The sequence below is a fragment of the Augochlora pura genome, chromosome 3 (assembly GCF_028453695.1).
Source record: "Augochlora pura isolate Apur16 chromosome 3, APUR_v2.2.1, whole genome shotgun sequence".
Classification (NCBI taxonomy): Eukaryota; Metazoa; Arthropoda; class Insecta; order Hymenoptera; family Halictidae; genus Augochlora; species Augochlora pura.
The window spans coordinates 29818094-30098469 of record NC_135774.1 but is presented as its reverse complement, the minus strand read 5'-3'; the positions used below and the strand labels follow the sequence as shown (position 1 = coordinate 30098469).

General features: G+C 53.4%; 15 protein-coding genes and 1 pseudogene across 26 annotated transcripts; 11 read left to right on the top strand and 5 right to left on the bottom strand.

The window, feature by feature from the left end:
* Nucleotides 1–137242: 137242 nt before the first annotated feature.
* Nucleotides 137243–178571, top strand: Eip93f (Ecdysone-induced protein 93F). 3 transcript variants are annotated; one of them, XM_078197347.1, is made up of 9 exons: nt 137243–138260; nt 155232–156169; nt 156368–156712; nt 157258–157497; nt 157851–157930; nt 160691–160916; nt 163651–163891; nt 164363–165275; nt 165375–178571. In XM_078197347.1, exons 1-9 carry the CDS (start codon nt 138167–138169, stop codon nt 166723–166725), a joined length of 4428 nt encoding a protein of 1475 aa, XP_078053473.1. In that variant the 5' UTR covers nt 137243–138166; the 3' UTR covers nt 166726–178571. The 3 variants fall into 3 exon arrangements, with proteins under 3 accessions (XP_078053473.1, XP_078053472.1, XP_078053474.1); XM_078197346.1 differs by having other exon boundaries at nt 160691–161117; XM_078197348.1 differs by lacking the exon at nt 157258–157497 and having other exon boundaries at nt 160691–161117.
* Nucleotides 178572–183423: 4852 nt separating this feature from the next.
* Nucleotides 183424–190672, top strand: LOC144478961 (uncharacterized). Its single transcript, XM_078197365.1, has 5 exons — nt 183424–189662; nt 189729–189867; nt 189939–190067; nt 190144–190343; nt 190408–190672. The coding sequence occupies exons 1-5, from the start codon at nt 189539–189541 to the stop codon at nt 190539–190541; spliced, it is 726 nt and encodes a 241-aa protein (XP_078053491.1). The 5' UTR covers nt 183424–189538; the 3' UTR covers nt 190542–190672.
* Nucleotides 190667–192450, bottom strand: LOC144478959 (RCC1 domain-containing protein 1). Of its 3 annotated transcripts, XM_078197361.1 has the most exons (7): nt 192310–192450; nt 191866–192231; nt 191608–191804; nt 191394–191523; nt 191206–191332; nt 190957–191131; nt 190667–190892 (listed from the first exon to the last, which is right to left on the bottom strand). In XM_078197361.1, exons 2-7 carry the CDS (start codon nt 192093–192095, stop codon nt 190723–190725), a joined length of 1029 nt encoding a protein of 342 aa, XP_078053487.1. In that variant the 5' UTR covers nt 192096–192231; nt 192310–192450; the 3' UTR covers nt 190667–190722. The 3 variants fall into 3 exon arrangements, with proteins under 3 accessions (XP_078053487.1, XP_078053486.1, XP_078053488.1); XM_078197360.1 differs by having other exon boundaries at nt 191394–191804; XM_078197362.1 differs by having other exon boundaries at nt 191394–191989; nt 192151–192231.
* Nucleotides 192359–193857, top strand: LOC144478960 (ADP-ribosylation factor-like protein 3). The gene is made up of 5 exons (XM_078197364.1): nt 192359–192467; nt 193008–193136; nt 193202–193333; nt 193424–193660; nt 193719–193857. Exons 1-5 carry the CDS (start codon nt 192465–192467, stop codon nt 193758–193760), a joined length of 543 nt encoding a protein of 180 aa, XP_078053490.1. The 5' UTR covers nt 192359–192464; the 3' UTR covers nt 193761–193857.
* A 460-nt stretch (nt 193858–194317) lies between these two features.
* Nucleotides 194318–202500, bottom strand: LOC144478951 (uncharacterized). Of its 6 annotated transcripts, none has more exons than XM_078197352.1 (8): nt 200889–201023; nt 200575–200761; nt 199369–200453; nt 196003–196227; nt 195210–195937; nt 194945–195146; nt 194658–194876; nt 194318–194456 (listed from the first exon to the last, which is right to left on the bottom strand). In XM_078197352.1, the coding sequence occupies exons 4-8, from the start codon at nt 196189–196191 to the stop codon at nt 194376–194378; spliced, it is 1419 nt and encodes a 472-aa protein (XP_078053478.1). In that variant the 5' UTR covers nt 196192–196227; nt 199369–200453; nt 200575–200761; nt 200889–201023; the 3' UTR covers nt 194318–194375. The 6 variants fall into 6 exon arrangements, with proteins under 6 accessions (XP_078053478.1, XP_078053479.1, XP_078053475.1 ...); XM_078197353.1 differs by having other exon boundaries at nt 200575–200747; nt 200889–200962; XM_078197349.1 differs by having other exon boundaries at nt 200125–200453; nt 200575–200949.
* Nucleotides 201932–203535, top strand: LOC144478952 (odorant receptor 82a-like; annotated as a pseudogene). Its single transcript, XR_013495424.1, has 3 exons — nt 201932–202072; nt 202339–202819; nt 202905–203535. The product of XR_013495424.1 is annotated as an odorant receptor 82a-like (transcript).
* Nucleotides 203536–204445: 910 nt separating this feature from the next.
* LOC144478954 (odorant receptor 4-like) lies at nt 204446–206730 on the top strand. Its single transcript, XM_078197356.1, has 4 exons — nt 204446–204660; nt 205377–205857; nt 205934–206164; nt 206284–206730. Exons 1-4 carry the CDS (start codon nt 204523–204525, stop codon nt 206619–206621), a joined length of 1188 nt encoding a protein of 395 aa, XP_078053482.1. The 5' UTR covers nt 204446–204522; the 3' UTR covers nt 206622–206730.
* Nucleotides 206731–207538: 808 nt separating this feature from the next.
* LOC144478955 (odorant receptor 85f-like) lies at nt 207539–209307 on the top strand. Its single transcript, XM_078197357.1, has 4 exons — nt 207539–207676; nt 207755–208235; nt 208311–208541; nt 208970–209307. The coding sequence occupies exons 1-4, from the start codon at nt 207539–207541 to the stop codon at nt 209305–209307; spliced, it is 1188 nt and encodes a 395-aa protein (XP_078053483.1).
* An 850-nt stretch (nt 209308–210157) lies between these two features.
* Nucleotides 210158–212301, top strand: LOC144478956 (odorant receptor 10-like). Its single transcript, XM_078197358.1, has 4 exons — nt 210158–210308; nt 210393–210870; nt 210934–211164; nt 211242–212301. Exons 1-4 carry the CDS (start codon nt 210171–210173, stop codon nt 211580–211582), a joined length of 1188 nt encoding a protein of 395 aa, XP_078053484.1. The 5' UTR covers nt 210158–210170; the 3' UTR covers nt 211583–212301.
* Nucleotides 212302–212439: 138 nt separating this feature from the next.
* On the top strand, nt 212440–217995 carry Or63 (odorant receptor 63). Its single transcript, XM_078176659.1, has 8 exons — nt 212440–213523; nt 213608–213934; nt 213991–214387; nt 215063–215399; nt 216142–216331; nt 216643–217123; nt 217210–217437; nt 217508–217995. Exons 1-8 carry the CDS (start codon nt 213377–213379, stop codon nt 217843–217845), a joined length of 2445 nt encoding a protein of 814 aa, XP_078032785.1. The 5' UTR covers nt 212440–213376; the 3' UTR covers nt 217846–217995.
* A 663-nt stretch (nt 217996–218658) lies between these two features.
* LOC144478958 (odorant receptor 10-like) lies at nt 218659–221017 on the top strand. The gene is made up of 4 exons (XM_078197359.1): nt 218659–219109; nt 219509–219986; nt 220056–220286; nt 220370–221017. Exons 1-4 carry the CDS (start codon nt 218972–218974, stop codon nt 220705–220707), a joined length of 1185 nt encoding a protein of 394 aa, XP_078053485.1. The 5' UTR covers nt 218659–218971; the 3' UTR covers nt 220708–221017.
* Nucleotides 221018–221576: 559 nt separating this feature from the next.
* On the top strand, nt 221577–223496 carry LOC144468128 (odorant receptor 85b-like). Its single transcript, XM_078177337.1, has 4 exons — nt 221577–221760; nt 222058–222532; nt 222596–222826; nt 222904–223496. Exons 1-4 carry the CDS (start codon nt 221623–221625, stop codon nt 223242–223244), a joined length of 1185 nt encoding a protein of 394 aa, XP_078033463.1. The 5' UTR covers nt 221577–221622; the 3' UTR covers nt 223245–223496.
* A 4155-nt stretch (nt 223497–227651) lies between these two features.
* Nucleotides 227652–277499, top strand: Ance-3 (angiotensin-converting enzyme Ance-3). 2 transcript variants are annotated; one of them, XM_078177334.1, is made up of 13 exons: nt 227652–229635; nt 230827–231069; nt 232739–232897; nt 233721–233817; nt 234809–234952; nt 235160–235351; nt 235453–235550; nt 236279–236448; nt 236555–236679; nt 238178–238520; nt 260934–261074; nt 271914–272080; nt 276128–277499. In XM_078177334.1, the coding sequence occupies exons 1-13, from the start codon at nt 229582–229584 to the stop codon at nt 276283–276285; spliced, it is 2091 nt and encodes a 696-aa protein (XP_078033460.1). In that variant the 5' UTR covers nt 227652–229581; the 3' UTR covers nt 276286–277499. The 2 variants fall into 2 exon arrangements, with proteins under 2 accessions (XP_078033460.1, XP_078033461.1); XM_078177335.1 differs by lacking the exon at nt 227652–229635 and adding an exon at nt 230109–230749.
* Nucleotides 239683–241494, bottom strand: LOC144468129 (uncharacterized). Its single transcript, XM_078177338.1, has 3 exons — nt 241483–241494; nt 239976–241059; nt 239683–239933 (listed from the first exon to the last, which is right to left on the bottom strand). Exons 1-3 carry the CDS (start codon nt 241492–241494, stop codon nt 239878–239880), a joined length of 1152 nt encoding a protein of 383 aa, XP_078033464.1. The 3' UTR covers nt 239683–239877.
* Nucleotides 244709–246236, bottom strand: LOC144468127 (uncharacterized). Its single transcript, XM_078177336.1, has 2 exons — nt 246225–246236; nt 244709–246034 (listed from the first exon to the last, which is right to left on the bottom strand). Exons 1-2 carry the CDS (start codon nt 246234–246236, stop codon nt 244709–244711), a joined length of 1338 nt encoding a protein of 445 aa, XP_078033462.1.
* LOC144467559 (uncharacterized) lies at nt 248644–256499 on the bottom strand. Its single transcript, XM_078176417.1, has 4 exons — nt 256342–256499; nt 254915–256018; nt 249818–250016; nt 248644–249747 (listed from the first exon to the last, which is right to left on the bottom strand). Exons 1-4 carry the CDS (start codon nt 256351–256353, stop codon nt 248723–248725), a joined length of 2340 nt encoding a protein of 779 aa, XP_078032543.1. The 5' UTR covers nt 256354–256499; the 3' UTR covers nt 248644–248722.
* Nucleotides 277500–280376: the final 2877 nt, after the last annotated feature.

Sequence of the window (280376 nt, the reverse complement as noted above, 5' to 3'; positions counted from 1 at the left end):
GGTGCCGATGCGGTGCCGAAGCCGAGCGGTGCTGCGCGCGTAGCGTGTTCTCGCCGCGCGCGTTTTTTACGCCTCGCCTGGCTATCGTAGAGAAATTGAACCCTTTATCGTGTCACGCACCGATTGCGGCGTATCGGCCGCCATCGGATTCTTCGCCGCTCCTCAAAGAGCCGCACGCCTCGAGGGCGATGTTAAATATCGACGCGGTGATTTGTTTTTTCACGCGAGACATGTTTCTCGATTAAAGGGTTACCGTGCGAGGCGAGCGCGACAAGCGCGACGCTTTTCGCTCAATTCTCTCTTCCTTCCCTATTTCCGTGGCTAAAAAGAAAACATCGAACGTGCGCGCGCGAGCCGGGACAGAGACGGAGAGCCGGAGAGCCCCGGTGGCAAGCGCTGCACGAGAGACAGACAGAGAGAGAGAGAGAGAGAGAGGGAGAGGGAGAGGGAGCGAGGATAGGTGAAAATATAGGAGCGGAGCGAGGAGCCGACTCGACGCATCACCGCGCTCATTAATAATATTTTTACGCATATTACTACGTGCTTCCGGCCAAGAGGTTCTCTCCGTCGGCCTCTGCAATTGGGCGCACGAGCGGCAATACGTTGTCGGTGACGTGCGTGCGTGGACTCGTGCCTTTCCGGCCATCTACCGGGTGTCCGATTGCTTTTCAACGAGCACCATTAATTTTACAGCGATCGTTCGATGGGATGTGTGCCACGCGCGCTCTAAATTCACGACGGTCTCGTCATAATTGCCCGAGCAACGTGTCATTTGCATACAATAGACATAATGATACCGCGCGGTGGAGTCTACGCATCCACTCTCTCTCGCCCCTTTGGCGAAATTTTGTTTGCCGTTGCGCGATCCATCGGACAGTACGTGGAAGCGGGATATTTTACCGACGAACGAGTACGCTCTGGTTTACAGCGAGACGGCTAGATAAACGAGATCGTAGGTCACCGGACACTTGGTCCGTGGTAAACGTCGGATTTTAACGTACAATTACAGTGCAAAAATCTATTTTGGCAAACAGGTTTCCTTATTTTCTACCCGATACAATTGCACTACAATAGCTTGAGTAGCGAAAAGTATTAAAATTATTCCCATAGATAAATGTAATTTTAATAGAGAGCACGTGTTAAGTTGTATCAAGTTTCTTTTGTAATAATTTGGTTTAGTTGATTTTCGCTATTTCCATAGCTACGGTTTTCAACAGATATACAATAGTTGTACGAACGAACATGCACAAATGACGGAATTATCTCCTCGTCGATGTCTTATCAATTCCTAGGTCTTCGTTTGTTTCCATAAAAGATTACTCTAAATTCACATCGTTTGAAAATATGATAATCGCGACAGCTGTCGAGAGCCGACTTTACATAGGTAACTCGCTAATTACTCGCAGAAATATATGTAAAGTATACAGTGTCGCTCGTTACAAGTAATCGTTGTTGTAAAGAACGCGCGATATATGTTAAACATGCAAATGTATTAAACTTCGAACCTGCACATTACACGAGCATCGCTCGAGAACGAAACAGAGTATTCGAACGGTTTAATGTCAGTTTCATTTCGAACTTATCGATTCCTTTTCGATCGAACCGGGAACGATCATTTTCGGAATTTTTAATTCAACGAATCACGGTTCGATCGCGCGACGCGTCCAGCGTCTTCGGGACCGGCGCGACGCGTCGCTTTGCCAATTTATCGCTGAACGTACTCGTACGGCCGCGAAAGACTCTATAGAGTTTTCCAGAGCACAATAAGAAAAGGAGCACCGTGGGTCCGACCGGACTCCGTTCGAGGGTGAGCCGCATCGGTGTCGGCGTCGGCGACGTTGGCGGCGGCGGCGGCGGCTTCGTCGAAACGACCGGCTGGGAACTTTTCTGCTATTGCTACGGCGTGAAAGAGAGGAGGAAAAAAAATTTTCTGGAAACGGGCGGAACGGGTCGGGGGATGGTATTCAAGGTACTCGACGCGAGACAATCGAGTCTCCTGTCCTTAATGAGCAGGCATTTAAGATTTCAGATTTAAGATCTCGCCGGGCGGGAGCGAAACAGAAAATCTGAGAATGGAGATATAGAAGAAAGAAAGGGATAGAAAGAGAAAAAATAAAGAGAGAGAGAGAGAGAGGGGGGGGGGGCAGGGAGAAAGAGAAGAGTGTAAGAGAAAGAGGGAAAGACAGTGGGGAGAGAGGCAAGAGAAGGGGAGAAGCGAGTCGTCGATCTCGGGAAATGGAAGAGCGGCGAAATAAAGGCGTCCTTTTAATGGGCAATACTAATCAATGAAATACGAAGCCACGGGGAGCTGGAGATATGCGTGCGGAGAGAGAATCGGAGAAAGAAGAGGAGGGAAAAAGAAAGAGAGTCGGACGGAGACGGATAGAGAGGCGGGGGAGGGTAGGCGCGAGAGAAGGAACGATGCAGCGAAACAGAGAGTAAGAGAAAGGGAAAGAGAGTTGGAGAAAGAGAAAGAGAGAGGGAGTAAGAGAAAGAGAGAGAGAGAAAGGGAGTGAGGAGCGGTTGAACGTGGACGTGCAAACAAAGGGGGTATGCGGCCGCGGTCTCGTTCTCTCTGTCGTCGCTCCCTCTCCCTCTCCTCGTCTCTCCCTCTGTTTTTCTCTGTGGACGGAACCCTCGCGGCTCTCTCGGTCTCTTCCTCCCTTTCTACCCCGGCCGGTCGGTCGGCTCCCTCTCTCTCTCTCTCTCTCGCTCTTTTTCCGTTGCCGCGTGTACGCGTGTACGCGTACGGCGTACGGTGTACGCGTTGCACGCGTGTAGCCGGGTCTTCGTCGGTCGGTGGCCGTGCGACGCAGAGGGCAGGATATTTTTCAGGATGGGATATTTAACGCGTTGGCCAGGTCAGTAACCTCGGGGAGCCGGGGCCCCGCGATTGGCCGGCCTGCTCGCCGTTCTGCCACGAATTCCCGGCCCCTCATTGGACGAGCGGGGCCCTGGACCTACACCAACACCCTGCGTGCCACGCACGTCCTACGTACCTACGTTCTCCTACGTTCCGTTGCCGTGCCTATGCACGCACGCACGCACGCACGCACGCACGTACGCACGCATGCACGCACGTTGCACGCACCGCGAACGCGCGTACACGCACCGCGTCTCCGTCTTCTCCGTGGAGCAGAGACTGCCACTGCCGCCGACGACGATCGCCCGGCTCCAGAGAACGGGCCACCGCCGCCGCCGCGCGCCACGCGGCCCAACTCCGATCCGATTGCCACTTCCTTCCATCGGGAATTTAGACCGGAAGCCTGCCCGGAAACAGACTGCGCGCTCTCTGTCACCGTTGTCGCGACTTCTCTTCTCCAGCGAACTCCTCCTCGCAACGAGCGCAACACAACAGTTTCGGCAATGTCGCAGCAAGCGTCGCGCACCCGGCTCGCGAGGGAACGGCTACGGCAAAGTTGGAACGCTGTACGGTGGATAGAGACGATTCCTCGGCCCTAATTACAATTGCAGATGGACGCTCTAAACGCTGTTCTCTCGCTTCTCGCGCAATCCTTCTTCGATTCCACGGGCCGTGGTAGGGACAACAATTTGTATTTATTTCGGCGCTGGTTCGCTGTTCCTTCGGCTCGTAAATTTCAATCGCCGTCGAGGCGAGGAGACTGGAAACTCTCCGCGCCGCGATCGTTTACATTAATTATTTGACAAAAATTCCCCGCGGCGAAAGCACCACGCTTTTCAGCGGTTATGGCAAGAGCGTCGGTAATCTCTGTTCCAATCACTATTATTCCATGCAAGAAGCGTAGCGGCGGTCTCAAGATCGGGGCTCCTCGAGGAAGCATTCGGCTCTCTCGGTCGGGCAAGAGAGAGGGAGAGAGAGAGAGAGAGAGAGAGAGAGAGAGAGCCAGGAGGAGCGCGATTTCGCGCGGGTCACACGCGGGACGGACCGCTGCGGCCGGGTTGGGTCGCGCGGGTCGGGTCGGTTCGGGTCGCGTCGGGTCGTTTCATGACTTTCGCGGGCGGTTCCGTGTACTCGTATCTGGAATTACATCGCGCTGGATTGGAATATCGTGCCGTTATGGATCCGTGCGTAATTCGCGTGCCGCTGCATTACCGAAATTACAACGGATGATAATATTACGGGCGCATTTCAATCGCGAAATCCCCGGACACTTTTGCAAGTGAAATCCCGCTGATATTAAATTCGCATCGGGCCTGCGGCCGTCTGTGTTTGCGCATCGTCGTGCCCGCATTAAATTGCAAGGAGAGCCCTCTCGCCCCGGACCGCCGCGCGCGCGCCCGCGCCGACCGGGCGAGACCGCCGAATTTTCGCGAGAGCTCGGAGCGAAGGGATCGCGGCGGCCGGCCGAAGGAAAAAGGGATCGGCGTTGCCTCGACTTTCGGCCGCAACGTTTACGCGTACAATTACGCGATATCGATTCAAACGAAACGAAACGAAACATCGGAGAGGAAGAGAGAACACGGTTGGCAGATAAAGAGGGAACACAGAGACAGAAACAGAGAGAGAGAAAGAGAAAGAGAGAGATAGAGAGAGGTGCCTGCTCTGCTCCGGATTGTACTGTTTCCAGCAATGCTTTCATGAATAATTGAGCGGGAGACGCGAACGCGACGCTATATAGCCTGCCCGCCGTGGAATTGGTTAATATTTATTACATCTCCTTGATTTCCTTTTTCTCCCATCGATCCGGCCAAGATTCGATTCCCTCTCGTCACGCCGTCGAAAGGAGCCGACGCGATCTTCTCTCCACCCCCTCCCTCGGCGACTTTGAAAAACCCCAGCGAGCTTCCCGATAGTTCCCCGAGGATATCTCGCGAGGACTTTGAAACTCTAAGCGGGCCCTGAAGATTCCTCGGGAACGTCGACGGTTAAGTGAGCCGCGCGCTGCCTTCGGTGGACGTCGCCTAACGGGGAGGGGAGGGGGCAAGCCTGGCATCTCGTTGTCAACGGAATTGGCTCGGCGGTCGGCTGTCGCCGCGATTTCGGCTCGGCGGCGTGTTACCTGCGACGGGGCGATAAGGTCGGAAGCGCGGACGGTGCCGGTCGTTCGACGCGGCCTGTAGCGCCGGTTGAAGCAGGGCTAAGGCGGGCAAAGGTATATGGTTAAGGGCCGTTAACGTCGAGGCGTAACAGGCGAGGAGCGGGACGGGAACAGAAACGGAAAGGGAAATGGAAATGTAAGGAGAAAGAGGAAGAGAAAGAGAAAGAGAAAGAGAGGCGCGGACTCGACTGCTCGCGAGGCTGCATGCACATGCAGGCAGCGGCGAGCAAAGCAAAGCTTCGGGACAGCTCGAGAGGGAACGAGATAACCGCGTTTGGATGTAGGCTACCAGAGTCACGACCTTCTTCCTCTTCCTCGCACGATCGCCGCCTCTCCGCCGCCGCCTTCCTCCGCCACGTTCCTTCTCCGTCCCTCGCTTTCTCGTTCCCTCTTCCTTTTCTTCGTTTTCCCAGACATTCCCTTTCCTCCGGTTTCCACCGGCGCTGCTTCCCCGGAAGTCGACGTCGGACGCGCGGACGTGACCGTTTACTGGATACGACTCGGTTACAGACGCAACCGATTACGCTTTCTGACCGGTTAAGCCTCGCGTCTCAGCGCCCGCCTAATTATCGCGCGCTGCGAGATCGCGGCTCTGCCTCCTTCGAATTTACGATTCTTCTCTCTCTCTCTCTCTCTCTCTCTCTCTCTCTCGTTCGCAGTTTCACTGGATCAGCAATGAAACGGCGGGCGTGCCAGATGCGCGGCGCGTTGGATCTCTCAAAAGATCGCTAAACAGCGAAAAGGCTCGGCGAAGAACAGACCCATCCGAATTGAATCGCGATTATCCAAACTTAATAAAATTTAGTTGCGTTCGACGATGGTTTTTAAACAACTTCGGACTTTTAAACAATCAATTTTTCTCATACACGATGGATACAATGCGAGTCAGAGAGTGGCAAATGTAATGGCACTTAAATGTCTAAGGACGGGCGACGTCGCGTCGAGATAATTAGTCATGAGGGAAGGAGGAAGACGTCTCGATTAGTCCAATTGTCTAACAGGTTGTTCCAGAATTTCGTTAAAGTAGGATCGCAGACGACACCTGGAATTCGAGTGGCGGCGCCGTGGATGTCTCGAGGGCTCGACCCGGATAGGTTCGGCACGGAGTGGAACAGCGGCGATACTTGGTCGTTCGACGAGGTCTTAATTTGCAGGCGCGGCTCGATCGCAGGATAGACCGCGGTTGTAACCCGATTTCCCCCCTACCGTTCCCCCGTGAACGCGATCCCACTCCCGACCGAGTGGCTGCGGGCTCCCGGCTTCATAGAGCAAGTCCAAGTGCAGCGATCGTTGTGCCCGTTGCCCGTTGCACGGTCTAACGTACTCGGGAAACGAATCCGTTCTCGGTCAAAGGCGCCGCGCGCTCTCGCTTTACCCTTGCAGCGGAGCAGTCGCAGCGGCGCTCGCTGCCACTGCCGTTGCCAGTGCCGGCAGCGGCAGCGCGCGACTTACTCTCGATCTCGCTGGCAAACTCGTCGCTTTTCCCGCCACGGTTCTCGATGACACGGCGAGAAGACACGGTGTCCCACGAATTCCAACGAATTCCCGCGGGATCCCGCGAAATCCCAGCGAAACTCGCGGATCCGCGAAGCGTCGGGATCGCGGCGTTTACGGCGGAAACGGAATAACCATGGCGCAAAGGTGGCAAAGAGCCCCGTCTTTGTTGCGAAAACCGGCCACGCGGCGTGTCCTTTCTCGCGCGCGTCGTCTCTCCTCGGTTTTCCAGTCTCTTTCTCTCTCTCCCTCCGTCTCCCTCTCTCTCTCTCTCCCTCTTCCTGGTTCTCGCGCGTTGGTTTAACCCGGACAGCCTTTTGAAGGCTCGTGCAACGTGCCCGGCCCGCTCTATCTATGGGTATACCCGTTCACGCTTTTCGTCCAGCCGCGGTCTCTCTGGCAGCCGCCTCTCCTCTCGAGTGCCACTCTGCCCCGAAATTCAGTTTATTCGAGCACCGCCGCTTTAAGCTCGTCAGCTTGTAATTACGCGGGAATCTGCCTCAAAGGGCCTTTCGCTGACTTCGCGGCCACGGAGAATGGACTGCGCCGCAATTACGGGATCGAAGTTGACCTATCGATGAGGCTAATTCGCGGCCTCGGTCCGGGAGAGGCGCCGCGACTACGATTTTAACAATCCACCGTCCCACCCCTACCCCCACCCCCTCCCCCAGAACACGCTCAAAGGGAACCTCTTTCGCCGGCTTTTAAACGCGAGGGAATATCCAAGCGAGCGCGGGGGGGGGGGGGGGGCCCGGCCTCCTTCTTCCTCCTTACCGCTCGAGGTAACGCGTCTCCCTCGATCGCTCGCCGTTCGGCGGCGTCGATATCATTTTTATCGGACGTCGGGTCGCGCGCTCGTCCGGCGAGGAACCCGTTGCCACGTCGCGCGATTGTTTTATGGGCCATCGAGTCTCCGTAAGACGTCGCGCACTCTTCGCTCTTGCAAGGATCGCTGCTCCAAACGATGAAATTATATAGGCGTTTCGTTTCCGAGAAGATTTCCGCGGACCGTCGACGCCGATCGGGTTATATCGGAAGGGCACGCGTCCGTCTAGGACAAGGTGGAAAGCTCGAGACGCGGTATATGTCTGGGAGACGACTGGCCGGGGGCCGACGATCGCGTGGTTTCGCGACGACTGCTCTTCGATCTTAATTAGAGCGTGTGCCGCGTCAGCGCGTTTCGGCCGTCGAGATTTCATACGTGGAACGAAATTTCCCGTCTCGATCCCGTCTGGTCGGGGGAGCACGAGTCACGGCCTCCCGGGCTCCCGGAGCTCGGCTCCGGTTCCTACGTACAGTGTATGCCCACGTACGGCCTGAATTCTTTCTCGTCGACGGGAGCGCGAGTGCGCACATTCTCCCGTCTCGAGAGGTCCTAGAGCCGAGCCGGCGATGGCTAGGGAAGAAGGTAGGTTGGTGGCTTGTTATCGCACCTTCCCTTACTCGGAGGGAGGATTAAGCAGCAAGGGAGACGGAGCCAACGCTCGCAGACGGGTTCAGACGAAACCCATTACGATACACCCGGGTGTACGTGCTACTTCTCTCTCTCCCTCCCTCTCTCTCTCTCTCTCTCGCTCTCTCTCTCTCTTCTCTTCTCTTCCCCCCTCGGTCTCTCTGTCTTTACCTCGCTATCAGGAACCTCGACATCGATAATGAGACAATAGCACGTTTGACCGTGCGCGTATGCTAATAACGTACCTCTTGCCCGACTCCAAGTAGCTCGCCTGACCGCATTCTGGCTGCTCTCGCGACGGAGACCCGTCCGAACCATTGTAACATTAGTCTCCGTGGGAATCGCGACATTTACTAATTTATTATATACGTATCTTTTAATTAATTACCGAACTCATATGTATCACAATTAGAATGTCTCTTCCGTTCGGGACGTTCGTGCGATGCATGTATGAGTGCGTGCCTAGGGGCGATACTGTACGTTCCCGCGTGCTCATCGTTCTTATTGTGCCGACCATAGAAACGATACACGTGTCGGTAAAGTCTATATTGTCCAAGCGAGTGGAGAATAATTTTTTGCAACACGTATTGGGTTATTTTAACACTTTATCGACCTATAAATCGGCTTTTCCCCCCGATCGGTTGCCATAATGACCCTTAATTTGTTATCTATTATCGAGATAAATGTGTTAAATTGTACTACGAGCTTTAATATTATTATATAAATTTTTAAATATTAAATTCCTTTCGCGATTAATAAGATAAATAAAATAGAAACGAAAATATTTTGCGACCGGTTGATCGGTCGATATATTGTTAACCGACCCTGTGAGAGTGTTTAGTTAGGTGTTGCCGAATCCTCGAATAATTATCGTATTTGTCTCTAGCGCGTAAGAATTCGGGGCGCGTCGGATCGGCAAGTTCCGGTGGGACACTAGAGACGCGGAGCGGTTGGCCCAGTATTCGAGCGGAGATAAGCGGAATCGTTTAAAACTCGGGGATAATCGCCGAGAATTCTAATCCCGAGTAATCAGCATATTCGAGGGTAGTTAACGATCGCCGGTCCCGTAAAATCAAACGAGCTGGAACGGAACGACATCGATGAATCCGGCCGCGCCGGATGAACCGGACAAAGTCTCAAACTTCGCTCGGAGAACCGACTCGCTTAGCACTCGAACTTCCGAGCTCTCTGGTTCTTTTACGGTCGACTCGACTCGCGGGGGTAAGGAAGCCGCCCCCGCTCTCTTTCTTTCTCTCTTTCTCTCTTTCTGCGAATCTCTTCTCCGTCCTTCCTAGCGATCCCAATAAATTCGAGCCGCGCGTTATTCTCTCCCCGCGGATGCGACCGGTGTCGACCTTCCATCTGCCTCTTTTTCAGCTGGCGGAAGCCATCGAGGAGGGTCTCCTCTCGCGCGACCGCGACGACGGAAAATCGTTGTTGACGGACTCGAGTGCGCGTGGGGAACGTCGAGAACGGGAACGTGCGTGGCGCGGCGACGAACGAGCCGAAGGAACGAGCGCGCACGCCGCGAATCGTGGCTCGCGAAATTCCGCGTCTGTTTCGTCGGAGAAGCAGCAGGTCCTCGCGGGGAAACCACCGATCCCGTACTCGCGTGCCTGGCCCGTACATTTCACGCAAAAATACGCGTTCCCTCCGACGCTTCCAGTCCATAAATAATAGCTCTATCTGACGTCGCTATCTGAGGAGGGGCCACGCGTGTGCGTAGACGGTTCAACGTTCCTCCAAACGGCTCGGCCGACCTCGTGCTTTTTAATTGATCCGTTCGTTACGCGCCGATCGGACAGGCTACAATCCCTGGCTGGAACGGAACAATTGTCTTCGGTCTTGGTGGGTCTTGGTGGGTCGGTCTCGACGGAGTCGTCTCTTAGAATCTGAAATAGGAAACTGGAATTAATTTGGAATTAATTTGTCAATTCAAGAATTCATGATAATAAAAATTGTACAAAGTCTAAATAAATTCAGTTGTATTCTTTTTACAAAGAAATATGTACACATTCGTTAGTATTAATGTTAGCTATGTTTAGTGTTGATTCTTCGAAGTGATTAGAACGAATTTGTTTCCGGGTCGAAAAAAATGGTTGGCTTTTAACACGTCAAACACCGCGTCACCCAAATACGGGTGACACTAATTTCTGACCAATCTTGAAGATTCATAATAAAAAATATGTCGAGATTTTAGCGGTCAATTGTCGGTACCGAACGTGTGAAAGAGGAAAGAATGTCCATAGGTTTCGCGATGATTCGAGGGGTCTCGATCTCGCTGAAGTTCCCCGCGAAATCGCGGCGAGCTGGCGATTAAGCGGGCGACACCTACGCGGGAACGGTGGCTGCGCGACGCCGAGAGCGGGCTCCGGTAGCGTCGCGAGACGCGCGAGGGGCCGAGAATCAATTGCCCCTCGTCTCGAGCGGACCGGTGGCTGAATCTTCGGAAGCCCTCTTTCCGGGTGGTTTACAGCGCGTTTCCCATGACTGCCGCGATCCGAAAACAATTGAGAGAACGGAGCGGGGCACGTAGGAAATCTCGGCAAGGGTGCGACCGAACAGGTAAAAAGGTAAGGGAACGAAACGGCCGGAGATCGGAGCGAGATGGAGGGCTCGTCACCGAGCTGAGGCCACCGCTGCGGGGACGAGAGAATCGTAGCGGAGAGGAGAGGAGAGGAGAGGAGAGCGAGGCTGTTCTGGTTTTACGACTCGAAACCCGAAGCCCGTAGCCCATAGCCCGTTCCACGGTCTCCATGTAACCCTCTCTCGCTCGCTCTCCCTCTCCCATCCGCCGTTCCTTCTCTCGGCTCGCTCCGCAGCTCGAAACGCGGTGGCCACCGCGCGAGCACACGGCTCCCCGAGTACAATAAACTCGGCGTGATTTTTTCGATCGCGATGCCGGGGCATGCCGGGGCGGGTGCGTGCGTCCGAGCCAAAACAAACCGAACGAAACCGAGCGCTGCCGCGGCCGAACGTGACGCGCCGATCGAGAGATCGCTTCCTCCTCCGCGGCCCGGTTTGTTTCCGCCCGGCGATTCGAGGGGACGCCGCAGCCGCCGCTCTTCTTGTCCCCGATCCGAAAGAACGGCCACCGATAACACGGCCAAAGAGATTGCGAGGATAAAGGGTCGATTTATCGGCGATCGGGGGAGCCGGCGAGCTTTAAAAGGACGATCCTTTTTTGACGTAACGATGAAAAAGAACCAATAAACGCTCGGCGAGAGAGGAGAGCACGGCGAGGCGAGGCGAGGCGAGGCGAGGCGAGGCGCGTCGTCGCGCAACCGAGTGTCCCCGCGCGCGCCTACCGCCGCACAGCCCCGGCTATTATCGGCTGTTCTATTTATTAGACCGGAAGGAGATGGGTTTAATTTCATGTAAACTAATAAAAATACTTGGCGCGCGGTGCGCGAGAAAAAGTTACGGCAAGACCGATATCCGCGCCGAAGGCCTTGCTCTCTCGTGGAGTTAACCAGGCTGAGGGAGAGAGAGAGAGAGAGAGATTGAATGAGAGAGAGAGAGAGGGAACCGGCCTGGCTGTCAGGTCTAATCCTGAAACACCGTGTCACGCCTCTTATAATCGGAAGTAAATTACCGTTCGATCGACAAAAACCGTATCGCTCCGGTTGCGCGGCGAATCGGGCGAAAAAAGCAGCGTCGATATCGCGGGTAAGAAGCCGGTTGCACGGTTTTTCCGGCTTGTCCGCGAAATTCGTTTCCCCGCGTAAAAACCGTAGGGAGGGGGGGAGCGAGCGCGAGATTTTTCCGACGGGTTCGCTGGCGAAAAAACAGCCGATCGTTTCCCGTGTCGCGTCGACGGGCGCAAGCCTAATAATCGGTGAACGACCGAGCCGATCGTAATTCGCGCTCGCGTTGAAAATCCACGGCCGACACCCGTTGCGAACCCGTGTGCGTGTGCGTGTGTGCGTGCGCGGCACACGAGCCCGGCCCCGAGACGAGCGTTTACGAGCTGCAACCGGCCGGCGAGTTCTTATCGCATCGAGATTACGCGTGCACGCGCGCCGCGTGTGTGCATCGCCTCGCGCCGCGGCGGAGCGCCGGCGATCGATCGGCGATCGAGGTCGAGTTCAGCAGCCGGCGGAGATTAGGCGCGGCTACGGAAGCCGGTGGATCCACGAAGACGTTAAACCGTGAGAGATCGGCGGAGAAAGAAAATCACGTTAATTGGCCGGGCGGCGCGGCGGCGTTTCGCAGTCCTGCTCGCGAACTCCGGTCGCGTTCGCCTGGCTCGATTGGCCCGTTGTCGTCCCGAGACGCGCACGCACCCACGCCCGACGGCATACGGAATCGATCCTGAGAATCGAACTTCCGCTGGCGAGTTCTTCCGGTAGGATGCCTATTCGAGGGTAGTCGGCCGCGTCGACGAGACACACTGACTTCGTAATTCCTAGTCCGCCCGTCTACTCCCGACGTTTTCCACGGTTACCTGGCCGCGCGCGACGCTGATTACAGAACGCAGCGACGCAAACTTTCCACGAACACGCCGTGTCTCTCGTCTCTCGTCTCTCGTCTCGTCTGGTCTCGTCTGGTCTGGTCGCGTCGAGACGCGACGCGACGCGACGTCGATGGTTCTTTGAAAGGTCCCGCGCGCAAGCCATTCAGACCGAGAGACCGTCCCCGTTCCGTGGAAACGAGCGTGACGATTCAACGATCGACCGATCGATTCCGTCTTCCCTGACTCCTCTAAACCCCCGAGCCCTCTCTCTCTCTCTCTCTCTCTCTCTCTGTCGAAGCAGATCTCCGGAAACTAGGACTCTCGGATGCCTTAATAGTTCCGGCAAACTTTCGTCAACATCGCCGTAAAAGGGTCAGCGTGTCTGAGGGTCCGCTGCCGGAACGCACCATTGTGCGAAAGGGGTCTCGCCGGGCCCTGGTAACATCGAGAAAGGCCGCTCTAAGTTTAGGCGCCGGCCAATAGAACGATTTAGTGGGAGGAGCCAGGCCTCTATTGCCGAAAAATGGTGGGCCCGGGAGATCGACCGATAGAACGGGCCCCGGCCCAAGATGGTCTCTTAAGAAACTGTTCGGTGATTTGGATGGCACGACCGGGACGAGGGGCGAGGACAGAGCGTGAACTGGTTCGAGAAAAAGGTTCGAGGGGAGAACGAGCGGCGCAAATCGGATCGCCTGAGAGACGGACGACACGGGAGACGGAAGACCGGTGCGGAGCGGAGCGGATCGGTCAGGGGTCTGAATGCGAGCAAGCCAAAGTGGACGAAGAAGCCAAAGCTGAAGAAGAAGAAGAAGAAGAGAAAGAAAAAGAAGGAGAAGAAGAAGAAGAGGAAGGTGGAGAAGGAGAATAAGAGGTCGACCGCGGAGGAACAAGGGAAAGGAGGACGAGACGACGCGGGGGAAGAGGCCGAAGAAGAAGGATGAGGAGGAGGAGGAGGAGGGCAGATCTTCCCGCGGGTTCGGTCGGTGGCTTCCTTCATCCTTCGTGCCCAAGCTTCGGCTGTTTTCATGGCCGTCATTTAGTAGGTTCGTTCACCCCTGGGCGCAGGGCCGCGCGAGAGGAGCGGCGAGGCCGGAGGAGGGAGAAATCGGCGGCGGGAAGAAGAGGAAGAGGGAGAGAAGGTGGAGGAGGAGGAGGAGGAGGAGGAGGCGGAGGCGGAGGTGGCGGCGAAGGAAGAAGGGAGAAACGCGAGCCGTAGGGAGCGAGACGGAGCGGAGAGCCGGAACAAGAGAGAGAGAGAGAGAGAGAGAGAGAGAGAGAGGGAGAGAGAAAGGGAACAGGAGCGAGCGAGAAGTAGCGAGGAGTGAAGAGGGTCGCGGGGGACAGGGAAAAGGGGCCAGACGGCACGTACGGCTTGGCTCGGCGTGCAAGCAACGACTGAGTCTCCTAGCGAGCAACGAGGAGACAGCGTCGACACGACGGAGAAGGAACCCCGCGCGGAAGGGGGGCGAACGGAGCGCGAAGGGTCGAGAAGGTGGATGAAGAGAGAGAAAGGTGGTGGCTGCGATGATGGTGGTGGCGTTACCGATGAAGGTGGCGGTGCTGGTGCTGGTGCTGGTGGTGGTAGTGGTGGTGGTGGTGGTGGTGGTGGTGGTGACGACGACGACGTCGGTGGTGGTGACGGTGGTGGAAGCAGGCGAGTAAGCGAGCGAGCAGGCAGGCAGGCAGCCAGCCAGGGGCAGGCATGCAGGCGAGCAGGCGAGCAGGCGGTCGGGCTGCGTGGCGAGAACCAAGAGCGGAAAGGGAGGAGGGTAAAGAAGGGACCAAGGGAAAAAGAGTTCAGGCAGGTCTGGGATCGGACGAGGGTGAATGCGTGACGGTGTGTGTCGTAGGTACTCTTCAGCCCGGGGAGCGCTGCCTCTCCTGCTTGCTTGCTTGCCTGCCTGCCTGCCTGCCTGCCCGCCTGCCTTGTCCTGCCTCTCCTCTCCTCGCCTCGCCTCGCCTCGCCACACCGCCTAGCCACGTTTCGCATCGTCTTGCCTTACCTTCCTTGTAAACCTGCCAGCCGGTCGGACGGTCGGGCGGTCGGGCGGTCGGACGGCCGGACGGCCGGACAGCCGGCCGCCGCGCGATCTACGCGTCTCTCCTTCGTCCCTCGTGTGTTGGTTCGCGCCCTCCGCAACCTCGCCTCCTCCCCCGGCCCGTCCGCGAAGCGGGCAGAGGGAGGAACTCGGACGCGCGGACAGGACAGAGAAGCTTCGAGGCCTAAATTTAGGCGTCCGCCGGAAGTGCGCGTACCGAAGGAGGTTCCCTGCACCGGGCCCGATCGTGGGGAAAGATAAAGTATACGCGGGGATATCCGAGCCACCGGTGGTGGGAGCCTCTCCTTCTCCTTCGCTGGTACTCCCCAGCGCCCTCTCTCCCTCGCTCCCTCTCCGTCCCGTCCGACTCTCTCCTCTCCTCTCCTCTCCTCTCCTCTCGGCACGGCCGACTACTCTGCCGTGAATGGTAGCGCGTGTTCTTTCAACTCGGCAGTCGTGACATTGAATTCCCTTATGCGGGTAGACGTTACGTAATTCCAGCAACTTTGTGTGCCACTTTCTCCGCGGCGCGGTCGCGTCGCGACGGTCCGCGCCGCGCCGAAACCGTGCCGCGAGCACGCGGGAGGACCCCGCCGGGGGCCCTACGCGCGGCGGCAGGCCCCCGCTCCCCGGCCCCGATTTAATCGAGAACCACCCGGAGAAATTTCTCTCGCGGGGTGGGGGAGGGGCAGGAGTCGCCGCAGCGCTCGGCATCCCCCAGGCTCCGGCGGAGCCACGAATCCCGGCTCCCGCGGGGAGGGGGTGGATAAACGAGCCGCAAGTTTAGCTACCTACTTGTTGAAAGTTGGAGCAAAGCAAGAATTACTTGACCGAGCGAGCGAAAGAGAAAGAGACCGGCGAAAGGGAAAGTCGATCCCCAGCTGGGGCGCTCCCGCACGCTAAAATCGGGCCAGGATTTTCGTGATCGATCCACCGAGCAGAGTTCACGAAACCCGAGGGCACCGCCGTCCGGCCGTTTCCACGTACGATTAGCAACGGCGGCGGCGGCAACCCGCGTTCCTCCCTTAACTCGGATCTTACGAACCGTTGCCGGGCGCCGACCACCGATCCCATTATGCTAATAGTTCGACTCGAATCTCCGCTCGGAGATTCGAACTCTTGCTATTCAGCGGCGCGGCGCGGCGCGGCGCGGCGCGTCGTTCCGAGCTGCGGCGGCGGGAGGGAATCGGAGAGAAAGCGATTACGCTACCGGTCCTCTCGGGTTTATCGCGCGGACCGGCTCCCGTCTGTTGACTTAGTTCGTTAGCGCGGCAGATTAGAGGGCAGCGTGACTCGGCGAGCGCGATAAACTCGGTCATAGACGGCTCTCTGCCGGTCGTAACCGCGACCATTGTCGCGCGGTGGCAGACGCGGCCTCCTCCGGCAAGGTGTCGAGATCTGGGTCGCTGCCACTGGCGACGAGAGTCGGCGGAGAGCAGCCGGAGCGTCCAAGAAGCGAGAGAAGCGGGATAAACGGGCGGCGCAACTTAACTTTAATTAGCTGCCGGCGCGAACTCTCTCCCTCTCTCTTTCTCTTTCTCGGTCTCCGATTCATGGAAATTGAACGGTTACTTTCGCCGGGGCCCGGGCGTGTCTCTCTGGAAGGAAGGAAGGCGCGGAAAGACGAGCGCGCGAGAGGACGCGTCCCGCCGAGGCGGAAACAACGACGTCTTCGGGCAGCGACGCGGCGCTTGGCGAGAGAGACCACCCTGTCGGCTAACGGCGCGAGGCGCGGCGTGCATCGGACATAAAACCGGATAGAGGAGAGCGTTCCGCGTGGCAGCTGCCACTCGAACGCGCCACCTCGTCCCATTTATGGAAAAATACTCGGAGATGTAGCCGGAAAACTTCGGCCTCGCTCCCTCTCGAAAGAAACGCCTTCGACATTCAATTATCCGGCTCTTCTCTCTCTCGAGTGCCGCGCGCCGAGTGTCGCGAACGGGGTAGCACGTTTTAACCCCGACGCCGTCGTCGTCGTCGTCGTCGTCGTCGTCGACCCTGTAACAAACTTGGCTCCACGGAAATTCTGCTTGGTCCCGGATCCGAGATAGTAGACGCGCGCGTCCACGGTCGCTGTTCGACGAGGCGAGTTCTCTCCGCCGTCCGTTAAGGGGCGGCCGGGTGGGTGGGTGGGTGCGTGGATGGGCTGCCGGTGGTGCGATGACGGGCGCTGCCGTGGGTGGTTGCGCGTTTCGGGGGTGGGAGCAGGAGGAGCAGTAAAAAAAAGGAGCGCGGAATCCAGCGAAGGATCAGAAAAGAAAACGGTGGTTGTAACGCGGCCGGGCGGAGGGTGGCAACTAAAAAGGAACGAGAGGGAGGGCGGCGCGAGGAGAGGAGGACGATAAGGCGGAATCAGGGATTCGTAAAACGACGTAGCCGAGCACCGGAATGGGTCGTAATGCGCGGCGAACACATAACCTTAAAAACAAGCAAGGGGCGAGCGCGGTGGCCGAGGGACGGGGTGTGCCGGGGGAGGGGGGGGGGGGCGGGCGGGGGGGGGGGGGGGGGGGGGGGGGGGGGGGGCCGGAGGGCCGGCGGGGGGTGGCCGAGGAGGGCGCGCGGAGAGAATGCGGAGGAGGAAACGGGGCAAGTCTCTGCCCGGTTTCTCGGTTAGCTTGCACGGGTTCGCGAGAGACCGCGGGGTTCGCGGGAGAGGGCGAAACGGGACATATATCCCGCTCGCGGAGGGGTGAGAGCGAGTGTGCGGCTCGGCGAGGGGTGCGGCGCGGCTCGGAGGGCCGAGTCGACTCGAGGCGAGGCGAGGCGAGGCGTGGGTGGCGCGCTCGGGCGAAGCGAAGGTGGATGTGCCGCACCGTAAACGAAACGATGCCGTTGACGACATTTGGAACAGATAATGGCGCGAATGTGCCGCGGGGGTGAACGAACCGAGGGTCGGACTGGGTTCAGTTGGGTCGGCTCGACGCTGGGTTGGGGTTGGGGTTGGGTTGGGTTGGCTTGGCTTGGCTTGGCTTGGTATCACATCAGCTATCGATCTTATAACGCCGCGTGGCCCCCGTTGTCTCTTCGCTCGCTCTCTTTCTTCCTTCTCTGGGTCGGCTCTCCGTTTTTCCGTCTCGCCGTTCCTTCGTCCGCGCCGCGCGACCCTTCCATCGACTTTGCCCCTTCGTCTCTTCGTCGCCCACGTTCGTTCCCTTCGTCCTCTATTTCTCTATTTATCTGTCCGTCTCTCGCTCTCGCTCTCGCCTCGTCATCGGCATCGGCTACCGGAAAAACGAGTTCACGGTCTCGCGAAACTAATTATATCCGGAGAGGAACGCTTTTGGATGGACCACACGCGTGCGAAACCGTCGGGAAAGGAACTTTGTGGATTTCGAAGGTGTACCGCGTGAAGCGTTCAAAGCAATCTTCCCTTTTCACCGGCACGATGTTGCACGAGTTTTCTTTTCCCTTGGTCTCTCTCTCTCTCTCTCTCTCTCTCTCTCTCTTTCCACCTCTGCTCCTATTCCTCTTCCCAACTGTCTCAGTCCCTCCCTCTCCAGCAGTTTCCCCAGTCGCCGGTGAATCTCCGCTCTCTCGCCGACTTCGCTTCGCTCTTACTTTCGATTCGCGACCCGTTCCTTCGTGCTTCCGTGCACTCATTTGCGCCATGTTAATCGTCTCCGGCGCTCCTCCACGCGCTTCTTCTTGCTTCGACTGTTCTCTCTCGTGTCGGTTCGGTCGCGTCGCACGACGCAATCCGTTCCCGCCGCCCTCCACTTATCTTCCGGCTGCGCCCTACGCGCCGCGTACCGGTCGCGGGGACGCGAGTTAACGCGGGTCTCGCGCGCGTGCACGGGCCACGGAGACGTTAATTTTCCGGGAAATTATTTCCCTGTGAGAAAAGCGTAGCCCCGCCGCCACCGCCGCCGTTGCCGTCGCCGCCGCGCGGCCGGCACACCGAGTCGACGGCGCTCGCTGGCTGCGATTGCGCGGCTAAAGGGCGAGCCCTCGTTTCGAACGAGCGTCGATCGCGTCTTCTCCCCGAGCCGCGTCTCGATTTCGTCCGAGTTCCGTGACAAAACGCACGGCTACCCGGGACAGGTGTCTTCGAGCGGGACAAGAGCGCGGCGTCGGCGGCTGCCTTGTTCCAAAAACGAGAACCGAGCCACAGGTATTCGCGAGGACTTCATTGAACGGTGGAGAAACTCTCTCGCCTCGAACAAAACCGATCGGTGTCGGAGAGCGTGGGAAGGAGAAGAGGAAAAACAGAGAAAGAGGCGGTCGTCGGTGGATAGAGCGCGGCGGTGGCGGCGGCGGCGCGCGGCGTGTGGAAGCCGGAAGTCGGTTTCTCGGTGGACAGCTTCGACTCCGCTTGTGAAACGGGAGCGGAGGGAGCCGGCGATGGCGCGCGGGGGTGGGCCGCGGGGGATCGCGCGGCGGAGACGCGCCGATCAGAGCTGTCAGGTTATTGTCTCGGCTTTTAATGGAACATCACGCGCCGCGGAATACCGCGGCGCTGAACTGAATTAAATGTCGGCGCGGTTTGAATCGAGGACCTCGGCAGGCGGCACACCGTCGTAGTCGTGGTCGTGGTCGTCGTAGTCGTGGTCGTCGTCGTCGTGGAGGTAGGCCATTGGGTAGGTGGTACTTCAATTCCGGGAGCAGAGCAGTTGACAGAGAAAGAGAGGAACGGAAAGAGAGGAGCAGGCCAGACAGAGAGAGAGACGGGGTGACGGAGAGACAGAGAGAGAGACGCGGAGACAGAGAGGCGAGAGAAAGGGAGGACGACGTCGGAAACGGGGTAGACGGAAAGAGAGAAGAAGAAAGGCATTCGGAGGAAAGCGAGAAACGGGGACAAGAAAGTCTCGGGAAGCGCGAGAAGGAGAACGCGGGGGCGAGGGTGGAAGGAGAAACGGCGGTGAATAATTGAGGAGCGAGCAATTTAGGGATGGCGAGGCTCCCTATTAGCGTCAACCCTACCCAAACGGACGATCCTCTCCTCCCCCCGGCCCCGGCGCACAGCCCTGTCACCGAAAACGGCCGGGATTTCCGTGGCGACGAGGTGCCAGGAATAATTAAAACCCGTTACACCGTTAATCGCGTTAAGAGAGCCTTTGCTTAATTAACTCGTCTCCTCTATTCGGCCGCTGCTCCAGGAAACGGGGAAGAGTGGATGACTGGCTCCGGCTCTCTCGGTTCATCCAGCCACGGCTACGGCCGAACAAAGTGTAGTTACGCGCGGATGCCAGATCTCCGGCCGCGATCTTTCATCGCCGAGGCGACGAAACGGAGCGTCGCGCTCCCGCCCGCGTTCCGTCGCGTCTCCTCGCCTCGTCTCGCCTCGTCTCGTTTCGCCTCGCCTCGCCCGCCTCGCCCGCCTCGCCTCGCCTCGCCGCGACTCGACTACGACTCGCCTCGCCCCGCTTCTCCTCGCGACGGGTTCGTTTTTTAATCTGTGCCATGCCGGGGCGAGAGAGCCACCCTCCTCGTCGACCTCGTTGCGCCCAGCCGAGAGTCGCGAGCTCCGCTATCGCGCGGAACATCAGGCGGAACGGAATTGCCGCCGCTGGAAAAACGTCTCGTCCCCTCGAGAGAGGACCCGGAAGATCCATCGACGTCGCCCAGGACGAACCGCGGATCGGTATCCGTCCGCGACGCGGCGAGATGCAACGCGAAAATCACGTTACGGCTTCCATATACCATTGAAAGGGAACAGCAAATTCCATTTGCCGGTTTCACGCCGCGAATAAAGACGCGCGCGAGCCGGCGAATATATTGGCGGGCGACGCTCCTTCGGGATATTTGCGGGCCACGGCGGGCCAAACGACGAATCCAGCCATCGAGATGTCTTGCTCATCGGAAGCAACGCGCGTTGTTGTCGCCGTTGCGACGCGGCTTCTTTGATATTCGAATTCCCGGCCATTTGAATAGCCAACAGAAATTTGTAAGTCCGCGCAACCATTTGAATTGTCTGCAAATGAGAGAGATCTATTTTTATTCCCATACTCGATTGCCTATTGTAGAAGACTGTGGTTATAGTCTGATCTACTTGCGTCGACGCTATGCCATGTAGACTGCTGTCTCGTACACGTTCGTACTCCCACCAGCGCACTTGACAGTTATATCGAATAAAATCCTGCAAAGAAGAATCACTAGCTATAAAAAGATTCGGAGAACATAAACTTAAAAAATGCCCTCGATAAATGCAAAGTGCAGGAGAAAATGCGCGGTGGTTAAAATTATCTACCTTTCGAAGCTTACCTCGAACTGTTACGAAATTAGAGCGTCGACTACGGCAAAGAGTTCAATGAATTTCACGAACGTGTACAGGAACCTAGGAACTTGAACAAACTGATAATTCCACGGGCAGTAAATAGGCGAGCACACCTGAAAAGAAACGACGAAGCTGCGATTTCTTATCAGCTAGACTCGACGTTTGGCCCGCTGTGCGAGCAAGCGAGCGAGCAAAGCTTCGCCTGCCTCCGTCGCCGTCTGCTTTTCCGTGTCTGCCCGGCGAAGGGACAACCGAGCGGAAAAAGGTCCAGGGACGTCGGTCGCACCGCCAAGGGTAAGGTCGGGAGGAAATTACCCCTTGCTCGCGATCGCCTCTTCGTCGTCGCGGCGGTTCTTCCCGCACAGTTCGCTTCTGCATTCTGTGCGGCGTCATTGAACCGTTTGTTAATTTTCACCCGGCACGATCTAGAGGTCTTCTGCTCCAGCCGTTCCTGTAGCGTAACGAGTGTCCAGAGTAATAAATAGACCTCCGATTTTATGCACCTGCAAAAATAATGGGTCGGTGAAACGGAAATCTACTAGGTTTTTTCAAAACGTTCGAGTACACGTTGCTTTCGATATATCGACGCGATTGAATCAAGAAATGCATTTTCATTTTGTTTCGGCTCTCTGCAGTTAACGTCGAGACATTTTATTTCGCGTAAAGGTGGGAACGGTTTTCCAATAAAGTTAGCCTTTTTAGGTCATTCCGCGTTACATAATCATTGCTTTCATATTTATCTCTTCAAGCTTCCGCGCGATAACGAAGGAATAATCTTTCAAGATCAATGAGACCGTCGGCAGTCTTGTAGAACCATTTCCGTAAATGTATTTGCAAAAAGAACACTGAATGGAGGGATAAAAAAATCAACAGTCTATATGACTGGCATCCGAACTTCTACTTTACAATTTCTGTTACGTTTGCATGAAAAATCATTCGATAATAAGTTCTTCGGCTAACCTCGAAATTAAATAAATTAGTCCAGTTAAAGGCTCGGTAATCGGGGCTGCAAAACTACGACATTGCGAATCGAACGAGATTGCTTAGGCATCCCTATCGGCCTCAGGCTAAACATCCGATCGCGAGCGACAAAGCAGCATTGTCCGAAGAATTCGCGGAAGAAATAAATAAAGATAATTGTTGTCTGCCGGTCAGATAAAACGAGCAAGATCGGAGAACCGATCGCGGAGAGAGGAGCTGGCGTAACACTCGTGTCACCGCGAGAGGGATATTTTTTCGAGGAGCCACTCGAGAGAGAGAGAGAGAGAGAGAGAGAGAGAGAGAGACGCATCTCGATCGTGAAAGCGTGCTGCAGGCCGGCCACCGGAAGTTGTCGCGCTGTCCATCGCTCGCCACCGGGGATACTATCGAGAGAGAAAGAGAGAGAGAGAGAGAGAGGGTTGCCGATGAAGACGCGCTGGATGAGTGACACATGTGCGAGCGGCGCGGCGGCCGGTGGAAAGAAGGGGATGAACGTCGATGGAAAAAGGGAGAAGAGAGCAAGAAAGAAAGAGGGAGAGAGAGAGAGAGAGAAGAGAATCATGCGGCGCTTTTAAATATAGACGCGCGCGCGAGCAGGAGCGGGAGCAGAACTCGCACACACTCGGCTCGTCCGCGGAGCGTCGTCGTCTCTTTCCCCGGCCTAGCCACGGCGCGGAGAGTGCACGCGCGATCTACACAGAGAAAACTGCGGATCGTGTGCAGCCCTGGTGCAGCCTGTGCAGCGTGTACGCACGCAACAGCGTGTTATCAAAGGATTGGAAGGCAGCCGAAGCGGCTCTGCATGAAATTTTGCGTGCATTATAAATGCGCGCAGCCTTGCCGCTGCGTGCGAGAGCGAGAGAAAGAAAGAGGCCCGTCGCACCGACCGGGGGCAGGGGAGCACGGGAGAGGAGAGATCGAAAGAGAGAGAGAGAGAGAGAGGGGGGAGAGGATCGAGAGACAGGTGAGCGATGGCGAGAGAAGGAGAGAGAGAGAGAGAGAGACGCGCACCTCGCGTACAGAGCCCTGACCAAGCCGGGTTAGGTTGGGCCTGAAACGTTGGTTGGACGCGACTCTAACCTACCGTAACGCTATAAAAATAACGGCTACCCGCGTCCTTGTTCCGCGTGCAACTCTCTCTCCTTCCTGCTGGATGATCCTGCTTCCTCGTCGCACGACCGACGATCTTCCATTGGCGGCGTTATTCTGTTACGCACGATGCGGCTGCGGCGGCAGGGACCATCATCATCGAACGAACGGAGGACACCGTCGGGGCGCGGGGCACACGGGCAACGAGGGAGAGAGAGAGAGAGAGAGGAAGAGAAGCCAAGAGAGAAGAAAGAAAGAACGTTCGGGGGACCCGAAAGAAAGAGGGGGCCCCGATCGAATCGGCCGAAGCGACGGCGACGCGCGACAACCGACCGACGCGCGGAGAGGTGCGGGGAGCAAGAAAGAAGAAGGCGAACCGAACAAGAAGGTGATACGCGTACTCGCGCGAGTATGCGTGCGGCGTGCGGAGCATGTGTTACGAGAAGAGGTGGCCCTCCTTTGCTCTGCGTTTTGCGTTCCGCGGTCTGCGCTCCGCGGCGCAGACCCGTGCAAAAATTTACGGCTCGCGCGAGCCCCGCCGCGCGCGCTGGCCGCCGAGCCGGGCATTCAATTCTCTTCGTTTCGAGTTTTCGAGCGAGCGGCGGCGGCGGCGGCCCGGCCGCACACCGGAAGCCCACACAGATTCCAGCCCCCGCTGCCCCCGTTTCGACCGGGTACCTGCGCCGCGACGTTTCAGCATTGTTCGCCAGTGTTGCTACAGTACAGTGCGACTTCGGCGCTGCTCGTCGCGTAGGGGATAAGTGCTGACGTTGGCAACCCTTCCGTCCACGAAAAATAATGAAATCGCGATGGACCTATTCGGTTGTGCGATAGGTCGCGATTTATTGTATGAAGATTCGATATAGTGCAGTCATCAACGTATGAAGTTGTTATACAAGTTCGACCTAATCTACAGTGTCGTAAAGTAGACACTTTCAGCTTTTATTTAAGCTAAATTGCATAAAAATTGCTCGGCGGAAACGTATCTTAATATACATCTGAACTTTCCCTTTTAAATCTCGCAAAACCCTGTGGCGTCAGCGCTCGATTCTGTTTAATTTTTTAAAATGATCTCGTTGTTCTATTGCGATATAATTTACCTTGTTTTAAAGTAGACACTTCCAGTTTTCATTTAAGCTATATTATATTCAAATTGCCTCGCGAGAACATACCTCAAAATTCGTTTGAAGTTTTCCTTTTAGATCTCGCAAACCTCGCGATGCAACACGCTTGATTCTTTTCAATTTTCACAACGATCTCTTCATTCTATCGTAACCTAATTTACCCTATCTTAAAGCAGACACTTGCAGCTTTTATTTGAGCTAAGTTGTATAAAAACAGCCCCACGAGAACAAGTTGTAAAATTTATTGTACTATCTCTTTTTATTCGTGTAACTTTCATCGTTTTTTTCCTAGATATCAGAGGGTGGACCTATTACACCTATTATTAATTTTTATTTTTTGAATTGAAATGGTTGATTTTTGAACTGTCTCAGACGAAATTCTTTCCGAGCAGAAACGCTTCCTTAGCGTCGCGCTAACTGCAGCTGACTGCAGAGGGATTAGGTTCTTGCACTGGGAATGTGACACAGCTTACACCCGGAAGTTTCGAAGAACAATGCCAATCCGTGGCGCGGAAGCCTCGAATAATTGTTTCTTTAGCCTGGGTACTCCGTTGAAAAACCTACATCGGGAAACACTCTGCTGGTTGAAAGGTGGTCGCCGAACGAAGTCGCAATGTGCTTGCTCCATTGACGTAACCTGGCAGACATTTTCTAATTTTGCGAGCCTGTTTCTGGATTTTGTCTATTACTCGACGGTTTATACGACAGATGGGACTCTAGCCTAACCGAGGTCGAGATAATAGGATGATCGGTGATCAGTCTTCTCGGGACAATGCCGAAGGACGACGTTTCACAGCTCTGAACTCTGAACCCTTGACACCGCCTTCAATAATAGCGTTTCATCGTCTGAAAGTCAGCGTTCTGAATTAATCTGCTATATTACCTAAACAATTATGTTTCAATTATCCTTCGTCGAGCTATTTTTTACCTGCGCTGCTGGAAATCTGAGTCTTCCAAGCTGGACTTGATTTATTAAATTGTTTAATGCCATTTTTGTATCTTTAATATGCCTTATTATTCTTGAATGAAAATTTGAGAAAATTCCGCAATACTTTCTGCAATTTCCATTTCAATACACCATGTACAGCCAAGTTTGTTTTTGTAAAGGACCCCTTCCACTCGGAACCCATACAAAGATGGAAATTTCACCTGGGTGCTGAGAGGCCCAGGTTGCCAGCGGAGGGTCAACACAATGACCGAACGCATGAACAAGGAGAACAAGATTCTCGGCACAAAGCACGACGCCTAAATTGAACGATGCGAAAAACAGGACTCTTTTAGTTTGCCTTAAAATCGCCAGTTAATTCACAAATTAGTATAATCGCGAGGAAGTCGAAAACGTCTAGGAATGGCACGGCGACTGCTTTAGGATTGAATCGTGGCTGTCGGCGGCCCGTTTTTTTTCCGTCGGACAATCGCCGGGAGGTGTTCGCCGGGGATAGACCGGAGTATAAATCGAAGAAGCGAAACGTTCGCACGATTTGGTCGTGGCACGGCGATCGAGGCTGCAGCATCGACGGGGCGAAGCTTTCTCGAACCGGTTGGCACCTGTTCCACGGTGTCTCAGTCGGCCACGGCCTTTCGTTCATAATGGAGAAGAAGAAACCGATCGAGGAGAGCGCGGATCGGCAGTTGGTCCGGGACGAGAGAAGAGGAGAGAGAGAGAGAGAGAGAACAGAGAAGCGAAAGAGAAAGAGAAAGAGTGAAAGAGAAGAGAAAGAAAGAGAGAAAGAGTGAGAGAGAGAGAGGAGAGCGAGGACTCGACCGAAGCGAGTCGCAGGCCGCGGGGAAGCGAGACGACAGGAAACGCGGCGAAGAAAACGTCCAGCAAAACGTCCCGCTCGACACTTGCGGTATCCCGTGAAGGTCGATCTTTCGAAGAGTCGATCGTCGGCCACGGGGATACTTATCGGGGACGAGTCTCGATAAGCCGGGGCCCGTTCGTTAAATATCGATGCTCGAGCGCCGATTCCGGCGTCGCCGCGCCGATCGAGATACCGAAATGGCGACCGGCGACGTCGTTCCGGCCCTCCAGCTATTTCTCCAACTCGAATTTCGAGTTGTCCCGACCTGGATCAGTCATTTCGACTTTCCTTCGAGATAGCAGCCTGTCCCATCCACCGCGTTATTTTCTCGGACTCGTCATAGACGATCGTTGGCTATCTCGATTCGTCGGAGACGTAAATGATGGCTTTAGATTTTTTTTTACGTCGTGGTTTTCCGATGTAAGCCAAAAACAACGATGCGCCAAATTGGGATACCTTCGATCAGCTGTCGCAGAACTGGAAAAACAGCAGAGCAAGATATCGTTTTCGATGTTGCGAAGATTATAGCTAGAACAAATGTGTGCTTTCCCTGGAGATATAGCGTCGAGGATAATTAATGTTTTAGTAGTATACCTACCAAGCCGGTTAACCCTTTGCACTATAATTACGTGTCGGACTCGGGATAAAGATTTCATGCGACATCTGCTGAGTATGGATATTATTCATTTCTTCTAAATCGAAATTAAATTAAGGTCTTTTGTTATCAAAGTTTAGAGACGGATAAAGACAATATAAGAAGTAAAAAATATCTACTAAGGAAAATATTAAGCTGATCAATGCTAATAACTAAAAAAAAATAATTGCTAAATAGCTCAGCGTGAAAGGACTCGTAGCGCAAGGCATTAAAATAACTTATTTTACTTACATTTTTTATTTAAATATTGTTGATATTAGGAAAACTATTCCAGAGGAAATTATGCAATTAATTCCTGAAGCCCAGTATTTACTATAATAAAAATTGTACAAAGTCTAAGCAAATTTAAATCTTGTAATTTTTACAGAATAATACATATTGGTCACTTTCAATGCTCGCTAAATTTAATACGAATATAGGCTATCACGTGAACCCAATTTGGACCACCCCTAGATTTTCAATTCTCCGTCTGATCAATTAAAAGAAATTCTTTTGATCGGTAAGCAAAGACCCACCGTTCCAGCGCAAACTGGTGTCATTGTGTCTTCAACCCCTTTAGGAAACCAGCTGCAGTGCTTGCAAAACAATGGGGCAATTCTTCCAAAAAGTCATGGCTTGCAACAGAACACACCCTGAACAATAAAAACCGTACGAAGCCTCGAATATCTTTGTTCATAATTTAGGTAACCGGCGGAGTTCACGACGCTTGGAAAAGAAGACGAAGATCTTCGCGTCGTCGATCGCGTTCCAAAACTCGAGGGCGAAGATCGCGCGCGGAGGTTGCAGAGAGCGAGAGAGAGCGAGAGAGAGAGAGAGAGAGAGAGACGCGGATCCGCGAAGATGATCCGCGGAGTTTGTTCGCCGGCGATCCATCCAGGCCGGTGCACGCGGAGGCCGATTGCATTTCCACCCTCGGCATCGAAATATCACCCCCCGGCCCCTCGAGCAACGGAAGCAGCCGAGCCCCCCTCCAAGCCCGTGTGTCCATGAAAACGTGCACGTGCTCGGTAGCTGGCAGCTAGGACTGGCAGACCTGCCTCGCAGCCAGGCCTGCCACAGCAAGGGCACGTACACGCCCCCTACGCGTCGTCTGCATCTGGGGATGGCTGGCAGCCTAAAGGGTAGGTATACGCACTGGGAGTTACGTTGGGGTAGGCCTAGAGTTGGCTTGCGTGGGCGTGGGTGGCTCCACCCCGTCCAGGCTCATCCTTCTGGGGGATGAAAAAATAGAGAGAGACAGAGAGGGCGGCCGAGAGGCGGAGAGAGAGAGCGAGCGCGAGCGCGAGAGGGAGAGAGAGCGAGAGAGAGAGAGGGAGAGCGAGGTGGAGAGGCGCGAGCGAGAACGAGTGACCGGGTTAGAAAACAGGGAGGCAGGGAGAGAGCGAGAGAGCGCGAGAGGAGCTCGGCCGCGAGCGAGCGAGAGAACGCGACGACGGAAAGAGAGAGAGAGAGAGAGCAGGAGAAAGAGAGGGGTGCCGAGGGGGGGTCGGAGGGAGTTAACCAGAGAAATAACCCTACCTATACTATCGCCGATCGCGCGTACATACGCATATGCGTGCGGTTTGCTTCTCTCCGTTTTACCCTCGGCCGAGGCAGAGCCGGCTAACGCGCTTACACACACCGGGCCACCCTCGGCCGAACCGCCCCCTCACCTTTTCTGGAATTTTTCCTTCGCAACGACGCCAGTCATCAACCCTGGCACAGCGGCGAGCCGCGCGGTCATCCACCCAGCGTTGCCTCGAAACTCGAGACCCGCAGCCGCCGGCCTCGTTCTTTTAATGATGGCCTCTGCCAAGGGGAGGAGGCCGAGCGGTGGGCTGCGAGGGGAGGGCGGCAGGGGGGGGCGGGGGGGAGGCGAACCGAGCCGAGCCGAGGCGATCCTCGTTGTTGGCAATTAACGGCGCAAAGAGCCTGGAAGACAGCCTCGTCGCCGGAACACCGGAAGCCAATTCAGGCCGGGCAGGTGTCCACGAAAAGCCCTCGATCGAAATTCGAACCGCCTCGCTTCTGCTTATATATACCCCCGCCCCGCTCCGCTTCCGCGACGGTCTCCGCGCGCTCCGCGTGCCGCGGAGGAAAACGGCGCGGTGTTCTCATCGGGTTTCGTCGATGATCGTATCTCGACCCTCTTCGGGGATTTAAACGCCCGACAGGATTCTAGAATTTTTCGCGAGAAACGCGGCGATGTTCTCTCTCTCTCTCTCTCTCTCTCTCTCTCTCTCTCTCTTTCTTTCTTTCTTCTTCTGTCGACCTCCCTCCGCTTCTCTCTCTCGTCCCGCGTTTCGCTTCTGCGAGCCTCGCTGGTTCCTCGAAGCAACGGCTGTGCAATTAAGGATAATTTGGTTCGGGTTCTTGGTCACGAGTCTCGGCATTGGCCTTGATGCCGCTGCTGCATTTTGGCCGAAGCCTTTAGCGCCGCTGTGCGCTGTGACGTCTCAGAGAGAGAGAGAGAGAGAGAGAGAGAAAAAGAGGAGCCCCTGCGCGAGAAGAGGAGGATCGCTCTGCAACACGCAGATGAAGAAGAAGCAACAGAAGAAGTAGGAGGAGCAGAGAGAAGAGGAAGAAAAAGATCGGGAGCGAGTAAATTCAGCGTGGCGTGGGCCGGGCCTCCGGTTCGGCCTTGCCGGTACCCTTGGATTTCGGTCGGTGTCCTTGGCACTGATGGCGGCCACTCGGCCTGTGCTCGCTTGTATACCACTTTATTCTCTCTCCGTCTCCATCTCCGTCTCCGTCTCCGTCTCCGTCTTCGTCTTCGTCTCCACCCGTGGCGCATTCTCCTTCTCCGGTTATCCTTCTTTCGCCCGGCTCCTCTTCGCCTCTTCGGTCCCGCTCCCGCCGCCGCCGCCGCCGTCGACCGGGCCCCCCTTTCTCTCCCTCCCTCTTTCACCGTGGCTCTTTTATTTATTTATTCTTTTGGGCCGGCGGCGGCCGCTCTTTGTCCCTCGGCGCGCCGGCTGGTTGGCTGTTCGCTCGGTTGGACGTTGAACGTTGGCTCCTTCGAATACTTCTCTCTGGCCAGGGTATACTGACCTACCACGAGAGAGAGACTGCCGGCGGTGAGCGCCACGGCGGGTAGGTACACACCTCACTTCGGCGGGCCCGCAAACTTCGGGTACAGTCACCGCCAGAGCGATCCGCCGAGCCTCTCCGCTCGGAATCCGATCGAGGAACGACCCCGACAGCCGTTTCCTACCCCTTTCGAAGAAGCTGCCGCTGTGAAGGAAGCATCGCCGGATATACCGAACGATCTTTCTCCGTCCGTTTTGTCCCGACTACTCCGGAAGACTGGTCGCGATAGATTACGCGTAATCGGGCTGGCCGGTTGCGTAACGCGCAGGAGACGACCGGGCTCGGATGCTCGGCTCCGCCGGGAACTTTGCCCCCCCTCTCGCAATTAAATCGGCGGTAAACCCGGCGTGGAATCGCCGCGAACGGCCCGCGAATCGTTCGCGGCGATTCCAGCTGGTATCTGGACTATCGGACGCGGTCCGCGCGGGTAGTTTACGACCGTAAGCGCGAGAGAAGTGAGAGTGCGAGACGCGCTCGAGGAAACGCGGAGGGAGGACGCGACACGGTTGGAGCAACGAAGGAGCAAGAAAACGGCAGGAAAGGAGAAGGAAAGAGGAGAGAGAGAGAGAGAGAGAGAGAGAGAGAGAGAGAGAGAGAGAGAGAGAGAGAGGAGAGAGGACCGAGAGAGCGACGGCTGCTGGAGAAGCGGCAGCAACACCAGCAGGCGGCAGCTGCGCTCGCAGAGCCAATAACCTTGTTTCGAATCATCTTACTCGCGTAACGCGACGGAGGACCGAGTAATGCTACAGGAGGACTCAGAACTGTGTCCCGGAGAATCTCCAAGCCACAGTATCCGCGGAGTTATCCCTGCTTTTAATTTTCATTCGATTTTTAGATTTTCCTTTGATTTTCTTTCGAACCAGAGATTCCTGTTTTATTTAAGGAAATAATTACTGACTTGCTGAAATAAATTATAGGGCAAAATATTAGCGTTTAATATTTCCAGTCGAAGTTCTTTCAACTCTAAATATTTTAATTAACTAATCGTGATATCTGTCAGACGCAGTGAATAATTATGCCAACTTTTGCGAGACCTTTTATTAGGCTACAGGTATTAGGCTTTGCCCGAGGTCCTCTTTCTTGCTCCGCCAATAGAAATGCAAGCGCGTGACGATTTTTCTGTGATCTAAAGATCGTATTCTAAAGTGTGTTATATATGCTGCTTCATTAAAACTAAAAATACAATGATTCGAGCGTAGTTTGATCGGAATTCGTAAAAGATTGAGAGCAAAAGCGCTAGACGACTCTGCCGTACCTCCGCCGTGTATCCTGACGGTTGTACCGAGTAAACTAGATTTTGCATGAACCTTATCTCCTAATCGGAGCTTCTGCCGTAACGGTGTTAGCAGTCATCGACGAGGCGTTCGCCCGTTTACAACGATCTACGTAAATTTCAGGGACAGGTGATCGCGACTCTTATTGATAATTAGATGTAACGTGACAGCTACTTAAACATGGCTAATTGCAGCACAATCTATTTGACTATTCTTCTATTTGATCAATCTATTTGATATTTGAACAAGGTCTAGGGATTGCGGATGAACAAACAAACTGTAAGAGTTTCTGTCTTAGGGCCAACGCAACATGCGGTCTTGTGTCGTCGCGATGAAAAATGACACCTCGTCGATTTCCCAATTCTGCTCGTTTTTCGGCTACGGCGGCTTTCAATTTATCGAAATGATTGCAATATTTTGCGGAAAGAAAAGAACCTTCTTTGAATAAAGTTCTGGCTTCGCAACAGTTGCAGGTCGATTTTCCTTAGGCCAAGCACATTTTCAATCCATCAGCGAGGTATCCCAATACCTTTGAAAAACTGAGTATATATGTATACATAAATAAATTACATTAAAAATAACTAGAACTCGCAAGCGTTAAATATCGAACGAAGTCTGCGAATTGGGAAGAGGGACGACGGATAATAAGAACGCTATTAGCCGACCATCAAATTCCAGGATAATTGCGTTCGAGCGAGCGAAGAGAGAGAGAGAGAGGCGACGAGAAGACTCGATCGGAATAGAAGGAGACCGTCGCCGTAGCCCCCGAAAAAAGAGGCTCGAGAAAAGAGAACTCGTTTCTCGGAGGAAACCGCGTCGGAAAGCCACGGCGCGGCACGGCACGCCACGCCGAAGGGCGGATAGGCGCGGCACCGGCGTGGATCGTCGTCGTAGCCCGGCAACGTTATCCGTCCGAGGAGAAGTCCGCGGCGATCTCGACACGCGAGAGAACACGCGTACCCGTTGCGGGATTCGCGTAACGCGATCCCAAAACTGTATCCGCAAGCTCGCGGTCGGTGTCGACGCGCGAAATCCAGCGAGCTCGAAGGGGAGAAGCGAGAAAGAGAGAGAAAGAAAGAGAGAGAGAGAGAGAGAGAGAGAGAGAGAGGAGGAGAAGCCGGGCGTCTGGTCGGCGAAGCACCGGTGTTGGTGTCGGCCGTCGTAGCGACGCTCCTCGTTTCCGAGGAAGAAGTCGCGGCGAGCCGGCGAGCGAACGGGAAGAAAAAAGTATCGCCGAGAACGAGAGATCTCGTGATGGACGTCGTTTTTCCGAGGACTCGGCCAGGCCGGTGTCTGCGTGCGTCGTCGCTCGAAATATGATTAAGCCGGAGCGGATAACTGGGCAGGTGCGGATACGAAGCTCCGGGTGTAACAACCAAAACACACGCGAAAGCTCTGGCGCGTGACGAGACATCGCGCACGGCTGTCGAACTGTGTTGAATCGGGTTGAGGCGGTTCGAGCCGCGCGCGCTCTGCTCTGCTCTACTCCGCTCTGCTCCCTGCGATCCGAGACAAAGCACGCGCCGCTCACGGAGGACCTAGTTGTTCCTCCCGCGGAAGAGGATTTCTAGTCCGGAACCTATCGCCGAGGAATCCTCGGGCAACGAGGTAGGCGGACGGCGAAGAGGCGACGGAATCGAGAAGGAGACAGGATCGACGCCGGCGACGGCGGCTGGAAAATCGCGGTACCGGAAAAAGCTATTTTTAAACGTCGCGGCGAAGGGAACCGCGCGCTTCTCTGTCCCCACGGTTGCCACAGCAATGCTTGCGCGGCCAGCATTTTCGCGCGTCCCATCGCGTTGTTCCCCCTGGTTCTCGGCAGCGGGCATGGTCCCTCGCGAATCGCGCGACGCAACGACCGCAAGAAATCCAGCGGGAAAGAGGGAGACGGAGCCGGACTGCCGGACTGTGGCAGTTCGAGTTAGGACGCTCGGAGGTACGGCGGAGTGCTGGAGAGAGAACCGTGGAGAAAGAGAGAATGCGCGCGTGTAAGAGAGAATGGGAGAACGGGGAAGAGGGAGAGAGTAGGAGGAAACAGAAAGGAAGGGCAGGAGGTGCGACGGGTCGTCGTGGAAGGATGGAGGAAACGAGGATCTGGGCGAAGGGGGGCGCGGCGGCGGCGGCGACGGAGGATGATGCAGGCGGCTCCGGGGGCACGGAGGGGTGCGCGGCGCGGGGGGGGGGGGGGGGGGGGGGGGGGCACGGGGGGGTACGGGGGGCGGGGGGGGGGGGGGGGGGGGGGTACGGGAGGGGCAACGCAAAACCGCGTGCGGCAGGTTCGGGTTCGGCAAGTCGGCTTTCGTTGGCAATCGCGCTCGTTCGGCGCGCGAAGGTCGGGATCAATGGCCGTAGGACCCTCCTGGCTACGGCCGCCGAGGGATCGGCGGGGGCCGAGGGGCGCCGAGGGGTACCGACGGGGGACCGACCGGGCAACGCGAGGGGCCGCGGGGCCCGGGGGGGCCCAGGCGAGCAGGGAGGACCCGGCATGCTCGATCCTCGGGGCCCGAGAGGCCCGCCTGGTGGGGGAACCCCGGCACCCGTAGCCACAAGTTGGGTACCAAAAGAGGAGAAATTGAGTTGGCGCACCGGTGCAACCCTCCCTGCTCCTCCCCGCGCCCCGCCGCGCCGCGCCACTCCTCTCCTCTCCTCGCCTCGCCGCGCCGCGCCTCTCCGGCATGCCGGTTGGGCCCGACCCTCCTCAACCTTCTTCCTCGGTGCCGAGGGACCCGACCGAGAATCCGATGGAAATGCCCAACGTGTTCGAGCGAGAGTCGATTATTTCGACGCTCTCTCGTTCTCTCCGCTTCGAATTCGATCTCCTCGCGAGCCACGATATCTATCTCGCCGCCGCCGCCGTTGCTTCTGCCTCGGCTTCTGCATCTGCTTTCGCGCGCTGCCCTTCCCCCCCGCTTCCCCTTCCCGTTCCACGCGAGGAAAATTCAAGTCGCTGCTCTCTCCCCGTTCCTCGGACAGGCCGCGCGTTTCTGTTTCCGAGGCGGCCGGCTTCCTCGCCGGCTCGCCGGCTCGCCGGCTCGCCGGCTCTCGAGAACCGGAGGCGGAGGAGCGGGCGACGACGGGCCACCGGAAAAGGGGCCACCGTGAGAAATCCGGGGAAGAGGGAGACCGGTGGTGTGGCCGAAGGTCTTCGACCGTCGGACTTCTCCTCGGTTCCGTGGTTCGACGGAAACGTCGTTGATAACGATTATGGTGTTCGCGTCGAGCCGGTCGGCCCCGCTGAAAAGGAAACGCATCGGAGGGGCGCGTTCGCGTTCGCGTTCGCGGCAACGATTCCCTCCCGCCGCCGCTGCCGCTGCCGCTGCCGCTGCCGTTTCAATTTTCAGATTGAAATCGCTCCTGTCCGGGGCAATTGACCGTTGTTAATTAGAGAGATACCGTTGACGATAAAATTTATTTTCCACTCGGTTACGATCCCGCTCAATTTGCCCATCGCGTCCGCACCAAACAGAGATTTTTATAAACACGCGCCGCGGAATAATAATAATAACATCGTTAAACCCGGTATTTTTTTTTTCTCCCCCGCCCGCGTTTGTTTAGGGCTCGCCATCAATCCTCGATATTGTGTGCGCGTCACCGCGACGAAAATTTCCACGCGTAAAATCGTTTCCATTATTATATAACATCTCTCCGGCCGAGAGTGCGCGCGCGCGCGCGCTGCGCTTTTCGGTGGCCTCCATCGAAACGCGAAACCGCTCGTCGAAATGCCATCGACGACGACGACGACGACGCGCGCGGGGGGCCAGCCAGCTCGGCTCGGCTCCACTCTGCTCGTCGAGCCGCGGCGGGGTCCATTTTAGAGCGCGTCCGGTGATGGCGAGATTAGGTGGGCGGGGTGCCACGGGTCCCAATAGAGCTTAGAGGCTGTCCCAAATTCTCCGCGGGCCATTCTTTCCGACGAAATGCCGGGCACACCCCTTTCTCGCCGTCCGTCCGTCTCGCCACCACCTGCCTGCCGGCCCCGGGTCCTCCAATCGTGTCCCGAGGTCGTTTCTATTTCTACGTCCATTACTGTCATTCTTCTGCTCGTAACCGAGGCATCTATATTTCACGGCTGGTTGCCCGTGCTTCCGCGGCGCTGAAAGAGTCATCGCCGTTCAACGCGACCAGCAAAACCAGAAGCAAATCGCAACGGCGAAGAGAATCGACTTGCATCGGCCGGAATTCTTTCGGCCACGAAAACTCTCTCACTCTATCGCTCTCTTTTTATCTTTCTCTTTCTCAGAACACTGCGTTCCGCCTTTTCATTTATCCGTAATTATACTCACGAAACGACTCGATAAACAGTTTCCCGGACGACGAACGAACACATTAACAGAAGCGTCGAAACAGATGTTATCGGATGCCATTGGACTTGGGACTATCGCGGTCGCTATTTTAAAGCATCGACAGAATAAATGCTCGAACGCAGATTTATTATGCGTTTCTTTTTGCACGTCGACGAAGAAAAAAGCGCGTTGTAAAACACGAGCTTGTGATTAATTCACGTTTCTGCTAACAAGTCTTTAAGAACTAGAAAATCTGCATAAAGATCCGCAGACTAATTATCATACTAGCTTGTAAGCACGAGCATTAATCTCGTTTTTGTTTAACCATTCATCATCCGGTAACGACGAGCCGCGGTAAAGACAAACCATTACTATTATTACCAATCTATTCGCAATTTAGCGCGCGCGCGCGATCGAGAGAGAGAGAGAGAGAGAGAGCGTCGGTCGAGCCCAGAGCAAAAATCATTTTAGCATCGTTGCCGGGTCATTATCGTTATTATTTCACGGTGCTTGAACAGGATCCCGTACAATTTCCCGGGGGAAAAGTCGTGGCTGGGAAATCCGTTCCATCCGACGCGAACGGATTCGAACGGAGGGAGAGCGGGTCGGACCCCGGTGTGTGTGTCTCAGGGCCGCACGGAATTTAGGACACGGCGGCAGGAAGGGCAACGTGGGCGAGACGGTCGTCAAGACGAAGAAAGGACGGAGAGATGGAGAGATGGAGAGAGTGAGTGAGAGAGAGAGAGAGAGGATGGAGAGGAAGCGAAGCATGATGGTTGCGGTCGGGCTTCGGTGGGAGTTCGGGTGGCGGCGACCTACCCCAAATTCCAACCGGTTCCCGGCTCCCACTCGGTCTCCCCCCTGGATTTCGAGAGGCAACCCTTTCGACGCTCGTCGTAGGCCTACTTCGGCTCTCGCGACCAGAGAGTTGGTTTATTCTGCGGAGCACGCATTGTGCTCGGGCCCCTCGCCTCTCCCGTTGCCCCTGTTCTTTCGTTACGCGAAAACCCGCAGCCGCACTCGGCGGCGGATCCGTTTCGCTCGTTTCGCCTCGCTCCCGCTCGTACCCGCTCCGCCCCTGTCTCCTTCTCCCTTTCTCCAATTCTCTCCCTCTCTCTCTCTCTCTCTCTCTCGAGCCTTTTATCCCCCTCGCGCGTTGCATCGTGCCAGTGCACCAGGTAGCTGCTGCTGCCGCCGCCGCTGGCGTACGCGCCGCGACCAACGTACACTCTGGTTCTTTCAGCCACGGAAAAAGTGGTTTCGATTCGATGAGTACGCGCCGGGTTCGACCAGTTTCGCGAGGCGAACGCCCGACGGCACAGCCATCGGCCGGAATAAGGACACCGGCGCGGCGCGGAGTCTCGAGCGGGCTCGAGCGGAATGACGCGCGAGAGGCGATTACCTCCCCGCGATTATTCGGGAGCGAGGGCCGCCGCCGCGGACCGGTTTCGTAAACGCCGTCGCCGTCGCCGTCGCCGCGAGTGACTCGCGCGTCGCCGACGCGACATTAACGCTCGCGAAACGATCGTCGCAACGACGATCTCGTTCTCTATCTCTCTCTCTCTCTCTATTTCTCCCTGGCTGCCGCTTCGCCACGGGTTTCCGGGTGGAGGACGGCCGGGGTTGACGCGGGAGAGGCGCGACGAAGATCCTCCCGATCCTCCGTCGACGAACGCGCGCGCGATACCGGCTGATTACGGTATCGTATTATTTTAATGTGAACATTTTAATATCGCGTAAAATATCGCGTTACCGAGCCTGATTACAGCGCGAGCGACCGGCTACGATATTAATAACGCTTCATTTGTATAACGTAATATTCCTACGGGGAAACGAGAAAATCTGACGGGGCCGGATTTTGTAAATAGGCTTTGAATAAATATCATTAAATTTCACGTTCGATCATTTTCGATGGTTAATTACGGTTCTCTCTCGTCGGCCGCCGAGATGAGAGTTCTGTCCGGCCGGCCGGCGGAGAATTTTTGCTGTTATCACCGCTCTTCGTGTTTTATCGCGTCTCTCTCTCTCTCTCTCTCTCTCTCTCACTCTCTCTCACTCTCCGCTCGCGCCGCGACGATCCCGCGGCCGATCTTTCACGGTCCGACGCGACGGGATTTCGTTTTCTCAACCGCGTCGGATCCGACCGACCGCAACCACCGGCCCCGAGAAATTTATTTCTATTTCGCCGGCCGGCCGAGGCCGCTCGCATCGCTGAAAATCACGAAAAAAAAAGGGCGAATCGATCGTCCGAGGCGCGTCCATTACGCTTTATTATTCGCCCGAGCCCTCTGCGCGATCCTCTTGGTGGTTTGCAGTCGATCGCGAACCCTTCTCTTTCCCCCTCCACCACTCGCTCTTTCTCTTTTTCTCTCCGCTTCTCTCTTTATTTCTCGTTTATTCGCTCGCTCCGCCGCCCTACGGTGTCGTTTCTATCCCGATGACAGAACAGAAATGGAAAGCTTGCGAGCGCGACAGCGCGACCGGAATCGCGCGATCGCGAAAGAAAAAAAGAAGCCGACGAGATCGATTCCACCGATTCCATGTAGCCTAACGCGCGCGCCTAACGCCACCCTCTCAAGGTCTATGCCGCGGCGGGCGGTTTTTTCTCTCGCGTTTCGCCGCCGAATCCCGTCTCTTATTATAATTAGCCGTCCAATGAGACACGGTGTCGCGCGCGCGTTTCATCCCCGACCGGTCGGATAGGGTTTGTCCCCGGCGAGCCCCGTGAATCTTTTTAAACCCGTCGACGATACGTTGCATCCGTCGCGAATGAAATTCAAGCGGCCGCGTATACTTGTTCCAATAAATGCTCCCCGGTTGGCTCCCGGATCGATCGACGTAAGAGAGAACATTGTTTATTCATTTGTCGAACGCGTAACCGGGGAAAGCTACCCTCCACTTATAAAATTGCTAGGAAGATAATCGCGGTTCTTTACGGGAATCGTCGTAACGAGGCAGCGGCGCGAGTATCAACGAGCCGGCACCGAGGATGCGCGACGCATCCGTTGGGACCGGCTGTACGCGCGGGTGTCCGCGAAGGTGGCAACGTTCCGCGAGCAGACGCAGGGAGGAACGCCGCGATTTTTGAGTCCACCGGATGGTTTTTCCGCGCCGGGCCACCGTGTATAAGCGCGGCGCCGCGAACGCGTATGCGTGCACGTCTCTACTTTACGTTTCACCGCGGCACCCCTAACCGTGGCTTATGGTCGTCAAAGGGATGCACGCGTAGCCTATGTGCATAATACCGTGCATCGATACACGTTCGCGGTGGCTGTGTGCGAGGTCGGGGCCGCGTATGCGAGCGTGCAGGCGCCGCGCGCGATCCACCGAGTCGGGGCCTTCGTCCGTGTGGCAGCGCGCGCGCGCGCGCGTCTGCCGTCTGTGCGTCGTGCGTGCGCGCGCGAGCCCGTGTATGCCTGCGTGTGTCGTACCGACTGCCTTCGACGCTGCGTCGAGGACGGTGCAACGACCCGCGTCGCGGATCGAAATTGCGAGGTCGAAGCGATGATCGAGCCTCGGTCCTCCAACACATTGTATACCGCGACCGGCGCGACCGACGCGACGGACGTTAAAATAGTTGCCTCGGCCGGACGTCGACGCCACTCGACTCGACGCCGCTCGAATAAAAATCCATGCCGCCTCTCCTCTCTCTCTCCTGCTTCGCGTCCCGACGTTTCGGTTAATCGGCCGCCACCGTGGCCGCCGATCTTCTCCTCCCGGCGGCCGCGGCCGCAGCGGATTCTGGATCCTCCCGATCTACCTCGCAGCTCGCGATTCCTATCAAACCCGCGGTCAGTCTTCCGACGACATCGCCCACGGTCTTCCATCGTGGCTAACGAATTCTCCAAGATTCCTTAAAAGATTCTGCCGGACCGTCGATGTCCTCGCGACGATCGCCGGGGAAAATCCTGCGGTTTTTTCACGGGGAGCGGAACCGCGAACGCCGAGCGACGGAATTTCCATTTTACTCGATCGCTTGATCTTAATTTCACTTAATTTAATCTAATATAATCTCGAGTTAATTTCATACAGTTTAATGTAATCTATTTTCATACGGTTTAATTTAATCTAATTTAATACAGTTTCATTTAATCTAATTTAATACAATTTCATTTAATCTAAATTAATACAATTTATATTTAATTTATTTATAGATACAGGTAATCGTCCATATCTACAATAGCCAACAAAAAACGGCGCATCGATAGCGTCAGAAAAATGAGCGAGTAAACGGTTAATCTTTCTCCTACGGCCGATGAAAAAAAAAAATATAACGATCCGAGCCACGCGAAGTTATCAATTATACCCTGATCATTACCCATCCGCAAATATATGGTTTCGGTAAAGGTACACGCGTTAAAACGATGCCTCGCTGTTTTTGTAATACGAACAGACCCCGATAAAACAAGCGTTGACCTTTTTAAAACAAACGATTTGTTGTCAACGACAACATCGAAGCCCCTCCGAAAACCGCCGCGGTTAACTCGACTACCCGCGCGGCAGGGTAATTTGAAAATTCCTCCTTCGATAAAGCGTCTTTAGGTTCAGTCATCGAGATGACTCGAATAGATCAAAATTTTCAAGATCACCCAATTCGGCTTCTCGTTCGTCGAATCAGCCGCGGTCGACGAGACGCCGATCGTCCGAGGTTCGAGAACGCCTCGAGACCGGAGAACCCGCACAATGCAATTACATTGCGCCGTAGTTTCTTTTTTTTTTTTTCTTTCCCTACGCATCATTTTCTACGCGCGCGGCGGCTCGAGTCGCGGTTCGCCGCCGGAAGTGTGGGGAGGCGGCCGGGGGCCAGTACGATTTCCCTCACCAATTACCCGCTCTAATCTCATAAATAAGGAACTACCGGCGCAAAACGCTGTCCGTTCGTTTGCGAAGCTCCCTAAAATCCTACCGTGCGATTAGCGCCGGGGCCTCGAGTCGAACGGAAATCTCTTCGACTGGCTTGTACCGGGCGTTCCCTGACCGCTGACTGGAAACACGTGGGAGAAAACTGGACGGCGAACGCGAGAGAAAAGTGGACGGAAAACGAGAGAGAAAAGTAGACGGCTAACGAGAGAGAATATTAGATGGAAAACGAGAGAGAATCCGAGAGAGAGAGAGAGAGAGATAAATAGAGAGAGATAGATAGATAGATAGAGAGAGAGAGAGAGAGAGGGAGAGATAGTCGAGCGGCGCGGGAAACGCTTTCGGAGAAGTCCGTCCCGTCCGCGTCTTCGGAACCGATGATTTGAGGGAAGAGGGTTGCTCCGGGCTGACCGTGCCGGGATCGCGACAGCTGTCCGGTTCCCTCGTCGGAGGAAGGGCATCGGAGGCATCCCCGATCGGCGAAACACGCGCGCGGCCCGATAGACCGGCTGAGGCACCGCCGCGCGGCGTTTCTATTCCATAACACTTCGACCGCGGTCGATAGCATCTTAAATGCAATTCGCTCGGTCTCGTAACAGCTAATTTTAAGCAGCCTATTTATGCTCCTGTTTATTCATTCATGCCGATACCACGGCCCCGAGGGCTATAGTTGCTCGTTTCGTGCAGGTTTTCCATTCGTCCTGTGGCCTGGCTCTCTCTCTCTCTCTCTCTCTCTCTCTCTCTCTCTCTCTCTCTCGGCCTGGCTGCCCCCTTTTTCGAAGCCCCACCGACGGAGGGTCGCCGTTTGCCAGCCGCGCTCACGCACTACACGCGACCGTGCACGCCGCATATGCCCCGCAAACACGGCTTCGTGAAAAGTCCGAGCGGATCGACAATTTTCGGCGGTCGCCGATTGCGGATTGATAGTCTGCGGAGCTCTCTCTTTCTCTCTCTGCTCGCGATGCTAACGCTAAACCCTGTTAAACAGTGCAATTAACACGTTCGTCGCCGCGTCACCCATATCTGGGTAACATTAATTTCTGACCAATTTTGAAAATTTATCGCAATATAATTATATTATAATAATATAATTCACTCGATCGTGTCTCTCAGTAAAGTGCGTTTACAGCTATCACAATTGTAAAATAAGGAACCGGTGTTTGACCGTGGTAGGTACAGTATATTAAAGCAGCGCTGAACAGACTGTCAAATGACGCAGGTCCGGTCCGACCGGCGCGTAGGAAGACAGTCTCGACGCTGCGTCTCGCAAGGATAATTTCGCGTTCTAACAACATCTGTCGTGGCAGCTGGTTATCGACGGGGACAGAGAGACGTAAATCCGAACAGAGGAGCACAGGACCATCATCGTGGACGCGGGTCCACGCCGGTGTGTCCGCCCGTAGGTGACTCGAGCGAACAGGTGACCACGTGAGCGGTTATCGCGAGTGGACATCGTTCGATAGCTGTAACCGGCCGTAATCGAGTCGTAATCGATGATAGAGGAGCGCGATAACGGACGCGGAATGGAAGAGAGGTTCGTCCTTAGCGAGCGAGCCGGCTCGTAAACTGGCCGATCGTTGCGCAATGCGGTTACGCGCTCGCGAACGCGCGTAGCGTCGCCTCGCCTCGCCTCGCCTCGTAACGTCGCGGGTGGAACAAGACGGGAGCGCGGAGCGCGCGCGGCCAGAAGGAGAAAATGGAAAGAGAAGGAGAGAGAGAGAGAGAGAGAGAGAGAGAGAGAGAGAGAGTGACGATCCGTGGATTCAGTTATAATCGGGACTCAAAGTCACCGAATAAACTCGCCGAGCGGTTAACGGTTCCTCGGCAGGATCTCCCGCCGCACGCGCGAACACAAGAGTTACATTAGCCTGGGGCCGAGACAGCGATACCGTGTAATAGCGCCGAGCGGAATCGCGAGAGACGAGGTTCCCGCTTTATTCGCCGAGGCTGACCTTACGCGCTACTCTCGCCGCTCCGCGCCGCGCCGCGCCGCGCTAACAAGGTCTACTCGAGACGATCCGCTACCGTGGCGAACGATCCCCGACACGTTCAACCTGATTTAGGGGTAAACGAGAGACGCATCGAGGATCGAGCTGCTCGAAATTCGCGCGAGATGCGCGCAGTAATTAACCGAGTTGGAGGATCAGAGGGCGACAGCGTTCGCACCCTCTATCACGGATCAGCCGGAGGTGCGAAACTTTTCGAACCGATTCGGCAGGAAGCGCGTTCCGGAAAGATGGGATCCTCGCGAGACGTTCGCCGCGGGGTCGTTCCGGGGGAGCTCGCGCGGCCGCGGCCGCGGCCGGGTCAACGATATCGGAAACGGTAGAGCCCGTTCCCGGTCCCTAATCCGCGGCAAATAACGCTCGGGGAGGGATTCCGGAGTTACACGGGTCGCGGCCGGTCCCGACAGCTTCGACGGGCTCGCAGCGCTCGTACGGAGCGGAAGACCCGTCCTCCCGAGGCGGTCGCGCAACGTTTAACGAGGATTACGTTAACTCGCGGGCACGATAACGACGCTTCCCGTACGTGTGTGCACACGCGGCAGAAATCCGCGGCGATCGTTCGCTGGCAGGCACGCCCGCGTACGAAAGACGGGAGGAGGCGACTGCCAGCGAAACGACTATTCTATGGCGTAACTATACGGCCCACTAAAACTTGCCCGTTGCATAATTCCGAAGCGGTGGAGCGCGGCTCGCGCGATCCCCGAGCTTGTACCTACGCTTCGAGGGACCTCCTCTCTTTCCCGCGACCGCTCCCCCTCCTCCCTCCTCCGTCCTCCCCCGGCCGTCCACCGAGCTTCTTCTCTCGCTCTCGCGCGTCCCCCCGCCCCCTCGCCTCGTCTCCTTTTCATCGCCGTTGCTCCAGCATCGTTCGCGATCTCTCGCGATTCCGCGCGCGATCCCCGACGCGAGCGTTTTCCTCGGCGCGAGCGAGAGCGAGAGCGAAAGCAACCGACCGCGAGACCGCGAGACCGCGAGACCGCGCCGGGCGTGATAGAGTCCTCGGCGAGGACGGAGCGAGCCGATTTCGAGGCTCCGAGTCGTCGCGTGGGCGCGTCCAGACGCCTGCTCGCCAGTTTCCCAATCACGGCGATTTCGCGCGACGATTCCCCGTTTCCATCGTGCGCGCTGGAATTTTCGCGTCTCGGAGCGGAAAGAAGTACGTCTGTCGCGGGACGGCTAATTAATTGGGCGCTGGCCGGTCGATGCCGCGCTCGGCGAAGTCAATTAGTTGTTTATAAGACGATGCTCGGGCCCGGCGCTAATTAGTTCGGCGAGAGTTGCAACGTTTCACGGTGCACCGGGCGGACGGGCGAGAGGGCGAGTGGGCGAGAGGGCGGGAGGGCGAGGGTGAGGGCGAAGCGAGGGCGAGGGCACGCGCTCCGCGCAAGTTTGCGTAGGGTTTATCGCTCATAACCCATAAACACTTAGCACTCGTTGCTGGCGCAGCTGTAATACCGTTGGCTCGACGTCTACTCGCCCTCGAGTCGACGTTCGACGATAATTCGTGCCACTCCTGGGAACACCTGTTCCCGGCGGGAGCGCCGGACACGGCCGCGTTCGGCCGATAGCTCGGGATGCGCCGCGGAGGACGCGGCGCGAAAATGGTCGAAAGGATCGCGGGCGACGACGGCGAAGGTCGACGGAATTTTCGATGGGAGCGGGATTCAGGTTCAGGGTTTTCGTGTCTCGAGGCCGTTTATTTCGACGACGCTGCCGCGGCTCGTCGTCGCTCGTCGTCGTCGTCGTCTTCGTCTTCCTTTTGCCTCGTCATTCGGCTCGAGCGACGTGCTTAAGGAGAGTAGGTCAGCTACCGTAACGATCCGCGGGAGACGAGAGGAAACGCGAGAGGAAATGAGCGAGAAAGAAAGTCGGCGAGCGAGAAGGCGGCTGCGGCGGCGGCGGGGGAAGACAAGGCCCGGTATTGTGCGGCGGCGGCGAGTCGCCTAAAACCGGGGCCGGCCCGTATTCCGCGTTGTTTCACGGCCGATCGGCCGCGAAAGAGGCAAACGAATTCCGCGTTCGAGCGAGTCGGTGAATCCGCGGGCTCTCCTCGTCGTCGTCGTCGTCGGTGGCCTTAAACGCGAAGCCCAATCCGTGCGCGGCAAAAATACACTCCTCCCCCGTTCTCCTCCTCGGGCCGGAGAGTTTCGCGCGGCGAGCGCGGGGCGAGGAGCGAGCAGCGAGTCCGCGGAGAGGCAGGAGAGAGAGAGAGAATGAGAAGAGAGAAGACGCGCGGCTTTCGGCGGTTAGCGGCGTCTAAAAGCGAGAAGGAAGAGCGCACCGCGCGGTCGGTAGAGAACGCGGAGAGGAACGGAGACGGAGAGCGGAGCGAGTGGAACGCGTCGGAAGAGAGGCCGAGCGGCCGAGCGGAGAGCGAGCGAGCGAGCTGGCGAACATTTTCGCTGGCCTTGACGCAGCGACGGAGGGCGATGCACCTCTCCTGGCGAACACACTGCGAAACCGGGAGCGCGTCGCGAGCGGACGCACACACGCGCGCTCTTTACTTTCTCATGGACGACACACGCTCCGCCTCGACAGCGCTCTCGGTGAGCGCTGCGCCGCTGCCGCCGCCGCCGCCGCGCGGCTTTCTGGACGTCCCCTGTCAAATTCTTCGGATTTTTCCCGGAGAAAATGCGAAAACGATCCGGCGCTCCGCCTGGGAGAAACTCAAACGCCCCGGCCGTGTTTCGCGAGGCGAGCGAGAAGAAGGAGGAGCGACGGGGGGAAGATAGATAGAGAGAAAGAGAGAGAGAGAGAGGAGGAGGACGAGTTGGATCGCGGATAAGGAATCGCAATTAAAAATGGATTTGAGTTTGCCGGCTCGGAGCGGCGCGAGAGCCGACGACGATTAACGAGGGGACAGTTGGGCGGGATGAGTGCGGGATCGAAAGCGATCGTGATGTCGGCCGGCACACGATTTCTCGTGGAAGCGCACCGACGCCCGCTCGCACACGCTCGTACACGCTCGCACACGCTTGCACGCGGGACGTGCAGGCGTGCAGGCGACGGTGCACGGAGAGGCCCGGTCCAACTCGCGAACGCTCGACACTGACCTCACCCAACGACTGCCGCCGGTGCACCCCGGCCCCCTTCGCCCGGCAACCCCCTTCCTCGGCCTCCCTTGCCTCCCTTCGTACACTGTCTGCCAAAAGACAGCCAAGAATTCGCCGTAGCCTACAGTCGGTTCGCTCGTTCGGTCGCTTGCCTCGCTTGCTCGCTCGCTCGCTCGCTCGCGTGTACTCGGCCAGCGTAGCGTGCCGCAGGTGCGCCTCCCCTCGAAACGAACGACCGAGCGTCGTCGTCTCCGGTTTCGATGCACTTTTTACACCGCGGTCCCAGCCGACATATTCTACTTGGTGCCCATGGCGGATCGAGATGGATCGAATCTCCTGATTTTTTGGTCCCGCGCCGTCTCATTGGTGACGAGATGTTTCAGGAGAAAGGGGGACGTGTTTAGGGGCGTGCCTAACTTCCAAACCCGCCGCTGCTCTAGCCCCATTCAAAACGACGAGCCCGGAATCCATGGCTAAATTAGGGTACCCCGGGACAGGCCCTCGGAAATCATCTTTCCCTAATGCAATTCGAGGATCATGGTAGACCGTTCGCCAAATCTTATTACTAGACTGCAGATTTTTAATTAAGAAGAAGAATAAAAATTGTCTCTGTAGATCACAAGAAACAGAAGCCAGATGAAACGCTGTTACTTTAACCGCTCCAATCGATTAATTTTTCTTATAATCGCATGAAATCTCCAGTCCCCTTATCACGTTTAAATAAAAATCTATCGAGCACATCGTCGGACTCCGACAGATGCGGCGATGCACCCTGTCCCTTCGGGCCCCCGAATCAACCGTGCTCTGGAACTTTGCGAAGGTCAGGAGAAAAGTGCTCCGTGGGGCATTGCCCTGGCTCCTTCTGGAGCAAGAGCGAAGACGGCCACGCCTCCTTGAACAGAGGCGAGGATCTCACGTTCCCGTGTCGGATTTGGACAGCTCGGATTCGGAGAAGAAAATCCCGTCGACCCGAGCGAGTTTGGTCAAGGCAGCGTCGGAGGACGCCTAGTTCGTTTCCCAGTGGTCTCGATCGCCGCCGGTACAATTTTTTCTCTCCGGCGTGTCGTCCAGCGGCGCGACTGCCGAACGAGCCCGGCGTTCCGTTCGACGGCGAAAGGAGTATCGAATGGAAGACAGAAACCGCAATTCTTTTCTTTCGCCTGCTTCCAGCTTCGTGGCCACGGTGCAATGCACCGTGAACGAGGCACATGGACTGCCGGGCATGACCGCGAACGAGCCGAGCTCGGCGAAATGACGGGAACGAGCAGGAGAAGTCGAGGACGGGAGAGCCGAGAACCCGAGGAGAAAGACGAAGTAGAAGCTGGCAGCGGGCAGCGGAAGAAAGAAGAGAACGAGGAGGAGGAGGAGGAGGAGGAGGAGGAAGAAGAAGAGAAGGAAGAGGAGGAGAAGGAGGAGAAGGCAAAGAAAAGGAGGGGCACAGCTGCAGCCTCGCGGACTGGATCCATGAGACTGGCTGCGCGTTTTCGGCCCGCGGGAATGCCGGCCAGGCCGGCTGAGAGCTGGCCGAGAGCTGGCCAAGCCGGCCGAGCCGGCCGAGAGCTGGCCAAGCCGCCAGGACGGAGGATAGGTCGGGACTTGCTTTATGGAGTTTGCGAGCCTGCTCCCCCCCTGCCCCCGCCCCCTCGTTCGGCCAGCATCTCGAGCGTGGCCGCTCTCGCCCCCTTTGGTCCCTTTCTGCGATCGTTGCCCGCGCGTACACGCGTACAAGCGCACCACCGCACCGGCGCGGTGCGAGCATGCACGCGTGCACACACGCGCGTCTTGTTATTAAGCCCACGATCGGCGGTTCTCGCGGGCGCGCACCTCCGCGGCCCTGCTCCCGATGCCGCGAACCGAGCTCTCCGATCGGGAAAAATCGGGCCCCGCGTGCTACTTTGCGTCGCCGGGCGAAAAATTTCGTCGAAGAGACGCGACGGCGGGAGGCCGTGGAAGAGCAGCGGGACGGCGAGGAGGAAGGGGGGCGGAGAGGCGGAGGGGACAGCAACCGACGGTTCGCGAGTCACTCGTTCGTGACTCGCGAAACGGAGTCGATGAATAGGAGCGTTGATAATTACCGAGCACGGCCGCTCGCGTCCGGACAAAAGCCGCTTTTGTTCGGCCCCCGGGACAGAATACTTTTGCAAAGCAAATACAGGCTACGTCGAGTTACCGACTCTTCTCGTTCCTCCATCGATACGCCGCCGATCGTCCGCCAACGCGTCTACGATCGGTCGGTCCTCGCTCTCTCTCTCTCGCCGCGTACCCGACACGCAGCCGGCCATCTGGAAAAAAGAGACAAGCCCTCGAAAGTTCTCGATTTTCGGCGAGCGCGGCGGCGGTCGGTCGTGTTCGACCTCGAAGAGCCACGGTCCGTGCGCGCCGCGACAAAACTTCTCTCTTTGTCCGAAGCGTTTGGAGCGCGCGGCCGCGGCGCAGGGCGGTGCAGCAGCACGCCGCGCGGAACAGAACGACATTCTCCGAACGGAGTCATGGTCGCTGCCGTTGCCAATTTGCTTGACCTTGCGCCGAGTTGGCGACCAGTTTTCAGTCGCCGGACGGACCCCGCCACGCCAGGCCAACGCGTCTGTGTCGATGAACCGGCCTCAAGCCGAACACCGAAAACAGTCCGCTCGCGCCGATCCGCCTTCGACCGATCCGAGTCGCGCCGGCCACGATTTCTTAGGATTTCCAGAACGAGCCGCGGCGATCGAAGACCATCGCCGATCGATTCGAGTGCTCCTCGAACGACTTCCCGTGCGCGTAGGTGCCGGTTCGCGGAATGCCGGCCGTAACTGGCGCAGTAGGTAGGCAGCGATAAATAAATAATACCGATCGAACTGGTGGCTGGGCGAGCGATAGCCCCCCGGTGCACGTACCTGCCCGGCCTGGCCGGTGAACGGTGGCTCGGATCGCCCGCTCGCTCCTTCGCTCGCTCGCACGCTCGTTCTCTCGCGCGCGGCTGCGTTCGTTTTCGAGACAACCGGCCGAGTAACAACATTGTTGCAACTCGCGCCGCCGCGAGAATTCGACTGTGACAGATGCGCTTTAATCGCGGCAATTACGGCGCGCTGCTGCGAGCCGAGCTTCTCTCGCCGATCCGCCGGCGGATCGTTACGGATATAGGTATATTACCCTTAGCTGGGCGCTGGACGAACCGCGCGGGCGGCGCGCGAGCGAGAGCGCGAGCGAGAGCGCGAGCGCGAGAGAAGCTCGCTCGCGAGTCCGATTTCTCGGATTTCAACACGCTCGCCAGAAATGAATTACGAACCGGAGTAGGATGATTTTATCTGGCCAACGGCCGTGCCAGAGCGAGCCTCCGCTGGGCTCGATGAGATGAAGAAGAACGGCGCGAAAGGAGAGTAGAGAAGAAGCCGAGGCGGCCCCGGTCTCGCTCGTCCAACGAGCGAGCGAGCGAGCGAGCGCGCGCGCGTTTCTCGTCGCCGCGTTTCGAAACAATAGATAACCAGTTGGACAACGTCGCCGAATTCGGAGAAATTCGATCGATGCGCCGATCGATAAGCGATCGTTGCTCGCCGGCAACGATCAGCGATGCAGCGCGTGTGCACCGTGTGTGTGCGTGTGTGCGACGGCGAGACGAGACCGCGCGCGTTGTTTCGCCTGGTGCGTCGAAGGCGTTTGTTTATCTGTCGCGCGTTAATAGAAATAAATCGATTCGGCTGTGACGCGTGAAACGATGGCAACGACGCGACGCGACGCGGCGCGATTTCGCGGGCAACGCGACAGAAAATCCCCGCCTGGCCCCGTCTGTCGCGAGGACGCGTTAGTTTAGCGCGTCACGGGATAACAAAAAAAAAGAGAGAAAAAAAGAGAAAAAAAAGAAAAAACAAAATGAAAAGAACTGTTCGCGGACGTCGAGTAATCGGTTTAATTTTTGACGTGGGACGCGCAGCGCGTGGCGGTGCTCGACGATCAAATTGATATTGGCATTGACCCTGTCGAGATCCGCTTACGAATTCGCGAGCCGTCGACGCCCCGGAATTGCAACCGCCGGGGCCGGCTGGGCGCCGCGCGCCTAGCCGCGGTGCGTAAACCGCGTTAGCGCGGCGGCAAGCGCGCAACCTGGCCGTAATCATATTTATCGCGTCGTTCCGATTAATTATTTTCACCTGGCGCCCTAATTCGCCGGCTCGCTTCCGAACGAGCGGCGCGCGAGACCGGCCGCTCATCACCGGGCGAGTAGCCGCGAGTAATTTAAACAGCTATTACCTCGTATTCCCGGCCGGCCGATCCATTACCCCCGCGCGCGCTCGCGAAACGCGCTTTATTAAATATCAGGTAACCGAAAAACCGACCGCGTCGTTCCGGAGATTGAATGTCTCGGTGGACTCGGGACGGTTTTCCCTCGATTTTGCCGCTCGTTGGAGCCGCCCGAACGATTTTTCGTTACGACGGCCCGCCCTTCCCTCTTGCCTTCCTCTTGCGCCGGCAAATCGGGGGCTAATTTTTAATCCCCTTTCGGAACCGCAGCCGGCAACAGGAAAAATCGTGCACGAAGAAACAAAAGAGGCTGCGCCCGCGCTCGGCAAGAACGGCGAGATCGGCAAAGAACGGAACGGGCGGAATGGAACAGAAATCAGGCCGGCACGCTATTGTTACTTAGTTAATTTCAAGCTGCTCCCCGAAGAGGTAAAACTGCGCTCGCTTAATGCCTGTGAAGCCCGCGTAGCCCGAGTGCGCGCATTGTTTGAACCGATGCCCACCGGGGTCCGCTTATAAATCCACGATGCACTCGCTTAATCCGCGCGCGTGCACGCGTGTGCGTGCCTGCCTGCCTGCCTCTGCCTGCGTCGCGCCGGGCCGGGCCGGGCCGCGCGTCGCGCTTCGATGTATCTGCGAGGAACGCTCGGCCCGACCCGGCCCGGGTCCGCTCCGCTTCCCAAACAATGCGAGGCGGATTTATCGACGGCGCGGAAACAATGAGGTCCCTCGGCGCAAGGGATAGTCGCAACCTACGCGAATTCCCACGAAAAACCTAACTTGTGACACAGTTCCGGACCGGGTCCCCTCTCCCCGCTCTCCTCCCCGCGGATCACCGCGCTCGCGACGCCGCGGCGGGAGGACCGGGCGAGACTCTGGCCTCTCGGAGCGAGGCTTTTCGCGAGGATCCGCGGCCGCGGCGAGGCGGCTAGCCTTTCCTCGAAAATTATAAGCCTAGCTGAAGACGGGGACGGGAACGAGGCACAGCCGCGCGACAGCAACGAACTGCATCTCGCCAGCCGATCGATCCACGCTGGATAATTTCCAGTGTGACGATCAAGGAGAAGCCGGCCGGCGTGCATCGTGCGACGCTGTTGTTTGAACGGCAACGCGTGAAGCGAGTTGAAGCGTCGCTTCGACGTAACGCGTAATTAAGGACGGTTATCGCCGCGTTACCTCTTTACTTACCGATACGCATCTTCCGCGAGCATTTTTTCCCGGTTTCCCGGTTAATCGCGGCTGGAAGCGGCGCTACGCCGGACGGGCGCGTTCGCGTCAACAACGGTGCTTTAAGCGGAACCACCTTGCGGACGTCGACGCGGAGCGACGCGGAGCGACGCCGCGGCCGGCAAACAGCCAACTCCTCTTCTCGGCCTGACACCCCGGCCCTGCGCGCTCGCTTCTCCGAACTGTCCTGCGAAACGTTATCCGGGAAGCGGGCCGCTTCTGCTGACGACTCCTCCTCGCGAGGAGGCGCGAGGGACGGGGCGCCGTGGACGTTAACGCCTGGGAACCGCGCGCGGCTCCGGTCTATACCGTTTTTGCCGGCCTCGAAACCCGCCGAGTCCCGCGCGCGCGCTGTAAGCTGACTTAAATTGTCAGTTGTCTACGAAGGCATCTCGCTGCATTCGCGAAAGGATAACGAGCTGCCGGCGATGGAGAAATTGCCGCGAGAATCTGACCGCGTCGCCGCGGCCGTCGAAGATACCGCTGCGGGGCTGCCGCGTTCCGGATAGCTCGGCTCTTGTCACACTCTGTATATTTTTACCTCGGCGCGGTGTACAATGGCTCGTGCTGGTACCATTTTCGCCGGCGGGTGCCCTTGGTACGGAAAGAGTACGGCTACCTGAGATATACATGCATTCGTGGATATCTGATAGCCGGCCTCTCGCGACCAAGAACTGTTATCCAGGTGTACGTTTTCACGCCGATACGTTCTGTGCGAACATTTGATTGTCTTCGTCTAACAGGTTATGTCAGGTTAACAGGACGCTCTGTCTTTGTCTAAGAAAATGAATTAACCCCTTGCACTATCACTCCTTTCATGCTGAATAGATCAGCACTTATTCGTTCGTAATATTTTCCCTAATATGACCAAACAATTTTCGTTTCTCCTGCTATTTTTATTTGCTTCAATTTTTGAACTCTGATAAGAGCAGAATTAAATTTGATTTCAATTTAAAAGAATTAATAATATTAATATTTAGTAGATCTTTTAGGATCCTGTAGACTCGTCATTATAACGCAAGGGGTTAATAGTTCTGTGACGGCATTTTGGAAGATCACATTTTTCTTAGCGCGACGACATGGGTGATACGAATTTATTTTTTATTGTAACTTTATCAAAGATTTGTTCGTTGATAAATTTCCCATGATAGAGAGTGGATAGACACAGTCCTTTATTTACCGACTGATACCAATATGCCAGGCGAATACAGTTGTCCGGTCTGATCGTGACCGGCAGCGACCACTGCACGGTCTCGGATCGATCGCATCGCATCGGCCCCGGTTCGGTTCGGTTCGGTTCGTTTCTCGTTCGTCTTCGGATTTGGTTCGACTTGGCGAGAAGATTGCGTCGGACGGACCGGAGATTTCGTACGGAGATTCGAAGGGATCGGAGCCGGAGGTGCAAAGAGAAAGAAGAAGGATCGAGGAGGGGGGAGGGGGGACAGGGAGAACCGGGGGAGACGATGCCGACGAAACGCGCGTCTCGAAGGTCCCTGATTCATGACAGAGTTCGAGGTCGGGCTCGTCCACCTACCGACAACTATACCACCTACCGAATCTCCTCGGCTTTTAGGCCCGCCTCCGACCTTCGCCGCGAGGCTGTCGGTCGTTTTATTTCAACATTTCGCATCGGCAAACATTCGGGCCGGGGGTCCGACCTGCCTCGAGGTTACCGGCGTCTCGGTAGAGGGGGGCCAAACGGAGTTAACGCCGACAGGAAACGAAAATATCCACGGCCGTCTTCCCCCGTCGTCGTCGTCGTCGTCGTCGTCGTCGTCGTCGTCGTCGTCGTCGTCGCTCGGCACCAGCGCCGTCAGACGACGCGGCGTGTTAAAACCCGCCTCAGACGTCGACGATCGTCCAACCAATTTCCAACTTCGTCGAGGCCGGGACGTAGCTTCGACGGTTTGTTTCGCGATTAGCGTAGCGAGTTTCCGCGAGCACCGTCGAGATCCGCTTTTGAAATCCACCTCGCGGCAAGTTTGCTCGTCGAAGCGGTCGTTGGAGTCGAAGCGCCGGGACGCGCGCAGCGGAATCGTATTCGTCGGCCGGATTACCGGAATCGTTAGCGGAACCGTCGCCGTTACGCAGCCGGCTTTCGCACCTTACGAGAAAACGGCAACTTTTTCGAGCGACACGCGTTCCCGCTCGCACCTGCTGCTGCTGCTGCTGTTGCTGCTTCTGCTGCTGCTCGTCCTCGAAACTCGCCGAGTTTAACTCGGCCGACGCCGGCCGCCTCGTGACTGCCCGGTGCGATTAACTGCGGCGTTCCGCTCAATTATGTTGCACGCTATCGCCGCGAATTAACGGAAACGAAAACGTTACGACTTTCGAGGACGCGGCTCGGGCGTTTTCCCCGGAAATCGCGGCGATCGAGATCGCGCACGGCCGTCGATCGAAGCCCGCGGATTTCGGTTGACACCGCCGTGTGCCCAAGGAGAGAGAGAGAGAGAGAGAGAGTGAGAGAGAGAGAGCGCTCTGCAGGGTTAATTCGCGCCGCGGCCCGGTGATACCGTTTAACGAACGGAGTGACGGCGCGCGGCCTGCCCGCGCAATCGAAACGATTTTTTTTCATGATTTCGACGCGTGGCGTGTAGTGCGTTCGACGTCACCGACGATAGAGAATTTTGTCGTCTAACAGGGGCGGTGCGTCATCGGTTCAAGTCGAATCGCCGAGCGGTCATTGCACCGTCGGTAGCTCTGTCAATGAAGCGGTCCGAGTGCTCGCTCTAATTTCGATCAATTAATAAAAGACTGAGGCTGCCCCGCCAGGAAGGGCCGGGCTCCGTCTCCGTTCGCCAGGAATTAAGCATATTTGCGGCAGAAGCGGCGGGGCGGGGGACGGGGGACGGGGGGACGGACGAAGCGAGCGAGAGGAGAGCGACCGGGCGGGAGCGAGAGGCGACGGACGCGCGAAATCATCCGGCCGATTTCAAAGATCGCGACCGACGCTGATCGCAATGTCCGCGTTTCTCTGGCCAACTGTCCGTCAACCGTACTCAATCGTGTCATTATAGTAATGTATCTAACTGTGTAACGAAATATTTCATATTTAATGTACCTAATTGTGTAATAAAATATTTGATATTTAACGTAACTAATTTTCTGATAAGAAAATACGATCATAGGAAACGAGTTGCAGTATATTTAATTTAATTCTTTTTCATTCTATCCTCGTAATAAAATACTCATTTTTACAGCATAGAACAAAAATATCGTGTACTGAAGCTGACAGAAAATCGATGGGAGTATTCTAAAGAATAGGAAATGATCTGAATGGGAATATTTTATGAATATAGAAATGCAACTTTATTTTCCTAATCCCGGTACGAATCTTATACCGTATTCCTTTACTTTGTTTTCTCCGTTTTCACATTATACAAATACCTTGATCGCACACTTTATCTTGCTATTCTATCGCTCCTTTCCTTTACTTCTTTTTGATACGCTACTTGAACGAGGTATTGTTTTATTTGTCCCATCGTTGAAATTATTATTAATGCTGCTATGAGATCGTTGAAATTATTATTAATGTTGCTATAAGATCGTTGATATTACTATTAATGCTGCTATCATGTTCAATCTGGTCTCAAGTGACAAGACCTCGTCTTTCACCTAGCATGGAAACTATTGGGTATGCGACTGTTAATCGACGATGTATTCACCTTCGGTGGCCAGGATTTTCGGAGGGCGACTTGGTCGCGTTTCGCGAGCGGAAGAAGAAAGACGGGGCGGAGGACGGAGAGGAGGAGGAGGGCCGCGCGCGAGAACGTGGAAAAGAAAGGGAGGAAGTCGCGGCGATTCGTATGAAACGCCGATAACTCCCGTTATCGATCGCCGCGCCGGATGCAGGTTTATAAGCCTTTCAGATTACGCGGTCCCCTCGACGGTGCATCGAATGCACCGGCCTTCCCCCCTTGTGCCTCTGCCCGTCTCCCTCGCGGTCCCTCTCCCTCTTTCTCTCTCTCTCTCTCTCTCTCTCTCTCGGTCTCTGCAACGCGGTCCCTCCCGGTCTCTCTCGCTCTGTGCCGTTACGTTCCCTGCCACGAGACCCTTCCGCGCGATTTATCAACCTCGCCCTGCTCGCTGTCCCCCCGGCGGCCCCCCTGCAGTCCCGCCGCGCCGCGCCGTGCCCCTCGACACGAGCCGCACCGGTGCAGTTTTGCAATTTCAACCTCATTTTTGCGCATCGCTATCGCGCCGGGCAAACACGATAAGCGAGCGACTTTATCAGGTACCGGCGCTTATCGGAACGCGCTTTATTTTTTCAGGCCACTCAGCCATTTTTCGCAAGAATCCACGCGAGAGCGCGCGCGAGACTCCTCGCCGAGAGACCGAGAGAAAAATAAAAGCTCTGTCGCAACTCTAGCGACCGTCCTTTGTCTCGCGCCGGACGCCTTCTGCCGGCGACGATTTTTCGACGGAACGGAAAGTCGAGAGAGAGAGAGAGAGAGAGAGGTTAGGCTCGCGAAACGCGGCGACTCTCGGAAGAGGGATCCTTTGGATCGACGGAATCCGGAGCAGTCCTCGGAACGGAGCGAGCCGATTTCCAACCGGAAATCGACTTCGCCGCGCCGAGATTTCTCGTCCCTCGTTGCCGGAAGAATTTTCTGAACTCGCGCGTGGCCGAGAATCTTACTCCCTCTCTCTCTCTCTCTTTCTTTCTCTCCTCCCGGTTTTCCTCGCTCGATTCTATCCCGCGCGGCGCCGCGCGCCACGGAACACGGCCGAGCGTTCGCGAGAGCGAAAGTGAAGTTCGCGAGAGTCCGCGGAACTTCCCTGACGAAGTTAGCCACGAAATTTCGCGTCCGTCGCGCTGCGAGGCGGCAATTATCCGTCGACGACGCCTCCGTCGGACCGGCGAGACGGTTCCCCGGAAACCGCGCGCGGGCCCGAACGGATCGGTGGCGGCGCCCGTTCCGCGCGACAGCGACGTTAATTCATTCATAAATAACTGCGCGAGAGCGCCGGCAGCCGAGCGGCGTGCCGAGCCATCGCCGAGAATGCGATTCTCCGCGCGGTGCCCGCGCTCTCGGCGCAGTTGCAGTCGAGCGACGCCTGGGAATTCGTCGATCGTGGCCCCTCGAATCGGTGCCAGGATTCAGTTCCAAGCGCCTCGTCTTCGGCTCGAGCGGCGATCGAGGGATATGGGTCGCTTGCCGAGATGATCGACGCGTCGATCACCGTATCCACCATAACATTACTATACGCGCCGAAAATTCGCACATGGTCAGTTCTCTTTTATATAAAGATTGTTCTAAGCGTTAAATGAAAACTGTGCTTGATAAAACAACCTTTTTTAAGAAAAGCGTTGCTTGTAGCTTAACTCTTTGGAGATTTCAGAAAATAAATAGACCCACGTGGCACAGAAATTTTGTAGCGTTTTTTAATTGAACAAAATTGGTATCTTTTTATTGAAAGCATAAACACGTAATGATTCAACTGAATTTGTTGTTATACAATGAGACTTAAATAGTCGCACCGTGCCATGTGGGTTTGCGAATGAACAGAGCAACAATGCAGCTATTGCACTACTACGAGGTGGGTTTTGAAATGTCCCAGCATTCTCGTGCATCAAAAAGGTGGGGCATTTTTAATCCCACCGTGCCCCAAAGAATTTAGAGACATTTATGTAAATTATATTTGTATAAAATATTAAGAGATATTTATACAAAATTCTGCTATTTATACCGATCGTCATATGAACGCCGGATTTATTTGATGCTTGTGCCGAAAGGGTTAAATCGCTCGATACACTTCTTCTGCAGAATGACGAACGATTTCTCGATGTACAAAGATGCGTATTACAGATGAAGAGTTATCAGAAAGCTGCAAGGTACGATTCTCCAACAGCCCAAACCGTTTACTTATTGCCTTTAATCAATTGACACGATTCCTTTCGTAACTCCTTTTCCGCCTTCGAGTTTGCTCTCGCTCGTTATCACCTCCGCTCGCGTAAAAAAGGGTTTTCTGTCTCGAGCGTTCGCATTTCAGTTTTTCCTCCTCTCCCTCTTCCTTTCTCTTCCATTTCGCTCTCGCATTTCATCCGTTCTTGGGCAACCGCCGCTACATTATCAATCGTCTCTCTCTTCCTGCAACAAAGGATCCATCTCGACGATGAATAAAATTATTATTATATTAATATAGAAACGAGGCACGAATAAATCGTGTCTCCTTCGTACCCTGTTGCCCATTCTGATTTTCAAAGCTGAGGAGACAACGCGAGAGAAATTACCGGAGGCGTCTTTTGAACGGCGGGTATAAAAGGCAAAGTCCAGTGGTTGGTCGCCTTATCCCGTAGCCGTGTCAAAAAGGTGCGGACGGAAAATATATACCGCTAAGTTTAAACGCCGCCTCTCTTTTTATTAAAAGTCTTTTCCTCCCCGATCAGCCTACCGTGCTCGCGCCTACCTCCCTGTCGCCGGATGTCGCGCGCGTCGAACGGTTTTCCGTCGGCCGCGCGCGTTCTTCCTTCCTTCTCCGCGCCAGCAATCGGCCGTGCGTCCCTGCGAGAGCACGGAGCGGTGGTGCTCTCTCATGAAAACTTGGGCTTTACGTAACAAGATGGACGCGCCGGTTTCCGTGTGCCTTTCACGCGGCAAGGCCACCGAAGCACGCCGAGTCGCCGTGGGATCGTAAGGGCGCGTTTACACGCGTTCGATTCCGCGTGTACGTGCCCCTACGTGGCCGTGCCGTTACGTATGCCCGCTCTCGTCTCTCTCTCTCTCTCTCTCTCTCTCTTTCTTTCTCTGTGTTTGTGTGTGCCGGGCTCGCCGTGAGCTGGATACGTGTACACACGATGCAAAATGCTACACGTAGGTAGCCGAGCGCGCGCCAGTGTCTCCCAACCCATCGGCCGGGAATCCGCTTTTCTCCGAGTCCGAAAACGTCGTGACGATCCTGTAGGTTGCCTCTTCGATCTCGAGGCGATCGAGAGAAAACGAGGATGAGGACGACGACGCGGAGGATGGGTTCTTGATGGTTGGTAAGTTGGTGCCGCGGCGAAGCTGGAGCAAAAATTCGATCGGCGAATTCGATCGAGGGCCGCGTCGATCGCCGCATCGATTCGTTTCGATGGATCGCGATTCGAACGGCGCTCGGAGCGAGGCACAGTCGTGGCGAAAATCGCGGGAAAAAGGACATTGGGAAACGCTGTCGGCGCGATTGCGTCGATCCCCGCCGACTTTGCGAGCCGAGACCATGAACCGATCGTGGGAGTCTGCGGCGAAGGATTAAACGCACGCCGAACCGAAGAAATAGCTGCCGCGTTCCCTCTCCGCCTGCCTCGCGGTTTTCTCTTTTCCATCGCGCGGGCCCGCGAAACGGCGCGCCGTCGAGCTCCAGATCGGCTCCCAGAAGCGAACGACGCGACGAGGAAGAGACTGTCCCATCTTGGCCGGTATGAAGGCGTTGCCCAGGATTTTCATGAACCCTTCGAGCGGGGGCCAGGAATCGCAACGATACTTTGAACCGCGTGAACCCGCGGCTTCCGGTCGGAGCGCAACAAACGCGCATTCGAAGCCGACTGGAATAAACTCGGCTGATTGCCATCGGTTCTGGAATCCGACGGCGATACTACTTTAAAGGCAATTATCCTTCCCCCGTGCGTATACCCGCAGCGACTGGCAATCTGTTATTCTAATGGAGACGTTGCGCGTTGCGCGGCGTGATTTCAATAAAAAGCCGTTATAATTTCACCGTCGCGGCGAGCGCGTGTCCGTGGAGGGACGCCGAGATTTCCACGCGGTGCGGCGCGAGGCGCGGAGCGGCGTTCTCAGGCCACCTTGAAAGATCTCTCCGTCGCCTCGGCCGCCGTCACCGCCGCCGAGGAACGATCCTTTGACTTTTGGCTCGGCCGCTGATTCCTGCGCGAGCGAATGAACGCGCCTCTTACTTTCGTGCCGATCGCACACCGAGCGCGAGCGCGCGCGCGCGAGCCCCGTCTTTCCATTCACGTTTCCATTCACCGGCCTGTCAGAAGTTACGAGCGGCCGAGCGCGCGCGCGCGCGCGCGCGCGCGCGTTTCAGTGTCGATTACATTATCCCGCGTTTAAAAGCGCCGATTACGAATCGGCCGACTGCGCGCGGCCTGACGCGACCGTCGAAAATTTTTGCGTAACGCTTGCGTAACGACCAAGTGCTCCTCTTTTTTTTTCTTAGCCGATTCAGACGAGAGCAAATCTCGCGAGCAGAGATTTATTCCGAAATCTTTGCGAAATCCATCGATTCTTGTCGATTTTTTAATGTTTTATTTAACACAAATCGCTCGAGTTTCTTGCCGGGCCCAAATTCCGTAGTCGGAACGCATAGGATAATATTTATACATTATACAATAAATATATATATACATTTATACATTGTACATGAATCCTATTTTCAGAAATATAAGCGTTGAACCATCGTGCTCCATCTACTGATTCCACTTCCTCCGACACATCTCTGTCGAAATCAACAGACAACTGTTGATATCGTATCCGACGAATCTCTGCCACCTAGAACGAGCGATTTTCTCGCGCGATCGTCCCGCGGAAAATAGTTGGCCGCGCGGATTATCCTGAAACCCTTTCGCTCGGCGCTCGGCGCAGGCCTGACACCGCGCGACGAGCCGTGCCAGTTCGAGATTTAGCCTTCGAAGCGGATTTTTACGGTCGATCGAGAGGAATGCCGGCTCGCCGCTCGAAAGGGTCGACCGAGAACGAACGCGGTGGCCCACGCGCGCCCAAGCCCACATTTCAGCTTGTCCAAGCTCTATCTCTGCGGTGAAAACCGCAGGATGGATTCCGGAGCCGTTTCGTCGGCCACCGCGGCAGCGGCGTGAACCGATTTTCTAAAAGACTCTCTCTCACTCTCTCTATCTCGACGAAAGGGTTTTCGGTGCGTGCGTGCCATCTGTCGCCGCAGATGCTGCGCAAGAGACACCGAGCGGAGCGGATCGGAAAGCGGACGGATTCGGCGGCTTTTATCCCGGCTCCGGTGTCCGTTCTCTTGACGCGGCCCTGCCTAACCATGCTTGTGTCGTGAAAACTGATTATTCCGAGGCCGCTGGGCTCTCCCCGGTAAAACGAGCCTCGCCAATTACGTAAAACTTCGAAGCGACCTATCGCCTCTCGCCGTGGGTTACGACGAGAGGAACACGGGCGCCGCGTTCGAAAAGCAAACGACGCCCGCGATCGTGGGCCGTGCTCGTCTCCGGCGGCCGGGGGATGATCGATCTATCCGGCGATCTATCCCGCGATGGTAGATCGAATCGGTGCTCGCCGGAGGAAACGGTCGCAGCTAGTCCCCGGCCAGCCAGTCCCCGGCCGGAGCCGTGTTTGCCGTCGCCGACGAAGATGTTATCGGCGAAGATTCGCGGTAACGGACGACCGGTTGTATTTTTAGCCGGGCATTTCGATCGTCCCGTGATTTTTTTCTCTCCCAGCCGGCGCAGCAGATAGCGCGGCGTAATCGAGTCGCACGCGACGAGTCCGGGTCGGGTCAGCGGCCTGCGACACACCGCCGGTGTTCCCGATATTTACCGGCCGGGGATCTTCCGCCCCGCGCCCTTCTCCCGATTCCTCGATCCCCCCCTTCTCGCCCTTCTCGCCCTTCTCGCCCTTCGCGGCCCGGCTCCGCTTCCGTCTCCCGCAAAAAAGGGTGGGTCCCGAGTGAATTATCGTCGTCGCGACGAACTGTGCGTGCGCGCGCGCGCGCTCGCGCGATCCGGTGACCGGGGGCCACGCCGTTGTCTGCTGCGGTTCCAGCCGCGCGGCGACGGTGACGACGACGTCGCATTCCAACACGTGTCCCAAACATGTCGCGCTGGTTGACGGCAACGCGAGAGTCCGCGGGGCAACGTTCGATGCACCCGGTGCACCCTGCGCCGTATCGGTTATCGGGCGCATCTCGCCGCGAGATCTTCTGGCCGACTACTTCAAACAGAGCGGCGCGTCACGCGCTGCCAGATAGAGGAGACCGGGGACCGGATTGATCTTTGAAGATACCCGCGACCGATCGCCTCGCTTCGATCAATTTGTAAGCCGAACCGCCGGCCGGCCGGCGATCGCGCGTTATTTGTTTACGGTGCGGCCGCGTTGCGGAGACCGCCGGTCAATATACCTATCGCGACTGGCCAGAGTTCGATAGCCTAACCAGCGCGGCTTTTACCTGGACGGACGATCTTGTCCGCCGCCCTGTTATCCAATCGGCGGAACAAGCTGAAATTAACCCTTTGCTGTCGAAGCTTAACTAGCTTAGCATTTTAACGAGAAATCCAAAATATTTTTCCAGATTTATATAGATATATAAACTAGATTGATAGATATATTCACCAGATATATAATCTGTGGAATCGAATTTTGTGACTCGGGCAACAGTTGACAGTTCTTAAAAATTTTTTGAACGCAAGTAAATTTGATAAAAATCATTTCGAAACGTGACATGATCACTTTTAACCCTTTCGGCACGAGCACCGGACGTATTCGGCGTCCACGTGCTAACTTGTATAAATAACAGAATTTTATGTCTTTTAATATTAAAGCTGGAAGCAACATTTTTTGTTCACAAAGACACTGATTTATTAAACAAGATTTACAGAAATGGAGAACTTTTGAAACTGATGAAAATAATAAAAAGAAGAGGGACGTAGTGCTTAGCGAATGGCAGATCCGAGGAAGAAACTGATACCAAGGTATACACACGAATTATTTCATTGACGATATTTTCTCCCATCACGCATGTGCTGGGCTGGATGCTCGAAAGATCGTGACTTCTCGGAGGAATCGTTTCCGTTTGGAGAAATTGTGCCGCGTGGTCTAGGGGCGCCGGGTGCCGAGAGCAGGGTGGCTCGGTAACGAGACTCTCTCGCAGGGGTCCGATTTTCATCGAGAGCAGCATCTCTTCCTGCTCGTCTATCTCTCTTTCTCTAGCTCTCCCGCTCGTTCCCCGTGGCAATGGAGCGACGACAGAGGGAAAGAGAGAGAGCGGCCGTGTCGCGCGAACCCGCGCAATTTTTATCTCGCCGCGGAAATGGAAACGCCATCGGGCATTTCGCGCACCCCGTATCCGAGTACAAGGGAACTCTTGTATCGTTTCGCGCGGGGCGTAGAGCCGGTCGTCGGCGTCGAGCAGAGAGATCGAGGAGAGGCGAGAGAGAGAGAGAGAGAAAGGGAAGAAGAGGAGTCTCGAGGAACGGATTCGCGAGAGACTCGAGAAAACTCGGAAATAATTGGACCGATTCGCGTTCGACGAAAATCGAGAGCGATCCGAAGCGAGTGCGGTCGACCCGCTGACCCCGCGAGCGGCGAGCGGCAAGCTATCGGCCGCGAGAGATCCGGGGAAAATACGCGAGGCCGCGCCGCGGCGGCCGGTCCGAGGAAAGCTCGATCGGTCCCGGCCGAAACGCGATAACGCTCTCTTCGCACGCTAATTAAAGCCGCGATAAGAGGCCGCGTCGGAGACCGAACGCGTCGCGGACCGATTTCGCGTATTTTTCCCGTTATCGTGGATTTTTTTCCATCGCGCGGAATATTTCCTTTCCCACGATAAGAGCGAACGGGGCGGCGAGAAACCGACCGCGGTTCGAGGGACGCGAGGCGGCGGAAACACGTTTTCGCTGGTAAGCGAGCTTCCCCGGACAGGTGAAGAGCCGGACGAGCGTGTCCCGAGTCACGACGGCGGTGTTCGATCGCGTTGACGTCGCGATATCGGGGCTGTTATCGTTTCTTACGAATAGCCGAATGATTTTTCGCCGTACCCGTGTTCTAGCCGCGATCGCCTTCCGCGAAAAAAAGAAAACCGTAATCAACGTGCACGGCCGCGCGCGCGCGCGCACTCCGATAACGCGGACCTAGCAAACAAACTCGTTCAAGGCCGCCGTTCGAGTGCTTCCAATATTTTTCGCGACTCTCCTGACCCTGAGCCACCGCGAGCAGCGCGAGATAAACGTTTTCCTCCTAAATCGACCGCCGCCGCCGCCGCCGCCGCTGCCTGTCGATCGAAAACGCTCTCGCGACAATTGTGCTGTTTTATCGCGGCAGCTCGTCGCTGGGAGCCGATAAGCGAGCGCGATCGGGTTAACGCGACGATTAGAGACGGCCGCGAAGGCGCGCGGGCTTTATTAGAATACGACGCGGCGGCGCTTCTTTATTTTTATCCGTCGCGATGCGCGCCCCCCGGTCGATACGACCCTGCAAGGGATATTGAAATCGCCGACCTCGCCGCGACCCGATCTTCTAAAGAAATTCTCTCGAGGTCCGTGGGTTCGTTAAATCGCGATTGCCAGGTGTCGGGCAGAAGATAGAGAGAGAAAAGGAAAGAGAAAGAAAGAGAGAGAGAGAGAGAGAGAGAGAGAGCGGATTGCAGATTTATTTGCTCGGCGAGATACTTTCTTGCGGCACTCACACACCGGCGCGGCGATTTTCGCGAGCGCGCAACAGACATTTTCAGATAACGTAATTATTTCGATAAGGCTTATCGCGAGCGAGCGAGCGAGGGACAGGGACGGAGATAGAAGGAGAAGAAGGGGAGAGCGAGAGAGCGAGAGAGCGAACGGCCCTCCCCCCGTCATCCAACACCGCTTGGCCAGATAAAGCTTGTTTTCAACAAATTAATCTTTTTCCTTTGGACGGCACTGGCGCGAGAAAAATCGGTATCGCGAGCTCTCGCGCGCGCGTCGCTCGAGTTCTTCGCCGGTTCTCCGTCCCGCGGCGACGCGGCGACGATTCGATGCATTTTTTCGCGATGCACGCGCGCCGGCCCGGGGCCCCGCACGCTGATCCCCCCGCGCGCGGAGCAACGATCCACGGCCAAAAGTCAATTTCGCAACTTTCCTGTTTTGCCCGACCGCCTTTTCTAATCGGTTTACAACCTCGCGGCGGTGTCAAATGCAAAATGTTAGTTGAATCAGACTATTCTATTATTAGATACACGATTAGCTTTCTATCTCTTTTTGCACCTACTAGTATATATTTTCTATCACTGTGTCATTCTTTATTCTTCTTTCTTTATTTATTTTAAATTGTTACTTGGGCGACTTAATGCCATTACCATTGTAACCAAGGCACTTGCTGCCGGCGAAAATAAAAATATTGGCATTACAATTATAGATATAAGCTTAGGAATATTTTTAAATAATTACTGCAGAGTATCAATATGTATAAGTTGGTATGTTGTTAGTTACTCGCGTGTCGTATCATCACCTTTTATTCTATGCGCAAACCTTGCAGTACATGCAAGTGTTTAAATTTTAAAAAGGCTTACGGAAGGCCTGTTAAAAGTTGCTTGAATGGGACTTGCTTTATAGGAGAGCTGATTAAAAGGATATTAATAAGAGCGTATTAATTTTTCAGTGCAACCTCACGTTACTCAATCCTTGTGTTCGATTCTAAAACAGAGCACGATTTTACAGGCAAAGCTGATCAGGTCCCCTGGATATTGTAAATATTAATTAAGCATTCGTGACTCGATAATATGACAACTATTGTGAAGACGAATTCAACCACCTGCTATACTGTAATCTTAAACCTCCAATGCTAAAACCTCCAATCTTACACCAAACAATGGTAAAATAATTTTGGACCATAGATCGCAGGTTCGCCAGATGATCCTCCGCGCACCTTGCCGCGCCGCGTCCGGCGATCCCTTTCGATCGCTGTCCGACGCGAGCGGCTCGTCTCGCGAGGAAAAGATATTCCCGGCATGGACTAATCTGCGACGATTAACATCCGCTCAAATAAAGAAGTTATTTATAGCGGCGAATAAAAACGGCGCTTACCACACACGTCTCTAATGGACGGCGCAACGCGCCGCGCCGCGCCGCGCCGGTTTGTTGCTCAACGCGGCACAGCTCCGATCGACGCAATCGCAGGTCGTCGCAGGTGCGAAGGGAGAGAGACCGCCGCTCGCTCGTTCCTCGCCGTTTTTCCCGGTTTTCGCGGATCGGGGAACGCTTGCGGCCGTCTCCCCGCGAAAGAATGGATACCGGAGGTGGCCAGAAGCGGGACGGGAATTTCCGCGAAGCGATAGGGGAGTCCCGATTCCCGGGGTTCCCTCGATCTGCGATCTGCGCCGGCAGGACGCGCTTGTTTTCTCAAATTACATCGATTACAATATAATCCCTTCTATAACGGCGCATCGTCGAAGAGCCGGGAAACAAACGGACGGCCGTGGCTCCCGCTCCGCTGAACGTCTTTCTCGCCGCGTTCGCAGTTCAAGACTTTCTCATTGCGGGGTGCTTTTATTAGCGTGATTCCGTCTAGTTTTCTCCGGTTTCCGCGTTCCTTCTCCCTCCGCCCGTCTTCTTTTTCTTCCTCCCCTCTCGTGGCACGGCGCCGCGCCGATGCGAAAATCTTTCTCTATCTCCGGATCTAGGCTTCTTCTTCTTCTTCTTCTTCTAGGATGGCCGCGCGCGATCCGCCGAAGGGTCGAGGGACACGCGAGTCGCGAACGCGAACCGAGTACGCGTTAATTACCGGAGCACGCTGCCTGTTAATGGCCCCCCTGTTACTCGCGAGCGCGCGGGCGCGCGGGCGCGGGTCCGCGCGATTCTCGCGTAGCGTAAAGGAATGCGGGAGCCGCGGCGGCGGCGGCTGCTGCTGGGACGATACGCGGGCCGCGTTCGCGCCGCGAATTTGCGTAATTTATTTCGCGTACGCCTAGCTCCGCGGCCCGAAGCACCGGGAAAAATGCTATCGGAATTAATTTAATTAACGGACGCGTCTCTGGAGATCCATCCGGGGGCGAGGAGGAGAAACGGCGAGACGGCCGGAGCAATTTTCGCAAAGATTTCCCGCGGCCCGGGAGAAACGGCTTATCTCTCTGCCGGGCGAGGGTAGCGTCTCTCTCTCTCTCTCTCGCTCTCTCTTTCTCTTGATGGGGAGGGACCAAGGGGGGAGACCGAGGAGGGTCGTCTTTGAACGAGGACCCGGAGAAACAACGGCGTCGGCGAAACGCGTCCACGTTTAATTGAAACTTCAAAAACAATGCGACGACGAATTTCCTGTCCCCGTGGCCGCCGCCGTCGCCGTCGCTGCGCCGAACCGCGGATCATAGAGCCCCCAATAATTTCGTCCATCCCGGCAAATCCTGCCCGGAGGATTACCGCCGAGAGAGGGGCAACCCGGCAGAAAGAAGAGCGGCACGGCTTTAGAGGCGCGCCGCGCCGTTATTAAATCGTCGAAGACGATCGCCCGCGCCGTTGCCGGAAACAAAGGGCAGCGGCTGGTTGGCGGATTCGAAGTCGCGTCGGGAACGATGCCGAGTAGCAAGACTGAGTAGCAAGGTCTTGAGTTTGGCGAAACCGACGGGCACACGATGCGAACAACCGGGATTCCAAATTTTGTCGGCGATCTACGTCGCTGCGATATTACGTATGTTATGCAATACTTTTTGGAAGATTAGGTTTTTTGTTACACTTGCTGTCAGGTTTAGGAGGACGTCTTGAACTACTTAGTGCTTCCGTTAACACATTTCGTGTCACCTGTACCACTGGTGGTGCACGCTTAAATAGATGTTCAATGCGTTAAAAAAATATTTTATGACAAGTTAAAATCCAAGAAATAATTTCCATCAAAAGAACAGATCCATGATAAGTCTGCTTTGTAGTTATACTGAGAATAATTGATCAATAAATAATATATTGATTTTTAAAGCTTCGATTGTTCAGAATGAATAGTCGACTAAATATTAATATAAATACAGCTCGGCACGGAACGTGATGACGTGGTTACAATATAAGATACTTGTACGAGAAGAAAACTGCTATACACTTTACGGCAGGCAGAATTTTATAAGTCGCGCCTTTATCAATGCGGAAGCTTATTGTCAAGTGTATTATATTTCACTTCCCGTTGCACCTATCTAAGAATGACAATAATTGATGACGCATACTCTAAAGGATTTCTCGATTAACGATAAGGAATTAAATAGAGTCGCTAAATGAAATAAATGAAATTGAATTAAGTAATTAAATAAATTGGATTCGTTTAAATACTGTCTCAGACAAATAACTGGGATTGCGTATGGAACTATATAACGTATATAGAATACCCTGTCTTTGCACAAAAGGCACGCGACGCGCCAGATATTTTAAAGCGGCCTGAAAAGCGCAAAGCAGAGGAGACATTTTCACCAAGAACGGCAGGGTGCGCCAAAGGACCCGTTTAAAATGGGAACCGTGAAAAAAAAAGGAAAAAAAGGATGCGGGAGAGGACCCAAGTAACCCGAATTAAACAAATGAACCGCGTCGTGTCGCGAGTAGCGAACACCCCGTGGGACGAGCGAGCGAGCAGGGTGAAACAAAGGAGTGGAAGACGGAGGGGGCTGGAGGCTGCGTTTCAGCCGCGGAACGCTGTCAAAACCGTCACACCGTCCACGCGGGAATCTGCGACGGTGACGGATGTCGGGACGCTGGGAGCGTCTTCTTCGGTGGCTAGTTCAATTTGCTGAACGCGCGCGCGGGCCTCTGTTCTCGTTCGCGGTCGGTCTCTGTCTTACCGAAAGGCATCGCGAGGGAGGGCGAGCACCGCGCGCGTCCCACCGGAGGAGTTTCACGAGCGTAATAGGGAAGGGTGCCCAGGGGGGTTCTGTCCATCCTTTGTATCGCCGAGCAATCACGACCTACCCCACGACGAGTACGCGAGCAGAGCAGAAAAAGCGAGAGAAAGAGAGAGAGTGCACACACGCGAACCGCGTCTACCTTATCCTCTCCCTGCCTGCGTCCCCTCGGTTCAGGCCCGAACGAGGCGAACGGCGGCGAACACACCCCCGACCGCTCGCTCGCTCGCTCGCGGAGCACCCCTCCGCCTCGACCCGCGGCCATCCGCCTCCATCTACCGTCCTCCTCCCTCCGCCCCCCCTTGGTCCCCCGGCATCCGCATCCACGTCATTTCGCGCTCTGTGGGGTTGCAAATGCGTCCGCGATGACTGCCGCGTATACTCCCGGAATGACTGATGAACTGCAACGGGCTTCCTTCTGCCTTATAGGCGTGTACAGGACGTTTCAATTACGCGCCGGGCGACCCGACCACTCTCTCTCACTCTGCTCTGCTCCCTTTTTCCTCCCCTCCCGGCCTCCCGGAGCTTTTCCTCCTCGAACGAGAGAGAGAGAGAGAGAGAGAGAGAGAGAGACGGGGAGGTAACGGAGGAGAGAAAAAGAGTAAGAGAGAAAGAGAGGGAGCGCGAAACCAGGGAATTGGAAACGGAGACAGGGGCAAGAGTGGCCTCGATGACGCGTCCAAAGGGAAGACAGAGCCGGGACACGGCGGAGACAGAGGAGACGGCGGAGGAGGCGGTCGGAGGCGGAGGCCGCGAGCTAGCGGGCGAGAGCGAGCTAGCGAGCGAGCGAGGAAAAGCGAAGCCGAGGGAGGAATTTATTATGTCCTCCGGCAAACTGCCCCCTCGGTACAATATGTTACAAGTGCGGCAAATGAAAAAAGGAAGGAAGGGAGAGGAGGAAGCGCGAGCACGCTCTCTGGTAATTAGATAAAGCTCGACGAGACCGCGCCCGCTCTCTCTCTCTCTCCCTCTCTCTCTCTCGGTCTTGCGCCCGCGTCCGCTCGCGAGAGCCCGCCGCGGAGAGCTCCGAGCCTGTTTCCGCGTAAGTAGAATACGCCCGTTGTGGAACGAGTGACAGTCTACTCGACAGCGCCGTCCGCCGACGGGGTCCAAGAGATTGCTTATTTCCGTAGGTTTTATTTATCAACGGATAGGGGGTGCCTGGCCGCGGAAACGGGAACATGGTTACGCGACGAGCGTCGCGAGGACTCCCAGTCACCGTGGAAAACGGAACCGAATCGAAAGGAGCATCGGACGGGGTCGAGAGGCAGGGAGGAGGAGGAGGAGGAGGAGGAGGGCGAAGACTCGGCGCGGCGCCGCGAAGACGCGGGATTATCCGCGCTTCGATGCACGAAAATTTCATCAATTTTTTAACTAGTTGGACGCGGCCGAGCTCCGCCCATCCCGCCCGGTGTACCTGGTCTTGTTTCATTCCGGCTCCGTCCCGCGTCGGTATTAATTAACGCGCTCGTCGACCGAGAAAAGTTGGCGAATTGCTGTGCTCGATAGGACGCGCCGCGCCACTCCGCGCCGGGTAATTACCGATGCCTATCCCGGTGCGACGCGACGCGTCCTCGAGAAAAAGGTGCCGCGTCCGATCTAGCCACGGAACACGCGGGTCTCTACGGCGAGCGTCTCCACCCTTATCCCGAAATCTAAATTATTCCCCATTAGGCCGACCCGCAGCGAAATTCACCTGAATTCCTGGCAATTGCCGAGCGCGTCGCTCGAGTTTCCGAGCAAAAATTTCTCTCTCTCTCTCTCTCTCTCGCTCTCTCTTCCCAGGCCGCGCGGCCGCAGGGGCAACGGTTTTGCGCACCTGCCGCCGCTCGACTCGTCCTTGGACAGGGCAGAATTATTGCTGCCAGCTCGCGCATTAATTCGACGATGCACGACGGGCTGCGGTAACGCTCGATCCTAGCGTCCCGTTGCGAAACCCGAACCGTCGACGACGTTCAAACGCCGCTATCGAATCTCTGACCAACCGATTGTCCGACCCTTTGACTGCGAAAGGCGTGTATGTACGCGTCCTTGCGGGTCTATAAAATATCTATAAAACGCGTAAATGGACGACTGTTTTCTGTCTTGTAACCTGTGACACCACCGCTGCTGCAGTGACTTATTGTTGCGATAAGCATTGCATTTATCAACTTAAACTTGATTGTTAGTATCAAATTCCTTTCTTTGTGACTGATTTGGCTATTTAATTTTGGCTATCCGAGTGAATGTTACAATCAAAGGATTAACCTTCCAATCTTTATCTAGAGAAAATGGTTTCGTTCTGCCATATCTAAAACGATAGAGTCGCGAACTCGTGCATCTAGGAAATCATTCCTGTTCCAATTGTCGTTAAAATGCATTTGGATCAGCAGACGAACAAATCCTGGTGGAGACCTGAATCCGTACGGTTCCGTTGTCGAAGGAGCGTCGGCTGTCGCGTCAGGAATTTGGACTCGCGGCGTAGCGGAGGGCCCGCGGCGACGACGCCGCTCCGGCTGCTGGTGCCGTGATCGGGATAAGGCACGGAGATCTATCAAATTCTCTCGGTGCGACATCGGAAAACGACGCGAAACCAGTTTGGTCGGTTCGGAATGACCGGGTTGGTTCGCAGCGAGCCGAGCACCGCGCCGGCAGAAGGTGGAAGGCAGAAGGCAGAAGGCAGAAGGCAGAAAGAAGGCGGCAGGCAGAAGCAAGCGGTCGAGGCTGCGGCAAGGGGATCACCGGAGGGAGAAAAAGAAAGGAACGGAGCGAGGGCTTCGAATAAGCAGAAGGTACTGACCTACCGTCGGCTCCGATGCCACCGCTCTAATGCTCCCCTGTAATTTGTTGCACGGACCACGCGTTTCGTTCTTTTCAGATAATTATTATAAATCTGCTGTTGGCCGGGGAACGCCGTTCCCGGGTTCCGTCCAGGAAGCGGACCGTCGTCGCAGGCTATCATTCCTCTAATCGACGGCTCGCGGTGAATTCTTTCAAATTGTCCCTCGGCTTCTGAACAAAAATCGACAATTTCAGAACAAAAAACGCGATTAATCGACTGTCCTATAACTGGTGATTTCCAATAACTATATCTCCACCTCCCAAAGTAATCCATGTTCATTCACAAACCAAGCGACGATTCGAGAGAATCCTCTGCGTCACGAAAACCGGGCCACGCAGAAATCGAGCGAACAATCGATGGACGACTAACCGCGAGTACGCTCGCGTATCGTTCGCAGAAGCTAGGGTACCGTGCGAAACGCATCTCGTCTCAGCGCGACGCCTATTCCATCGACGGACCGGACGAGCCGGCGAGCGACTGGATCCATAACGAGCACGAAATTTCCGGTTGCGCGGCGACCTCCCGTGGCGGTGGAATTCCGTTAAAGAGAGGTCCGAGAGCGGCTCTCGCGGACTTTGTTTCAGGATCGAGCGATGGAAGACGGATGCTTGTACGTGCAGCGTGCGTGGAAACGGGTTTGAAATCATTGAGAACGGCAGGCTGGGCCGGTCGTCGGCCGGCAAAAAGTAGGAGCTCACGCACGGCTGTTCGCCGGCCGTGATCCGTGATGAGAAGACGAAGCCGATGCGATGCGGCGCGGCGCGGCGCGGTTCGATGCGAACGCGACGCGACGCGACGCGACGCGATGGGAGACGGGAGACGGGAGAGGACAGGACCACGGAGAGACCAGATAGAGAAAGAGTAAGACGATCGGGATCGGCCACCGGAGATCGCTTCGCGACCGACTCGAGAATTTTGTCGACGCGGGACACGCAGTATCGCATGCGGAACACCCATTTTCCACACGAACGAACCATGCTCCGCGGACACTTTTGTTTTTTTCTCCATGGGAGGATTTTCCCCGGGGTTACGATATTCGTGCACGCCTGCCTTGTCGTCGTAAACGCGCCCGCTGCTCTCGCGGACAGCGAGGATTTTCCGAAAGCGGCTCTCGTCCTCCCGCAGGAATTTCGAAATTACGAGCCGGTCGCGCCTGCTCGCCCGGCTCCGCTCCGCTCCGCTCTGCTCCGCTCGGCTCGCGATCCGGCGAGGCGAGCGAACGAGAGCCGTGGAAATCGCGGAAAAGTAAACGAGCGTCGATTGGAAAACGCACTCGAGGCCGAGCTGATTCTCGGAAAGGGGAAAGAAAACAGGGGGAAGCTTCGTCGTCCCTGTCGTGAGAACACGGCGACGTCGTCCGTTAATGGCGGCATTATAAACCGTTCCTCGCGTGCATCGGTAAAGAGGTTGAATGCGAGAAGGGGAACGCGCCGAGCCGAGCCGATCCGAGCCGCGCCGCGAGACGAGACGGCGGCGGGGGGACAGGCGGGGTGCTCGATCAACGGAGATGCATGCGAAAAAAGGTGAAATTACGTAAACATCTTGCAAACGACGATTACCACACACTGGGACTAGCTCGGCGTTCACCTCTGCTCGAAGCAGCTGAAACAGACCGCTACGCGGATAGATGCACGAGCAGACCCGTGCTCGACCCGCGCCGCGATTCGATTCATTCACTCTGCCCGGCTCGCTCCGCTTTGCTTCTCCGTTCGCCTTGGGAAACGCGTTCTTTCGATCGCGAGATCGACGAAAATCGGAGTTCATCGTGGTCCTCGAGCCGTCTACTCGCGTCACCGAATTTTTGAAAATTCCGTCGGAGCGGAGAGCGGCCAAGTAGAAGCATCTCGCGGCCAAGTAGAAGCATCTCGCGGCCAAGTAGAAGCATCTTGTGGCTAAATAAATTAGAAGCAGTAAAGTAGAAGCGCGTCGCGGCTGACAAAGGAAAGACGAGGATCGAGAAGATGGATCGGTGGGATCGCGGAAATTGGACCGATCGCCGAGGAAACGCGGCCGATATACGTGCTCCGAGGTCGCCGGAATGGTTTGCATCCGATAAATATTAATAAGGAGCGCGAGCGCAAATATTTGCGATCGCTGAGCGCGTAATTGGCTCAACGAGCGCGAAGTCGATCGATCGTCTCTCCCGATTTTTCGCGAAACCGCCCCGCGGCTTTTCTTCGGGAACGTGTGAGCGGGGGTGGAGTGTCGCGGAAGGTCGGAGACTTTTTGTAATTCGCGTTGGAACCGCGGCCGCGAGACCCGCATACGGAATGCGGCTCGCGGAAGCAGCGTCGTCGCTCGCGCTGGCAAGAAGCGCGCGGCGTCTACTCGAATTTTGCGTCGCGCTCGCGGATCCGTAACAAGCGAGTCAGCCCGAACGAAGCGAGTCGGAGATAGGTGGCCATTTTGCGTCGCCCATTTTCCTCGAAATGATAGCGTGGCCCCGGGGTCGGCTCGTCGTTTTCGGGAGGACCGGCCCGCGCGCGACCGGGGCCAGATGCGTTTAGAAAGGGGCCTCAGCGGCGTCCGTGGCCGCCTATTGGCCGCCTAAATCCGTCGGCCATGTTCAGCCGCCCGGGCCCCTCCTGTTTAGAAGGGCCTGACGTCATCCGCGACAGGTATTCGAAGGCCACGCGTCGCGACGCGCCTCGCAGATCGATTTTCGCAGCAAAAACATCAATTAATCCGCGGCTGGATACGTCGCGCGAAAAAACGACCTGCGCGCCGCTCGCAGCGCGGCCGTTCGCGAAAAACCGGTCGGCTGGTCTGGGCTCTGCGCGATCTCGACGCGGCGAACGGCCGAGTTTCCGGTCCGCGGAATCGATTTTAGGAGCCCGTTTATGGACGATCGCGCACGGCCGCCTCGGAGAGGCCTACTTTTCTGCCGTACGCCGCGATACTAAATACTGCCACCGGCGGACGCAATCGACGCTCGAATTTCACAACAATAATAACTGGATACAGCTACCTGCCTAGTATGTTTCATTTTTTATTCTTGCCATTATTATTCCTATTATTATTATTTATCAATATTATTTAACAAGTCTTTCTTATAAATGTCATAATTTATAGATTTGTGCTGGACGTTACACGTATTATGTCAGTGCACAGATGATAGTATTCCTTTACATTTATTTCAATTTTAAATATTCCTAATTTTTCTAATTTTTCTAATTATCCTTAATGGCCAAAAAATAGCGGAGCATTTGAAGGCAACTACGGAGGCAGAGAAAATGCGTCGACGAGTCGCGAGTGCGCAGATCCGAGTATGCAATAGGATCATTCTGTGCAAGGTTTGTCCTAAAACGGACAGCTTAAAAATGGGAAGTTCGCGTGGTGTTCTTGGTATTGCATCGAAGTGAACGCATGAATGAATAGAAAGGATTGTGTGCTTGCTATTAATGGTTTTACAAACAGCTATAGACATGTGGCATGCGTGAAATAAAAAATTACATTTAACCCTACAATTACCAAACCAATCAAAATGATTTCCGATATTTTCCCAAACAATTTTTCACACTGCAAAAATGTCTTTATTCGAAATTTTTGTGCGAGCTTCCTCAGAAGTACTCCAAATGTTTAAATAAATCTAATCTTATCACTGTTATAGAACAATATATATTAGTCACCTTTAGGACTCGATAGTTGGAATGATAAGCTATTAAATAGATAAAAGTCCAGAAAGAAGACCAAAGAGTTTTAAGAAAGGTTTACGTAACTTCCTCGAAGTTCAAAACGAACGACTAGGGATCCAAAAGGTGAGTGACCATGTTCGCTTATGCAACTGCCCAGGAAAGCTCGTATAGTAGGCATTCGACGATAAAAACCGACGCGTCGCTAATACAGGGCGCAGCGAAAAAATCGTGCGACGCCCACGAGCCGCCTGTCTTATTTTCTCGCGAGCGAAGCACGCAGGACGCTGCGCAGAGATCCCGTGTCCCAGGATCTTCGGCCATAAATTAGCGCCGCGTTTCTCAATTGCCATTGGGGACGGCCGGCGTGTGTTTGTCTTTCCGAAACAGAAATCTTATCCCGCGGCCGCGCCCAAGTCCTCGAAGAGGTTCAGCGCGCCATTGGATCATGGCGTCCAAACGATTTTAGAGATCGGGCGATCTTATAGATTAGGCGATTTTAGAGATCGGGCGATTTTAGAGATCGGGCGATTTTAGAGATCGGGTGATTTTAGAGATCGGGCGATTTTAGAGATTCAGCGAGTTTAGAGATCGGGCGATTTTATAGATTGGGCGAGATTCGAGATCGGGCGATTTTAGAGATCGGGCGATTTTAGAAATCGGGCGATTTTAGATATCAGGCGATTTTAGAGATCGGGCGATTTTATAGATTGGGCGAATTTCGAGATCGGGCGAGTTTCGAGATCGGGCGAATTTAGAGATCGGGCAAGTTTCGAGATCGGGCGATTTTAGAGATCGGGCGATTTTAGAGATCGAGCGATTTTAGAGATCGGGCGATTTTAAAGATCGGGCGAGTTTAGAGATCGGGCGATTTTAGATATCAGGCGATTTTAGAGATCGAGCGAGTTTCGAGAGCTGTCGCGGATCGGTATCGAACTGGTGCCGCGGCTCGGCTCGGCATGGAGCGGGTCGGAGCGGTTCGGAGCGGCCGTTCGGTAAGATTCGCTACCTAGAAACCTACTTATCCGCTCGGAGCCGCCACCTACTCTCGTTCGGCGACCTTCGACATCGCGGAAGTCCACCTAATCGGCGGATCGTGTTTGCTCGCCGCACGGCCGGGGACAGATATTAAATCCGCGGCGCGGGAGGGCGAGGAGCGGCTAAAGCGCGCGAAGCGAATTATTTTTTCCCCTAATCGCGTGGCTATCTAATCGCCGCGCGATACGGTCGGTCGCGCCATCGATTCGACTGTCGATAACGGTCGTCCCGTCCGCCTATCGGGCGAATTTAAAAGTTGAAAACTATTGTTCGAAATCGCGGAAAGCTAGCCGTTGGGCGAACGGTAATCCGACGCGGTGTTCCCGGAATCAGAAAGATATAAGCGCACCGAAGGTCCCCGGCGCACGCGTTTCGCCGAACTTTGACCACGAGTACGGCCGCGTGAATCGGCGTGTCGATTATTCCGCGCGACAAGCCGCGGAGCCGCGAAACCGCCGAGAGCCGTCGTCGTCGTCGTCGTCGTCGTCGTCGGTCCGCGCGCAGCACCGCGCGCCGCGTCGCAGAGCCCCGGTGGGGAAGAAATTGTGTGCAGCTCACTTTCAAACGTGGCCGGTGGCTTCAAGGTTCTTAAAACCATTGGTAATGCATTCCAATCGGTTGCACGAAAGATAGAGAGAGGTTCGGAGAGACGGATTTAGCATTAGAATCTACAAGGACAAGCGCGGTCTCTCGCTCGCGCGAGCGCGCGCGAGCGCGCGCGCCACGAGCGAGCGCGGGACCCGAGCGGTTGGCTCTACAACGGATAGCGTTGGTCGCCGTGCTCGAATCCAGAGAAACGACGTACCCGTCGAGAGAGAGAAATACCTTCGCGAGACAAATAAGATTTTATAAAAAGATACCGTGCCGCCTAGGAGCGTGCACACACGCGTCGCGCGCGCACACACACAGGCGTACGCGTGTACGTGCGCGCGCGAACGAGCAAACCGTGTCTCGTTAGAATTCAACGCTCGCGTTCCCGTAATACGATGAATAATTCCCGACGGCGGAAATTAATTTCGCATTTTTCTCCATCGCGAAGTCGCGAATCTAATGCCGAATCGTGGCGCGCGCGCGCGCGACCGTGTAATTTCGATTAGATCGACGCGACCGGAATCGCGAGCGCGAGAGAGAGGATCGGCCCCGATCGTCGCGCGGATCGATCCGGATCGGTGACGAAACGGATGCGGTGCTCGTAGCGGAAGAGAATAGCGCAGGCACTCGACAGGTGCAAAGGCCACGCTACTCGTCCGTGTCCAGTTTACGCTCGCACATGCTGCCGGCTTCTCTATACAACGATTCGCCGATCTACGACGTATCGCGGCGGTCGCATTATTCGCGGGCTCGTTATTCGCCGGGAGAATCGCGATTCCATATGCCAGGCACGTTAGACGAGAGAGATAGAAAGAGAGGGAGAGCTGCAGAGCGCGCGCGCGAGAGAGAGGGAGAGAGAGAGAGAGAGAGAGAGAGAGAGAGAGAGAGAGAGAGAGAGCTCGCCTAATTTGTGCCGCCGCGCCGCGAAACAGCCGATGATCGCGATTACGATTCATTATCCTCGGCGAGTATTGTCTGACTCTCGGTACGTAATAACAGACCTTTGTTCTTACCACTTATTGTGAAATTGTAACCAGCCCAGCGACGACGCACGCTCGAACAAAAAGGTGCAACGATTGTTGTTCACTCACCGAACGACGCCGCAGTCGGCAGCAGCACGGCAGTAGCAGCAGCAGCAGCAGCGAGACCGGGCACACGGAGCTTCTTTCTTGTCCGATCCTTCTCCTCGGAGCGACGGCGTCGCGACGCCCTGGAACGCATCGCGGATCTGAAACAGAGAACAACCTCTCGTTATTATTGCGGCGGGGGCGGGGGGCGATACGCAGACTGTCCGGGCAATAAAACAAAGAAATAGACGCCGCCAACGCGCGCGGCCCTACTCCGATTCGTAACGATTCGACGAGACCTTCGAAATTCATTTCACAGCCGCGTTTGCGAAATGTTCCCTGACCCTTTTACCACCGTCGGATATTTATCATCCTGCATACGGCGTTCGCTGTACCGCGTCGCGCGCAAGCGATACAGGACTCGTTTCTGTTACAAAACCTGATTTCTCACGCGCTAAACTACGCGACACGGTCCGCAATTATCCGGGCAATATCAATCGGGATCAATCATTCGCTGACTAATTATACGCGGAAGATGCTGCTTACTTTTCCTATCGGTCGCCACGGGAAACGGCGAACGAACGTATCCATCAATGTATCGACCGTCCCGCGAACCTTGCCAGATTCCAGATATCTTTGTCGGCCGATCGATGACGGCTGTTTACAACGATTTCATGAAATCATTCCACACGGGCGGCCACGATGCATTATAGTATACCGCAGATTGTACGACTCTGATATTCGCGGCGGTTCGCTTTTTCGTTTAGTTTGCTTATTTATTTTACGCGCAGGGATGAAACGTGTTTTTACAGTAAAGAAGAAAAATGAATATTAATACAGGCTGAGAATGAGCGAGCGAGCAGTTAGGTAAACAGTTTATGTAAATCCGTCTCGAATCTTGTAATATTGACTGCAAATACGTCTATTTTATCGCTGTTGCCATTAACAAGTTGATCACCTCGAGCCTCGTAATACTGAATTTGTTCGAATACGCGGCTATTTCTGGCCGAGCATTTCCCTCGTAATTGTAGTCTTACTTTTGATTTTAATTTTAGCGATTCCGTGTGTGTGCTTTAGTTGTTAGTACAGTGATCTTATTCGTACGCGTTGTGTTTATTTGATCGATGCAGATGGGTTCTATAATACATATAGGAAGAATAATAGTAATAATAATAATAATGATCTGAAAATAACAACAGCGAACGAGAAACGAAGATTATTAGATCGAATAATGGAACAGCCGGGAACGCGATCCGTGGAAGACGAGATGCGTCGTTGCGGTTTTCGGTGGTTTTTATTGGTCTGCCGTCCACGGTGATCGATGAGCGCGATCGATCTTGCCGGTTTTTTTGCTGCGCGCGAATATTAGTCGGGTCGGTCGTCCATAGAGAGCCTCGCGGCAGCGTCGCGACGAACGAAGGAGCCGAGGAGATTCGCTCGTCTTGCTCGTCTCGATCGACGGACAATTCGACGATGCCTCCTCCTCCTCCTCCTACTCGGTTAGATCTCTCGGTGCGAACACGCGACGGAGAAAAAAAGAATATCGGCCAGTGGGCTAGGATATGCGACGCGAACCGCTTTCGATTCGCGGAAAAAGAAACTCGTCCCGTCGAAGGAACGACGGCGGTGGCGGCAGATCTCGACGAGCCTGAGAGGCGCGAGAGAGCACACGCCCTCCCGGTCGAGATCGGCGAGAGATCTTCGAGATCGTTCGGATCGTCGGGATCGCCGAACTGCACCGAGGGAAACGCGTTCCGCTGCCCAACGAACCGTTAAATTCTCTTACGTAACGTTTCACTTTTCTCATGACGGCTCGCATCTAAATCCTTGCTTGTTGCGCGATTTGTGTCGCGCGGTTAGCGCCGCGCGAAGTCATTCGGACGGACGATGAATGCAGGAGCAACGAAGAGGCAGAGACGAAAAGCGAGAGAAAGAGAAATAGAGAGAGAGAGAGAGAGAGAGGGGAATAGGTATCGGAACGCGTTTCGCGATATTTATGGAGCAGAGAGGCTACGCGAAAAGTTTCCCAGCCGATCGACGGTTCGGATAGAGCCCGCACAGATGCCACGACGGGGAGAAAGAACGGAGTCAAAGTCGAAAGAGAAGGAAAAGTCGGTTTGCATGGGCTCTGGATTGGTCGCCGGGCATCGAGGCATCGATTCACGGGAGGCGATCGGTGATTGGTTTCTGGCAGTGGACAGCGATCGAGCGGCAAGAGCAGCGCGGCGGGAAGCGCAGTCGGTTTCTAAACCGGTCGTCGTAAAAACCTGGCCTGGCCTTCGGGGCGGCCATTTTAGAACGTTCTAACATTTGACGGTCGCGGAGGCCTCGCCGGGCCGCCTAATAAGCGGCCGTTAATCTATTATTCATTACGCGGGGCGAGGGGCGAGGGGCGAGGGGCGAGACGGGCGCGAGCGGAGAAAGAGAGCGAGCGAGAGGGAGACACCTCGAGCGACATGCAAATCGAGCGTACACGGCAACTGCGACTCGCGTCGCGGCGGCCGGCACGCAACGAGGCGAGGCGAGGCGAGGCTGAGCCGATACGAGCCGAACCTTCGAGCGGCGCCGAACGGAGCGCATCGGAGCGGATTCGAGCCGCTCCGAGAAATCGGCCGGAGCGGAAGAAGTTGCCGCGTCGCCGTTTCCATCGCGATCGGCTCTTCTTCGGATGCGGTCGCGGTCGGCATCCAGCTCGAGTATTATTTGGCCGAGCACGGGTTTCTCCCGCTCTCAACGACTTCGGGGAACGATCCCCGCCTACGAGCCGGCACAACTCCGTGGCTCCGAGCATCGGCAACGGAAACGCAATTCGAAACCGATTCGCAGCAGCCGCGTCGCGGAGATACTCGGCCGTTTTTAATCGAGCGGGTCCGTCAACGAGGAAAACCCCGCCGCGTTTCCCGGACTCGGTACATCGCCGGCTACATTCGCGGTTGATTAGCATCGCCGTGAATCGTCGGGGAGTACTCGATTTCGACGCGACCAATCGATTCGCGGCGACGAAATAATAACGCGTCGCGAGGCGAAACCGGTTTTCGTTTTCGATTACGTCGCGCTCGTCCCGGCGATATCAGCCGCGAGAGGATTCGAGCGATCGATAAGTGGACGCGCGGTGGCGGAAGGAACGGATAAGGAGCGGCGGAGCTGGACCCGCTCGCGGTGCGGCCGAGAGGAGTCGCGGAGGAGGGGGGGCCCTGGCCGGCCGCGATCGTCCGTCGGTGAAAAACGATCGGCAGAGGAGGAAAGCTCAGGGCTCGGTTTTTACTTCGGCCAACCGGTCGCGCGCGGACGGAACGGTTTTCGTGGAATCGCGATAAACGGCGCCGCCACCGCCGACGCCGCCGCCTGAAATATCCGATTTAATTGCGCCGGGATCGCGAAACCGGGGGGGACAAAGATCGGCAGCGCCGGTCGCGCGCTTAATTGCCTCCGCGGGGTTTCTCTTCGCCGCGGCGCGGTGCGGCGCGCCGCTGGAACCGCTTCTTTCTGAAGTGGTGAAAACGGGAGCGTTCGCGGCGACGCGACGACGCCACCCTTGAACTTCGCAGGAAGTGCGGCGCGAAGTGCACTTCGCGCTAACTATCGCTCAACGAACCCTCCCAGCAATATTTGTAAACGCCGTTATGCACTTCGTTCTCTCTGTTAACCGGTTCTCATCGCCGTCAAAGCGCGGCCCGCGATTAATTGTAATCGTTACCGTTATAAATAATTACACTTCACCTCGAGATCTGCCGCGCGGCACTCGTCGCGTCGCCTTCGCTCCGCGAGCGAAACGCTCGTCGTTTCTGTCGTCGCCCGTCGCCGGGAGCGGAACAACTGACCGGCAATTATCATTATTTCGGTAAAGGAGTCGTCGGGCTTATCCCCCACCGTTCGGGCAACTACCGAGCCGATTTTTCGTTCACGAGTTTAATACGATCGCTGCACATTATCGAATCGAAACTAATGTATCCATCGACATGCTTTCATCGATGAAGTCAACCCTTTGTCGTATTCGACAATTGTTCTAATATAGCTCTGATATCCTTAGGTTGATAATTACTGTATACCAATAGGCTGAAAAGACGCGTGCGCAAAATATTGCAAGTAATTGAGCATAGTATACCTTATACCCTATCACAATGCAACAGATTTAAATGCTACTGCCGGGCTGAACGCTCCGAAACTCTTTCGCTTCGCTCGAATCGATATATTGGAATTCGTGCGGCGCGCTGTGGTCGAAGCACCGAGCACCGTTGCAAGTAGATCAGTCCATGGGAGGAATTCTCAGAAATCGGATAAAAAGGTAACCGTAACGATAACTTTCGCAGTTTGTTCTTTATCATTATCTTCTTTAGCCAGAGCGAAGAATTGCAACTTTATCCAATTATTCGAAATGGAAACAAGATTTCGTTCTTCTGACGTGAAACTTCCGAAATACGAGTCGATGAAGAAAATAAGAAAAGTTGTCTCGTTTTATCAGAGAAATTATCGCGATCGAATATACGTGCCGATCAATGCGGTTGCGCGATTAATTGTGCGCCAAGGGGTCAACCCCTTGCACTATAACGACGAGTCAGACTCGTGACAACGATTTCATGCGAGATCTACTAAATATTAATATCAATTTCTAAATATTAATATCAATTTCTAAATATTAATATCAATTTCTAAATATTAATATTAATGTCTAAATATTAAAATTAATTTCTTTCAGGTGGAAATCAAATTTAATTCTTCCCCTATCAAAGTTTAAAAATCGAAGGAAATAAAAATAGCAGAGAAAGCAAAAATTGTTCGATCCTATCAGGAAAAATATTAAGAACAAACAAGGGCTAGTCTACGCAGCACGAAAGGAGTCACAGTGCAAAGGGGGTTAAACGCGAGAGCGGCAAAGGGTCGAGACGCGGGGGAACAAGCGGCCGAATCGCGTCCCCTCCAATTTATGAAAATATGATTTAGCGTTACGAGGGTTGCGCGCGTTAAATGGGAACGAGCGTTTTACGAGGAAGCCTACCGCGGGTCCCGGCGGACCCGGCCGTCCGCCGTGGAAGTCCGTCCGAGGGTTAACGTCCGCGAATCCGTCTAGCAAACCGGAGAGACGAGCGATGCTCGTTCGGACGAAATCGTCGTGCGCAACGACGACGTTTCTTTTCGACCGTATCTCTGGAACATAAAGCAATCCCGACGAAAAGGAGGGGTGGGGGGTTCGTCGTCTCGTCTCGGTTGGGCGCGGGAGTATATGGGTACGTGCGAATCGCATGCATTGCTCCACGGATCTATAATAAACGGACGCGTGATCCCCGCCGATTCGAATCCTCGGGGAGGAATCCGAGAAGGCGGAGGCCGTCGGTCGAGAGAGGCGAGAAGGGACGAGAGAAAGAGAGAGAGAGAGAGAGGGAGGTGAGAAGAGAAGAGTGAAGAAGAGAAGAGAAGAGAGGAGGGCAGGTTGTTGCAGAGAGCCCGTTAAAATTTCATGACCAGCTCGCGCCCGAGGGTCGTAAAAAAAAATTGAATCCATCGATCCCGCGTAGCCGTCGCCTGGCGCTTCTTCCTCGCTATAGGCTGCAAATGCATTTGTCGCATCGCCGGGACGCGTCTCCACCCCGCCTGTCCTCGGTACTTTCGGAAAGTAGTAGCGCGATATTTACGATCATGATCGAGAGAGAGAGAGAGAGAGAGGGAGAGAGAGAAGCGCGATTCCGGGGCCGCGCGAGCTCGTTCGCCCGGGGTGCCCCGGGATGCCGAGCGCGGCGTTCGCGGACGGAATTTTCTCGGAGGGATCCCGCTGAAAGTTCGAGACAGTGGGACGACGCGAACGGCTCGATGGAAGTCGGCGGAGGCGAAGGGATTCCGCCGACAGGAAGTCGTCGAGGCGCAGCAAGCGATCCGAGACAAAGAGCAGAGGGCCAGAGGAGAGCGAGCAGCAGCGGTACCTTAAGCCGCGCGCACGGTGCACACGAGGTGCACGGGGCGCGCAGGATAGACACGGTACACGCAGAGCCAGAGCGCCGAAGAGAAGTTGCAGGCCGGAGAGCATGAGCACGAGCACGAGCATAAGCACGGGCACGGGCACGGGCACCGCGGCACCGGCCTGCAACGAGCAACCACTACCACCGCCGCTACGCCGCTACGCCACTACCACCACCGTCGCCGTCGTCCTGTCCAGGTACGAACGAGCCAGTCAGTCGCAGTATTTGGGACAAGGTCAGAAGGTTCCGCGCTCCCCGGCTTCAAGACACCGCGAGAGCCCGCTGCTCCGCGCGCACCGTGAGCCGCACGCTGCACACTGCACTTTCACTTCGCCTCTACCGCCGCGCGCATTCGCAAATTGTAACTTCGCGGACGATACTCTCGGCGCTGTCGAGCCAGCCGTCGCTGCTTGCCGATCTCGACGAATCCTCTCGGCCGATTCTCATATTTATTTTCTCGCGCGGCCCCGCGCGCCGAGCCGGCTCGATTTTTCTCCGCGCCGCGGCCCGCGCCGAACCGCGGAGGCCACAAAAGTTTCGCCGGCGATTTGTAAACGGGGCCGTTCGTGGTTATTCGTAAACGGCGAATAACGTAAGCGGCGGCACGCATTCGTATGGAAATTTGCACGCGATACACCGCAAAGGCCGGGCAACGACACCTCGACGGGAGACGCGCGCACACGTGCGAGCGCGCGCGTGTGTGCGTGCACGCCGCGTTCGCAATGTTTGTACGCGTTCCGTGCGCGCGCGCGCGTGTGCCGAATCGCGCTGCGCCGGTGTTCTCCGTGTAATTTTTTATTCCGAAAATTCGATACCGGCTGCACGAGCGAGGCGTCGCGCGAGCCGCGGGTAAGCGAGCGCGAGCGAGCGAGCAAAATCAATTAACCGCAACGGAACGGACCGGGGCCGGATATTCTGTCAGAAATATCACCGGATAAACCGACCGCGCGGCTTTCGATTTGCCGTCAAATGTAGAAAAACGCGGGGTTTGCGTGCCCGAAAACCCGTAGACGGACAGTTTTGATTACGGCGCGGCTGTTTGCGCGTGAAAAAATAACGGAAACGTTGGTACAGGCGCGAATCGACGCGCGAATCTTCGCGTCGGCCTCTCCGCTCGCCGGTTTTCGCGCAAATATCTCCGAGCGGTTTCATCGAACTGATAACTGTTGCGTATCCGCTCCAGAATTGGCCGGCGGAGCGCTCGAATTTTCGAAGCGCGACGGCTTTCGTTAACGAAGGCTGCTCTGATTTTTTTCGGGAACGAATCGACTTCCCTCCAACAATCATTTTTCTTTCTCTCTGTAACCAACTTCCTTCGTCACGCGTGTTACTAATCGATCGACGTCGAATCTATCAGAAGATATTTATCTATCACGTTCACCACCGCAGCCATCGAATTCTTAATATTCGATGCAACAACCTCGATTTATATCTATTCATAAATGGTCATTTTATTCTCTACCTTACTCGCGATTTATTCCAAATCTATTAGCCACCTGTAATTAATCGACGATCGATCGTCGCGCAAAGGAATCTTTCCGCGAAAAAATCCACGAAGGCCGACGAACGAATCCAGGCAACGCGGGTACATTTCAAGCACGAAACGGTTTCCCGATTCGGCTTTTATTGTCTCGCCGCAGAGTACGCACAGTCGCCGCGAACGTGCCCGGCATGGACCGAACCGGCGGCTGACTTTCTAATCATCGCGTCGACGCATCCGTGCCCGGTCACCGATTTCCTTCAAACTTTAAAAACACGCCGCCGCGAACGAGACTGCTATTAATACCGTTGATTACTCGCGAGAAGAACGGTGTTTATCGAACAGGACATTGATTGCCAGAACTGCGATTGCCACGTCGGGTCGCGTAGATCCGAGGAGAGCAGCAGGGCGAGAGAGAAAACCGCCACGGGTTCGTCGACGTTGAGCAACGGGCCCCCCCTCCCCCCCCCCCCTCTCGTTAAACCGTGTTCGCGGGTTCGATACGATTAAAGGCGTAACGACGTCGCGCCGGAACGAAAGCGGCGCGCGGAGCGAGCAAAAGTAGGCTCGACGGCCGTTCCGCGGCCACGTCGACGACGAAACGGTGAGAAAAGTCCAAAGTGATTCGGGGCGAGGACGCGAGGACGGCGAAAGGGAGGGACAAAGAGACCGGTGCTCGGAGACGGCGGACGAGAGAGAAGCGGAAGAAAATGAAGAAAGAAAGAGGAGGCGAGGGGAGCGAGAGAAAGAGAGAAAGAGAGAGAAAGGGAAGAAAGAGAGCCCGCCGCGGCTCGACGCGATGCGACGAGGACCGGAGCGGAGCGGAGCAGAGCGCGGCGCGGCGGTTGCTGTCCAGCAACGGCTGACACAATGGGCATTGAAAACAGAAAATAAGCGGCATTGTTCGGCGCTTTTCAGAATCGATATTTGCGTATACGGCATCGACGCGTGTCGCGGGCGCGCGCGGCTCGGTGATTTAAAGCAAAGATTAAAAATAAAGGGGACACGCGTGCGTCGAGTTTCTGTCGATCCACGTCGATTCACGTCGATCCTGACCACCAACGAGCCGACAGTGTGCGCCCCCCCCCCCCCCCCCCTCCCCCGTTCTCTCCTCTCCTCTCCGCCTCCGCCCCCCTCCCCCTCGTCGCGGGCAGCAGCCTTTGTTGCCGGAACGCGGACCGAGTCCTCCCCCGTTCCCGTTGCCACTGCCGTTGCATTTGCTGTTGCCGTTGCCGTTGCTGTTGCACCGCTTCCGAAAGTAGCCGTTTTCCCGATAGTCGACCGCGTGAACCAAGAACAATCGCACCTCTCCGATCGTCGGCGTTCCATCGAACTCGCTTCTTTCGAGTGTCCCGATTCCCCCGTCCCGCTTCGCCGCCGCCGCTCCGAGTCCATTCAACGACCCGAGAGCATCGAAATTTCGGTCTCTCCGGCTCGTCAAAGTCGCCTAGGAAACCGGCGCGGCGCGGCGCGGCGTCGAGCGAGTGAGCTCATTTGTATCACCGCGCTGCGCGGCGCGGCGCGGCAATTTCCGATTCGACGAGGTCCGTTGCCGCGCGCGCGAGGCTCCGAAGAATGCGACGCAATTCGCGCCGTTGATCGCCGAACCGCGCTCTCCGCGTCGGTCTTGATTGCGAGTCGTTCCCGATTTGACGAGTTATTAATTGGCCCGCGTGGCGCGCGCGCGCGAGCGTGAGCGCGGTGCCGGCGAGCGACGGCGGCGGCCGTTCGCTGCTAGCCGAGAGGTCCCTTTCCGGTTCCTAACGGGACCGTTCGACGATTCTGCTCCGCTCTGCTCCACTCTGCTCGCGAATTGGAGAAGGCCCCGCAGCGCCTGAAAGATTCCGCTGGAGCGGAGCGGAGAACCGCGCGGAGCGAGAGACGAGACGAGACGGGGACGGGGACGGGTACGGGACGGGACGAAACGAGACGCGAAGCGGGAGAGTCGAATAGAGACAGCGAGACGAACGCGGTTCGGGCCGAGTTACCACAGCGATCCAGCGGCTTGATCGATCGGCACGATCGTCGTCCTTGAAGTGGTCGACGTCTCTCTCGGTGCGCGCACAGAGCCAGAGGGACGAATGGAAGAAACGTCGGGAAGAAAGAAGAAACGCGGGGAGGCCGAGGGAGGGGGGAGGTGGGCCCCGATAGAATTGTACGGGAGATGGAAGAGGCCCCTCGGCAATGCCTCGATGCGGACAGCGACGGCAACCTACTGCAACCTACGACGGCAAACCTACGGCAAACCTACGGCGAACCTAACCCGCGGTTAGAGGTTTCTTTGTCGCGTTAGCATGGCGGCGGCATTCGGCAGTGAACACCGTGTGCCGCGGTCTAGGCAAGATGGCCGTCCCTCCTGTCGAAAGGAGGGGACGAGAGGCACACCGGGGACAGGGGGCGGATGGGGAAAGGGGGACGAATTCAGGCTGCTGGAGGCCGCCCGGTTCCAACTCGCATTAGAGAACACTCGAAGATTATTACTCGCTCGCGGGGCCTCGCTTGTCCGCATAATAAATCCGCCGCGCGTCCCGGCGCCGATTCCCGACCCCCGATCGATCCGACTGCTCTCTCGCGCGCCCAAATTTATCCCCTCTCTCTCTCTCTCTCTTTATTTAGCTTTCTCTTTTCAAGTCTTTCTCTCGGGATTCTCTCTCGTTCCGCCTCCGGAGGAACCAAAGAGCAGGAGACTCGGAGGCCTTCCGATCTCGCTGCGAGGCATCCGCGGAGGATGTTCCGCGTCGCAATTAATCGCGCCCGCTCGTTATAAATCTTGTCGCAGGGGGACGCAAGCGGGGAACCGCCTGTCCGTTCTCGGTCGCACGCGTCGAATCCCGATTTCCTCGGATCGCGAACGGCGAGAGCCATCGATCTTCGCGGATCGAAGGCCGCCGCGGCGACGCTCCGAAGGGGAACGAGCGACTTCCGCGACTTTCTTCCGCGCGCGACAGCCTCGAAAAGCTGTCGCAACCGGCGCGCAACTCGCTCGTTCGCTCGCACAGCCCGGCCGGCCCCGCGGCGAGCGGTTCGAATCCGCGCGGCGGCGGCGAGATACGCCGAAACGACCTCGCGAATCGCTTTTTGCCCGTCGTCGAGTTGCGCGTCTCTCTTGGCTCGGCTCGAAGCGCGTCCCGGAGAGATCTCGCGTCGCGTCGCGGTAAAATTTCGCGGCAAAACAAGTTACGTAAAGGCTTGCTTGCTCGCGAGCGCGAGCGCGCGCGCGGGCGCTAGTTCGCCTCGAGCGAAGAACCGTCGTAAAAATCAGTTCCTAAAATTACCAGTTACGCAACGAGGACTACGTCTTCGATAGGAGAGACGAGGAGAGCGCCGCGTGATCGATTCGCGCGGAAAATTCATGGCCCGAGGCGGCGCGCGACGACGGCGCGACAGCGGCCGCGTGACGCGGCGAACCGCCGATCATTTGCATTCCGCCGCGAATTCTGGTCGGGAAAACGATCACCGAAACTGGTTCGGAGGAGGCGGGGAGGGATTCTAAGCGCGAGCGAGTCGAATTGCGTCGCGACCGGGTTCAAAGATCGCCGCGCTTCCGTTTCGATCGCCGACCGGCGCTCGCGCGAGCGCGCGCGCGAGAGATCAGGCTTTGCTCGAACTTGCTCGCCTGGCTTTGAGAGCGAATTTCTTTTCGCAGGAATTTTCGCAGATTTCGGCGAGGTTCGACGAGTCGGATCGAGGCGACAGGGTATCGCGAAGCGCCTCGAAGAAATTGGACTCGCCGGGACGCGGCGAGGAGCGCGCGCGCGCGCGATCGCACGGAGCTCGGGGACCGTGAAGGGCATTTCGTAACGCGACTGCCGTGCCGCCAAGATTCGCATACCTTCGGAAGATCGGAAGACGATGGAAAAGTCTCTCTCGTAGCCGTACCAAAGGCTATTTTCTGCGGCTGAGGCGGCGCTTTCGCGTCCCCCCCGGCTGAAACAGAAGAAGGGGTTGCGGAAGAGAGGGGGGGAAGGGAGCGTAGTAACGAGTTACGCTGCCCGGTCTGCCGCCTAATGACGAGAACCCGGTGATCGGAGGCTCGCAATTATCCCGGCAGTTTGTTAATGCGTACCTATTGTTATTAATGCGAGTCTTAATCAGCTGGCATTCGATTCCGCGCCGCGGAACTGAATAATAATATTGAGAAATGCCGTGATAAATTATAGCTTCTGCCCGATACGGCCGCGCCGCCGCGTTCCTTATTTTAATTACGCAACGGTGCACGCATCGGGAATCGAATCGGCACCGATACGCGCCGAGGATTATTGCGATTGTTCCGCGCCGGGAGGGTTCGCGGGACCGCCGTGAACTCGGCTGCCGTTTCCGTTGCGCGCCGCGGGCTTTCCCAGGGGTCGTTCGGCGGTCGTTCGGAAGCCGTTCGGAAGCCGTTCGGGGCCCCCCGGTCTTCGAATTCGTCGAAACGCTCGCGGTGCTCGACGGCGAGCGGACTCGAACGCGTCTCGATTCGCGAAGGCGCACGCCAGCTCGGCCGGCGCACACGTCAGGAGCGGTTTGTGCCACTGACTGGCCAGTTCGTTTCTAGGACAGCCAGTTTTTCACGCGATTTTCGCGCGATACAACGCGCTCCGCGCCTAACCTACACACAGAGAGGCCTAGCCTGGCCTGGCCTGCCTGCCTGCCTGCCCCGGCATGGCCTAACCTTCTTTCTTGCTCGCGATGAAATTGCGATCGGTGCTCGCGATAATGCGCGCGGAGCGGCGAGCTAACCAGGCCTCCGCTCTGCGCCACCGGCACGACCGCGACCGACGACGACGACGACGACGACGAGCACACCGACATTTTTCTCTCGCGTTCGTCCATAGAGCTCTCCATCGGACTCCATCGGTCTCTCTGCCTCCCCTTCGAATCCCGCCGGCATGGCACAACGTTTACGTAATTCAAGGCTTTTCGATCGAGTGACGAACCGAGGAAAAATGCCAGATCGCGACATATCCGCTTCGACTTTAACGGGACGCGGGGTGCGCGACTCGCCGGGTTGGCCAGAGCGCGGTAGCTATTCTTCTCCAACTTTGAAAAAATCGCCGTCATTTTTCTCTACTATAGGCAAACGCTACGACCGGGTCGATCTCCTCTTCGGAGGGCTTCGATTTCGTAGAGCGAATCTCAATAATATATTCAATTTAATAAAGACATATATTTCAGACATATTTAATTCGATAAAGACATGGAAAAATATGTATAATTATTTTTCTTATAAATTTATAAAAAACGCTATTGTCGTCAACAATTTGAAGAGTCCTGTCCAAAGCAAACCATTAACTTTGACATACGCCGCGAAATGACCAAACTCCACGAAGTCCGCCTCCGATGGTTAAAGTGACGACGCTCGGTATATTGGTCAAACAACACTCGGACTCGAAACGCACCCGTACCCCGGGATCGATCATCGCGGAAAACCGCCTCGTAAAATATTTCACGCCCGCGGTAATGTTTCTAGCGAAGGAGCGAAGCGAGGCAAAACCGGGCGTGCGTCCACCGTGTTGAGTTTTCCGTGGGAAAGCTATTTGCAATGCGCGATAGAATGCGAGCGATTTATTCCAAAGTCTCGCGAGCCGATTCTTTCTGCGTTTCGAGAACGGGAACGGGATCGCGCGGAAAAGTTACGATGTTTCGAGACGGTGTCGGAGAAGCATCGCCGATGCGTCGAAGGAGAAGATGCCCGCGCGTTTCGGTGCCTGGCGGATCGAAACGCCGCGCCGCATCGGGGAGAGCAAGAGTGCGCGAACCTGCGGTGTGCACGTGTGCGAAACAAAGAGAAGGACAGCGGTGAGAGAAAGAGAGAGAGAGAGAGAGAGAGAGAGAGAGAGAGGCGGCGAGAGGAAGGGAGAAAGAAAGAGTCGACGCGGCTGCGGCCGCGGCCGCGGCGGTGTCCGCGTGTGCTCTCTCGCTCGTCGATACTCGCGATCGTTCGGTCGTTGGTGTAAGTGGCTGTGGACGGGCACCAGGAGCACGGGTATGTGGCACAAGGCCGACATTAGCATCTCTACCGGTATACCCCCTACCATTTCGCGGCGTTGTCGTCGTCGTCGTCGTCACCGTCGTCACGGCACAACTCTATCCGCAGAAACCTGTATTCCGGTTATCTTGGTTTTGCGGGAGCGCATGGAGAACGAGAGAAAGAAGGAGGAAGAGGAGAAACGGCGAGAGAAAAGGAGAGAGAGTGTAAGAGAGACGGCGACGGTGCGTCGTGAGAGGGCAAAGGATCTCGTATCCAAAGCGAATAGGCGAATAGGCGAATAGGCGAATAGGCGAATCGGCAACCCCACGGAAACAGCTCCGAATGGATACGACCGTTCGACCGAGGATTTTTCGACGGACCCTTTCGCGCGATAACGGGGCTATCACGGCCGGTTATCTGCCGCGACACGACCACCCGGGGGGGAACAGAATGTATTCTTTGTTCCCCGCGCTTTCCGCGATCCGCTCCTCGGCCCCGTTATCCTCCCGCAAACGCGAAACGTCGGATTTTCGTTCTCCCCCGATGCGGGTCATTCCTTTCAACGATTCTCGAACGCCGCGTCTCTCTCTCTCTCCCTCTCTCTCGCTCTCTTTATCGCTTCGGCGAAATTACGCTCGCAAATCGCCGTCGATTCCCGGTCGCCGAGTAATCGTGGCAACTCGGCTCTCGAGCCGAAGGAATCCGATAACTAATGCGGCATCCAGTGACACCTTAACCCGGCCGACCGGTACGCACGTGCTGAAATCTGGCCGGATTAGCCGGCGGACGCGAATTCGCGGGATTCTAGCGCGCGCGCTGCTCGCCTCTGCTCGTCCCGCGCGAGTGAAACACCGGGACGCCTAACGAGCCCGTCGTTTTTCCATCTTCGTTCGACCCGGTGACCCCGTCTCGCTTCCTCTTCCCCTGCGGCATTGGTTCCTTTCAAAGACGCCGATCGCCGCGGCGGGAAATCGGCCGACGAAGAAACTCGCCGCGGAATCTCGGAGGAACTCTCGACGGTTTTCCCCTAACCAGCGGCCTATCGAGCGGGGAAATCGAGCGGCGTGCTCGAAAATTCAGGGAACACCTCGTCTCTCGGACGCGATCGTTTCGCAGAAATATATCCCGGCGGTGGTGTCGAAACGGCCGCGTGGCACCGAGCTTCTCGAAAGTCCGAGATAAAGAAGTATCGCCTGCACGCGCTGCAACGCTCGGCTACGTCGCCGCCGCCGCCGCTGCGAGATGATACTTCCGAACGGAGCCGCGTTACGACGCGCACCTCGGCGACTCGACTCGGTCATCGATCATCGTCCTCCACTCTCTCTCTCTCTCTCTTTCTCTTGTTCTCTTTCTCTCTCTCTCCGGGCAGAAGTTTCGATCCACGCGACGCGATACGGCGTGGTCCGATAAGTCGACAAGTATTCGGAGGAACGGAAGGGAAAGCCCGTTGTCCGGTGGATCGCGAGCGCGGAACGTTTTAAGGAATCGCGTGCGTCACCGCGCGAAACGAGCATAGTATCGGGCTGCGTTATCGTCGGATGCACTTTGGGCTCGCAATTCGGTGCCCCACTCGGCGGTACGAAGAGTTCGTTTACCCCATTTAGACGTGCGAGCGAGGCCAGCTGCTATCGGTCGATTCATGCGCGACATTCGACGGGAACCGAGCGAGAGAGAGGGAGAGAGACGCCGTTGAGACCGGCGAGCGGAGAGCGACAGCGAGACGCGGGACAGAGACGGAGAAACAGAGGCAGAAAGAGCGAGAGAGAGAGAGAGAGAGAGAGAGCGAAGAGATAAAGCTGAATTTAAGGCGCGATCGGGGACCCACTCGAGAACAAACAGAACTGCGACGTCTAGACGATCGTCGCAGATACACAGCGCGTGTCGAGAAAAATCGGCCAACCGCGCCGCGATTTTTCCACCGACCGGCGAAAATTCCTCGCCGCAGATTCGCGTCTCGCGGATCGATCCTGCACCCGAACGCGTAGGTGTTGCACCGCGACGATTCATGCTCGGAGCGGGTGCTCTCTCCGGCGACAGACACGACGGGAGCACCGTTTCGACGTTTCTGTATCGTGCCGCGCCGATAAGACAAGAGCGCACGTTTTCTGGTGTCATCTCAGACGTTATCAACGGATGACGATTTATTTTCGGCACGCGGGAAGCGAACGCGAACGCGTGTTTCCTCGTCGGATGGGATAACGGGGCACGGGGGAGGGAACGCGCGCGTCGCGTGGGAGGTCATCCTGCGGCGTGCACGTATCGGAACCAGTTTTCTCGGTTTAATACGCGGCTCGTGCTCGTAAGCGCGGAAGCGCGTAAGCTCGATCGCGGAAAAAGAAAGAAAGAAAGAAGAAGAGAGGTTTCCAGTTTGCGCGCGACGTTCGCATTTGCATCCGGCCGTCAGCTGATTGTCGCGACAACCGTCGACTTTCCGGCGGGCATTTCGGCTGCCTGGGAATCCCTGGCCCGCCGTCGACGCCTCGACGGCAAACACGGAAATCCGCGCGCGGCCGGTTTCGCAATCGCACGAGATTCGGATCGCTCGTAACGCTGCGCCGATTGCAACGAGAACCGCTCGACGATCGGCTGCTCCAGATTTCTGATTTTTCGTCGAGAAATGTCGTGTCGTTAGATCAAAATATTTGTCTTTATATTGAGAAAATGAATTAAATTTTAAAATTAAGAATGCTTAAATTAGATTAGAGAACGAGAAGACCCTATAGAGTTTAATAAAATTATTACTATTTTCTAAGTGTTAAATATAGAAATTTTAATAAGACCATCTTATTGGGGGGATATTTAAATTAAAGTAACTTTAAAGACATTTATCATGAATTAATGTAAATGATAAAAAAATGATAATGTAAATTATAAAACTCTGTGCATTTCTTCCCTTTTCACAGTCTTATAAATAACGGATAAATTCTCTTCCGTATCCAATAAATAGATAAATAATTAAGTTACAGTCGTTTGCGATGTTACGCGCAAGAAACAACGTTGCACGCTGGTGTTCTTCGTTGGTGGCGCAGAAATATCGGCTGGAATCGATCGAGGGGTCCTCCTCCGAAGTCGAGAGAGCGGGCGCGAGCATCGGAGCCGACGAGTCGATTTATCGCGCGATGCGAATGGGAATTTGTGATCCGCACCTGGACCGCTCGACGTCGAGTGACGTTATCACCGCCGAAATAGCGCAACGATAAGGTCGTCTCTCGGACGAGCGGCCAATGACGCGCCGCCGCGTCTGTTCACGATTGAATTCCATTAATCTGGCTTACGACGGGCCGCCTCGGGAAGCAGAGCGCCGACGGGGACGTCTTTATTCGCGGTTTAATTAATTCGAGCGCAAGCCCCGACCGACTATAATGCAATCTTATCGAGCGATAGACACGCGAGCAACCGTCTTCGTGCGGCCAGATAACCGGTGCATTTTCGCGTGGAAACCGAGGGATCCTCCAACGGGTCTCTTTTAATTCGGGAATCGATGCAAACTTTTCATCGCGACGATCGGCATACCGAAATTTTAATCGGCTTTCACCCTCCTCTCTCTCTCTTTCTCTATCTTCGTCGCTTTTATGCAGTGGTCGCGTCGCAGCCACTGGAAAATATTTGCTCGTTCCGGAAGCGAGAGAAACGTGTCGCTCGCTGTCCGATAAGGCGTCTCGCTGCCGAAATATTGGCCGTCGTCGATCACCGATCGGAAACTGTTAACACGCGGACAGCTCGGATCCGATTTAAATTTTCACGGGAGAACGCGGAAACTTTCTTCCATTCGTTGAATAAATGTTACCACCGTGTTCGACGAGTATACGCGTCGTCGCTTGATCCTCGCTGAAAAAGGAGGCGTCGCAGCTTAGTGGTCAATCTATGCAACAGCTAAAACGTTGTTCTCTCCATTCCGTATTGAATCGCATAAATTGAAGTCGGCCGGGCGAGCGTGTCGCGCTCGGTAAGCCAGCGCACGCGGCGAGACAAACATCGACGACGGGGCGATCGTCGGGTGTTATCCGCGAGACAGATAATTCGGTTGCAATCCGCGGGAAATTTCGCGAAACTCGCTCGGGTCCCCGGCCCGATTGGGGATCTCTGGGTCGTCGAGATACGGCGGCCGCGATTAGCGAAATCGCGTTACGACATCGCGGCACGGCCGGATAAACAGCGCCGGGAAAACAATGATCGATGCGTCGCAAAACACGATCGTTAAAGACACAAAGTGGCCTTTGTCGTTCCACCGGGGTCGCGCGTACGTGCATGCCCAGAAAAATGCGTCGGGATCTACGGTGGCGGCAACGGCGCGGCGCGGCGCGCGCGCGGCCGACAAAAAGCCGTTAAACGGGTTACGCGAGCAGAAGAAAAAAAAAGGAACGATCACAGAAACCGTCGAGCGTAAACGCGGCAGTTACGAGCAGCGGCGGGAAAACAGAGTCGCGGCGGATTCATTGAAAAACCCAACGGCGACGACGACGACGACGACGACGCGGCTAAACAAACTCTCTCTCTCGCCTCGCGAGTCGCGAGCGCGCGCGCGCGCGCGGCTCGACGGAACGGGCGAAGGATCGCGAAAGGTAAGCAAAAGAAGCGGCGCGCGCGCGAGCCGACCGCGCCGATTTTGGACCACCCTGTAGCGTCGGGAGTGAGGTAGGTTAGTGAATCGACTGGTGTGTTATCTGGATGCACGGAACGTGCAGACGGCCAGTACGGAGCAACGTGTCCGAGTCAGCGAAACAGCGGCGGGTTTTGAGCAAGGCTGGCGAATCGGTAGGCAGCGCGGACAGTATCCGCGCGCGTTTCGTGAGCCGAGGCGAGGGCGAGCCGGACAGTGAGAAGCCGAAACACGCCGCGGAACCGTTTCTTCGCGGAAACCGGAGATCGAGGCCGGTCTCGAAGACGGTCTCGAACAACCCGCGCCACGCGACGAAGAGTGCTCGCGAGCGCGAGTCTAGACGCTGACTCGCGTGCCCGCCGATTTCCAGTGCGATTCCTCCGCGGCTCCGATTTCCGTTCGCTGCGCCCCCCCCCCCCTTTCTCTCCGCGTTTCGGCCGCGCGATAAAGGAGACGTTTACGTAACCCGGGTAGAGTCACGCCGCGCGAAGGATCGCGCGGCGAACGTCCGACTCGGCCGCGCTGAAAATTATCGGATGCGTCAGATAACCCTTTTTACCAGTTAGTTCTTATCGTTTATCGGATGGTACTTAAAGTGCGATACCCATCCGAGTGCAGTTTCAGCATTGTACGCGGCCGAACCCGTGTGGACACGCGCGCGACGTCGCAGAGCCACATCTCGCCGGTCGCCGATTTTTTTCGTTTCGCGCAGTCGCGAGGCGAGCAGCCGGAGCCACGGGCGTCTTGTTTTCACGGTCGAGCGTTCCGAGCGGCGGGCGGAACCGGTGCAACGATCCAATTCGCCGCGCCAATGCGTCCGATAAACGTATCTAACGCATAAATCAACCTTTCTGTCCAAAACAGCGAAATACCGTGAATCCGAGCGGCGAAAACAAGCGGGCGGGTTGCACACTCGGGAAGACAATGTGCGCGGCGTAAACACGTCTCCCGGCATCGAGCGGACGGGAAACGGGAAACGGGAAAACCGCCTTGACCAAGCGGATCGATGGAGATTTATTCGCAACGTGATTCAGTGATTTCGCGAGAAGAGAGTTCCACGAACGAGGTGAACCGGAGCCGGAGCGGGATTTCGGACGCAGGCTCGCTGCCGAGCGGGCAACAACGAGGGAAACAGCGCGTCGTTCGGTGAGTACACGCCTCGAATTTTCCGGGACGCGTGCGGTGCCCCGTTGGACGGAACAAAGAGCGCGGCGGTCGGCCGATCGATCGGTCGATTAGATCCGTCTCCGCGAAAGCAGGTCGACGGAAAAAAAGCCGTTTCGCCGGTGGAGATCGCGCGAGCGCGCCGCAGCGCTGACATTTCGCCGTGAGTCGGGGCTCGACACGAAACGCTCCGGCTGCTCCGGTCGTCGCATGTTTCGGAAATTAGATGGCACAACCGCCACGCCGGGGAACCGAGCCGATCGCTCTTCGTTAGGAGGTTCTTTACGAGCGACCACTCCTTGGTCGTAGCCGAGCCACGATAAATCGGCGATCGTTTCTACGCGGCTCGCCGTGGGTTTCGCAAGCGGTGCGCCCAGGCTTTTAGATCGTAAAACGGGACGGGCGGAAAGGGGTCGCGCCATCGACATTAGCGAATTATTCCGAGGGATCGCTCGATCCTCGTGGATCGTGGCCCACGTTGCGGGACACGTCCTCTCCGTACCCGTGTGGAACGGACTGTCAGGGATGATCGAGAGAGAGAGAGCCGAGCCGCCGCGGTGGGAAGGAATTCGGAGATACCGCGATAAGCCGCAGCGGCGAGAGATAGCCGGGCGAAATACAGCCGCGCGACTGCAAGTTGCAACGGTCGGGGCTCGTCGGCTCGCTGAATTCAATTTTACGCATCAAGATTCGAGAGCGTTGCATCGCTCGCTTATCGCCCGGCCGACGGAGCTATTGACTCACCTGACTGTCGCGAGTGACTCACGCCGCTCGCAGTCGGAAGGTTTCGGATCGTCTTTTGGTCGCGATCGTCCGCACGGAATCGCGCCGATGGTCGAGAGTCGCCTCTCGTGCGCTAACCCTCCGCGATCGCAGCTTCCCTCTCGCGAACCCTCCGCGATCGCAATGCCGCTCGAATTCGAGCCGATTACGACCGCGTTCTCCTCTCGGCGCGTTGCAAGCGCATTGGGATAGGTCGTCGCATTCGCTAGGACAGAGGGCGCTTTGTTCCAAGAGTGCCTGGAGCTTGTAATCACCGCGCTGCCGGACCGGACCGCTCTTCCACGTTCCTGCCATAGAAGCGTTACCGTATCCTCTCTCTCTCTCTCTCTCTCTCTCCCCCTGTCTCTCTTTCTCTCCGCGCGACAACGCGACGGGTCCTCCCCTCGAATCTATCGGTGCTCTAGCCGCGATCGCAATTCACCGATCCCGGAACAGCGGTTGGCCTTCCTCGTTCCCTTTTCAAATCACGCGAGCCTGTCGCTTCGAACCTGTCGGAAAACCGGGCGCAGGCCACGAGCGCGCCGGTCCACTGTCCGGATCGCATTGAAATTCAGAGCAGTAGTACCACCACGCCAACTCACAAAGTATCGTACTATACATCTGACATAGCGAGGGTATTAGGTAGGTTGGGCAAGAGCGCGTAGCCCCGCCTACCGCGCGGCTAGATTTTTTTTTAGGGGACACAGGAGACCGTGCGCGTTCGGCTTTGACCGAGCTGCGAGAGAATCCGTCCCGGCGTGCCCGAGAACCGAGGAGCACGCCTGCTAGACCTAGAAACGGGAATAGGTTCGCCGACCCCGCGGTGGGTGGAACCACGGCGACTGGTCCAACGGGTCGGTCGTGTTCGACGATGATCCGTGTGCTCGATCGCGCCGGGCCGGAACGCGGCCGGCGTGGATCCGGGGGAGAAAAAACACGGGATTCGGTCGATCCCACGGTGGCGAGTAATCGAGAGGGCCGCGATTCGTGAATCAGCCGGTAGCGGGCACAATACGCGGGCACACACAGAGGCACGGAGCCATTGAAAGGCAACGAGGCAAACGGGAGAAGAAGAGGGTGAAACTAAAAAGGACAAAAAGAGGAGGGGAAATTAGGGACGGAGAGGGCAGAGAGATAGAGAGAGAGAGAGAGGAAGTGGGAGAGTGAGGGTAGAGCGGGTCGAGGGGCGGGTGAAGAGAGAAAGAGAGAAAGAGAGAAAGAAGAGAAAGGAAGGAGACGGCGGAAGCCGAATGCGAGCACGAACGAGAGTGAGAGCCGCCGCCGGAGTAGTCGTATTTTCGGGTGACCGTGGCCCTGCCCTCGGGACAGGTTCGTTTGTGTGCCACTCGGTGCATTCTGCCCGGAGACGGGAGCAGGTCGGTGGGGACGTGTGCGAGTGTGTGCGTGTGCGATGCACCAGCGCACACCGCCGCATTTATATTTGGCTGGAGGGCGGAGTGGGTTCGGCGAAGTCGGAGCGAGTGGGAGCGAGTGGGAGAGAGAGCCGGAGCGAGGGCTCCCTCGAGTTCCTGACGGTGCAACCGCTCGCGTTCGCAGAGTTCTCGCGCGCACTCTCCTTTTCGCGTGCGTGCGCGAGTGCGTGCGTGCGTGCGTGAGACTCGCACAAACGGAGGAGAGGGGGTCAGCGGTTTCGTCGGTTTTATTATTCGGCACTGCACGCCGAGTTAGCCCAGGTCAGTGTGGTAAAAAAGCTACACGTTCGGCGAGTTCGCCGTACGGGAGAGCGCATCGGGAGTTGGTGCATCGGAGCGAGAAGCGGGCCGCCGCGCCGCGTCGCAACGGGACAGACGAGGAGAGCGACAGGAGGAGACGCGTACGCGTATTTGCGAGCCGGGGCACGCACACACGCGCCCATGCACGCGCTCATGCACGCGCGCGGGCCCTCGTATGCACACAGGCCTGCCACGAATAATCGTGCGCGACACATCCGCTGCCGAACCAGCCTCGTTCGACGCGACCAGAACGCGTGCACCCGACTTTTTGCCGGCGAAGTGTACGCTCCGTGTGCCGGCGTCGACCGTTGCACGTACGGCGGTTCTTCGCGATCTTTGAAATCGAGTTTCGGCCCGGGTGAACGAACGGGAACTTTCCTCGGAGCTTCCGGGTGGAATTTCAACGAGGGTGAAATTTGTCGGAAAGAATAGCGGCGCGACGAGGAACAGAGAGGGGTGGAAGAGAAGTCCCAAAAGCTCGGCGAGCGAAGCTCGTGGACTCGCCGGGCGGAGCCGAAGCGGGGAAAGATCGAGCGAGAGGGAAAGAAAGAAGCCGGAGGCAGAGAGGGTCGGGGTCGGGGTCGGGGACGAGAGAGAGAGAGAGAGGAGAGAGAGAGGGGGGAACGATTCGGGGCGAACGAGAGAGACGGAAGGACCGTGGCAGAGGTGGGTCGGTAGTTTCGCCAGTTAGCCGGGTTTAAAACAGCTGCCAAATTTCCCTCTCGGCCGAGAGAGTGAGAGTGACCCATCGAGAGCGAGTGTGTTCCACATCGCGTTTCGCAGCGATACAAGCCGGCGCGGCGGTGCAGCCGGCTGCCTGCTGCACATGCACGCGGCCCCGTGCACGTGCACGTGCACCAGCACACACCTACGCGGGACCGGGCTCGAGTTCTCGGGCGCGGACGCGCGCTGCTCCAACACCGATGCAGTCCGAGGCATTTGCGCGCATCCATGCGCGCGCTCCTACGTGCACGGCAGCCAGCACACACCGGCACCGGGCCGCACCGATGCAGCTCGGCTCGCGCGCGCGCGCGCGCTTGCCTGCGACCGTGTGCTCGACCGTGTGACCGTACAAATGGCGCGCCACGCACACCACCGCGGCCGGGCGAGTTTCGAGCGCTTTTACAGGCACACCGATCCTCGCGACTGCATGTGCATCGCAACGAGAGCCTGCCACGCCGCGCCGCGTTGCGCCGGTGTGTGCGCGCGCCCCGTCTGCTCTCTCTCTCTCTCTCTCTCTCTCTCTCTCTCTCTCTGTGTACACTCTCTGTGCTTCGCCGTGCCGTGCGCTGCGCCGGTGTGCGCACCGCGTGTCGGTGTCGGTGGATGCAACCCGAATACAACGGCGCGCCGGCGACGCTTCGCAGGCGTCCCCGTGTCTGCATGCATATCGGATGCATCCACCGCGCCGCGTCTCCAGAGACGACACTGTGCCAGCCTCGAAGACGCGTCTGCCGGGGATCAATGGGATCTTCGCGACCCCGTTCCGTTCCGCGCGACGATCCCTCCGCGACCCGCGACCCGTGCTCCGCGAAGAATTCGTGGAGCACGACGCTGGCGAGACGATTTTGGACGCCGCGGAACAATGACGCGGCAGCTTCCATTCACTCGCCGAAACTCTTTCATTCTCGGCGCGCGACGAAAAGTTCGCTCCGTTGCCGCCCACGCTACTTAGAATACTTCGTCTATGACGCCCACGGACTACGAATTGCATTCATTTGCCGCGAGTATTCTCGTATCTGGCTTTATACGCGGACTCGTCGCGGATTAATTCATAGTCGGTGCCAGTGGCTACAGGAGCTGTTTACCAGTTTTCCACGAGCCGATTCGCAGCGGCGAGCCGCGAGAGTCGTCTTGCCGAACGCGCTTTCGAATTCGCCGGAAGATCGCGGTCGGGTCGAACTGTTCGCGGAACGATCGCGTCGAACAGCCGACTCGAAAGACATTCAAGTAGCCCAAGAGGTAGTCTCCAAGTATTTGCGGTCCTCTTCGGTCGTCGAGACGACTCGTCGCGTCTACCTCGGAGAGACCAATCCGTGCAGGTTGTTCGAGTTGAGAGTCGCTGGAAGCCGTCCGATAGAGACGGGAGAGAACTCCGAAACGCAGCGGGCACTCTCGGTTTCTGGGACTAGAGCAACAAGTAGTAACCGCGTTTATATCGACGCCGTCGGCTACGTAGCGGATGCACAGTAGGTATTAGTATATATGTGGGTGCATACATAACGTAGCCGAATATATAGGTCAGCTGCAGCGAGCGGCGCGGCGTCGACGGCGGCGGCGGCGGCGGCGGTGGCTGTGGTGGTGGCGTCGGTGGTGGTGGCGACGGCAGCTGACGCGGCAGCTAGCTCGTTTAAAGCGCAGTCGGTTACCCCCGAAATTTTCCAAGTCGGCCATGGAAGGGGTCGCAGAGCCAGCGCGAGGGTAGTTTGGCTGAGAGCACAGCGTCGCTATCCCCGAAATACGAGGAACGCCGGGCATGTACCAGCCGTCTGCTCGGAACCGTATGTACTCCTCTCTTATGTACCGGCCGCCGCGAACCGTCGCGTCGATCGTTCAATGTCACAGCAACAGTTTGCCGGTGCGCGCACGGAAAACCCGACGAAAATTTTCGCCCTCTTCGTCGCCGTCACCGCCGCCGCCGCCGCCGCTCTACTCCGCCTCGTTCCCGCGATCTCTCTGGCCGCGGTATCGCTACCTGATGCGCGCATCGCATTACGTCCGAAAACATTCGACCGACTCGACTGTCCGGTTGGTCGGCACAAAGGCGCGATTGTAACAAAGGTACGGGCGGAGGGAGGGGGGCAGGGGCGATCGTTGTTAAAATCGGCAGGCCGGCACGGCTCGCTGCCGTCCGGTCAAAGCTAAAATCGGCTTTCCGGTCGCGGTGGATTTCGAACGAATTATATGCGGCCGCCGCGCGGCCACGCCCTCGATGATTTTCGAGAAATTAGCCGTAAACAGCGCGGTCGACCGAGCCCGTTCGGCGAGCAAACGAGCACTCGCCCGGCGTTCCCGCCGATTAAACGTCGAACGAGACCGCGCGAGGAACAGAAACGCAAGATCGTTGCACTCTCGGCTCGGACCGCGCGGCGTAGACGAGTCGGCGGGATCGGCCGCTTCGGGAAGAAAACAGCGAAATTATTTCGAGTCCCGGGGGTCGTTGACTTTATTTGTACCTGTGCCAAGAGCGCGGAGAGCCGTGCCGATGTCGAGTCCATGTGCCGCGCCGCGGTATGTAGATGCGGCTCTGCACACACGCCAGGTACCACGTACATATGTACGCGTCGCTCGTTCCTCGCGCAACAAGTAGGTATCGCCAAAATATGGTCAGACGACCGGCGAACGGTGAACCAGAGAGAAACGGGGAGAGGAAGAGAGAGAGAGAGAGAGAAAGGCTGCGCCGTATTCGAGCCACGATCGGGCCATCCCCGAGTTTTCAAGGGCGCGGAGCCAGGCCGAATCGCCGCCGAAACGGTCGCACGATCGGAAAAAGAATCCGGCAGCGGGTGCCCGAGCCGGGAAATCGCGCTACCAACTTTCAAGAGCCACCGGTGCATGGAATCGCTGGCGCGCCGCCAGCTACCGCGATCGCAATCTCCGGATTCGAGGTTACCGATTCACGGCGCGGCACGGAACGGCGCGGCGGGCGTCCTTAATTCCATTGATCCGTCGCGACGCCCGGGGAAAATTCGACGAACCGAATCGAAACGTTCCGACGTCGCCGCGTGCTCGCATCCCCGACGTTAAAGAGCCGCCAAAATTTACGGGTCGCCAGTTTTTCGGTAATCGAAGCGAACAGGCTTCGCGCTCGAATCGATGCGAATTCGTATGAGCGTCGCGGAACGGTCCTCGGAGATTCGGTGGTCTCGGTTGATTCCGCGCGGACGACGTTTCGCGGCCGGAGAAAGGCGGTGATTCGTTCGTGATCGCCGGCCGGCCGTGCGAGTACCGCGCGGCGTGCAAGTACTTACGTAACATCAATTACGGTGGCTAGGATACTTAGGAGTAAACAACGGTTCGTTACCGGCGTTTATGCACGCGTTATTCTGTGTCAGCGTACCTTGCACTTACGATAGCCTCGACGTACGAAGACCCTTTCGTCGTCCCAGATAACGCCGATGAATGTATTCGCGCGTCTACCGCGAACCGTGACGCCGTTTACACGTACTATACCAGGCGAGTCGCGCACCGAGAGCCGAGAGCCGAGAGCCGCGACCGATCGAAAAATCGCGACGCGCGCTGTTCTCGAAACGCCGCCGGACCGTGACGAGATCGCCTCGCGAGTACTCGTCCCGATAATGCGTATCGCCGGGGCTAATGAAACAAATTACATAATTTGCATAATCGGTATAATTATCGCGAAATTAATTCGAATAATTGCCGACGTGGAAATTCGCGCTCGGGGGAGGAAGTCGGTGGAGAGTACGTTCCGGCGTCGAGACGCGGCCTGCTGCAAACCGTTCTCGCGTCCCTTCTAATTGAATTAATAACGCCGAGGACGTAATCCACGCGTTACACGCCTCTCCATTCGCCGTGAATCGGCCGCACGGCTATTGGCACGGTTCGCCATGTGGGGCTACGGGCTCGCGACCCTTCGAGGGCCCCGCGATGCCTTCGCAGCCACGGATCGAAAACCTGTGCAGTCCAGAATGCGATACGGAACAATTAAACTACTGTAACATCTGTCAAATAGATTTCCAGCTATTAAAGGAAACTGAATAATTTTTAAACGCTAAAAGTATTTACCGTAGCCGCGCTCGAAGCGTTCTAATACAGAGCGCAGCGGAAAGAAGATGGACGACCGAGCCGACAAAGTTTTTGGAGGTTAGTAGGCGGTGCCTTCCCATGGCCGACTAGTCATCGCGCGACCAATCGCGTGGGCCACGTTTAGAGGGCCTGTTCATAGAATGGTCCCCGTATCCGAGACGTATATCCGCTCGTTCTCGCCTTTTTCTTTCTCTCGATCGCGTCGGGCGGCTGACCAGAAGAAATGGAAAGCCGGGATCGCCGGCGTCGTCTTCGTCGACGGATAACTCTCCGGCATCGGGAACGCGTGACGACGAGCGTAAAGCGCGAACGCGGCGGCGATAAGCAGAGATACGGTCAAGGCCGGCTCGGATACCGGCCTGCTATCCGTTCTCTTTCCTGCACCGCTCGCTCGACACCGGAATGAACGGGCGACACCGCGTGTGCACGCTTGTCTCTGCAACGACGCGTCACGCTTCGATCCGGACGAGGCGCCGCGACGCGACGCGACGCGATGCGACGCGATGCGATGCGACAAGACGACGCGGGACGAGACAAGACAAGTCAAGACAAGAGACGACGAGACTGGGAGAGAAGAGAGGTAAGGGGGAGAGAGGCGAGAAAGAATCGACTCCATCGCCCGGCTCGGTAGGCCGTCCTCGAAAGATACGCTTCGCCGAGACGATCCCCTCTCGTGGCCGCTTCGAATTCGGCGCGGCCTTCGCCGAGGAAGCCGCGCGATTGGTCCGACTGACCCACTGCCACTGACCTTGGGCCCATCCGACCGCACTGCCGCGGCCACCGCATCCGCCGCGCGAAGACCGGCTGCAGTTTCGGCAATGCAACGACGACGGCCGCGGCGAGGAAGAGAGCGAGACGGAAGACGTGAAACACGCTTCGCCGGACCTCGTCCCCGCTTCCACTCTCTCTTTCTGCGTCCGGGGGCCCTCGCCGGACGCCCGCATTTCAACGCTCCTTTGTTTTTTTGAACGGGCCGAGGCTCGCATACAGTGTGTCCGCGAAGAAGCTATCGATCATTCGATGCGCGCCCGGCCGTCCGGCCGATGCAACTTTAATCGAATGCGGGACAAGTTTGATCGATCGCGGCGGACAGCGCGGCTGTTCGCGCGGCCGAACGAAACCGTGGATCGATCGTTCGCGGGACACCCAGTAGCACCGGCAAACCGGCGACCGCAATTATCCCGTGTGCAGCTCGACAAAGCAACGATTCGGAGCAAAGATTTCGTCGGCGGCGATAACGCTCCGGGCCCGATAAGATCGCGGTTGTCCCGCGCGCGCGCGCGCGCGCGAGCGCGTTCACCGTCCTCTCCTTTCATTTTATTCGCGGCCGATAAATTATTCATGCTCCTTTTCGAGGGAATAAACGCTTACACCTCGTAACCTTGTCGCGCTCGTTGATCCCGACTCGAGCGAGACAACTCGGCTGCCGTCTCGACGCGACAAAACCCGACGAGACGAGACGAGACGGGACGGGACGGGACGGGACGGGACGGGACGGGACGGGACGGGGGAAGAGACGAGCGCTCCGTCGCGCAACGTTTCGAGAGCGCGAAATTCGTCGGGTACGGTGAAGGTCCCGCGGCGAGGGTCGGCCAAAGAGGAGGAGCCGTTTCGGGGCCTTGCGGCCTCCCCGGTCCCGAGGGGATCATCGGAGAGATCGCCGGCAGCCGTGGATCCAGGGGCCCCGCGAGATCCGGCCGGGCGAAAAATTCGAGCTCGTCGCGCGGCCGGAGGACGTCGTCGTCCGGCTCTAATCTAAAACGCGGCGAAGATTTGGTGCGCGCGTGACTCCGCCTCCTGCTCCTATCCGACCCATTCTAAACAAATGAATCATGCTCCAAAATGGCCGACTGAATTTAGACGTCACGTGGCATCGACGCGCGTTCGCATGCACGAGGCGGAGAGGCCGGCGGCGGGCACGCACACGGCCGCGTATCCGAGCGGCGCGCACCACGGTCGGGGATCGCAGTCCAGACTGCGGTTACGAGGAGGAACACTCGCGTAAAATACCGCGAGCAGCGTTATACCTCGCAGCCCGAGAACTTTGAGTTATGCTACTCCGCCCGCGCGCGCTCTTTGAATCTCCCGATTCCGTGTGCCGTCTCTCCCTCGCCTCCGTTCCTGCTCTCTCCCCCGTCGCACCTGCCCCCTCGCCCCCTGCCCCCCCCCCCGACCGCCCGCCCGCCGCTCCCGGCGCCGCAAAGTTGGCCCGCTCGCGGTCGAGAGCAACAAGTATCTCTCTCGCCGGCGAAAATATCAAGCTCGAAACGCGGGTCCCGACTATTCGGCACACCGGCGGCGAAACGGCGGTGGCTTCCGATGCGCTCGGATTTTTCGGTTCCGATGCCGATGCGCCGCGCGGAGCGATCCGCGTTCGGCCGTTTCGCGGCGTTGCAGCTCGCCGAGAGAAAGGCTGCGGCGCGCAGCCCGGCCGGCCACGTAACGGGCTTGCTTAGAAGGCCGCCGGAAAATTTAATGTCAAGTATACAGGGAACAGCTCTCACGGCATTAACCCTCGCGCGGCGGGGCTGCTCCACTTAATCGAGGCGGAATCGTTTGCGGACGCGCCGCGAAAAACGATGCCCCGCCGAAATTTTCCGGGGATTGCGTAACGGTCGGCGACGATCGGCCACAGGAGCGGCGGAGGCGTCGGCGAGTCCTATCTAATCTGCTTGTTACTTTCGACTGCCATCTTGAGAGCGCCGCCGGCCGCGTCTCCGGATTATCTAACGAATTTCTAAAGCATCCGCGGAGGCCTCAAGGTCCGCGCGTCGATCGCCGCGCGGACCCCCTTCGCCCCGCCGCCGCCCGCGCGTTGTTGCGCAAAGTTTGAAGGACCGCGCGAAAAATGATAGGCTCGTCGCCGATAAGATAGACCAATAAATAGACAGATAGGGCGCGACCGTTTCGTCGCTCGGTTTCCACGGAGCCGGAACGATTATGCGACGACTTTTATCGGCGGGCGAATTTTCGTTGGCTCGCGAACCGGTTCCCCGACTTCTCGATTCGCGAGTATCGCGCGGCGCGCGTTATCTACTCGCGTTCGCGCGCTCGCTCGCCGGTGAAACGGATGAATCGAAGGGGAGAGAGAACGAGAATGAACGAGAGAGAGAGAGATGGGGGGAAAGAGAAACGGTGGGAAGGGGGGGGAGAGAGAGGAGGGGGGGGGGCGGGGGGAGAGAGAAGCGAGCCGGTGTCGGTGTACGCGAGCCAGAACAATTACGCGAGCTAAGAAAGAAATAAGGGGATTAAACGCGACCAGATAAAAGTTATAATCGCGTTTATCGTGTGTACGGCCATTAATGGGAACTTCACGGTCAATTTAACAAGATTTTACGATAGCGTGAGTGAACCGCGGGAAACGGTGCGCGTATTTTCAGTTAATAAATTAATGCGCGTTCCCGGCGAATATAAATTGGAAACGCAGCGCGCCGCGGCGGCCGCCACGGAACGGCGTTTCCTCGCGCGGCGGCCCGCTGTCCGCGACGGGGCAGACGCGACTTTTGCGATGCGGTTCGATTCGATTCGATTCGATTCGACACGCGACCGTTTGTCAGCCGATTGCCACGATGTTGCAACCGCTCCGGCGATCTCCGGAAAAACTGTCGTCTAAAAGCGGTCAGCCGCTGCGTCGCAGCGATTAGCTTTTAAATTTCAAATCGCAGCGGCAACTGCATCAAATTGTCTCCTATTAAAAGTGTCATGGCCACGGTGCAGCCGGGCCGGTGGAGAGGAGTGGCGAGGATAGATCAGCCGCGGGTCACCAAACGCCAGCGTCGCTCGCTCGCTCGCTCTCTCGCACGCTCGCTCGCTCTATGGCTGGCTCGGCCGAGACCGCGCGACGAGACGACATTCAACGATCGTGTTCCATCGTGGAAAAACACTAATCGTGGGAAGTAGGTACCGGCCGTTACGGCGATCGTCGAGGTTTTCGTGAAAACGGGGTTCGATCCGTCGCCGGTTTCCAGGAACCGCGCGGCGGCGGCGCGCGGGCCGCGCGGCTGCTCGGCCGCTCGAGGAGGCGTTCTTAAATTGGATTCTAGAAGGATCGCGTTCCGCGAAGAAAAGCCGCCGGAGAGCGTGGAGCAGCGCGGGACGGGGGACGGGGGGCGGGGGGAAGGGAGGGGGGGGGGCAAGGTAAATCGATAAAACTCGCATGTAAGAATGCATTAAGGCGATCTATGAGCGTAAGACAAAGCAATGCGACTGAGAAACAGGTTCCGGGGGAGCCGAACGTGTACGCGCGCGGCCACGTATCGTGGCTTTACGAAATGAGCAACCGCTCGCGCTCTAAAGATAGAAGTTGATGTCTTCGAGTAACGCAACACGTAGCCTCTAAATCACCGATCGGTGACAAAACAAAGGCGGCGGTGTTGCAGCGGTTCGCGCGGCGTGTCACCGAAAAGGTCCCCCTCCCCTTCCCCTCCCCTCCCCTCACCTCAGGCGGCATCCGTCACGGTAATGACAGCTCTCCTCGGCGGCGGTTCTTAATGCCGGCGTCCGAATTTCGATCGAAAGACGATCGGTGACGCGACCGTTTCGCGAGAGAGTATTTGCGACTCTCGCGACGACGACCGGTCTCTCTCTCTCTCTCTCTCTCTCTCGAGGAAGAGCGGCGGCGTGCCGGCGGGTACACCACCCGTGTGTTTCCCGTGTGCTCGTAACTAACTCGTGGCCGTGCGTGCACGGTGCGTCGTCGTCGTCGTCGTCGTCGTCGTCGTCGGGTACGAGAGCGGTGGCAGTGACGGAGGTAATCGCAGTGGTCGTGGTCGTGGTCGGGGCACGCAGCGTCGATACGACGACGACGACGACAGCGGCGGGCGACGAAGATGACGTGGACGAGGTTGCCAGTGGTTGCGACGAGTAGAGGAAGGTCGCGTGTGTTGGTAGCGTGGACGACGCGAACTCGTCGAAGATGTGTTGGCGGCAAGAACGACGGTGGTAGTGTGTAGTTAGCGGTGGTAGTAGTAGAGAAGTAGTAGAAGTAGTAGTAGTAGTAGGACCTAGTATTCGTGGTAGTGGCCCGAGTCGGTGGTGAGGAGAATGCTGTTGGTGGTGGTGGTGGTGGTGGTGATGGTGGTGGTGGTGGTGGTGGTGGCGGCGGTGGTGGTGGTGGTGGCGGTGGTGGGACGATGATGGTGGGGTGGTTGGATGGCGGCGCTCCTAGCGCGCAAGCCGCACCGTCCGACGCGGATGCAGTTACGGGAGCGCAGCGCGACCCAATGCAACTCGACGAACGTCGCATATCCCCGGAGCCGGATCAAACGTCGAGGCCTGGGCAAGTGGTGCGTGTGCGTGTGTCGCCTCATCTCCCTCTCGCCTGTGCGCCCGTGGAACGAGCGAGAGAACAACGGGGGAGTGAAAGACGGAAGCGAACTAACGAAGAAGCAACCCCCGCGAAACAAACGAACACGAAACCCTTAAGGAACGTCTCGGTGTTTTTGTTCGGCTGGCAGTAAAACCAGTGCGTACGCGGCGCGTATCGTCGCGCCAACCAACGAACGAACGAGCGAGCGAGCGAGCGAGCGAGCGAAGGGAAAGGTCTAGGACAGAGAGTAACGGAGATTAACAGGGAGGGAGAGAGATATATATACATAAAGAGAGAGAGAGGGAGAGAGAAAGAGAGCAAAGAGTGCGAGATCGAAGGAAAACGAGGCGACTCTCGCGCGAACGGCTCTCGACTACCGGAAAAGACCGAGACACGGACAAAGAGGTGAAGCAGGGGAAAGAGGATCGTTGTTTTGGATCGGCGATCCGGACGAGCCGCCGTCCGTCGCTGTCGTCGTCGTCGTCGCCGTCGCCGTCGCCGCTGCCGTTGCCGATGTTGTGTTGTGCACGCGCGCTGCGATCCGCGATCCGCGACTCACGCCCTCGTCGCGTAAACCCGTCGTGCTCCGTTCCCGATCTCGCGGTGCGTCGCCCCGCGGCGCGCCGGACGGATCTCTAACCGATCGAGCTTGATCGTCCGCCGCCGGGACCGATATCGGGCCGCCGATATCGGAGGGCACCGGTCGACGACGAGTGACACCGATCGTCGTCGACGCCGACCTCGTGGCCGTCTCGTACGTCGGAATCGAGGACTCTCGGATCCGTCGCGTCGGTGGAAAACGAGCGCGAGCAGTTTCTTCATCCCCGTGATCCGACTCTGAATCCGAACCCGAACCCGAACCCGAACCCCGAATTCAAATCCAAATCCAAATCCAAATCCGATCCGTCGTGCACACCGCGAGCGGAAAAGCAAAGAGAACAGAGGCGCGCGCGATTGGAGCGCGAGAGCGTAAGAGAGTAAGAGACAGTGTGGAGCGGCGCCCTCGAGGATCGGAAGGATCGAACGGAGGAGAGCAACAGGCTCCTTGCGTGGAAGGAAGACGGTGGAGGGGAGCTGGCACGGCCGGAGAGTTCGGTGCAACCGTCGATTCCATTTCGTTAGTTCGCGGCTCGGCTCGATCTCCTTTTTCGTACGCGTGTCGCGGTCTACGAGCGAGCGAGCGAACCAGTGAGCCGCGTTCCTCGTCGGAGACCTTGTCGGTTCGCGGTCGCCGCCTGTGTTTCGTTCTCGTTCTTTGTCCCTGGTTCTGTATACACGGTGCGTGAAAGGAAAAGCGACGCGGGAACCCGACTCGCCACGAGCCAGGACACCACGGTAGTATCCGTCGACCGGGAACATGTCGAGGAGGACGATGCTCGTGGAGCGCGGCTACCGGCTCGGCGCGAGAGTCACGGGCCGCCTCGATCGGCTCTGAGGAAGGAGCGCATCATCCCGTTGATCGCCGCGAGAAAACCACCTGGAGCAACTGCAACCCGCGATTACTATATCTTCCTGTCGCGAGAGTGAGTACACACTATCTCCTATCTACCGGCGATCATCCTCTGCATTTACACCTTCATTTCTCGATCCTCCTTTCCTTAGAGATAGGAAAAACGCGGAGCGAGATAGCGAGAGAGAGAGAGAACGTGTGCGAGAACGGAAGAAAAAATGAGAGAGAGAGAGATCAAAAGGGGAGAGAATGTCGGAGAACACCCGAAAACCCCCTATAGAGCTCGACGGACAACCGTCGTCGGTGTGCGAGAGCTCGCGACACTCTGCACACGTACGCGCGAGAGTGTTCTCTCGCTCGCTCGTTCGCTCGCTCGCACGCTCGCACATTCGTTCGCAAAAGCTCGCTTACTCGCTCGCGCGCGCGATACACACCGAGAGGGAAGAAAGGAAGGGGCCTCGAGAAGGGGGAGAGAGGAGAATGAGCGAGCGACAAAGAGGGGAAAAACGGAGAAAAAGGGAGAGAGGGAGAAAGAAAGGGTAGGGGACGCGGGGAAGGAGGAAAAGAATCGGAGGGAAAGAGCGAGCGAGAAAGAGGGAGAGAGAGAGAGAATGAGAGAGAAAGACCGAGACGGAAAGAGGAGTGCCCTCGCGAGTGCGCGCGTGTGTGCATCCGACGAGCGTATGCACGTGTCATCGTATGCGACTCTAGGTGCGTGAGAGACCGAGAGCCCAAGAGAGGAAGAGAGAGAAAGAGCGGGAGAGAGAGAGAGAGAGAGATAAGAGGCGAGTGGTCGGGGGCGAGGAGGGAACCGGCCGAAGGGAGGGAGAGATCGACAGGCCACAAGACGGACTAGAGTGCTTCTTCTAGACACCAAAATGGCCGAAAAGACTGCGCGTTCCCAGCTCGGACACGCCGCGTTTCTTTTCTCCTTCCCTCCGGCTTTTCCTGTTCGGCGTTCGATCGCATAGGCTCCTAGGCTTCCCACGCTGAATCTGTCGGCGTGCGGTTTCGTAGCGCACCGAAAACGACACACGGTGTCGTTTTTACTCGTTTTATTCACGGAGGCCGATTCGGCACGCGGAGAAACGGAAACCGCGTCGCCGGCGTCTTCTTATCGGCACGGCCGTCTCTCTCTCCTCTCCTCTCTCTCTCTCTCTCTCTCTCTCTCGCTTTAGGTCTTTTCCCTTCTGTGTGTCTCGGGTCCGAGTCCGAGACCGAGTCGTGTTCCCTCTCTCGTATAACGAGTGACCTCGTTAGGTTCGAGCCGGTCTTAGGTCGCGTCCGTTACGCGAGGTTTCTCCCTCCGGGGTTCTTTGGTTTCGACCAGAGCCGAGCGCCGACCGTCGTCCCGCCGACCGGCGACCGCCGGTCGTTCCAGGACGCTCCCGGACGTCCCCGAGGAGCGCCGAAATATCGTGCTACGTCTCGCGAAAACGAGAAACGTCTCGTTTCCATGAAACGACCACCGGCGATGCCACTTTGCGCTACGACCGGCGACCAGAGACGACGATTCGCTCGCGCTCCCGCTCGCGGCTCCCACTGAAATAGTACTTGCCGCGCCAGACGCGCCGGCTCGTTCGTTATTCCCCGTAGCCGAGTTCCTCACCTCGACCGGTCGCAAAGATCCGCGAAGCTCCGTGTTCGGCGAAGCAGTCTCACCGGCAGTGCCCTGGATCGCGCGATCTATACCGAGGGACCGATGGCGAGAGCGTAACACGGCGCGTCGCGTCGCGCCAGAAGCCGTCACGTGTTTCACCCGGGGAACCTGTCGCTCCGGAACTCGCGGCAACCGGTACCCGGTGCATTTTCAACAGCCAAGGGCAACCGAAACGCGAAAGGCGTGGGTGCAGCCATGCTCGAACTGAACGAGCCGCACTCGAACTCTGGAAACCCGCTGGAAAAAGGAAGCGTTCCGTGTCTGTGCACGACCGTCCGTTTCTCCTCGCGGTCGTTCGCGTCGACAACAGATTTTCGCGAAAACTAAGATTATTTCCCTCGACGTTGTTCACTCTCGCGTTTTACCTTTCCGCGGCTAATCTCGCCTCGAGCGCGTCTACACCGTCGGCCACACCCTGCATACTAATCATCGACGAATCTAGCATTCTTTCGGATCGACTCGCGCCTTCTGGTCGGCTCACGAAAAATCTCGAATTCCGTGACAACGATCGGAATTGCCTGGCCGACTGTACACGTCCGACCGGCTGGTGCTCGTTAATCGTCGATTTCCTGGAAAAATTAGACGCGGCCGGCGTTCGTGATTTTCCGCGTCGAGAAAAATCACGCGCCGAACCGGCGGAGTCATCGTCTGCGTGATTCAATTCGCTCGGACGATTCATTCTTAACCTCGAAATTCGCGGCGATAAAGCGTCGCCGCGCGCGGCGTGCGCCGCGCGGGGACTCTCGATAAATCGTCGCGGCGGTGGCGGCGGCGGCGTGCCGCTCCTCTCCGCTCCGCTCGCTCCTCCGGAAATGGCGGACGTGTTGCGTTTATATGTCTGTCGGACCGTTTCGCGAAACATTTATTCCGCGACATTTATTGACGCGATAACTTAGTAAAATTAACACCTGCCTCGGGGAAGGCTGCGCCGTGTGCGTGCTCCAAGAGCAAACAGACGCGCGTCAAGTTCAGGCGCCGCTTCGCCGCCGAGCGTGTCCCCGCGACCGACGACCGAGATCCAGCCTTCGTGTCCGGCGAACGAAAACGGAGATCACGGCCCCCCTTCTCCGTCGAGAAGAACACCTCCGTCGATTCTCTGCGATCGAACGTTTCGACGGACTTCGAATCGCTCGGGCGATCGTGACATTTCCGTAGCGCGGATCCAGTTTTCTTGGTCGCCGCCGTGTCCTTGCTTCCGCACGATTCCGCGACTGGGCTGGAGGGGGGAGTGCAAATTCCAGCTGCGATTATTCGGTCTATTTCATGGCGGCTGTATTTCCAGCAAATCCCGACGATTCTCGAGCGTGTGCGTGCGCGCGCGCGCGCGTGTGTGCGTGTGTCACGAAACGTCGGGCCGCCGTGACGTGAACAAATTTACGAATCAAAATCGGGCAAATAAAAATCGCCCGGCGATACGTGCGCGAATCGAAAAGCCGCGCGCGTGTCGTCCGATGCCCAGAATTATCGAGTTTCGCAGTCGCGTGACCCCCCCGCCCCCCTTCCCCTCTTTGCACCGCGCCGGCCGTCGATTCGCCGTTTCGACGAATTTCGCGCGGAAAAATTCTCTGGGAAAAGTAGAAAGAAAAAAGGTCCGGCCGAAGAAGCGGTCCGGAAACGGCGCCTCGATTCCCGTGTCCGCGCGGCGGACACACGGCATTGTGTCCGGGATCGCGCTAGGTAAACGAATACGCCTCGATTTCGCAAACGAGATCGTTTCGCAACCATGCAACGTCGAAACCAGCGCCGTACCGCCTCGCCTCGCCTCGCACCGGAGGGCGAAAGACGCGCGGCGGCCCGATCGATTTTAATTGTAGAGCCGAATAGCGTCGGTCAGTCCGCCATGTCAAAAGTATACAAAGGATCGCGGATCGGATCGAATCGGCTCGGATCGGGAGGAAGGGGGAGGAGGGGACGAGGGGACAGAGAGAGCCACGTCGGGGGATTGTGCAAACGATTGTCGCAACTGTATCAAATAATAGCGGATTTACATATCGCGCTCGCTGTGCACGTGACAATTATTCATGTAATCCGTTGTCATCCTAGGCCTGCTATATTCGTATGATAATAACCAATATGAAATTCTCGTCGCGTGTTGACACTGGGCGACACGGAACGGTTACGAATCGCGCGGAGCATCTTTATATTTCGCGAATGAACGCGACCCTCCTCGGTGCGCCGAGGCCGCGGCGTACCCTCCCCCCTCGATCGCGCCGGCGGATCTTCTTTCCGCACGCGGACCGGAAGTTTCTTTTTTTTTTCGAAAAGCGATCGCACCGGCCGTGACGAACGTTTCGCCGATGCAGGCGAACAGCGAGTCGAACTTGGGCAAAGATCAATATTTGATCGGATTCTAGCGCAAATAGATGCGCGGTTCACGGTTTCCACGACCTCCGCGTACCTTCCGCGTCCTGTTGTCGGATCGCCGGCTATCCGAACGGCCGGATCGCGCGCCGCACGCTCGGAGAAGACAACGGCCCGCGCGCGCGTGTGTCCGTCGAGACGGACCGGCCACTAATTTTCCGTGTGTGTCGAGGCTCGACGCGCGACGCGACGTCTAGCATCTCGTTTTAGAAAGCAGAAATTTGCCTTATTTAGTAGGTTAAACTAGAAAATTCGGTTTGACCTCGATTTAGAACGACAGGCGTAGCGTGTCAAAGTCCTTAAGTAACGGCGAGAGGTTTCCATCGGGGGGCCCCCGGCCCGCTCGCCGGTGGCTCTCGCGAAACCGAGTTTTCGCGGGCCCGGCGATCGTGTTGCGCCGGTGCGCGTCCTCCTCCTCGGCCGACGGTGAAACCGCCGACGGGGACGCGGCGCTCGATTGGGAAAACCGGCTGCGTTTTCGCGTCTCGCGGCGGCGAAAAGTGAAAATCGGCCGGCTGGAAGGCGAGACGCGCGATGACGATGTGTCCGCGGAGTTGGCATTATCCTAACGACGCCCAATTACACCGGCAAACAACGATAAAACGACGTTAAAATAATTCACGCGGTGCCGAATGATTCACTCGGGGAGCCGGGTCGATATCGATTCTACGAGGATAGTTCTGCCGGCGAAAACGGGACTGGCTCGTCGACGAGCAGAGAACGAGCAAGAGAGAGAGAGAGAGATGGTAGACAAGAGAGTAGTGGTGGTTGCGACGTGGTGCGACGCGCGACGCGTGTTCGGCTATATATATATATATGTTCGAGTATTTCGCGTACGAGCACACGGATATTAAATGCAACAGAGTTTCCCCGGGTCGCGGAAAATCCAGAAGTCAGCGTTTTTATGTAAAATAAACACCGGCGTGTTGCGACCCGTTTGAAAGAACGATAATTAAATACGAACGAATCGCAATGGACCTTTTTCATTTTAATGTCTCGTGAAAATAAAATGTGCGCCTGAAGTGCCCCCGTTCGAATATTTGCATCCCACGAAATTCCATGGAACAATACGCGGTCGTGAAAATGCACGTGAAAAATTAACACAACCAATTTGCCGCGCGCCACAGTTAATTCTGTTACGCTTCGTCACATAAATTCGCCAGAAAACCGCGATACTGCCGGCATTTAATTCCAACAATGGAAATCGCGATATCCTGTAAAACGTGCAAGTATAACCCGATACGATCGTAATTTCGAAAACTGGTTTATAATTTCTGTTCCCGGCGAAACGAAACGAAACGAAACGGCTGAAAAGGGGGGAAAAAAATCCGAAAAAAACCGAGAGGGCTGGAAAGAGAAAGAGAGCAAAAGAGAGAGAGAGAGAGAGAGAGGGAGATTGAGAGGGAGAGGGAGAGGGAGAAGAGTGACAGGGCAAGAGAAACAAATCGAAAGGGTGGAAAAGCGGATTCGCGCGCCGAATAAACACGCGACCGATTCGTCCGCATCGGCGGCTACCGGCGAACCGGCACAATTTTTTTTCCGCGTAAAATAGTCTCGAGGAAAAAGAGGCTTCTCGCGCATGACCGCGCGGATCGTTTGTACCTTTGGAAAAAAGTCCGGCTGCTGGATGCGCTATGAAAAGTGGGCGGGCTGTGCGGGGCCGCGGAGGGCGCGCGGGGGGGCAGGGGAGGCGACGGGCAAACGAAGTTGTGTCCGTTACGTTTAAGCGCAAACCTTTAGTTTCTAAGCCCGGGCGGGAGCAACAGGTTGCGGCATTGTGACAACTTGAAAACTCCGCTATCCACGAATATTTTCAAAAATTTCTTTCCCTCTCCGTTCCTCCTGCCACCCCCCACACCCCCCTCCCCCCTGGTATCCGGCCGTTTTCGCCGTTTCGCCGTTCTCTCCGGCGGGCCGGCTTCGCGCGAACCCAGCCCGGCACGCTCCGCGTCGAATTATATTCTCCATTGTTTCCCCCCCACACCCCCCACCACACCCCATCCCCGTCGGCCGGAGTCGCGAATTCTTGCACTTCCCGCTGTACTTGAGACGCTGACGAAAGAATTCCAATTGCGCAAAAGCTTTTCAATTGGATAGAACGGGGCCGGGGATAGCCCCGTACGTTCTCGCTCGACGCTCACAAACGCGAGAGAGCTCGCCGTCGCGCGCGAACCTTTCCCAGTCCGCGCGCGCGCCGCTCAAGGACTTTAATGATTATTACCCACGGAGCCCGGGCTCCGGCGACTGCGGCCAGAAACCGAAACCCTTTGTTCCACGGAACGATACTCGCGCGCTCTCCTGCACGCACGTGGATATACCACGGCTTAGAGAGAGAGAGACAGAGAGAGAGAGTGAGAGAGAGAGCTCGACACCGGCATCGAAGGACCGCACACACACACTAGCGCGCGCGCGCCGCCGGTCGACGCGAAACCGTCCGGGAAAAAGGAACGATGTTGCGCGTTTACCGCAAAGTGGATCGAAACTGACCCACTTGGCAGGCGGGGATATCCACGAGCATCGCGTCCGAGCGGCTCCTCGAAGCTACGGAACAATGGTCGCTACGCTCGCGGCCCTCCAAGACCGTCGACTGCCGCTAAACGAGCGTAATGCAAATTCGTCCGCGTAATCACGAATCGTTGAACACGCTCGAAAGTCGTAAATATCTAGCCGGGCCGGGCCGGGCGAGAAACAGAGCAAGCCGGTGTTCGGAAAACTGGGCCCGAGAGCGCGTCTCGACGAGCGGGCAACGGAGAGGAGAGAAAGGCTGCACCGCGATCCGCGCCGCGTGTTTGTCGCTGGGACGCATTCGCGAAATCCTCGCGCCGAATCTTAATAAAGCGCCTCCCATAATAAATTCCCCGGAATCTTCATCCTCGGCTTGCAAACAAAAATTATACTCGATTGTTCGAGCTCGAAACGATGCTATTGCCGTACCTGTGAGCTGAACCTGGCGAGACTACCTCCGAAATAAAACACGCTGTGTCCAAGCAAGCGTGCGAGCTGCGCCTGCCTCCCACGTTAACGGGAGGGTAGCCAACCTTTTCGGTGCGCGACAACCCCTCCCGCGAAGTTCTCTCTGCTCGACGCACCCTTGAGCCTGCCGACTCTAACGGCGACGTTTCGACATCCCTCGGATCTAGGAGCGATTCGAACCGCGAAAGACTCCGAATAAGGAGAATCCTCTCTGGCTGCTGCGTCGCGAGCTGGCGACGATCGAATTCGATTCGACTTGTTTGGTGCGTTTTGGAACGCGGCGAGGAACGAGCGCGCGCGCGCGCTCTACACACGGTCTCTCTCTCGGTTGGTGCGCACGTGGATTCGCGGTCGCGGTAGCAACGGTGCAGCGTTTAACTGCGGTGACATTCAAAATACTCAGCCGGAGGCAACGTTGTCGAGCGTAGGGCAGAGGCAGAGGCAAAGAGCAGAGGCAGAGGCAGAGGCAGAGGCAGAGGCAGTGGCAAAGAGGCAGAGAGGCAGAGGCAGAGAAGAAGGGTGCCGGCGGCGAACAGACGCGGAGGGGTCGAGCTGTCCACGCTCTCGCGAAACTTACGCGTCCCCGCGTGCACATACATCCACGATATGCGCGCTTATACGCATGTATATGCATGTAGGCAGGCAGGCAGGCAGCGCGCGAGTTAGCAAAATGGCCGGCAGATTTAGACTTACGTAACACGACTCCATGTGCTGGCGAACGATCGCGGCCCGGCAACTGGGTCCCGGCTATTTTTCTCGCGCGGTAGAGGGGGATCCGGTCGAAATCGACGGAGCGACCGCCGCGGACTCGGTGTCTTCGTCTTCGTTCGCGATCGCCTTTGTCAACTGCAACAAACAATCGCACGTTAGATGCGTGCGCACTCTCGGCCAATCAGCGGCGACGGCGGCAGCCTCGTTGTTTCGGCTCCGCGATCGCCTAGGAGCAAAAAAGTTGCAACGTTTAAGAAGAGAAGTTGGTCGCCGCCGCCGCCGCCGCCGCCGTTACCAACGAGGGTCAGCGTATTAAGGCTTACGTAATCGCTTCACGTGTCGAAGACGATACCAAGCATCTTTCTTATCATCATCCGTCGAAACGCAGTCGGCGCGAATGCAAAAGAGCCGTCGTGCACTTTGCTCCGTTCGACCCACGATTTTCATTAACGCGGCTCCTAGCCGAACACCACGCCGCCGCCGCCGCCGCCGGATAAAAGTCAACCGTGGCTTTAGAGCCCAAGGTGATTCGCACGCTCGCGCGAGCGCGTCGAATTCTGCCGCGTTCGAGCCGCGGCGTGCCGATCCGGTAAACTTGCAAAACTTTGGAAGACACTGCCGAGCAGGCTGGAACACGCGGCCACCCGCCGCCGACCGAGTTGCGCGAACTTTCTATCGTGTCGTTTGCGGAATCGCGTGGCGGCCCGCAGTTCCAGCGCGAGCGCTTCGCGTCCCAGAAACGGGACGGTGAATTTTTCATCGGGTAGCTGCGGCCGATCGGCGAAAACGGCGGCGCGAAGGGGTCGGACAGGCACCGGGGGGGTGAAACGGACTCGGGGGAGAGAGACCGCCGCCGAGCCGGGAATTCGGTGGAGCGACCGGCAGATTGGAGGTTGCGTAACTTCACGTGTCCCGCCTAGGCAAGGTGTCCTCGACTGAAAGTCTTCTTCGAGTTATTTTTGCCGGGCGGTGCGCTCGCGCTTATCCTGTCGGCTCGCTCCTACGAAATGCAATTTAGCCCGGAGTCCGGATAAATGGAAAAGATCGTGCCCTTCGTCGGCCGGGGTTTCGTCCGGGACGACGGTCAAAAAATCGAGAGCAGAAAAGGAAGCGCGACCCCGTGTGTACTCCCGTCGATTGCGCGCGGCGTTAGACACGGCAGGATGCGCATCTAGATGGGAATACAGATCGCGACGCTTTAGTCTGCGACGCGGTGCTGCATTTATTCATGGAGCCCGTCCAGGACGGTGGAAACGTAAAAATAAACGTTTCGATCGTTCCCGACGGACTTCGCCGGCGGCCGTCTCGCTGGATCAATTAACCGTGCGGCAGATCGATCGCGTTTCTAAATGCGGGCGAAACGTTCGGCGCGCTGTTCGGGCCTGCGTTGCACGTCGATTCTCGAAAACTGGCTGGGACGCGGGCCAGAAGAGAGCCGCGACGGTTGCCTGACGTCAAAGTTTCGACGCCGCGAATAGCAGAAATCGGCGCTGGTCGATAACGGTATCTCGAGGACGCTGAATAATCGAGTGTCGCCGCTGCTCCCTCGGATGCCGTCGCATCTGCGCTCGATCGCGGACCACGTGCTCCCTTCGATCGCAGGACGCGTTTCACGCCGCGCGACGCGAGATCGAGGGGCGCGCGCGGACCATTTTCTTCGCTCGACTGTGTGTTGTGACCTCGGTCTTTCGACGAGCTGTCGCCCGACGTCGACGAAAATCAGGCCGACGAACGGCCGATAATGATTACTGATCGCGCACGAGGATGCGACATCTGCGTTTGGATCGGCTCGCACCACGTTGCGACGACTGCGAACGAACGCGGAACGCAGCCAACGCCTCGCCAGTGCTCGTCTCGTCTTCGTCGTACGCGCGCGAGAACGTCGGCGGTCTCTCAACGTTCAGCGACGTGTCAGCGAGTGACGCATCTTTCGATTTGGACCTAGACGTTAATATTTAGACTGAAGTATCGAGTGGGATCGATTCCGGTTGCATCGGGGAACGACCAGAACTCGAATCTTTTTATTAATATTATTTATTCACCTTACAAGCTCTACAGTCGATTTACGAATCGCTAAACAACGTTGATTTGTACGTATAAAGAACGAAGCTAAACTGATAGCTAAATAAACCTAGAGAATTTTTATGGAAAAATAAAAATTCACAGACTACTAACGAGCTTCTGTTTCCATCGACATGAAACGTTACGCGGCTACTTAGACGGTACGCTCGGTCCGAAAAGTTCGAATATGGACGAACAATCAATTATGGGATTTCACCGAAAGATTGGAAGAAGGTTCTCGACTGACGGACGAGGTCGATCGGATCCGGGAGCGTCGATAGCCGACTGACTCTCACCGTAACAGCGTTCGCGGTACAGGAAAATAAAAATTCGTGCCGGAGGCGCAACGATTTTCTCGTATCCCGTCTCGGTTATGGCGTCCAGTTAGGCCTCTATTTCGCGCGAACTTCGTGGTCACTTCTTATTAAGATCTTATCATCGGTGACGCAAGCGTCGCGCTGAATTGTTGCTCCGGCGACGAGCGTTTCATCAGTTTCGTGACTTTTTATGCCGCTGTTGCGTCACCGCGAAGCCATGCGAGGCGATAACGATCGCGATCGAAGAGGCTCGGGAATCGATTCGCGGGTGAACCCCCGAACGGCCGGGCCGCGCGTCGACGACTTCGAAGTTTCCATCGTCGAATCGGTGTATCGATGGCCGGGGAGCCAACCAATTTGTGATCCGCGAATGGAAGCAGCTTTCCCATTACAGATTATACGGAGCATGGTAACCGTTCTGTAAGAGCCGCGAGTGCAACGGACGTTCGTCAGCCGTAAAGAGCAGCGTTTGCTAATTATCGCAGCTGCCATTGACACGCGCTTAATAATAGGACACCGAAATATCATTAAGTAACCTCACGGCACGGCGCAGACGAGTACAATTCCATTCCGTCGATCCTTGCGCTCGGTGCGAACGGGATCTCGCGAGCGTTCGAAAAAATGAGAGAGAGATAAACTGGAGAACGAGAGAGAGAGAGAGAGAGAGAGAGGGAAACCTTGGAGGTTCTTTGGTGGTCGTCGTAAAACGGTTCGGTACTGCGTCCATTACTTTTATTGAGGATCGTGCGCCACCGTGGCTCGAGCTTGTTTCCGTGTGCGACTCCTCGCCGCTAAATTGGCAATGAACGCGTTTATGCAAATCGGCGGCGCGGCTTGACGCGGCTCGGCGCGGAGGCTCGCGCGAGCGAGCTAGCGAGCGAGCGAGCGAAAGAGCGAAAGAGCGAGCTGGCGAGCCAAGCGGGAGGGAAAACAGGTCGAATACGCGAACTCGGGCAAGCGCAATTCTTTCGTTCCGCGGTCGAACGTTAGAGCCCCGACGAGATTAATCGATAGTTTATTATTGTTCTCGAACGGTGAAAGAGTTACAGCGTTGTTTGCACTGGACGGGATACCCGATCGAACGGCAAAAGGGGGATTTTATAACGGGACGAACCCGATTTGTCCGCTGGCCGCCGTCGTCGTCGCTGTCCACGCTGTCGCCGTTGCCGTCGCGTCGCCCCTGCGAAAATTTTTATCGTCGAACCTCGTCGTAAATCATTTTCCGGTCAATCTTCCGGCGACGGTGACGCGAACGGCGGGGATTCGCATCTGCCGAAGAAATCTTAGACCCGGCTGAATTCACTCTCGCCCGATATTATGGATCGCGACGCTGACGACGCTCTCGCGTTTCCGTTCGCACACCACGATCACCACGGGCGCGTGCATCGTCGCGACGCCGACGCCGCCGCCGCGTTGCCGTTTTTATCAGAGATTCTGGATCGCGCCGGAACCAGAGCTCGTGTCCCGTATTTATTGCTTACCAATCGAAAGATATTTTTTTTTAATTGGCCGGTAGAGCAATTAAAAAGCCGGCAGCTGGAAGCTCTAGATTGGGTTCAACTGGCTGAATGCCCCGTCGATGTTGCCAAGGTGTTTAATTATCTCTAAAGTTTTTCCCCGATACTTTCCCGGAAAGTAATCCGTCGGGTTTTTTTTTCCTCTGGAACTTCCGTCTCGCTGGAAAGTATTTTTTGACCCGCCGTCATTTGGCACTCTGCCGCGAACGGTTTAACCCTTAACCGGAGTGCGCTAATTACTACCAGTTATTGTCTCAGAGATTATTCGATATTTCTAAATCAGTAAGTGCGAGCCAATTCACGTTGAAACAAGCTCGATGCACATGCATTTACGTACATTAATGACGTCTAGACTGCGGATTTCGTGCGTCTATGGAATAATTGGGTAGACGAAATTGAACGCGAACGAAGAATTAAAAGCGTTCGAGATCGTCGGAATATTATTTTCAATCTGTCACGGCGATCGAATCAAGAGTGATCTGTCTACCCGGTTTCTATTACATGCAATTAATGTGGACAAGTTTTGCATAAAAATCTGCAGTCTAATGATGACTTGTGCAAAGTTACGTCTGACCGCCACCATAATCCGGTTATGAGTTGATATGGCCGATGAATATAGAATTAATATTACAGCCGGAGGTGACTCTGTCGCGCGATTAATTTGATTTCTGGACAGATCGCTTTGTTTCTCGGGATGATTACGACAGACTACGTTTATAGGGAAAGTATTTCTTTTCATCGATGCGCGACGGCACGATGTCCGAAGATACCGGACGCAACGATTGCGAAACGTTGCGAATCTAATTGCAAATGGACGCGACTCACGCCCGAAAGCGTCAACAGCGATAACTGTGTTTTTTTTCTCTCGATTATGCGAAGGCCTAGGCCTTCCTCCTTCCGCTCGGCGCTTCGAAAAAGCGCGCAGCGAGAAGCCGGGGACGGTCGCCTCGCCTCGCCTCGCCTCGCCCCGCCTCGCCCCGCGCGGAAAAAACCGAACGCGACAAACCGCGAAAGAAAGAAGGAAAAGGGTTCGCCTATTCATCGGCCGTTTCTCGGGCGTGAAATTCAATCCAGTCTCGCTCCAGAAAAAAGTAGGTTCGAACTTCAGATCGATTGCTTTTGACCTCGATATTCCTTACCAATCCCTGGTTCATAAATAAATTCATCTTTCGCCCGTCGTGCTCTCCGAGTCCGCCGCGCGCCATGCCGCGCCGTGCAGCGCGCCGCTTTTATTTGGGTCAATTTCGCATACGGCTGATCCTGCACCGTGTCAGATTCGATCTATTACGCCCGGCACACAGAGTCTCCGAACCGAACTATTTCGAGTCTCATCGACGCGGCTATGGATGCTCAAAGAGCGTAGCCGTGAACGACAGAAACAGAGGGACAGAGAGAGCGAGAGAGAGAGAGCGAGAGAGAGAGAGACGGAGAGACAAGCCAGAGCACCGCCAGCGCCGGCTCGCGACGGAGACAGAGAGAGATAGGAGCGTGGTTATTATCAGACTCGTTATCGCAGTTATTAAATAAGCGGCGTACAAGAGAGATAGGGTCAAAGCCATCCGACTGTGGTCTAGCGGAATTCTGATTGGGCACGCCGGTGCCGGTTGCATTCTTCTTGGTCGCGATCGACGTTGCCGAGCCGTCTGTTCCCTTCGAAGCGACGCGAATCAAGCCGCGTCGGGCCGAATCGCGAGGCGCACCGTGCATCCAGGCTGCAGTTGGTGCACGCGTGCACGCGTGCATGCGTGCATCCCCGCGCCGCCTATCGCACCCGGACGACCGTGTGTGCCCCGAGTATGTACCGAGTAGCGCGAAACAACGAGAAAAAGAGAAGGGGGCTCTCAAAGAGAGCGAGAGAGAGAGAGAGAGAGAGACCAGACCGATGTTTTTGCGTCGGGCAGTAACGCACGCAAGTGCATTTCGTCGGACGAGCCGCGACGACGAGTCGAGAACGTCCCCATTCTAGTTCGACTATCTACATTGCTACAAGTTTACGTAACCGCACGAAACCTGTCAGCTGACATTTCGGTGCTAACCAATGGCGACCATTGTCCTTCTCCTCCTGCGCCGCGTTTCTGCTCGGCTATAGCGCTCGCATTCCAGATTGCGGCCGCGAATAGGCGCTCTCTCGGCCGTCGCCGAGCCGGATCGTCAAGCTCGCGTCGCCGGCCGTCAAGCTCGGGTCGAACCGACGCGAAAATCGAATCGCCGAACCGGGGATTCGCCGGCCTTTTCCGACTCCCTTTCGGGAAGGCCTCTTCTTTATATTTCACCTCCGCCGCGATATCGGTCGCGCCGGCCTGGAGGGGGGCTGGAGGGGGGGTGGAGGGCCCTGGCTATCTTTCTTCGGAGGATGTCCGTCCCTCCTTCCGCTCATTGATACAGTGTTTACGAAACCGTCGAAGGGAGATACCGGCGAGTTATTATATTTCGCCGGGGAACAGTGGCTTTGTCCGACCGCCTCTCCCCCCCCCCCCCCCCCCCCCCCCCCCGCCCCCCCTGTCACGGACCGCTTCGTCTTATCGTACGAACGTTTCGCGAAAAAGTAAACGCGTGCCGGCGCGGCGATCGCGTGTCCGAATTGCAAGAACGTGCATTGTCTTCGATTTCGGGAAAAAAAACACAAAGGAACTGCGTATCAAGGCTATGTAGACATATATATATGTATTAAGTGTGTGTGTGTGTGTGTGTGTGTGTGAGAGAGAGAGAGAGGGAGAGAGAGAGAGAGGGAGTTGGTGGGAGAGAGAGAGAGAGAGAGGCGAGGACGGGTTTCGAGTTTTTCCAGCGGACACGTTCTTCAGAGAGATCTATTATTCGATACGCGCGCGATAAAATTCACCTTCGTCCAGCGGCGTGACGTGTACGAACAGCGCGCCGGAGTCAACAAGTTGTTCAGCCGGACCACCCCGTTCCCCCAACTAAATCCCACTTCCTATAATTAATAAACGTCATGTATCGTGGCAGCAGTGCCGAGCAATTTAGATCGGAGTCGATGCGTCGCATCAAGACCTCTCGTCCGCTCGGTTGATTTTCAAAGCGTATTTCAATTTTTGTTTCTCTCTTCGCGGGACTATTGATTCGTGTCCCGCGCCTTTTATTTACCAGTCAATTACATTCGCCTCGATTTTATTGGCCGTCTTGCATCGGACGTTTCATCGTGCGTTTCGTCGATTTTGTGTCCAGATAGTCGCGTCGCATCGAACGAGACGCAGCGCCGCGCACGTCCCCCCCGTCCCCCGTCCCATCGCTTCGACCCGTCCCGCTCTCCTGTCACTCTTGTTATAATACGCGAGCGCGCGCGGGTCTCTCTTCCGTTCCCCGCCGTTACCGGATCGGGCGAACGAGACTCGAATCTTCGAGGAATTCCGGCGCGAAAATCGAATAGAAATTTTTGGCAGCGTCGCGCTATCGAGGGCGCTCGATAACGTTTCATCGAAACAACGCTCGACGGAATAAAACGTGTAATTGCTCTGAAAAAACTCGAGAAGAAGGAATACTGTACGGATCGCAGGCGCTGCGAACACCGTTCGGAAACGATCGGCACACGGTTTCCCCGATTACTTGCGGATCCTGGCCGGCCAGGAAAACTCTCTCGGTTCGAGAGCGAGGGGGAAAAGCCTCGGGTCGCTGAAGCGAAACGGAAGGGTTGTTTCGCGGGTGGACAGGGCTCTCCCGGCGTGTCCGGAAAAGGGTGAACGCCCTTATCGCCTTTCGCCGGGGCACCGGAGGAAATATTAATTTTCAAGATTTTTTGTCGAGCATCCCCGGCCATCCTTCGCCCGATATTGGCAAAACCCTGTAGCGCGCCGAGAAGTCCGGCGCAGGCCGGGAACATTAATTTGCAAAGTCATAAACAAGACGGCTGCTGTCGATACTTTTAATAAAATGCTAGTAATTAAATTGCGAGGGGATAGGTAATGGTCGGGAGAGCCGGACCCTCCTCCGGGATCGTGGGGTTAGGGAGGGGAGGGCGGGGACGCGAGAGGCGCGTTCTCGCGTTCCCGTTCGCGTTCTCGTTCGCGGAGAGAGCCGTGTAGCCGGCTGAAAGGTAATATCGAACTCGTATTTTAGGTGGACGCGGTGGGCAGGTAGGTGGGCAGAGATAGCTAGCTAGGTAGATGGGTAGAGGGTAGGTAGGTGGTGGCAGCGGCAACGGCGGCGGTGGCGGCGGCGGCGGCGGCGGTGGTGGTGGTCGAGAGGGAACACAGGCGAGAGCAGAGGAATCGCAGTTCCCGCAGGTGGGGTCGTAGGGGAAAGAAACAAAAAAGGACCGATGGAAACAAAAAGGAATCCCGCGTCTTTGGGCACTACTGTGTTAGTTAACCCCCACCCCGATGGCCGGTCCGCGAGCCGAGCCGCGTCGCGACAACTCATCCCCGCCGCCGCGCCTCGCCTCGCCTCGCACCCTCCGATTCCCAGGCATGCCCCGTTCCCCTCTCTCTCTCTCTCTCTCTCTCTTCCTCTCTCGCCCTCTCGCCCTCCATCCCTCCGAATCCTTTTCTGTCTTCTCTTTTTCTCTTCTCATCTTCCGTGTCCTTTTCCTCCGCGCCCGGAGCGCGCGCGGGGCTTCCTATCTCCTCGTTTCAGAAATTTTTGAATATCCGATCAATAGGTAGCTGTGCTCGCAGGGAAAAAAAAAACGCGCGGCTGACTCTCGGAGGAGGGGAGGGTATCGGATCGGTGCCTGCCGCTGGAACTTCAGCCGCCACCCCTATCCTCGCGATTCGTCGCGCTCTTCCGAGACGAGACTTATCCGTTTTTTCCTCCGGGAACGTCGAGGCGATCGTTTTCCACGATTAATTGCCAGGTACGCGCGCGCTCTCTCTCCCCTGCACACACACACACGCACACACATACACTCATAGACGCAGACCCTCCGCTCCTGCCCGCCCCGGTTATTCCATTCGATCTTTCCGTTCGAGGAAAAGCCAGTTCTCTCACTCGCACACTTTTTTTTTCTCTCTATCTATCAGCCCTCGGTCTTTCTCGCTCGCGATCTACCCCAGCTACCGACTACCCCTAGGCCGCATCCACGACGGCCGATCTAGAGCGGCGTTTCTCTTCAGCAGCGATTCGCTCGATTCCGTTTCGTCGTATCGCTTTCCAGCCCCTGTATCGATCACGATACACGCGAGGCGCGCTTAGGGTATAGCGTATCGCCGGTCGGTCGCGATCTGTTTAAAAATTTGCCACACTGGTTTCGAGGTATAAGCTTTTCCGGTGTATCTCGGACGGGGCGACACAAGAGAGAGAGAGAGCTCGAACCGCTCATGAAACTATAATTTTTCCAAAGTTCCCTCCTACGCGGAGGAGGGGGGGGGGGGGGGGGGCCGCGCGGAGGCGGCCGGAGGTCAACGACGTATCTCGCGAGGCACGCGAGTGCTGGCCACGGCCGCATACGGGCGACCATTTGCCACGTTTCCATGCTTTAGCCTGCCGGCTATTCCATAGAACGGCCGGCCCGGCAATAATTCAACGGCAAGACGGCAGAATTCGTGTGGCTATAATCACGCCGACGAATCCTCCGCATCAGATTCCACGTAGAAACACGGCCGACACGACGGCGCGGCGAGCGCGAGACCGCGCCGTTACAACAAACGTTCCCCGGCCCCGTGTGCTTAGAGGGCTGATCGATACGTAATGATTTTCACCTTTCGCGGCTGCGAAACCTGTTCAGCCGTCGCGACGCCGCGCCGCCCCGGCCGGAAAATCGTCGCGGCGTCGAATGCTCTGGGTTACTGGGTTCCGGAAAAATACGTCTAGCCGGATCAGTTCTTCCAAATGGGAAACGAGGTCGCTTAGAATTATCGACGGTTTCTAGTCTCGTCGACTAATTAAAAATCGTCGAATAATTGAAAATCAGCCTTTTCAATCCTCAATTACATCCTCGACGAACACTGAATCCGACAGACTCTGCTGTAGATATTATTATCGCTCGTTGTGTCCACCACCTGCTATCTTGCATTTGATTACTGTATAAAAATTAATACCATATTCGTTTTGTAAACGATATATTATAGCGAGCAGTTGTCGCGAACTCTGATGTCCGCGATGAAGGGTTAAGCCGTCAGATTTCTCAAGCGTTCGATCACGGAAAATTCTGCAAGAGTTTTGATTGGCTGGACTATTCGGGAAAATAATTGTCCGTTAAGCGGAACAAAAGAAACGGAACGGAATACCGTTGATCCGATTCTGCCCTGTGATTATCCTCGCGGTAGCGGGAGGGCGGGCACCGACTCGAAACTCGACCAGAGATAGTTTTCCCCGAGTGACCGCCGGACGGGTCTAAGCAAAAATCAATTCGGTCGGGGTGCACGGTGTTGACCACTTTACCCCGGCTACATCCTTTGATCGGTTCGCCGAAAGTTTGCCGGCGTCTCGGCGGATCGAAGGCGGGAGCCGGATAACGATTTCCCGGAGCGTCGAAAAACGTGTTGCGGCGCGTTAAGGGTTCGTCGCCGGCGCGCGGACGGCGGAACCGAGGGGCGGAGGGTCGGGCACTTTGAAAGTTTCGACGCCGTCGCCGCGGTGCCCGCGCATTTTCATTTACCAAAAACGCGAAGTATAATAAGGAAGGGGGGAAGGTAAAAGTAAGCGTCAAAGCGATAGAGCGAGAGCGAGCAGACGCGAGGCGAACGAGCGGACGAACGAGCGAGCGTGCGAGCGAGCGAGGTAACCCTCCGTCGCGGGGTCTCCCCGGAAAACGAAGCTACGAAGCCACGGAACGCGAACAGGAGAGCCGGTTGCACCGCGCGCTGTGCAACGGTGCAACGGTGCAACGGTGCAGCGGGGCGGGTGCAACGACTGCAGTGGCTGCAACGATGTCGAACGCGCGCTTTTCATACCGCCAGCCACCCAGTCATCGTCTTTACGCTAGGATTCCGGGCGCGGGGAAAGGGGCAAGCGAGAGAGAGCGAGAGCGAGAGCGAGAGAGAGGAGAGAGCGCGAGAGAGCAAGAGAGCCGACCGGGTCATGTTTCGAAGCGTTTATAATTGAGACCGCGCCGTAACGGAATGAAACGGAACGAAACGGAACGGAACGGCATGGAACGCGAGAAGGAACGGGAAGGAGCGACACCGAGGGAGAGGCGCACGGCTCTCGTCGGAGAACGGGGATCGATAGCATTTTTTTCGGGGTAGGAACCCAGACGTACGTGGCGAAGGTGGCCGAGGAGAAGGGGCTCGAACCGTGTGACACATCCACCACACGCAGGGACTGATGTACCGCGCGCGGCTCGGCTCGGCGCGACTCGACGCGGCTCGACGCGACGCGACGCGTCGCGAGAACATGCGAGTATATGCGAGCGTGCGAGGGAACACACGCCAGCCGCCACGAACGGACAGAGAAGCTAAGAGAGAGAGAGAGAGGGAGAAAGAGCGCGAGAGAGAGAGAGAGAGGAGCGGACCTGGAGGGTTGCTCCGGCAGGCTTGCTTTTCGACAAAGAGGCGACGACGCTTTTTTATAATTGCGTTTTTAATTTGATGGATTCTTTGATGCGTTTCGTCGTACACTCGAGCGTGCGCGGAAGAGCGAGCCAAAGAGAGAGCGAGAGGAAGCCGGGGAGAGAGAGAAGGACGGGCCGGGAAAGGAGACGAGAAGCCGGTGTGCGAAGGAACGGGAGAGCAGACCAAGAGAGACAGAAAGAGAGAGAGAGAGAGAGAGAGAGAGAGAGAGAGAGAGGGCAAGGAAAAAAGGAGGGAAAGAATGTACGCGTACGGAAGTGTTGGCATATGTGTACCAGGGGAGAACCAGAGGAAACCAGAGGGAACCGGAGTGGGAGCCAGAGGGAAAGAAGGAAAGAAAGAGGCGAAGCGCGGAAAGACCGAGAAAGAACGACCTGGTCGGCAGAGCGGATGAGAGAGAGAGAGAGAGAGAGAGAGAGGGAGGGAGAGGTCGAGATAGAGAGAGGTCGAGATAGAGAGAGGAGAAAGAGAAGGATACGTCGTCGACGACCACGAGAGTTTTTTTTCTGGCCCAGCACGGAGCCCTCTTTCCCTCTTTCCCTCTTTCCCTGTAACCACGCTCTCTCGCAATCCGTGCAACGCACACATCTTCATCTTGCTCGCACCATCTTTCCCGAGATGGCGAGAAACCGAATTTTCCATGCATGTAGGTGCGCGCACCTACCTACCTACCTACCTACCTACCTTCCACCTACTCTTCCTTTTCCTCCCCTTTTTACTCCATTATAACCCCGGCTACGGAGTTTTCTCTTTCCCCCCGCGGCGGCGTTCTTCCCCCGTCGGCGTCGAAGGGCCGGCCGTCTAAATTAATTTCAATTGCAAGAGCCCGGAGGAACATCCGTCGGGCCTGTATCACCGGGACGTGGCCGTGCCGGCGATTTTTTTCTCCGGACGTCGCCGCAGAGATTATTAGCCGCGTCAAAGGGAAGTAAGATCGAGCTAAAAGGATCCGTGGCGCGCGGCGGCGTCGCCCCTCCCTCTGGCGCAGCAACCCTCGGCTAGGTTCCGGAGAGTCGTAAAAAGACCAAGACTGCTCTCGATCGCGGTCGTTCTCGCCCGACCAAAATTCCCGATTCCGCGTGAAATCCCTCTCCGGTTCCCGCGCGACGAGTTCGTGTTTCGAGAAGGAGTGAAAATCCGAAGCCCGTAGAAAACCCGGGGAAAGAAAGGCCGCTCCGAACGGTTTCCGATGGTTTAGAAATTGCGCACGAAATCGAGGTTTCTTCCTAAAATGACGAGGAATGTGGCACGCGGGTGAAACTTTTGCGGCGGCGCGTGTCCCCGTTCGCGAGCGCGGCGCTTTCGGCGTCGCGTCGCCAGGAAAATTCGCTGGGATCGTAATCGATACAGTAGGCGACGATAATGCGATCAGGATTTCCAGTAACGCGATACCAGGATTTAAACCTGGATCGGCGGTGTGTACGGCGTACCGGGGAAACAAAGCGAATCCTCCGGCAACCTGTTCTCCGATGACGTACGAAAGCTACGCGAAATTAGATCCCTGTTACGCGCCGAAGACATCTCGAGGCTAGGCGGGCCGAGGCGGCTAACAGTAAATCGGTCCCCCGATCGTTCGCACGCGATTTTTTCCAGCCAGCGAAGGATCGGCCGCGTGATCGCGGATCGCGGATCGCGGTACCGGCGATCAACGCCGCGGCGAAACCGTTGACGTTCACGAACGTCGGTTTTTGTCTCTAATGACATCAGGCTGTGCGTTTCGTTTCGTTTGGAAACAGCGCAGCGACGCGCGATTCGCAACTACGTGGCCGGCCGCTTTGAGCACGCGTATTCAACCGGGCAATATGAGCAGTCACTCGTTTTCGAGTTTTTTCGAATAGCGGTGGAGAGCATGCGGATGAAGCGAAACGATTTTTATTGCATTTCGCAGCGTGGAATCCCAGCTGGAAATTGCGTCCAGCGAAACGTTTTGTTTTACAACGTTTTCATCGTCTCTATCCACCTCTCTGTCCCGCTCTGTTCGCGGTCTCTCCCTCCCGCTCCCCCGCACGCTGTCTCTCTTTCTCTCCCGCGCTGGTCGGTTATCCCTGTGCCTTTATTCGCTAGATAGACTTTTTACGCGTTTTTCCCCCGGACTCGTTTTCACAGAGAGAGCATCATCACGATCATCGGGTTCAAATCGAGTCGAAAATTGAGATTATCATATTGACGCGGGGCGAAACTTTCAATCCATTCGATCGCGTTTCACCGTTCCGCCGAACGAAATTAATTCAATCGAGATTGCACTTTTTGGTATTTGTTCGTCCCTCGCGTTCCTGCCAATCCGGTGACGGTCGCCGATGAAAATATCAACCGTTACGTATCGATCACGAGTCGTCCGCGCGACCGTTCCAAAGAGAATACGATGGTCACGCAGCAAGAACGAGTACTCGTGTCTCTCTCCTCTCTCTCTCTCTCTTTCTCTAGCTGTGCGTAATAGACGCGAAATAGATACGAAATAGCAGCGATACCGATGCGAAATACATATAAAATACATTGAAAATACGAATAGAAAATCGACGGGAGAAGCTCGCACGAATCTTATCTCACGATATCGCTGGAGGGTCGACCGTATTTATCGAGATCAGGGTGAGATACGGACTAAATCTCACGGGCAGGTTTATGCCGGCGAGAATACGGCTAGACGAGGCGATGCGATGCGAGGCGAGGGCGAGCCGAAGCTTTAGGGGTCCAGAGACGGTGTCCGAGCGGTGCTCGTGCGAAAGAGGCCGAGGAGGACAGCGCGCGCCAGGGAGGATAAGAAGGAAAGAGCGTCGACGGAGGTGAGCCGAGAGAAACGGGGGCCTAAATTTAGTAGAGACATCCAAAGTATAGTCATGGAAGCGTGCAAAGAGGAGCGACGAAACGCTGTCGGGCCAGGGGCGACAGGGGGGCGCGGTGGGTTTCGTCGAGGGAGAGGACACGGGAGCGGGGCGAGGGCGCAGGAGGGAGAAGGAGTGCGAGGTGAGCTCGAGGAGAAACGACGAGGATCAGAGCGGCGAGGAGACGAACGGAGAACGGTGTGGGGAAACTCTATGCTTTGGTGGCAACGGTTTAGGGTAGCAAAAGGAGGATACCGGAGGGTGGAACAGCGGCGGTGCGGGAGGGACGGCGGGGGCGCAGAACGAACTGTTGCTTCCCCGAGAGCTATGTTGTGCTGGTACTTCTAACACAGGATTCTCGAGAGCCTCCAAACAGGATTTAAGCATTCTCGCCGGCCACGAGGACTATCGCTGCCGGAATACCATACAAATTTTCCTCTATCCGGCGCGTAACGTCGGCACCGTTCTCGTTTTTTTCGTTAGATTCGCGGAACACTTTGTTCAACGGAGAGGCGATCGTTTCAAGGTGCAACGTCGGCTCGACTGCCGTAGACGAGTCTAGAGATTTTCTGAAGAGCCAAGAGACACAGGAGAGCGAGAGAGTGTGTGTGTGTGTGTGCGTGCGTGTGTAAGAGAGACGGGGAGTGGGAGGAAGAAGCGCGCGGTGGCAAACAGATCCGAGAAGAAAAGGCATACACGACCTCCTCCTCCTCCTCACTCCTCCTCCTCCTCCTCCGTTGCCTATTACTCCCTCCGGTGCCTATAACTCGGCGCTTCTCGTCCCGACGTTCTCTGAAAGCCGGCTCGTGTCAGTAAACCAGACAACCGGCACACGGACGGGACTAAGGTCGACTTTTCTAAATCGAGAACTCCGTGGTGGAGATCACCGGCTACGCCTTCGTCCCATTCTCCGGGAAAACTGGCTTTTCCGCGGACGAGACGTCGCACCGCGACGCGCGTCGGCCGCAGATCACGCCCCGAGACTCGAGTCATTTTCGTAATTTTTCGCAGCAGCTCTCTCTCTTTTTCTTTCTTTATTTCTCTCTCTCTTTCTGTCTTTCTCCCTCTCGTTCTCTCTGGCCGTGCCACTCCACGTTTAAAGAACATCAAGGCAAACTGGGACGCCGATCGACTTGCGACCCTTGAAAAGGGACACGACCGTTGCGGTGTGTTTTGCCCCCGCCTTTTATCGGCGCGGCGGCCGATCGAGAATATCCTGTGCCGGAATTTAAAAATCTCTGCCAACCCGAACGCGATTTTGGGGGTGCAGTGAACCGTTCATCGCTCGCAAATTCGATCAAAAGAGGTCGAGCGCGACGAGGGTTTTGTGGTCAACTGTGTCACCTTCTCCGAGCCAACCGAACTGGATCCTCAATCGCTCGTTAATCCGTCTCTCTCTCTCTCTCTCTCTCTCTCTCTCTGTATCTCTCTCTCCGGCTTCCTCTCTAAAATGTCAACCGTTCCGTTAAAATGAAAAATTTCACGCCCTCCCGCGTCCCGATCCTTCAAAGTAGTCCTTCCGATGGTCGTGCCGCACCAGCAAAATATTATTCCGGACGTTGTCCAAGAAAATGTCCGATCGGGAAACGGGGGGTTGGCAAGTGGCTGGACCGAGAGGGACGAATGGGGGGGGGGGGGGGGTTGCTTGAGAGGGTGGGGGAAGCGAACGAAGGATTTAGAGAGCGAGATGTACACCGAGGAACGAACGAGATCGCGATGGGAGGAGGAGGAGGAGGAGGTGGAGGAGGGGGGTTGGCGTTGGTAAGGAAAACAAGAAAAAGAGGCCGCATACGTGTACGCGCGTCGGGGTACGTGCGTTCCGGCCGAATGCGAGAGAGAAAATGGGGGAGAGCGAGGGGGGCAGAGAGAGTGAGAGCGGGGAGCGAGGGCGGAGGAGATATACAGAGAAGAATGAAAGAAAGGGGGAAGGAGAGAGAGAGAGAGGGGGGGAGGGGGCGGAGGTGGGCATGAAAGGAAGAGGAGGAGGCGAGGAAGGACGTAAAACAAAGTAACGACGAAATGCACTTCCCCCTTTACGTCGTCCCTGGCGCTCGCCCGGAGGGAAACGTCGAACGAAACGTTAAAAACTGGGAAGAGGAATGAGAGCGCGGGGGTGCTAGGTGGTGGCTCGTCGGTCGGTAGGGTCGGTGGGCCCCGCGGAGGCGCAGGGTGGCAAGGAGGCGGAGGGTTCAGGGTGGGTTTGCTGTGGCAGGCGGGCCACCCTGGAAGGGTGCCGGGAGGTTATGACAGCCGAGGTATTGAGCGGATCCTTCGTTAAAAAAACGAGAAGCACCGTGCTGAGGCGCGTGGAACGGAGACGGAGAGGGAGAGAGAGAGAGAGGACGAGAGAGAGAGAGAGACGAGAGCCCGTGAGAAGGAGAGAACGAAGCCGAGCAAGCGACCGTGGGGGGGCCAGGAGCGAGAAAGGAAGACGAAAAAGGAGGAGAAGAGAAAGAGCAAGAGGTGCGCGCCGCTCGGAGAGACCGGGAGAGAAAAAGAGAGTGCCACCCTCGGCGCGAGTAAGAGAGAACAGCTCGCGCCGGAGAGAGAAAGAGGGAGAAAGGCAGAGAAATAGAGAGTGCACGATTGCCGCCGCTGCCGCCGCCGCCGCCGCCGCCAACGTCGCCGCTGTTGCTGCTGCTAGAGGCGGTGGTGGAGGTGGTCCAAGGGGTGAGATCAAGTAACCGAATCCAACGCACCCTTGCCTCGCGCCCATTGCCTCCCTCCAACCGGGGAAAAAACCGAGTGCACCATCTCTCCCACTTCTCCTCGTCCTCCTTCCCGACCACCCCTGACTGCTCTTCCCGAAGCAGAACCACCCCTCTCCTCCTCGTCCTCCACGTCCTCCGGCTCTGCTCCTTCTCGTCCTCCGGCATCGCCACGCACTTCTGTCTTCCCCGAGAAAAATTCTTTGACTTTCAACGACGTTCACGGGATCGAAAAGCACGCGGTGAAATCGGCGCGAGCCGAAGCCATCGATCGTCCGGGCATTCGCGGTCGCGTCGATTGCTCGTGTTAAGCTCCGCGATCGCAATCGTCCGGAATGCCCCGATCGATCGCTTTGTTCCGCTTAATCGCGCGATCCGCGCGTAGCCGCTCGTTGCAAAAATACCGCGATTCGATTTCAGAGTGGCATTCCGGGTGGCTTCTAGGGTGACGGTTGCCGATACACCGACGAGTGTATCGGCAGAAAACGGTACAAGTGGGAGCGGGTTCGGGATCCAGGGCGGTTCGAGAATCCGCGGAGTGCCCGATATAGCGGCGAGACCTTCGTTCCGCGGCGGAAAGACCAACCGGAACGGAAAAAGCCGCGTAGATGTACTTAAGAAAGGGAAAAATGGGGAGCGAGCGAGCGAGAGGCGTGGGCGGGGGCAGCAGGTGGGACAGAGGAATCGAGACCGCTTGTTCGTCCTCGGAAATGCAGGCTGGACACGGAACGACAGAAACGTCGAGGAGCGAGTGTGTGCGAAGCACTCCCCGGATTCGCGTAATGGGAAAATCGATTAGGAGCCTCGCCGGCTAAGGTAACCGTCCAAGACGTTCGTATACATCGCGCGGACTTATTAGCCGGTTCTATATCCAGCGAATTAAGCGTCTCGAACGGGAGAGAAAAAACGGACGGAAAAGGGAGAAGAAGAAGCCGGGACGAAGAAACTGGCGTACTCGACGAGAAAATCTCTCGCGCGGCTGAAATCTCCGCTAATCTATTTCGAGCGATTTTCCGTCTCGCTTAAAAGTTTCATTGGCGAAAAATACGCGAGCCCGTTTGAAAAATTCATCCGCGGCTTTCGTTCCCGGCCTGCGATCGGAACAGAATGATCGAGGAATACTTAATACGGTAACGCTCGAGCGTCTTGGAACTCCGACCACTTCAGGGTACTCTAAGAGTCTAGTCACTTTTCCCTCGCCCAGCATGCCCGCGGAGGTTCAATGACATCGGTGGAAGCTCCGGCACACGTAGACGGAGGCTCGTGCCGTGCCGAAAGTGGAACGCCCGCCAGAAAGAAGCGTTCGTTCTCTCTTTTTTTTTTTTTTCTCCTCGCAACAATTGCGAACCCCGTCGACTCCGGCGTCGACGAAATTCCGTCGATTATTCTCTCTGGGAGGATTCGCGACGAATTGGGTCTCGTCTCGCCTCTTCTCGTTTCGTCTAGTCTAGTCTGGTCTGGTCTGGTCTGGTCTGGTCTAGTCTAGTAGTCTAGTCTAGTCGAGTCGCGTTTCGGATCGAATCTGGAACAACACCGTGTTGCGTATCGAACCGCACTCGAGCCGAAAGTCCCGTGCGTTTCATCGATACCGTTCGCGCGGGCTTACCGGTGAAGAGTATCCAATCGATCTTCGAGCGTCACAGCGGCATCGTCGCGCGCGCTCCGGCTACTATTCACGGAGCAGCGACCGTTCGCCAGCGGAATATCAACAGCGAGAATCAAACGCTTTTAACGAACGCTGCCATCGCCACGCCGCGCCACTCCGCGCCGCTCCAATTTCGATCACCTACATCGCACAGCCGTATCAACGAAACGCTATCGATCATGTTTCTCTTGACGAGCGGACGAAGATCGATCCCGACCGCTAACCACCGTGCCTCGCGTTTACACCGTTGTAGTATCAGCCGGCGAGCCGGCGTTACTTCGCGGAAATGTCGTGCGCGGATCAATGCTGGACGCGGCCGAAGCGGGCGAAGCGGCCGAAGCGGTATTTATATTTAAAGGCATCCGCGCCGGTGAACCGCCTTTTGCGCTGGCACGTCGCCGGCTATATTCCGGTCGAAAACCGACCACCGACGAAACAGAGAAACGGACGGGAAAACGCCAGGGAAAAAAGAGAGTGGAAGAGAGGGAAAGTGCGAACGATCGCAATCTCGCTCGCGGCATTAAGATTTAAACGCGATCCCTGCACTCTTGTCTCGGTCTCGGGCCACGTTTCCCTTCCCATTTGTATCCGGCAGCACGCGTAGTCCGAGCGCAGTCACCCTCGAAAGTTTCTTCGAGGAGGCGGAGGAGGGGGACGGAAATGGGTGACGAGGGGGTCGAGGCGAAGGGGGAAGGAGGTGGTGGAGGGAAGGAAAGGAGAGGGGTCGCGAGTTAGGTGAAATATAGCGGGCAATTAGCAGGTGTTTGATTTTCGGCGACAAAGAGAAAGTTCGGCGTGGCTGTTAGGTCTCGGGCATCTCGGCTCGGAAAGGCGATGGAGCGGAGGAGTCTCGCGATGAACGCAAGCAAGAGAATCAAGGGGCTGGCAAGGTAGGACATCGGAGATGGGGGGTGGGGGGGGGGCGGGGGAGGCGCGCGCGAGGATAGAGGCAACTGAGAAGGAAGGAGGTGAACGACGGACGAGAGGGGAATAGGGCAAGTAGAAAGGACGAGGGTGTCCGCGGGGGTGGATGAAAGGACGCTTACCAGCTACTACCTATTGATCGCCAATTCTTTTTCTCTTGTTGCATATTAGGCGCACTCTGCGTCCTCTCTCTTTCTCTCGGCGGCACGGTCTCTCCCACCCCCTCGGCGGTGTAGAGCGCGCGAATCCGCCCCTATAGCTACCCTCCGACCACCCTGCGCGCCTCTTCCTCTTCCTCTTCCTCTTGCTCTTGCTCCTGCTCCTACCTACCTTCCCCCCCCGGTCACCCCGGCACCCTCCTCCTCCCCCCCCCGCCCCCTACCCTTTTGCCCATATCGCGTCACCGCGCGAGAGTGCGAGCCACCCCTACTACCACCTTCCTCTACCTACACCGTCGGCCCTGACGTTCTTCTTACCGGCAATGTTTCATTTCGAGTAGCAGTACCCTTTCTCTTTCGGGGTGGGGCCGGCACCCTTTGCCTTTTCCACGCAGGTGTCGCGATCCTCTCCTTTCCGCTCCTCTCTCCTCCGCTCGCCTGCTCGACTCACCTCGCCCCTCGACCAAACTATACAGTCCCTTCTCACGGTCTGCCAACGATGCTTTTATTCCCGATAGATAGATGCTAAGGCGTACGAAAGGCCATATTCGCGTTCGATCTTCGGGGGGGACGGAGATCGACGACGATCGTCTCTCTCTCTCTCTTATTCTCCGAATCGTTGTTTTTTAAGTTGTACGATTGTTCTATACGATGATAAATATATGTAATTAACCGAAAATTTTTGTCGATTGTTGCAGGTGACGCCGTGTCGGCGAGATCTTCGAGGCCGAGGAGATCGGTGGGGTGAGCGCGGAAGGTTCGAGGACTCGCTGGAACTCGGAGGACTCGGAGGAAGTAGACGGGAAGATTTGCCGTCGGCAACAGACTGCACTCTCGCACCGGTCAGGGCGCAAGCGTGCACGTGTGTTGTGCGTTCCCGTGGCGTAACCCTGTCTCAGCACGAGGGAGCAGTCGTTTCGCGGCGCTCGCGTCCCTTCTCCAGCATCGTCGCCGTTGCCGCCACCGTTATCGCCACCGCCACCGCCACCGCTATCGCCATCGCCACCGTCACCGTCGCTGCCGCCACGGGATCCGGGAGGAGGAGGGGGACGAAGGCGAGAACGATAGCGAGGACGAGGACGAGAAGGATAGAGGACGAGACCGCGACCACGATCGCGACCACGACCGCGACCACGACCGCGACCGCGACCGCGACCGCGACCACCACCAAGACGAGGAGGATCGTCAGCATCATCGGGCTCCCACCGTCGCCGTCGTCATCGGCCCCCGACGATCTTGCTCGGTCCTGGCGCGCTCTACGTCACGCGTGACGTCGCAACCGGCGCGCACGTTAGAGCGGCGGTGTGCACACACGCTACTTTGCCCCCGCGCGTCCTCCACGCGTCCGCGAACGCCACGCATACGAGCCGCTTGTTAAACGACAGAGAAACCCGGACAAAAGTACGACGAACGCAGCCACCGGGAGGGGGAAATCGAGAAAGCCGGTCAACCGAGGGAAGAAAGAAGAGGACGAGCAAGGGGCGGGGGAGCGAGAGGACGAGGACGAGGAGGCGGAGGAGAAGGAGGTGGAGGAGAAAGAGGAGGACGAGGACGAGGACGACAACGGCGACGACGGAGGACGGCCGGTGGCGGAGGGGGTGGATATCCACGCGGGAACACGAGGCAGGCGCACCCGGCCGGCACGCACACACACACATTCTAAGATGTGATTTCAAAAATGGCGGATTGCCCCTATGCCCGCTGCATACAGGAACGCAAACACATCCGACGGGAGCTGCTGCGATGGACAAAGAATATGGTCTTCGTAGTCGGTGAGTTGAAACGCGCGCGACTCACGGTACACCTTTCTAGGCCGTCTGCATACCGTGCGCGTATCGTGTGCACATCGTGTGCATACCGTGTTCCGGAGCACACGTACGTAACAAGGACCCAGCGACGAGCGCTCGTTTAACGACCGCCGCTGGTTTTCAGAACGTTTTAACTCCGGCGACGAACCCTCCGTTCGTCGCGTCGGCCAGACCAGACCAGACCAGACGAGACGTGACGAAACGTCGTTTGAAAAATGTCGTAACGCGAACCTCGAAATCATCATCGTCGCGTGAATTATAGGTACGGCATGGTATTTATTATAGTTTCACGTTGCGAGCTGCGGGAACCGTTCGCGAACCACTCGGCGTTCCGCGTGGCGAATCACCGAATATGTTGAGGATACGCGTATAAATGCAGGAACGCGAGGCAGAGTGTCCGCTTCTAGGTGTGCGTGAAAGATAGGGAGGGAGAGAGAGATAGAAATAGAGAAAGAGAGGGCAGGTCGGCGAGAGGATGAGGGTTGAAAACGAGAGAGAGATATAGGGGTCAGGTGGGGGGAGAGAGAAGGAGAGGCAGAGGCAGACAGGGAGAGAGAGGGAGAGAGAGAGAGAGAGGAAGAGAGTGGAAGAGAGAGATAGAGAGAGGAGCAACGCCGGTGGTGAGACCTGTTGCGAACCGAAACGCCGAATCCTGGTTGACTGTGAGCCAGGCGTGACTCCTACTCGTGTCCGTACGTTCAACAGGGTGGTTGCATGCTGTCGAGAAACATAGCGATATTTCGCGCGTGTACCTCTCTCTATGCATTGGTGAATTTTACGATCCTCGCCTCTCTCACCGTGCACTTTCCACGGACTATTTTCGCTGTTGCCGTTGTCGTTGCAAACGGTTCAACGCGTTCCGTAAACCCTTCCGTCCGTGCTACAACGCGACGATAAACAGACGCCGAATTAGCAATTACGCGAGTAGACACAGTCTTCGAAGATGTCGCGATCGAATCGAAATTCCAAGGGTGGAAAAATGTCGAGGGTCGGTCTCGTTGCGAGCCATGCTAGTTAGGTTTACGGCGAAAATTGCTGGCTCGACAAGATTAATAGTAAAATCGGGTTCGCATACCAACTTGTTACCCTTCCGCACCCTTAATACGCCGACGCCTCTCTACCCCTATCGTCGTCGCCGACGCCGCACCACCACCACCGCGCCGGCAGCCACCACTACGAACGCACCGAGTCGTACACACGGAAATACGAGCGTACAGAGAACGCTGCACAAGCTGCGTGCCTTGACCACAGACAACCAAGCTATCCCGGCCGCCGCCCGAAACCTTCTTTTCTTCTTCTTACTGCCTCCCTTCGTCCTCCTCCCTCTTCCCTCTTCGCGGATCCACATCCCTCTGCTGCCCGCTCGTCGCTTACACCCCCACCATTGTCCTCCCACTGCCCCTGCTCCTTCTCTCTCTCTCTCTCTGTTTCTCTCCCTCTCCCTCGCCCTCCCACCCCCGTTCTTCTCCGCCTTCGGGTTAGTCCGTCAAGAGAAGAGAGTTCTCTGCTACTCGTAGAAGGCGCGTTTCCACGCGCGCTGCTGTTGCGTGCACTCGCCGTTACGTTTCTTCCTCCACTTTCGTAATCTCGCCCTTCGTCCCGCTTGCCGCCGCTTCTTCATCCCCCACTCGGGCCACCCCCTTTCCGTTACCTTGGTCCACCGCCCCCTCGGTTCCTCCGTCCGCCTTGCCTCTACACTCGCCTCGCCTCGCCTCGCCTCACCTCACCTTGCCTCGCGTCGCCTCACTCCGCTCGTTCGCGTCTCTCCTCATTTCGGAACGCAGCTGCCGCTGGTGGTCGAGAAATTTTCGCGAGTCCTTCCCACCCCCCCATTTCCGCCACCTCGACCCTTCCCCCATCCCCTGTCGCCGTCTCCGCCCCGCGGCCATCCCCGTCCTTCGATTTCCTCTCCCGGAACCCCCCCGTGTTCCTACTACGTTTTTTCCTCGCGATCGGTTCTCCTACTCTGCCGGACGAAGATTCTAAAAAGGAAGGTGGTAGTGGCGCGCTGCACCCCCCCGGACACAGAAAAGGAGAAAAGGAGAAAGAGAAAGCGGAAACGAGCGAGAAGACGGCCCCAAGTAGTCGCGTGTGTGCGCGTCAGAGCTCCGCCGGTGCGGTACTCCTCTCGAGACTTCCATGATCTTCGGAGATCGACCAGTACGCGTTCGAGAAAGGGTGACGGAGGGTAGCAAGCCTTGAAATCGAGCCCCGAGACTCGAGACTCGAGACACGACGAGTGGCCTCCGTGTGGCCTCGCATCGGCGCTCAGTGGCAGTTCGACGGTGGTTGGCGGAGCAGCAACGTGGCTTCGAGTCCTGTGCCCGATGATCACGGTCCGGGGAGCCGTGGTTCTGGTGTCGCGATCACAGTGTCCGTATGGTGTTCTATAAAGGGATCACTCGGCGAAACTTGTCGGGATGTGATTGCTCGTGGGCGAAAACGGATCGGCGACCGCCCCGTTCGCGCGACGCGTCGGCCACTGGCATCGCGACCTGTTACGTTGCACGTGTTGCACGCGAGATGATCGATATCGGCCGCGTGGGATTTTTCCAAATTTCCGTGTGCGAGAAGCCCCCGCGCGTCACGTAATCCACGCCCGCCGCGCGCCACCGGATTATTTGCACGCGTAATCCTTCGCGATCGGTATACGTGCGTGTCGCCGAGCAATGGAACCGGACGCGACGACGAGCCGATGCCGCCGGTTCCCATCGTCCTCTCGACGCCATCCTACGAGCCGTGGCTGTCCCATGGACGCATCGTCGCCTTGCGCCGCCGAGTGCCGGCAGTAACGATGACTGCGTGCATCATCCCCGCGATCGAGGAAATTAGCGAGAACGACAAGACGTAAACGCGGAGTACGTATACTGCGAGATCGAATCGCCGCGAAAGCGGTTACTTTACGCCGGCACGCTTTCGGAAATCGTACGCGTCCACGTGCTCGCTAGCAACGTCGCTCGCGTTGCTAGCAACCGTCTCAGCTGACGACGAACGAGTCGGTGCTCGAAACAACCCACCCCGGTCGAACGAAAATCAAACGGCAATCGAGAGTTGAAAAGTTCCACCGAAGAAAAAAGTAGTCCTTTGGTTCATCGGCGGTCGCATCGACCAAGAATAAACGAACGTTTCGCAAAGTACATTTTTCCGCTCTTTTCCCCATTGTACACTCACACCCCTCGTTCCGCGAAAACGCTCGCCTCTAAGACGCAAGGGAAGAACCGGGCCCGGTGGCAAGGGGCGAGAAGGCCGGGGGAGGAATGTTCGGGTGGGTGCAGTTACTGCTGATCGTTAAAAGGCGCATAAAAAAGGTCGTAAGAGAGAGAGACGAAGAGGGAGAAGCAGAGAAGGAGAGAGAGAGATAGAGAGAGAGAGAGAGAGAGAGAAAGAGAGAAAGAGAGAGGGCGAGAGGAAGCAGCGCGAGAAGTAACAATAAAAATTCGTGGGCATTCGTGTTTCGTCGTCGGGGTAGTAGCGAGACGTGGGGTGGAAGCGGCGGCGGTGGCGGCGGCGTGGCGAGAGGAGAAGCCGAAGCCGTCGTAGCCGAAGGAGAAGGTGGAAAAGGACGGCGACGAGGGGGTCGGCGAGGGGCACGACGAGGGGGTGGAGAGTGGGCCGAGTGTGGGCCGCGGGGCGAAGGGACGCGAGGAGGCGCGAAGGGGCGCGAAGGGGCCAGGGAAAGGGAAAGGGAAGAGGCGAGAGGGTGCAGCGGCGGGTGACGGTGCAGGCGCATCGGGGCGGCGGGTCGCGCGGGCCGAGGGGGGGGGCGGGGGAGGGGGGCGACGGAAAAGCCGGAGGATGGGTATGGCGGAGCAGGGTGCGTAATGAAACGATATTGAGTAGCCGTGGTAGGGAGGCTCGCGGCGAAGGGTGGGGGCCGTCTTCAGCCCTCTCCGTCGATTGACCTCGCTTCGACGAGGCGAGGCTTGCCGAGAACCGAGAACCGAGAACCGAGAACCGAGGACCGACGGCGAGGAGGCCGAGGGGCGCGCGAGCGAGACGAGGGCGAAGCGAGGGTGGGGGCGAGTGGCACACAGGGGCGGACGCGACAAGAACGGTGCCTCGGTGGGGGCGAAATGCCGAGCGATCCTCTGCGTGGTCGACCGGGAGGAAGGGAGGCCAAAGTTAAATTGTCGAAAATTACGCGACACCTTTCTTTTTGTCTTCGCCTACCCTCCGACGCCTCGGCCACCCCCGGAACGCCTCCCGAAAAAAAACTTCAAAGCCGAGAGCGAGTGTGTACGTTCGCGGTCTCGAGTGTGCGTGGCGATGCGATGACTAAAGTAGCGGCTACGGGATCTTCACCCTTGTTTAACGAACGAGCCGATGCGAGGAGATCCGCGGAATCGTGTAATACGCGTTTCCCGGCTGCGAGGGCGAGAAAATATTTGTTGGCCGGCGTGGACGCGGAACGTTGGAACGGATGGGACGCGTGTGAATCGCAAACTTTGACGAGCATAAATATTCCGCCGTGTATTTTTCGTTCCGCTAAATAGCGGGCCCGGTGTCGCGTGTAAACAATTTGGAAAATTAATAACGAACCGCGTCCGTGCTGGTTTTTTAAAACGCGGAAAATGAGTTAACGTCCGAATGGAAGCGCATAATAATCTATTAAACGATCGCGCGGCCTGTCAGATAATTATCAGGCTTGACAGAAATTAATATCAACGAACGATATTAACGATCGGTCTTCTTGTAAAATATAACACAGAGGCGTGTCGCGACGAGCAGTCGCTGGGCTGCGTTAGTTGTAAAATTCATATCGGACACCGGTAATTTTGTCCCCTTTTGTACTTGACAAATTATTTCTGCCACGAGGCAAGTCCTTTTTCGTTTTATCAGCCGTGCGCGCCCGCGAATTACACGTTTCACGTATTATTTAACCTTGCCCGCTTTGAACGCATCGCCAACTTTTCGTGTAAGATAGTTTTCGAGCCCTTTGACATCGAATTTCTCCCGGGCTATATTCGGATTAAATTTGATAATTAAACAGAAACTGGGAATCCCGTCGAATATAATATTTTTCAGCCGCGACAACGGCACGCGTTTTTCTTTGATCTGCGCGCACCGGAAGACAAACGTTCTACCTTATAAATTTGCACGCCATTTTGAATAACGCATCGGCGTCATAAATTTCCGCGACTCTCGCCGCGGATACTATACACCGCTAAACGGTTCATTTTAAATCCTATCCCCGCTCGGGACGAGTAGATGCGCCGCTGTTTACGTTACAATGATAAAAACCGATTTAACAACACTCGAGTGTCGCACTCGGTGGGGCAAAATGACCCTACATTCGTCCGGCGGAGCTCGATAAATAAACTCCGGATGTTTATGCATATTCCCGGTGTCCATAAAAATCATTCACAAAAGAGCCAATTAAACGGACATTTAACCCCTTCGTTGAAACGTTCGATAGCTTCGAAATGGCGAAAAAAATCTCGATGAACTGCCAACCGTATTCATACTCGATGACCGATTCGTATCGTTCTTATTTTCGAAACGTTACGAAGCGGAACTACGGCTCGAAACTGCAACTGCAACTGCGTCCGCCATCTTGAGACCACGCCGGATTGTTGTTTAATTACATAAGCAAACATTGCGTAATAATTAACGAACGCGCCAATTAATTCGAAAACTTCTACGCGTCCCCGCCCGGGGTGCTGTCCTAGATTAATTCGAACGTGTTTTCTTTCGATTTTCATATACCCCGCGAACATTCGAGAAGATCGTTTCTAGCGCGAAAGGCGCATGAAAATGGCGGTTGCGTTAACCGTATTTGCGGTAACCAAATGACACCCGCCCGTTCATCGATATATTGGTGCGCGCTCACACACACACACACACATGCCATAAACTGAGCCAAGGACTTACCGTTGCTGTTTAAATCTCTTCCACCGAATCTGGCATTATCGGATTCGACTTATCGGAACTGAAATCGACGATGGCGATCGGCAAACGGTCTCCTTCGTTCGCCAACTGATTCCGTGCGGTCCACTTGCTGAGATACGTTAACCCTGGATGAAAACGGGAACACGATTAGATCCGCCATATGTTCCATTCTCAAAATTGCTATTATACATTATTGTGATGGGAACGACTCAATTACCTTGAAAGAATACAATCGATTGGTTAAAGTCAGTACACGATTCGAAAGAGCATTTCATAAGCAAAAAAATGGTATAACGTACGTACGATTTAGTCGCTGCAATAACGTCCGTTGAAGACACTCTGGCGCTCTAATCGTCGATCTTCGAATTCAGCAATCACGTGTTCAGAATCGGTGCAGTGGTACGGACAACGTTAGTCAACGCGAAGAAAGAACGCCGGTGGCAAAAGTGAGGTTACATCAGCTGCAGGTTTCTCGCGATGACGACTCATGCAGCGGGCAAAGTTTTCGACGCATTTTCTGCGAAGCCGATGACTGGTTTCATGCTACGTTTCTCGAATAATGTGTTTCCCACGTCTAAGACATGCGAAGAGTGTATCGTTCGCGAATTAATCCCTGCGTAATTAGCAAAACGAAGGCGGTAGATCGTCGCGGAATTGTTTCGGTGTCTTTTCACTGCGTTCGAAAGGGTAAGTGGTCAAACAAACATACGCTATAAAATCTATTTTTCACTGTGACGAATCTAAGTACGTGTACGATCAAAATGTTTAATACTGTGACTGTGACGAACATTCATTTATGATCTGTTTAGTGCATCGATGATGTAAGTCAAAGGAGGTTATTGAGAGATAATGAAACGTGGTTAGAAAGCTTTGAAAAATACAGTGATATCAGAAAATATTACACATATTCATCTCAAGCATGGTGAATAGAGAATTACGTCACTAAATAGAGAAGGTTCGCAGTTTTCGTATAAATTAAATTCTAATTTCCTCTAAATTATATTAGAAATTATTTGTAGAAAAATACTGTATTGTTAGCACAACATATTCGTTCGATTTTTACCAATTCAAAACGAAATCATCGTTCGTCTATAGTCTACATCGACGTTATCGCAGCACGTGAACAAATCAGTCGCTTTTAATGGAAAGGCAGCCGTAGGCGTGAGGCGAAAAGTTAGGTCACTGTTAATTTTCTTATTTATTTGCTTCGAATGGCGTCGTAATAACTGTGGCACTGTAAACGATATTTTAATTGCATTTAAAACGAACCACCTCGGTCTGTTATCATTTCCATTTAATTATGTACGCGGTCGAGAATTCGCTCGGCTAACAGGTTAAAGTAATGAAACTTTGAGTCACAGGGGCGGAGGCGTTGGATAGAAGCACCTGAAAATCCGTGAAACGAGTATTATTAAAATGGCGGGTTGAATTGGCACGCGTTGCATCGAAGAGCCGTGGAGAAAGAGAGAAAGAGAGAGAGAGAGAGTGGTAAACGAGAGCCATGCATAATAGAATAAATATATGTATAGTTTGCGTTTTTAGGTAGTTGCGCAAATCCACTGGCACCAAAAGAGAGGGAGAAAGAGCACGCGAGAGGTTAATCCGATGATGAACGTCGACTATCTGTTGCGTTTTAATCTGTCCTTTTTGGATCGCCGTCCGAATTTCATCCGCGCAAAGCTCCACTTCACCACCACGTCGAAACGACGATATTAGTCGTCGCCGGTGTTGGTCGAAACTCGTTTCCACCATTACCGGGCACGTGCGCGCGTATTTGCATACACATTTTCGCTGCGAACGCGTGCCATCTCGCTTTTTCCCCCGGCTCGCGACGACACCTTTTTCTTTTCCTTTCCCTAACGCAGGCCTTCGGACACCACGATTATTCGCACATCAATTACTTCTTTTCACTCCGGTCTCCTCATTCAAATCGTCTCATTTCAATTTCACGAAACGCATTGTGAACCGGTACCCTATCTAAAAACAATATTGCTTGGTAACACGTACGGACCTATACCCGTTAGCAATTACGTTAAACTCTAGAGAGAAGTGGCAATAGGTGATTGAATAATTAAACGCGGTAGAACGGATGTGCGCAAAGTGGAGATCCATTATTAATTTCGACTTGAGGTATCCTACGCCGAGGCGGCTGGTTCTGTTGGAAAACAGTAGCCACGGGGCGGTGACAGTCTTATCAAATAGGGGACTGAGTTTTCCGGTCGTGGGCCGCTACCTGCCTGCGAAACTCTGGCGACCGCCCATAGCAATAGCGTGGCGATGAACCGTAGACCCTTAACGGGGTCTGCAGGGGTGTCCGACCGAGTTCAAGGAGGTCGCAAGGTCGTCGGACCCGATCGTCCGGCAGTGTTCGATCACCACGATTCGCGAGCGAAATTCGGTAGGCCGGCCATTTATTTTGTGCCGGCTTGTAGCCACGGTTCCGTCTCGCGTCCTCGGTCTCTGTCTCTCTGTCGCCCGTATCTGGTCGCATCTTTCGCCGCGTGGATGCGATTCGTGTTCAACATAAGTATTATGACGGCCGTGGTTCCGTTCTAACCGGCTTTTCTGTGTGTTTCGCTGTCGCCTAGAGCCCGAAGGTAGCTAGCCGAGAGACACACCGCGGATCGCTCGCATGCCGGAAAAGCATCGGTATCGGCTCGCGTTCGTCGAAATAATGCCGGAAAAAGGATGCTAAAGGCCCCTGATATCTGAACGCGGCTGCGCGCCGATGACCTTCGCGCTTCCGCCGCGCCGCTTCTGCATTCCAATTCGCGAATGTCAGTTCTTTGTCAACGATGAATTTAACGTGGCCCGGAGACAGGGGACAGCGGATCGTCCCGCGGGTAACACTAGACAACGGAGAACGATAAATGGGTCACAAGACGACTGCGCTTTGCGGCACGGTGTCCGATTACCGCTTACATCGCTCGCCGAGCTAAAATACGACCGAACTACGTCCCGATGTGCGTTCCTTTGATAATGCCAGGGGGGAGGGAGGGGGGATCTTCTCGGCGTGTTTGCTTTCGTGGATCGACGGGGACGCGGAGAGCAGCGTCTCTTCTTCGTTTCGGCTCTCTTCCACGGATCCGACGGCGGTCGCGACCGTTTTCGACGGCGTTCCGTGGGAAACCGCGTCTCGCTGTTCCCGATCGGCGGGACAAAAACGCGGCACGCTCGGCTCGGATCGAACTATTTATCGTCGCTTATCTCGCCGGTAGGATCGCGCTCGAACAGCCGCGCCGATAGAATAATCCCGTTAAGCTCTCGGACCGCCGCGATTCTTGAAATTTCCAGGCTCCGTGGCCGCGGAGATCGCGGCCGCGGCGGGCTGAGACGGGCTGAGACGGGCCGAGACGGGCCGAGGCGGGCCGAGGCGGGTTCGGGGCGGGCAGGAGCGGGCCGCGGGCCGCGGCTGCAATTTCACATTGTTCCAGTATATTATTTCATTGCACGATATCGCTCCATTAGTTCGACCCGAGCAGTGATTCCCGAGGTCATTATACCAGTGGAGAATCGTCGGGAAAGAGTGCGCGACGAGGAGAGACGATGGAGAGGCGAAGGAGACAAAGAGAGAGGTCGCCGTCGAGAGAAAGAGAGGTGGAGAGAGAGGGAGATAGAGAGAGAGAGAGAGAGAGAGAGAAAACTAGCCGAGGAGAGGGAAAAGAACGTGAAAGAGAGACAGGGAAAGAGAGAAAGAGGGAGAAGGAGGCACGAAGAAGAATGGTCCGCGAGGTCAGCCCACGTTCGTACATATTCTCACGTAGATCTGTGTACGTACCGACGCGTGCACACCTTGACGAACATTGTTGAAGAAAAAGAAGCGGGCACGGTGGTAATACATCGACTGCCTAGCGCACGGCGGTGCCGCGCCGCGCCGGGATGACTGTTCGGACGAATGGGAAAGGGCCGTAGGACAAAGACCGAAGGGACCAGAAATTTCGGCAGCTGGTACTTTCGGGTTGGCATTGCTTTCAACGAGCGCTCGAGGCATTGTTTGTTCCGCCGTGCTTTTGTGACCGCGATCGGCTGGCTGGATTTTCCTCGCTCGGTGCCCTCTATCGATCCGGGATCGATCAAAGAATTAATCGCGGCCCGCTCTAGAAAACGGCGGAACGCCGGTCCGTCGTCCGTCGAGAACGATGAAACCGACGAACGACGACGAACGGCACGTGCCGGGCGAAAAAAAGAAAACGGATGCACGCGCGGCCTCCGAGCGCAGCGTTTCGTTAATAATATTCGTGAGCCGCGAATATTATCGGGGGAATTAACGAATAACCTTCGGTGGCTCTATCTTTGGCAAGCATCGTTTCGAGATCTTAATGAGGCACGGCCTGGGTTCCATGCCTTGTTGAGAGACAAGCAACGCTCGAAGGATTTCGACATCCGTCTCTCGCGCGCGTTCTCTCTGTCGTTTGCTCGCCGCGCAAAACGACCGGCCGATCTCTCGCCGGTGAATGGGAATCTCGCGATCGTGTAACAAAGCGACGCCGATAGTAACTCCGTCGACTAGAGACCGGCTATTTAAAGAGACTTTTTCGCGACACCAGGCGCAGTCGTCGAACCGACGAAAATAATACGGCTGCCGAGCTAATCGCGTGAATCGCGTAAACCGGTTTCCACCACGAGCACGGTCCTCTCCTACCTTCGCGATACCTGCCGATAGCTTCACGCCGATCGACAAAATTAACAGGGGTATTACCGTAATCAGCGCGGGTTGCGTGCGAAATTGAAAAACGATCGCGGGCCGTGTGTGCAATCTCCGATTAAGACACCGCGCCGCCGAGTCATCGATGGGTATCGTTGCTCCATTTTCGTTAAAGGGGGTACGCGGCCGCGATCGCGAGTCGAAATCATCGGTCGCCCCCCCTTCTCTCTCTCCCCCCTCCCCCTCTCCCTCTAGCCGCCGCCGCCGCCGCGAACGCCGAGATTTTCGAAACTCGGACGCGCTCGGCGACCTCGCGTCCGAAAGCGTGGGTTTCGTCTGCGGCGAAACAGGGAACGGTTATCGCAATTATTTCGTTATTATCGTCCTGAAGGCTTAGAGCGGCGCAGAGGCGAATCGCAAGCGAGTTTCGGACAAAGGATAGCCTTGTGCGTCGTGAGAGCCAGCTGCGGCCCCACCATGCCCGACCACCCATTTCCTAACCTTCTACTCTCGTCTAAACCGGATTGCCATTGGTCGAAACGGGCCGACGATTAGTGACGGGACCAAGGGAATAGCACCAAGAGACGTAGGACCGTGGACGGGGGTGGGGGAGCGGAGAGCGAGCGAGCTAGCGTGCGAGCGAGCTAGCGAGAGAGGGAGAGAGAGAGAGAGTGAGCGAGTGAGAGAAAAAGAGAGAGAGAGACGGCGAGAGGGATTGGGGGCCGAGGGGAAATATAGCGCGAGCGCGCACGGATCTAAAATTGCGGCTCCGCCATTGGCTGGATGGGCCCCGAGGCCATTCGATTTAGAATTGAAGAATGGTGCCGCTATATCCTCGGCTCGCGGAGGACGCCCGTGGAAAGTAGATTCTCTCCTTCGTTTCTCTCTCGAATCTTCCTCATTTTGATTCCCGATTTATCAAGAGAACGGCCAACACGACCGCCCCGGGGACTTCCGGAAAATTTTTCCGCGCCGCCGCCCGCCGCCGCCGCTGCGATTCCGCTTGTTATTATTCTGGAACACGTAGTAGTTGGCCGTCGTCGTTCGATCCCCGCTGGAAACTTCTCTCTTCCAGTTAAAAGCGAGCACTCCTTTTTCTTTCTCTCCGTCTCTGTTCCTTCGGTTGGCCATTATTGGTTTTTTGGAGCAATCGACGACGACGTCGACGACGACGACAACGACGTCGAGGACGACGATGGTGTTGGTTGCGCGCGAACCAATTTAATCGCGGCGAAAATCCGAAAGAGGGAGGGATAATCGTTTTATAAGGCGGGAGGAGAGGCTCCTGGTGCCAAGTCCGCGTCATTGGCTTAATCCCGGGCGTGGTCATCCGCCCTACTTCTTCCTCTTCTTAAATGGCACGCGAGATAAGATTGGTTCGGCACCTCCTGCCTGGAATTTCATCCAAAGGTGCGCCCCGGCCGTCTAATTACTTCTGGAATCGATCAAGGACTCCCGAGAGCCGAGAGGCTCGCGGCGAATATCCAACCGAGAGAATCCCCCCCACCGTCCTTTGGAAGAAGAAGCGGTCACGGAAAATGTCAAGCAGCCGCCGGGAGTCTTGGAGTTGGACGGACGACCGAATAGAACGCGGCACACATTTCTCGACGATCGGATTTTTCTGATCGGCCGAGTTAATCGGGGGAAACGGTGCTCCGCCGCCTCTCTGCCCCTTCCGTTGCCGGTTCTCCGTCGCATCCACTCGTCTCGTCCCGTTTCGTCTCGTTTCGTCCCGTCTCGTCCCGTCTCGTCTCGTCTCGACTCATTTCGTCTCGATTCGACGCGGGTTTACGTCATTCGGGAACGCCTTGCAAAAGACACGCGGGTCCCCCCCGCTCGCGCCCCGCCACGCCGCGCCGCGCCGGTGTTTCTCTTGTCTCGAACGGTGTTTCTCTTTCTTCACTCGGCTGGCTGTACCGTTGCATTTTGCTGGATATACGTTCATTCATTTGGAAATCCGGATCCCGTGTTTCGCCGCCCACTCGCCGGAGAGCTCGGTGAGAGGAAAAAGCGCGATTACTACCTTTCCAACCAGATTATTCTCCCGGAGACCATTGATTACATGCAAGGTCGATGATGCTGCAACGCCTGCAACCGGCAGACGCAGACAGCGACAGGCACCGTCGCGGTTAATCAGACCTTTGCAAGAAAAAGGGGGGGAATCTTAACTCCGCGCTGCTCCCTATCAAAGGTGCATCGATCGCGCGGGCCTCTTGCTCGATTCATCCTCCACCGGATTGTTTCTTCCACGGCTGGTCGGCCTCGTCTAATCGACCACGTGCAAATCTTTCCGTTAACCCACGGACTGCGGTTACCCGGTCTTTTGCACACCTTTTCGACAATTATCCTTTTACCGTTCTCGTTCACAAGATCACCGGACTCGAATAAAACGACCGCGTTTTTTGTAAATCGACATTTAAATCAACTATCCGAGTTACAGTTGCAATTATTTACCGGCCACGGCGCACGGTGTTTCGACCGCAGAATTAAATAGAAATTCCAATATATCGATTCGATATGCAAGAGAGTTTCGGTTGCGCTCAGAGTCTGAACTTCTGATCGACAGCGGACGTTGAAATCCCAAGTGCCTCGAAGCGTTGCACGCGGCAAAGGGTTAAATTAAATAAATTGCTGTCAAACTAGATCAACGGGAAGACTAACACGTCCGCGAGAAGTAGCTGCAAAAGTTTTCAACAATCGGATGAATAGAGGGGTCTTCTTAAACGTCGTCGACGGTGGTAATACCCGCGGTTCTGAAAAAGCAACTCTTTCTCGATTAATGCCGGTTGATTTTTCTTCTTTATTCATGGCTTCGTTCGCCCCGGGGACAATCGGCTGGCTCGATGAATCAGCGAGGATAATAAGTACAAATGAATTTCATCGTTTCCGTTTGTTCGGTTTCGTGCGAGCCGAAACGTCGCGTTTCCGCCCGTATCGCAATAGTCGTAGCGGATGAGTTGGATTTGACGTCAGCGCGAAACGAAGCTAAATTTAACGCGGCCGGAGAGAAAAAAAGAATTTCGTGCAACGATCGCCTTATTCTGGACAGATTTTCATGACTCACTCGCCGCGCTCAGCCTTGAGCCTCAAGCGCGTTCTCGCGAGATGATGATTCGTGTAATTGCCGCGGTTGTCTCTCTCTTTCTCTCCCTCTCTCTCTCTCTCTCTCTCTCTCTGCTTCTTGCTGCCTCTAGTTATCTCTCCCTCTATCGCGGTACGTGTTCGATACGATTGCGAAAAGAAGTTTGAGGTTTTCTGGACACCAGCTCGGCTCGGCTCGTGTACAACGCGATTGCGCCGATTCGCGCAACGTCCGCTCGCTCTTATCGATGAATTATTAAAATATGACGTGTGAGTCGGCGCTACGCACGTTAGGATGTCTAACAACGTCTTGGAAACACCGATTAACAAATCGGTGGGTACTGCATCGACGACGCTTCGACGGTGTTCGAGCACGATCGGGTAAACTGCCATAATTGCCCAAAGCACGCCCACTCGCGCCACGCGTTTCGTCACGTGCGCCAGCTTGAAACTGCGCCGCGCCGCGCCTAACCGAAAACCGGCCGTTCATTACCTGCGATTCCTGATTAACCGCTGCTTGATTAGCGCCTCCGTAACTCACCTGCGAGGATTACGATGCTGACGCAGCGGTAATTTCATTAGACATTTGACCTTATTCACGGTCTGACATTATTTTTAGGTATTTCTTTCGGTACTATTTTTAGGAGCGCACTTCAATTCAATTTAATTTAACATATCTACATGGACGGATAGAAACCTATTTCCGACAATAAAAGCACGGAGCTAATGTTAGTATGATACAGAATCTGTGAGTTAATGGCTTTTGGTGAACAGTTTATGTACCCGCGTCATTGGACCGTCCTGTAAATTCAGCGGCAATGGTTACAGTAGTTGATCAGACAATTCGAGAAAGACGAGAATCGTGGCACGGATCGAGCACCCGCGAATCGGCAGGTTGGGAACACCGGTGTTTTCGCGCGTGCTCGCAGTAGCCCGTGTATAATACGCGTTTTTCTGACGGCGTAGCTGGGCGTCGGGAGATCCAGTCCGCGTTTCCGCAAACCGGCATTATACCTGTGTTTGATAAGCTGCGTGGAACTAGAGCGTTTAAATAATGGTCGTTCAGACGGCGATGGACTAGCGCGATGTGGGCGTAGAGGGAACGAGGGGGTAGGGGGGAGGGGGCGGAGGAGAGGAGAGGGACAGCGCGGAGGTGGGCTCTCGCCGTTCGTTCGAAACGTTCGACAAACAATAATAATTTATTCAGATGTTTTTCATTGCGCGCGCTTCTTTCGTGGCCTAGCCTGCGTTAATTCAACGTGGCCGATCAATGTTGGCCGCGCGCGCGGGGCCGACTCGCGGTGACATTTTTTTCCCGCCGTCACCTAGAAATTCGTGTCGCCACGAGGCGCGGTGCCGTGCCGCGTGCGTCGTCGTTCGTCAATAATCGATCCGGTACCCTCTTTACCCGTAACATATCGGGATCATCGTCGCGCGACCGAGACGAGACGAGACGAGACGAGAGGAGGGGAGGGCGAGGGCGAGGGCGCGGACGAGGCTAGACGAGAGACGCGCGAGTTTCGCGAAAGAAATAGGGGACGAGCTCTCTCGAGCACAGAGGGAACGAAACGAGACGAGACCAGACGAGAGACTAGGCGAGACGAGCCCACTCTCTTTTTCTTTTTTCTTTTTTCTTTTTTTTTTTTCACCTCTCGCCTTATCGAAAGCGGTGGCAAACGACGGCGCGGAGGCGGGACCGGAAGGCGGGAATTCCGATCGCGCGCAGAATCGGCCGCATAGGCTCTCTCGCGCGAATTGATTCGGACCGCGATTCAATCTGCGAATTCTTCGGCGTCCGCACGGCTCTATCTCTCTCTCTCGCTCTCTTTCTCTCTCGTCCCGGGTTCTCGAGTAAACGACGGGTTGAGACGGGTAGGACGGGTTTCGAAGGGAAGTGAAGAGAAGAGAATCGAAGCGACGCGACGCGACGCGCTAGCTCGGCTTTAATCGGCACGATTGTCCTGCGCTGGCCGGACGACAAAATCAATCCCCGGTGAGAAACAAAGGCGGCCGCCATGAAAAATCGCCACCGCGCTCGATCTTCTCGCGCACGCGAAACCGACGCTCACATGCGAACGTATTTACGTACGTTCATCGGCTTGGCATGTGCTCGGGGCACACGCGACGACCAAATGGCGTGACAGTTATGGTGCATTTGCGAGACGCGTGCCACCGTACCGGGTGTCTGCTTAGAATCAATTGCCGCCGTTCCAAGTGGGACTCTGCCGAGAAGGCTGCCGCCGCTGGCCCAATTCCACCCGGCCACGACGATGATGGGGCCACCACCGTCGGCGACGGGAACCGCTTCGTTTCGGGCCGCGTGAATCGTTGCTCCTTTTTACCTGCGACATCGATGCCGCGCGCGCGCGCGCGAAAAATATTTGTCGAACCGTCGGATGCTCGATTCGCTCGCGTTTCCATCGAATATTCATCGGCCCCCGTGGGATTGAAATTGCTCGGCGGCCGTTTCCGCGGAAAGATCGTTGGATTCGGTTCGCCGCGTTAGAGTCGTCGTCGTCGTCGTTGGGCTACGCGTGTTTTCGTCGCCGCGGCTCGCCTAACCGGCAGTTACGCTCGTCGCGTCGCTACGATAACATTCAGCTATTCGGCCTTTGGATAAGGAAGCGGAAAAATTCTGTTATCGCCGCGTCTATCGTCGGCCGGCGACGAGCGCAGCCGGCTCTGGATCTGACGTTCCGGTCTTTTACAGCGTTTTCGACCGTTCGGAGGATGCCGCCTGCCGCCTGCCGCCGGGAATACGAAACTTGGTTGCGCACCGAGGGTGAAACGAACCACGGGTTTACCGGTTAGCGAAACGGGCTGGCAATACCCGCGGCGTACTTCGGTGCTCGCGGCGTGTCGCAATTTTCCGTTGCGACACGTTGCCAGATACCGGGCACGTGCGTGCCACCGCCGCGCCGTGTCCTTCAAAAAACCACCGCGTCCGGTCGGTTTCTCGGACATGCGATTTTGGTGATTCCGACACCAAGGCGTGTTGCACGTGTTATCGCGGTCTGCGGATCAACTTCGAAAGAAACTCACTTTTCCGTGATCCGACGAACACACCGAGGATCGCACCTGCCCGAAACGATTTAGACGGGCGGTACAGTTCGATCGCGGGGAAAACGAGGTAGAACCTGCACGCGGTTCGCGTTGGTATCGAGGGGGTAGTTTGACGCGGGAGGTGGTCGAGTTTTCGATAACCGGCGAGAGAGAGAGAGAGAGATCTTGGTTGTAATCGGAAAAGGGGGTTGTTAGCCGATGGTCTCGAGGATACGCGGCGCTCGTCATTGTTTGATGTAGTTGCGGTGGTGTCGCAGGTCTGGAACGGGTAGCGGAGGAGTTGATGGGCCGTAGGAGATGGAAGCAATATCAGGACACTCTGTACAGCGGTACTCGCAGCAGCGAATCAGTGACGGCACAGCCCCACCACCGGCTCTACCCGGCATTTTCGTCGCCCTGCGACCCGGTGCCCGGCAACTTGGAACAAATTGGGCCGCGCACGCTTCATCCCTTGTCCACCTCGCTACCCACAACGATAACGACAACAACGACAACGACGAGCACGGTGTCGGCGGCGGCTGCGGCAGCGACGACCACCACCACCACCGCCGCGGCGGCAACAACGGCGACGACGGCGTCGACGGCGGGCTTGGTAAAGCAGGAGAGCCTGCAAAGGCACCCCCTGCAGAACCATCACCACCTACAGGACCACCACCGTCGCTACCAGCAGCCCGAGGACCAGCGTCGTTTGAGGCCGGACGAGGTCAAAGTCGAAGTTGGGGAGGACGAGTTTCCGAACGGAGTCGCGCGAGAGGAGTCGGCAACGAAGGCGACGGAGACATCGGCATCGGGACCGACGGCGACGACGGTAACGGCGGCGACGGGGACGGCGACGGCAACGGCGACGACCACGGGAACCAGCATCGGCACCATCACCACAAACAGTACCGCGACCGGCACGGTACCGACGAGCGCGTCGGTGAACGCGACGGCCACCATGACCACCGGAACGACCACGATCCCCACCAGGCGAAGACGCAAACGCCGACAGAACGACGGAGACGGTGCCACCGACGACAGAGAGGACGACGAAGAGAACGAGGAGGAGGAGGACGCAAGGTGTCAGAACGAAGCGGAGAAGAGGCTCAAGCTCGATCAGGATGCCGACAGGCCCGTCAGTCCTCTCAGAAGGGAAAAGGATCGAGCCGCGAGGGACTATCCGACTGCCAAAGCCACCGACACGGAAGGGACCAAGGTATGCATTCAAAGTTATCATCCGAAATCGCGATAAATAGTGTTAATACACAGATTCGATGGCAAGCAGCTCGCAGCAGATCCGTTCGAACATTATAGTTTTGCTTTTCGAGAGCAACTGTGCAAGTTGTTTGCCAGCGTGTTGGCGGCACTGGGATAACTTGGTTAGTAACTAACGGGTTAACGTGGGCTGTTACAGGAACGAACGGAGGATGTCGCGTCGGTGCGGACACCGGTGACGCAGGGCTTGTTGAGAGTGAAGAAGGAAGAGGAGTTGCAAGAAGCGCCGAGTTCTGGAGGTGGCCCAACGATATTGACGACACCGGCTCCGGCTCCGGCTCCAGCTCCGGCTCCGGCACCGGACTCGGATGGGACCAGGTCAGGGTTGCCGTGTCGGGAGGTTGACGCGGCGGCTAGGAACGCGGTAGCGCCCTATCTGATCGGAGGCAGGCGCACCAGCCCACCACCCGAAGACTGGAAGCCGAACGACAAGTGTTACTTTTGCCTGGACGGCAAGCTGCCGCACGATGACCAACCGCCCCTCGTAAGTACCTCTGTTCCGTAGACGACGAGTATAACGTGTCCAATGCTTGTATCATACGTTCATGGTGTGTATCATCTTCGACCGGCAACGGGAGAGACCGGGGGAACGCATTAGCGGCCACGTCGCCCGCTCTCTTCGTAATCGAATCGCTCGGAAAAGGACCGACGCGACGCGAGGCGAGGCGAGGCGCGGCGATGTTGCGCCGAAACGTTCAAATTTTGATTATGCCGCGAGGAAAGCACGGTGCGGATCCCTGGGCTTTTGATCGCTTTGACGCGCCGTCCAGCTTATAAAAGTTTCACGAAGGTCGGCCCGGCGATCGCGCCCGGCCGCCTTGTGAAAAACGAACTCGATCCGGGATTCGATCTGTCCTCCTTGCTGGCCAGCGAGCCGCCGCGGCCGGCGAGGACGCCGTCTCCCTTTTTCATGATCGTTTCTTCCCTCCCACGCCGGTGGTAATCAGTTTCCTTTCGTCGTGTATTTCGTCGACCAATGACGAAAGAGACCCGGACGAACATAACATTCCTCGATGTCCGGTCCTGCAGAGCCCGCAGAGCGACAGCAGCAGCAGCTCGCGATCGGCCGAGTCACCGATGTCGGTCCAGGTGGACCCGATGGCGGCGTCAGTGGTCGCCGCGGCCCTTAGCGGCACCTACCCCACCCTGCTGCCCCAATGGTGTCTACCACCAAGGGAAGCGCCTCTGGTCGGGGTGCAGGCACACCAGGACAGCGCGACGCCAGTCGATCAGCCGCTCGACCTCTCGGCCAAACCCAAAAATTCTCAGGTACGTGTGCCTTCTGGCGTGGGTAGACGGAGTATAGAATCTCTCTCTTCTTCTTTTCTCCATCTTCTTCATCCCCCCGATCCGACCCCCGATGATCCACCCGTTCCTCCGACTGTGTTATTCTCTCTCTCCGTCACCGTTGTCCGCCCGTGTGTGCCCCTCTTCCCACGAGAATCATCAGAACAGCATATACGCACACGTATCAGTCGTCTGTTTTCACACATTTCTGTTGTTCGCCCTGGAAAAAACGTGAAACGATTACGGTCCGAGAAAGAGGAACGCATGTTATCTGTCGCGTACAACGCGGAACGGATCGCATGGTATCGATTGTACCGTATCTTTTTCTGTCACAGGACAACAACATATCCCTTTTGGAGCAACAGAAAATACCTCTAAGGATGCCGGCAGGTATCGACCCCAAGAGTATCTTTAAGTAAGTAATCGACGCTTCTTCGTTCAATTTTAAAAAAGAGAACGCCGATCCGCGGCGAAACGCCGTTCCTGCGACTCGTTCGAACGTGAAAGTGAACCGTGAAGCTCGACTCGCGACGCAGCGAGCGATTAATAAAATTTGCCCGCTGCCAAGCGGGGACGGGAAGCTCGTCGATCCGATGGCTGTTATCGCGCGACTCGTTTTACACCTCCGGCACAGGTGTTCGCATTCCGCGCGGGTTCCAAGCGGCATTTCGGCGGCCAGCGAAGTCGAGCGGAGGCGGACGACGAGCGACGACGAGCTCGCAGCTCGCGTTTCGACGATCGAATCCTCGCTCGCGAACCTCCGGATACTTTGCCATTATGTAAAAGTTGTATCAGCGAACAGATGGAACAGTGCCGCGGCAACCGGTAATTAAAAAGTTCTCCGCGCGCGCGCGAGCGCCGTCTGCCAGCAGATTTTACGCCGATCGTCCCATTGTTCCACCGCGAGACCACTCATTACGAATTCACCGCGAAAGTCTACGGCGTCGTCTTCTCCTTTTTTTTATTTGTTCCCTATCTCGTCGATGGCCGGTTCTCCGCCGTGGCCATCGGCATCGGCCCGGCGCGTTATCTCGGCGTTAATCGTTTCGAGGGAATTCGCGCTCCCGCGAACCTTCGCCCGCGTCTGTTCGACGAACGAAATCGGCGGTATCGGCTCGGGGCATCGCGCGCTCGTTCCGAAGGGTGACTCGAAACATTGCAAAGTGAAACGCTCCGCGCGTCCGAATCGGCCGTGAAAGTCAATCGAAGTTCAACGAAGGAGAAATTCGGTGTTGGATGAAATCCGCGGTCGAACCGCGCGACGATGCCGATTTTCCTCAAGTTCAGCGGTTTCCAAATCGCGCGTAGTCCGGGGAGCGTCGCGAGATAAGCCGCCGGAGCGGTTCGCGAAAAACAAACGCGCGACTCTGGTACGCTGTTCGGCGAAGAGAGCGAGAGAGAGAGAGAGAGAGAGAGAGAGAGAGAGAAAAAGAGAGCAAAGGAATAAAGGAAAGACGTATCCGTACGTTGCCCTCGTGTTTTCGCTGTTTTCCCCGCGGAACATTTTGCGCGTCGAATTTTTATCGTCGTCTATTATTAGTCCACCGTAATCTGCACCTCCTGACACATCGAAAGCGCGAAGTTATGTACCTCGCTGGTGTCGTACGGCGTCGCGAGCACATCGAGCGTGAAGGACCGCGCGACGAGGAGGAACGCGGAGAAAAGGAGACCGGCGGGGTCGCGTCCGCGCAGGCGCGCCACCGTAATTGCCGATAAGATAGCCCGAAACCGCTCCGGCAAAAGTCGAAATTAGAAGCTCGGCCGAGAAATCCAGCGGGATTTCGTGGGACGATCCGCCGCGTGCCCCCGTCGTTCCCAGGACACCACGATACGGTGGCAGGCCGGAAAGAACTCGAATTCGGCGGCCGATGAACGATCGTGCCGGCGTTATCAGCTGACGGGGTAGGTCGACGAACTCGTTGGGGGAGAGAGAGAGCCGCAGGAATTGTGCGTGCCACCGCGAGATCTCGAGTGGGAGAATTCTTTGTGCGACAAATTCGTTCGGTCAATCTTATCGGCGGCGCAGCGCGGGGGGCGAATTCCGCGATCGCGGCTCGTCGCTCGGTTTTCGCGCGCTTCCGACCTACACGCGCGGATCCCGAAATAAACAGGTAAATCTGCCGCGGCGCGTATCGTTCGCGCGTTCCTCACCTGGCCTCGCGGACTCGCCTCGAATTTCCCCGGACGGATTATAAATCGAACCAGTCCGGGGGAGCTCTCCGGTTGCATAACGCGTCCATCGGCGTGTCCCTCTCCGGCGCGGCGCGGCGCGGCGCGACGCGACGGTGACTTGTCTAATTTCGTAGCCGGAATTCGCTGTGACGCAGTCGCGTACGTCGCAGATCAAAGTGTTAACGAGACACTGTGTCGGATCGATTCGCTTCTCGTGCGGAACACGTGCGCGTACCGCTCCGGCCACGTGGCCCACCAGCACCGACAGTTCTACACGTGAGCCCGCGAGCCACGCGAAAACTAAACTAAGCCAACCGAACTTCGCCCGACGGGCTTCCGCCGACGGTATCGATATTGTCCGGTGGCCGAGCAATTACCGGACCTTTGAGCACTGCTCGATACCCGCTTCCAATAAGTCTCTCCAGATCAGGCGCGTCGATTCGGTGAACCGCGAGACGACGCTCCTTCTTTGCTGCGACGTTGAACGGTCCGGCTCCGTAACTAATAAAATCCGACGATCTTTCGGTTTCTATACGCCGTCGAAAACTTGCATAAACATAGCGATAATTATTACATTATTACTGGTACATATAAATAAATTGAATTAAATTCTGACGGATGCAATTCAACGCGGTAGCAGAGGAGCGCGGTCCACTTTCACATTTACCTAGATTCACCCGATCTGCATCTCGATATACAGAAGCTATCGGGTGCAAGTCGTATCATTTTGGAATCATCTTCAGGGACACTGTAAACCTTGAATATCGTTCCGAAATGATCAGATTCCTCAACAGCTGGTATGTCATCCACACGATTCGTCGACACATCGACGACGCGATGGTGCTTCCAAGGGGCAGCCTTCGTTGGGAGCTTGTACCGGGATGGTTTATCCGTAGCTCCCAGCGACTGCTGAAAGCTCCCCGACCGAAGTCAGTTATCCGTCAAGACTTTTCGGACTGGGTAAGGAGAAAATGTAAAGAGGCTCGTGGCGTGTGTGTTCCAGTTCGTGTTACCGCGCGAAACCGCGTATGACCGGGCCGGTGGCCGTGACGGCGGCGGCAGCTGCGGCAGGCGTCGGTGGTGTCCCTGTGGTGGGTGCCGGGGGTGGCCGGAGGGCCTACACCGAGGAGGAGCTGCAGTGCGCCCTCAGGGACATCCAGAGCGGCAAGCTCGGCACGAGAAGGGCGGCGGTCATCTACGGAATACCGCGTAGCACTCTGCGCAACAAGGTCTACAAGCTTGCGATGGAGCGCGAAAGGGATGCGTCCCTGACTAGCACCCACTCACACCCTCACGAGCCCGGCGCCCCAGCCACCACCACCACCACCATCACCACCACCACCACCACTACTACTACTACTACAACTACAACACCACCAAATACGACCCAAAACGCCTCCGCGACCACTCCGCCCCCGCAAGTGGACGAGGTAGGTTTTGGGGACAGAACAAGAGAGAAAAAATGAACATCTGAGAAAGAATGCCTGAGCGAGCAAGGACAAGCAAGAAAGAGAGGGAGAGATAGAGAGAGAGAGAGAAAGAGGCAGAGAGAAAGAGAGCGTGGAAGAGAGAGAGAAAGAGAAACGATGCGTGACGATGTGTACGAGATATAAGAATTCTTGCCCGATATATTTGATTATGATACCTTCGATCTCGGGGCGATGTCAGCAACGCTCCCGGGTAAAATCCGGGGAAACGTTTACGTTCCCAGAGAGAATTCAGCATTGGCAAAGACGAGGATCGAAAGTAGATAACGGAACGTCCATTATCGAACTTTTGTGAGAGCGTTTAGGGGTTTTCGGTAGGGTTCGTTTCGAGACCATGCTTCTTCTGACACCGATCGCTCTAGTTTCGTCCCCTCGGTTACTACGTCCACCAGTTCGTCGCGCTCTCGAAACGCTGCTTTACATTCAACGTCCGATTATCGTATCGGCAACGGCGGAAGGAATCGGCCGCAGGTCCGGACAATTTCCGCCACGATCTCTTCTATCCATCCGCGCGATATTTGTTCGCAGTCTCGCGATTTCCATCGAAAGTCTATCAGTTCCTTGCCGTTGGTCGCGATTCATCGCTCGACGGAGGATCGTGATCGTCGCGGTGCGATCGCGTCGAATCTCGGGGGAAAGGGTGAACGGGTTTCAGAGCGCGGTCGAGGAAGAGAGAGAAAGAGAGAGAGAGAGAGACAGTCGCGTCGATAATTGAGAAAAGATGCCGCCCATTTGTTTCTAAGTGTGGTTTTGGTTAGGAAGAACGAATGGAGCTTCCCCAAAACATACCTCTGCCACGGTGATCGCAGAACTCGCGTGGACCGATCGCTCGCAGACCGTCGAACCGTTTTTTTCGAATACCTTTCTCGTGGTCGTCGTCTGATTTTCGCATAGAGAGATAGAGAGGTAGAGAGATAGAGAGGAAGATGACGAAGAGGGATAGACCGAGAAAACGATGGGGAGAGAGAGATAGATAGAGAGGAAGAGATAGAGAAAAGGAGGGGGATATGGAGGAGGACGTGTTCGCCAAATGGGAGAAAAAGTGTCGGTTCACGCGCGGTTCTTCACCGATCGCCGTGATGCTCAGTAGTGTGTCGAATGTTTATTCTGCATGGGCTGTTTAACTTTTTTTTATCTCACTATTTGTAGTTTAACACACGGCCGGTCGGTCTTGGCGAGGTTGCAAGATTCGAGGTAAGTTCTCGGGGGGCGATCGCGCTTAGATGCGAGTTTCGCTGTCACGAGTACGCTTTCTGCGACCTCGACACCGTGCATCCTCTCGATTACTATTGTGTGCTCCGTAGCGGCCGCCTCGATTACGGGATCGCGGTTCGATCGTTGTTCCTCGGCATATATACGTACATAGCGGGGAAAGTTGCAGCGTAGTGGTACAGGGTTCGACGTATAACTGTGACGTTTGTCAAAGGCATGCTCACGGGTGGCGTGGCTTTTTTTGGCAACAAACGATATTGCACGTTCGAAGCCTGCCGAGGACCGATCCGCCGGAGCCGTGGCACGAACACACTGGCCCATCGGATCGCGCCCGGTCTTGGGGGATTGGTCTTCGACCGACTGCTCGATCGTTAATTTTGATACTCTGCCTGACGTCATTAGGAGGAGCGCAGAACTAGCTTAGTTTTTTGGTAGAACGTTTGTTTGAGTTTGACTGTGCATGTACACGTCTACTTTGAATCGTTTCTCTGCGAGAGGTAAGTGCGTTGGTGTGTAGCGCCGTCGTCGCGACGGATTCTCTCGTTTTGTCCCGCTCGCCGTGGGAGAGCGGGGAAACAATTTGAATTCGAGAGCTGGTTCTCAATTTTCGATCTTGCCTTATCCTCTTTGAGACCGATGATGTCGACGGGGACACACGTCACACACCGGGCTGTGTATGTATCGGCTTCCGGGCGGAGCGTTTCAGTTCTCGTTTTTATCTAACTTGTTTTGTTCTCTGTTCTCTTTTCTTTTTTTTTACTTTTCGTTTTCGTTTTCACGTATAAAACGCTTCTTTATTGCGATACTGTACTATTTTTCCGACAATGTTCCTGCATGACGCTTCTGGTCATCGTATACCGCCTTACGACGACGTTAAATACGTTTACTTTTACATGGACAACCGACACTGTTACAAACACAGAGACACACGCAATACAAACACAGTAGTGAAACGCCTCTCGACGAAATCTTGTTGTTGCATATATATTCTCTATATATATACATGTATCGGTCGCGTTCCATACCAGAGAACAATAATTATCGTCACGAATATATATATCTTCGGTTCAGAGTGGGAAAGGGGGGGGAGAGAGAGCTAGAGAGAGAGAGGGAGAACGAGACACACTCGATGCAAAATATCGGAGAACGACTTTCCTCGAGAGGATATCGTTTGCCAAAAATATTCATTTCGTAACCGAAAAATGTTTCTTCCCCGCCTGTGTCGCGGTGTGCAGAAAACGCTAGAAAGGACTCTTCTTAACAGGTGGACGACAAGGAACTGTCCGGTGCGGAAGAGGAGAAAGAAGTCGAGAAGGCGCTGCTGAAGCCGTTGTTGTCGTTCGAAGATCTCGTCAGATTCTCCGCCCTCGAAGGCGGCGGCGGTGACTCCCTGAGGAGTCTGCTGCAGCGGGGACAGGAAACGGGAACGGAATGGCCAGGCCTGGAACACGCGAACATCGGCCCGTACATTCAGAAGATGCTCGCGGCGGCTGCACCGTTCAAAGGTGAGAATATTCGAGCAGGTACGTCGCTCTGCTATCAACGGTCAAAAGCGACGACGAAACGATTCGTTTTGGGACCGGAGTATTCGAAGGGAATAATTCTGTCCGCGTGTACAACGCGGCCGTCGGTGCCGGTCTGCCGGGGATTTGGGTTGCTCCGGATAGACGGCAGACCGTTTCGTTCGCTGACTGGGCAGTCGGCCTATGCTTAGGGCCGAGACGAAAGTCGAAAAGTGTATTACGAGAGCCGCTAGGTCTTCGGAAATCGATAGAAGCCAGGCCCCGGTCGACGGGTCGGTGACACTTTTTCCACCTTCTGAGCGGAACTTGGCTCTAAGTAGCTTAAACAGTTCTCGGGGGGCTAATCCGGGATTAAGACAAATGCCTGGTAGGCGCGAAGCAGGGCCAGGGGGGGGTGGACGAGAGGGCTAGGAATCGCAGGAATCGAGGAAACCGTGTTTCTTCCTGTCGCAGGCATGGAGACCCAGGACTACCGTATCCCGGAGGTGATGAGGAGGCTGATGAGCGAGGACAAGAGGCTAAACAAGAGCGTAAACGGGGACCAGTCGCAGCCGTGTCATCAGCAGTTTCATCACCAGCAGTCGCATTCATCGCACTCGCAGTCGCAGACGTCGTCGCAGTCGCAATCGCAGTCGCAGTCGCAGCAGCAACAGCAGCAGCAACGGGGCCCGATCACCAACGACGACTTCAACCCGAACATCGAGGAGGAGGCGAGCGACAGCGCCCAGGGTCGCGCGATTCTAAAGATTCCGTCCTACAAGCCCGCGAGCACGCCGGGGTGTTCGAGCAAGAACGGGGAGCCGACCTCCGCGGCGTTCGCGCAGGGTTTCGCCACCGCGGCCTCCAGCCCGGGCCTCTTGGAGAGGGCCAGCCCGGCGTTCTCCGGCACCAGCAGCCCGACCAACTCGCTCGTGGGGAAGACGGTGGCCGTCAACTTCCGCGACGTGATCGCCAAGAGCATCAGCGTCAAGTTCCAGGAGGGCCAGCCGGTGCCGGCGGCCGCCGGACTGCCCGGTTGCCAGCCGAGCGGCGTCGTCCAGTCGCAGCAGCCGATCATGACGGACCCGAGCCCGTTCAAGCGGGGCCGGTACACGCCGCCGCAGCCCGCCAGCCAGCAGTCCCAGGCGCAGCAGAAGCCGCAGCAGTCCCAGGACGCCAACAAACCAAAACCAGCCACCGGCGGCAAGGGAACCAGACCGAAGCGCGGCAAGTACCGGAACTATGACAGGGACAGCCTGGTCGAGGCGGTCAGGGCGGTGCAGCGCGGCGAGATGAGCGTGCATCGCGCGGGCAGCTACTACGGAGTGCCACACTCCACCCTCGAGTACAAAGTCAAGGAACGACACCTCATGAGGCCAAGGAAGAGGTACGATAATCCCCCTTCGCATCTCCCTCTCTCTCTCTCTCTCTCTCTCCCGTAGAGTCGCTCCTGGGGTTCGTTAACGAGCTGTCGGTTGCATTTCAGGGACCAGAAGCAGACGGACGACAAGACGAAGGAGACGGCGGTGGCGGCTGCGGCGGCTGCGGCCGCGAACATGCGACCCGGCACCGCGGACAAGAAGCCGCAACTGAAGCCGCAGAAACCGTTTACCCCGCCAGCGGGCATCGCGGGTCCGAACGGTCTGAAGATGCCGACGTTCATGGAGGGCATGCCTCACCTGCCGTTCGGGCCGTTCAACTTTTGGAACCCGACGCCGTTCATGCCGTCGCCGTTTATGGCGGGCGCGCCAAACGTGCCGACGATTCTGCCGGAGCAGTACTTCGCCACCAGCAGGATGCGGGGGCTGCAGGAACAGCAGAGGAGCGCGGCGATGGTGCAGCAACAGCAGCAGCAGCATCCTCAGAGGGATAGGGACGGGATCGGCGCGTCGACGGCCACCACCGAGTCGTCGCCGGGAACCTCGAACGCCCGGAGCACGCCGATGTCGAAGGCTGCGCGAGAGACGACCGAGGGAATTTACGACGGCTCGGCGGCGAACGGCAGTTTCCTCGACAGTTTGATCAGGTCGAGCCTCGAGACGGGAATCCCAAGGGACCAGAGGGCGATCACCGAGACGAGGAGCAGTCAGCAGCAGTCGTCGTCGCAGCAGCAGCTCCCGGAGACGATGAGGAGTAAAGCGTTGATCGACCAGCTGTGCAGAAACTCGAAGCGAACCCCGGGGCCACGGCTGGCCCAGGACAGCAGCGAGGACGAGAGCTACAGGGGACCATCGGCGACGGGGAGGCCGGTCCCGGAGAGGCCGGAACGCGTTCCCACCGTCGACCTCAGCCCGTCACCGTCGGACCGGTGTCGCGGCGACGACGCCAGCGACCGGCTCGCATCGCCGCCCACGCCGCTCTCGGTCTCCAGGGCCGGGAGCAGGGACGAGGACAGCGCCCGCAGCAGCAGCAGGGAGCGCGAGGTCCACAACGGCGGACAGGAGGATCGCGACCGAAAGACACTGACGACCGCCCAGCAGTCGCAGTCGTCGCAACAATCCTCGCAGCAGTCGTCGCAGCAGCCGTCGCAGCAGCAGCTGAATCACTACCCGGACTTGCTCTATGCCGTATCAACTGACAAAAAAAGTGCCTGTGATAGTAAGCTTATAGTAGATCATTCGAGCCAGAAGACTCAGCAACAGCAGCAGCAGCAACAACAACAGCAGCAGCAGCAATCGACGCAACCGAAAGAGTTTGCTGCGGTGAGCGGACTGGTTGTGCAACTGCAGCGGGGCTACAACTCTGGGAGCAACAGATCCGGCGAGCAGACCAACAGCCAGCAGTCGGCGGAGCAACGCGGCCCCGTCATCGGTATGGAAGACACCGTCGAGCAGTAGAGGAAAGTCGGTATCGTTGATCAGTAAAACAAAAGTATAGAGTAAACGCGAGAGAAATACGAATGGCGATATGGTCCGTCGTATATACGCGCGTAGAAACGTATATATACGGTATTACAAAGCCGATTCCCGGCCGATGCTACGACGCGTTTCGCGTGGTCCTCGAGCGCCCAGAACCTCCGCGGAGGATGCTACTTGCCAGGTCGGGGCCGCCTCCTCGTGCTTTTTTTTTTGTTTCTCGCGATCGGCGCTGCGGTACCAACGATCGCTTAACGAACGCGGTAGGAACGTATAGGAACGATAGAAAAACGAATGAACGTGTACACGTACGAAAGAACGGACAGACGAACGAACGAAACGTATCGAACAAAGAACCGGAAATCGAGCGGAGCACGACACTTGGTCGGTTCGGCTATGAAAGCGAACGCGACCGTTTCAAGGTGAGGGGCGTGAATGGCAAGGCGCGTTCTCCGTGGGGCGTGCCACCGAGACCGAGGAACGCACGACACAGGAACGCGAAACGTGTCACGAAACGGTAGCAGCCCCGGATATCCTGACCCTGCCCTTTTGCATCGGAAGGTATATACCATGGTCCGTTTTGAACGTCGTCGCCCGAGACAAGTTCAAAACAGGAAACGATAAACGAGCACGAGGTATATAAGCTTAAACAAAAAAAATGAAACAAAAAGAACACGAGTAAACGAGAAATGAAAACGCGGTAAACGCTACCCACAGACAACCGAACCAACAAAACAAAAAAAATGAAAACAAAAAACCAACCAACCAAACGCCAACCACCCCGTGAACCCACTGCGATTCCATCAGTTACACGTATCCGGCAGTCGATCACCGTCCAGCTGACGGTGGGTCGCACCGGAAGGACACCCTTTCGACTATGGCTATATTTCGATTCGAAGAAAACGCGAGAAACGATGCGATGCTATTGTATCCGACATTCGCTCGTACACACAAACACGAAACATACACTAACACGCAACATACACTTTCTACACTTTACAGTACGGCGACGCGTAGACTGGTTCGACGACCACACACACGCAACACACGATTGTTACACACGACTACATAGAGAGATATACACATAGCGGCACACGCACACCCTACACCATCGGACACGGATGGTTCCGACAACCTCGGAGACACACGCGCCGATCGGGACGATCGACCGAGGCGAAACACCATGGGGAAAACCGGGGAAAACACGTGATATATATATATATATAGATAGAAATATATATATATATACACACACACACACATATACATACGAATGTATCGAGCAACACGTGAACAGACCGCGCGTGCACGCGTTTCCGTGGGGAGTGAGAATAGGGAAATCTAGGCAAGGGAGGAAGGAAACAGGAGCAACACGCGAACGAGCGCGCGCGCGCGCGGACGCGCGCTATTAGATTTCCGCGAGGGTTGCCATGAGGCCGACTACGCGCGCGAAAAACGTCGGCCACCTATGAAATCGACGATAGATGATAGACTTTTTCTCTGGGATCGTGCGAGCACCACGAGCAACGGAACAGATGAAAAAAGAAAAGAAAAAAAGTGAACGCCGACACGACGAGAATCGTAAACTACAAAGCAAACAAAATGATGAAAAAATGGAAATGAAAAACAGACAAACAACAGCCACATCAACAACAACAACAACAACAAAATAAAACAACAACAAGAACAACAACAACGTATTTTTTTCCTCTATCGATGTAAAACTACCTAAACAAAAAAAAATGCAAACTTATTACCTACACTATTAACATTACTTAACTCGTAAGGAGCAACATAATTATATAAGGAATGATATATTATATATATATATACATATATTTTTGGTCATTACGAACGTAAATGCGAAACGAGGAACGAGGCCAAGACTTTTGTTGGCGCGCGTAATAGGTGACGTTTTTTCATAAGGCGACAATATTTCTCTAATCTCGGTTATTTCGAGGCTGGCGTTCGAATAGAAACGCGTCCCACGTCTGATTAGGGTCGCGCACGTTAGACGGATTACAAAAGAAGGGGGGTATGATGTAGGGTCGGAGGGAGGAAGGTAGGAAGAAAGGAAGGAAGAAAAGTATTGAAGGAAGGAAGGAAGGAAACAAGCACGTTGTTGCTTCGGGTAAAATGATTGGGGTGGGGAGGGGGAGGGAGGGGGGGGAGGGGTTAAGAGAGAATCTTCGTCGATGAGAAAATTTCGAGATAAATTCGCGTCGCCTTTCTCTTGCAAACGAAACGAAACACAACGCTGAAACGAAACGAGAACGTAACGGAATGATTATGAAATAACTGATACTAGCAAAATAGCACAGGTCCCACACACTCGTCAAGCTTTGCATTTCCGATCCGTACAATAATAATAATCCTAATTCATCGACGAAGATCCATACGCGGTTCCGTAACGGGTGACCGTCGTCAGTGGAACCGAACGACGAACGACTAGGGAGGGCAAAATGAAAAAAATGGAAGCAGACACATATATTTATAAGGAATTTCGGGACGGGAGAGGGGATTGGGAGGGGATAAACAGAGAGGATTATACTGTGTAGACGCGCGCTTGCTCTCGACTACTCTCGGTTATTTGTCTTTTACCGAAGTGCTGAATATTTTCTTACGCGCGACGATTAACGAGCCCACGTTTTGATACGAACACAAATTTTCTATCGCGTTAGAGAAGAAAAAAAAAATGGGAAGCGGACCGATCGACGGCGGCATTCATAGAATACTTTCTTCGCGAGGAAAACTTACACCCGACGACACGCTGTTCCGTTTGCCGAAACACACCACGACTACGACCGCGCGGGACGCATTTTTTCGTTTTCCTCTTCGACTTTTTCGCGACACGATAAGACTCGACTCGACGAGACGAGACGCGACGCTCAAAGACGCGACGAGACGTGACAGGACAAATAAGGACGAGACTCGACGATCACCTTGGATCGGTCGGCCGTGCACGTTTTCCTCACGGCGACGAAGCCACGCGAACGGATCCAGGGAATCGTAGATCAGATGATCCCCGGTTGAGTCAAAGGATAATCTCTGCCGCCATCGTTCCCCAGAAAACCAAAAAAACGGTGTACAGGAGTAAAAACGTTCGCGAAGCGATTTCCGTCGGGGTGAGAGAGGTTCGAACGAGTTTCTACAAGCTTTTATCGATCGTTTCGACGACGACGACGACGACAAACGACGTTTTAGCATGTTCTCATAGGGTGTTCTCTAATTTGGAAGGATCGTGCCGCATTCGCATCGCATAGCATCGTATTCGCATAGTATTCGCATCGTATTCGCATATAGTGTCGCATTTCATCGGGATCTCGGAAATCAAAATAGACGACGGAGCGTGTATCGAGCGACCACCGAGGTTACAGAACAAAACCAAAAGGATAAGAAAAAAAAAATAGTAAAATGAAGAACGCCAGTCCCTCCTCTTTTGACTAATTTTTTCGCAAAGGTTTATCAGGTGAGCGTCGTGCGCGCGACTATCGAGGTATCTTCTCGTGGTTTTTCGATTAGAGGATTCGTTCGTTCGACAGGAGATCCTTGACTAGGTTGAACACGTCGTTTCGCTAGGCACGATGATAGTAGTTGAACAAGGGCGGCTGGACCAAGACGAAAAATCGACGGACAGGCGGATACGGGAGTCGGGACCGCGTTCTCGCGCCCGGGTTCCTCGTACTCGCTTCGAGGTACCCCGCGCGGGTCTCGGTTGTCGAGGGACAAACCACCCCCCGACCGCGTCCGTCTCGTCGGCGTGACGCGCGGGTTAGAATTCCGTCGCGACGGATCTCACACGACTTTTTCCTCCGTCTTTCTCTCGACGCGCCGGGGAGGACACCGTTTACGGTTCGGTCGTAGAACACGCCAGGAGCAAGGACAAACGGAAAACGGGACAAAGGGAAACGAAGGATGGAAATAGGATTTATATCCACACACGCACTTGTGTCACGACTCTCTTTAAAATAAAGTAACGACTGAAAGACTCTAGGCTGTACATAAACTATAAGGCATGTATGTTCGGTGTTTAAAAAAAAAAAAATATGCAAAAATTCCTTATTAACGCCAAAAAAAAATTATACCTTACTCGACAAAAAAAGTAAATCGTGTAAGCAAGGCTACTATCTCGGTGTTTTTTGGAAACTAAACTTAAAAAAATTTATCCCACCCCCCTCTAAACTTAAAGCAAAAAAACCGTGAATTAAATAAGAGGTGTGCGAAAACTCTCTTCTTAAAAGTGGCGAGGAAGATGCGGAAGGGTGTGAAACACGCGCGCGCGCGCGCACCCACGCGCGAGAAGCGCGTCGGGTTTTAGAACACAGAGAAGAGGACGAGGACGATGGAGAGGATATGAAAAAAGCGTAATAAGATAAACAAAAAAGTTATTGAGTGTAAACGTTAAGGTCTCCTTAGGGTTAACGAAAGACGCAAGCGAGGATAATGTGGAAAAAATAGAAGAAGAGATGAAACGACGTATAAAGAGGTAAAAAGAAAGAAAAGAGATAAGACGAAGAAGAACTTGGAATTACAAGCTGACAAACGCGGAGAAACGCAAGCGAGAATATAAGAGATGAAGCAAGCAGCAGAAGCAGCAGCACTAATCATGATTGTGTGTAAAACGTAAATTTAAACCTTCCTTCTACCCTGTGTCCACCAAAAGTCACTCTCCCCCCGCCCCCCCACCACCGTCTCCCTTCCCACCACCCCCTTTCTAATCGCTCACCGACCGACCACCCGCTTCGCAAACTCGTCAAAGTGTAAATCGTGTTCGGTGTGACCTTAAAACTACTCGATACCTCGAATTAAAACAAAAAAAAAAACAAAACAAAGAAACAAAACAAAACATACAAAAGAGATGAAATTAAGAAGAAGAAGAAGAAGAAGCGAAAGTTACGAGAAAGATTAAAGGATACCTTTTTTCTAAACGTTCACCAGGCACCAAAAAACACAAGAAGAAAGGTACATAAAAATGATATTTCTTACACTCGTTCCAATCACTATACCCGAGCCCTATCCCCTGTCCAGCCACCCCCCCCCCCCCCCCCCCACGAGCCTTTCCCGAATTCTCGCGGACCACCTTCTGATCGGCCCCCGAACCCAAAACTCGCGAGATCCAACTTTTTCACCGAGACACACACACACATATATACCCCGAGGACGAATGGAGAAAACAGGCAGAAAAGAGCATGATAAATATGCCCGACATCCCCACCCACCCGCCCAACCCCCCGCCCCCCACGCCCCATTACGAAAAGATTTATCGTTAGATGTGAAAAAATGAATATTTATCGTGCGGATGATTGTAAAACGTGCGTACACACTATGATTGTCGTTAATTCAATTACGGTTACGAAGGTATACGTCGCGACGTTCGATTCACGTTCTCCGATTCGGGCGTCGGTTTTCCCGTCACCGCCGACCCTGATCAATCCTCGGCACGCCGTATTGTCGCGTTCCTTCGCGAACGGGCGATGAAAAAGGGAGAAGAAGAAGAAGAAGAAGAAGAGGGAAGAGGAAGGCAGAGAAGACGATGGTAAACACGTGTCCTCTAAACGTCACGATTCGGAAAGCAGATCGGCGAGCCTCGTCGTTTGAAATTCGGAATTCGTTTTTAAATGAAAGAAACATTCAGAAATTCGGTAAAAAATATATATATCTGGTATTGTTCTAAATTCTCGTCCGTGAGACACGGACTCGTCGATTCGCAAAACGCACAAATGAGATTCTTCTTTCGGGCACGCGAGAGTGAAAGGAAAGCTGACGGGTTGGGGGTACGCGGCGACGACAGAGGCGATCGGCAACCGCGGAAAATATTCGTTGCCGCGAGAAACAGCTACGAGTCTCGTCCGCGGTTCGCTTTCGAACGGGACGATTGGATCGCGACAATTGGGACGATCGGCGCTAACGGCGTAATTAACGAGGCTGCCGTGTAACGATTTACCGGTGACACACAGTCGCGTGTCAACGTGTCTGCCGGCCGGCATCTCTCAGACGGTCGTTGAGACCGAGTAATTGTGTCGTTTGATTTGGAGAGAGGGGCGCGCGTGGGAAACTCGGGCAACGATTTTCCCCCCCTCCCCTACCGGCGAATCGAAAACACCGATATCGGCGAGCGAGGCAATGAGAAACCTGTCCATTGGTTTACCGTTAGTACGTTCTAGGAAAATTATCCCCGGGAGTTGTCCGAAATTAGATCGTTCGCGTTTTCTGTTCGCCGCTGGGAGGTGGGCGCGCGGTCACGTGGCAGACACCGTTGCGGACGCGACTGTAGGGAAAGTGTCGATTTTCGTTTTTCCTTTTTCCGGGGGAGACGACGGGACCGGGACGCGAAACCGTGGACCGCGCGAGCATATATCGAACCGCAGAAAACGCGGTCGCCGAATCAGAAATCCGTTCTCTCCAAAAAATTCATCGTCGCCGCATGGCCGCCGGGTCAGAGTGTTTTTCTCGTTCGCGGGCTTCCGGTCGTCTCCCTCCATGTCGCGGGCGATACGCTGAAACGATCCGGCGAGAGACGGATTGGTCGAAAAGATTAAAAAAAAAAAAACACACGGGGAGGAGAAGAAATCTTTAAGAATTAAAAGAAGATATATTATATTAAAATATCTGTGATGTAAAAAGTAACAAAATTTTGATGTATATTTTTCACAAATTATTGTAACCAGCTAGTGTATATGTATAAGATTACGGATATAAAAAGATGAAGAAAAATACTATTGTAATTACGGTGTGTGGAGACAAAATGATTGAGTAAGAGAGAGAGAGAGAGAGTGAGAGAGGGAGAGAAAGAAAGTGCGAGAGAGAGAGAGAGAGAGCGAATTGAAAGCCAACAAGCAAACAAAGGAAACAAAATATGGGAGAATAGCGAGATCGCGAGATTACGTTTTATCCACACCGGTGGTCAGACGGGACCAAGATGGCGGGTGTCGCTCGGAAAGTCGGGCCCAATGATTCCTGTTTTCGCTCTAACTGCGCGCTGTTTCGTCTCGATTAATTTCAAATACGATCGTCGTCTGTAACGGAGGAAGACAAAGAATTTCTATATCGTCGGTACCCTCGTCCTCCTCTTTCGAAAAAAATCTGTAAATAAATCTCGGCACGCGCGCGCGCGCGCGTCGCCAACGCTTTTTCTCGCGAGTTTCGATCCTCCGCGCTTATTCACTTCCTGGCCTCTGCGCGATCCAACCACCGTTCGTTGATTGTCGATTTCGTTTTCGTCCGCGCGTGCACCAGCTCTCTCTCTCTCTCTCTCTCCGTCGGCTCTCGCGTCCTTCCGACGGCGTCGAAACGACGACAAGAGAGAGAGAGAGAGAGAGAGCGGTTTCCGGGCGCGTCGAGCACCCCGAAGAAGAAAAACTGGAAGATTTGGTCCGATTTGGCCCTGAAACGGCTCAATATCAGCTACCTCACAAAGTATCGTCACGTTTGGTACGGTTCGAAGCAAAAGGGGGGGAGGGACTGTTCGCGTGTCCCGTCCGCGAGAGGAAATTGGATGGCCGTCCAGCCACGATCGAACGCTCGCCGGAAACGTTCCTATCGTTTTCGAGTTACGACGCTGCGAGCTCTCGCCTCTTATTGAAAACTGACCGGTGTCCTCGATAAAATCGTTCGGTCGTCATTGGCGTAAAACCAGAGAACCCGGCCCCGGGAGGCGCTTCCCTCGCGGCGGCGCGAACAGAAAAGGGAAGAAAAGAACCGCGCGGAAAAATTGAAAGAAAAAAAAAGGAAAACAAATGCCGGAGGAGCCCGAGTTCCGTTCACCGTCGAAACTGTTCAAGTTCCGTTCTGAATAACCGCGTCCGAACGTGTTGACTCTTGCGGACGGCCAACCATCGGTTTTTCGAGCAGCGAGCACACGCAAACTGCGGGGGAGGATGGGTTGTGTAGGATATCGCGTAGAAAATGGTCTAAACAGTTCCAAATTGTGCCTAAGTTTCGACGTTACGTTTTTACGACTCGCAAACAGAACGAACGACGTATGTGTGTAATTACGTAGCAGTAAACAGGAAGTTTAGTTCGATGCTGGGGGTTGTTCGTGTGAGAACGGGAAGGGAAGGGAGAGGAGAGGAGAGAGAGAGCCGGGCTGAGAAAAAAAAACAGAGAGGACAGGGACGGGGAAACGAGTTGGACGACCTTTAAGCGAAATTTAAAAAAAAAATGAAAAGAATGTGTATTACCTCCGTATACGTTCCAGGGCCATCCGGCCGCCATCTTGCGTTCATTTTTACGTTCCGTTTTGTCGAATAAGTGCAATTAGGTACACCGACACTGTACACCAAACACGACACAACAGTCACACACACACACACGGTACGGACACATGATGCGACACCCTTCACTAATTACACACGCCCATGTCGACTACACGGACACATACACGCACACACACACACACGCGGATACAACTATACACAGAGACACACACGCGTTATCAAACGTCGATGGAAAACGGAGAAAACGAACTGTTACGCGCTAGGTTACCGTTTTTTAAATTCTATTTTCAATTCACGCATTCTCGAATGTTGGGATTTTCGTGATCAACGAAGAGCTGGCCTGTCGTTCACATAGAATTACACGCTCCACGAACACACGTTCGCGCAGACACACGCACACACTCACTCACTCACAATTGAACACAACAGAAACGAACAAACGGACACGTACATAAAAAGGAAGACACGATATACACACGCACAGACACACACACACGTACATTGACAAGAAGCCGACGTCGCATCGACGATAAAATACGACACATCGTTTCGACCATACTCGAACGTTCGCGCGTGTATTCGAGGTGCCCATCCTCGTGGAGAAATTCTTCCGAAAGTATAAAGCATCGCATTAATCAAAAGCAACGTCGGCGTCGTGGCGCGGAAGACATTCGGCCGTAGGGAAGCTTAGCGAACGGGATCGATCGAGAAGCGAAAAGTTTCGGACGAAGAATCTGGCTAAACGGGGCGAGGTGAAAAAGAAGGGGGTGAAAAACGAGAGGAGCGGCGAGGAGAGCGGTGTAGAAGAGCGATAGCGAAAAAAACGACGACGAGCGCCCGAGCCGACGTTCAGACGTTCTTTAGACGTTCTTCGGACGTTCAGACCGCGCGACGGGGTCTCTCTTCTGCGATCCGTCGATCTAACTTGGTACCTAATTCTAATTGGCTTTAATAAGCTTGTAATTCGTAGGCTCTAGTCATGCAATGACTCTAAAACTGGGGGTAGCCGCGGCCCCCTGCGCGGGGGGCACGCGTGCTCGCGCGAGCTTCTCGCGAGCAGAATCGTGTACGCGCGATGGTATACGAGGACATGCGACAAAAAAAAAACTTACCGAATTGTGTTCAAACGGGGCGCGAGGCAAAAGCACCATTGTCGATTCGAGTCGATTCGACGTCCGGCTCTCGACACCGATATATAATAATATATATATCTATATTACTTGTAAAACGCGTGACCGCGTGGCTCGCGTGGCCGGCGGGCAGCGCGGAGCCCGCGTTCCTGGCCGCCGGTCACGCGCGAGAACGGAAGGATGATAGCTAGATAGGTAGATAGAGATATACGACGAAGATGAGAACTTCAATCGAAAGATTTGAGCGCGAGAATGGCACGAAAGACGGGGAAAAGCCGGTGCCCGACCACGCCTCCGACACGCTCGGCCGAGTCGCGGACTCTCCTCGTATTGCGACCGACACCGATTTCTTTGCAAAGCTCTCTCGCGACAGCTTTGGGGAACGAACGAGCTCTCTCGCTGTCACTCGTACACGACACCGCCGCCGTTGATTCTCTAACGATGCCTGCGGCGATCCGCGATGATCACAACGTTGTTTCGGTCACACACCTCGGCAAAACTCCGCGAATACGGGACGCCTCGGCTGCGATCGGCGCCGGCGGATCGGCAGCAGATCCTCTTCAGACGCTGTCGGACTCTCTTCGTTGAACTTTTATAAAATGTTTTATAACGTCGCTGCGCGATTCCGCCGCTCGTCCGACCGGCTGCGCTCCAAAGCCAGCACTCCGGTCGATCGCTTAAAATTCGATTTGGCCGCGGCAAGTTATCCGTGCCGCGCGCAGATTCGGCCCGCAAAAACGATACCCGTGTCCGTGTAAAGAAACAAAGACAAAAAAAGAAAAGAAAACGCTACTAAATCGATGCAAAGCGCGATCGCTGCACACTTTTCCGCGGGGCGGGGCGGCGCGCGTTCCACGCGAGCCGCGAGTGTCAACTCGGGTGAGAACGGAAAGCTCGTCGAGGTAAAAGGTATATACATATTGTATACGTATACATATTATTCGTCCATCAAAAGGTGATGTATTCTTTAAAGTACAATTACTTCTTGTTCCATACGCGAGTCGAAATTACTTTCATGTTCCTATCTCGAGGTTTAAGGAGCGAACACGTCGTCGGTCTTGTTCGCGGCTGAAGAGCGATGCGTCCTTGTCGGTCGCGGATCTCATTCTCCGCGAAGTATCGCGGCCGACGATCGGAGACGGTGTGTCCGGGCTTTCTCGCGGCACTGGCTAAGCCTAGGCGTTTCGACTAGTAGGGATTAGGTAAACAAAAAAACGGCGTTGGTACTACGTAGTTAGCACCGGTAGTACTCGTAGTTTGGCGCTTTAGTTGTTTGTATATCGTATTGTTTCGGTTCTCTTCGGTTTTCTACTTGTACCGTCGCCGTTGCGACAAGCCTGGCCTGGTCGAGAGCGAGCGCGGTCGCGCGTCGTCCCGCTCGATCATCAAAGCACGACCCTCCCCGACACGATCGCGCGCCCGTTGCGCGTCGATCACGATCGCACGAAACGATCGACCGGCGATCCGGCGTTTCTCGTCGCGTTGCCGCGGCGGTTTCGCGGGATCGCGACGAGAACCATCGATCGTATCGCCGAATAATTATCGTAATTAGAAACGTTCCGCGGCGCGTCGAAACGATTGGTTAATTCGGCTCGTTAACGAACCCCTCGAACGTCGCGCGTCGTCGGTGCGACGGAACGCGACGTGACGCGACGCGACCCGACCCGACGCGACTCGAAGCGGAGCGGTGCGGCGGTGGCCACGGTGCTTCAATCAAACCTGTCTATACCAAAATCACTCCGAAACGCACGCGCCGGAAATTCAAGGTACGACCAACTAGTTACGGACCAAGTACGCTGAACTGCCGGTGAATTAATCAAAAGACACGCGTCCGAGCGACGCGGGTTAACGTATGTATACGAGGGGAACTCTCTTTCTCTCTCCGCCGCCGGTTGGCTAACCCCCGCGAAACCGCGACCGCGACCGCCCTCTTTACAACCGCCCTTCGCGACTCTCGTCTACGACGCGTGCGGTGCGCGACCGGGAGAGCGCTCCAAAAACGCTCCAAAGGCGCTCCAGAGCTCGCCAGACCAGACCAGGCCGAACACCGCGGCGCGGCGGTGTTTTTTCGATACGCTGCAGAGTTTTTGAAAAGTTTAAAAGTGACCGATCGCGTGCGAAAATGGTTAAAATTAAGGAAAACGAAGAAACTATTGTGAATCCGAGCGATCGGATGATCCGAGGTAAAACAAAACAAAAAAAAAAAAAAGCAAACTCCCCCAATTTGCCCCCCGAATTCCTCCGCACCAAACGATCCCATATCGAACAGATATTATCGCCATCCATCCACACGAGCAGAACACCCCTCCGGAACAAAACCGTAATGGCAAACGCTCTTTGGGAATTCGCCCGCATTTCCGACCAAAACACACGCACACTCAGCCGACACTCAGCCAAAAATAAATAAATACCATGAATATACCAGAAAGTTCTATATCAAAAAAAAAAAAAAACAGTACACGCAGTCTGCTTTCTACATACAGCTCTACAACAATATTGCAGCCTCCCGATACCAGTCGTCTCCTTGCAGTTAATTGCGGGTCGCGCTCGCGACGGACGCCGCTCGAGAGACTCCGCAGAGAACAAGCGTTTAAAGGAGAAGGATGACGAACGAAGGGCGCGTCTCCCCGCTCGTGTCCGTCACCCCCGCGACTCGCGGAAGGGGTCACGCTAATGCGGGGAGGTAAACGGAGGGCCCGTCGAGGGAGTGGCCGCGAAGACAGCGAAAAGCCACCCTCGATCTCGCAGCGGCGTCGCAGAAATCGTCCGTTCCGCGATCCCGCGCGCGCGCCCGGGTTGCATACTCACCCGGGCCGCGACCAACAAATATACAACCGGCAACAACACACAAGCAGTAACAATAGACAACTCTCTCTCTGTCCGCGCGGGGGGCCGCGGTGGAACGCCGGGCCGCCCCAGCCGCGACAAGAACAGCCAACTAACAAAAATAAAATAAAATAATCTCTACATATTTCACATAATCCAGCAGTGATCAACGCGAATGCAGATGCCACGAAGAGCAATGCAAAACACAAAAAACAAAAAATATACAGGATCGCCGGCCGGTCAGCCCGCGCGATCACGGTGCCCCGTCGTCCGGCCGTGGTTTCGCGAAAAGTCGTCGAGTCGTCATCCGCGTGGAAGGTGTTTGTGTGTGTTGTCCGTCGTCCGTGTCCCTCCGTGACGGCCCGGGGTGGTCCACAGGGGGGACCGTGTAGGGGCGACGGGACCGTGATGGCCGGCGACGGGCGCCCGTCGCGCGACCGGCACCGCCGGCGAATGTCCCCTCAAATCAAAACCCGCAGTCAGCACAGAATATAAACGCTAAGTGCAGAGGAAACAAACTACTATATAATAAACAAAAGGTATATATATATTATATATATATATTATATATATATTATTAATTATTATTATTATTAAACATACATAAAAGAATATTATTAATAACAAGCAAAGAAGTACTATATTACTACTATTATTAATTATTATGATTCTTATTATAAATTTAATGAAACAATGATAACATTCCAACCATCAATGTGCCACACGACTTTTTATATGCTCTTAAAAACAAAACAAAATGGAGATGGAGAAAGGGGAACGCGAGGTTTTACGATAGAAAGAGCGCGTTTTGGTGATCGTCGGGAAGCAGCGCGGGCAGCGGCGTTCGCGTTCGCGTTCGTATTCGCGGGTACACGCGGGATAAAAACGGTCACGATCTCGGCGTCGATCGCGTCGATCTCGCTTCGATCGATTCGAGGAGGAAACAAGGATTGCCCGCCCCCACTACGTTGATTCGCCGCGTGTCCGTCGCCGTTGGGATTCGTCGCCAACGGATAGTACTTATCGTTGTCATTAGCGCGATTCGTTCTCGCGTTCGTCGGGACCGAGCCAAGTGCAATTCTCTAGGTCCTCTCCTTCGTACCCGTCTGCTTTTTCGCGGCGGATCCCGGTAGCCGGTTTTTGCCGCGAGCGCACCTCCCATTCGTCGTTAGTTTCTTCCGCGAACGTTAAAGGCTCCTCGGCGGCCCCCCTTCGGGTCCTCTTTTCTCGCGGGACGTTCTTCGCTCAAAGTACTTACCCATCTCTGTCTTTCTTTCTCTCTTCCGTGTTGCCCCGTCTCCTCTCCTCTCCCGGCCGCGAGTCGTTCCCGGGCGTATCTCGGTCCGTCAAATTTCCGCGAGAACACGCCCACGAAAATCGGTCGGTCTCCCTGGTTTTTATACTTTTTTTACGACGCCACCGCAATGAAAGCCGTCGAGCCTCCGTGTCAGGGACATTAACGCCGTTCGACCGTCCGTTCTGGCCGGTGCTTTTGGTCATTCCAGGATCATTCCGTCGCATTTATGTCCTCTATCTTTCTCTCTCTCTCTCTATCTCTCTCTGTCTCTCTATTTCTCGTTCTCATTCGAACACTCCGGCTCTCGTTCCAAGGGCCGGAGACGCTCGCCGGAAGATCGATCGACGGGAGAACGGTCGTTACTGCGCCCCGATTTATCGACTAACCCCCTCCCCCACTCTTGTTTCCTCTCGGTCGCGAAGCGATCGCGGGTCGAACGACAAAGCCAATGGAGCAACGCTGCGAAGAGGAAGGACAAAAAACAGGTTCCGTTGACATTCCGTCGTTTTTCTCTTCGCGGTTACGGGGGGGTGCGTGCTCGGCGGCGAGCGACGCGATTCGCGCGACCGTTTCCGCGCTGCTTACGCCGCGGCGAGGGTGCGATACCACCGTTAATTAACCGTAAATCTAATTTTGGGCATAAATCGCGCGAACACCAACGCGGTGTTTGCCGAACGTCGGGTTAGAAATCGACCATGTACATACCGCGTAGACGTATACATCACTTTCTGTAAACTGAGCCACACGTACACACCCAATACAGGACACGTACAAAAGCCACTCGAATGCTGCGATTACGACGCGACTAACTCTAGAGTCCCCCGAATAGACACACACACAGAGACACAGACACACAGACACCGTTTTTCCCTCGTCGAGCTATCGAACGGTACACAGGACCCCCCCTCCCGCTGAGGCACCGATTGGTCGATCAGGGTTGAAATCGGTCGAACGCGGCCCTCGGTCCGACCCCCGTTCCTTTCGTATTCGGAACGATCGCGCGGCGAAGCCCGTGTACCGAGTCAAAAAAGCGACGGCGTCCGCTCGACGAGCCGCTCGCTTCAGGGGCTCCCGGGGTCGCGTCCGTTCTGTCGTTGGAGCGACGCGACCGAGGCGATCGTCGTGCGGCCGTCGGGGCCCTTTTCGCGATTCGGCGGTCCCATGTTTCAAAAAAAAAAAAAAAAAGAAAACTGACACCAACGCGGAACTCTCGTCTAATCGCAACAGAGCCAGTCTTGTGTAAAGTCTCTTGTAAAGTAAACTGAGCGACCCGCGGCTCTTCCAGCACGCCGGAAGCTCATTTCTTAGGTAGTCTCTCCGCGAATAAAGACGCCAGGAACCCCGCGTTCGCCCTCGTTAGCGGCGCTGTCGAGCAGCGGACGCTATTTCCTATCGGATCCTGACTCGACGACGCGTCCACGGGACAAGAACGCGACGCTAACGAGGGAATCGCGCGCCGTGCACCTCCGACAAGCGGAATGGACGGCGCGGCCCCGCACCCCATCCCCCCTCAAACACCCGCCACCCCCTTCGAACGTAGCCGACATTAAGTTTACAAGAAGATTTCACTCTCTATTCTTCTATCTCATCTCGTTCCCATTCTTCTCTCGTAATTGCTCGTCGAGTACAATGCAACTGTAAAACACGTAAACGTTTTCTGCACGCGTTAGAAGGGTTAAGGAACGTTCGTACCTTCGGGCCCGGGCCCCCACACGCTCTCGCATTCTGCCGTTGTACCCCTCTGGCCCCACCCACGTGTCCCGGACTGTCCCCGGCCGACGTCGGCGGCCGAGAAGAGCGCTGCCGCGTAGTCAGGCTCCGTAACGTCTCGACGCCGCGACGCGAATTCTCGGCCACCGATATGGGGCGGCCGCGTCCCCCGCAGACCCCCCGATCTTGTTTCAGCCCTGTTTCGTTAAGCGGCATATCTCTCGTAGAGTATAAGCGACCCTTGTATACGGGCCGAGGAGCGACGACGGTCCGGCGTTTGCCCGCGTTTCCCCCCGGGAGGGTTTCCCGACGTTTCCCTCGGGTGGAAAGCTGGCGGGTTCGGTTTGGCGGGAAAGCGCTACGGTTTAGGAACACGTCGGAATCCGGACCCCGGGTCAACCCTCGCCCCTTAGACGTAACTCTTTCTCGCAAGCTCGAGCAGAAAGATCGCGCGTAAAGCTGACAAAACGAAAACACAGGCGTACACCGTAAACCAAACACACACACACACACGCGTACACAGAAACCCACGTATACGCATATACGAAGGACACACGCGCGCGCGCAAACGCACGACCCTTGACACACCGTCACTCGCCTGTACACAGGAAACCGTATACACAGAGCAGATGACACACAGGGAGAGATACACCGATATACGACTGATGAAACACAAGTATACCGAGCAGAATATACCGTGACGCGAATAACAGAAGTAAGATTGAACTATACACACACACACGGACACGGAGATGACACCGTATACAGCATGGTACACACACACACAAACACAGGCGCCCCATTCAAACCTCGATTCTACACAGGTGAACACACGCATACGGACACAAACACACAAGACGCGCTCGCGCATATACGTTTCGTAACGAAGTATACAGTCTTAGCGCAGTGTTTCATATAGTTAGGTAGGAAACGTCGAGAGAATATTTTTTATATTCCACATGGATTTTACAGTTATATATTATCGTTTCGTATCGAAAGGGAGGAGTTTAAGGCGCGTCCAAAGCGTTAAATAGATATATATATATATATAAAGATGAAGTAAAAAAAATGTGAAAAAATGAGAAGATTTACGAGAACTTCTCGATATATACGTGTCGCCATTTATTGTTTACACCGCGATGATTCTATATCGATTATCGGTCGTTCTTATGGCGGTATGCGCTGTCGTTTATAAGTATATATAAACAAACGCGTGGAGGCGCCGCGTAGCCGCGCGCCCGTTTGTATATATATATAGATAGATATGAAAATATCGGAAGCGACGCGGCGCGGTCGTGGCGCGTGGGCGTCCTGTTTTGCGCGCGCAAAAGGGTGCCGGGCTCGCGCCGCGCCGCGTGCGCGTCGCTTATTATCTCGTTGACGATTAATTAATCTCGCGAGCCGCTCGGGGCAATTAGCCGAGGGCGTCGCGTTCGATCGAACACTCTCGGTTTTTTGGGGGGGGGGGGGGTGGGTGGGGAGGAGAGAGGGAATGGGGAGGGGTGGGGGGTCTGGGGTGGGACAGGGGGGATTGGGAGGAGGGGAGGGGGACAGGGAGAGGGCCCTTTCAGTTTTGTCCACGGTAGCCCTGCGTCCGAGTGCGAGCCAGAGATCCCGGCCTTTCGCAAATCTCAAATCCGTTTCCTCCTCCCCCTCCTCGCCCTCCATTTCACCAGCCCCTCTGCCTTTCTCTCTTTCTCTCTCTCTCTATCTCTCCCTTTATCCTATCGCCTATCTGGCTCCAGCCGCCTCTAGCCGTACTCTTTCGGCCGGGAGCTCGCACTTCCCTCTTTCGTTTCGATGGCTTTTCCTTTTTCAACCCGTTCCGCGAGGACAAGAGAATCGACGCGGGGAAGCACGTATCGAGGAATAGAGCGGGATCGATCACGAGACGGAAAGACACCGTAAAGCCCGTACACCTCTTACGGTACACGAATCTATATACACACGTACACACACACACACAGAGGAATTCACACGAAACACACGCGCATAGAGAGACACGCAAGAGAGGACAGACAGAAAGATAAATTTCGCGCGTACGCGTGGAGATCGGCGAGCGAGGTTCGCAGCGAGGAATTCGCCGGAGGAACCGCGCTCCTCCTTCGCGCAGAGGTGCGAGCGATAATCGCACGCGAGTTGTACAGAGTATGTACCGTCGAGTTTGTCGTACGTAATCGTAGCGCGATTAGGAGTATCGTTTTTAAATCGATTGTAATTAGTAAACGTTACTTTTGTTGATCGCTTTGGGGATTGAAGGGTCCGCCGACCGATCCGGATCGATCGGTGGATCCGGTGATCCCGTAACCCCCCGGGGAAGATCTCGCGCGGCGACGACGGACGACGTGGCTTGCCGCGATTCGGCGGCGGGCAGCGGCGGACGGTTGCCGCGCGGATCGGACCCTCCGGCGAGATAGAAAAGACACACCTTGGGCATTCTTTTGAATCGCGTTCGAGCGAATCGCGAATGAGAGTGGAGGTATGACGGAGTGACGAACGAGTCGCAAGTACGTGGTTCGCAGCATTGAAACATGTGATACGTCGGCCGGCAAACTTGACTTCCGGTCGCGAGCGTGTGTTGGCAAACGCGACCGAGAGAACCGCGAGAAAAAGAATCGAGAATGAGAGAGACAGGCGATGACAGAGAAGCGCGATCGTGGAAGCGGCGCCGGGAGTCGATTCGCTGGCCGACGCATTTTTTAAAGATTCTTTGATGTAGGACGCTCTTTTGTTGAAGGTTGATTGTTGTCAAAATGGTTGTGAGGTTATACTATTTGAAATATGTTAACGATGCGATTGCCGGCCGTCCGGGCCGATCGACGCCGCGCGGGGAAGAACGGCCCTCGGTCTTCCGGCCGCGCTGTCGCGGATCGGCCCGGTGGGCCGCGAACACAGAGACGAAGGGGAAAGCGCGCGCTCCATGGCGTTTCTCATCGTATTTTCTAAATCGCGAACATTCCGTGCGATCGGGCCCCTCGGCGTCCCGCCGACGGATCGCGCTTGAAACCCGAAGCTGGCCCGAGCGGAGCGCACGGTTTCCCTCGAGAGCGAACGACTCGTCTCCGAGGAAGCGTACAACTGGCATTAACCGACGTGGCGGTCTGGCTCGAGCGGGTCGTTTTCTCCTGCGGTCTCCCGAGAAGCACCGAGAGAATCGTTCTGTATCTACGCGGAAGAAGTTCGGGTGACGAGAATGAAATTGTTCGAGGACGGAAGGAAGAGAGGAGGGAAGCTGTGCACGGGTTGCAGGGAGAACGGCTCGGCTCGCGGCGAAACGGGCCGGCAGGCTGATAGAAAACTATGCGACTGATACAGACCAGTATTCGTTCGAGAAATTGTAAAGTAAAATTCGCGTATCCTAGCCTTAACGAGAAAGATCAAATTAGGTTTAATGGCGCGTCGAAATTCTCTCGATTGGCTGTAAAGTGTTATCGTGGAAGACGAGTGTGTTGATTCTTCGCACGGTGATGTGTCTAGTGAGAGTAATGTTATTAGGTATCTTAAGCGTGCGTACTATAAAGAAGCGGAACGAAAATGCCAGTTGTAGAAGAGAGAGATATGTTCAATTTTCTTTCTTATTCTTCTCTTATTCTTCTTTCTGGGAAATTGGAAAGGAACACACGCCCCCGAGCGGGACGCGCGGTGGTCCCGTTTGATCGATCGGCCGTAGCGAGCACGCGAGACGAGAAGCGTCGGCGATCTCGCGAAGCAAAGTGGGCCAGCTGTGTAGCCAGCGACGAAACGAACGGGAAAGATGTTTCTCGTTCGCGGACGTAGGTAATGGGAACACGGAAAACAATGTCGGAAGAGACTGTCTTGTCCGCGTCGGCGTCTAGAGACGCGACCGGGCCTGGGGACGTTGCTTTCCGTCGCGCGAACACGTCGCATCGCCGGCACCGAGAGGATCGGAACGACTTTTCTCGGTTTCCGTTCGTCTCGACGCGGGCCGCGGCGGAAGCGGTTCGATTTTTCGGGAACCGATCGGGAAACGAGGACGCGTACTGAGAACAAAAAGGTGGTACAAGGTGGATCGCTAAGACGAGATCCGCCTCTGGCCGAGGATCCACGGGACGGAACGGAAAAAGAGAAAAGCGAACGGCGATTCCGAATGGGCGAAAGGAACATTGTCATGTGTATACGCGAATCACAAACCTTTTTCGAGAAACGACAGCTTTACCGATAGTTAAACCAATAGTTCTTCGCAACACGGGCACACGTAACGAATACCTACAAGTTCACACACTGACACCAATACATACACTAAAAAAAAAAACACGCGAAAATACACACACACACACACACACACAAACAGGAGAAAGAGAGAAAAAGAGAACGAGACACGGGTACATGATTCACACGAGGAACAGAGACACACGCATATACATGTAAAAGCGATCCATGCGACAACAAGAAACACACAAAAAAAAAAATTGTTGTATGAATATAACGTTTGCAGTTAGGTGGGACCAAAAACGACTTTATATCTCTATGTGCATATCCAAGCAACGTGTAATTTAATTAATGAATTAATTAATTATCCATTATTAATGACTAGGTAAAGAAAAAGATCCATTGATAGCGATCGAGGACGATGACGAATCATTAACCAATAATTAGATTATTAAGTTTGTTTATTGATGCATTATTCTATGATATAATTATTATTATTATTATTATTAACTTTATTGCCTTTATTATTATTTTATTACGATGATTAATGCCGATGATAATATTATTACTATTATTATTATTATTTTTATTATTATTATTTAAACGACGTTTTAAGACATGATTATTTAGAGATCGCGTAGGAACAGTAAGTATCATTAATTATTAATTATTTTTAGTTTATTATTATTATTATTAATATTATTATTATTATTATTATGAGATATTTTGTTGTATTATTTTCAATAAAATCGATTGAAAATATTTAATTTCCTCGGGTTTGTTTTTTGATTTGCGCTTCGCCGGATGTTCTAGGTTGCTGAATGCGGTTTCTTCTTTCTTTCGCGATTTCGATTGCTTTCTTTGGGGGGGAGGATCGTTGCGCCGATCGATGGAAACTAGATAAGGGAGAAGCGCAAAGAAAGATTCGAAATCGCGGCACTATCCCCGATTCCACCATTTTCATCCCCTTCTACATCCCCCACTTGCATTTCGTCCACTTATTCTTCCAGTTTCGTTTGGTTCGTTGATTTCTCATCCGCGTCAGAGTTTGGTTTTTCATTGGCTACGTCTGTATACGATTTTCTCTCCTTGATGCCCCTCCGAGAGCACCCTCCTCTTGCGCTCCTTTCTCTTCTCTCTGTGTCTCTCCTTTCCACCCCCCTCTAATTCTCACGTATCTCCGGAGCCATTTTCGAGACTCGGGAAGAACGGGGGAAGACTTAAACGAACGAACGAACGAACGTACGAACAAACCGACAAACGAACGAACGAACGGACGACCGAACGAGCCAAACGTATATAAGAGAGATAGAGAGATGTTCTGGCGACCGAAATGTATCAGAGACGGGGAAACAAAAGAAAGAAGGGAAGGCACCGGAAAGTAACGCTGAAAGCGAAGAGGTCCAAGGGAAACAAAGCAAAAAAGAAAAAAAAAAGAAAAATGTTTAAAGGAACAAATTGATCGATATCGTAAACATTGTAAAAGTATCGTTGAGCCGCGATCGTCGAACCGTATAGAGGGGAAACCGAAAAGCAGAGAAGATTTTTAGATTACCGAGGAAGCAAGGAGGAACGCGTGGAAGCGAGCACACAGAACAAATGAACAAAACATGAAAAAACAGAAAACGATCAAACAGCAGCAGCAGCAGGCGGCCGCGGCGGCAGCAGCAGCAGCAGCGGCGGCGGCACCAAACAACAATAAACAATCAGCGAAGGAAACAGAAAAGAGACACGAAAAAGATAAAACGCGAAAAAAAAATGATACAGTCGACAGACAGAGAGAAACAAAAAGGATGGAAAAAAAAAATAAAATAGTTGTAAAAGCCACACACATACGCGTACACACATACACACACAATTGTACTAAGTAAGTTCATACTGCGTATTGCCTTTCTGACTTCGGTGTGAAAATATATAAATAAACAAAAAAAAAATGTCAGTCGCGCCGGGACTCGGGGATTTTTCAGCGACTCGTGTAATATTATAGCTGTTTTAATAGGAATCCCGAAACGATGGCGGCAGCGCGCGCGCGATCGTGCTCGCGTTTCCCGTTTCCCTTTTCTTCCCCCCCGATAGATGACACCAGATTGACCCATTTCCCTTGATCGCCGCGGTCGGTCACCGATTTTTCCCGGGGAAAACGGAACGGAGGAGGAGCGAACGACAGACTCGAGCGACCCTCACATTTGGGCCCGCGTGCCGTCTTCTTCGTCGGGACGTTAGTCGGCCCTTGATCGGACCTTAGTCGCGGAGCGGATTCTTCCCTCGCGAGGCTCGGGGGGCTTCCCTCTCTTCGATCTCTTTCTCGGGACCGACCGTGGACGTCCGCGATATCGAGCATCGACACGAATCGAACCCGACGCGCCCCCGCTGACGAAAGGGGAACGGGTGCCGCGACAAGGAACGTCGCCGCCGCCAACGGTAACCATCATTTTTTCACTGTTCTCTGCACGAAAGAAAACGTTGTCCCTCGAGAATAGAAAAAGAAGAAGTACGCGAAAATCCCCGCGTCCCCGCCGGTTGTGTCTGTTTCATGTTTTTCAATATTTGTAATTTATCGATAAAATTATTAAAACGGTATCGATACATAACAGTCTAAAGTGTGCGCTACTTTACATAATATTATTATATATAAAGTATAAAAGTATACATTATATATATATTATATATATATACATATATATTATATATGAGAAGTATAATATATATATTATACACACATTGGGATTGGTGAGAATATACGGTTTTTTCGCTTTGGAGTGTTATTTTCTGAAAATATTGAACAAAATATGGAAAAAAAAATTAAAAAATAAAACCAATGAATAAAAACTAAAAAAAAAAAACAGACATGAACGAACCCGTTCTTCTTCTGTGAGTGTTTCATTGTTAACCGCGCGACTCCTCGGATTCGGCTCGGCGTTACGCGCGACGTGCCGACGACGATCGCTCGTTTGCCCGGCCTTCTGCGACGGGAAACCGGGAAAGATGCCGGACTCGAAAAGCACAGGGGACGACAGCAGATCGACCGAACTTGGAAACGAGGTTGAGTATCCGATCGTGGGGGGATCCCGATCGAACCCACGGAGAAACTTTTCCCGGGGAATAGCTCGCGACATCCGATCTTGTCGCGTCCCCGAAACTTCGTTTCGATTCACGGAACTCGAAGTCGGTCCCGAAATTCTAGAGAGCCGGGAATCCGGTCGATCAGCCCGAAGTTTCCGGCGAGTCGGCCGAGAAGTTCTTGTACACCCTTCCCGCGAGGTTGGCGAGCTTGCGGGCCAAGCCGATCGAGATCGTGAGCGAGCAACCACCGCAGCTGATCGAGTTAGCTATTTTCCCCTCGATTCCGGTCGACTCTCTCGCCGTTCGAGTCCAAGCGCGTAGAATCCTCGTCTTTCTGTAGATTGCTGGGAAATGCTCTCGGGATCGACGACTATCAGACCAACATGGCGTCCTTCTGGTTCCTGGACACGATGGCGCTCCAAGTTCTCAAGAACAAGGAGACCCTCGACGACTATTGCCTGGGCGTACTGGTCAGCTGGCTCGCCGGGGAGATGATGCTCGTCCGAGGTAACCGATCCATCCGTTTAGCGTTCGCGATCTTCGATCAGGTTCGTTAAGCACTCGCATCCCTAGAGAAGAAGCTCCCCCGCGTGGAGTTTTTCAGGCTGATGAAGAAGATATTTCACACGGCTGCGGATAAAATACCGGACAAGAATCGCTGCCCTTACTGGGACGAGGTCGTGGCGACACAGCCAGAGGAGAACCCCGTCGAGTAAAGTTTTACCAAGAAGTAGCCTTTCGATTCCGCGTGAGTACTCTGTCGATTCGCTTTTCTATTCGCAGAGAAACGCAGAGCGACGAGGACAAGGAAGAGTCGCCCTCCGAAGACGGAAAGGACGAGACTGAGACGTTCCTCAGCAACATGGACCCGGCAGCTGTGCTGGACACCGTGATGGAGTCTACTTACGCCATGTAAATCGATTATCTGAATTCTTCTGCTCCTGTAATAATCAAATTAGGAGATAACAACGGGAATGTTCTGTATTAGGTATGCCAACGAGCTGAGGTATTCTCTGGTCTACGAAGTTTTCGCTGAACCGATAACGGTGCAGATTTATCAGGTGCCGTTCACCATCCGGAAGCCGCGTCCAGCGAAAATGACGGACAACAAAACGACGCCTTTCAACATCGGGCTTCGTAGAACGTTCGAGATGCACAATGTCTTCGGAATATCGAAAAAGAAGACGGGTAAATCTACATATTACTCTTGCACAATTGTTTTACGGTTCGAATAAAACGAACGATGTTTCAGGCAAGGGGAAGCTGCTCTTAAGCATGGCCCATACTCCCGCAAACTCGCTCGACGACGAAGAGAACCTCGTGGAGAAACGAAAATTCATTCTGCCTTTGATAGAAGCGAACGAGGCGATGGCTATATTCGATTAGCTCGAAGAAAACGATAATGTTAAATAAGCTGCTTCTGAATTCCCGCGTTGAGCCAGAGCGTCGAGTCGGAACTTAGGTGCTACGAAGGTTTCGAAGAAATACATTTTTCGCATATAATCATTTTATCATCTTTATTTTCAACGAGCAACATACATAGAAAAATGGTAGCAAACTTGAGGGGTTAGCTTGTTAATAATAAGGTGCCCCATTCCTGACACCTAAAGTCTTCGATGCTTCCGATGGCTCCAGGGATCTGCAATTTGATAAATTTTGTACAGCTGGGCAGAGTTTCCCGGGGTTGACCCAGTTGCCCGTACTTGTTGCATCCGCTGCCCCAAAATGCGCCATCATCTGTTTAAAAAATTCGGTTCCTCAGCATCCCCGTACTTCGATATTTGTCATAGAACACACGTACCAGTTCGGCACAAGGTGAACGTGTTTCCGCATTCGACTTTCTTCACACACGTCTCTACGACTTCGTTCTGATCGTCTGTGAAGTCTACCAAAGTTGGTACAGCGACTACTTTGCTGTCCATGGAGGGCAAACCTAATTCTCCATTCGTGTTCCAACCCCATGTGTACAGGTCACCCTGCGGTTAAAATGTTGTTTTGAGAAAAGCATTTTGTATTACCGATCGCGATTTTGTTTGTCTAGAATATTAACTTGATCCGTGACCACGGCGCTATGCCACCCCATTGCCGAAATTTGAACAACTTTGAGACCGGCCAGTGCCTCGATCAGCTTAGGATTGTCGCAGTCTTCGAGATCGTTGTGCCCCAATTGTCCACGCCTGATTTAAACAATTCTTTATATTGTAATATCGCGTCGACTCGTAGCATTCCGATACCTACGTTCCCATCCCCATCGAATACACGTCTCCGTTCTCTGCTAATAAGACAGTATGATCAAATCCACAGGCGATATCCACGAATTTCACCCTCTTCGGCATCTCGACCAACGTGGGGACATTGAAAACGCGACCTGAAGCGATCGATACCGACCTTAACCCTCGGAATTTTATAGAAATAATCAAACAATTTATAAACTCGGAAAAAGAGTGTGTACCTAAGTTGCTAAGAACTACAGTGCACCCTCCTTGCAGGACTTTAACAGGGTATTCTCTATCTGAGTCATCGTTGCTTGGAATAAAGTTTGTCACTTTCTTCCAGGAATCGTTAGTCTCATAGATTTTGTATTTCCATAATTCATCGCTGTCAGTTAACACTACTATATTGTCTTTACCAATTGCAGCTGATTTACAGCTAGGAAAACAAATGTAATTAGCTGCTACTCCTGGTAAGGCCATCCAAGATATCATTGTACCTGTTTAATGGGCTCTGCGGTATCTGTATCAATTGAACGCTCGTGTTTCCCTCTTGATCTTTCTTGAAAATATGCAGTTCCTTTCCCTTCCACAAAAGAAAATATCCCCATCCTATCTGGAAGTCTGTGATTCCAGAAAAGGATACTTTGGTAAACGAATCCACTGTATAGTCAATGCCTCCGTCATCGGAGAACAATGTACAAGCATTAAATCCAGCATAATAAAACATGTTAGAAACATTGGAATCGATTGTTTCTGTGGAAATGTGATTTATTCTATACTACCTAGCCATAAGACCTTATACTAAGCTGACATAGACAAGGTAATAGGAGCTAAAGTTTCAATTTCCTTGGTCGTGTACGTGCCTGTAATGTAAATATTGTCTGTGATGTAAGGCAAGGGACTATATCATTGTTTCCAAGCAGATACTATGAAATACATACTGTTATTGGTCAAATTGTGCAGGTGTACAGCACTAGTTTCCTTAGTTACCAAACCGACAACACAACAAACTCTGTGGACGATAACCCAGTAGCAGACGTGTCGTAGTTAACTGCCGCCACAATTTGCCTCCCGTTTAATAAATAACAAAAGAAACATGGTAACGATAATCAGTGATCATTCATCATTTTAACGTGCACAAAACACTCGATTACGCACCCCTTTCTCACCCCGTTGAATCCGTATTTCGCGACATGAGACGCGCACGACATAACCTATCGTTAGCTGCACTATCAAGATTCGATGCAATCTGGTTCCTCGGGATACACTCTGTTTAATGAAACATGTACGATCGAAGTATTTGTCGCTCTTTCTGTCAAAAATCAATTATAAACATTCGTAATTCAAAAATATCAAACATAATAGAAACATCGTCGAGGAATCGCAGCGTTGTTTGGTATACATACAGCAGACGAAGTTGCGATCCCGTCTGCTAGGCCAAGGAGCGCGAAATTTGAATCGTCTTTCATTTCAACTTACGGAATTTCTTCTTTCTTTTCATTTTTATTTTCTGTATAAACATGTCGTTAACTCTGCTAATATACGCTGCGCTTTAAGAAGACAGTGTGTCTTTGTGAGATTAAATGTTTCATTGTAGTTTGTACTATCACTATTATCGTTTAACAAATAATTATTATAGGGACTGTTGTCGATCTTGAGAAAACTGCGCTCGAACCCCGACAAAGAATTGCGATTGCTCCTCTTGGGTCTGGACAATGCTGGTAAAACGACGATACTCAAGTCCTTGGCTAGCGAAGACATTACACAGGTATTATATAACATCGAGAACATCAAGAATTTGTATTTACCGATTAAACGAATCGTTGATTACAGGTAACGCCGACCCAGGGATTCAACATCAAGAGCGTGCAAAGCGAGGGCTTCAAATTAAATGTCTGGGACATTGGCGGTGCTCGAAAGATCCGGCCTTACTGGAGAAACTATTTCGAGAACACCGACGTCTTGGTAGGTAGAATTTTGCAAACTTTAAGAGCTGCTTCTCTCGACTGCAGATGAGATTTCGAATCTTTGACAAGGTATCTGTTTCTCGCAAAGATCTATGTGGTAGACAGCGCGGATGTGAAACGATTAGAAGAGACCGGTCAGGAGTTGTCGGAGCTGCTGCTCGAGGAGAAGTTGCGAGGAGTCCCATTGCTGGTGTATGCCAACAAGCAGGATCTAGGGCAAGCTGTGACCGCAGCAGAAATCGCGGAGGGCCTCGGTTTGCACAATATCAAGGACCGGGACTGGCAGATTCAGGCGTGCATCGCCACCGATGGCAAAGGTGTCAAGGTACGCAACCGATAAAAATATAAACTTGATTTTCCAATTGAATCCTCGAATTCGACAGGAGGGTCTGGAGTGGGCGTGCAAGAACATCAAGAGGAAGTAACCAATAGCTGGAGGAAAGCGAGAGAAGCGTTGCATGAACACAAAGGACACGGGACCGCTCTTACGATGCATCCTGTACAACCATCATACGTTTTATTTGGCTTTTTATCTAATATTTACAGGAGCTGTTTGCTGACGGATTGGCCATTGACGGATTCGATGGAGAACGCGCGAGTATGACCCTGAGGAACGCGTGTGCCTTCTCTTCATCGCGCGGTCCTGCCATCGTGCAGAATAACTTTTCTAGATTCCTTTAGAGTAAATAAATATATATATTATATATATACCTATATGTATAACGCGTCGGGACGGAGAAAAATAAAAAAAAAATGGTTATCAGAAGGTGGACGCCTAAGTTATTCTACCACACCGGCGACTCCGCCGTTTTTATGTACACGCGAGGAAGCGAAAAAGGTACACGTGCCTTTGCCCCGTCGATATTCCCCGCGAATCGAGCCTCTCGACAGAAACGACTCGGTAATATCTTATCACGATACATTCTTCATTTTCGAAACGATATGACGTCGCGTCGCCCGCGAGCTCTATTTTCTCTGTCACACACACTCTCTTTTTCTCTTTTTCTTTGTCTTTCACAGGCGCACTATCTTAGAGATCATCAAAGTTCACTGTGAACGCTCTCGGTGGTAACTCGGATCTCCTCCTCGTGGAAGTCCGTACACATGGCCGGATACTTTTGCTGAAAATTCAAACGGTTCACGGTCAGTCCTTTTTCGGGTTACGGTACAAAAAAAAAATTGAACGATGCAGGCAAGCAGTTCGAAGAGAGCTCGCTCGGTTCGCGTGTCTATTTTCAGACTAGCAACAACTGACATCGAAGCAGACAACTTTTACGAGCTTTTTCCCGGAACTTTTTGCCCACACCGGTAGGTCTACTCACGACGCATTTGTCGTGTTCTGTGATGGCTCCGTAGAGGGTCCAGAAACTGGTTCCCAGCTTGTTGCTGACAGCCCAGGCTGCCGGATAGCTTGACGCCTTCAGCACACCGCTACGCAGAGGCGAATGTTGCTTGTTCTGTTCGTTCTTCTCGTTTATGGTGCAGAGGATCTGGCTGGCGCACTGCGGCCTCTTGATCGACCATTTGTACGCTCGGTAGGACTGACGAAAACAACATTGAATGTCTCTGACGATAAGCGTCATCCACTTGTTCAGCATCGATCGCTTACCTTCAACATCGGATCGACGATGTCGTAGTTGATCACCTCGCTGAGGCGATTACTGATCTCTCTGGCGTTCACTCGGGACATGATGAATCCTTTCTCCGAGGCCAGGGTGATCAGTTCTTGCACGTAGGCGACCGCCGGACGAATGTACTGCGAGCTGTCGATCTTCATGCCCAGGTGTCTTGTGGCAACCGCGTTCACCAACCTATTCGATGTCATGAGATTACACGATCGCTGCGATCTGATTGCGATTTAGCTTTATTCTTACCTCGAGAGGCTCTCCACCGGCCTCATGGCGTCGAACATTGCCGTCTTCGGAAATCCTTGCGATTTTAGGAAACTATTCCCGACAAACTGCGCCGTGTTCAGGTACCGCTGCTGGATCTGCGGGTCGGACACGTGCGAGATCCACTCGCCGACGTAGTTCGTCAACGCTCTGATCCATCGTCGTCGCAGCGCCGGGTTCTCGAAGCTGTCCAGAATCTTCTCGTACTGAATGCGACCATTAGGGTCGGTCATCTGTCCTACGAAATGTGCCAAGCCGCTGTTCTTCCAGAGGGTCTGGCCGAGCTCAGAGTTGCTAAAGTGCTCCCACATCACGTGCAGGTTCTCCAAAATAGGCGGCATGTACCAAGAATGGCCGGAGTGATCGTGCGACTTCGTCTGGCCGTCAGCCTCTGTATCGCCGCCAAGGTTCTGCATCAGCATGGGCAAGAGGCCCATCAGCATGTCCGGATTTCCGGAGTTTTGTCCGAACAGCGTAGTCCCCAGGTTTAGCAGACCCTCGAAGTCTATGCTGAGCTCCGGCTTGCCATCGGCCTCCCTGCCGACGTTGTTGCTCTCTTTTCCTGTGTTCAGCATGCCTTCCAAAACCGATCCTATCATCGAGTAGTCGAACCCTTGACGGTTTCCGCTGCTAGCGAACATCGAGCCGATGCCCGAGATGATCTGCCCGATGCCATCTATGTTCCCATTGCCGCCTAGAATGTCGTTTCCCTGTTTCGCAGAGTTGATTAGCAGAGATTCTAATCGGCGCGGACGGGACAAGTGTCTCGTTTTACCTGTTTCCCGGTGTCCGGCTGGACGAACGCGTTCGCCAGTCCCTGCAGCCCGCTTATGCCGTCCTTGTTCGAGAAGAAGGTCTTCGCCGCCTCCAGAAACACCGCCGATGCGTCTTCCTCCTCGTGCTTCTCGCAGCTCGCCGCACCGGCCAGCGCGATCAGCAGGATACACGTCCTCGGCAACAACATCTTTCTTCCCCGCGATTCCTCGGTCCTCTACCGCGCCTGAACAAACCAAACGAGCAATCTTAATCATCGATCGACCGATCCACGCGATCGTGGAATCCGGCGCTCGCGGTCCTAATTCAGCCAAGGTGGCGAGGAGTCGTTGACCTTCAACCGGATCCTTACTCTGGACGAGTTATTTTAGGAAGGTGCGGCTTCTTCGAGGCCATGAGCGACACACCGGAAACGTTTCGGCTCGTGGTCATTCTCGACTCCGCTATACCGTTGCTCCTCTCTCTCTTTCTCTCTTTCTTTCATGCTCGCTCTTTCGGCGAGCACGAGACAATCGCCGACAATGCGTCGACGGCGCTCTACGCGAATGCCTCCACTTGCCGACGATCGAGCAACCACGGTAAAGAGGTATTTTTCGTGGCTGCTCGATTCGTTCCTGTGAGCTCAATTTACTAAACACTATTACATACGACCTGTCTTGTCCTTTTAACACATCAAGTGCAGAGAAATTAAAACTACGTTAGGTTATCGAGTAATGTATAGATACGACGCGAACGCAAATTGTGGCGTCGCTGACTCATGTGGTGCTTAACGTGTCACCAAATTGTAAGGATCGAAGAATTCGATCAGGGCTCAAAATATTCCTAAAACTTTACTTTACTATTGGCCTTTTTTGGATTTCAGGGTTGCGGAGGAAATCGATGGGTGAACATCCTGGCGACCTTGGTCTCGCTGCGGATAAGGTATTGGCGATACCGAGCTCGGACACGTGGTGAATGGGAAGGAACTGCGAACAATCGGAGCGCGGTGTATTCTAACGCGCAATTCCAGTACCGTAAACCGCATGAAATTGACATTCTCGAGGAGGAACGTCGATTCGGGCTAACGGTACCGGCAGTTACTCATCGCTCCTCCGACGCGAGGAGCCAAACTCGCGTCAATAATCGGTGGGGCACCCGGGCCGGGCCCTGGCCGGGAATTCCATAGCGGGATCGAGTGGCCGGTCGAAACCGAAACCAGGCCCAGGCCGGAGCCGGAGCCGGAGCCGGAGCCGGAGCCGGGGCCCGACGATCGCCGCGGCGCTGCCGTGGCCCTGTTTCGGGCCGGATCCGATCCTCGAATCGGACGCCGGCGAAATCCGCTGGTCGACCTAAAAACGCAACGAAATCGACCCTGGAACGAGGGCGACCTGGTTTCGCACGGTGCAGCGCGCGCGCGCGCACCCGTTTATTTATCAATTTCGCGCGTAAACACAGCGAGTACGAGATTGCACAGCGACGAGAGGGAAAGCGCGGCCAGAACCTTCAGGAACGTTTCCGGTAGCAAGGTCGGCGGTGTCCGCGGGATCACCTGGTTCGGCAACGCCGTTCGATTTTTCCACTTTTCATCTAACGGATTATTTGTCTAACGGGTCCGCGGTATTATTAATGGTTTTGCTCAACAACGCGTACCGTTCGCGAACGGATGACGCGGCGCAACAGGGAACGGGAGAACTTATTAGTCCATCCCGAGATATTCACGGGTCTCCAGGTAACCGGCATCTAGCCGCGTAATTAGAGGTGCTCGTTAGACACGGTCAGCGTAACTTCGCACGCCGGCTGGTCGTAATTTGCTAACTCACGTTAGTTCCTTCTTTTACCTTTTTAAAGGTTTTCAACAGCCACTTCTCGTTCTTCCCTGCGGGCAGAGTTGCGGGAATTTTTGGCTAGATACGGTGGAGAATCGACTCGGCGTATTCGCGCGTTCGGTGAAAGGTAGTGGATCTCAAGGTTGCGTATTTGTCGAGCGGAACACATTGCGCGTGACAATTACACCTATCCTTGTTACAGTTTTCGTTATCGGCGCAGTTAGCGGCTAATGAGCGTCGGAGATAACACGTCGTCGTTCGCGGCGGCGGTGAAATTATTGCGATACAATTTTTGTCACACGAACGATGCCACCGTGAATAGAAACGGCAGACTTTACCGATCTTGCGAGCCGGAGATCTATGAACGCGCTGAGCTCACGGTTTTCCGAGAATCTTGTTAACTACTGTTCTCAGAGTCTCCGATGGAAGCGAAGATCACTGTCAATCCTGTCTCTTGCGTGAATTTAACGCACGATTTTCTCGTGGATATTCGTCAAAGGGCGGTACCAGCGCGACAGCGGAAGAGTCAAAAGTTCTCGTCGGCGTCCCTTCGATCCGGGGAGTGCGAAACGGTATTCTCAATCAACTAGAGCGTGCTCGACTGTATTCTCGTGGCTGCGATCATTCAAGCTTGACTCACCGGTACCCGAACACGCGTCACACGCTTTGCACACGTACGGACGAGAACCGTTCGCGTAAAATCGACGGGAACCAAGTTCACCGATCCGTCAAGAATGTTTGCGCACGCTCTTCGCGGTCGAATTCGGACGGTTGTGGCTGTAAGAGTCGAAGCTGTAGCTCTCGTTCGATATTCACAAATATCTTCCGGAGTTTGACGTTCTACGATATCGAAACAAAAATTTTCAGCAAGTAGACGGTACGCGACGTTTCTGACGACAATTTGCCTCTGGACGAGCCGATTCGGAAAAACTATCGAATATCCTTGGAAAGGCGAAGAGCGAGGAGAAACGCGAGTCGAGGACCGTTTCCGGTTACGTGGACTTACTTCGAGCCTGGCTTACTTCGACGTCGAGAATAAGTATCGAGGCGGCGGTTGCCGGCGATCGGAGAACTCGCGAGCTGCCGAGGAGAGTCCCGTTGGTCTCGAAATCCCGTGAGCACCTGACGCGGCGAACGTTGTGGCGTGACTGTCGTCAAAGGTAGCCCGACGAACGGTACTTACCTACCTGAGAAGGTAGGCAGGCAAGCAAGCAGGCACAGCCGAGCGCGGACGCGTTCATTGCAGCTCCGTGCACCGTTTGAAGCTCCTACGAGCCGAGCCGAGCCGAGTCGAACCGAGCCGCGCAGTCGAATATTTGCAAGAGGCAGCAAGACCATACTGATTCGAGCTCGATCAGGAAACGTCGAACTCGACTGGAATTTCGCGCCGCTCGAATACCGTACACTCGATTTTAGAAGCGATCGCTGGAAACGCCCTCCTCGCCGCGCTCTTCCCCCCCTGTAATCGCGCGATTCGACCTTCCAAAAAATTCCCCAAGAATTACCCGTGTCCCTCGCTTGTTATTAGACACCGTTATGTTCGCAGTGAAAATGAAACGCACCGTTTCTCGAAAGACGCTCCAAGAAAGGAGAACTCCCCCTTTATCGCGATAGCAGGATCACGGCCGATAAAAACCGGCTTGCAGCCCGCGTAGGGTCACAGCACTTTCGGTCGGTCCCCCGGTGGCGGCATGCCATGCGGTGTGATGTCATCGACCCCGGGGAGTAGAATTGGGAAACGACGATCGCCGTCCCATTTTAATCCGAAATGCCAAGGTCGCGTAGTGGTTGAGCTATGCGCGCGCGCGCGCGGCTCTTAATCCGGAGGATCGCTCGATCGCTAACCGGTTCGAAACTCTGTGGCAGGCTGCCAGGATTCGATCGGCGGTGACCGCGTTTCGTTTAACCCCGCGGATCGATGGGGAACAGGTGTGCTGTTCTCTCCGGATTTCGAGAAAAATCACCGCCGGCTTAGCACGCACCGGGTCCGGCGGTGTTCAGCTCGCATCCTCCGTGGAACACCGTTACGAGATCGGACTTCTTATCGCGGCTAGTGATTCGCGCTTTGCTCGATGAACTTTGATGCTTGACTCAATGGAACAGTGGAACTCCATCGAGCTGGCTCAAACGGGGGTTGCACCTAGCGCGGCTTCTCCTACGCTATGATCATTTGGTTCGGTGAATCGTCAATAGTTAACGACCTTAAGGACACGCGACAGTTTTCCGTCTTTCATTCTCTACGCTCTGTGCAACCCCCTTTTGGCCGTCGGTATATATCATATTTTTATGCGTATGAAAACACAAGCCTTTCGCGTGACCTGTTCGGTTGAATAAAAGACCAAAGAGGACGCGGGCCGCACGAAAGTGGGCGTCAGCGTTTCGTGACTCCGCAGTCGCGGGATGAATCGTCCTCCGCAGAGGACCGAATTGAAACCGTCCTGCCAAGTATATCGCTGGAGCATGGTTCGTCGAAAACAAGCCGAAAAAACGAAGCCGGACATGACGACATGCTTTTGCGAGCTGCGGCTTTTGATTCTAGTCTCCGTTGTTTCGTCGTCCGAGTAATCGGTCATGCCTTGATAACTGTCTCATTCAAGCCCCACAACCTGTTAGACCTAACTCATTCGCTCCAATGTACCGCTGCCTTCTGTCACAAGAAAAGTCTCATATTAGATATACAAGATAATTTTAGTCTTTTTTCCAACTTAAAAGTTTAATTAAATTAATAGACCAATGTTTCCAGGTGGATTGATACACAGTGTTATTACCATTAGTACCGATAATCATTTCTGCAGCTTCGGCAGCATTTTTCCAGTTGAAACGCGAAGAGCACACAATGATTCACGCGCTGCTTACTGCACTCCATTGTTTAAACAAGTGTTCCTTCATGCTATGTTGACCAATTCAGTCACATAGTTCTCTGAGAAGCCAGACACGAGCACTGTAAGCTCAGAACTATGGTTAGAATATAACAATTGAAAAAAAGAAAAATTAACTTCTGAACCTAATAAATCGTACAATGAGTAGCAGCGGAGAAAATCATGTAACTTTGATTTTCCTTTAGTATTTGCTTCCCACTCACTGATAGCTCTTCTGAAATCCAGGATTTATGATGCCCATCTCCTTGAACACGGACGACAAAACTGCGTGATGCTCGCGACCACGTTGCTGGTGCAGCTGTACGTTTACACCTACGCCGGCGACGCCCTGGAGTCCCAGACAGCTGAGATCTCGTTCGGAGCCTATGACTCGATCTGGTACCGTTCCCGAGGGCACCGAGCCAGAGAACTGGCGTCGATCATCAGCCACGGCAACTCGTCGTACTGTGTCACGGCCGGGAAATTCGTGTCGATGAACTTGCTCACGTCCAAGGAGATCCTGGAAGCCTCTGCTCTGTACACGTCGATCGTAAAAGCGATGATGGACGCGTGATTCGCACCGGGAACTCTGGCACAGAAAACTGAAGGCGATCCTGAAGGTACACGAGACTCGAATGCTGGTGACAGTGTCTTTACCTCTCCTGTTCTCAATAAAAGAAGACTGCTATCTTGTCTTGTCTAACTATCTGTCTGCGTGTTAGTCGAATATGTCATGTGTATATCACCTTTTTACGACGCAATAAAGACAGTATTACAATAATTCGACGAGATGGACGTTGTCCCGTTCCGCGACACCGAACTGTAGACTGTAAATTGTTTTCCGATACAGGCGAATGAATAAGGAAAACCGCTTGCAAGCGGTTCGCTTTTAAAGCAATCATCCGCAATTTGGAACTTCGCGTTCTAAAAAACTTCAATGATACGTCCTCAACTTATTTTTTCACGACTCGAAGTACGCGATCGTGAAACCGTCCCAGAATGACCAGCGAAAGACCCGAGATCTCCCTTCTCTCCCCCTTTCTCTCTCTCTCTCTCTCTTTCTCTTTCAATTTTTTCGTCTCCACCTCTCTCGCCTGCTCGCGTCGTCTTCTTGGCAGCGCGCAGCTGACAGAGTGCTCGACAGCCGGTTAGGCGATTACCGGATGAATAAATCATCAACCGAAATACGCAACACGCGGGACTACAGAAAATGAAGATGGGTCGATTACCGAAGAGAGTTATTCATCGCAATTTTGTACGAGCTTCGACCATGAGCGTACCGTTGAACAAGGACTTCTCCTACGCGATGAGGCCGATCAAAATCGTCTCGTGGCCTGTCGGTACCTGGCCCTTGCAGAAGTACGATTTTGTCTCCGGCATGCGCTGGTTCGTCTGCATGATACTTCTGGTATGATCACTGGCATAGTATCACTGTCGAATACTGCGACATATAGGGTCTATTTCCGCTAAACTTATTCTCCGTTTCATAGAATATCCATAGAAAGGCGGATCTTTGCATCTACATTTTTCAGAAACTCAAAGACCACGCAAAATAGTATTTGCGTTTGCTGGACAGATCGTTCGGTCCATGGAAAGTCATTGTAATTTTGCATTCACCTATCCCGAGGTGTCCCAAAACTCTTTGCACGAAATGTTGAAGATTCGTTCTTGCAGTTCATCATGCTAATGATCCTGAACGTGGAATTGTACCTGGACAACAGCGACGCCGAGAAGAGCATGGACACGCTTATCATGATCGTCTGCGGCATCCTGTCGATGTGGAAGATACTATGGTTTCGCATGCGGCCCAAGGGACTCGTGGGCAACTTTCTGTCGGCCTTGAAGGACTACAACGAGCTGAACGACCAGGAAAAGAAAGTGATCGTGCGACGACACGCGCAAATGGGTCACATCGCATGGGGCTGCGTGATCTTCAGCTCGTATTTCGGCTGCATGGTGATCACAATGTTGCCGATGCTGCAAGAAAAGGACGAGGATGATGTGAAGAATTTCAATGCAACACGTGCGGACTTGTCGAGCTATCCCCTGCCTTCGGAGTATACTCTGGACCTGTTGGACCTACCTGCGAGTCTGCATCCAGTGTGTTACTTCGGCGAGATCATCGCGCTGCTCGTTATCAGCACCGGGAACCTTGGTAAATCACCCTCTCTCTCTCTCTCTCTCTATCTGTCTGATAGGGTTCCGTAGGAGCCGTGTTCTGAGTCAAGTGCGTTCGATAGGTAGCGACTCCTTGTTGTACGGTATCATTTTTCACGTGTGTGGCCAGGCGGAAATACTGAAGCTGGAATTCAGAAAATGCTTCGAGGTCGACGAAAAGGAGACGCGTATCCACGCCCTGGTCGTCAGGCACCAGGAACTGCTGAAACTCTCCGAGGATCTGAACGACACCTTCAGCCCCATCGTGATAGTTCAGCTGTTCTCAAGCTGTGTAATGATCTGTCTAAACGGTAATGATCGACGTCGCGAAACCCCTCGGTTCTAGAACTAGATGTATTCGTCACGCTATTTTCAGGATTCCAGTTTATACAGGCTCTGAGTAACAATAACGTCGCTCTGGTGATCAAAACGTTCGTAGTCGTGGTCGTACAAATGTCGCAGCTTTTCGCCTATAGTTACGTCGGCGAGTATCTAAAGAACCAATTCGAGGGGGTCGGGCACTGCGTCTATTGCAGCAATTGGTGTAATATTCCCCACAAGCTATCGGTGGATGTGATCTTCATTCTGATGAGGAGCCAGAACTCTTTCCAACTCAGGGCCGGGGGCTTCTTCGTTGTCAACATGGAGACCTACATGAGCATCGTCAAAACCTCGATGTCCTATCTGTCGGTTCTTCGAGTGATGTTAACGTAGAGCACCATGATTTTGCGCTGCCACCAGTGCTTTCCTGTGCAAATCAGAAAGAACGCATAAGTAACGGAAACATCAGCAACGGAGACGACCGAGTAGATAGATAGTAGATCTATTAAAGATTTCAGACTGTCTGTACTAGGACATTTTTTTTAAGCCTTAGGACTTCTATATATTAAAATGTTATTATCTACTATAGCACTCTTATTTAGCCACTCCTTAAAGCTCTTGCTTGAAACATTCACTGCTCAACCATCTGTTTAGTGGCTAAAGTGGCAGTCGTCGTGTTCGAATGGCAATGGATTTAAACATCCGGGGATCTAAATATCAACCACATGCAACGATATTAATCGAACCAGCGACATTCGGATCGCAGCTGCAAGACCTATCAACATGCTTGCAGCGATCGTTCCGTGCTGGTGAGTCGAAAATATCGTTGTAAGTGCCGTTGTAACTGGCTCGAGCGGCAGAAATAATACGACATCGAAGCAGTAGAACAACTTACCGAGCCGACGCGAATTAGCAAAGAGACGTTCCCCTGCGTCAAAGCGCCTCGATCTGCAAATAAAAAACATCTGGACGCGTCCGTCAACACTTTATCGAACACTTGCAATCGTTACCTGGCGATATGAATAAGGAAAACTCTTTCGCGAATTTCTTTTATTGCGGAATAATCTATTGCAATTTGAAAGCGCCGTTCAACGCGAACGGGGAGAAAAGTGCGCTTATCGTTTCATCGAATGCATTAGTCTTTCGATAAAAATTGAATGCTCCACGCGATCCATCGGGGAACTGTTTGATGGAAAAGGGAAAACATATAATTTTGCACGGGAGAACCCCTCGCTCGTTCGGTAACAATGTTGGCAGCACGCAGCTGACGCCGAGCGTTTACGCGATTACGGCTGCATAAAATATAAATGGAAACGCGCGGCGTATAGTCGCGTGCGAGCCGACGTTGGAGATGCGATCTCGGTCCTTACATACTTCGCGATGGAGCTTCCGACGAACAAGGAGTTTACCTATGAGATGACTCCGCTAAAGATCGTCTCGTGGCCCGTGGGCACCTGGCCCCTCCAAGAATACGATTTTCTCTCTGGTCTGAGGTCTGTCGTCGCCCTGATTATATTGGTGAGCCATTTTAATTTCATCTCTTTCGTTTCTAGAATGAGACAGTGACTTCCTCACTGATGCTGCGATATATTTGCTGAAAGCAAATAAATTATCTTTCTCACACATATTTTTCTCCATTTTCTTTTTTTAATAACTAAGCGTATTTTGCAGTAGTTTATGCTTTGTATAATGCAGAAATCTCTGATAACTATTTAGCGAGGTCTGGGAATAGTCTCACAACTATTTCAGAGTGCGAGTTGCAAGATATACACTCGACGGCAAAATTAAAGTATTGGTAATGATTTTTATCAAAATTAGAGCTTGAAGAACTTTATGACACGGTACTCTAGTTTTTATTATGCACTCCCGTGACTGTAGTATAAAAGTGCAACGCTTAACGACTTCTACGCGGGTGCATAATTTTTTTTCCAGCACATCGTTCACAGTAACGTAAAATTTGGACCTTCCCCTTTAATTTGAGGTAAAAATTAAGTCGCTAGGATTTTTCTTCGCAAAGTTACAGCAGTTTAAATCTGCAAGCATTAGCCTAAAATCGAAGTAATAATTTATCAATTGCTTTTAACAGAGTCTGTTGTTCAACGATTATAAAATTCCTAATGCTTTAATTTCAAAGTCGAGTGTATTTCGAAACAAGTATGCGCCCTCCTGAGAGTTGCTCTCGCGAAAACTATCACATGTTACTTGCTATACCAATTGCCGAATCGTTTGTGCAGGCACTGCTGTTTTTCACCGTGCACATAGAATTGTACCTAGACCACGGGAACGCGGCGAAAAACCTGGACGGCGTGGTGTTCATGACATGCAGCATGCTCGCGATATCGAAGGTGGCTTGCTTCCGGTTCCGACCCACGGGCTTGATTGCGAACTTCGTCTCCGCCGTGAAAGACCACCAAGACTTGAGGGAAGAGCAGAAACGGACCATCGTGAAACATCACGCGCAAATGGGCCGAATCACGTCCGCCAGCATTCTGTTCTGCTCGTACAGCAGTGCGCTGCTGTTAATGATGGTGCCCCTGCTAGCCGGCGGAGAAGACGCAATGGAGATTCTCAATCAGACAGCTCACGAGTCTGAGCAAAGCTTTCCTTTTCCTAGCGAGTGCATGGTGCAGCTTCTGCGAATACCGGAAAATGTGTACTCGGTGCTATACGTCGGCGAGTTCTTGATACTGGTTTTGTTGGCCTGTGGAAATCTCGGTACCTCGTTCGTCTCGTGGCTTCGCCCGTGTATTTTCCGCAATCAGCTTTCACAGATAATACATCCTCCGGCTAGGTAGCGACACGTTGTTCTTCGGCATCGTTTTTCACCTGTGCGGACAAGTGGAGGTCCTGAAGCTGGATTTCAGTAGATTCCTCGAGCACGGGACGGACAGCGGGAAACGTTTCAACGCCCTGGTGGTGAGGCATCGCCATCTGCTGACATTGGCCGAACACCTCAACAACACGATCGGATATATTCTGGTCCTGCAACTGTTCTCGAGCTGCATGCTGATCTGCGTATCCGGTAATGAGTTATTTATGCGAGAATGAATTGATCTATACGATTTCATTGCAGATTTCCACGCCCTGTGGAAAGACCTGGATTAACGATCGAATTAACAAGCGAATTAACAATATTCTCAGGGGTCCAGTTCATCCTGTCTCTGCAGGTTCACAACATTGTGATGGTGACGAAGACGTTTGTAGTGGTGGCCGCCCTCTTGAGCCAAATGTTTGCCTACAGTTACGTCGGCGAGTATTCGAGGAACCAATTCGGGACCATCGGCTATTTGGCCTACTGCAGCGATTGGTATAACGCGCCCTGCAATCTTTCAAGAAACATTATGTTCGTACTCATGAAGACTCAGTATCCGGTTGACTTGAAGGCTGGCAAATTTTTCCTCATCAACCTCCAGACCTACATGAGTATCCTGAAGACCTCCATGTCCTATTTGTCGGTTCTTCGCGTAATGGTGGCATAAACGTTAGCTTCGTCGCTGCTGCTATTCATTTTTCTGTGACAATGTCTAGTGGATTCATGCTACCTGCGCAAAGAATTTATTGTATTAAAAAAATATGACTTTAGTAGTATTTCTATTGTACATATGTCCAACAGAGTTTTACAAGTCATGTTTAATCCATCGATTGTCGCGTAATCGAATTATTTACTCAAATTTGAATATTCATTTTTAGACTGATCTTTCATGTCCTTCTCATTTAATTAAATTTCAACTTCATGAAATTCTTGAGGCTGTTGGTGTAGTGGTCAACGAAAAACCACAAAAATAAGAAAACTTGTAATAGTTCATAAAAATTTGGGGAAAAAATGAATTCATAAAAATATTTAGAAAATAAAGATTATGGTGGTGTATATCAAATAACATCATTCCAAAACAGCAAAGCAACTTACCGAGCCAATACCGCGTAACTAACAGACACTCCCTTCCGCGAGAGTGCCTCGATCTATGAACAAAACCCATCGCGATGCGACCGTCTACTTTATTGAACAGTTACAGTCATTACCTCACGATAAGCGAATGAATAAGGGAAGCGCTTGTTTCTTTCCCGGAATGATCGCTCGCAATTTAGATGCGTTTGTCAATGCGCGCAAGGGAAAACGCGAGCTTCCCGTTCCATTGAAAGCATTAGACCTATTTTCGATAAGAGTTGAATGAGCACGCGATCTATCGGAAAGTATAATGTTGCGCGCGGCTGGATAATAGAAAAAAGGGATTCGTAGTGCAACCCCTCTCTTGCCGCGTAACAATGTTGGCAATGGGCAGCTGACGCCGAGCGTTTACGCGATTACGACTGCATAAAACATAAATGGAAACGCGCGGCTTATCGTCGCGTGCCAGCCGATGCGGAAGATGCCATATTGTAAGTACATCTCGCGAGAATGAAGCTCCCGACGGACAAGGATTTCGTCTACGAGATGAGTCCAATGAAGATCGTCTCGTGGCCCGTGGGCACCTGGCCCCTGCAAGATTACAATTTTCTGTCTGGTCTGAGGTCGGTCGTCACGCTGATCCTATTGGTGAGCAATTTCTACTTGCTCTATTGCACTTCTACATCTTCGAATGGATTAATTCGTGTTGCTGAACCGTCTGTATAGACGATGCTGCTCTGCATCTTACTTGTGGAAGTCTACCTGGATCACGGAAGCTCGGAGAAGAATCTAGACATAATTTTGATGTCATCGTGTAGCATGCTCGCAATTTCGAAGGTGAGTTCGTTCCGGTTTCGCTGTACGGGCTTAGTCGCCAACTTTACCTCTGCTGTACAAGACCACCAAGAGTTGAAGGAAGAGGAGAAGCGAGCCATCCTGAAACATCATGCGCACATGAGCCGAAATACGTCCGTCACTATACTGTGCGTCGCGTACTGCACCCTTACCATGGCGACGCTGGCCACTGCGTTTGCCGTAGATGAGGACGCAATCGAGAATCTCAACCAGACAGCTCATAAGTGTGAGCACAGCCTTCCTTTTCCCAGCGAGTGCACGTTTGAGCTCCTGGAAATACCAGAAAATCTATACTTTGTGATCTCCATATGGGAGTTCGTGGTGCTACTGCTGTTGGCATGTGGAAATCTAGGTACCTAATCCGCGTTGTGACTTCATCGGTGTATTTTATGCGACCAAGTGTCACAGATAATATTTTCTTCGGCAGGTAGCGACACCTTGTTCTTCGGCATCATGTTCCACCTCTGCGGACAGGTGGAGGCGTTGAAGCTGGATTTCAGTAGATTCTTTGAGCACGGAGCAGACAGTGCGAAACGTTTCAATGCCCTCGTAAGCAGGCATTGTCATCTGTTGACTTTGGCCGAACACTTGAACGACACGATCGGATCTGTTCTCGTCCTGCAGCTGTTATCGAGCTGCTTTCTTATCTGCGTAACCGGTAATAAATTAAATTTATATTAGAGTGATAGTAATAAGAACATTAAATTTATTTACCAGATTAACGCATTGTTAGGAAAGCGATAGAGTATAAGAGATATTCATAAGCGTTTACGTAGAAGATAATAGTCCTTTGAAATGAATAATTGATTAGTTTAGATAATTTCGTAACTGTTTCTATTATTACCTCCGGATGGGGAGCATCGGGCCCATTTGAACCCAGACTTTCAAACATTTGATCTAAGTATTAATTTTGTGGCAATGAAATATAATTATTTAATCTCAACAAAGAGATTACAATAATACACGAATAAAAATTAATCATAAATATTTAAATGATTAATTAATTCATACCAATACCATTTAAACACAGGCGGCCATATCCGCTGGAATGTGTTGTATTTCCAACTAAGATTTTTCTGTTCTCAGGTGTCCAGTTGATTCTTTCTCTGCAGGTGAACAATTTTGCCATGGTAATTAAGTCATTTATGGTTGTAAACATCATGCTGAGCCAACTGTATGCGTACAGTTACGTAGGTGAGTACTCAAAAAACCAATTCGAAGGGATCGGATATTTCGCCTACTGCAGCGATTGGTACAACGCACCCAGCAATCTTTCAAGAAAGATTACGTTTGTACTCATGAAGTCCGAGTATCCAGTTCAACTGAAGGCTGGCAAATATTTCCCCATCAACCTCCAGTCTTATATGAGTATTTTGAAGACCTCGATGTCGTATCTGTCGGTTCTTCGCGTGATGGTAACGTAAGCGTCAGCATTTTCGCCCAGTCAATTCTTTCCGGTACAAATCAGTGGTAATAAATAAGAATCAGAAACATATGCAATTGGATCGGTCGAGTACCGATAACAGATAATAGATTTATTCGCGTCATTTCTTTAAAGAATTTATTGTAATAAAATACTATACATTCCATACGTATATGGTCCTATTTCATACCTGACACGTATAGATCTCATCCAACAGGTTGACTGCCCATCCATCACCTAGACAAATTCCACAAAATAGTTGTATACCAAATAAACAAATAATACATCATACTAGTACAACATAGCAACTTACTAGGATAGCGCCACGTAGCACAATGACATTCTCCTCCGCCAAATTGACTTGATCGATGAGCAAGAACTATCTCGATGCCATTGTCCAGTCCATCGAATTAGTTACAGTTGTTATTTCACGGTTGCGAATAAATAAGGAAAACGCTTGTTTTTCCGCAAACCGATTGTTCGCAATTTACATGTGGCAGACTACAAACTTCACGGAAGAACGTGGTCACGGGTTTACCACTCGTATTATATAACGCATTAGTCCTGTTTCTGATAAAAATTGAATACACCTCGTGATCTGTCGAGAAAGCGCCCACTGGAAAAGGGGGAACGGATAATGTTGTTCGTGGCCAGCTAATAAAAGCGACGGTTCCGTAGAGCAACCCCTCTCGCGTCCCGTAAAAATGTTGGCAGCACGGCAGCTGATGTCGAGCGTTTACGCGATTACGACTGCATAAAACATAAATCGAAAAACACTGTGTATCGTTGCGCGCGCGTCGAAGTCGAACATGCGGCGATCATCGGGGGAAAGATCGCGCTATTTTGTTCGGACGTCCTGCCAGGATGAAGCTACCAACGGACAAGGACTTCAGCTACGAAATGACACCGATGAAGATCGTTTCGTGGCCCGTGGGCACCTGGCCTCTTCAGAAGTACAATTGCGTGACCGGTGCGAGGTCCGTGGCGGCCCTTGCCTTTTTGGTGAGCTATTTTCCGTTGAACCCGAATGGAAAGCGTCCCGGAAATGTCAATCATTGTATGGTAAAAACAGTATCGTTTATACAGATGTTGATGATGTGTATCGTGCACACGGAGATCTACCTGGATTACGGGAATGCGGAGAAGAATCTTGACGCGTTGGTGATCATCGCGTGCGGCATGCTCGCGATATCGAAGGTGGCCTGTTTCCGGTTTCGCCCCACGGGCTTGATCGCAAATTTCATTTCCGCCGTGAAAGACTACCAGGAGCTGAACCAGGAGGAGAAACGGGCCATCGTGAAACGGCACGCGCAAATGGGACGAATGGCATCCGCCAATATGCTTTTCTTCTCGTACTTCAGCGCCACGTTGTTCTCTATGGTGCCCATGTTTGCTGGGGACGATGATACGGCGGATAATTCAAACCTAACTCGAAAGGAACAGCTGAACTACCCCATGCCCAGCGAGTGCACACTGGAGCTCCTGCAAGTCCCAGGGAATTTGTACGCCTTGATTTACATCGGCGAGTACTTTCTACTGCTGGTGATCGCGGCCGGAAACCTCGGTATTTATTTGCCTTAGCGTGCTTGTTTGTGTACACTTAGCAATAAAGACGACCGACGGCTAGGTAGCGACTCGATGTTCTTCGGCATTGTTTTTCACCTGTGTGGCCAAGTGGAGGTGCTGAAGCTGGACTTCAGCAAATTCATCGAGGAAGGGGAAGACAGTACGCGACGCTTCAACGCCCTGGTTAACAGGCATCGTCACCTGCTGGCGCTTGCCGACCACCTGAACGACACGATCGGATTTATTCTAATCTTGCAACTATTCTCGAGCTGCTTGCTCATCTGCACGACCGGTGATAAGTTACTTCGCAAGAGTAATTTTGTCCGTTCGAATTTAATCGCAGATGTATGCGTTTGGTTCTGTTGCCAGGATTCCAGTTCATTCTGTCTCTGCAAGTCCACAACGTTGTGATGGTGATTAAGACGATCATTGTGGTCGGCACATTATTGACTCAAACGTTCGCCTACAGCTACGTGGGCGAGTACTCGAAAAATCAATTCGGTGGCATCGGGTACTTTGCGTACTGCAGCGATTGGTATAACGCGCCCTGCAGTATTTCGAAGAACATTCTGTTTGTCCTCATGAAGACCCAGTATCCTGTTCATCTAAGGGCTGGCAGATTTTTTGTCATTAACTTGGAAACGTACACGAGTATTCTGAAGACCTCCATGTCCTATCTGTCGGTTCTTCGAGTAATGATTGCTCCGTAAGACAAACAGCGCAGCTCGAGGAAGCCAGCTCAGTGTCGAAGACGCGAGGCTGCAAACAATGACAAGCGATTACATCGTAAGCTCAACGAAACTGCAGAATGCAGTGGATTTTTCTATCAGGTATCAACGTGAGTTAATTGTTACATACATATGCGTAAGTTTGTGACAGTATATTCTGTGAAATGTATTGAATAAGGTTGTATTGTTTGATGTATACTGTATTAAAAATACACTACATATTTGTAATGTAAATAATAATTCTATCTTTAATTGACAGAGTACAGGAAATTTAAAAAATGTCGAATTAATGTTAATTTCTTCAAAATTAAAATAGCGACAAAAATTCGTCACAGAGTCATCTGCGGCAGAACGACCAAGCTACTAGCCAATTGAATACAAGAGTTTCTTCACAGGTGGCGCGAAGGTGTCGTGCCAAAGTGGACATATGTAATGTGTTATCAGGCCCAATACAACAAACCACCTGATAGTAAGACCCATTCCCAAGTCAATTTGCAATGCTCCACCTCCGCCATCAGTACCAGTTTCATGGTGTTTGTTTCTCTGCCTGTCTCATCTTTATAAGGTCTATTATTTCATGATTTTTACCAAGTTATACTCCACAGTATCTTTCATTAATATTTAAATGCAATAATATTACAAATTAATTATCAATGCTTCAAGTAGAATATAAATCTAATATTTATAGTAATTTACTGCACAGTAGATAGTACTAGTACATTAAAAAATTACTACACTGATGTGCGTTAAGTTGTAACTATTAATAAGCTTACTTTGAAGAACACGGAGAGACACTCAATTTACGACAGTCCTTCGAATCGTTACGTGATGGATACGTCCTTCGGTTGCAGTTCAGTCTGATAATGTTCCAATTACAGCGTTTCCTGTCTCGAATAACAGAGTCAACAAGCACCAAAATGAGAGACTCTTTCTTCATCAGTACTGCTCATAAAGAATGGTATTGCAAATGACGTAGGATCCCAGTACTTTCGGTAGGTCAAGCGGTGAAGATCGTGTGCTGAATGTTATCGGCCCCAGGGTGCAGTATTGGGAAACGGTGGTCATCGTCCTGTTTTAATTCAAATCGCCCAAGGTGCCTCGCAATTGAGCTATGCGTGCCGTACCTCCGGTAGTGCCGGAGGATCTCTCGACCGCTAACCGGTTCGAAACTGTGTGGCCGGCTGCCAGGATTCGATCGACGGTGACCGCGTTTCGTTTAACCCCGCGGATCGATGGGGAACAGGTGTGCTGTTCTCTCCGGATTTCGAGAAAAATCACTGCCGACTTTGCACGCACTGGGTCCGGCGGTGTTCGGCTCGCCTCCTCCGTGGAACACCGTTACGAGATCGGGCATCTTATCGCGGTCCGTGATTCGCGCTTTGCTTGATGAACTTTAATGCTTGACGCGATGAAACAACGGAACTCCATCGAGCTGGTCCCGAAGGAGGGAGGCACCTTGCGCGGCTTTTCCTGCGCTATGATCATTTGGTTCGGCGTATCGTCAATAGTTAACGAACTTAAGGACACGCGACAGTCTTCCGCCTTTTATTCTTTGCGCTCGGTGCAACCCTCTTTTGGCCGCCAGTATATCATATTTTTATGCGCATGAAAACACAAGCCTTTCGCGCGGCCTGTGCGGCTGAATAAAAGATCAAAGAAAATACGGGCCGCACGAAAGTGGGCGTCAGCGTTTCGTGACTCCGCAGTCGTGCGATAAATCGTGCTCCGCGTAGGACCGAATCGAAGCTGTCCCCCTGTCAGGAATATCTCTGAGACATGACTCGTCGAAAGCAAGCCGGAGAAACGAAGACGGGCTTCGTGGGACCGGAAAAGGTGTTGCGGCTTTTGGGTATCTGGCCGCTGAACGCCGACGATATTCTGCGATCGTCGTTGGGCCGATGGTGCTTCGCTATGCTAACGCAAGTGAGTACCGAGTGGCCCTCGTCGTTCCCGGCATGATCTGGATTCTCCAAAGATCCCAAAGCCTTTCAAAATTCAATCTTCTAGGTCACCGCGATCTGCAGCCTGACCACGGAGGTCTACCGCCACTGTCTCGACGTTGACGACACGATGGACGCTTTCGTGATGGACCTCTCCTCCATGATCAGCCTCTCCAAGATGTTCATCCTGCGATTCAACTGGAAGCACACCTACGCTCTGGTGAACTCGATGGAGGAGGACTGGTCGAGCGTCGAGGACTCGGATCATCGTAACATCATGACCAAGTACCAGGAGAAGGGTCGTGTCGTGTCCATGCTGCTGCTCTACATGGGCTATGCTTCGGGTGTCTCGATCATCGTGAAGTCTCTGCCGTTGCATGAACTACCGTTCCAGGTTCGAGTCCTCGAACGAGAAAGCCTTTAAGTTCTGATATCTCATCTCTTACATAGATGTTCCAAATTCCGCCGAACTCGACGAACGCCTTGGCCCGTACCCTGAAGACCAAGTACTTTCTGTCGACGTACTGCGCGTTCGGGATCCAACCTTGGAGCCTTCGATCTTGGATGCTCGCGTTCCAAGCGGTCACCGTGTTCATCAACGTCGTCGGCCACTGCGGCAACGACGGCTACTTCTTCAGCCTGACGATGCACCTGTGCGGTCAGTTCGAGGTTCTCAGGGTCAAGCTAGCAGAGATCGAGATCGAAAAGTCGGGATATGGCAAAAAGGTCGGCCTGCTGGTGCAGCGACACTGTCGCCTCATGATTCTAGCTGGCGATCTCGAGCAGAGCTTTAACGTAGTCATACTGGTGCAGCTGTTGATGAGCCTTCTACTGCTCTGCGTCGAAGGTAATCAGATTTTAACAATTCTAGTTCCTTTACTCTTTGAAGTTCGGTTTTTCATTTCTGAAATGACGAAAGAACACTTAAAGAACAGAAACAATTAAAACATTATATTAAAAATTAGCACATATTAAATGCAGTAAGTTTAGATTTACATTTAAAAACACGTAGGGTTTCTCGATTTACTATCGGCCTTTGAATCATTACCTGATGGAAACGGACTTCGGACTTCTGATGACGTTCCAATTGCTGCGGTTTCTAGTTTCCGTAGTTTCGCAGATCGAGTAATTGGTCATTCCTTGATAACTGTCCAATTCAATCCTGCTACACCTGCAGCTGCCTTCTACCCCAAGAAATGTCTAACATTAAATATAGAAGTTAATTTTAGTCTTCCTTCTCCACTTGAAATTTTAATTAAATTGGTACACCAATATTTGTCGGTGGATTGAAATATTTTTCTTTATGTTATATTGGCCGATACAGACTGTCTTATAGGTGTTAGACAATATCACTGTAAGCCTCAGAACTATCGTTACAATATTTTAATTGCAAATAGCCAAAAATTAATTTATGAACCTAATAAATTACGCGAGAAGTAGAAGCGGCGAAAATCATGCAGAGCCTGATCGATTTCTCGCCATTATTTGTTGCCCGCTCACCGATAGCTTTCTCGAAAACCAGGATTCATGATGCTGGTGTGCCTGAACGCGAACGACAGAGTCGGCGTGCTGAAGTGCGTGATGTTCGTGACCACGTTGCTGTTGCAACTGTACGTTTACACCTACGCCGGCGACGCATTGGAGTCCCAGACAGCTGAGATCTCGTTCGGAGCCTACGACTCGACCTGGTACCGTTCCCGAGGGCACCGAGCCAGAGACCTGGCGTTGATCATCATCCGCGGCAACTCGCCGTACTGTGTCACGGCCGGGAAATTCGTGTCGATGAACTTGCTCACGTTCAAGGAGATCCTGAAAGCCTCCGCCTCGTACATGTCGGTCCTGAAAGTGATGATGGACGCGTGATTCGTACCGGGAGACTTTGGCACAACGGACCGAGGGCGATCCTGAAGGTACACGAGATTCGAACGCCGGGGTCAGTATCTCCACAATTCTCTGTTCTCGAAACGAGAAGACTGCGTCACATCGATCACACCACAATCTCTCTTTCTCCCCCTCTTTATATTTTCCCCCTTTCTCTATCTCTTTATCTGCGTGTTAGTCGAATATATCATGTGTATACCATCTTTTTACGATGCAATAAAGACAATATTACTATAATTCGATGTGATGGACGTCGTCCTGTTCCGTGACGCCGATCTTCTGACTGTGAACCGCGCCGGAGAACTGAAATTGTTTTCCGATACGGGCGAAGGAATAAGGGAAAACAGCGCGTAAGTGGTTCGTTTTCAGAGCAATCATCCGCAATTTAGAAGTCTGCGTTCTGCCCCAATCGGGGAACGGGCGACTTTCATTCGCAGTTTTCTATCAAAATTGAATAATACTCGCACACGTTCCCCGACTTTCAACATTCACGTTCCGAACATCGTGGTTGTGAAACCGATCCGGAAAGACCAGCAGAGGATCCAACAACATTCCCCTATCCATCTATTTCCTCCTTCCTCTCTCTGTTGTCCGCGCACGTTGTCTTCTTGGCAGCGCGCAGCTGACACAGTGCTCGACAGCCAGTTAGGCGATTACGGGTGAATAAATTATCAACTGAAATGCGCTGGACGCGGGAGCAGGAGAACACAGAGAATGAAGATGTGTCGATTACCGAAGAACGATTCATCGTCTTTTCGTCCGAGCCACAGTCATGACGAAATCGACAAACAAGGACTTTTCCTACGCGATGTGGCCGATGAAGATCCTCTCGTGGCCCGTCGGCACCTGGCCTCTGCAGAAATACGACATTGTGTCCGGCATGCGCTGCTTCGTGTCCATTATACTTCTGGTATGAATTATACTATCTCCACTATTCACGGTTACTTGTTCTCCTGTTCGTCTTCCGATTATATTTGTTTTTTTTCTGTGCTATTAATTTAAGACGAACGGAGGTCGGGGTTCATCTTTGTTGAACACATCCTTCATTTAATAGAATATCCATAGGAAAATATAATTTTTTATCTACTGCGTAGAGAAATTCAAAGATCATGTAAATGAATAGTGCAGAATAGAGTTTACTTTTGCATTGTAATTTCATACTTACTCATCCCAAAGTATCTGATTCTCTTCCTAAGAAATATTGACGATTCGTCGTTGCAGTTGTTGGTGCTAACGATCGTACATACGGAAATCTATCTGGACAGCAGTGACGCCGAAAAGAACCTGGACTCGGTTGTGCTGATCACATGCGGCTTCCTTGCAGTGTGGAAAGTGTTATGTTTCCGCGTCCATTCGAAGGGACTCGTGGACAACTTTATGTCGGCCATGAAGGACTACGATGAGCTGAACGACCTGGAAAAAAAAGAGATCGTGCGACGGCACGCGCAAATGGGCCGAATCGCTTGCGGCAGCGTCATCTTCTTCTCCTACTTTGGCTCGACGTTGTTCACTACGGCGCCGATGTTGGCAGGAGAGGGCAATAAGGCTGCGGAAAATGTGAACATCACTCAAGAGGACTCGCTAAACTACCCTATGCCTTCGCAGTACACTTTGGAGATGTTGGACCTACCTGCGAGCCTGTATCCGGTGATTTACATCGGCGAGTATATTCTGTTGCTGACCATCAGCACTGGAAATCTTGGTAAATCGCTCGCTATTTCTCTCTCTTTCTCTATTTGTCGATGTGGTTCCGTAGGATTCGAGTTCTTAGTCGAGTGTTTTCGGTAGGTAGCGACTCCTTGTTCTACGGTATCATTTTCCACCTGTGTGGCCAGGCGGAAGTGCTGAAACTGGACTTCAGCAAGTTTGTCGAGTTCGGCGACAAGAAAGTTCGCTTCAACGCCCTGGTAGCCAGGCATCAGCAGCTGCTCAAGCTCTGTCAGGACCTGAGCGACACCATCAGCTCCGTCATGATACTTCAACTGTTCTCCAGCTGTCTCCTGATCTGCACAACGGGTAACGATCGACGCTCCGAATACATAATCTCTAAAATGATAAGTAAGTAATCTTATTTCTTTAATTTCAGGATTCGAGTTCGTGCTGTCTTTGAGCGCCAATAACATCGTGATGGTGATTAAAACGTTAATTGTGGTGAGCACCTTATTGGTGCAGCTTTTTGCCTACAGTTACATCGGCGAGTATATGAAGAACCAGTTCGAGGGCGTCGGGTACTGGGTTTATTGCAGCGATTGGTACAACATACCGCGAAAACTATCTTTTGACATTGTCTTCATTCTGATGAGGGCCCAGACACCCATCTACCTCAAGGCCGGGCACTTCTTCGTCATCAACATGGAGACCTACATGAGTATCGTCAAGACCTCGATGTCCTACTTGTCGGTACTTCGTGTAATGGTAGCGTAGAACGCTAAGCTTTTTCGTTGTCGCCGGTGCATTCCTGTGCAAGTCAGAGAGAATGCATAAGTAACAATTGACACGACCGAGTATCGACGTTGGATAGTAAATCGGTTTAATGATTTCGCGCTATCTGTACAAGGAAATTTTTATATTAAAAATTACTTCTGTACATTGAAACGTTATTATGTATTGTGGCGTTCTGATTTTCGAGTCACTGCAGCTTACAACCCTTGCTTAAAACATCCACTGTTTTCCTTTTCAGCGATTCAGTATATTATGACAAAATTATGTTTTAAAATGGCCAAAGTGGCAGTCGTAAAAATTGAAATCTGCAACTATATCAATCGAACCAGAGTCAGTAATAAAATATGTGCAAGAGAGGCGTTAATACCTTCTATTCGAAAGAACCCTTCAGAGAGATCCAAATATGCTCATTATATATTTCTTATATAAAAGTTAATGTTAGTTTTGCAAATATTCGTGAGCAAAGCACGATCGCTAACCAGCAGATAGTACGTTCCGAGCTCATAACTCGAAATTATCGCTACAAATTCTTTTGCAACTTGTTCGAACGAGAGAAATAATACGACATCAAAGCAGCAGAACAACTAACTTACCGAGCCAATACCACAAAACAAAAAGACATTCCTTTACTCCAAAGTCCATCAATTTCCGTGCGAAGCCTACCTTGATCTGTCCGTCCACTTTATTGAACAGTTACAGTCGTTATCTTCCGCTAGCAAATAAATAAGGAAAACACTTGTTTCTTTCGTGGAATGATCGCTTGCAATTTAGTTGCTTCTGCCAACGCGAGCAAGAAAAACCCTGCGTTTAGCGTTCCCTACTAAGCATTAGACCTATTTTCGATCAAAATTGAATGGCCATGAGATCTGTCAGTGAAGTCTAATAGAGCATGCGGTTGAATAATAAAAGCAAGAGTTCGCAGTGCGACCCCTCTCTCGCCCTGTAACTATGTTGGCCGCGTACAGCTGACGCCGAGCGTTTACGCGATTAGGGCTGGATAAAACATAAATCGAAAGCCGCGGCGTATCATCGCGCGCGTGTCGACGTCGGAGATGCGACGGTCACCGGCGAGAACAGTGTGTTATCTTGTCCGCACGCCAGAGTCAGGATGAACCTACCTACGGACAAGGACTTCGCCTACGAGATGACTCCTATGAAGATCGTCTCGTGGCCCGTAGGTACTTGGCCTCTTCAAGAGTACAATTTCGTCTCCGGTTTGAGATCTGTGGCGGCTCTTGCCTTCTTGGTAAGCAATTTCTCCATACACTGAAATGAAAAGTTTCCCGTCAATAATGATACTGAGAATATTGATCTATAAAATTCATCAAAAGATTCATTAAGCTTTATAGAAAGTCTAACGTGTTTAGAATAAATACATTAGAAAATATGATGACAAATTGCTAAATAATATTATAAATAATCCTGAGTATAGTGAGTTATATTTTTGTCAAAATTGTTCACTGTTTCCGTGTTAATATCTTACCATGAATTTTATAGGCATACCTAATTTAAAAAACTATAGCCTTCTCTTATTTTCATAAAATCATAGTAAAGTCTATCTTTAATATTAAACTGACTTATTAATTTTACCTCAGTTTTTTCCCACCATGTAATTTTGAATAATAAAACAGAATCATCTCTGTAGTCGTTGATGATGTGGATTGTGCACACGGAGATCTACCTGGACTACGGAAACGCGGAAAAGAATCTTGACGCAGTGGTGATAATCGCATGCGGCGTGCTCGCGATATCGAAGGTGGCCTGTTTCCGGTTTCATCCTACGGGCTTGATCGTGAACTTTGTCTCCGCTGTGAGAGACTACCAGGAGCTGAACGGAGAAGAAAAACGGGCCATCGTCAGACGGCACGCACACATGGGCCGAATGGCATCCGCAAACATGTTGTTCTTTTCGTATTTCAGCGCGACGTTGTTCTCCATGTTGCCCATGTTCGTATCGAACGACGACACGACGGACAGTTTAAACGAAACTCGAACGACTCAGCTGAACTATCCTATGCCCAGCGAGTACACGTTGGAGCTCCTGCAAGTGCCAGGAAATTTGTACGCCTTGATTTACATCGGCGAGTACTTTCTACTATTGGTGACGGCGACTGGAAACCTCGGTATATATTTACCTCACGTGTTACCTTACTGTCCGTGTACACCTTGCAATAAAGTCGATCGTCGGCTAGGTAGCGACTCCATGTTCTTCGGCATCGTTTTTCACCTGTGCGGCCAAGTGGAGATGCTGAAGCTGGACTTCAGTAGATTCTTTGAAGAAGGGGAGGAGAGTGCGCTACGCTTCAACACCCTGGTGAACAGGCATCGACACTTGCTGTCACTGGCGGATCATCTGAACGACGCGATCGCGTTTATCTTAATCTTGCAGATGTTTTCGAGCTGCTTGCTCATCTGTACGACAGGTGCGGCGATGACTTACCTTTGTCAGAATAATTTTTGTTGTCCAAACTTAATTATAAGCTTCTGCTCTTGGTTCACTTTCCAGGATTCCAGTTCATCTTGTCTCTTAAAGTTCACAATATCGTGATGGTGATTAAGACGATGATAGTGGTTAGCACTCTGCTGATTCAGACGTTCGCCTACAGCTACGTGGGCGAGTACTCGAAGAACCAGTTCGAAGAGATCGGATACTTCGCCTACTGCAGCGATTGGTACAATGCGCCCTGCAACATTTCAAGGAACATTATGTTTGTACTCATGAAGTCCGAGTACCCCGTTCAACTGAAGGCTGGTAAATATTTCCCCATCAACCTCGAGACTTACATGAGCATTCTGAAGACCTCGATGTCCTATCTGTCGGTCCTCCGCGTAATGGTGGGATAAGCACTGGCTTTGTAGTCGCAATCAATTCTTTCCTGTACAAGTCGGAGATAACGTACGAGTATCAGAAACATTCGCCATTGGGTTGGCCGAGTACTGACAATGGATAGTAGATCTATTCACGCTATCTCTCTAAAGAATAACTTATAATAAAAATTATGCTTTCCATACGTTAGAGTGTCATTTTTACTCTCGTACATAGCCCTGTTTCAATTTCATTAATTTCTGAACCCAATTTTTACAATACGGAATTAAAAGCTTCTCTTTTTACGTAATCAGCACGAATAAAGTGTGTATGAATCAAAAGGTGAACGATGTGTCAATTTACCCCTTGTCTCCGCCAGAGCAGTAGAGCGACTTACCAGACCGTCACCATGAAGCAAGTTGACATTCCCCTCCGCCAAAGTGCCATGATCCAGAAAAAAGTATCATCACGATAAGTTGATCCAGTTTATTTAAGAAGTTGCAGTTTTTACCTCGTGAAAGCGAATGAATAAGGTATCCCCTTGTTATTTTCGTGTTTTTGTTCGTTCGCAATTTAGTTGCGTCGGGTTGCAAACTTTACAACGTAGGGAGAACGTGCATTTTCTATTCTGTCTCAGCCAGGGAACGTATTAGTCCTATTTCCGATAAAAATTGAATACGCCGCATGATCTGTTGCGACAGCGCTCGCTGGAAAAGGGAGACCGTATAATGTTACAAGCGGCCGTCTAAAAAAACCGACTGTTCTGTGTAGCAACCCCTTTTGCGCGCTGCGAAAATAGTAGTGACGCGCAGCTGATGCCAATCGTTTACGCGATTATGCTGCATTAAACATAAATGGCAATGCGCTGTTCGCTGTCGTGCACGAATCGAACGCGATTATACAGAATTCGACGGGGAAAACGGTACACTATTTTCTCCGCACGTCCTGCGAGGATGAAGCTGCCGACGGACAAGGACTTCCTCTACGAGATGGCTCTGATGAAGATCATCTCGTGGCCCATGGGCACCTGGCCTCTCCAAGACTACAATCTCGTGACCGGCGTGAGATCTGTGACGGCTCTTACCTTATTAGTAAGCAATGTTTCAGTAAACTACAATTGAAAACTGTTCGCAACCATCTATCATGGAATAGCACTACTTCGAGTCATAAAAAACTTCCGATGCAGCAATGTAGAACATATTGTCCGTATCGACCCACTATGAGTTACCGGGACCATCGAGTTTCCGCTTTCACTAAATAGATAAGGGTTGAAACTAAATAAAATTAAGAACATAAAGAAATAAATAAAAAAAAAACGAAATAAATATCCGATAAAGAAACGGATGTTATTTATGACTCGATCTAAAGTAATCGATACGTTTGTGCAGACGTTTACGATGTGTATCGTGCACGTGGAGATTTTCCTGGATTACGAGGACGCGGAGAAGAATCTTGACGTGGTGGTGATAGTCGCATGTGGTTTGCTCGCGATGTCGAAGGTGGCTTGCTTCCGGTTTCGTCCTACCGGTTTGATCGCAAACTTCATCTCCGCTGTGAGAGACTATCAGGAGCTGAAGGAAGAGGAGAAACGGGCCATCATTAAACGGCACGCGACAATGGGTCGGGTGGCATCCGCCAACATGCTGTTCTTTACGTATTTCAGCGCGACGTTGTTCGCCATGGTGCCTATATTTACCAAGAACGAGGCGCTGGCTAATCTAAACGAAACTCGACTGAGTCAGCTGAGCTACCCTATGCCCAGTGCGAACACTGTGGAGCTTCTGGCATTCCCCAGGAATCTGTACCCTTTCATCTACCTCGGCGAGTACTTTCTACTACTGGTGATTGCGGCTGGAAACCTCGGTATTTATTCGCCTTAACGTGGTTATTCGTGTACATCTTGCAATAAAAACGACCGACGGCTAGGTAGCGACTCCATGATCTTCGGCATTGTTTTTCACCTGTGTGGTCAAGTGGAGGTGCTCAAAATGGAAATCGGCAGATTCCTTGAGGAAGGGGAGAACAGTGCGCGACGGCTCGTCGTCCTGGTTAACAGGCACCGTCATCTGCTGACGTTGGCCGATCATCTGAACGACACGATCGGAGTTATTCTACTCCTGCAACTGTTCTTGAGCTGCTTGCTCATCTGCCTAACCGGTGATAAGTTACTTCGCACGAGTAGTTGTGGCTGTTCGAATTTAATTACAGATGTCTGTGCTTTGTTCTGTTCTCAGGGTTCCAGTTCCTTCTCTCTTTACAAGTGCGCAACATTGTGACGGTGATGAAGACGCTCATCATGGCCGGCCTCGTGTTGTCTCAAACGTTCGTCTACAGTTACGTGGGCGAGTATTCGAAAAACCAATTCGGGGCCATCGGATATTTGGCGTATTGCAGCGATTGGTACAACGCCCCCTGTAGTATCACAAAGAAAGTTCTGTTTGTTCTTATGAAGACCCAGTATCCCGTTCATCTAAAGGCGGACAGATTTTTTGTGATCAACTTGGAAACGTACATGAGCATTATGAAGACTTCCATGTCCTACCTGTCGGTTCTTCGAGTGATGATTGCCTCGTAATGCAATCTAGGTAGCGTTGCAAGAAAATAGCTCAGTATTTTATCGATGATGCGAGGTTCCAAATAGTGAGAAAAGATTACTTCGTAAACTGAATCAAACGGTAGAGTGCAGTCGATTTATCTGTCAGAGATCCAAGTAAGTTGTTCGTTATATACATATGAGAAAGATTGTGATAGTATAGTTTATGAAATATATAGAGCAAAGAGTTATTGTTTGATGTATTCCATATTAAAAATACACAACGTATTTGTAATTTAAATAGGTGTTTTAAATAGGTCTTTACGCACAGTACAGGATATTTGGGATATGTTTAATTACGATTTGCTTGACTTTATCGCCACAAGAGTCTGTGACCTTTGTTTACCTTTTTATGCACTAATTCTTCCATAATTTACGTTTTTCGGCGAACCAGCATCTTAGAAGTGTTAGCGATTACAGCGCCTTTTCTGGATAAAAATGGAAGCTCATTACGAGGTCCGTCCAGTGGCAACACGCTCAAACGACAGGGACGCCTCTTGTGAAAATAAAGCGAAGCTCATTACGATGTCGATACAGTACCAATTGGTATAGTGGCAAAATATTCGCCAAAATTATCGGCAGTCGATCTTGGCTAACAGTTTGGGCGTTTTGCCACTGGACGAATTGGCACTGTACGGACATCGAAAAAAGCTTCTATTTTTCTCCAAAAGAGGCGCTGTTATCATTAATACGTCCAACATGTTAGGTCGCCGAAAAAAATTAATTATTGCTAAATTAGAGCCTAAAACAATAAAGCAAGTGCACAGAATTGTCCAGGACAAACTACTGCATTTATATCGTGTGAAAAAATCGAATGACAATACAGCAAAGGTAAGTAATTAACATAACATTTCCATAAACTCAAAAAAATTAATTAATTATATTTAACAATATTGCTGTTTGTTTTTCAGTTGTATTTTGTTGCATTTCTCTGCCTTGGTGGTAATAATTGATATTAGGATCCAAATTAGAAAATTGTTTATGATGAACTAATTATAAATCAAATCTCTTTTAGGTTTCCAGCACTGAAAAAATATTTGGAATATTTTTCTAGCATTTTATTCCTTTGTACTGCGATTTTGCAGCCTAGAGACGAAGTTTACGACCGGCGCAACGTAATATAGCAACCTGCATCGTAAAGCCGACAATATTTACCGAGTGATATAAGTGAGAAGAAATCGCGACCTCGACTTCTCTATCAGTTCAGTTTCTTACGCAACACGTCAGGATCCGTTGCCGACTTTGTTGTAATTTCCGCTCTTACCTCTCTCGTCGATCTTATCGGCAATTAATAATTCCTCTAATTACGTTAACTGGCTGCGTATCGTCAACCATAGATCACCGATAACCCGAGGCTGTCTCGCGTGCTCGATCCTTATGCGAATCTAAACAGTCGAGACGCGACCACAGTTAGCAATTCAAACTGCTTTCATGAATATCTGTTTACTAACGAAGTTTTTGTCACGGAATTCCAGGCACTGGTATTTTCAGCGACAGAAGTGGCTTCGCCATTGTTAATCGAGTCCTCGGAACGACTGATTTGCGATCCTTGACGACAACTGCAGGGGTGCACTTAAAACTGTAGCGTAACATTCATGGAACAATCGCGCGATTAAGAGCTCGGAATCGGCTCGACGGTATCAATTCCATCGACGGGACTGTTCCCCATGGCTGGAACTGATTACTAGGGTGCGTCGCGAGCCGTTCATTAAAGAACTCGGTGCTCTCTTCGCGCCTCGCAATTTCCCATCGGCCTCGAGCCAGAGCCCGAAGGTCCATCGGAGGAACAATCGGACTGGATTAACATAATCGTCGATTTCGTTCGTTCTTAAGCGCGTGCAGCCACAGGAAGTGGAAGGTTGACGGTTGCGCAATCCCGTGGATTCAGGTGGCTCGCCGGCTGACACGAGCGACAATGCGCAATCCCGTTAATGACTGCGTAATACGGAGAAAACCGCCTTAAGCACCGAAAACTCGTGTGCAACGGTGCATTACGCGATACGCAGAATAGAAAAGATGTGTCCCGCATTCTTTCGCTACCGGCTGCCGTTGCGCGCTCATTGTTGGCTGTATATGGTGCAGGTTCTTGGTACATCGATGGAGAACCTTCGGCGTGTCTATCGGAATGCTTGCATTCAGGGAAATAATTCTGCTACTCGGCATTCTATTAATTGACACGCGCGATTTATCGAGATTCGTACTTGGTCTCGAAGAAAACGATTTACATTGAATCGTGGTCATTGTTCTCAAAGAAGCAAACTCGGCGAGTTTCGCTGCACTCATTCTTCACACGAATTAATAGAACAATTAACCGAGATTCTGCAGCTACCTTCGAGGAAGTATTACGAGCCAGCACTTCGATAGAGTCGGAGCGCTAAAAATAATTTGAATTCCCACGGATCTGCTTGAGAAACAGATTGAAAGCGATCGCGGTTAATTTTACGCGCGTCAACGAGGATCAAGTCGTTAAATTGGCCGTCGGTCTCGGGTTACAGATCGCTCGTGACTCGGCTCGTTCCCTGGAAACGATGAATTGTCCAGAAATAGTCTGGTTCTCGGCGTGCAGCGCATGCAAAGGTAAGCTTCCTCGTTGAAACGACATGCATCGCTCGAACGCTGCGAAAGTCGCCGCAGGATCGTCATAAATTTCATACAGAATTTCTCCGGGGATCGTCACCGCGATCGCGATCGACGCGAAAGAATCTCTCGGCCGACCTCGCTGTCAGCATTCCACTCCAATTTAAATAAACCTCGAGCCCGAGTAACACCTGTTTAACTCGTGCACCGACGATCTTCCACGTTTTCTCAAGAATACCACGATTGAGGGTTTCCAGCGTGCAATTACGTTTACCTAGCAACTATCGAGCGCATGAACGACGCATCAGGCGAGAGAGATGAGTGTATTTTCTGATGCGTCATCGCAGCCGAGAGATTCACGAGTCTTGGAAACGGCCGATAATGTTCCGGGCAGGCCCAACAATTTTCTAGCTGCCGAAGAGCATCAATTAACGCGTCGTTGATGCGCGGCAGCTCGTTTCCATTCGTCTCGAGAAATCATTGTGATCCGATCACTCCGGTTTCTCTCTCACCGAAAAAGATGTTAACGCGCACGGAATCAGATAGTTCTGTTCTAATTCTTCTCGGGTTTCGTTTCACGATTAATCAAAGCAGTCGACGGTGCTCGAGCACACTTGGCATTGTGTTTCGAACAGTATCCTTGCGATTCCTTCTCACCGGGTTGAAATTGTTAATTTTTTAGACGAACAAGAGCGTTCTCCAATTACATACGGAGGATCCGAAAGAAAGCCGAAACGGAAGTGAGTCGATACCGGCGTCGGGGAACAATAAGTTTTTTTAACAAAAGGCCCGTTGCGTCATCTGATTTTAATCGTCCGAACGAATATGAAAAGGAATAAATTAGAGAAATGAATGTCTACGGAGAATAACAGGGAAGCTTATTGTGTTTTAGAGAATGTAACGCGTCACTCGGCTCTCGAATACACGCTGATCGGTGGAGAAGAAGGAAAGTGGGTCCCACAGAATGGTTCCTGAAACGTGGATTTCGTGGTGGATCGAACGACATGCAAAAAGTGGGTCGAGTATTGTTTCCTCGAGTTTAGAAAATTCGAGGTATTCCCGTCGACGCGTTCTCGCAATTCGGAGAATTAGAAATTAATAATACCAATTATTATTATTATTATTTAAGCATGTATAAAGGCAGGAAAACATTTCGCTAGAAAAGAAGTTATAACGAACAGAGGGATCTTATATTGCAATTACATTATTACAGACAAAGAAGAAAAAGAAAAAACAGCTCATATATATGTCTACCACTTATATAAATATAAGTATATAACACATACATCCATATAATACAGAATAAAAAGAAGAAGAACGCGAGGAAGTCTAGCGAGCATAATAGCCACATGGTACACATAATATGCAACAGATACGTGTAAATAGTTTTTAGTAAAATCGCAGGCGTAAAAAGGCCGCGGAAACGCACGGCTGAGCCGCGTAAACGTTTGCGTACTTGAACCCAGAATTGCGGCCGGTACGTGGGACCGGTGCACCCATTATCTCCCGATGGGATTAGCATTGTCGAAGTTGCTCGCTGGGAGAACACGAGGCGCGCTTTTAAAACATAGGTGCCGATTGCGTACGAGAAAGAGACGTTCGGCTTTTTACGAGCGGCATTGAAACCTGGATACGCCGCGTCCTTCTCGGTGTTAATTCAATTTCGTCGTACAACGACGGGGCCAATTAGAGGCGCTCGTGTAACGCAATTGCTCCTCCGAATTTGCCGCTTTTAAGTACCCGTGTCGCAAAGCAGCTCTTCCCGTAGGTCGTTCTTCATAAGTTCAGAGAATCTACGGATCGGCTGTCAGCACAGCTACTTCGAGATAAAATCATGTGGCAATATATATCATAATTTATTCCATATATAATTATAAATATTATTTTACATTTACTTAGTGATTTAATAAAATGCTTTAATATTGTGAAATGTTCTAGGTTTTCGGCGTGGCTGTTATAGTGTTCATAGTAGCAAGGAATTTTCAAGAATCCTTGCGGAAAACGCATGCGTAAGGTGTCGCCTGAATAACTCAAGGCCCTGCGAAATGGCGTGCACGGTGCAGTCACGTATGCACGCGTTCCAGATCATCGTGAGACTATCCCCGGCGGCAGGGCGCGGTTGTTTATGATTTTACAGCCGATGAATGAGCCGCGTTTAGTCACTGTTGTTATGCATCACGCGCGGACGCGCTCCGAGATCGATGAAAACCGCTGCGACTTACCTTGGACGAGTCTTCGCAGTGAATATTGATCTTTGATTCCGCTGCGATCTCTTTCCCACGGTTATCCGTTCCGGAATCCGTGAAAAATTCAGCTTTCCGATAAGAAAACCCCGATGGAGGAACTTCACGTTAGATCGCATTGTCGTTTTCAAAAGGGTGAATCACCGAATCAAGATGATCCGGCGTCGAAAGATGCGTTCGAACAATGACCACGAACGCGGCCGGCAATTTTTGTCCTCGCTCGCTTCCCAGATGATTAAAACTTGCAAAATTATGAATCACGGCTCGAATTAAAGACCGATGGAACGGTGACACAATGGCGCTTGAATTCTCAGGCCACTCGGCCGGCCTAGGCGTAGCAGGAAGCATCGATGAGGCCGGCTCTGAAAGATAATTACACAATTAGACAAACGGACGTGGATTACTCATCCCGTCGTCCCGGTCATATCTTTTTCTTTTCGCCTTCGCAGAATTTCTGATTGTCTCGTATGTAAATTCCACCATCGCAGTTAACAGTGCTCCTTCCGAACACGCCGTCTTCCGGTCTGTCATTCACCAATCTATGAAGTTCCTTGAAATTCATCCGCTTATCTTTCCCTCCTTGGCACTAGAACCCTTTCTCGAGATGCAAGAAGGTTTCGAGTGTCTTTAGGGGATGATGTTCGGTATTCAGGTTTTGTTCGGGTCAGTCTCCGAGACCAACTGGAAAATTAGTAAACCGTTGCAAGATGTAAACGAGGTGTACACTCGCTGGAAAACAATGAAGCTCATTCAGAGGGCCTGCGATGTGCGCGTCGCTTGTCAACGTGAGAGTTTCGATTTCGCAATGGGGGAGGGCCTCGATTCGTCGACTCGGCGACCTATTTCTTATTCCGCGCTTTCATCAACCATTTTCTTTTAATTCTTCCGTTAAGCTCCTAGGGCTGACCAACTTGTTTATAGCTTCTTCTACGAAGTGATACGACATCAAACGTCCATTAATATTATTATTATTATTACTATTATCTCACAGTACTTTTTTACCAAACAAATGGTATCAAATATCGAACAGTCAATTATCAAAAAATCAGAAGGGATGCTTACCGAGCAAACAATTTTTATAGTAATCAACCACAGTATTAAAATGCATGGTCTCTCGTTCTCCAACCCCCAAAGGCGGTTTCACAGCATACCTGTCTTCTAAAATCCGATGCTGGCATCGTAACGGGCCATTTCATCGTCATTTTCCCATAGCTTCCCTCCTCCTAGAGTCCTCCCACGCGGCGGGTCGTCGTCGAAGCGACGTCGCGACGGCGACGACACCGAGGTGTGCAGGTGCCCCCACCTCTCGCTACGGATGACCTCCTCGTGGTCGCGTTCGAACTGCTTCGTAGGGATAAATGTACACTTGCCGTCAGACACGAGGCTTTTAGCGACTCCAGAACGATACGGTAGCTCGTCACTCGTCGTCGCGTCTCGTCGTGCATCGCCGACAACTGCTGATCGATCCAGGATTGAGGATCCAGCAGCATCCAGACCCGATGCGACAGCCTGTCGGAGGAATCTTCATGGCCGATCAGGGGTTTAAAGGACTCGTAAGTCACCACCTTTGAACGATCATCTTTCGACAGGACTCGAGGTGTCTTCAGGTGACTTGATAGTTGGTGGAAGAGAGCCGGTGTTGTCGAGGATCCTCCTCGAGGGTGAAAGTGCACGGGAGGGAAAGTTGATGGAACTGATAAAAGGACTGGTGAACTTGTGAACTGGTTCCATTCGAGTGTGACTTTTCACGGAAACTTGGAACAGTTGGAGTTTGATGAGCTGCTGGGAAAGTCTGCAAACTTCTCGCCAAGGGTTGTTGCGAAGATAGAGATTAAGGGACTTTCTTGATTTCAAAATTGTCCTTGATTATTCTCGTACCTTCAGAGGGCTGTGTAACGGAGCCCGAAGAGTTGCAACATCAATATCTCCAGTGAAAAAATTAAGTACCTTCTGACGAATCCAGAAGGGTTGATCTCAAAGAATTAACAATCGAGCAGATCATTCGAGCTTCCCAGTGCGATGAAAATGTCATACAGCTCTTCTTCTCGAATGATAAATTACGCCGGTTCGCTCACCTTGATCTCGCCACGGGAAGGGTTGCGACAGGGGCGTGACGCTCGCGGACCGTCCCGTTCTCACGCCTCTGTTTCACGTGTATCGCGAGCAGGAGCCGTGTATCGAACGTTCAAGGTCGCAGGATCTCGTGGCGATCGCGGATGACCTACTGCCGCGCATGAATAGCCTCTCATGCGGCGAGGAAATACGTAACGGCGAAGACGTAACACGTGACCGTGAAGTCAACAAATGAATTGCACGTAAACGCATTGCTCGCGGAACCGTGGCATGATTTATGAAAACAATATTGCTCCTCTCGTTGGCGTAATTGCCTCGGTTAAATTGACCGGTGTTCTCATTACGCTAAGTGGGCCCGCAATTTCTTCCCGTCATTCCTCTCGCCATTATCTGGCCAGCCTTGCTACCTGCTCTACCCAAACTTTGATCATTTTCTGTAGCTTCGATCGTCGAAGTTCTAGTTCATTGTTTTTATCGTTATCCTATTTCTGTCAATTAATCGGTGGACACTGGTGTCATAGCAAGACGAACCAGTCTCGAAGAAGCTGCTTTAAAAAAATTGATTAACAAACGGCCACGAGCATTGCCAACCGTGTAATTAGTTCAGAGAATTTATTTTTATTCAGTGAATCTACAGTTTGGATTCAGAGATAAGAAATCGTTTCTTTCAGACAATGTCGACCTGGCTGCTCCTTCTCGCTCTGTTCTCCCTAACTTATGGTCAGCTGGACCTACCCCCTCTGGGACAGGAGCCTCGAAACAACAATGGCAGACAACCGTATTCACCCAACGAGAACGAAATCGAGGATGTTTTAGCGAGGCTGGACTTCCTCGGGACCGAAAGATGCAGCGCGAACGTCGCCGCACAGTGGCAGTACGAGACGGACGTGAACGAGTACACGCAGCTGCAAGCGGTTAGTATGAAATGTATCTTTCCTTATCGTGATCCCGTTAGTGGACCAGCTGATAGCGGTTTCTGCCGAAATCGGTGGCCGAAACGCCCGCATTTCGCCCGGAAAATTGGCCCACGGGTTTCTTATCGCCACGATTTTCTCCAAATGTGCACCTGCTTGGAACAACAGTTATAGATTAACTTGTCCCAATTTTTATCATAGGAACATTTGACCTTTGATCTAGTCTGGAAATTTATTGCAAACGTGGATAAAATAAATTTGGTGGTAGAGTCGGTTACTTCGAAGTGACTGTTAGCTTTGTCATTGGTTTATTTTCAGAAATAATTAACTTGGTACTTAGCAGATGTATTCAATTTTTTTATCCTTTTATTTTGTTTATTTTTTAAAAGAGTTAATACGCCTGATTCAATAAATAAAGAGTTAGTTACGCTAGAAAATAAATCAGAGACACGTCAGTTGGTCAATTTACAATAACCGGCTCCACCGATCCATTGTTTTATCGTTGTTAACGTTGTTCGACGGTTCTCGATGGCGGGACCTCGACCTCCTCTGCGAACAGGCCCGTGGGACCGTCGAACGTCGCGGATCTATCCTCCAGGAATCGCGATTTCGCGTGCGCGGTGGATTTCTCCGTCCCGGCTCGGCCTTTATTATTGTCCGCGAGAGGCCGAACACCTCCGCGGGAAATGTTCCCAAGCCGGTGCCATTGTGACGACGTCCCGAACGATTTCGTAACCGCGCATCCAAGCCGTCTGACGAGAACGGAAATTTTCAGCCTTCAACGCGAAATCCGCGGAGCGGGTCGCGTGATGCTAATGACAATCGTTCCGCCGAGTTTCTGCCTTTTTCGTTCCACGAGGCGACGCCCCACCCTTCGTCGGATTCCGCGGCGTTACTTAATGTTACATCTATCTGGCGACGGTTCGTCGCAAGCCCGTTCCACGCGATCCATTATTATCTATTCGTAATTAATCGACGCTTCCTCTCGGCTCTCGATCCGCTATGTTACTATATTTAATAAATCTGCAAGTCGCATGACATTACGGTTAATTTGGCCCTGTAACGGCTCGATGATACCTTGAAGTCGCGAGACTTTTATAGCGTGTTACTATTTGCAGTTTGCGGAAACAAAGTGCCGTTGAGAAACTGCATCGAATTATTCTCGAGTGACACGGCCGAGAATGAAATTGCATACCCGTATGAATCACCTTCGATCAAATGTTCCACGAAATAGGTGTTGCCGACAGAAAGCTGCGATTAGCAATTTGCATTTCCTGTCGCCGGATCGTTCCGACGTATGCTCCGATACAGCGGCGTCCGCGGGTTCCGGTACGATCCGATCCCGATAACGGATACGCGCGTATTTCCCTAGGAAATATTTCAGTGACGTGGAAAGTGTTTCTATGTTACTATGTTGCCGCGCTGTTCCTTGCACTTTCCAAAGCACTTCCTTTCCCTGGGCTTCTATCTCTCGAGGAGGAACGCAGATACCGCCGTATTATCTGCAACGGTAAACCCGTCGTTCGACGATTTGCGACCTGTTCCGCGCCGGCGGCTTCTAGAACTGATTGCTTTACTACAGAAGAACTCGTTTCCGACCTATATATTAACGACCCGGCGTTTTCATTAATAAATTACAGTTATGACATTAGCGTACGTTCGCTTTCAGCTGGAGGCGCAGAGGATTTACGCGGACTTCCAGAACCAGGCTTGGTTCCTCATCTCGAAGATCGACTTGAACAACATCCGAGATCCGCTGACCAGACGACGGCTCAGATATTTGTCGGCCGTGGGGCCGGCGGCGCTTCCGCCGGATCAGTTGGACAGAGTAATAGGCGAACTGACTCTATTTACAGGGTGTTCCAAAAGTTACTCGAAATCGGGAAATGAGGGGCCCTGTTCCTAGGGTCATTTTCAGTAACATTTTCTTTAACGTAAATGCAATCCGCGGCTTTGTTTACGAGCCATTTAAAGCAAGACAGCGGTCAATGGTGGCCGAGTCAATGAGTGGAACTGGGCCAGCCAAGCTCGTCACTCATTGGCCACTGTCTCTCATTAATAAAATAACGTCCATTTGTACTAAAGAAAAACTTATTTCAAATGATCTCAGAAACCTCTTATTCTTCAGTTTTGAGTAACTTTCAGTACACCCTGTACAACGTACGATATTCAGAGATCCTGCATTAGCGCACAATTCAATTACGAACGCTTCTCGTGACGCAACCAAATGTTTTCACTATTTTCGCATCTCGCCGACCGTCGATAATAGCTTCCGCAAAAACGAGATCAAATTTATTTCGACGATTAATCACGCTCGGGAGAAAACATCGATACGCACCGCTTTCCACGCGTCGAAGTCTCCGTGGTTCGCGCGGGGAAACGCTGGATAAGTAATTATTGCCGGTTGCAGAGCGACTACGAGCTTCCGTTTTCGCTGGTTATCGGCGTGCGCGGACCTTCGCGTTGCAAAAAGCTGCGGCAAAAAAGTACGGTGTGTCGTTTCGCGAACAGATTTTCACGGGCGAACGATTACGGAAGCGATGGTAATGGGGAAAGATCGGGCGCGTGCGTGCAGGAAACAAGAGCCCGCGCGAATCCTTTTTGCCCTGTTACGGAAACGACAGTAAACTATCCGATATTCTCTGTTCCAGTACAATCGTGTGATCAACGACATGCTGGCAGTCTACAACCAGGCTAGCATTTGCGCGTACAACGACCCTTTTAGGTGCGGACTGCGGCTCTACCCAGGTAACGATCGATACACCTACTTCCGGATCGACGGGACGAACTCGTGACCATCCGATTTTCACGGCTCCGGCGAAATTTACCGTGTTGCAATTGTTACCGGTGCAAGAAAGCGCCTCTCTCTCTCTCTCTGATCGCTATGCGCGATCCGGCCGGCATTCCGCGTCGAAACGCGTTCATGAAAATGCATCAACGGAGGTAACACACCGGATCCTCTTTCCTTATCAACAGTCGCGATCTCTCCAGCATTGCGCCGCGATTTCCACGCTAATTCTATGAATACTTGGCTGCCGGCCGATCCTCAATTTTCGAGGAATTCCTTGGAATTGATTCCTTTTATTAGCCATTTTGCTGCGCAAACATTGCTCCAGAGGAATAAAAAAAACGGTCGAAAGAATTCTTGTAATTATCCGTAACAATTGCAACAGATCTCTCGTGATCAAAAGCGGATTAATTCACGGATCAAAGTGTAATCGGACATCCAGCAAACGGGTTGCAAGAAGTCTATTAGCTCGCTATTTTTAGCGACCCGTCGCGACGTGTAATCCTCGATTAGCTATTCTTCTCGCGACCCAGACGATCCAAAGGAAACCGTTTCTCCCCGGCCGGCTCGCGACAACCTATTATGCAGTTCCGTATCGCCGGATTGGCCGACGTAACGCGGTTTCATTACTGCTGAACCTAACGAACCACGTGCGAAAAAAAAAAAGTGGACGAGAAACCTTCCGCGGCCGCCGCAGCGGTATTGAATCGCGAAACGGTCGATTCAACCTGTAATCGCTGCGGTAACTCGCTCCCAGCGGTGCTTAGATCACACGTCTCGCAAGAAACCGTCTCAGACAAATTGATCGCGCGATCAACGTGAAAGCTGCTCGAACGTGCTCGCTGCTCCCAGCGCAAATACGTTTTGTCCGACGTCCTCTCGGATGTGGTCGACGTCTGCGGTCGAGGGAAATTGAGACAATGTCTCTCGAGGAAAATGTCTCTTTCGCAGATATCACGCAGATCATGGCGCGCAGCAGGAACTGGGACGAGCTGCAATACGTTTGGACGGAGTGGAGGAGGCGCAGCGGGATGAGGATCAAGGACCTTTACCAGCAGCTCGTTACCTTGAACAATGAGGCCGCTAGGCTCAACAGTAGGTTCACTTGAGGCCCGATTAACAAATCGAAATTTTATAGGAAGAAAATTTACGTAGAAATGCTATAGAGTTATAGAACTGTAGTTAAACTAGCTTATTCTATCTTGTCGCATAGTTCGTAAATTATTCTCTAGGATTCTACGAAAAGTTTTTAGGTTAGTTTATGCAATCAATCGTGTATTATAGTAAAGATCGTACTCACAGATTTCACGGACGCAGCCGAATATTGGATGTTCCCCTACGAGAGTCCGAACTTCCAGGAGGATGTCGAACAGGTGTGGGAAATGATAAGGCCATTGTACGAGGAATTGCACGCATATGTTAGAAGGAAGCTGAGGGACTTGTACGGGCCTGAAAAGATCGGAGCTCATGCTCCGCTTCCGGCTCACATACTCGGTAACAATCAACCGCGATAGCTAAACTTACGTTCGTTATACCGATCCGGGAGATCGAATATACGCGGTGAACGTTTAATGAGGAAACGTTTGGTCTCGCAGGGAATATCTGGGGCCAGTCATGGACCAACATAATCGACGTGACGTTGCCGTACCCGGGAAAGGTTTACCTAGACGTTACGCAGGAAATGCAAGCGCAGGTAACAGGGAGGAATTATATAATCGTTATCATGAGAACCAGGTTTCGATAGGCTAACGGCTAATGAACGCGGCTCGCCGCTTAGTTAGTCATTGTTCCCCGCAGTGGAATCGAAAGTAACGCGTCACAATGTTGTTATTCGAAAGCTATGAACAAGGATGAGGGGAGGATTCGAGAAACGCTCGCTTCTTTCTCTTTTATTGTTCATTGTGAGGCGGAATTTATTAACCGGCGACGGAACTTTGAACCCCTGGGATATCAGCCGGTTGAAATGCGCACGTTCCACTAATTAACTCGTCACTGTATTCAATTTTCTCTGCTACCTTTCTCTTAATCAACTGCTTCGGTATTCATGGATTCGTTTTCCACTCGTACCTTGGAAAATTAATTAGCCATTTTAAAAGAACATGGGCTTGATTGACTTTCAGTGGCACACGATGTTATAGATGATCAAAATTCACGGTCGCGCGATAACGGATCAATTTTTATTACGAGCATTGGAATATATTTACTGTGAATCGTCAGTATAAACGCAAAACTAATTACACAGCGTAAAGGCATATTAATTAATTCAACAAAGATTCGTCGTTGTGTGTCTGTGAAATTTTAACGTCGATGAAAGAAACGTATGATATCTCACTTTCTCGATTTTTACCTATCTCAATGCATTTCTCATTTAATTATAAACTGTAGCAAGAACATTATTAACGTGGATAAAAATAACGACAGGGATACACGCCGGTCGAGATGTTCAGAATAGCGGAGGAGTTTTATCTGTCCTTGAACCTGAGCGTGCTGCCGCCGGAGTTCTGGGCCGGAAGCATAATCACCGACCCCGGCGACCGGCCCATGATCTGTCAAGCTTCCGCTTGGGATTTCTGCAACCGCATAGATTACAGGTAACGCCGCGCGATCGAATTACACCGGCGTCTACCCGCGAGATAATTGGCCGCGTCTCCTTTTACCTAACGATGGTCGTCTTAATTGGCTCTGCTTCACGCGCAGGATCAAGATGTGTACCAAGGTCACCATGAAGGACTTGATCACGGTGCACCACGAGATGGCCCACATTCAGTACTTCTTGCGATACAGCGGACATGCCCGGGAATTCAGGGACGGCGCTAACCCAGGTGCGATTATTCAAAGCCGACTTCCTGCTACGGATTTAATTAGCTCTTCCTGCCGACGTCGTGATCAAGTTAAATACGACCGGAGAAACTACGATCGGCAGATAAGAAATCAATTTTCACGGGACGTTGGAGCGGGAAGCACGGGGAAGGCATTTCGATTGTTTATGGGATACCGCGTACACGTAATGAAATCAGATCACGTTTCTTGCCGATCGTGCCAGCTTTTCACTTTATTCGCAATAACGTTTATTAGTTTTCGAACGAAAGTGCGATATTCCATTAAGGAAATCGTGGACGAACGCGTGGACAAATCTCGTCGAGCTGTTTAAAAGTCGGTTCGCGACAAAATGGAGTTAATCGACTACATGGAGTTAATCGGCTAAAATGTCTTGTCAGCTTCTTGTCTAACACTCCATTACTACCGGCACGATAAGTGTTAACCGAGAAGCAAGAGTTTCGAACGAAAGCTAGAAAACCGAGCGTGGTTTATTAAAAGGAAGACACCTGGACTAATCGTGGCATGAAGACAAAACGCAGCCGGCACGCGAAAGAAACGACAGGACGACGTTCGCCGGTTGCGTAACCGGTCCCGTCCGACTTCCGGTAGGCGGTCCTTGCCAAGACTTTTACGGGTAATAGCTTGAAAGCGAGAGCGAGAGCGACACGCTCCAGGTGGATTCGCGCGAGTACGAGGTGGATGTGCGAGTACTCTCGACAGACCGTACGGGAGATCGTTAAAATATTTTTATTATGGTATAATCGCGCTTTCACCGTTCCGCCGGATCGGTCGGTCGTTCGCCTCGGCGCAGTTGCACCTGGGGAACAAACCTCCGACGGTGCATCCGACCTTGCCTTGACGTGCTTTATGGAATGCCGTAAACGATGCATTTTTCTCGTCTGGGATCGGGAAAACGATCGCAGACGCCGCAGACGCAATTCTGCAATTAAACAGCAACTTTTCGACCAAACGTTTGTGCAAATGACCTACCATATAGAATGTTTCTGCTTGGAGATTCGTTATTTTGTCTTGTCTCTCTGTGGGTCTTTAGGTTCGATTATAATTACGACACCGTTCGCGTTGCTTACGAAGTCGTTCCAAAATTAATTGATTGGAATTGTACCAGCAGCGAGTCCCAGTAACCGCTCCATTCGCGTAATCCACCACTTGCTTCACCCATCAGGCGTGAAAGAACTATGCTCTCGATGCTTCCGCGAGCCCAATCGAATTCGCCATTTAATTAGCGATCACTTTCGCCGCTCGATAGGTTACGACCGACAGATACAAGGCTAGCAAATAGGACAAAGCGATCACGCGTCTTTCTTGCGGCTGTCTTTCTCCGACCACGCTTCATTGCTTTTTACTGCCGCCGGGATCCGTGACATAATCGATCGGATCCCGCTTCAGTTTATGTAACGACGCTTCCATCGGTTTTTAGCAAAAGTAACCGAGACCGTGGACCCGATTCCATTGTTCTAATCCAGGATCGTTATGCTCCAGGTTTCCACGAGGCCGTCGGCGAAGCGATCGCTCTCAGCGTCGCTACTCCGAAACATCTCCAGACCCTGGGTCTGGGTAACAAGTACATCGACGAGTCGACGGCGGACATTAATTACTTGTTTACTCTGGCGATGGACAAATTGGTGATGCTGCCGTTCAGCATTGCGATGGACAGGTGGAGGTGGGACGTCTTCCGCGGTTACGTCAACAGGGAGGACTACAACTGCCACTGGCACCGCCTGATGGAGCAATACGCCGGCATCAAGCCCCCGGTGCTCAGATCCGAGGACGATTTCGATCCTGGGTCCAAGTACCACATCCCCGCGAACATCCCCTACATCCGGTAAGTAGGTTCTCCCAACTATTTCCATGCCGATCTTGATTAAGTCGCTGCGCGATCCAGCGCTCTCTTCGAGTACTCGAAGGAATGCCGATACTTCGCAGACACAAGCTCCAAGCGCTCTGTGTTTCACGGAAAATATCCAACTTTATAGACCGTCGATCGCATGCCGCAATTTTCCAATGCGGTATTTGTGAAAACTATGATACGGTCAGGTGGCTCCGGGAATCTCCAACGCCGTCGAGAATGTATTCAATTTGTAGGTTCGCTGGACGTATCGATCCAGCACTCTAGACCGCGATTTCACCGAGATCCTGAAATTCTGCGCGTCGCGCCGGACACGTACGAACGGAACGAATGCGATGCCGTCACAAAAAGAATCACGCAGCCGCGTCCTCTCTCCGATCCGATACGAAATTATGCTCTCGAATTTCGCGGAGATTCGTGACGTAAGCACGCGCGCGCGGCCAAGTGTCTCTGTTTGCCATTGGTTAGCGAGAGGGAAAGAGGCTTTCTCCCGGCGTCGACGAAGACGTCGAATTTTTCGGCGATAGTCATCGGGTCGGATGCGTTACGTGTAACGAAACGGATGAAAGTTTCCCTCTCCGCCGATGCGGGCTAATTGGCGTCCAGGTTTTTGTTGCGCTAATTACGGCGGCGCGGCGCTTCCGCGTTTACGGATTCGAGAGAGAATCGACGGGGTACTTTCGAATTTTCCCGGGAAGCGGGCCGGTCACGGGTGTAACGCCGCCCGTTACGCGCATCGCGGAAAGCCGCGGATCGAAGATGTTATCGGCCGGTTCCGCGTTTAACGGGCTATTTGGCGAACGACCGTTACGAAACCGGCTGCGAAACGGCAGAATCACGGCCTTGATTCGGTCCCGCGGAGAACCCCTGGCTGGAAAAGTAGGAAGCCGAACGCGGAAGCACCCGGTCTCGAACCCTCTCGTTGGTGCAAGCTCCCGGGACCGATGGATCGGGGCCCTCGGGCCCGCGGGTTCGTTCGATCAGTGAAATAGAAACAGTGGTGGATTTTGCTCTTTGGTTTTATTAGAAAGAAGCGAAAGACACAATGGTACAGGGGTGCTCGACCGGCACCGGATCTTTGTACAATACGTGTATACAGTGTTCTTAGGTACTCAGGTATCAAAAGGTATCAAAACAGTATAAACTAGCATCTAATTCGCCGACCGAGGGACCGCCATCGCGGGGAGTGAATCGGCGGCTGATCGTTCGTCTCACCCAGTTCCCAGTGCTGCGATTCGAGTACGATCATGCGAATAAATACGTCCTCCTGCTGCGTCAGAATCGTTCGAGGAGTACCCGTCGGGTATCATCCGTCAGGCAGGCTCGCGGATGTTTAAAAGGAGTGTTCCCCGTAACTGGACCCGCCGTAGTCGCCTCCGTCGTAACCGCCTCCGCCGTAGCCGCCACCGCCGCCTCCTCCGTAACCGCCGCCGCCGCCTCCTCCGCCGCCGTGTTCGCTGTGGATGTGGACGGGCACGGGTACCTTGACCGGGTAGGGCACGGGTTTGGCGACGGGTACGGGTACTGGTTTCGCGACCGAAACGGGCACGGGTCTCTCCACCGGCACTTTGACGGCGTAGGGCACCGGCTTCTCAACCGGGACGGGTACGTGCTTCTCGACCGGGTAGGGGGCAGGTACGGGCACCTTAACTTCGTAGGGCACCGGCTTCTCCACCGGTACTCCGACGGGCCTCTCCACGTGGACCTTCACCGGGTAGGGTACAGCCTTCTCTACGGGCACCGGGACGTGCTTCTCGACCGGAACCGGGTACGGTTTCGGGATGTGGACCGGGTACGGTCTCTCGATGGGTACGTTCACCGGGTACGGCACCGGCTTCTCCACCGGGAACGGTTGCGGTACGTGCTCCAAGACTTTCACCGCGTAGGGAACAGGCTTCTCGACCGGGTACGGCTGTGGTACCGGCACCTTCACCGGGTACGGGATCTTCTTCTCGACCGGATACGGCTGCGGCACGTAGACCTTGTAGGGCACCGGTCGCTCGACCGGGATCTGCACAGGGTACGGGATCTTCTTCTCAACCGGGTACGGCTGCGGTATGTGCACAGGTACTTTGACGACCACCTTCACGGGAACGGGTATCTTCTTCTCCACCGGGTACGGCTGGGGAACGGCGACCTTCACTGGATAGGGCACCTCCTTTTCCACCGGATAGTGAACCTTCTTCTCCACCGGGTACGGGACCTTCTCGGTCTTTTCGATCGTGACTATTTTGACTTTGTGGTGGCCCTCGTCTCCTCCGCCACCACCTCCGCCTCCGCCACCGTAGCCGCCTCCGTACCCGCCCTCGTATCCGCCACTCAGTTCGATACCGCCACCGCCACCGTATTCCTCGCCTCCTCCATAATCGCCACCCTCGTAGCTGCCTTCTAGGCCACTGAGACCACGTTTCTCTTGCTTCTTCTCGACCTTCGACTCGTCTTTCGAGTCCTCTGCCTTCGTGGCCTCCTTCTCGCAGTGGCCTATGGCCAGCAGGCCCAGGAACAACAGGGGAATCTGTAATCAATCGGATTAGTCGCTTCGTCTACCAAGAAATTAGGTGTGTAATCGAACAGTTTTCCTATCGGAAATCTATCTTGCACAAACTCATTGCTGTCTCCCCATCGACAATCGATTATTTGCCATGCTTTCGCTTATTTAACACGTCGGTTCTAAACGGGTGTCACCAACCTCCGACCGTGTCCTAGTCTGCTAACTAGCCGACTACACTAAATGACGACAGGACTCGTGACACGCGAAAGAATGGAAGACGCAATCGCTGCAGAGTCGCGAGATTTTTGGCGATCGCGATTTTGACTGTGAACCCATTATCCGTGTCAGTCGATTCGCCAACCAAAGCGACAGATGTCCGCGGAAACGAATTCGCAGAGAGTTCGGGCAAAACGGTCTCGGATTCCGGCGCTCGGTGTCGGTACTCACCAAAATTCTCATGTCTCTGAGGCACTCCGATATCTGGTCGAAGTCCAGACTTTACTGGATACTTCCCCCCAAGAGGCCACCGACTTTATAGTCCGCGTTCCCCCGTCCGAGAGCGAGCCAGCCCCCCTGTACGTTCGCGGAAAAGTGAAACACGCGCGGTGCCGCGCGGCGTCTGGCCGCTCGATCAACACGCGCTCGCGACGCTGTTGCATTTTTCTGAAATCCCACCGGCTTCGCCGTGGGCCCCGGCGATGGTGGTTCCATAACCGGACCCACTGGCGTAGACGACGCCCGAATCCTCTTCCAGGGTGAAAGGAACGCTCGCCTCGATCGCTCGCTCGCTGGGCGGAAGCCGCGCCGAGCGCTCGCGCGTCGAACCGCGGCGAGCTCGATACGGGCCGGAGCGTTGTTTCATCGATCGCCTAATAGCTCCAAATTAGGATCAGGAATCGATACGCCTGCATCGGCAACGATACAGTTGCGTCACTCTGGCGATCTAATAGCGTCATTGTTCTTGTCCGGGACGCGCGCGATTTTGTTGTCGGCGCGAGTTAGTAACATCGCCGGATCGGTTACGTAAAAGCACTCGCCACTCGAATTAAACATCGACGCTCGAATAATCGTTCGAGATAGTTTACGGGGGTTGTATCGTAATCCGCGGAAGATTAAATTCCCGGGGAACCTCTTATGCAAGGATCTCGTATGTTGCTTAACTGGTTGCCGTACTTTGACGAGTCGAACTCGTCGCGGGAGTTTCTTGCAGCAGTCTGTCGAGCATGAATATTATTCGGTTCGTTTAAGTCGGAATAAAATCTGTTTCCTACTTAAATGTATTCGAACGTATCTGGAATCGTAATGTCGTAAGTCGACCGAGGATTTTCTGCATGAAATGGATGCATGAAGCGCAGAATAGTTTCTGAAAATATTAGTTACGCCAATATGATTCTAATCCACTCGTTTGATGTTCCAAGTAAGTATAGGCATATCGCAAGTGTTAATTACCTTTCTCTTCTAAGAAACTGCTGCTATCGAAAAACTTGTAATCGTTGCTAATGTCCAGGTTATTTTTATAATACTGTTTTATTCGGTTCTTTGCTAAATCTTTGGAAAAGGAAAGAACTTGAGCAGTATTTAAAGCAGACTTATAGCATAGTTAGAGACGATACTTCAGAACGTTTTAGGAGCCGACCAATGATAATTGCAATTGCCAGAAGGATTTCGAAAAATCGACGCATTCTACGCCAGTGATTCTGAACGCGATATAAACGCGGGCCTCCGCGGCTGCTCTTTCTCTCTTTCACTCTCTCCGTCTCGCTCGCACGGCTCTATCAATATTTCATAGTTTCTCGTCAGGACTAGTGGCCCCGTCCGTATCCGGACCTCCCCCCCGGAAGGACTCGCGCGCGCGCGCGACCACGACGTTTCCAGTCCCCGGGTCCTCTCGTCCGCGACCGAGAGAGTCCCCTGGTCCGACGAGGAGAGCCAGAGTCCCGCGGGGCCGACGCGACGGAGAGAGCTAGAGGAAGGAAGAGAGCGCAGGTGGGAAGGTGGGAAGAAAACGAAAACCGGTGAGCAGCGAGAGAGGGAGGGAGAGAGAGAGAGAGAGCCGCCGCGATTGGTAGGAGAACGGCGCTCGGATATACGATCTGCCGTGTCGGATGAAGCCGTGCTCGAGATCGATCGCGCGCAGATCCACCGCGCAACGCGTCGATGAGCGTTAATTGCTCGCCTTAGATTGAGGCCCGTTTTCACCCGCCTCTCTCGCGGAGTCATTCCGCGCGCCTCTTTTTTTGCAGGCGGAATGCTGCACTCGAATATTCGAGGACTGGCGCGGCTCGATCGATCGTTAGCACCTGTGCCGTAGTAATTACCGCCGGGCATTCCGACTGGTGCGGTAATACGCCGGATTATGCAGATCAGTGTAATGCAGTCGTTATGTTAATTATTCCGAGACTGCGCCCATTACCTCGCTGCACGGCGGAGAGCGTGTCCGTGGCATCGCGATATCGATTCGAAGGGAAGCCTCGTTGAATAGTTACATCGATCGCGAAGTTAATTGTTAAGCGGTAAATTTATGCCCGCCGCCTCTTGGGAATAGGATAAGCGATCGTTTAGTAATCGGGAGATCCGTTTCGCGGACGATTATCATCGTTGCTGAGTCGTCGGACGTGAGAAAGCGAACACTAGTGAGAGCAGCGTTCGTTCCGGCCAGCCAGCGATATTTCAATCCGCGATGAAAAGGGATCCTCGCGGCAGGAAATCGTGATCTGTCGTTTCCCCGTCGATAAATAATCGGCCGCATGCAGAACCGTACGTTTCATCGAACGGTTAACACTTGCTCGCGATCGCTTCAAATCATCCGGGAAGAATTTCAACGGGAAACCGCCGGCGAAATAAATGATTCGCGATCCTCGGGTATAATCGATCGCCGGCTTGCTCTTCCTAAGATCGGGGAAAGCAGAACTCGAATTGATTTTTTCCGGTCGCGTACGCAGAACGCGAGAAGAATGCTTGACCGTGGGGCTATTAATTCGAAGCCGCTCCGCGAAACGAGCGAGCGGTCGTTCGAGAAACGAGCTTATGGCTGTGCATCGGCTCGTGGGAAACGCACGCGCTGCCCGTTCGCTTAATCACCTGATCGGTGAGTTAATAAGGACGTGTCAGACTGATTACCTAGGAATGCGTGCGCCCCGAGGATTTATTTTTGTCACGCGGAAACCGTCGCGGCGAAAAACTATGATTTAGAATCGATTGATCGATACGATGATTGCACGTACGAGCGAAAAGAATTATACCGCTTCCGATGGGGTTCTCTTAATGACCGCCCCGAGACGGCAGGTACGTTTAACGAATCGCGTGCGTTGCGTAACGTGAAATTGGTCTTTCCTAATGAGTGGTCTGAACGCGTTAATCGCACACGGTGGTCCTGTCGCAAGAAATTAATAATAAATTGACCAGTGGCTGCATGAAATGAAACATTGCATCCTATGTCATAAATCGTGTGTCATTTCTTTATTCGGTCATACTATCTACAAAAAGTCTAAACCATTCATTCTCATTACCCATAATTATAAAGTCAAAGAACAGAGCAGCGCAGTTCCATAGGTATTTGAGGAGGGCGATTGGCCACGAGGTCCTGGGTTCCTGTGAGCGGTTCCCTCATTTCCTCCGAGACCCTACGCTTCCAACGATTATTCAAGGATTCCCAATTGTCTCTAATGAAACCCTAGATCCCTTTCCCGTCGTGTCTCGAACGGGGTCTGCCGGTCGTCTTCTTATTCCTACCGTCTCCAGACCTCTTTTTCGCAGCAGAATCCTTCCTCTCGTGGAATCCTTGGGTACTGAGCCCGTTCCAATCCTGGCCCAAAGATACCGGCACGTGAACCCAGTAGGGAAAAGGCTTTTCTACGGGAATGGGTACAGGTTTGGGCAAGAGGACTTCGTAAGGCCGATCCACCTGGATTTTAACCGGCACAGGATAGGGTCTCTTCACTTCGACTTCGACGGGCCTTTCTACCGTGTAAGGTTCTGGCTCGATAACTTCAACCGGGACGGGTACAGGTCGTTCTATGGGCACGGGGTAGGGTGCCTCTACTGGTACCTTGACTTTGACGGGGTAAGGTTTGTCTACGGGGACCGGATAAGGCTTGGCGACTTCGACGGGGTACGGTTTCGGCACGGGAACCGGGTAAGGTCGATTCACGACGACTTTGACGGGCACGGGGACCTTCTTCTCTACCTCGTAGGGCTCCGGCACCTTCACCGGGACCTTTACCTCGTAGGGCACGTGCTTGTCGACCGTGTACGGCTGTGGTATCGGCACTTTTACCTCGACCGGAATTTTCTTCTCGACGGTGTACGGCACCGGCACCGGAACCTCTACCTTGTACGGAACAGGCCGGTCGACCTTGACCTCGTAAGGCACCTGCTTTTCCACCGTGTAGGGCTCCGGCACCTCCACCGGGACATTGACGAACACCTTGACAGGATAGGGCATCTTCTTCTCGACGGTGTAGGGCTGGGGCACAGGAACCTTCACTTCGTATGGCACGTGCCTGTACACTGGGTACGGGACCTTCTTCTCGACGGTGACAGGCACCGGAACTTTCTTCTCTATCGTGATCACCTTTTGCTTCTCCCATGGAGCCTCCGCCACCCAATCGCTTCTCGGGTGCCTCCTCCAACGTTCGTCCATCTTGCTCTTCCAACCGAACGGCTTCGATCTGAGAGGTCTCGAAAACCTCTGCCAATCGTCGGACTCCTCATCTTGATCATTGTCGTCCTCGAAGGAGGTTTGGCGACCTCTGAATCTCTCGCTGTATCTGGAGGCTTCGCGTTCAGGCGACTTCCGGACGCTGGAGTACGATTCGCGGACCGTTTTCGACTCTGTCGTCATGTTCCCACTTTCCAGGGCCTTTTCCACAGCTCTTTCCGCTATCCTTTCCGCTGCCTTCTCGACGGCCAGCTCCGCTGCCCTCTCCAGGTCCTCTTTCCGCGTCGCGGAGCAAATTGGGGTGATGGAGAGAAAGAGGAAGACTACGACGCTGGGCTGCTGTTGGAAGAATAGAGATGAAGACCTTAATTAGAGGAACCTTTGTATTATTAAAATCAAGCTGCAAGATTGGTGGAGCAAAATTAATAATTGGTGAAGAAATCTAGTTCAAAGAATGGAGGAATAGCGTTATCAAAATTTAGAAAAGAAAATTGAAGGTAGTCGACAAGTGGAAGCTGAAGGTACCAACCAAGCGCCCCATGGCGAGATGTTGCTGGACGATGGATCAAGATGCACTGAAACCAAACGGATAAGTGCACCAGGATTATTTATATACCGTGGACGACTTTCGCCTGTCAGACTAGCTCAGACCTTTATAGGCTTGCACCGCCTACTTCGTGACAATTATCCACGGTCAACAAAACGGTTATTGTTTCTCATGGATAATTGGCATAGCACCCTCCACCGCGGAAACAACACGGACCATTCATTATTCGACTCGTAAAACAGCCACGAAGAAACTTCTGCGTCGAACTACCGCGCTAAAGGAACTTATGGCTTTGGTTGAGTAATCGAGGCATAAGGTGGTCCACTAATCGATGCAGGGTGCATTAACATAGCTCAGTTTTGTTTCAGATTGCTATAATTTGTGTAAATAATTTTCTCGTTTTAATTTCATTGATCTTAATTGTATAAATTCAACATTGCCTCTTTTTGGCATTCATTTATGTGCCAATAGAATCTTGTAGGTCTGCTTTTTGGCAATAATTAATCTAAGCTCGTGGAGTTCTCTCGTTCACAAAGTTAATTACAATTTGCCGAATTCAAAGAACTGGTCGATCTCAGGAGATTTCGCTGTCTTCAGGTGTCCATGAACTCAGGGAAACAGTGGACGCTAGGTAGCTATCGGTAGCCACTTGGTTCTGCTTCATTAATTTCATGAAAAGCCTGCGGGAATTGCGACGCTGTTCGCGTTTGACAGATGAAAGCGAATGGCCACTTTCCATAGGCGATCGTAAAACCGTGTTCCGCGGCGAGGACGCGTTTTTCGTGGGAAACGTTTGCTCCAGAACAGTTCGAAGCTCTTTCGTAGAACCGTAGACAAAATGTCCGCCCCTCCCCACCTTCGCCGTGAAAATCTTTTCCAACATGCGATCGCGCAGCTCGACCATGAAATCGTCTCACGTAGGATAGGTCGATCCAATTCTTCGCGGATCACACGAGCTACCCAGTTTCTCGTGTAAGTTCAGTGAAACTGAAACCGGTATAAAAGTTCTCCGGAGCCGTTTTGCCATTTTTGATGGATACCACTTTCTTCCTAGAGTTCGCTAGTCCGGTCAGAAACTGTTACATCCAGTTCGCCGTTTTCTACTCGCACAGTGACACGGTTTCGCAGTGGAAAAAGTCGCCGGAGCCGGGTTCCACCCGGCGTCAGAATAAATTTATTGGATTATTAAGTAACAAGCGTGGTACGGGTACGCCCCTTGTTAAGTGCAGGAAGCTGGGGTTTCATTATTTAGGTCGTAGAACCAGAAATTAACGAGAACAGTAATAGCATTCGTTGTAAGTTGAAACGATTTGTAGGATTGATATTCAATAATTTTATCATAATAATTAATTAAATCCGAGGGGAAATACCACTAAAGTCAGCGAGCTGATGAAGCGGAGAGAGTCTGAAAGAAATGGCGACCTGATAGCATGTTCGGCTGAGCTGCGAGAGCCCAGAGATCTGAACGCGCCCGGAGACTTGAACGCTCGCATAGGCGGTGTCGCCCGGCGCTCGGTGACTTCAACGCCTGCGTAAGCGACGTCGTACAGCATCTGCGCTATGCGCAGAGCTTGCGGACGTTCGCATACGTCTTCCGAAAGCACCTGCATCGCTATGTATCATTTAAATTAGCGTTACAAATTAAAATCGTTCCGCTACATCGTCTCGCGTTGTCGAGAGCTGGAGTCGATTATGTAGAAAGTCAGGATCAAGGCTGTGAGACACGTCGCCCGATGCGCCGGTCTTGCCAGAATCAATTACGGGACGATCTGTCCCAATGCAATTACACCGGGTTCTAGGAGAAACGTGACTGAAATGTCGCTCTCCGATTTCGCTGCACTCGTCGGTCTAACTTGCTCATTCCTGGAGCATCTGGTTTCCAGACTATCGGACGATTTTTCCTTTCGTTGCAACATAGCGTGGAGCTTTCGCGGTTCTCTCGATCGATCGTCGATTGTTGATCGAAAGGGAGCGACGAGCGAAATTGTGGAAAATAAGGACTCCTCCGGGTTCCTACGAACAGTGAAATTTATTTCCACATTGTACAACCTCTCGCGGTGTTCTCGCACACTAGCCCGGGAAGCTCGCAGTCGATATTGGCTGCAGTTCGCTGCAATTCTCCGGAGAGATGCATTTCACTGACGGTTACCAGCGTGGGCGCCATTCAGATGGCGTTACTCGCTCCTTTACTTTAGGATAACAATTACATTCTACGATTAAAAACAGATCGGGATGCCTAGGACAGGCCCTAACGAGGCCCGTAGACATCTTCAGGACGCAGGGTGCAAGGACTTCTTTATCGAAATATACAAATGAAACGGATAGTCGACGATCGCGGCGCAGTGTCGAACATAAAACACTCTAAAGACTGTTCCGCGCTGCCATTTACATCTTCTGTAACGATCGCGGCGGCAGATCTTCTGCCATCGATCCGATCATCGCAAGAAATCACGTGTTTCCCCGTCACGATCGCGAATCGATCATCGCGCGAATTCGTGGTACTCGTACGCCGACGATTCGATCGCGGCGCTTCCATCGTGGTCGGGTATGGGGACGGCTACCTTTATGGGGAACGGTATCGGCTTTTCGACCGGGTAGGCGATCGGTCTGGTCACGTGGACCGGCACCGGTCTGTCGACGGGTATTCGAACCGGCACGGGTATCGGTTTCTCCACGGAGTAGGGCACCTCCTTTTCCACGGGATAGGGCGCGGGCACCGCGACCTTAACCTTAACGGGTACGGGCTTGTCGACGGGTACGGGCACCGGTCTGGGTACTTCGACCTTGACAGGTACTGGGACCGGTTTGTCGACCGGGTAGGGCACGGGCTTCGCGATTGGGACTGGATAGGGTTTCGGGACCGGCACAGGCACCGGTTGCTCCACCTCGATCTTCAGCGGGTAGTGAACTACCTTCTCGACCGGGTACGGCTGGGAAACGTGCACGGGCACCTTCACCGGCACCGGGATCTTGCGCTCGACGGGGAACGGCTCGGGTACAGGTATCTTCACCTCGTAGTGCACCTTCTTCTCGACTGGATACGGATCTGGGACGTAGATCTTTACCGGGACCGGACGGTCCACCGGGACCTGGACCGGGTAAGGCACCTCCTTGATCACCGGCACAGGCTTCGGGATCTTTAACGGCACCTTCACGAAAACTTTGACAGGGTACGGGATCTTCTTTTCGACCGGGTACGGTTGGGGGACCGGTACTTTCACGGGGTAGGGAATGTTCTTAACGACCGGGTACGGGACGTTCTTGATCACCGGGTACGGCACTGCTACCTTCTTCACCACCGTTACCAGCTTGTGCACGTCTTCCTGCACGTGCTGACCTAAAAGCTGACCCTCCTGAGGGACGTCCAGAGAAAATCCGACCTCCTGATCGGAGATTGACGGTGCCCCCTGGCTCGTAAAAGATTCCAGGTGACCTACTTTGAAAGAGTCGCCTTCCAGGTGACTGCTGTCGATTGAGGTCTCTGCGGGATCGCCGTGCTGGTCTCCTACAATGTTACTCGATTAACAATTACAGTAATTGGTAAATTAAGGTTCTCGTACTTCAGATCTACGTACCACGTTTTCCAACAGGTCTCTTCGATCGTTTCGTATTCCTCTGCATCGTGTCGGTAGTTTTCCTTAGAAAAACCGCGCAATGCACTCTGTTAGGAGGCCCCTGAGTTCTCGGCTTGGCAACCTGTTGGTTCTTCCTCTCTTGCGCGGCGAAACTCGACGAAGTCGCGATGACGACTGCTAGAACGATCACGATGCTTTTCTGCAACAATGATTGTTACCACAGGATTAATAACAATTTGGCTAAATCAACTATTTTTAAAATTGTTCGCGGTTATCGTTGCTGTTAAAATGACTTGGAATAAGCTTGCATTAATTGAAGTAGCTACGGCTACTAAAATCATTCCAAGCGCATTCAACACGATCTTAACAAGAGTCCTATCGAGTTTAAAGCGTCAAGGAACGCCCTGTACGAACTCCTAGTGCTCACAGCCTCCACCAATTCACTATCGATTTTTCTGAACGACGGACATCGAACAAGAACACTGCACACGTTACACTGTCGCACGATTCCTCCGGTTCTCCTGGACCCTGACACTCTTCAACCTACCGTGTAAATCATCTTGGCGAACCGATTCGATGCGGGTCAAGGTCGATCCACTCGGTTTAATCGAGATCGAACGTCGAGCTATCGAAACCGAAAGCGAGTAAATCAGCGACGAGGTGTGTCTAGCTTTTATAGAGGAGTTTCTCGTCGCCAATCCAGAGGCTGCACGCGATGCTGACTTCTTCAGCAAGGGGGGAAGATCGCTTTCGCATCTCGCACGTGTGAAACAGTGAAACTGTTCACTGTAGCCAGCGAAGCTGCACCCCTGTCTCCCGCGATCGAGGATCGTCGCTCCATAAAAAGAGCGACACGCCGCGTTTCAGCGATCGCGATTCCGCGGTCATCCGTTCGCGACCTTGGAAGACGGACAAGAGCGCGGAGAATGAGGGCAGCGTGTTCGATGCGAGGCACGCGCGAAACGAAAGCGAAAGATCTCGAGATGCATCGGGTCCTCGATCTAATCGGGAGATTTCTAATTGAATCGATTACTGTATCGGCGATTAAAATGCACGATGGTCCTGCGGAGGATCCGGTGAAAGGGAAAATCAGAGCTATTGTTATAATTGTTCGTACGTGGAATCGAGGATGGTTTACGAAATAAGCGACGCGCGTCCGCCTTTTTAGATGCTCCTCACTTTCTGAACATAGCAAATCTTATACGACAATTAACGCGGCTTTTTGCTCGAACTCTGCAAAGAATAATGAAAGTGTGGAAACAACGGCGAGCCGGGAACGCTCGCGCAACATCGTCTAAACGTCTAATTAGCTTGGCGATGATTGCGTTTAAATCGCGGCGATGCTAAAGCAAGGTAGAGTAATCGGAGCTAGCGATCCGGACAGCGAAGATTAATGATTTCAATCATCTGTTAAATGTTCGCTACTTGTCGGCAGTTAAAGCGATCCAGGCTTGTCTCGCGGAAGATCGGAGCGCTGCGATGCGAGCGCGCTTGAAGAACAATGATCGCGCCGTTCTGTGCAACGACCGGAAATCATTACAGACTTTCACGGTCGTGAACTATGTTTGCGGAAATTGTGACGCGATTGGAGCAGCGATCTCTGAACGGACAGCTCGTGCCGGGGAACGTAACACCGTCGCTCCTAACGGCGGAGAAAACGACGATCGCGTTCCCGGAGTCCGTTCTACTCGAATTTCCCGGGCAACACGCGATTGTTATGCACCGTGACTGCTCAATACCGTTTCTTTTCATTGGTTTTTTGCCGGGGCAGAGATAGCTAAATGCTCGAGGTGGAGAAACGGGGCGAAGGCACGCGACGCGGCTCAGATGAGCCCGGAGATAACGAGGCCACGGTTGCTGTTAACGAGCGTGCTGCATAATTAGGACCGATCCGGCGTGTTTAGCGTCTTTAATTCGAAGTAGGGACGTCCGCTTCGATTTCGCTGATAGACTTCGTTTGTCGTTGTCACCTGCAATTGCGAATACTAGTTAAGTGGCTATTGATTCTCTGTTATCCTCGATTGATAAGGCATTATTCCTTTTATCTTTTCAACGTCATATCACAGACTGTGCTCGTGCTACTTTATACAATACTTTGATACATTCTCTTTTCATTAAGAAGGAGAGCTAATCAGTTGTCTAATATCGAATTGTTAAGCCAGGCAAATTCAAAGTTCAAAACTTGTTAAATATGTCCTCAGGTTTCATCTATCGATACATTTCCCAACAGTGGGTAACTCGTTCTTCCTCTCTAGTGAAATGAGTGTCACAGGAACAATTATGGTTTAGGATCTGTGTATTTATTTTTCATCTATTGGCGAAGCTTTGAAATTGGTAATTTTGATATTATATGATTAAAAGATACGATCATTTTTAATGTACCTACTGCCGAGGAAGTCGTACGACTATGTTACCAACGCGCGTCGAGTGAAAGGGTCCAGCGAAGCGCGCGCCTCCGCGCTCCAAGCGCGGCAAGGTATTTAAACGTGGCCACACAGTGTTCTCTATGAAATGAATTTTCTAGTCGGTACTTTTCGCGCGTCGTGAAATGTCGCGTTAGTCGCACGCGACTCGCACGATTCTTCATCCACTTTCAGACACTAATTCTCCCGGAGTCGTTGGCCATTAAAACCACGTCGCTATTACAATTCACCGCGAGCAGACTTGTTCGCTGCAAAGTGGTACATGAATATCAACGGTGAAGGAACATTCTTAGCATAAATCTAGAGAGTGGAGGAGGCGCGGAGCGGATCGCAAGTTAGGAAAAAACTGTGAAAATGATTCGAGCGTCGGAAGAAGGTCGTAGTGGTTTGGTCGGGAAAAATGTCGCGTAGAATGAAAAATATCGCTCGCGAGCGTGTTCCCCCGTGTCCCGAGGCGATCGTTTCTTCGCAGGTCTCTCTCACTTTCAGTCTCGTGGTCGCGTGCGGCCGCGAGAGGATTGCGTAACGACCGGCTCTCGGGCTCGTCCAATGGACAGGCACGTAAGTCGTTCGTGAGTCAAGTGGCTTGGGCACGGCCCCGAAGTGGGTCGAAGCCGGCGCAGAACTTCACCGTGGACGAATTAACTTAGCAGCCGCGATCTTGGACACGGTCCGCCGGCCCGGGGCACCCTCCGGCGCCAGCCGGTCGATCCCCCCCTCGTTTTAACGAGAGTCGATCGATAGATCGTGGTGGATGCGCGCGGACCACGCGGCCCGTGTCAGCCCCGACTTCCTCGGGAACCGCGAGGCCCCCGTCCGCGGCCGTGTTTCTCCTTGTTCTCCGCGTTTTCCCGTGGCTCGCGTTGGGCAACGCCTCTCTTCGCACAACTCCTCGCGAGAATCGAAATCGAGGAGCGTCCACGCGGTTGCCCAACCGACGCTGCAACCAAGGTAATTGAACGGTGTTTCTCGGTTGCTAAAGTTTCCGGCGGCTCCGGAACCACGGGCCCCTGCCGTCTTTCTAAACGCTCCTCCTCTCGCAACTACATCTTCGGCCCGAAAATGTCAGGCTGCCCCGTCCGCCGCGATCTTCAATTACTCCGCCGCGTTCGCCGCCGCTTGTAACTCCGCCTGTTCTCCGCAATCGTCCGCGGCGTTTTCATTTTCGCGGTGACGACCGCCGAAACGATCCGATACCGGGGAACGTTAATTAAAGGGGAATCCTCTTTCGCGGCCTTAGACGGAAGAATGAGGAGGCGCGCTCGCTCGATGGGGGTGTTGGAATTCGGAGCCCGGGGAGGAACGATAAATCAGGGATTCCGTGGTAGCCGTCTCGAATCCTCGTTGCGGGGGCCGGGTGTGAAATTGACCGGGTGCCTGTGCGCCATCCCTCCGTAAAACAGAATTGGGTTGAAGAGCGGCGGGAGCCGTCGAGCGCGGCACGTCGGGACGAATTACGAGGGTACGTGGACGCGGACGCGGACGCGCGGGGCGATCAAGAGCATCGATTTGGCAGGGCCGCCTTGGCAGCGGGTAGAACTGGGTCGCGGTTGCCTCGTCGGTTGCATCGGCGCGGCCGCCATCTGGGTGGACACAGGCGCGCGCGCGCGCGCGCGCGCTACCGTGCAGGAAAACTTTCCCCGCAGAAATCGAACGACAACGGGTTCGCGGCGGATCACTGTAATCGCCGATCCGCGATTTCTCAAACAGTACAATAACCGCGCGCGTCGTCGCAAGGGATCCCCGACGAGCTAAGCGACGCTTACCGGCTTGTTTCTGGAACGCCGGCTCCTCTGAACATCGTCATAAGCCGTTTAATGATCCGCCCGTCGGGACGAGCCGGGCATGCGGAAAATGAAAGTGGAAATTGTTAAACAAGTCGTGACGGCATCGGGAAACGCGGAAGGTCGCCGTCGTCTTCCACGAAAATCAACTCAAGGATGATAGCTCAATGCTTTGGACTCACAGTTCCTGAATAATAATTCCGGCAAATCTCATTGTCAAATTGTTTATCCTTTCATGAAATAAAAATTGTAATTGCAAGGATCGAGAGCCACTTAGAGATATATCCTTAATTCGTTTACTCCTTCTACCAACTCGTTTTGCAACCGACGATCGTAATGTTTGCAAGAGCGATCGATTCGCAATCGTTCGGGGAACTTTCGTGCTAAAGGGTTGCTTTTGGGGGTCGCAGCTGGGTGTATCCAGAGACATTGTTTCAAAATTACTAACATTTATATTTCGTAAAAAAAATACATATTCTGCTATGTCGATGTAGAAAAAAGTGAGATAAGCGGGGCTGTTGTTCGAGCGAAGGCCACCAAAGCCAGTACTCCACACCTATGAGTATCTCCCTTTCGTCCTTATCGGTGGTACGCGCCGCCCATTGTTCCATGATCGTCAGTGGACGGAGAAGTTCGAGGAAGATGGACCGGTAGATAGGTCTTGTCTTCCTCCGAAACCATTGAATCCTCCGTGTAGTTGCTTCTAGAGATCCAGGTACAAGGATAGAGGACGTTGGGCGGGCGGACGCGTGCCACGACAACGTCCGATCAATTCGTTCTTCTCCCGTGCGTAACCTAGAGATCGTCGATCGTCCGGGTCTTCTGCCGTCAGGATCTTCTTGCGAGCCATCCGGCGTGAGTTGCCCGGAACCGACAGTGTCTGTTGTTTAATGGTAACCACCATGGCCTCCGGCCCAGTCGCCGCCATAGCCATAGCCATGATCATGTTCGTGATGGACCGGCACCGCTACTGGAACTTTGACTGGGTAGGGGACGGGCTTCTCGACCGGGTAGGGCACTGGCCTTTCGACGTGCACCGGGTACGGTCTGTCTACGGGTACCTTTACTTCGACGGGTACGGGCCTCTCGACTGGGTAAGGTACAGGCTTCTCAACCGGGTACGGTTGCGGGACGGGTACTTTGACTGGAACGGCGTACGGCCTGTCGACTGGGACCGGGTACGGTCTGTCGACGGGTACCTTGACCGGGTAAGGGACTGGCTTCTCAACTGGGTAGGGCACTGGCTTCTCGACGTGCACTGGGTATGGTTTTGGTACGGGCACGTGGATCGGACGGTCGACGGGCACCTTGATGTGGACCAGCTTCTCGACCGGGTACGGGGCGGGTATGTGGACTGGCACCTTTACTGGCACTGGGACTGGCTTCTCGACTGGGTACGGCTGCGGCACTGGTACCTTGACCGGGACGTGGATGTGCTTCTCAACCGGGTACGGCTGGGGCACGAACACCTTGACCGGGTACGGGCGGTCGACCGGCACGTGCACCGGGTACGGCACCTTCTTCTCCACTGGGTAGGGTTGCGGGATGTGCACCGGGACCTTCACGTAGACCTTGACGGGGTATGGCTTCTCGACCGGGTACGGTTGTGGCACCGGTACCTTCACCGGGACGGGTACGGGCTTCTCGACCGGGTACGGCACGTGTTTCTCAACGGGGTAAGGAACGGCGACGTTCTTCACCACGGTGACGGTCTTGATGTGCTCGTGGTGGCCGTGGTCGAGAATGTGACCACCGTAGCCGCCCGATCCCGACAGACCGTACCCGCCGCCGATGTCCAGGCCTCCGTGGCCACCGCCGCCGCCGATGTCGTAGCCGCCGTCGTAGCTGTAACCGTAGCCGAGACCCAGCAGGCCTCGCTTCTCCTGCTTCTTCGTCGCCGTGTCCGCCAACGGCGCCTCCGCTTTCTCGACAGACTTCTCGGCCTCCTCCGCCCAGGCCACCGAAACCACCAGGGCGATCACCGCCGTGTAGACCTGCAACGATCACCAGACAACCGTCAGACCGCGCTCGGTCAACGAAACCGAAAGGGAAAACCCGACGAAACCGCGAAGCAACTCGGGACTTTCTAGCTAATCGAACTGCCAATTTCACCCGGCGATTTTCCGAAACGATTTTTCGAACACTAGTCCCCCGGACACCGTTTCGCCCCTCCCTCGCGTATATTTTGTCACTTTGGCCCCGGTTGCGATTGCTCGCGGCCTACGTCTACTCTAATGCGATCGGATCGATTCACTGTGCCCCGAGTATCTTCGAGTCCCCCGGGCTCCCAGGCGTCGTATCGTACACGTCCACGTACCAGGATTCTCATTTTTGCTCTCGAGATATTCCAGGTGCGTCCAGAAGTGAACTGGATGCTGATTGCCGGCGGTTCGTCGCCTTATATACGCGGCATACTTTCGCCTTCGCCACCCGGGCCCAACTCGCGTACCCCCCACGTTACACCTCTTTGTTCGCGTCGAACGAACGACCACGATCCGCTACCACTCCCCTTTGGGGCACACCGACTCGCCCCCCACGCCTCTCGAAAACCGTCCCTCCACGCCGGACGACAACACGGTTTCGTTTCGTTTCGTTTTCTTCTTCCTCGGGCCGGGGCCCAACAGTGTTCCGACTGGGACTTACCTGTTACGCGGACAACGATGATGGCCCGACGCGAACGAGTCGCTTCTTCGGTTCGACACCTGAGGCTCGACCCGGTTTTCGCGACACGCACAAACGGTTTATCCGTCGGACCTTAAAATCCGTCGATTCGCAAGGTGTGTTCGCCTAGTGAAATTAGTTTACTCGGTTGGTTACGATTAATTCGTCGATCAGGTACACCGGAAGAAGCCATAGTTGATACCACGGAATCTTGAAAAGGTGCCGGAAGCTCGCAATTATTTAATTCGTTGAGTCGTTGCAAAAAGAGGACCTGATAATAACAATCGACGTTCGAGTTTAACAACCATAAACTCCTCAGGCTTCCGCTAGAAATTAGAGTCTACTGTATTAGAAATTATTCTAATTGTAGAATCGTTGCATGCATCGATTCCAACAGCGACACTTTCATTTCAACTTCGTCCATCCGATCATAGAAAGCTGCAGACATAAAATTGATCCGCCGTGAACATTATACTCCTTAACGCGCCGCGTGTCCACCTATAGATCCCTGTAAAATATCGCAGCCACGGTATCACCGTAAACGACCTGTAAAAGCGGCGTGAATTCGGGCCGCCGGTATTACGGGCTCCAAAGCAATTTGCATTCCGCGCGGACGCGTCGGTGAAAATATCTCCTTTAATTCGCAGCTTCTTGATAAATTTTCTGGGAGCAGCTGCGTCCCTCGGCTACGCCGTTAACGATCCCCGGAGTGAAAGGGAAACGTCTGGCGCGTTGGTTCGCCGTGAATCCGGGATCGGTACCATCGCCAAAATTATGTTCGCGGGCGTCCACTGGCGCGAAAAGAATACGAGGCGATCGTCTTTTTGCTTTTCACCGGTCGGCGCGCGGCACTCCGTCCCATCGATCGGATCGATGCAACCGGAGAACCGGGTTCTAACCGATTCCTCTCCTCCCTTTCTCCGTCGCGTCGTCGTTCTCCTCGTCCTTCTCCTCGAGGCAACCTCGCCGGTTACGTGTTCACGTAGCGTAAGACTCTCTCGTAGGATTTATCTGCCGCCAATCTCGTGGGTGCAACCATTTACTCCCTTTCATGAGACACGCGGTGTCCCTCTACGTCACGATTCCCCTCACCCGGCACGCCGGTTCCGTTTTCTTCGAGGCGGACGCCTACTTAGCCTTGCCGGGCCTTATGGCGGACGCTTTTTTGGACGCGTCTGCGATCGATCGGTGATTATTCAACGCGATTTACAATCCAGATCGATTCTAAAAAGAGCTAATTTATTTGCGCAGACAGCTCGAACGCGACGACGACGCTTCGTCTGGCCTCTAACCTCCGTCCTAGTTGCTGCGGTAACTAGTAAATAATTTTTACAGACACAACTAGGTACTTTTCAAGAGACGGTATTATTTTACTATTAACACGTTTTCGCAGTTTCTATTTACCAACGGTGAAACAATTTCTGGTGGCGTGTTCGGCGAAATTTTCTATCGTACTTTTGCCGCCGCGTTTTAATTGCGAGATTGGCAAATTACGTGGTAGAGATATATCGACAGAGCGCCAGGGGATCGATCGGACTAATTATATTAAAATCACGAGGAGGCAGAGTGTAGTATAATGGGACTGCAGTCGTTCCACGTCAGTGCCGTTTGTAATTGCTTTCGGCTTGGTAAATTCGACGAACATTATTGAATCGGCGTGGGTGTTCTGACTAGATTATTACTATTGGTCATTATTATTGGTATGGCAGAGGAAGAATCTCAAAATAAAAATGTGAGAGACCTCGCGATGACGCAAAATTCTTAGCGAGCAGACCGCGTATATTTATGCAAAATAGAAAGCCGAGATGACTGCAGAGAACATAAATAAAATAAATATACTCTGCTTCTTCTATTAATCTAGATAAATTGGAAACGGTGTAACAATGTTATTAAATTCTTCTTATGTCTATACAGTTATATTACAGCTAGTAATTTTTGCCACAAATTCAGTGTAAAGCCCGCAATTTAATTGGAGCCCTCGAAGAAATCTCTGAAATTATTGATACCGACGGAGATACGATTTAAGAAAATAAATCGGTTATAAAGTGATCCATGAAATTCTTCTAAGAGTTTGAAGCAGAGCAAAATATCGGGCCACGAGATTGCGCCGTTTAAAAGTGTATACGGAAATAGGAGATTACGAAGACGGCGAAATTACACGTTTCGTAAACGCATAAAACTCCGCGGCGCGGTGCAAAACAATTCCGATTTCGCCCAAGGGAGTATCGGTACGACAAGGGAAGTAGAATTTCTTTGGCGCGGCTCGTAAAGCCTGGGGAATCGATTTTCCGTAGGGCGAGGATGGCGGACGAGAAATTCGAGAGAGTCGACGCAGAGTTATCCGGGCGACTCGGCGAGCAGCGTCGATGAATCAAAAATCCACGCCGCTCCCCAGCCGACGATCTATGAATATTGCCGGAACGCCTCTTATCGGCGCCGATAAATCCGGCTGAAAAACGCGAGCAGGACGCGGATCCATGAATCACCGAGCACACTCTCTCTCTCACTCTCTCTCTCTCTCTCTCGGCATTCACGGAGAAGGTCTCGCCTTGGTTCCAATTATTGTCAAAGCTGTTTCCCTTTCCATGGATATCGATACGCCGGCACCGTAGGAGACGCCTTCGATCGATCCTCCTCCGTTCCGTTCGGCGCGCCGCTAGAGACACGCGATTCGCCTACCCACGTGGCCAGATCTTAAAGGTCAATCGATAAAATTTGCCTGCAGGATTATTCTTAGCCGGCCGTAATCGCTGACCCTAGCCAACCCGTTCGGTTTCACCTTCGTTCGCATTAATTAACTCCGCGTTGCTCCGTCGTCGTCGTCGGCGGCGGCGGCGGCGGCGGCGGCGCGGGCTCGAGCCGGCTAGACCGGGCGAATTGAGTCATAAATAACCACGAAACAATCAGTGATCTGTGCTCATTAATCGATCTATCTCTGCTGCAGAAACCCTGCTGCATCACTGCCGAGGTCGGCGTTCCTCGATCATTCCGATCCATTGTTTCCAGTTCCTTGAGTAAACATTTTCTCGGAAAACGCTGTCTACGATATCAAACATAATTCTGACAATTTTTTTAACGATCCCTGACAAGATCTAGTCCAGTCTGGTCTAGCACACGTGATGTTAATAATTTAATAGGAATATGAATTTGATCAACTGGAGCGAGTTATGTAGTAGATGTAATAGAATAGCGTTATGTCGTAGGAGTAGCAAATTAAAAGAAGTAAAGAAAAAAGAAATTAATCGAACCTATTAAAGAAGATAAGGTGGGTTATCAAGAAGGCGTTGATCGATAACAGAGATTTTGAAAGGTGCAATCGCTGCAGTGTACTAGCTAGAAGTAATTTCTTCCCCCTTCGATTTTACAAAGCACGGAAATAAAAATTTGCATGAAGATCCGCGCCATGCGATACGTGATTTAAGGCCAGTGCCGTCGATCGATCACCGAGGCGATGAATTCGCGTGACTTCCGATGACAGAAGCGCGCGTAGCATGATCCCGACGTAGCCGTTGCCGGCCCAGTATCACGGCACGGGGTTTTCCCGAACCGATCCGCCGGCGAAATTTAGCGAAAGCATCTACGCGAAATAAAATTCACCGATGCGACTCGGAACAGGCTCGTTATGAAACTCCGCCGATGAGGTAGCAGCTCGCAGACGACATTCCTGGCTTTCGAGCGCGAAGTCTCTTCTGGATGCCGGCCTTATTTCGATGGAAAGTAAAGGCGGACGTAACACGCCGAACGGATCGCGAACCCCCTGATATTACGTAAAGGTCGTCGCCGATGAAGAGTCCTCGGCGGAACACGCGTCTCACCGCCTCCCTCTCTCCCTCTTGCCCTTTCTCTCTCTCTCTCTCTCTCTCTTTCTCTCGCGATCTATTCAGGGAAGAAGAGGACTCGACCTCGGCGAGTCTTCAAAGGAACCGTGCTAGCGGATCGACCTCGTTGACACTGGCCTTGAGAACTGGCGAACAGAGCGGCTTCTTCGTGGCCTAGCGCGACGCTACGGGGGGTCATTAAACGGTCCGGCAATTAATCGCTTCTCGCCCGGTCGCGTACCGTCGTCCCCCGCGTCGCAATTGTCCTCTGCCCCTCGAGCCCGTTTCTATTGTTCGAAATCGATCGGCTGGATCCGGGGATCGATGGGATCCGACCGGTTAGGTGATCGATGCCTGCCAGATGTCCCGGTCGATCCGCGTCCGGTGCGTGTCGGTAGAACTGATTCACTTTCTCCTTGCGTTTTTCCAGGAATTTCGTCGCCGGCGTTCTACAGTTCCAGCTTTATCGAGCGATGTGCAGCGCCGCGGGACAGAGGTTCGTCGACGATCCCAGGAGGCCGTTGCACAGGTGCGACTTCTACAGGAGCCCGGAAGTCGGCAGAGTCTTGGGGTGAGTTGTCCACGATCTTTACGATTCCTCGACTGGCAAATTTTGTAGATTTTGTTCGAATCCTTGACATTCTACTCGGTGGAAATAGAATGGTTTAGACTATAGTATACGACTTTGGTGAAAATTTATTTTTACAATAACGAAAGAAAACTAATGTTAATGCAGAGAATCAGCGAATCAGGTGTTAGATAGAAAGTTCATGTAAATCTGTTTTGAAGCTTCCAATACTGGCTACAAATATGTCTGTTTCATCGTTGCTGTTATTAACGAGTTTTGAACGTGTACCAATGAAACACGCCAACAATTAATTTGCAGTAACTTTATCATTTGTTTCACGCGTTGTTCGAACTCTCTGGCACGTATAGATCACGTCGTAAGACGCAAGCGAAAATTTTCGAAAATTCGACTCGCGCCACGGCGTTTCTAACTCATTCATTTATCTGAGCGTTCTATGTCAGTATGCTAATAAGAATCTCTAATGGAATCGATTATTTACGAACCGGCGTTAAAGTTACGGCCCAGAAGCGAGCGGGCATCAATAACGGCGGACCCTTCACGGATTTCGCTTTTCTGGAGAGAAGTTTCGAGACTCCGGACTTTCTAAACGAGATGACAAATGGTTCCCGAACTGTTCGAGACTGTTGGGCGAAACGGGGGACCGGCGCGCGTTAACGGACCGCAAAAACCGTGAGCCGGCTAATGCCGCGTTAAAGTGTCGTAAAACGAGCGTAATCCGGACGGTCTCGAGGAGACCAGAGGCAGGGCAGGAGGATGATCGCTCGATGCCGCTGTCAATTCGATGCCGGGCACGAAGACGTCCGGATCCGCGCGATGGCAGCGATAGAAAGTCGATAATTGTGACGGAGGCCACTAAATAATTGGTAAAGCCCCGGGTCTGTCAGGGCGATCGGCCTTAATTAGGCAAATCGAAGTTTCTCCTGCGGGAAAGACCGGGTCGGCCATCTTGTATCGGCGACGGACACTTTGACCGCATTCCGGAGATCCCGTTTTTGTTATCATTTTTATCGCTCGCATACGAATGCGTAATTCCGCGTCGGTTTCGAAACGATCCCCGATCCGCGGGCAACGAGGCGCGCTTTTAACGGTGCAGCAACGACCCTCGGGGATTATTTATCGGCCGTTATTATAGCTGGCTTTGTAAACCGCGTCTGAAACAATTAACAGGGAAAAATGGAAATTTCATGCGGCTCGCAGAAAAGAATATGGAAAGGACGCGGCGACGCGTCGGGAGATAGAGCTTCGGATAAGGCTGAATAGTGAGAGGAACGCGGCTGTTTATAGATTCCCTGATTATGAATTCCGATTAAGTATTCAAGGTGATACTGGCAAATGGCGGATGCGACCTCTAATACGGTCGCGAGCAGTCGCTCTTCGGCGATATTCAACCTGTTTCGATAAAAAAACAGTTCTCTGGAATTTCTTGACTAGTCTGCGACCATTTTTACAAGCCGATAGCGGTCAGTTTTTCATGCCGGAGCTGCAACAGATCATCCGAAGTCGCTGTGGGAGAGAAGACAACAATGGCGGTGGTTGAACAAGATCTGGTGACACGAATTTACGACGATCGCCGCACGGCGAGACAAACATTTTTGCGAATCGAAGATCGGCAAAAAATTCTCGGAACATCGACTTCGTTTTAGCAACAGCGTGCGCCCCGAAAATTGTCCGAATCTGAGAAATTCCTCCAACTGGGCCCGACTGACGGTGACGCAAGCGTCGTCGCGTCCGAATTCGTATCGAAAACAGATCCGTAAAAAAATTGCGAGCAACAACGACCGCGGCGGGAACGCGCCCAACAGGTTGGGAATCAAGGTGAGCCCGAGGATCCGTAGTCGGAGACGCGACGCGGCGTCCGATGTATTTTATTGTGATCGTAAAAGTTGCCGTAACAAGCGCGAACACCTGTTAGAATTTCTCGCTGTTACGTAAACGGGGTATTAAAAACCGGCGAGGAAAATAGAACTGTAATCAGCAGTAAATTTTTGTTCACGCTCGGGCGTCGGTTACGCGTCGCCGGCGCGGAGACACCGATGCGTGGGGCCCCAAGGAAAGCGAGACGCGAGCGTGAAACGCGCTACGGAGACCGTCGTAAATCAACCGATTCGCGACGGGCCTCGAGATCGGCGGCTCGTGGGCGAGGATTCGCAGTTCGCGATGACACACTTGCCGATAGAAGCAATCGCTCTATTAACGCAACATTTCCTCGCCAGAAGTTAAAGTTAAATACAAGCGGAGTAATGGAGACAAATTGGGACATCGCGAGCATCGCGCGGAAAAAAAAAAGCGAGAAAACCAATTAAGAAGAATTAGCTGGCCGAGGTATCCGCGTTCTATCGGGTGCCGAATAAAAAGCCGGCGATGTTCTCTCGTAACTTTAATTGGTCGGATTTACGAGCGCGCAGGGTGACAATTAGAAAGTAAAAATCACGGTTTCGATTACCTAACCCCGCCGAAGCCTTTGCTTTTAATTCTTTCAAAGACGCGCGCGCAATCTTTCGATCGAGAAACGAAAGCGCGGACTCGCGTTGCCGAATGTTAAAACGAGTAAACAGCGCTGGTAAACGATTATTTTTCTTTCTGAGGCTGTCCATTAACGCGACATAAGCGAAAAGAGTAAATGGACCGCAACAAATGACGCGCGGTTGGGTAATCGGTAAATCGCGAGGACTGCGCGGGCCGTTTGTAGGGCACCAGAAAAAAAAGAGAAGAAAAAACAGCGAGCCGAGGGTTAAAATAACAGTGTACGAGTTAATGGCTCGTGTCAATCGTTGTTTGACATTTTTCTGGCAGTCGCAATTAACGGACCGACGGGCGGACGAGCGTGTTGGGATGCGGAGGAACGTGGGTTCCGGCGAAGGTGATCGCAAATTGCGGAGGCCGGCGCGCCGTCCGCGGCGTCCGCGGTGATCCGCGCTCGACAAAGGGAGTTCCCAAGGATCCCGGAATATTTTCGAGCGGAGGATACCCTTCGAGGAACGCCGCGGACGAATACAAGGCAAACAGTGCTCGCGGCCGATTGAAAATACGGTATTCAACGATCGGGTCGAGCGGTCCGAGGCGTATTATATCGATCCGGCGGCGATCGGATCGCCTCCCTTGACAATCTCCGGTAGTCTCTCTGTTATCTGGGTCAACGAGAGGGAAACCTTTGTTCGGTTCCGCAATTTCTCTTGCCAATCTGGCGTCCGTCTCTCGATTTTCTGACGGGGCCTCCTACGCCCACCGATCCGACCCGCCGGATATCGATATCATTGGCTCCGGTTCTCGGGCAGCAATTTAATTAAAATCGCGAGTCGACCGGAAAATCTCGCCCGATTAAATCGTAGCACTTGCTCACCTCTCTCTTCTCTCTCTCTCTCTCGCTCTCGCTCTCCTTGTCATTTGAATCAACCGCAAGAAACAAGCGAATCAATCGCCATACCCTCCAGCGGCCATAAATCCTCCCTATCGGACGATCTCGCGTAGAATTCCTAAAGCAGAGAAATTACGCGAGCATAATGCTCGATCATTCAGCGTCGTCATCCGACTGTGTACGGGAGATCGTTGTTCACCCTGTCGTCGCGCCTCGTTCCACGGTTACGAAATGTGCATAATCAGCGTAATCAAAGGACACTAGAACGTCCAGCGTCCGAGAAGCCGTGAAATCGAGCCGGAACGCCGTACGACCAGCGGCCACGTGTTCCTCTATTACAAAATTCCGTATCGCCGGAATTTCGATTAGGTAATTCCACCGAGCAGGAAATTTCATTAAACAATCTTCTCCGACACGCGGCGGCGCGGGTCATAAATATTTGGACAGCGATCACGCCGACAAGAAATGTGCAGAAATCGTCTGACGAAATGCTGCTGTCCGTGGACGGTGTCTCGTAATTTGCTCGGCCCATAATGAAACGTTTCAGATAGCGCTAAATATTGTCTAAAAATTAACATTCGCTTAGGACCCCGGCCGGTAGGTGGACGACAGATACTTATGAAATTACAAGCGTCCCGTCCGCTCTCGGTCGTCAATAATATTCCGGAGACGAACTTTCCCCGGTTGCACAATCCTCCTACGATCCCGTAAACATACGCATAATTTTCGAGGTCCGATGCTCAAGATTTCGCGCGCGAACGCGTCGGACGATTTCAGGAACGATCTCCGCTCTCGACGAATTACAAAGGCTGGGAAAAATCGGCGAGGAGTTGGGAGAAGGTTTCGACGGATCGACCGGAACCGGATCGAATCGCGGCGAAACGGGGCTAGGCGCGGATCGATTGATCGCAATCTGTCTGGCGCGCTTCCAAAACGGACAACTTCCTGCGATCTGGGTTAGGTCTAGGCCTCCGCTCGCTCGGCCGGCACGTTACGAAAGCGATCCGGACCGCAAAGAACGCGCGCGCGTGTGTCGTAGAAGAAACTCGGGGCCGTTGCGCGCGCGGAGCTGAGCGGAGCCGAGCGCCGACTTGTTACGCGTCGCACTTCCGTTTCGCGGGCCGTGTAACTTTACTCGCGGCCCGAGGAAAAAGCAGCGCTCCAGTCAGAGTTGAGAAACGATGTTGCCGCGAAGGGAGAGAGAGGAAGAGAGAGAGAGAGAGGGAGAGAGGCTTGTCGATACGATTCCAGCTTCCTGGAACGGAACGCGCGCGCGGCGCGGCCCCATTAGCATTTCGAGCGAATGCTAATTCCATCTTTCTGTCCGGCTGCTTTTTCGCCCGCTGCAATGATTCGAGAATAATGGCCGTGTTAACGCCGCCGCCCGTCGTTATTCGTCCCTGCCGGTATTCGAGCGGAACGCGGATTTCCATGCAAATGTTTTTCATTCACTACGTTTGATTAACCGGCGCTCGATTAATTCCTGAATGCGAACCGGACGGATTATCGCGTTTCCCAGCGATTATGCGGGTCGAACGCGCTTTTCCCATCCGCCTCGGCCGCCGCGACTTCGCTCCTCTCGTCCCGATTTACCATATCCGCCGCCGCCGCGTAACGCGAGAAGGTGTGATTTTTACTTCGATAAAAGCTGGAACTCGCATTTACGTTCGTATCATAAATTCGCGCCGTTTGGTAGTCCCATTCATTGTTTAGATATCTGTGGTCGGATCTGGGATGATCAAAATTTCTAGCACGATTCGGCCTTGATCTTCAAGATTATGATCTTCTTTCGCAAGATCGATTGGACATATTACGAAAGCTATAAACTCTCGACCGAATAATTACCCGTGAAAAAATGTACAAATTATACCTATCTGCATCAGAGAGGGTTGGCCCTGTTTAAACAACGCCCGCAAGGAAAATTATGTAGAGATCAAGGTCGTGGGATGCAGGCAGGCAGGGACCATATTTCGGCAAATCCGATCCAAGGACCGTAGGGAATTCATTCGTAGCTGCGGACCGCATAAATCGCGGGAGATGCGAGATACCTGGGTCCGGCCGGCATTAAACTACGGCGATTAACCGGGGATCGAGCATCGAAATTCATGCAAATCGCCGGCCTTGGACGGACGAAACACGGCCGGGCTACGTCTTTCGAAAGCGGCTCGTCGCGGTTGCGCAAACCGCCGCCGTCGCCGCGCCGCGCCGCGCCGCGTGGAAAACCAGCGTCGTTTTTCCGATAATGATAGAAAGAATCGGGGCCGGGTATAGTTCGCGCCGGTTGACGGGCCCCTTCAAGGTCTCCGTCGTGTAACGAAGGCTCTACCCGGAGCGACCGCAAACGCTGGCACCGGCGTCGTGCAAAACCCGTGGCCCTCGAAGTCAAATGACACGCGTTTCCCACAGTAGACACGGGCACCCGTCGGTAATGAGTCAGGGTTCACCCTTAAAAAAACACCGTAGAACCGAACGCGGGGGCCCCCGTAGACGTTAGGCGTCGTGACTACCACCGTGCCCATTCCGACGCGGATTTTGCCGCGAACCTTAACCGGGCGCTCTCGTGATCCGCCGCCGAACAATGGAGCACGACGACGGGTTTCGCGCGTCGAGAGCGCCAAGTTGGGCAAGAGATGTGCAGCGTCGCTGCTATCGACTGCCTCGCGGGAAATCGAATGCCGTGGAAGGCCGCGCGAAATGATGGACGATCGACGCTGCGAAATCGCAGAAACACGCGCCGCGCACGGCTCGTAAAGACGCGCGCGCGATAATTAGTTGGCCGGCAGTTGCAAAAATCCTGGCGGAACCTATTGTTCCGAAAGTTCGGCTCGTTAAGACTAGACAGACCATGCCGATCGTCTTGACCGACTTCACATTTTTTGTTTGGAAATTGTATATACATTATCGAGACTCTTTTATAGGAAACGGTGGAACAGATTTCTTAATTCAAAAATATAAATTGTAATAAAAATGTCTAACTCGGTCTAGTCTTGTCATTCTTATGGAACAACGCGCGACGGTCTCTTTTAGTAAATTCAGTGTTTTATGACGTTCAGGAAAATGTAGATTTTGACGCAAGGAACTTACGGAATTGTCTAATCGTTCATCTACGGCTCAATCACAGCGAAATAATTGCGCCTATGTCGGCGCAGCGAAGCTCGATCGCACGTCCGACAAAAAGCAGTTTCTAGGTTGTTCTACTCGTCCGCCGCATAAAGGCCGTATCTCCTTAAGCCAACGCAGCCGCGTACACGGGCGGTGAAATTCCCAACAACATTGTAGAACCGATACAAAAGTGCAAAGCGCCAAGGAAACGGACGCCGACGCGGCATTGTCCGGCTCTTTCACCGTGACCATCAGCTTTCCCACAAGCAAACAAACTCGGTCGGAACCCCGTGAACGCGTCGGACGGCTGTAATCGGGCGGCCAGCATCCCGCGTTGCGAAATACCGGGCCGCTCGGGGCAGGAAAGTGGCGATTTCGCCGGCGCGAGCCACCGGAAATCCACCGGCCCCGATATAAATTGCATCGGGGCGAGCATATCGAAATGGTTTTCGCTGGACCGAGCCCGATTCCCACGGGGCCCGTTTACCGCCCGTTTACCGCCCGTTTACCGCCCGCGCGGCCCTAGGAACCGGAAGTCGCCGGAGAACGGCCTCCTGTCGGACCACTTTCCCAAAAAATCGGTTGCGTCACGGCTTAATGCCATCGACGGTCAATTACCGCTTTCGATAAGCGGTTCCCGGAATTGCGTGGCCCGATCCAGCCACTGTCTTTTTGTATAGAAGGGCCCGTCCGTTGCGTAATGGCCGCAAAAAGGCACGCTGCCGCCCGAGGAAATCGAAACCGAAGGTTACTTTCCCAGAGGCCGATCTCGCCCGGGAATAGCGCAGGCAAATGAGAATGCGTTAGAATTATGCGTCGGGAACTGGCGCCACGTTAATTTCTCAGTGTTCCGATAAATCTTAATCTTCTCCTTGATCAAGTGTTCTCTAATGCTCTTCGTCGTCAAAACCAAGAGATTGAAATTATTTTCCAGCCGCAGTCCATCATTTTTGCGGATAATTATGCTCGCACTCGGTTTAATTGTTTTAATAATAATTATTATTATATATCTCATTAATAATATGTTATTATATGTGTTTTATTAATAATTAACAATTGTTCTAATTACGTCGAGCTCGGTTTCCAAATCTCCGGGATTCTTAATCTTGTCATATCATTGCAATAATGATTCCTAAGTAGAACAAACACGACTTATTTTAATTTCATTAAACAATTTATCATAATTGACGAAGAGAAATAAGAAATACTAGATTCCTCTAGAAATTTCTGTTTCGTTTATTCCAGATTATATAGATAATATTATCATCAGTGAATAGTAATAATAATAAAAATAATATTATTAATAATAATATTATTAATAATAATAATAATATTGATATTGAGTCTTTATCGAAGCAAGTCAATCTCGTCCATAACGAATACAAGGCAGACCGGACAGCCGAGTTTAATATAACCGCAGTCCCGTGTTTCGCGTTGGCGAGGCGACGCGCGAATAAAAGGATAAATTCCGATGCGACGGCGCTTGCACAACGCTCGATGCAGAGATCACGGGATCCACCGGTGTGTCACCCGACGCGGGGAACAAGGAGGAGGAAGGAGGGGAGCGGAGAGAAATTGAGAAAATGGAAAGGGGTTACGTCGCCGGAGAAAGAAGCTCGGATAACGGTGAAACGAGGACGTAAACCGAATCACGTAATGGGCCTCGCTTACGATTTTTCTTGCGACGCAGTTTCCGCCGTAAAATCCCGCCGAAGGTTCTCTCCAATATGCCGGGGGTCCCGGCGTTCCCCGGGCTTAACGAGAGATCGTTGCGATCGAACGATCGGCGAAACGGTCGCCAGGTGATCCGCGTCGATCCATCGGGACCGCGTAACGAACTTCTTTATTGCTCCCAGCCGGCCGTGCTCGGCCTAAGCGTTTCCATGTTCGTGCTTACCGATTCGTCCACGTGCTCTATTTCCCTCGAGATCGACGGTTTTCGAACGCGGTTCCTTTCGATCGGCGGACCGATCCGGCGAGATCGACGACCTTTCCGTTAACGTTCACTCTCGATCCTCCGATCCAGATTCGCCGCCGATGGAAATTAATTGACGGGGTGCCTTCGAGGCTTCTCGTCATCGATGCCGCTCTGCCAGGAATGGCCTGCGTCCGATGCGAACGACGAACGTCATCGGCGAAAATGGCAGCGGCGATCGGGACGACGGAGAGGCATTTTCGCGGCGAGACCGTAGTAGATCGCGACCGGCTTTAACATCCGCGGTAATTAAAATTAATTGAGGCACGCTTTGAGATATTAGATTGTCCGGCAGACGTCGATAAGGGCCGAGCGAAACGTTGAGGAAGCTCCGGGAATCGTTCCCCGGCGAAGTTAATTGAATCGCCGCGACGAGTTTCAGTGCTGTAATTAACATCGATCGGGCGGCGCGCTCCGAGACTTCGTTTTCGAGAAAAACATCGAAGCCGAGGTGGAAGCTGGAGGGACCGCTTTTCCCCCCGCCAGGCGGGTCGACGACGGATTCTCACGGAAACACGACTCGTTGCGAGGATTTTTCAAAGGAGAGTTCTACGGTGGCTCGGCTGCCCCAGTGAGAACCGAATAATTCAATCCAGTTTCCTCGATTGTTCGTCGCGGCGGGCCCGGTTGAGCAAGGTGCAACAAAGACACAATTAGAAGCGATAGAAGTGGGACCGATCACACGCCCATCGTCATCGGAGCAGAACCCGTCCCGTTCGCGGAGGACTGGAAAAGGCGAGCGCCGGCGAGTTTCACCGCGATGACGACAGTGATGCCCATAACTACCGAGCCGAGCGGAGCCGAGCTATAGTACTCGCGTGGGAGTAGCAGGTTCGGATCGAAGCGAGCATTATCTTAGCCCAGGCACGACCAGATTGCCGGCTCGGCAAGCTTGCGGCTCCGGCGATGATGGAATTACGCGGCGATCGATGTGGAAATTAGTCGGACGACAAACGGCCTACACTGTCAACTAGCCTTGTTACACGGAAACAGAAGCGGAAGCTAACCGGACCAGCATCCGATAGCCGGGGGATCAAACTCGGTCTCCTGCCGCGGCATTCGAATGGACTTTTCGAAATTTCCAAATTAAATTAATCGTCGAATGGAAACCAAGTTTCCTAGCTTTGGCTAGGACAGTGCTAGTCTTTTGGAAATTTTGCCGGTTTGTAGATTTCAGTCATCTGATTCAAGAAAATATAGCACATTTTCCATATGCTATATTTTAGTCCAACGGAATTATGGCATATTTTAGTCCAACGGAACGCCTGACGAAAGAACGCGGAAAGTCCCACGCAAATTTCTGGGAAGCTCGATAATCTCCTCTGCCGAACGACGAACCGCTTTGTCTGAACGAACCGCTGCCTCGTTATCCTGGCCAGTTCACCTGGCAATCGACCCCGCGAATCTCGGAACTGACGCGAAGCGGCGAACAAAAGAACGCGAGGAGCCTCCCATGGAAAGAAGCGGCGAGTTCAGGGGGGAGAAGAAAAAAAAGTGTGCCGTGCATCGCGGATCGATCTAATCTATGCACGATGCATCCCGCGCGGCTCGACGTCGTGTCCGCATGGAAACCGAGAGGTCCCGGGTTGTGACACACCCCCCGGAGGAGCCGTGGATAGGTGCCGCGCTCGAACGCCTCCGAACCGCGGCGAGCCGATTGCCAAAGATAGCCTAATTAGCATCGCCGCGGAAAGAAAGGGAAGCTCGTTATCGTTGCCGGCTCCTTTATTTTTCTCTTGTTCCAGTTCTTTCTCTCCCTCCCGTCGATTTTCCGTCGGTTTTTCATTGTTGCGCGAGGTGCCGCGTGTCGCAACCGAGAGAGCGATCCCCCTCGTCCGGGGGGCCTAACAACGCTCGGGAAACGACTCGCGCGATTTGAATAACAGCGTACGCCGGGAGAAAGAGAGCGCTTTTCTCTGTGATTGCCGCACAGTGGAACGAAACGCCTATATTTTCAGACTACATTGAGTAAAATTAACTGTCGAAATTTTGGGCACAAAGTAATTATACTTGTCTAATTTATATTAGGTTTAATCGAGAATTAAAAATTAAATTGTATTAATTAAATTCAATATTAGGTTTAATATATTAGTTACGAGAATTCTGGTATTTATGTTCCACTTCAAATAATTATTACCTAAATCCTATTAGTTCCTACGTTTTCACTATTTTATATATTGTCAGACATCTTATTAATGATAATTTTAGCACCCTGATTTAATTTATATTTTATCGCTTGACTGTATAAAATAAAAATTCATCGCATCGTGAATATCGTCTATCAATTCTTGGTCGGCGATGTCCAAGAAAACTAGGCGTGTTCGGCCGCGGCCGTCGGTGCGACGTAAAAAAAAAAACTCGAACCGCAAGGCATTGTTTTCTGTCGTAGGAGGCTGATGGAGAAGGGGTCTTCGGCGCCGTGGCAGCAGACGCTTGAAGAAGCCATCGGCGAGGGCAGATTGGACGCGTCCGCGCTCAGGGAGTACTTCAGGCCACTCGAAGATTGGCTGAGAACGGAGAACCTGAGAACCGGGGACGTCGTCGGCTGGTCTTACGGTGAGAAACTAGCTCCCCGGTATTTTTAGTCGCCCTCCCTGGCCCGCTTCGATCCTCTTGACAAACCGCTCCCGAAGATCCTGACCTGTTCTCCTTTCGACGGCCGTGAGTATTTTCGCTCGAGTTTCGGCCAATCGGCTCGGGGTCATGGTCGACGACCAGCGCACCACTCGGACCTGCTGACATACACCCCGCGCTCTCTGCGCGATTCACTTTCGGCCAAGTAAGTCCTTGCTTCTGCATGCTTTCACGAGGGGGGCTCGTTTTCACGTCGATCGGGCGGAGACGTTCCACGCGGACCGCTGATTCGAGAAGCTACTTATCGAGCATTTTCGCAATTCGAGGACGGCATTGCACAAATCTGTCTCGTTAGTGGAAATATCGTCGACGTAAATTCTTACGAAGCTGTTTTTCGAAGACGGTAACTTAGATTTCCATTTTATTCACTAATCTGTAACAGATTCTTTCTGAGGAGAGCTTTAAATCACAATTTAAACAGTTTTTACTTTCCATGCAGTATATTCATCAGTGAAAATTCTTCTTATCTGCTTTGCCATAAATCCGTAGAAAATCGTATCAAGATGAGACAATTATTCTCTTGATTTGTCTAATGAGAAGGTATGTCAAGTATAGTCTCCTAACCAGACTGGCGACATTTCTAGCCTCCGGAGATCAAATAGAGAAAAATCCTTTCTTCTTCAAGGGATGATCCTTCCAAACCAGCTCTGATAGATTACTGAAGGAAGTCAGAAGACTCGGTTATCGATCTCGACGAGATAATTACCGGCTAAAGATGCGGGGCAGCCAGTAACGCGGCCGAGGAAAGGAGACAGTTCTCGCTTTCGTTGGCGCGGCTGCTTTCCAATTCCGCGTCCGAGTACCATTTCCAGGCGAGCGGTTCGCTCGATTCTCGAACGAGACAAGCGATTTTTTCCCCGGGCAATTAGACGGAAACAAGGAACCGATTCACGTGACACCGCGGCCGATCGCGGCATAATACCCGGCTCTCGGTGTGCTCGCTCGCGCGGCTGTATCGGCTCGGCCGCGCGCCCGCCTTTCATCGTAACTCGTTACAAATTATGCAACTTCCTACCGTAACAGATTGAAGGTTGCAGTTCCCACGTGCCAGTTACCGTCGAGCGCTACAAATATTCATTGTGTGACGACACTCGGCTGACTTACGGCCCGCCGCGAGGTGCCACGATCGCCGCGCGGATCCTCCGCCTGTCAAATTCGCGCGGGAATGTCGCGGCTTGCGAAATCGTCGAGATCGTCGTAGATCATTCTCGCGAATTCGCGGCATTGGATCTTTCCTGTCAAACGTCCGATCGATCGGAAATGATCCGAGGAAGAGGAAGCGATCTCTTCGCGGCGATAATTGTGCTGCGGAACCTACTTGTACGAAACAGCAATCTTCCACGGTGATTCCGGCAAACGTCCGCAATTGCAGCTAATTAGAAATGCCTTTCCATCGTTAATAATTCCAGTCGACTGGAAATGATAAATAGACGGTTACAAATTTAGCAGAAGTTGTTTCGTTTTATAAAACTTATGTCGTTAGTATACAGAAAGTATCGCCTTCCAGTGATGTTTAAACAATTTAGAAGTTAATAATTCCAGTCAACTGGAAATGATAAATGGAATGTTACTGATTCAGCAGAAGTTGTTTCGTTTTATAAAAGTTATGTCGTTAGTATACAGAAAGTATCTCCTTCCATTGCTATTTAAACAATTTAGAAATATTACCGAATTGTCGGGAACAAATTGAAACGATTAAGTAAGGAACTAAAAGTCCGCGTAATTTCTATATTCTCACACTAATCAAAGACCGCGTTTATTCAGCGTCAAAGTCCTCGGTTATGTCACAATAAAGTCTCATTGACGTCAGCAACTTCGCCCGGCTACAATTCGATCATAAACGCAAAGAAGAAAGGTGTTCTCGTTCCGACATTCACAAGCATTTATCCCGAGGAGATCGCTTTGCGAAATGGCCATTAATCGACCGATTATCTAACGAGCTGACGATTTGATGGATCATTCTCTGCTCGCGGTGTTCAATCTCTGCTACTCAGGGGGCGAATGCATCGGTCAAGACTGATTTTCCAGACGACTCGATGGTGTGTCTCGAGGAAGCTTGATGCCTTGGGACCACGTAACGCGTCATTATTTCTGCCATAAAACGCAAAATGCTCCCTGACGGGCCTCCTCGGCGAAGCTCCGGCCTCCGTGGGACTGGCGAATTGCGAAATCGGAGTGAAACGAACGCGAGCATGACGTAGAGAACGGGCGAGAGGAAGAGAAAGAGAAAGATAGGGAGAGAGAGATCGCGGGATCGGTAGAGAGAAAACGACGCCGTGTCGTGAGACACGTTCGGCGATTCGACTCTCGTTTCCCCTTGCACGGTGCACCATGCGATGCAGCGACATGCGCACGCTCGATGAAAAAATTATTTCACCGATGGATTGATGCGCCTCAATGATTCGTCTATCGTCACCGGACGCGAACGTGTTTCAGCCTCGTGTCCGGGACGATCGACTCAGAAACGGACTTTGATTAACGATCGGCGGGCGAGCGCTATGAATAATCGTCATGTTTTATTCAAAACGGCGTGGACAAGGTGTTTATCTTTATTCGAGCGAACAGATCACGGTGTTACTCGGGGCGACTTTATTGCGAGAAATTTATCGCTCATTGGAATAAGAAATCGGCGGAATGAGAAATTGGCCGATCCGGTAGAAATAGCGTGACCGACGGCGGCGTGAAAGGAAATCGTTTCGGCGACGCTGGCCGGGAAAAATGAATCGCTTCCGAGAAGCGATCGCGATGGAAAGCACAGATGTACGTGACACCAGCCGAACAGAAAGAAATCGCGGGCGGAGACCGGTTGTATAATTTCTCTTTCGGTTCTACCCTTTCCATTTCGTTTGCTCGCCGAGGAATCGAGGTCGCGACCTTTCACGGTATTCCACACCGCGGCTGATATATGTATCAATAACAAACGCGTAATCCCGGTCCATTGAGTTCTTCTCACGTCGATACATCGCTCGTCGAGTATCGGAGCAGCAATTTTTCAGCGATCTTCGTTGATTTGCACTGGCGAGGAAGTGGTGAATTATCGACGTCGTCTCGAGCTAAGAATATCAATGCCGCTCGCGGTCCGAGCCCCGATTTTTCCTCGATGATCCGTGACGCAAGGGACAGTTTATCGAACCGATTTCTCGAACGAAACCGAGACCGATCACCGCCGGTCTCGCCTTTGCTCCGATCGCTGTATATATGAATCACTTTTTGTTCATGCCGATTGAAATCACGGGATTTTAGAATGGCCCGTTTGTTATACATTGCCTTAAAGCAAACGATCTCTCGATCTCTACAGCATGTTCTCTTGGCTGCGAGAGACAGTAACATTCGCGGAGAGGTAAGTGGCGAACGTTTAGGTCCGTTCCGCGAGTCATGTACCGGCAATTCTAGCCGCTACAATGTTCACCGGCACTGGTTGCAATCAAGATAAATGCTTTAAAGTGTCTCTCAATTTCTCACGACTCCGATCGACGGATTAAAAGGGCAAATACGGTCGAGGATATCAACCCCTTGCCCTTAAAAAATTCTACCACCGCATAACTCCAAATTTCCTATATAAGATTATTTTTCTAACGCTGTAAGATGTCTTGGCACGCTGTTTAAAAAATCCCCAGCCCGGAAGTTACGCTTTACGGATAAAAATCACAGCTGCGGTTAAGGGTCGTCAACCGGCAGCGCAATAAAAAATTCTCTCACCGCGCGCATCCTAATTTTTCCATGTCAGTCTATTTCAGTAACATCTCCTCACGCCCTCGTGCCGCTTCTCACGCTTATTGTCCCGCACAATCATCCCCATCGAAGCCTCACGGCTCCGTAATTCGCACCCGCTCCGCTATGGGGAGGGGGGGAGCCCCTCCCACGCGGCCGTCATCATTGTAAAACCGTTCATTGGTGTAATAACGATAACCGTGGTCCGATAACGGGAATCCTACTCTGGTATACCATGAATCCCGGTTGAAATTGCAGACGGGGATTACTGCAAGCGCAGCATCGAGACCGCCGGGCTGCAGGTCTACGGGAGCGGGTTCTACAACGGCGCCGGGACCACCGCCACGTGCTCGATCACCGTGCTGCTCCCATGGATCGTCGGGTTGCTGATGACGATATCTGCCGGCGGCCTCTAGCCGTGACCGGGGGGGACCACGCCGTTTCACGCCTCCCTTTCGCCCCCGGACCGGAAAACGGGCGAGCCTCCACGGATCCTCCAGAAATAATGGTCCGCGATAAATCACGGACGCCTGCGACGGTTCCGTTCGGATCGGCTGCTCGTCGCGTTTCAGCTCTGTCGTCGCCGCCGCCACGGACCGCGGATATTTATGCTAATCGAACCGTTTAGCGATTGATCGATGGCCACATTAGTCGGATCCGCGCGAATCAAATGGAATCCGCGGCGGGACTTTGTCGAGTCAACCGGACCGATGGATCTTGCGCCGAGTCCGCGCGGCAATTTGCGGTCCGGGTTTCGCTCGCGATTCCGTCGGAAATCATTCCGGTTTGATCGATCGATTGAAGAAAACGATCGCGTTTATCCGAAATGATTTCTCATCGGATCGCTTCTTAGTTCATCGTTCGTCGTTCGCTTCTTTCGTTCCATGAAAAATCGCGCGCCGGACGATTTCGTTTCTCGAGGACGTTTTTTTTGCGGTCGCCGGCAATCTAATTACTGTTAAGATAATTAGTGAACGATTGGGAAATCTTCGAGGCGGATCCATTCCGACCGAGCGGCTGCGCTAAGCGACGTGCTTAGCTTAGCGAGGCCCATCGTTGCCGCCAAGTATCCATTATTAGTTTAACAGTAAATTGTCGAGTTTGGACGGGCCGGACTTCTAATTAAGCGGCAATTGTCCGGGCGCGAGCATCCTTCGCTGTTCCGCCGCCTTGTAATCGCCGGCGCGACGTTTTCCGCGAAAACAGACGCGCGAGCGCGATCCCGAACGTCGCTGCAGGAAATGCAGCAAACTGCAACGCTCTGTGTGAACGGTCCGGGAATATTCATTCGCGTGTCCATAGTGTAAATACAGTTTATAGCGTTATCATCGCCACGGCCGCAGCTTCATCACGGAAGCTGCGGTCATCTTGTTTACCAAAATCATACAGTTTTCATAAAATATATTGCGTTGTACATGGATGTTTTTTTATCGTGAAATTCTACTGTGCGGAAGAATTCATGCAGCAGAGAAGACAGGAACGGAGATGGTATTTCAGAGTCGCTTCGTTGTCATATTGCAGGATTGTTGCAATTTTTATATTACAATATCGCGAGAGGAATCTGAGGATCTCGAATGTAAAAAATTGTAATTTTTCTTTGACATCGAAATAAAATTTGACTTTTTCATGAGCAGTGTTTAAGTGTTTGTAGATTTGAGGGATTGAACAGGTAATCAACTTGGTTGCGAAGGAAGGATGGTTCGAGGATGCAACGCGTTTTAGCCGGCGCATTTCGCCCTGACCAATTTCCAGCGATAATCGCCAAGAAGCCATTACTTAACGCGATAAGCACCGCAATCACCGAGAGCGAAATAAAACGACTCGCGCGGCTAGGTGATCGTCTGTCGCAAGAATCGACGGCAGGTTCCCGGTGTACTTATTCGATCGGCGAACCGTGCACAAAAGGGAGCCCATTTATTCCGGACTTTCGCTGGCCCCACGGTCGCGTCCCGTCCCAACAAAAGCCGTCGGAGCGGCCGAAATTGGCCGAGCCGGGGTTTTACGCAATCGAAGGACCTGCGAGGTCGAGGCGACCGCATCCGTATCGTCGCCCGATGAATTGTAATTCCACGTTCGCCGATCTCTTTGTTTAAGCCGCGTCTATATGCGGCGCAGTCGCCGGAAGCGCTCGTCCGAATTCTCGAAATCCGTTCCGACCGAGAAACTTTCACGGAAAGGCCGGAAAACACGGCGACGCTCGCAAAGAATTTCTCGCGTCGATTTCGGGGACCCTGTCGGCGGATCAGCGAGGATCGCTCCGGCCGGAATTTTTTAGCGGAATCCGGACAACACCATCGACGACGGTGGAACTTTCGTCGACGAGGCGCGTAGGTCGACGCAGCTTTCACGGCAACGGTAGCCGGAACAAGACAAGCCATTGTTCTTGGCTGGGCCAGCTGCACACGTACGAAACGGCACAAAGGTGGGCCTGTCCAGAAACTGGTTCAGCCCCGGGGGTTGCGTAACGCGAAGACGCGGAAACCGTGTTCCGAGGGACAACACACCGGGTTGCATCAGGAGCGCGCTCGCGTTTATGCGACTCGCGAACGTGTCCGATCTTATCGGTGCGCGCGATGCGTCTCGAATACTTGCCTCGCGCGCGCGCGCGCGCCGCAGCCGCAGCCGCATTCTCTCCGTTACCGATACAGGAACAGGATCGGTGGATAAGCACCGCTCGGACCTGATCCAGATTTGTCCGGCCGACGGACTAATAAGCGCGCTCGTTATAAATCAAGTTCCGCCCGACCCTTCGGCCACATTATATGTATCCAGCTAATCCGGATCAGCCGGCGTTCACGATCTGACACGCCGCGAACCCAATCTCCGGGAAAACACCGCCACGCCAAGGAACTCTCCGAGTTATTATCTCGTCAGCGAGATTGTTGTGCTGTTTTCAATCTCGCCGAGCATTTTTCTTGCCGCTGCTTATGCAGCTTGTCTGTCGAAACCGCCGTTAGAGCCGCGCGGCGAGCGAGCGAGCGGAGACGGGAGGAAATAAAGAAGAAGTTGTCGGCGGTAGTGCCGTTATTAGTTTGCGATACCGCGCGGACGAGTCGGTAGGCTTTAATTAAATTAAGAGGTTCGATCGACTCGCTCGTTAAATCCTGAGACAATTTTACGTAACCAAGTGAACTCTCTACGCACCTGCCACACTTTTTCATAGTCGGACCCGGCGAAACGTTTAATATCTAGACCGCGGGATTTTATGCAATTCCGACGAGTCGACCATAAACGAGCGAGTTGCTTAAAACTGTGGTAGATTCGATGCGTTTCGCAACGTCGACGTTACCGCGTGCAATTTCTTCCGATTATCCGAGAGATAATTACGTCTTTCTTGCCCGTCTTCTATTTCTGCCATTCGACGCGGACGAGTTTTATTTCGCGACGTCTATTAATAACGTTCCGTCCGTTAATCCTTTCCTTCGGAAGACGGCAGAGTTCACGCAGGCGTTCGTCCGACGCGAGAACCGTCGGCGAACCGGTCCACGGTGAATCCACGGCGAATCGATATTAAATTCCCATTAGACAGTTCGCGTAAACCCGCACCTGCGCTCGCGGCGAGCGGATTAAAAATAATCAAATTCCGATCCTCGATCCAGACAAGTTCTGCTTTCGAATCTGTTCCTCCTTTACGCAACGCGGCCGCATCGGTCAAAATCCGCGAGCTTCCGCGTAAGGACGTCGATATGATTTACTCGCAGGACGAACGTATCTCGAAAACGATCTCGATCGCGCGAGCCGACGTATAGCCGTGCGAATTAACGTCGATCGGCTCGTCGAGGCTGTTACGTAACATCGCAATGAACTTCCTAATTAAGCGGCGTTCGTTTACCGTGCGGGTTTTCCCTCGAGTCCTGCCTCCGTTCGTAATCGACGCGATAAACGATCGCGTATAATAGTGCCTAATACAGCACGGTTGATGCGTTTACCGCCTCATTATCGTAACACAAAACCGTAAAAACCGGTGCTCATAAATTAATTTATTTCTTTCCTAATTAACACGTTGACTGCCAACTACGAGGTATCTCGTAGGTTGTTTACCTGGCCAGGAAGCCAACTACGGAGTTATCTGTTAGCTTCTTTACGGATCAATTTTGTACATTTACAATGAAGGTCGTAAAATAAAAGTGTAAATATTTATATAGTATTTATACAGTACTAGATTTGGTTCTAAAAATAAATTCGCGAGCGCGGTGAATTTCCTTTTCCGAGGCAGCAGCCTCTTTTGATTTAGTTTCGCACGGTAGAAAACGAAAGCGGCTTGGCGGTCAGGCGATCGCCGGACGAGGAGAGAGAAAGAGAGAGAGAGAGAGAGAGAGAAAAATGCAGGAGAGAAGTCACGCCCCGGTCGTCGATCTCGATCCTCGCCTCGGTTTTCGTCGCCCCGGGGGGACCACGTGAAAGGGATGAGGGGTCATTTTTCTGCGATCAACCGTGTCCAAGCCGGGTTACAAGACCCGGAGATCGGCCCCGGTGTGCCCCCTTTCGCTTTCGATTACAACCGGGG

What these genes read in the sequence shown, in the direction of transcription:
- Ance-3 (XM_078177334.1), top strand. Translation starts at nt 229,582, where the DNA reads ATGCGACAGCCTGTCGGAGGAATCTTCATGGCCGATCAGGGGTTTAAA. An exon ending in ATCAGGGGTTTAAAGGACTC is followed by an intron (nt 229,636 to 230,826) that starts GTAAGTCACCAC and finishes CGTTTCTTTCAG; the next exon opens with ACAATGTCGACCTGGCTGCT. An exon ending in TGCAACCGCATAGATTACAG is followed by an intron (nt 236,449 to 236,554) that starts GTAACGCCGCGC and finishes CTTCACGCGCAG; the next exon opens with GATCAAGATGTGTACCAAGG.
- LOC144478960 (XM_078197364.1), top strand. An exon ending in CTAGCGAAGACATTACACAG is followed by an intron (nt 193,137 to 193,201) that starts GTATTATATAAC and finishes CGTTGATTACAG; the next exon opens with GTAACGCCGACCCAGGGATT. An exon ending in CCGATGGCAAAGGTGTCAAG is followed by an intron (nt 193,661 to 193,718) that starts GTACGCAACCGA and finishes CGAATTCGACAG; the next exon opens with GAGGGTCTGGAGTGGGCGTG.
- LOC144478961 (XM_078197365.1), top strand. Translation starts at nt 189,539, where the DNA reads ATGGCGTCCTTCTGGTTCCTGGACACGATGGCGCTCCAAGTTCTCAAG. An exon ending in CCAGAGGAGAACCCCGTCGA is followed by an intron (nt 189,868 to 189,938) that starts GTAAAGTTTTAC and finishes TTCTATTCGCAG; the next exon opens with AGAAACGCAGAGCGACGAGG. An exon ending in ATGGAGTCTACTTACGCCAT is followed by an intron (nt 190,068 to 190,143) that starts GTAAATCGATTA and finishes GTTCTGTATTAG; the next exon opens with GTATGCCAACGAGCTGAGGT.
- LOC144478958 (XM_078197359.1), top strand. Translation starts at nt 218,972, where the DNA reads ATGAACCTACCTACGGACAAGGACTTCGCCTACGAGATGACTCCTATG. An exon ending in TGGCGGCTCTTGCCTTCTTG is followed by an intron (nt 219,110 to 219,508) that starts GTAAGCAATTTC and finishes TCATCTCTGTAG; the next exon opens with TCGTTGATGATGTGGATTGT. An exon ending in CTTGCTCATCTGTACGACAG is followed by an intron (nt 220,287 to 220,369) that starts GTGCGGCGATGA and finishes TTCACTTTCCAG; the next exon opens with GATTCCAGTTCATCTTGTCT.
- LOC144478956 (XM_078197358.1), top strand. Translation starts at nt 210,171, where the DNA reads ATGAAGCTACCAACGGACAAGGACTTCAGCTACGAAATGACACCGATG. An exon ending in TGGCGGCCCTTGCCTTTTTG is followed by an intron (nt 210,309 to 210,392) that starts GTGAGCTATTTT and finishes TCGTTTATACAG; the next exon opens with ATGTTGATGATGTGTATCGT. An exon ending in CTTGCTCATCTGCACGACCG is followed by an intron (nt 211,165 to 211,241) that starts GTGATAAGTTAC and finishes TTCTGTTGCCAG; the next exon opens with GATTCCAGTTCATTCTGTCT.
- LOC144467559 (XM_078176417.1), bottom strand. An exon ending in GAGGCCATGGTGGTTACCAT is followed by an intron (nt 250,017 to 254,914) that starts TAAACAACAGAC and finishes TCATTGTTGCAG; the next exon opens with AAAAGCATCGTGATCGTTCT. An exon ending in GAGACCTGTTGGAAAACGTG is followed by an intron (nt 249,748 to 249,817) that starts GTACGTAGATCT and finishes GTAACATTGTAG; the next exon opens with GAGACCAGCACGGCGATCCC.
- Or63 (XM_078176659.1), top strand. Translation starts at nt 213,377, where the DNA reads ATGACTCGTCGAAAGCAAGCCGGAGAAACGAAGACGGGCTTCGTGGGA. An exon ending in GCTTCGCTATGCTAACGCAA is followed by an intron (nt 213,524 to 213,607) that starts GTGAGTACCGAG and finishes TCAATCTTCTAG; the next exon opens with GTCACCGCGATCTGCAGCCT. An exon ending in CATCAGCACTGGAAATCTTG is followed by an intron (nt 217,124 to 217,209) that starts GTAAATCGCTCG and finishes TGTTTTCGGTAG; the next exon opens with GTAGCGACTCCTTGTTCTAC.
- Eip93f (XM_078197346.1), top strand. Translation starts at nt 138,167, where the DNA reads ATGGCGGATTGCCCCTATGCCCGCTGCATACAGGAACGCAAACACATC. An exon ending in CCGACACGGAAGGGACCAAG is followed by an intron (nt 156,170 to 156,367) that starts GTATGCATTCAA and finishes GGGCTGTTACAG; the next exon opens with GAACGAACGGAGGATGTCGC. An exon ending in CGCCCCCGCAAGTGGACGAG is followed by an intron (nt 161,118 to 163,650) that starts GTAGGTTTTGGG and finishes TCTTCTTAACAG; the next exon opens with GTGGACGACAAGGAACTGTC.
- LOC144478959 (XM_078197360.1), bottom strand. Translation starts at nt 192,095, where the DNA reads ATGTTTTATTATGCTGGATTTAATGCTTGTACATTGTTCTCCGATGAC. An exon ending in GCGCCGTGGTCACGGATCAA is followed by an intron (nt 191,132 to 191,205) that starts GTTAATATTCTA and finishes TTTTAACCGCAG; the next exon opens with GGTGACCTGTACACATGGGG. An exon ending in GTTCACCTTGTGCCGAACTG is followed by an intron (nt 190,893 to 190,956) that starts GTACGTGTGTTC and finishes TTTTTTAAACAG; the next exon opens with ATGATGGCGCATTTTGGGGC.
- LOC144468128 (XM_078177337.1), top strand. Translation starts at nt 221,623, where the DNA reads ATGAAGCTGCCGACGGACAAGGACTTCCTCTACGAGATGGCTCTGATG. An exon ending in TGACGGCTCTTACCTTATTA is followed by an intron (nt 221,761 to 222,057) that starts GTAAGCAATGTT and finishes ACGTTTGTGCAG; the next exon opens with ACGTTTACGATGTGTATCGT. An exon ending in CTTGCTCATCTGCCTAACCG is followed by an intron (nt 222,827 to 222,903) that starts GTGATAAGTTAC and finishes TTCTGTTCTCAG; the next exon opens with GGTTCCAGTTCCTTCTCTCT.
- LOC144478951 (XM_078197354.1), bottom strand. Translation starts at nt 196,191, where the DNA reads ATGTTGTTGCCGAGGACGTGTATCCTGCTGATCGCGCTGGCCGGTGCG. An exon ending in CCGGTGGAGAGCCTCTCGAG is followed by an intron (nt 195,147 to 195,209) that starts GTAAGAATAAAG and finishes GACATCGAATAG; the next exon opens with GTTGGTGAACGCGGTTGCCA. An exon ending in TCGTCGATCCGATGTTGAAG is followed by an intron (nt 194,877 to 194,944) that starts GTAAGCGATCGA and finishes TGTTTTCGTCAG; the next exon opens with TCCTACCGAGCGTACAAATG.
- LOC144478954 (XM_078197356.1), top strand. Translation starts at nt 204,523, where the DNA reads ATGGAGCTTCCGACGAACAAGGAGTTTACCTATGAGATGACTCCGCTA. An exon ending in GTTGGCCTGTGGAAATCTCG is followed by an intron (nt 205,858 to 205,933) that starts GTACCTCGTTCG and finishes TCCTCCGGCTAG; the next exon opens with GTAGCGACACGTTGTTCTTC. An exon ending in CATGCTGATCTGCGTATCCG is followed by an intron (nt 206,165 to 206,283) that starts GTAATGAGTTAT and finishes CAATATTCTCAG; the next exon opens with GGGTCCAGTTCATCCTGTCT.
- LOC144468129 (XM_078177338.1), bottom strand. An exon ending in CGGCGGCGGAGGAGGCGGCG is followed by an intron (nt 239,934 to 239,975) that starts GCGGCGGTTACG and finishes GCTACGGCGGAG; the next exon opens with GCGGTTACGACGGAGGCGAC.
- LOC144478955 (XM_078197357.1), top strand. Translation starts at nt 207,539, where the DNA reads ATGAAGCTCCCGACGGACAAGGATTTCGTCTACGAGATGAGTCCAATG. An exon ending in TCGTCACGCTGATCCTATTG is followed by an intron (nt 207,677 to 207,754) that starts GTGAGCAATTTC and finishes CCGTCTGTATAG; the next exon opens with ACGATGCTGCTCTGCATCTT. An exon ending in GTTGGCATGTGGAAATCTAG is followed by an intron (nt 208,236 to 208,310) that starts GTACCTAATCCG and finishes TTTCTTCGGCAG; the next exon opens with GTAGCGACACCTTGTTCTTC.